The 258,072-nt window shown below is 39.2% G+C and overlaps 2 protein-coding genes and 1 pseudogene across 2 annotated transcripts; all 3 read left to right on the top strand.

The window, feature by feature from the left end:
• Positions 1 to 15,796: 15,796 nt before the first annotated feature.
• On the top strand, positions 15,797 to 64,678 carry LOC121443166 (proteasome subunit alpha type-8). Its single transcript, XM_041644843.1, has 7 exons — positions 15,797 to 15,898; positions 24,653 to 24,779; positions 28,369 to 28,493; positions 37,637 to 37,759; positions 49,884 to 50,003; positions 50,221 to 50,283; positions 64,586 to 64,678. Exons 1-7 carry the CDS (start codon positions 15,797 to 15,799, stop codon positions 64,676 to 64,678), a joined length of 753 nt encoding a protein of 250 aa, XP_041500777.1.
• A 34,912-nt stretch (positions 64,679 to 99,590) lies between these two features.
• LOC121443165 lies at positions 99,591 to 129,404 on the top strand (annotated as a pseudogene).
• A 119-nt stretch (positions 129,405 to 129,523) lies between these two features.
• Positions 129,524 to 250,837, top strand: LOC121443157 (transcription initiation factor TFIID subunit 4B-like). Its single transcript, XM_041644830.1, has 15 exons — positions 129,524 to 130,190; positions 146,104 to 146,249; positions 148,808 to 148,915; positions 154,395 to 154,535; positions 154,623 to 154,745; positions 157,040 to 157,129; positions 163,458 to 164,057; positions 169,860 to 169,977; positions 170,494 to 170,605; positions 191,028 to 191,197; positions 195,175 to 195,305; positions 200,147 to 200,272; positions 204,108 to 204,164; positions 214,043 to 214,147; positions 246,506 to 250,837. The coding sequence occupies exons 1-15, from the start codon at positions 129,848 to 129,850 to the stop codon at positions 246,671 to 246,673; spliced, it is 2,538 nt and encodes an 845-aa protein (XP_041500764.1). The 5' UTR covers positions 129,524 to 129,847; the 3' UTR covers positions 246,674 to 250,837.
• The last annotated feature ends 7,235 nt before the right edge of the window (positions 250,838 to 258,072 follow it).

Genomic DNA, 258,072 nt, shown 5'->3' with positions numbered 1-258,072 from the left:
TTCTCCCTCCGGTCCAATGGTAACTTTCTTGGGAATTAACTCTTTTCCTTTCACTTTCCTAAGAAAAGCGCTATGGTACAAGTGGATTCATGTAATCCCACGGAACTGAAAATACTCTTCAGAGCTGAACGGTAACCAGTTATTGTCCACTGGTGATGGAGGAAGGTCATTGGCTAATAAAGGCACTGCCCTGGCCCATTTTATTGGTTAGAGGATAGGTGGGAGGAGAAAACAGGACAGAACACGGGGAGGAAGAGGAAGTGAGGTCAGAGACTCCACCGCTCTGCTCTCCGCAGCAGACGCCTCAGGGAGATGCCATACTCCCAGCTCCCAGGCAGACACACGCCATGCTCCGCACGCGATCCGACCCAGGATGGACATAGGCTAGAATCTTCCTGGTAAGACCGGTGCTACAGTTTATTAGAAATGGGTTGATCGGGATATCAGAATTAGCCAGTAAGGGCTAGAGCTAAAGGGCCAAGCAGTGATTAAATGAATACAGTTTGTGTGTTGTTATTTCGGGGCATAAGCTAAGCTAGCCATGTGGGCGGCCGGGTGTGGGGGACGCAGCCCTGCCGCCCCTTATTACTACATATGGCGCCCACGTGGACAACTGCTTCCACATAAAGCCTGAGACAGCTTGGGAAGTAATTCTAGAACAAAATGAAAGCATTGTGCCTGGTTTCTTCGTAGCAGCAATTTCTCGGTTCTACTCTGCTTGCTAGAGGCAAGCAAGCGCCTCATCTAAAAGAGGCTTCCTGACTCAGCTTTAGCTGCAAAGCCTGCAGCTCATTAAGAGGTCCTGCCACGAAACACTTAAACAGTGTTGACGAAAAGCTGAACGCATGCTTTTCGGTTTTCAGCCGTAGCAGGAAAAAAGCTGCGCCGTTTAAAAATGCCGGCTTTCTGGGCTGTCCTGCCAGGGCAAACTCTGACTATTTGAGGCAGGAGGGCCGGCTACCAAGAGAGGACTTGAGTGTTGTCTGTTGTAGCTCACTTGCTGGCAGGGACCTTGAAATGCCATACAGTTGTTGCAGTAAACATGGCTACAGCCTGTATATCCGCCATGAGGCTGGAAAGCTAAGGAATGGACTGGATCTAGCTGGCAAAGCCACGCCTTTAATCCTACTGATATTGCTTGGTAAATTAAAGACTCGTGTGGTCAGAAAAAGAGAGATATACAGTAAAGAGAGATTCAAAGACAAAGAAAATTTCTAAATGGTTTGAAGTGTGTTAAAAATATATGCAGACTAAAATTTAAAGTTTTTAAAGTAAAAAAAAAAAAAGGAAGAGAGTTGTTGTGTGTGGTAGCACACGCCTTTAATCCCAGTGCCTAGAAGGCAGAGACAGGCAGATCTCTGTGAGTTCAAGGTGTAGTAGTGTACACCTTTAATTCCGAATGCCTGGGAGGCAGAGACAGGCGGATCTCTGAGAGTTCAAAGACAGCCTGGTCTACAGAGATATTCCAGCTCGAAGATATATGCTCAAAAAGCAAAAAGTTAACCTAGGAATGTCACAGCTTAGATTCTTAAGCGCCTAGTGATTTAAAGGCGCAAATCAAAAGTGCCCCTGGATAGTAAAAAATTGCAGATTCACAATAGGACAGATTCAGACCACTAAATGAGTCACACTGTGGATGAATGTACGTAGGCTTGGGAGAGAGAAGAAAAAGAATATAGAGAATAAAGTTAATGGTTTAAAAAAGTAAAAGTAAAGTCTTTAAAGAGACAGAGTACAGATAGTTAAAAGATTAAAAGAAATAAAGAAAAATAAGCCACATAAAAATGGAAAATTCACAGAGAGTCTGGATTATGTACATTGTGTTTTCTTTAAAATTTTTGACTGTGAAGGAGCTAAGTACAGAGAGACATTTCATTATATGGGCTGCCAAGTGGAACCAGAACGGATATCATGAGGGTATGATTTCAGAATTTGGATTTAAGGATATGATACTTTGGAAAAGAGATTCTTCTTTTGTTTTCACAGAGGATGAGACGCTGTTCATTTCTTCTATTCCGATTTGATATGATGGACCACGCCCTCCTGAAGGGTTGGTGTGAACGCCTTCAAAAAATTGCTTCGCTCAACTGCCAACTGAGATGAAGCTAACACACAGGTTATACCATGAAAGACCTAATTAACGACGCCCCCATTCAGCAGGAAGCAGTTTGGAGAGAAAAAACTGCGCCCATGTTCCCAAATATGGTTTATAAATGTTCCTTTACATTTAAAGGGGGATATGATATAGATATGAATAATTTACATTAGTATAGTTTTGCTTTATTGATAGAGATTTAAGGTCAATTTTGTTATATGTATAAGTGTTTCTGATTTTGATTAAGGTATTGTGATTGTGTAGTTCATTTAAATATGTACTGTATAATTAAGAAATATAGGTTGTTAATGGATAATCATCGATAATAGTAAAGCTTGTAGTCATGTTAGTTAGATTTTCTAGATATATAGAGATATATTTTAGTTAGACATTCTTCATGTCTTTCAAAGATTACAGAATAGGACATTTAAATGTTTTAATAACTTAGGACTTTTCATGACAATGAGACACTTTGCTCCTGGCAGCACCAATGTACTTCAAGAGGAAGATGGGCATCGAAGAGGCACCTTATGGAGTTTGATAGCCATTGGGGCAAGAAACTGCTCTTGCCTGGACTATTGCATAAACTGGACACAGAGAACCCACAGAGAGAGGACTACTGAACTTGCCTAAGCTGAGATGATCTTTTGGGGTTCCTGATTCATTTTGAAAGAGTCTGCGAGACATTCTGCAGGACACAACAGATAGTGACTGAACTGACTTTAAATTTTCCTGCTTTATGGAAATGTCTGCTGGATACCATGGGCCTAAAGGCTGAAGATGGATGCCCCAACGGTACAAAAGAACTTTGGGTGACTGTCCAGGCAGCGAGATGTCTTTGTCATTTCTAGAGTTTGAGGTTTCTTAGTTCTTGTTTACTTAGGTAATATTATATCTTTCTGGAGTCTTTGATGGAGTTAAAAATAGTTAGTTATAGTTATAGTTTTCCTTAGTTATGATAAAGATTATTGTAACTTTTACTTGATAACTGTTTTGTTATATGTAATTTTGCTATGTTAAAGCCTTTTTTTTTTTTGTTTAAACCGAAAAAGGGGAAATGATGGAGGAAGGTCATTGGCTAATAAAGGCACTGCCCTGGCCCATTTTATTGGTTAGAGGATAGGTGGGAGGAGAAAACAGGACAGAACACGGGGAGGAAGAGGAAGTGAGGTCAGAGACTCCACCGCTCTGCTCTCCGCAGCAGACGCCTCAGGGAGATGCCATACTCCCAGCTCCCAGGCAGACACACGCCATGCTCCGCACGCGATCCGACCCAGGATGGACATAGGCTAGAATCTTCCCGGTAAGACCGGTGCTACAGTTTATTAGAAATGGGTTGATCGGGATATCAGAATTAGCCAGTAAGGGCTAGAGCTAAAGGGCCAAGCAGTGATTAAATGAATACAGTTTGTGTGTTGTTATTTCGGGGCATAAGCTAAGCTAGCCATGTGGGCGGCCGGGTGTGGGGGACGCAGCCCTGCCGCCCCTTATTACTACACACTGGTAACTGTGTGTCCGATGCTTGGCATGGATGGGCACATTTGACTTACCAACAATACCTTAGTAATTAGGAACAGTATTTCAGAGGGGAAAAGTGAACCTGAAAACATCCTGTTGCCTCCTTGACAGCTAGCATGGAAATCCTACAGGCATACCAACCAACACTTGTCTGAATTTCTACATTCCAGTTTAAAAAAACAAAAACAAGTACGTTTGAAAAGTCTTCACATCCCAGGGAGGACTCAGACAGATATTCTTTTTTTTTAATATTTATTATTTATTATGTACACAATAGTCTATCTGTGTGTATGCAGAAGGCCAGAAGAGAGCACCAGACCTTATTACAGATGGTTGTGAGCCACCATGTGGTTGCTGGGAATTGAACTCAGGACCTTTGGACGAGCAGGCAATGCTCTTAACCACTGAGCCATCTCTCCAGCCCTCAGACAGATATTCTAAAGCACGGCTTACCAGTAGAAGGGGGGACTCTGTAGACCATAGGTTACAAGCCTTCCAGTGTTTGGAGCAGTGGGATAAGGCCCTATGCGGAAAAGAGCCCTAGTGTTTGCTGCGATTGACTGACACTGAAGTGTTTTCTGTGTGTTTCTTTGCAGTGCATCTGTTGGAAAGCGTTGGTGAAAGGGGCCATCCAAAAATGCAAACGTGCACTATAGAGAACACTACTTCATCTCCAGATTTCCTTGGTAAAAACCTAGTCAGTTAGCTTTCCCTGGAAAAGTAGAGAATTCAGAGAAAGGGACGCTGAGGCCTGGAGGGGCCTGACCTAGACATACTGGTGTTGCACACACTCTTATCTTTACCAGTACTTCTGCGAGAAATCCTGGGGCAGCGAATGCCAGAGGAGAGGGAGTGAAGAAGAGACTAAACTTTAGCTAAGGCAGAAACCACCCACGAATCCGGGAAGTCTGCTTGAGCAATAGAAGGGCTTGGAGGGCTGGAAAAGGGTGCTCTGGAGTAGCCATCTTCCCAAAGAGAGACAGCAGGCCCGTTGGATCTGCGCATGCACTAAAGAGTTCAGGCCATGGAGCTGAGAGAAGAAGGTTTGCACACGGAGAATGTGTCAGAGAGAGGGAGCTGTCGGCGTGAATAATTAATTCCTGATTGTGCACACAAGCAGATGAAGACAGAAGTGAAACTCAAAAAGTAGAGCCAGGACTGACACCGTATAACATGAAACTTCGTGTTGGCTTCCAAATGTTTTGCTTTCTAATTTCCATGCAGATTTGTTTGTATCCTTTAAGTATGTTTCATCGGACTGACTAAATGAAGTTTTCCTAGAATATGTTCAATATTTAGTGAAACTAAAATCATGGGATTAAAATTGTTTTAGTCTCCCTAAAATAGATCCTGTACATGCAGATGTCAGAGATAACTGTGTTTGCATAGGAGAATTTCTTTAAGACTTAATGTTCTGTAATTAATAGAGCATCTGCTCTACAAAATGTGCTGATCTCCTAAGCCTCTGCACTCCCATCAGTTCTTAGGACATACCGCAAAGGCAGAAAGAACCAAAGTCAGTCCTTAGAAACTGTGCTCAGAGCAAGACCCCTCAAGGGCTAGCCTCCCAAGTATTTCTGCTCACAGTCTCTGCGGCATTTGATGAGTCAATCCGAGGGGTGGCTTCCAGAGATTTCAAATAAAAAGAACAGCATACATCTTTGTGCACAATCATTATTCTAGTCAGAACCAAACCAAACCACTTTTCTCAATTCTCAGTCAAAAAAAATATTTTCTATAATCCAGAAATTTTCATTCAAAGTAGATTCTAACAAAGTCTCCTTGGGACATCTTAACCTTTTCTTATGTTAACAAACAGTGAATTCATTAAGAATGAACTGAATCAGGTCTATAGTAAGGGTTAGTGTTTTGGAAAATATTTTTTAAGCTAGGTAATGGTGGTACTGAGAGCCATGCTGATGACCACCTGGCTCGAGGTTTCAGAAGAGAAGAATATTAGTGAGTAAGCTGGAGACATTTCACATGATATTTTGGTGAAGAATGTGGCTGCTTTCTGCCCTTCTCTTAAAAATCATCTGCCTTAGGCTAAATGAAGAACTTTTGGTAATTTCATTTATAGAGGAAATTCCAAGACAGTTTAGTATTGACTTTGCCATGTGGTTATTAGTGTTCGTTCTTTTGTAGATCTTAAAGAAAAGGAGCAAGCCAAGCAAGGAAAAATATAAAACATACAATTGAAGAGAAAAGGAGCACCAGGAGGTATAATGGGGCCAAATCCAGTGCTCAAGGAAAATCAAGAAAAGCCTGAGACTAAAGGGACTAAAGGGAGTTGTGAGCCCAGGGCAAGATTCCCTACAGGTACCATTCCAACTTGTGAAAAGGAATTCAGGAAAAACTTAAACAGAAAGCTGGTGAAAATGTATTTGAACCAGGGGACCATGTTCCAAGCCCAGCAAGCAGAAGAGCAGCAACTTCAGCCATGTAGTTCCTCTGACCTCCAAATGTACACAATGACATGAAAATATATCACCCTCCTCTCTCATACAAACACACGCATGCACACACACACACACACACACACACAATAATTAAATGAAATATAAAAAGTCTATGGTAAAACCAGTGTAATGGATGGAAAAAAAATACTGTAACATTCTTATATTATAAAAAAATAGATTATTATTTGTAAATATACATACTACAATTAGTAATTCTTAAACTTTTTGGTCACTTTTGATAAGTTTCTGCCCTTTCTACTCCTTGATTCTTGTTTCTTTTGCTTTGTGTTTTGAGATTTATTAATATTTTATGAGTACGGATGTGTTTCCTGCTTGTATGTCTGTGCATTACATGCATGTCTGCTGTTCTCAGAAACTAAAACACAATACTGTATCCCTTGGAACTGGAAAAACAGACAGCTGTGATCCACCCCTTGGAACTGGAAAAACAGACAGCTGTGATCCACCCCTTGGAACTGGAAAAACAGACAGCTGTGATCCACCCCTTGGATGCTTGGAACCAAACCCAGGTCCTCTGGAAGAGCAAGCAGTGTATGCTCTTAATGGCTAAGCCATCTCCCCAGGCCCCAGTTTTGTTTTCTTGAGACAGGGTCTCCCGCACAGGTAACTCTCTGCCTTGAATGCCTGAGGCTCCTTTCTTGATCTCCTAAGTGCTAAGATTACAGACATGCACAAGCACATCCACTTCATACTTTGTACTCTTAACAGAGTATTGTGTGCTCCAAGACCCTTTGCTCACATGGGTTTTAGTTCTCAGTATGTACTCATGAACTATTGAAACTCAGAAACAGTCCATTAGATGTCAGTGAGATCCCCAGATGTCTTGTGACTCTGGAACATTCACTTTGTACTCATAAAACCAAATGAATTTTTGAAAGCAAGAAACAAAAAATAAAACCATAGTACCATAGTATTTTCATGAAATTATTTTAAGATTTGTTTCATTATTTTTCAATTGCGTGTGCATGTGTGTCTCTGTGTGAGGTTGTGTATGTCAATGCAGTTGCCTTCAGAGGCCAGAAAAGGGTGATTCCCCCAGAGATAGAGTTGCAGGCATAGTGAACCATCTGATATGGAGGCTAGGGCCCTGACTGGTTCCTCTGGAAGAAGAGTAAGCACTCATAATCATAGAACCTTCTCTATAAGTCCTACAAAAATAATTTTTTACTTCCTATGGTACAAAAATGTCCAAAATCATACTCGTGAACACCAACAAGAAAGAAAAAATTTTAAAGCTAATTGCAGCTGTTATGTCAAAAAGGAAGATAATATAGAATATTTAAAATATTCAAATAACTTCATTGAAAATTGGACTGGGTATGAAGGTCCGTTAGCACTCATAAGATCATGGGTTCAATGTCTAATGAGAGACAGAGAAATGGGAAGGGTAGAGAAAATGGGAGAAGAGGTTTTAGTAGAATGAGACAAAAGTGTGAAATTACATTAAGTATAAATAGTCTAAACACTTCAATTATAAGATACAAATTAGAAGAAAAATATACTAAGTGGCAAAGTCAGAACTCTATCTCAAAAACTCTGATCCTCTATAAAAGGAAAAAGAAAACTGGGGGAAGGGAAGTTAGTTAGTTTTTAGAAACTCAAAATTTAGAAATTCAGAATTAGGAATTCAAATTGCAAAAGCTTGTGGTCAAGACGATAGTTGAATGTAATGAAGAATAGACGGTGTGACCTTTCAATTTGTCATATTCCATCACATTTCTAAGGCTCCATGGTATTTCTGAAAATCACAGACTAATGGCCATGATGACCCTATAAATCTAGACTGCACCAATTGCTGGAGAGGCTAGAAGCAGCTTGAAATTCACATAATGAACCCAAATCTCCAACCCCCAAAATCTCTATTTGACCTGAGAAGTAATGACCAGAAATAACTACATTCATTGGACATCTTTATTTGGCCTAAGAGTATACTCAGTGGAAAACTCTTACTAAAATCCTTTTGTGGAACACAGTAAGTGTCAATTTTATATTACATCTTCCTAAGATGAAGTCACCATTCAGGCTGATCAAAAAGTTAAAGTGGGCCGGGCGGTGGTGGTACACGCCTTTAATCCCAGCACTTGGGAGGCAGAGGCAGGCGGATCTCTGTGAGTTCAAGACCAGCCTGGTCTACAAGAGCTAGTTCCAGGACAGGTTCCAAAACCACGGAGAAACCCTGTCTCGAAAAACCAAAAAAAAAAAAAAAAAAAAAAAAAAAGTTAAAGTGACAGTGAGGAATGGGTTTATGTAAGGGCCTTGCTTCACAGCGTTCTGATGGGATGATGGGATGTATATGACACCGAAACAGAAGGAAGGACTCTGGGAGGAGGGAGGAAATCAACAAGAGAGAAGATGCGAGAGGAGGTGTAAACAAGAACAAAGGTATGAGAGTTTCACAATGAAATCCATTGCTTTACATGGTAACTAAAAATATTAAAAAAAAAAAAAGTCAGGCGAGAAAATGTCCCCTCAGGTAAAGGTACTTGCCACCAAGCCTGGCAATCTGAGTGGAATCTCCGGGACCCATGCTGTTGCAGGAGAGAACTGACTCGCACAAGTTGTCCTCTGACCGCCATATAGTCTGTATAAATAATGTTTACCTTTTCCACAATGAACACTCAACTTTCTTGTAGTAATCTTTGAAGTTTCCAGTAAGAAGATAGGGCCCTACAACAACAACTCCACCAGGTTGATATGATGTTATGATGCTAATAGCACTACTACAAGACTTGTTTTGGGTACCAGCTGCTCAAGATGGTTCCAAGTTGGTTAGCTGAAATGGCGCACTCTTTTACAATTGTTGAAGGAGGGCATTTGTTTGTCCCGACTACCCAGAACCGAAATAATCACACAGAAACTGTATTAGTTAAATCAGTGCTTGGCCCATTAGCTCTATCTTCTTATTGGCTAACTCTTACATCTTAATTTTACCCATTTTTATTAATCTGTGTATCACCACAACGTCACGGCCTACCAGCAAAGACTCGGCATGAGTGTCTCTGGATGTTCCATGTTGTCTCCGTGCCTCTTTTTCCCCACATTCTGTTTAGTTTTTCCCACCTAGCTCTGTTCCCCTATAGCTTGGCTATAGGCCCCAAGCTGTTCCTTTATTCATTAACCAATGAAAGCAGCACATAGACACAAGGACCTCCCACATCAATTAGCGTGAGCCTGCATAATTCACTCCAATCCCAACCCTATACCTTTCATCACATAGATCCAGGGGGATCAAATTCAGTTTTGTCAGACTTGAGAGCAAGCACCTTTATCTGCCGAAGTCACTCGGCTGCCTGAATCTACAATATTCTAGTTAATTAATATTGGTATCTCTCAAAATATGAAATGAAGGTTGGAGAAGTATGTCAGAGAAGAATTCTTTATCCAACAAAACTATCTTTCAAGGAGAAATTCGAAGCTGGGAGATGGTTCAGTTGCTAAGGTGCTTACCATATAAGCCTGAGACCTGGGTTTGGATCCCTAACATCCACATAAAAGCCAGGGGCATCACAGTGTACATCTTTATTCCCAGGACGAGATGCAGAAATAGGCAGATCCCTGGAATTCACTGACCAGTCAGACTGACCAAATTTGTGCAATGTAGGTTCAGTGGAAGATCACATCTCAAGAAATAAGTTGGGGAGTGATTGAGAACACAACCAATGTCAACCTCTGGCCTCCACTGTCATCTCCCCTCGCACATATGCAAACATACTTGCATGTACAGGCACACACATACACACAGAGAGACAATGAAGGAGAAATTGAGACACTCCCTCCCAGTTCACCCATCACACACTTGCATTGAAGTTATACACCAGCACACCCTGCTCTGAAGGGAAGCCTTGATGCTAAACTGGTAGTGTGCTAGAAAGTGACTTAAATCCCCCTCCCCTAAAAAGAAAGTATTTTAGTGGTAAAGGTAAGCACATAGTAAATAAGACAGAAGCAGCATATATACATTTTTGTTATAAATCTATCACATTAAAAGAAAACTACAAAAGTCAAGTTATGATTCGAAAGCTAGTAATACATAATGACAGAATTTGAATGTCAAATAGCAGCAAAAAAGGAGAGAGGGCTGAATGTGGTGATAACTGGATCTCTGGAAGTTCCAAGCCAACCTTTTCTACATATTGAGTTCCAAGACAGCCAGAGCTACAGGGAAAGAGTAGTGCTATCAGCGTCATAACATCATATCAACCTGCATCAAAACGACAAACTGTATGAGACAATCAGATACTGTTTTGATACAACTTCTTAGAGATGGAGCTAAAGCTCAGTGGCATATCGCTTGCTGACCATATATAGGGCTATAAATTTCATCTCCAACACCATAAAATAAATGCATTAAATAAATAAATGTCTCAACATTAGTGTTTGAGTGATTGATTTTTTTAAAATCTTGTCTTCTATTTTAAAATTTTATTTATTTGTTTATTTATTTATTTAACGTGTCTGTATGTTTATGCATCCAGGAGCCAAGAAGAGCCAGAAGATAGTGTGAGATGGGACACCCTCGAAATGGAGTTCCAGGCAGTCATGAAATACCAGACAGGTGCTGGCTACTGGACTCGGTCCTCTGAGAGCAGCCCATGCTTTCCCTGCTGAGCCATTACTCCAACTCCACTTCCTCCTTTCCTGGTGTGAGCACCATGCTTTACCTGCTGAACTCCAACTCCACTTCCTCCTTTCCTGGTGTGAGCATTTAGGGCTATCGTTTCCTGTTTGCTCATTATTTTGGTTATTACACAATGGTTTCACTCCATTACATTATCTACACCTTTCATTGCCTGGGCATCTTAATCTTGTCTTTGATTGCTTGATTATAATTATCTTACGTTTTAAAGATGTGCCTCTGATAGGTCCATAACTCAGATCTACTAAATTATTATCTATGAATATCAGATCAATTAAATTAAAGTGTCCTAAGTTTCATGGTCTGTTTCTGTGCCAAATGTTCTTCTTACTCTTTGGGTGCACCATTTCTTTGGTTATTTTTGATCAAGCATAGACATTGTGTATGAAAACAAACCACAAGTATCCAAGCTGCTCTTTGCTTCTGACAGGCACCTAGTCACTCTCAGGCTTTCAAAGCTGCAGTCCTTGCTTTTCCATTTAAAACATTTTTAACACCTTAAGGTGCACTTTAGATACTGGCTCATGAAAGATGCTTTTTACATACTCATAAACTTAACATATTTCTATAAACATTTTTTCATTTTAAAAAACAATTTTACCATTTTAAATTATGCTCTTCTCTCTCTCCTCTCTCTGTCTCTCTGTCTCTGTCTCTCTTTCTCTGGTAGGTTTGAAAACTTTATTTGGATATTTTACAAAACTGTTAATTACAATTAAATTCTTTGAGTTAAGAAAAACAACAAGAATACCAATGACAATACATTTTACCAACTTTAGCTTATCTTGTACCATTTTGGTTTTTATCCCAGCAGATTTCTAAGATTTATTTAGTATGTGTTAATTGTGTGTGTGTGTGTGTGTGTGTGTGTGTGTGTGTGTGTGTGTGTATACAGAGGAAGAAGAGAGTCTTGGCTCATCAGATAATGGAAATGGAATTACAGGGAGTTGGGAGGTGCCTGATACTACTGCAAGAGTAGCAAGAGCTCTTAGTGGTAGCACCTTTTCTCTAGCTTCTAATTTTTATTCTAGATTTTAATGACCTCTCCTCTTCTTCCTATACCAACAGAAGAGTTCTTTTTTTTCCGTATCAGCTGGCCTCACAGATGCAGGAGGCAAGCCAGTCTTTCAGTTGATTCTGATGTATAACGGGGCAGCAAAGCCTTCTAGACTTGAGCCAATCTCCATGGATATTTCAAAGTTAAACAACTATAAGAAAGAAAGAAAGAAAGAAAGAAAGAAAGAAAGAAAGGTTAATGCTCGTGGAATGAATGGTGTATATTGGTGGCACAGGCTTCATTATAATTTACCTGCATGTTTCTCCTGTTCAATTTATTTGGGGGCCCGGGATGTGGTTCTGTGGTAAAGCATTAGGACCCGAGTTTGGATCCCCAATGCCCATGTAAAAACTAAATGTGGTGACCCAATCTGTAATTCCAGCGCTTCTATACTGAAATGAGACAGACGCTGTGGGCCAGCTATCCTGATGAATGCAGCAGTGAGCACTGAATGAAGATCTTATCTCAAACAAGGTGGAAGGTTTGAGAACTGGTGCTCTAGATTGCCCTTTGACCACCACATACATGCATGCCATGACGTATGCACACACACATACACACTCACACAACACACACATGCACATGTATCAACTTGAATTTTTTACTTTTGAGGTAATGGATTATTGGAAGGCATGTGGAAACAGCCCCTGTGCCACAGAAGACATAGAACAGGACATTTTTCTTTTGCCCTGATTATGTACCACAACCTTTGGAACTCAACAAAAGCCTAAATGTGTACCATAACACCTTGCCAGACTTTGAATTTCAATTTTGTCTATCCACGGCCCACTTTAGCTTCTTAACTGTGCTTTGAGAAGAGGCAATGCCTCCAGGGTGAAAGCTGAGCCTGTCTTTCCTGTCTATGTCAGAATCACTCCACCACAAAGCTCTTTGTTAGCTCTCTTGAGCGGACACAGATCTACTTTAAAATTTCTCTTTTACTTTTAGTTATGAACATTCACATGATTCTGCGCATGTGTGTGCAGAGGCCTGGAGACACTGGATTCCCTGGAGCTGCAGTTACAGGAGGCTGTGAGCCCCTGACAAAGAAGCTGAAGACTAAACTTGGGTCCTATGCAAGCTCTCTTAAGCACTGAACCATCTGTCAACCCAGCACATGGATTTTTAAAAAGTATTTTGTTCAGTATTTTTAGTGATTCTTTTTGTTTGTTTGGTTTGGTTTTTGTTTGTTTGAGATAGGGTTTCTCTGTGTTGCTTTAGTGTCTGTCCTGGAACTAGCTCTTGTAAACCAGGTTGGCTTTGAACTCACAGAGGTTTGCCTGACACCACCTCCCACCTCCTGCCTCCCCAGTGCTGGGTTTAAAGGTGTGCTGTGAGCCACCACCTCCTGGCTGTGGTTCTTAATAGGAGAGTTAGCCCAAGTCATCAAGATTGACAATGTCAGAAACCTCTAGGAATTATACTGTTTCATGATGTTACTTTTGCTAAGTGTAAACTAAGCAAAGCTGAACAAAAATTTAAATAACACACACACACACACACACACATAGAGGAGTTTAAAATGGCAATATCTTCCTCCTTGCCACATCTTTCTGATCTCTAGCCCTCATCATGCAAACACCTTTTTGTCAAGTTGACTTACATCTTTTCGCTCTTTTCTCTATTCAATTCCAAAGATGTATTTCTGAAATGTGTCCTCTAAGAAGTTCTACTGTTTACAAAATGCTTTTAAGTCAAAACTAGAGACGGGGCCAGAGAGATGGCTCAGTGTTTAAGAACACCTGTTGCTCTTATAGAAGACCTGAATTTAGTTCCCAGAGCCCACATCAGGTACCACACACTGCCTTGTAAGTCCATATCCAATGGTCTGGCATCCTATTTTTGCCTCTAGAAGCCTATATTCATGTATATACACACACTCACACAATGCACATAATTAAAATAATTTTTTCTTCAAATGTACAGAAATACAGTAATGCTAACCCCTGGCTTTTTTATTATTCTGTAACTCTGAAAGGTATAACCACCTGGTTGATACAAGGAACCTGTATTGTTCTCTTAACTTCTTGGTAGGCTATACTCGTTTTTTTAAATAAACTTTTTGGCAGAGAAAATTATAGAGGTGGAACACAGATTAGTGTATGTCAAAGGTTGCTGAAGGGGGACCAGTTAGGTGTATTTGCACAGGGGACCTTGACTATGGTGGTTGTGTAATAACCCACACCTGGCAAACCCCACAGAGAGGTGCAGGGAGTTGTGGGAATCTAGGAAAGCTCTCTGAGGTGCCGATGCCAGTTTCCTGGGTTTGATAACGTAGGCATGCAAGTATATCCATCAGACTGAACTAAGGAGAGGAGGCCCTCACTTTCCCTGCAATTTTGAGACTTCCCATGAGTCTATAATTATAGCAAATTAATAAAAGGAAAGTGAATGTTTAACAAGAATATTAAACATGTCTCACAAATGTCTTCTGGCAAATGCTGTTTTGTCAGGATACTGTAAAATCGGTGCATAGAGAAAGTGGTCAAGAATGCCACCCCACCCCACCCCAAGCAGATCTAACTTTTTAAGAGTGGTGAGCACGGACGAGAACCTTGGAGCGGGAGGGACGACTACTAACTACTTTTAGAAGCCTACTGGAATCTAGGATTTTGACCTTAGAGAAACGAGTTTCTTGTCTTTGTGACATTTCTTTTTCCTTTTTAGTTAAAGCTGATTTCACAATTTTAAGATTCTTCCCTATGGAAAATCGTATCTAATAAAAAATACATGTGATGTAATAATAGCTAAATGTACCTGCTTGTTAGTGCCCACCTGGCACCATTTTAAGTTATTACACCTATAAACAAGTTTTAATCTCACAACACATTGCTGGAGATTTTTAAGATTCCCATCTTACTGATAAGGACAAGGACTTGTTTCACAGGCAGTAATGTTGCACCAGCTTACATATAAATTTTTTTTTTTTTTTTTGGTTTTTCGAGACACGGTTTCTCTGTAGCTTTGGTGCCTGTCCCGGAACTAGCTCTTGTAGACCAAGCTGGCCTCGAACTCCCAGAGATCTGCCTGCCTCTGCCTCCCGAGTGCTGGGATTAAAGGCATGCGCCACCACTGCCAGGCTACATATAAATTTTCTACAGCTCAGTTTCAAACATATTTAAGCCATATCTTTGAACTCTTTTTTTTAAAGATTTATTATGTATACAGTATTCTGCCTGCACATATGCCTGAAGAGGGCACCAGATCTCATTACAGAGGGTTGTGAGCCACCATGTGGTTGCTGGGAATTGAACTCAGGACCTTTGGAAGAGCAGCCATTGCTCTTAACCACTGAGCCATCTCTCCAGCCCATCTTTGAACTCTTAAATTTTTTCTTTAATTAAACAGTATTATCTTAGTTCTTGCCTGTAGTATTATTTGGTGGAGTATTTTCTAGAGTCGATGTCTTATTTGCTCATAAACTCCATTTTGTTTACAGAGTTGGCAGAGGAGGAAGAAGCAACAACATTTGGAAAATCACTATTTCTTTGCCACCCTGGGCAACTTAGTAAGATTTTCTCAAAATTTGAAAAAGCTAGAGTTGTGTCTTGGGGGCACTTCCTGTGTGTGGCCCGTGCAATATGCTAGATTCAAAGTCTACCACCAAACCAAACATCTACCTTTTTGTTGTTGTTTTGTCTTATTTTGTTTTGTTTTATTTGGGACAAGGTTTTTCCGTGTAGCGCTGACTGTCCTGGAACTCACTCTGTAGACCAGGTTGGCCTCGAACTCACAGATCCTTTGAAGAGCACACGTGTTAAGTCCATCTTCCCTATCCTTCAGGCCAGGTTTCCTCTGCAAGTAGGACTTGGGAGGCAGCCAAGGTGTCCAGACCTGGGGGCGGGGCCAAAGGCTGGAACTCCGGACTTCCTGGAGGCCGTTGGGAGCTTGAGCAAGTTCCTGTGCATCCACTTCCGGGAGTTAGCAGAGTTAGCACGTGGTGGCGCGTGGGCTCCAGCCTCATCCTAGGCGGCTTTTGAGGTGTGGTAGAATCTTCGAAGTCCATCGTGATGGCTTCTCGGTATGACAGGGCAATCACCGTCTTCTCTCCAGACGGACACCTTTTCCAAGTGGAGTATGCTCAGGAAGCTGTGAAGAAAGGCTCCACCGCGGTAAGCTGCTCCCCGGGCTCCCGCTGCTCCCCAGGCCACCGCTGCTCCCCAGCCTCCCGCTGCACCAGCCAGGGGGCCCCCAGAGCCCCGGACAGCTGGGTGTGAGGACCACTTCCTTTCCTGGAGCAGACACAGCTTCAGGCCAGCGGTCCGGGTTACACAGACACTGGTAGACAGGTCAGCCCTTTGTCTAACGACAGCTCCAGGCACTACTGCGCATGTGTGTAGCAGCTGGTAAAGACACCTAGAACATTCTGCCTCAGTGCTCATGGCCCACTTCCTCAGAGACCCACTGACCCATGGTAGAGGTAATAGTTCTTTCATGTTGGAAGCCATTGTTTGATAATGATAAAAATTAAAGCCTGGCTGTCCAGGTCTGTCACCGACTCCCATCCCAAGACAAATCGACTACTAACGCTCCATTAGTGAGAGGAACAGTTAGAAACTCTAATCAAGATGGCGCCATTAAATTGTCTCAGTGTGTGTGTATGTGTGTGTGTGTTCATTACCAGAAATCTCATGAGTGTGTACCCCGTTTTAGACTTATGGATCTACATTACCTCAAACATTTTAAATACTCAAAGCAACTGTAATACTGCTGCCAAATTTTAACAGTTCAATGATCATCATAATTTATGAAAATGTTAAAGGACAGAGGCGCCTCGGCGACCACAGATCTGTCAACCCAGACTCTCGAGTCCTAGTCTATGAATGCAAGATATGAGTTTAAAAAAAGAACGAAAGAAAACTTCTGAAATTTCAGGAGTATTTTCACTGTGTGTTTTGGAAATTGACACAGTGAACACACAGAACATTTCTCAGTCCACAATTCTCTGCTTTCTTTCATATCTAAACCAACTTGATAATGGAAAGAAGTTAATTCACTTTTATTGGTAATCTAGCAAATGTAAAGTGACAAAAATAATTACAAAGAAGATAATTTTTAAAAGTATTTTTCTGTTTAAATGGGCCTGCTGGTTAAGCTCTGTTAGAGTTTAAGGAAAGCCTGATACAGTTGAAACCCAAAGGGTACCATTTTGATAAAAACAAAAAGTTATATAGTCCCCAGCATGGTGAGTAACATATGGTTAGAAAATAATGCCTGAGTTTTAGAGCCTAAAGTAAAGGGAGTAACGGGAGAAGACGGGGGTGTGATAAGAAACCACACTGGCCCATTTAAAATGTTTTAAGGATGCTATAGAACTGATTGATAGTTCCTTTGTAATGAGCTGTAAAGGGTAAGGATATAAAAATACCTAGAGTGGGCATTTTTAAAGATACAGTGGAAGATGAGACTCTTACCTCAGGATTCTGAAATTATAATTGCATCTTTTTATGGAATTGTTATGTTTCATTGCAGGTGCTATGACCTTTTTCACAGGATAAAGCTGCGTTTGTTTATTAAACTAGGCTGTTAAATATCGTGTCTGTAAACAGTAGATACGAGGGGCTACAAGTAAGCTAGACTGATCAGTCTTGACCACTATGTAGACATGATATTACTTAGTAATATAAAAATTATATGGGCCATAATTAAAGAGCACAGGCTCTGCTTCCTGCTTGATAATCACCTAATGGCATGACATGGAGCCAGAGGGCTCCTTTCTTTTTAGTTAGGGTTCCTTTTCTATAAAGGCAAAATACGTTTGGATGACATTTTGAAAAAGTATCGCAATTTTAAGAGAACATATGAATCACAGTGTTGTCATGAAAAAGTTAAGATTTATTCTCTTTTTTTTTTTTGTCTTATCCTTTCCTTGACCCCGAATTCTTACTGGGGCTATATTTCCCCTTATCAGATCACATCACTGTAGTCTTAGCCTTCAAAGTTTTCCTTGGTTGTCATCTACTTCTTTAATTAAGGGGTAAATTCTTGGTTTCACTGAAAACATTTCTAACACTGTACAGGGAAGAAGGAAGCACATTCACACACACACATTTGGTTTTTCTAGACAAGATTTCTCTGTGTAGCCTGGCTGTCCTGAAACTTGCTTTGTAGATCAGGCTGGCCTCGAACTCAGAAAACTGCCTGCCTCTGCCTTCCGAATGCTGGATATAAAAGTGTGTGCACACTACTGCCTGTATTTACTTTTCTTTAATGTTGATTTGTGTCTTTTATTTCTTGTGTTGGAAGTCAAACCCAGGGCCATGCATGTTACATGTGTGCTTTAGTATTGAGCAACATTCTCAGCCCTTATTGTCTTTAAGAATCTTCATACTGGGGCTGGAGAGATGGCTCAGTGGCTAAGAGCACTGTCTGAGTTCTAGTTAAATGACACCATAGATGACAGAGACTTCACAGACATCCATATACTATTCCATCTGAACACTGTAGACCGCATAGTCTCATCAGCCTGTGGAAATTTCTCTAAAATAGATTGTGTAACAGAAGGCAAAGCAAGTCCTAAGAATGCTAGGAAATTATGATCAATTTTGAATGCTATCTGACCACATGGGAAAAAGAATAAATAATAATAGAAACTTCAGTATATACAGACTTGTAGAGTTTGAACAACATACTACTCAATGACAATTGTGTCATAGAAGAAACCAAAAAGGAAAGTAAATTCTTAGAAGCAGCATACCATACATGATGTAGGAGAAACAGTGAGTGATTTTGAGAGTTTATAGCTACGCTACAAGCGTCTATATTGAAATGTTAAATCTAAAATAAATAGGTCTACAGGGGCCACGATCATCCAGGAGTTACTGGCTCCACACGGGTCTGAATGGTGATGGTTACAGATGGTGTCCTCCCCAGACTTTTGGGTCTGCAGGAGCCACAATCAACCAAGAATCTGGCTCTTCATGGGCACCATGCAATCAGGTACCATTATACCAAGTACTACCAAGTTCTTCTAGGCCAGGCACATACTATCCCTTGTGGTTGGGGCAGGCAGTACAGGTAGCTCCTGTGACCCAGCCAAGAGCCCTGGTGCTAGGTGGTTAGGCACCCCTGTGGTGAGAGGCCACATGGTGGGGAGATGGAAGAGAGAGAGAGGTGTTGGGAGATGAAGAACTGGATGACATGAATGCCCAGTTGGAGCTGGGTGATGGTGGTGCACACCCTTAATCTCAGCACTGGGGAGGGAGAAGCAAGTGGATCTCTGTGAGTTCAAGGCCAGCCTGGTCTACAAGAGCTAGTTCCAGGACAAGCTCCAAAGCTATAGAGAAACCCTATCTCAAAGAAGATAAAAAAAAAAAAAAAGAATGTGTAATCCTGGCTGCCCTGAAACTCACTCAGTAGATTAGGTTGGCCTTGAACTCACAGAGATCTGCCTGTCTCTGTCTTCCTGGTGATAGGATTAAAGGTGTGTGCCACCATGCCCAATTTAATTATTTCACTCTATTGATTTTGAGTTTCTTCCAAGGTTCTAAGATTCATTTAGATAAAGGTACTTATTAATTTTCTAAATACTGCTTTTCTGTAGCATAATAAATGGTAAATATTACATTTCCCCTTTAATTGCTGAGAAAAAAATGTTTTATCATATGCTCAAATAAAATCATTCTTTTAAAAAAATTGGGAAACAATGCCATGCACAGTTGCTTTAAAAAAGGGATGGGAGTGTATCATATATGCTTAGGAGGAAGAGGCGGACACAGGTGGGCTTTTAAAGGGGACAGGAGTGTATCATACCTACTTAGAAGGAAGAGGCAGAGCAGGTAGGCTTTACAAAGGGATGGAAGTGTATCATACGTAGTTAGGCAGAAGAGGCAGGCAGATTTTCTTGAGTTTGAGACTAGGCTGGTCTTCATACAGAGTTCAAGACCAACTAGGACTGTGTAGTGAAACCCTTTCTCAGATCAATAATAAATGAAATCCTTTAGAATAAACCATGAAAAAAGACCTCTACAATAAAATCTTTGAAACAGAAGAAACAAAAAAGACACTTAAAGCTGGAGAAAACTCTTAAGCTTGTAAATTGGAAGAATTAATATAATGGAAATAGTGTTATCAAAATTCCAACATTCTTCACAGAAATTTTAAAAAAAGCTTTATGGGAGCATATGCAGAGACCCACACCCAAACATAAGGTGGCACTTGGGGAACACTGAGGAAGAAGGGAAGAAAGGATTGTAGAAACCAAAGGGTTGAGGACACCAGATGAACATAGCCCACATAATCAACTAAGCAGGGCTTATAGGCCTTCACAGAGACTGAAGGGACAATAATGGAGCCTTCATGCATCCTCTGTATATTTATTTTCAGCTGTTTAGCTTGTGGTTTTTGTAGGACTCCTAATAGTGGAAGTGGGGGTGTCTGTGACTCTTGCCTGCTCTTGGGATCCTTTTCGTCCTATTGGGTTGCCTAGTCCCAGTAGGTTGCTATGAGGGTTTGTGCCTAGTCTTATTGAATCTTGTTATGCCTTATTTGGCTGATATCCCTGGGAGGCCTGCTCTTTTCTGAAGGGAAGCAGAAAAGCAGTGGATCTCAGGGGAGAGAGGGGAAGTGGTTGATGGGTAAAAACTGGGAGGAGTGGATAGAGAGGAAAAGCTGCAGTCCAGATGTATTATTGTATTGTATGTATTGTAAGTCACATTGGCAGGAGCTTGAGGAAGCTGAGCACACTGCATCCACAATCAGGAGGCAGAAAACAGGTCTGTGGGGTGACACTGTAGGTAAAGGTTCTTGCTGCCAACCCTCATACTCTGAGTTTAACCCCTAGGAAGCACAGAGTGGTGGGAGAGAACTCAGTCCTGAAAGTTGTCCTCTGATCTCCACATGTATGCATTGTATGAGCTTGTCCCCACACATTAAACTAAATAAAGTTATGTAAATCAAAAATTAAAAAACAATCAGGTCAGGCAGCGGTGATGCACACCTTTGATCCCAGCATTTAGGAGGCAGAGGCAAGCAGATTTCAGTGAGTTCGAGGCCAGCCTGGTCTACAGAGTGAGTTCCAGGGCAGTCTGTAACACAGAGAAACCCTGTCTCAAGGAACAAGCAAAAAAAAGAAAAGAAAAACAAAGAAAGAAAAAAGAAAAAATCTTCAGCCTATCTTCTTCTATTTGTTTGGTCCAGGAACCCAGCCCATTAGAACAGTACCACCCACATTTATGTTGAGGGCCTTCCTACCTCACTTAATTTAATCTAGATAATCCCTCCCAAGAATGCCTATAGTTGTATCTCCTATGTGATTTTAATATCAAGATGATGATATTAACAATTACAGATACTAACTCAGCCTATTAATGTTCCACCTTTAGAATATCAAAGGCCCTGTGTTCTAATACATGGAATTTGCATTTCAATGTATGTATTGGGGCACAGCAAGCCCCTAACTCTTGGGCCTCTTAATTTGAGCTGTATGGGAAAGATTTTGTGGTATTTTATCTGCTGAACTTAGTTCTAATGTTGAGGTTTGAATCCAGGGCCTTTAGTTGTTGGACAAGTGCTATACCACTGAACTGCTCCCTCAACCCCTTACCTTGATGTAATTATATTTTAAACCTACAAATAAGAAAACAATTTTTAAAAGAATTCTTGCCCTCATTGTGTCTGTGTTGTCTTGTGTGGTGTGTATACATGAGTGTGCAGGTAGGTGTACCTGTACGTGCATATATGGAGGTCAAGGAGAATAGCAGGTATCTTAATTCTACCACTTTCCACCTTGACTTGAAAGAGGGCCTCTACTGAACCAGACACCTCCCATGTCAACTAGACTGGCTGGCAAGGTGGCTCGTTATTGGCATCCCCCTTTCTCTGTCCCCAGGAACTACAAATACTTGCAGGCATGCCTGACCTTTGTGTGAATACTGTCTTCATTCTCATATAGCAAGTTTCTTACTCAAAGGGTCCTCTCCCAGACCCAACCTTCTATCAATATTGATAGAAGCTTTCATCAATATTAGTTCTGCTAATACTGATTTGCTTCTTCTTTCATTCTCCTAAAGTTGTATATTTAGGTGATGTCGGAAATTTTTCTGTATATGTGTTGCTTTTATTGGTTGATGAATAAAACTGTTTAAGCCAATGGCTTAGCAGAGTAAAGCTGGTCAGGAAATTAAAACAGTTATAGAGAGTAGGCAGAGTCAAAAAGATGCCATGTAGCTGCCGAAGGAGAAGGATGACAGAACCTTACCTGGTAGATCACAACCTCATAGCGATAAAGATGAATAGAAATGGATCATTTTATGATATATAAGAGCTAGCCAATAAGAAACCCTAAGCTATTGGCCAAGCTGTGTTGTAATTAATATAGTTTCTATGTGATTATTTGGGTCTGAGCATTTGGGAAACGAACAAGCAGTCTCCACCAACAAATTGCCAAAGGAGAAAGACATACGGAACTTTAGGAACCTTGCTAGTAAGCTACGGCCTCGTGACAACACACAGATTGATAGAGGAAAGAGGTAGCTAGGAATATGCTAGAGTCATTGGCCAAACAATGTTGTAATTAATATACTTTCTGTGTGATTATTCAGGTCTGGGGAGCTGGGAAATTAACACACAGTCTCTGATTAGGGATGGCTCCAGCGTGGGGGCAACTACATCCACATAAAAACTGAGAGAGCTTGGGAAGGAATTCTAGACACAAAAGAACAGAGTTAAGCACAGGTTCTTAATAGCTACATTTCTTCAGATAGACTCTGTTTGCTGGCAGCAAGCAGAGACATAGCTCCTTTAAGAGAAGTCTTCCTGACTCAATGTTGACTGCAAAAAATTTTATGCCTTCTTTAAGATCCAGCTTCCTGATTCATGTTGGAAAAACAAACTCTGACTCTTTCAGGAGGTCCTGTACTTAAATGGGGTCAGCGAGCAGCATTTTAGAAATTGCTTAATGGTGACATAGACCTGTTGCATCCCTGGAGCTGGTAATGTGAGCATGTCTCGCAGAACTGGTGGTGAATGTACCTTCCTCCACAATTGTTGTCGGAGTTTTTGTCCTGCCTGGTTTCTCTCTTCCCACCAGGTCCCAAAGAATCACACAGAAGGTCTACATAAGTTATAAAACTGATTGGCCTATTAGCTCAGGCTTCTTGTTAACTCATATAACTTATATTAACCCACCATTCTAGTATATGTTAGCCACATGGCTCAGTACCTTTTTCAGCGGGGTAGGTCACATCCTGCTTTTTCAGTGTCTGGACAGGACTGTGGAAAGAGCTTCCTTCTTCCCAGAATACTCCTGTTCTCATTGCCCCACCTCTACTTCCTCTCTGGTTGTCCCACCTGTACTTCCTGCCTGGCTACTGACCAATCAGAGTTTATTTAAAACATAATTGACAGAATATAGAATTGTCCTACACCACACAATGTTGGACTGAGCAGGGCCAAAAGTCAAAGCAGCCTTAGTCCTAACCATGATGCTTAGCATTTAGAAAAAAAAAAGACACTCCTGATCAGAAAATGATTATAGATACACAATAAGACAGATTCAAAGACTAAATGTATGTAGGCTTGGGAGAGAGAAGAAAAATAATATAGACAGTTATCAAAAGAAATAGGTTAAAAAAATAAAAGTCTTTAAAGAGACAGTAAAAGTAATATAAAAGTACAGATAGTCGTAGATTAAAGACATAAAGAAAAATAAGCCATATAAAGAAGAAATATACACAGAGAGTCTGGATTATGTATCTTACTGTGTTTTTTTTGAATTTTTTAACTACAGAGAAATATTTGATTCTGGTATCTGCTAAGCTAAACCTATATATATATATAAAGTATGTTGTCTTCAAAATTTGGGTCTAAGTATATGTTGTTTTGGAAAAGAGGTTCTGCTTTTGTTTCCACTAAAGATGAGAACCTGTGGATCCCTTCCAGGCTAATGTGGTTTGATGAAACAAGATTCCCCCAAAGTTCTCCATGAACCCTAAGATACTTCGTACAATAATCAGCAGGAAGTAATCTCAAAAACTACACCCAAATTCCCAAAATTATTGTTTGTAAATGTTTGTTTTTCATTTAAAGGGGGATATGATATGGAGATGATATACTGTATAAACTGGACATCCAGGACCCACAGAAAAGTGACTATTGAACTTTCCAAAAAACAGGATGGTCCTTCAGGATTCCTACTTCATAGAAGTCTGCCAGACATTTTGCAGGGCACAGAAGAAAGTGACTGACAAACTGCCAGTATAGGCATAACAGGGAGGTAGTGTGGGAACTCCTTCAGCCAATAGCCTTTAAGATACTGGCCCACTTTGGGCATTGTTTTATGTACTATAAATGCAGATGTAAAAGTTTACATGTGCACATTGACTGCTGGATTTGGTTCCAGCACTACTCTTTCTGTGAGTTTACCCTCTAAAAAATAAACCTTGGTTATACTCCATTCTGGGTTAATGTGGAACTCTTTTGCACTGCAACATTTAGGTGTCATTTTTGTGTGTTTTGTGGAAGATTAAGACTCTTGCATAGATTTACCACTGATTTTATTTTCTTTGTATTTTCTTCTATTGGTCTTCTTTGTCTTGTGGCTGGGGACTAGGAATCTTCTCAGCCGGTACCTGTGCATCTCATTTCCTACACAGCTCCTTCTTTATTTTATTGTTTTTTTTTTTTTTTTGGTTTTTCGAGACAGGGTTTCTCTGTGGCTTTGGAGCCTGTCCTGGAACTAGCTCTGTAGACCAGGCTGGTCTCGAACTCACAGAGATCCGCCTGCCTCTGCCTCCCAAGTGCTGGGATTAAAGGCGTGCGCCACCATCACCCGGCTATTTTATTGTTTTAAAGAGAAACCTGTTTGACATGTTAGAATAATTGGTCCATTTTTACTTTAAATTTACTTTTTAAAATTGGCTTTTCAGGTTGGAATTCGAGGAACTAATATAGTTGTGCTTGGGGTAGAAAAAAAATCAGTGGCCAAACTTCAAGATGAAAGAACTGTGAGAAAAATATGTGCCCTCGATGACCATGTCTGCATGGCTTTTGCAGGTATGTACAGACTTTCAGTGGTATGTATGATATATATAATGTTGTAGTGGGATAGCATGGTTTTCCTATTGCCACTGTTTTACTGTAACTACACAATATAACAATATTTGTAGTCAGACCTATTTCTGTTTAAAACAAAGTGTCACCTATATTTAAAAGGCCTCAGTTCTATAAACTGTGGTTTCTCGTGGTCTTAGGGTTTCTATTGCTGTGAAGAGACACCATGACCAAACAACTCTTGTAAAGAAAATTGAGACTAGCTTACAGTTTCAAAGGTTTAGTTTGTTGTCATCAGTGCAGGACATTGGTGGCATGCAGGACGACATGGTGCTGGAGAAGGAGCTGAGAGTTCTACTGCAACTTAATCCTCAGGAAGAGCAACCTGTGCCTCACGGGGTGTAGCTTGAGCAAAGGGGACTTCAAAGCCCACCCCCACAGTGATACACTTCCTCGAAGAACAAGGCCACATCTACTCCAATAAGGCCACCCCCTCCTAATGATGCCACTCCCTATGGGGCGTGTTCTTTTAGACCCCCACACTTACAATGGCCTTTGATAGCTAGAGCATAAATGTGAAGATGGCCTCCTTACTTATAACTTAAGAACTTATAATTCATAGAATTTATAAAATTACTGAGGAATTTTTTTCTTTTTGGGGGTCTGAAAATAATATTCCCCAACATAGAATTTTAAATGAGTCTACTTACTTGTTTTTATTTGTATTATATGTATATGTGTGTAGGTTTCTGCATGTAAGTGTAGATGCCTGCAGAGGCCAGAAGAGGGTTTCAGTTCCCTGCAGCTGGAGTTACGAGCTGCTCAACGTGTAGGTGTAGGTAACTAAATTTGATGTTGTGCAAGACCTCTTAACTGGTGAGCCCAGTTTAGGAAAGAGAGGGAGGGTTACATTTGCGTGTGCTGGGCTACAGATTGACCTCATGCAAGCTAAGTCTCAACTTCTTAAACTGTGAGTTGTGACCCAACTAAATGTGAGGTTGAAAAAAATTGACAACAGTAAAAGGTTTCAGAATATATATGTGCAATATTGAGGAGGATTAGGAGGTGTGGCTTTGCTGGAGGAAGTGTGTCACTGGGGGTGGGCACTGAGCCAGACCCAGTCTCTCTCTGTCTCTCTACCTAAGGATCAGGGCAAAGCCCTCAGCTACTGCTTCAGCACCTGCCTGCGTGCTGCTGTGCTCCCAGATAATGGACTAAACCTCTGAAACTGGAAGCAATTCCCCAACTAAAAAGAGTTGCCTTGCTCATGGTGTCTCTTCACAGCAGCAGAACACTATCCTGTCTTCGTTATAGACAGCACAGAATTTCCAATTATTTCAGAAATTACTTTAATTTCTGTCATTTTATTAAATTAATTTAATATCTGTCATTTTGTTCTATTCATTTATGTGAAATTGCACTGTCAGTATTAATGGTTAGAAAATCAAAGTATTGATCGACTTTGAAAAAGGCTAACGCTGCTCTGTGACCTACTGTATCAATTTTTCATGTGGGTGCCAGGAGCTTAACTCAGGTCCTTATGCTTGTGATGAAGGTACTTTGCCACTGAACCGCTTCCTGTCCCATAGTATTTTGTAAGCTTTATAGTTAAAGAAAGAGTCATGACGGGTGGGGTTGGGCAAGCCTTTAGTCCCAGTGAGAGGCAGAGGCAGGCGGATCTCTGTGAGTTCAAGGCCAGCCTGGTCTACTACAAGAGGTAGTTCCAGGACTGGCTCCAAAGCTACAAAAAAACCCTGTTTCAAAAAAACAAAAATAAATAAATAAAAAATAAAATAAAATAAAAATGGAATGAAACAGCATTGTGGGGAGCCTTTTCAGATGATCTTGTTTGTGCCACATCATCCTTCTGTAGTTGTCTCAAGCTGTTGGATGCCTCAGTATTGGCTTTGGTTTGTGTTGTTGGTAGTGTTGCATGGTATGAATGAGCCACTACTGTTAACAGGTTGCCTATGTACCTTTAGGATAGGGGTTGTAAACCACATCTTTCAGAAAAGAGAAAGGAAGAGCACCAGGAATGATAAAGAGATGCTAGAGCAGAAAGAGCAGCAAAGTACTCAGGGGAGTAGGAGACAACCAGCCAACCGTCCAGCTGCTGAAGCTCATGCTGAAAGCACAGTCACATATTCCTGGTGAAATGGAATAAGCGCACTGTTTGCACAGGGTTAAACCTAGCAGAAGGACTTGGTATTACTTTGACACATGTAACCTGCCAGCACCAAAGTCAAAGCTGATTTTGCTGTCTGTGTAGCGAACACTCACCTGTGGCGCTCCTCCCTATCCCCACTCTAAGTATTTTTAATGTCAGCGTTTCTCTAGCTGTGGGTGATGTTCACACTGTACAGAGGACAAATTCTTAAGTAGCTTATCTGAACTCTTTTAGTTGCATAAAACGCTAACCCATTAGGCCATTGCTAGCTAGTCCTTTCTCTCAGATGTACAGAGAATTACTTTCTCTTTCTTTAATCAAATCATACCTGACCTGTGTCAGGGTGATTTTTAAACTGGCGAATATTCAGACACTCCATTTTCTTTATGTCCTCCTGTTTCAAGGGGTGAAGATCCAAGTGGATGTAGCAACAAGGTTTGACATGATGGGGAAGGTAAATCCCGTGATGAAAAAGAACGGCTATGTGCGAAGTGCCCGTTAACAAGATGAGTGAACCTGGGGTTCAGTCTAGTTAGTGGTAAAGGAGAAATGGAAGGGGTCTGGAGAGGTGCCGCAATCAGAGCGTGGAATACTTTTGCAGAGACCTGGTTTTTCCCAGCAACCATGCCAGTCAGCTCACAGCCACTTTAGATCCAGCTCCAGAGAATCTACTGCCCTTTTCTTCCTGTTCTGGTATCTGCATTCATATCGCTGCGTGCACGCACATACACACACACACACACACACACAACACACACACACAGAGTTCAAAATAAATCTTTTTTTAAAAAAAAAAGGGCTAAAAAACCCAAATGGCTGTAGAACAGTCAAATACCAGTGTCGTCCTTAATTTATACAATCAAACTAATCTGTCAGTTACATGCTGCATTCAGTCTCTGGCTTCAGCTAGAACACAATGTCTCCTTACAGACATGCTGAGAGTTGTTTGGATGAGTCTTTTGGCTATTTCAGAAGCTCAGTCAGAGTCTGCCTGTCTTAATTAACAACCTTGATTTTCAAAGTTTCCATTTTGACAAAAATTGAGAACTGCTGTATCCCAGTTCATCAAGCAGTTCATCAAGTATAATTTGAATACAATACTGGTGTGCTTCAGGTTAGAATACCTTCCTTGCTCGCATAAGAAAAACATGCAATTTACTAACAAGTCATTTGCTGTTTCCTTTACCAGTGAAGTGGAGTGTGTGAAGTCTTTTTATTTTTTTTGGAATGAAGTCTTTAAAGGAAATGAGTCGCAGCTAAGGCACATGGTGTTTCCTAGTTCCTCTATGAAGGCAGTGTTGTAGGGAAAAGATAACTTTTGATGGGGGTATATATATATATATATATATATATATATAGAGAGAGAGAGAGAGAGAGAGAGAGAGAGAGAAATGTATAGACTTTTGAGTGTTGACAATTCCGCAGGTCTGACGGCTGATGCGCGGGTGGTTATAAACAGAGCACGGGTGGAGTGCCAGAGCCATAAGCTTACTGTGGAGGACCCGGTCACCGTGGAGTACATAACGCGCTTCATAGCGACGTTGAAGCAGGTGAGCAGGTACTCTTAGCAGTTGTTCAGCTTTCTCCTTTCCACTGTCATTGGTCCTGCCATAGACATGCTGCACTAGCTCCAAACATTTATTCTACTGAGTGTGTCAAATTTCTTATTCATTCTCACAATTACTTCATTCACTTACTTGGGTAAAGTGGGTTACGTTAATCACCAGAAATCAAAATCAGTTTCAGTTCTTGGAATTATAAAAATTTTAAGAGAGTGTCAAATTTTGAAAAGTCATTTTTTTTCTTGTAGAAGCACAATAAAAATATTATTCCTTAAAGTTTTTCAAAGAAATAATACATTATTTTACCTAAAAACCAAAATACCCTAATCAGGGTTAGATGTGCGCTCTTCTGAATCTCTACTTAGCCATGTCATTGAAAGCCAGGTGGAGTGTGCGTGCAGGCCTGAGGGTTCACCTGCTGTTTGCATACTGTGTATTGGCTGGAGACTCCTTCCTGGGTGTTCTCTCGCATCTATGTTAGAAACTGTGACATTTCCGATGATGGTTTGAAAATGGGCATCATTTCGGCGTCATGTTCTTCTCTCTGCTAGCCTAGCATGATTCTGTTCGGTCATGGCTTGTTTTTCTTTTTAAAGTTGTACTGTTAAGTTTTAGTAGGGTTTCCTAGATTGGAGATTATAATTGATTGTAAGATTGAACCAGTTTTTATCATGCAACCAGCTATGCCAGAAGAGTCACCATGGAGGTTTTCACTTCTCTTTCTTTTGTTAGTGAGTGTTGTGTAATGTAATCGCTGCTTTAATTTGTGTATTATAGCTAATGAGATTGAATTTTCCATGTTGGTTCATTCTTTTCATTTCCACTTGTGCAAATTGTCCTTCAACAGAAACATTGTTTTTTGCTGCCTAATCTTGAACAGGATGCTCACTATACAGATTTGTGCCCATTTATCTTCTCTTTAGAAACATTTTTAAATTAAATTTACTTATTCTGGGGGCAGGGGCATATGTCACAGTGTACATATGGAAGACAACCTGGAGGGGGTCTTGGTGACAGAACTCACATCAGGCTTGGCAGCAAGCACTGAACCATTTCACCAGGCCTACATTCCCTTTTCAAACTTGTTTCTGAATTTGAAGACGTATATAGTGTATATTGAGTAAATTCCTCCACGTCTATCCTACCTCCTGTCCTCCCCCATAATACCCTCTGTTCCTCTATGCAGTTTCTCTTCTGCTTTCATGTCATGAATCTATATGTCTATACAAAACATGAACCAAATATCAGAGAAAATATATCATTTTGTCTCTTTGAGGCTGGCATAACTCATTTAATATGATTGTTTCCAGTTCTGTTCATTATCCTACAAAAGACACAGTTTGGCTCATCTTTGTGGCCTGGACTTTTATGTGCATTCATACCATATTCATTCCCTATTTTCTGTAACTTTGATTGTAATCCTGGCTCTTCTGTATCTTACTGCCTTTAAGAAATGATTCTTTGCATCTCCTAGTGAGCACGAGTGTTAGAATGAACCAACCCTCCTGCTTCGCTGACTTGCACATCTCGCTGCTCTGGCAAAACAGGTACTCTGGTTCTACATGCAGACTTTTTCATGGACTCTTTGTAATCCAAATAAGAAAGTTTTGAGATGAATAATATATATCAAATCACTGTTTTGGTTTTTAAAAGCTTTGCTACTTCATTTTAGAAGAAATTCCAAAATTTTTGTATTGCTACTTTCATATTTTGATTCAGTTTTCCCAATTGTTAAAAAAGGAATTCATCATTCTAGCGGTGATGGTGCACACCTTTAATCCCAGCACTTGGAGGCAGAGGCAGACAGATCTCAATGAGTTTGAGACCAGTCTGGTCTACAAAAGTTAGTTCCAGGACAACCATAACTAAATAGAGAAACCTTGTCTTGAAAAATAAAAACAAAACAAAAAAATAAATAAAAATAAAAAGTAGAAAAAGGATACCAAAAAACAAGTATACATATAAGGTTCTTAAGTGTGGTTGTTAAGATCTCTTCTGGAGAAATCAAGGCTTTGAATAGATAGTACAAAGTTGTAAGTCTGTGACAATAAGATTGCCACTGGGGAGGACAAGGCCTCTGGGCCAGAGTTACAGCATGCTTTCCTTACATATTGAACTTTGTTTATATGACTTTTTCACAAAATGAAAAGACTAAACAAGTAAGTTAAAAGGGCTTTCTTCTAAGATAATATGTAAAGCATCATACCTCAGTGTGAGCAGAAACATAAGACGGTGCAGAAGAGTTCAACATAACCCCCACTTTAAAACAGGTTATTTATGTTCATAGTTAAGTTGTTTGCATTTAAAATTAAATTTTGCTTGCAAAACATGAAATATAATAAGCTTAAAAACTGAGACAATAGATCCCATATATAGATAAGCTCAAATGAAAGTCACTAAAAGCTGTTTCAACCCATAGAATTATACAGCACTACATCAGCCACAGGATTAAGTAAAGTTACCTATGTATTCAATCCTTAGCTTTCTGTCAGGGCTGCCTCTTCATAGAGCCGGTCTCAGTGAGAATGTTATCCTTTGGAGCACAAACCCAGGAAGATCCCTGTCATGAAAGTAATAGGAAATATAATTGGTTTCAGTGTTACATTTTCTGTGGGGGAAATGTATGCTTTTCTTCAAAAGAAACAAAAGATCCCTTTTCTTTGGAGCTGAAGGAAATGACAGTGAACAGTGAACAGAGAACATTTGATACCAGCATTATCAAGTAGGAGTAGTCCCTAACAGTAACTACAGCGTCCCTCAAGGCAAACTAGGGTGTGCTTCCAAAGCACAGCTCAATGACTCAGCATCCCTGACAGCAACACAAATGCCCAGGCCTCTGCGGGGTCAAAGAGATTGCATACTGTCTTAGTCATGGTTCTGTTGCTGTGAAGAGACACTATGGCCATGGCAACACTTAATTAAAAAGCATTCAATTGGGGGCTGTCTTACAGTTTCAGAGGCTAGTCCATTGTTATCATGGTAGGGGGCCTCACAGTACACAGGGAGACATAGTGCTGGAGAAGTAGCTGAGAGTTCTACATCCTGGTCTGCAGGAAGCAAGGAGAGAGAGAACTGAACCTGGCATGGGCTTATGAAACCTCTAGTGTCACACTTTCTCCAACAAGGCTACACCTACTCCAAAAAGGCCATACCTCCTATAGTGTCACACTTCTCAGATAGTGCCATTCCCTGATGACTAAGCATTCAAACATATTGGTTCATGAGGAACATTCATATACAGAGCTGGCAGAAGTGTTAAAGACCAGACTGTAATGATCTGTCTCTTTAAGAGACAAACCATGCCCACTTCCCCATCTGCAGAGGCAGGCTGATCTTCAGCTTCCTGCCTGAGCTCTCTCTCTTTTCCATCTTCCTCTTGGAAACGCAGCTTCTGCCTCTCTCCCCGCTTCTCCCCTTCCCCTGCTTCTGTCTCTCTTCTCTCTCTCTCTCCTCTCTCTCTGCTCTTCTCCCCTTCTCCCTTCCCCCTCCATAACCTCCTGAATAAATATCCAACCTCACTCTGCATGGTGTGCCTATCCATGTCTGTCTCTTGCCCACCTGCCACGTGTCTGCCTGCCTGGGACCAGCCACCACTTGGGGACGGGCAGCCGTCTCTGCCTGGGACTGGCTGCTCTCAGGGCCCGCTGCCTGCCGCCACATGGCCTGTTACCACCGCTCGGGGACCTACAGCATTTCTGCTGCCTACTGCCTCTGGGGATCCTGCATCATTTTTAGTTTTTCCATTACATAGACTGGGTGGGCCAAAGAATGAAATACATTTAACATGAAAGTGGAAAAGGCACTCAGAAAAGGAGGACACCCAGGAAGAGGAGGGCAGGAAATTGGAAGTGTTGTGGGGAAAGGATGACTTAGAATGAAGCTGATGGCAGATATGTATGGAAATGACCTAATGAAACAGATTAGCTTGTTTGTTAACCTAAAATTTTAATCTAAAAATGGGAAATAATAAAAGTTGAATAGGGATCTTCTAAGAAAAATAAGATGTTATGTCCAAATCCACGAAGTCCCCGAAAAGCCAACAAGGAGACTGAGTCCCATATGTAAAAGCAAAGAGCCTTTATTTTATGCAAGTTTCTCCCCATTTCCAATGTACTGGAATAAATGGAGAGCCCCGAGCTCAGATAGAGTTGGGTTTATAGTAGTAAAGGTTGATGGAGGAAGGTCATTGCTTAAATAAAGAAGCTGCCTTGGCCCTGATAGGACAGAAAATTAGGTAGGCAGAGTAAACAGAACAGAATGCTGGGAGGAAGAGGAAGTGAGCTCAGACTCAAAAGCTCTCCTCTCTGGGGCAGACTTGATGAAGCTCTGACCCAGGATGGACGTAGGCTAGAATCTTCCTGGTAAGTGCACCTTGGGGTGCTATACACATTATTAGAAACGGGCTAGTCCAGGTGCGAGAGTTAGCCGAGAAGAGGCTAGATATAATGGGCCAAGCAGTGTTTAAAAGAATACAATTTATGTGTTGTTATTTCGGGGCATAAGCTAGCCAGGCAGCCAGGAGCTGGCGGCAGGAATGCAACCTGCAGCTTCCTTCAACAAAAGGTGAGGGTGAGAGGTTTCTGAGGTTCAGGACCCCTGATTGACTGACATTTGTCTAGGGGTATCCTAATGAGTGTGCTAGCAGGTGATCCTATCTACAATGGTTGGAACATTAGGCATTTCCTTTGGATGGTCTGTTCTTGGGTGGTGCTCAGGTAATCTCAGTTTGTGGTTCTTCCTGCAACCAGATTTTGCTTCAGGATAAACTACTGAGACTCAGGCCCTCATTAAACTTGTAGATGGCTGAGTCCTACTCTGGCAGATGATAATGGTTGGAAGTAAAGAACTTCCTTTGGGTGATCTGTTCATATTTAGCTTATTATGACTGGCTCCTACGAGATCTATAAGCAAATTTGTGATTATATTTTACAGGTTGTATATATTAATTTCTTTAAAATGTCATCATGTATTAGCAATATTCAAGAAACACTAAAAATGTATACAATAAAACCAGAAAAATAGAGCCTAGAGAGATGACTCAGTGACTAAGAGCACTTACTGCTCTTCCAGAGGACCAGAGTTTGTGTCTCAGCAGCTCATAACTACATGTAACTACAGTTCCTGTACACTCTGGCCTCTGAGGGTCTCTCACTCACATGTCCATACCCAGGTGAAGACAGACACATATACCTAATTTCAAATACTGAAAATTTTTTTTTTAAAAAGAAAGAATCCAAAGAGTAGATGTAATGATCTGTTCTGTTTCTTTAAGAGATAAGCCATGCCCACTTCCCTCTCTCCCCATTCCACTGAGGCAGACCTTCCTTTCTGTTTGCAGCCTGAGTCTCTTTCTTTTTTTCTCTCCCTCTCGAAGAGGCAGCTTCTGTCTCTCCCTCCTCTCTGTCTCTCTCTCTCTCTGCTCTTCTTCTTCTCCCCTTTTTTTCTTCCCCCTCCATAACCCACTAAGTAAATATCTAGTAAATACCTCACTCTGTGTGGCATGCCTATCCGTCTATCTCTCTCCCACCACAGCCGCCATGTGGCTCTCTGCCCCGACCAGTCACCTTTGGAGACCTGTGGTGTGGTCTGTGCACCATCCCTGCCTGATCTCGGACCTGCTGCCCCCTGCCTACCACCACATGGCCCCACTGCTCGGGTACCTGCAGTGATTCTGCAGCTACTCGGAGATCTGCAGCATTTTATTTTACCTTTACAGTAGATACTTTTGATTTATTTATTTACTAGAATTTTATCTGATAAGTGACATGTGTTTTGTGGTGATTTGAATAAAATGGACTCCATAGGCTCATAAATTTAAATACATAGTCAACAGGAAGTGATATTTGAAAGAATTATAAGGGTTAGGAGGCATTGCCTTGTTGGAGTAGATGTGTCACAGAGTGTGGGCTTTGAGCTTTCAGAAGCCCATTCCAGGTCCAGTCTCTCCCTCTCTCTCCCTGACTTTCCCCACCCCCGCCCCAGTTTGTAGAGCAGAATGTAGCTCTCAGCTACTTTCCCAGCACCACTGCTGTCTGCTGCCATGATGATAATGGACTAAGTCTCTGAAACTGTAAGTAAACCCCCAATTAAATGCTGTCTTTTACAAGAGTTGTCTTGGTCATAGTGTCTCTTTACAGTAGTTGCTGTGGATTTGCTGCGGGTCCCCGGCAGCTTGCTGCAAGGTCGAGACCATGCTGCCAGTCCACAAACCAAGGTATCTGATCCCCAGCCATGTGGGGGCTGGCTGGTCCCCATAGGGTGGGCATCACAGATGCTGCGAGTCTTTGGGACTGCTGGGGACCTGAAAGCAGCCAGTCCCAGAGACCACATGACACGGAAGGTGGCTGGTCCCCAGTGGCAACAAATGGATAGGCAGCAGGTGAGAGGGACAGAGAGGCACATCATGTAGAGTAAAGTTGGACATTTATTAGGGGGTTATAGAGGAGAAGGAAAAAGGGGAGGAGGGGGAGAGAGGGGGGGGAAGAGGAGAGAGAGAAAGACAGAAAAGGAGGGGAAACAGAGGAGTGGGGAGAGAGGCAGAAGCTGCCTCTTTGAGAGAGGGACAGGAAGAGAGCCAGCTCAGGGTGGAAGCTGAAGATCAGCATGCTTCAGCAGATGGGGGAGGGAGTGGGCGTGGCTTGTCTCTTAAAGAGACAGAACAATCATTATATTCCCATCTCTTTTTTTATAATAAAAAATGTGAAAAAAATAAAAAAAATGTGGGCAGTTAGGCACCACAGGTCAAATGAGTTGGGGCAGCAGATTCTCAAGACTGCTTCTGGCTTATTTGTGGGCCTTGTCTTTGCGGGGGGGGGGGGGGGGGGGACCTGAGAAGGCTGGGCGCTGGCCACATCCTGGCATAGCTGGTCTCTTTGCTCCTGTCCAGTGTTTGTGGTATGGAAATGTCTGGTATCTCTTATACCTGGTTAAGGTATTGGCAGAACAGAGGACAAAGTTAAATTAAGGAAAAAAGTTTTAGGACCAGGGAATTGAGGGGGATGTATCTGACCTGTTTGAGATGGATTCTTTAATTCAGCTTCCTGGAACTCATAAGAATTTTTTGGGTTTGTCAAAACAGAAGTTTTAGACACATATATTGAATAATGACTGTGACATATTTTTGTACAATGAAAAGTATTTTTAAGACTATGGAAGGCAGCATGAGAGAAAAATTTGGTCTGAAATTTGTTTGGTAAGGTTGTTCTCATTAACTGACAAAACCTCACAGCTATCAAACTGCATCAGAGATCTTTGAGAAGGATAAAATTTTACTTGAGTTGCTGATTAAAAAGTGACAGAGAACTTCTTATTTGGTTGGCACCCAGAGCTACTCCTCAGGGTCCTCCATGATCGCTGAAGGTCGCATTTGCCTTTTGCTGTTTAGTGTAGGGCCTGCCAGGCTCCAGAAGATCCTGTGGGCTAAGAAATCTGTAGGAAGACACGCCTACCTTGACCTGAGCAGCTAGGCTGTTAATTCCAGTGATTCTGTCCATATCTGGAGATATTTAGTTGAGATGAAAGGCAGTTTTTCCCCAATGGTCAGCGCTTGGCAGTTGAAGTGAATTGCAGATGGACATTGTTCTGTGCCCGTTTGTCTTCTGTCTTCTTTGGAGGAAGTAGAGTGTTGCTTCTAGGAGCCAACCTGTCTCTTTTCATTATGAAAAGTTTTTTTTAATAATTAAATATTTAAATGCCATATTCCCTAGATCTCTGAGCAGTTGAGGGCTGTTTATCAGTTATAACTACAGTATAGAATTTTCCTGGAGAGCTGGGTCTGAGCTTGACTGTACTGGCTCTTAACAGGTAAGATTTACACTCATAAAAAGATAAAAATAAGAAAAAACTGCTTGCAATAGAAAGTTAATAGCAGAATTGACAATAGTAGAGAACAACGTAATATATCTTAAATGAGGGTTGGATTAAATATAAAGTGTTTTTGTAAGTACATACCAGTTTAAAACATGAGACTTAAATTGTTTTTGTAGTCTGAAATGAGATGCAATGAACAATTATAACATTAAGCATAGGTGCATTTAAGTTACATGTATGATCACACACAGAGAGAGTGAATAGGAATTGGGCAAAGTGGATGCTCTTGGTGGGCCCTTCCAAAGGCATGCCACTGTGCAAAACACATGCAAAAGAGTCAACAAGAGTTTTAGTAAAAAAAACATAAGTAAACCGGGGGACAAGCAGGACATGCTTCAGTAAAGATGGGAGAACTTGGTCACCTGATCTGGCTCTCAGTTAAGATAGTGATTAGGTGACCCATGGAATAAAGTTAACACTGGGGAACCAGGCAGGTAATACCTCAGTAAAGATGGCAGAACTTGGTTACCTGACCTGGCTCTCAGCAAAGATGGTGGCGAAGTCACCTGACCTCAGTCAAAATGGCAGCAGCCACATGTTGTATGGAAAAGCCACTCAGTTAAGATGGCTGTGAAGTCACTTGACCTCAGTTAATATGGTAGTGAGGTCACATGACCTCAGTCAAAATGGCAGCAGTCATATGTTCTATGAAAAAAGCCACAATTTTTGAGCTGTAGGGGTTCTAAGATCAATAAATGATGGAAAAGCCACAATTTTTGAGTTGTAGAGATTTTAAGTTTAATAATAAGAGAGACCTAGAGGCGTGATCCGCCTGTCACTGAGCAGCCATGCCACAAGCCGTGGTGGGGAGCAAAAAACTGGAACTGAAAAAGCCACACCATGCCACAAGCTACAGCGGGGAGCAAAAGGCTGGAATTGAAAAAAGCCGGGGGATGGACATGAATGGTTGCTATCCACAGCTGCAATTGTGAAAACCTGTGAAATGGCGACACCACAAGGCCTATAACAGGGACATCTCCCCCTATAGGAGGGGTGCAAATTGGCACGAACACTGCAGGACCCATGAGCTGGGCAGCCCCTGGGGAAGGGGAAAAGTGGGAAGAGAGGCAGAAGCAAAGCTGCCTCTCCGAGAGGAAGATGGAAAAGAGAGAGAGCTCAGGCAGGAAACTGAAGATCAGCCTGCCTCTGCTGAGGATGGGAGAGGGAGTGGGTGTGGTTTGTCTCTTAAAGAGACAGAACAATCATTACAGTAGAATAATAACTAAGACAGTGTTGTAGTAAAAATAAATTTTGTTTTTTAGAAATATACACAGAGCAATGGACGAAGACCTTTTGGTATTTCAGCCTTAATTGTAGGATTTGATGATGATGGAATCCCAAGATTGTATCAGACAGATCCCTCTGGAACTTACCATGCTTGGAAGGCGAGTAATGAATTCATTCATTTTTCATAGAAGTTGTCAGATGCATTAATTTATTGCAAAATTGAAATAAATGTAAATGTTTTATGACATTCAGGGGCATGACAGAATTATGTTGCATTAAAATATTGATTGTGACACAGACTATAGATTGTAGTGATTTAACTCCTCAGAAATGATAGTTTAGGAAAGTAAAAGACCTTGGTTTAAACCAGTCATGGTGGTGCATGCTGTTTGGTTGAAAATGTGACCCCAAGCTGGTATCCAGATACCCAAAGAGTCTGAAATGTTTGGGTGGAAGTTCCATCCCAAGCCCCTCCTCTAGGAGTTGCCTCAGTCCAGACTCTACTTTCAAGAACGCCTTCGAAATGATGACCCCTCTCCAGAGATGCTCAAGATTATTTCCACAGGGTATTTAAATTGTACCCCAGAAAACAAACTTGTGATTTTTTCGAGTCTTCCTTCTCCAGCTCCTCTGGGGGGGGGGGGGGATATAGGGGCGGGTATGGGGTGGGGCTGGAAGGCCATAGAGGGCATTATTTAAAGGCAGAACCTAGAAAAGTTACATTAGCAGGGTGTGTGCTATCTACAATGGTTGGAATGTTAGGAATTTCCTCTGGGAGGTCTGTTCCTGGGTGGTGCCTGAGTTTGTGGTCTTTATCAAACCAGGTATTGCCTCAGGGTAAACTACTGAGACTCAGGCTTCTTTTGAGCTTGTCAGGACTGCACAAAGGGAGTGAAAAGTTTCTATACCTGATAAGCCTCTCCACCTACATAGCAATCCAAATCAGACCAAATCAGAGGGAATTAGAAAAAGCCAAGGTTAATTGGACACTACACTCCCAGATGATTTTCCAGCCCCCCAGAGAGGAAAAGGGAAAGGAAGACGGGAAAACCAGCTCTCAGAGGCTGGAAGAGGGAATCAGATCCTTTGCAACTGTCCATAGCCACCATGTGGGCTCACTTTCAGCTGCTGAGTTATCTCTCTCCAGTACCATGTCCTCTCTCCTAGGGAGTCAGATAACCATAAACTCTGATACATATTTTGTGTTTGTATATAGTAGTAAGCTTCATACAATAAGTAGATTGTTTTTCTGCATAAGTTATTCTTGTTTCCATACCCATCTACCACCTTCCTCAATTGTATACTCAGACACAAACGCTCAGAGAAACAGTCAGAGTTTCCAGCAGTGAGTTTTCATAAACTGTCTTGTGTAGAATAAGACTACAACTATAGAATGTAGTATAAGTGATTTTAACTTAATTATTAAAAATTAAGTATTCAGGCTTTAAATAATTTCACACTTGAGTTTATATCACTTTTATTCTTAAAATGTTATTGTGTCCCGGCGGGCTGGCGGAGCAGGTGCCAGAGCCTGGCAGATTCCCAGCGGCAATAGCAGGCCCAAGCGGTGATAGCGGGCGGCCAAGCGGGCCAGGCCAGCCTAGCTGGGGCGTGGGGGGGGGGGGCTTTTCAAAATAGAAAGCAAAACCAAAAACATGACAATACTATCACCACCACCACCAAACTCCTCAGGAAATGTAGAGGCTTATTTTTAGGCAGTCTCTTTCTGTGTAGTTCATGCTGGCTGAGACTCATGCACCACCATAGCCTACTAAGAAATTTTTAATTTACTTTAAGATAATAGTTAGCCAAGAGACTTCAGTGTAAGTGGCTTAAAAAGTTCCCTTTTGTGGTTCCGGATTCCAGCCTGTAACTAACTGTTAAAAAGCAACTACCTTGAGTGGAATACAGATACTTCACTGAGGACATTAAATATCCTTTCCTAACACTTGAATGAAGCCATAATCCAACTAAAATACAAGCATAGTTTTTCAAAACAGTGAATGTGAAAAAACACAGAAAACCTTTTTTTAAGTGTTATCTACTTGTGTATGTATGTGCATTCTTTTTATGTATATGGATGTTCTGCTTGCATGTATGTCTGCATACCATGTGCATATCTGATACAAGGAGAGGACATCACATCCTTTGGATCTGGACTACAGTTAGTTGTTGGTTGCTATATGGACACCTACTATGGAACCCATGTCCTCTGAAAGGAATATGTATATATATATATATATATATATATATATATATATATATATATATATATATTTTACTCTTAACTGCTTAGCCATCTCCCTGGTCCTGAATTCTACTTTAATAAATTATTTTAAGTAAAACATAATCACATCATTTTCCCTCATTCCTCTCCTCCCTTCAACATCTCCTCCCTACCCTTGCTCTCTCAAATTCATGGCCTCTTTTTCTTTATTCTTGCATATGTGTGTTTTGTGTGTATATGTGTGTATACATATATGTATATGTATACATATATAAATATGTGTGCATATACACATGTGTGTATATATACATACACACACAAACTGCTAAGTCCATTTAATGTTGCTTGTATGTATATGTTTTAGGGTTAGCCACTTTGTATTGGATAACCAACTATGGGCTCATCCCTGGGAAAGACTAATTCTACTGCTCTCAGCAGTCACTAACTGCTAGTAACTCTTCATAGAGGTGGGACCCTATGAGATTTTTACCAACCACATTGGCATGTGCACTTAATATGTTAAGGCCCCACTTTAAAAATGTTACTTAACCTCAATTATCTCACCAATCATCCTAGTTTCAAAACTAGTCACATTGAAGGGTTAGAACTTCAATTCATGAATTTAAGGGAACATAGATCAAATTCAAGTGCTATGTTTTTATATTTAAAATTGCATTTTCGGGGCTGGAGAGATGGCTCAGTGGTTAAGAGCATTGCCTGTTCTTCCAAAGGTCCTGAGTTCAAGTCCCAGCAACCACATGGTGGCTCACAACCATCTGTAATGAGGTCTGGTGCCCTCTTCTGGCCTGCAGGCATACGCACAGACAGAATATTGTATACATAATAAATAAATTAAAAAATAAAATAAAATTGCATTTTCCAAAGTGGAGATTGGGTGGCGGGCAGAGAAGCTATATGAGGAGTTTGTAAGAAAGCAGCTGTCTGAAAGCAGATTGTAATTCAAGTCTCCAGAAGTTTGAGGAAAGTTTCTGTTACTTAAGCCACCTAGTTGGTGGCGTGTTGCCATGTAGACCAAAAAGGCTAGTGCAACAAACAAATAATGGACTTATTCCTTTAAATGAATTGAATATTTTAACATTGTTTTAATGTTTACTTCTAATTATTGGGTCTTGATTTGATTTTATAGCATAGTATTTACATGCTATGCGAATTAGCTTGCTGTTATTTTGTGTAAAAGACTCAAAATATTCCTGAGTCAGAACACTTATTATACTACAAGTGATAATAGGAGCAGCATATTTGCACGAATTGCCACTGACCTCCAACCTCATGGGGTTAATGGAATGAATCTGTTCAAGCCTAGCAGCAGAGCAGAGCCCTAACAGAAATGGGGCAGAGCAAGATACAGCCCCCACAGACAACCCCGCCTCCTGTAATCCACCTTCCCCAACCAGGATCTGCCATCCACAGTCCGACCACACCCCAATAGTCTGCTCAGACTTTGAATTCATTAATGGAATAAATCCTTCACCACATCAGAGGCTCATGCTCTGGTTGTGTCTGTAAATGCCCTCCAGCTCAGTTCAGTATGTGTTCTTTAGGTTTCTATTACAGGTTTGCTAACCCAGTCAGGCTGACAAGATTAACTGTCACAGGACCCCTGGAACATAATTTCACAGGACCGCTTTCAACAATAATTTGATAAATCCCAGTAAATGTAACACACACAGACACACACGCCCTGACATGCTTGGTCGTATTTAGGAGTGTAAACTGCTGATCTCTAGCAGGAATAAGTACACTTAAGAAAGGAGGACCAATGGTAAGTGATTCAACTTTGTTTACAAGGCACACAGTTTCTGTGCTTGGGTGTGTGGTCTTGTCAACAGGACGATTTTGTTAAATGCTAAATCAGATCTGTTTAAAACCTATTCTTGAATCACATGCAGCTTCCAGTAGATTCCAAAGCTCTTGCCCTGGTCTGTGAAAGCATACTGATGTGGGTCTTCTCAGCGAGCCGCCCACACTCACTCTCTGGGCTGTCACCAGCCTGCACCTGTCTTTTGTTTCTCCACATTCTTTCTCTGCTTTGAGCTTTCTTCTCAAAGGTACTGCTGCCCTTGGTTTTGAGGATGCCCTCCTAACCAGGCTTCCTGTAAGGCAGCCCATTCCCAGTGCCCTTTTCTTGCTGATTTATTTTCTGGTTTCCACCAGCCTACTGTTTTACATAGTATTCTCTTGTTTATTATCTATCTCCCCACGTCCTAGTGGACTTTAAGCTATCCAAGGACAGGGATTGTTGTCTATGTCTTATGTTACTGAAACACTAGTGCCAGTGCCCAGAACCTTGCATTCAAGAAGGGCATTAATTATAGTTAATGAATAAACAAGGAAACTGTATAACATTATCTACTTGAATGTCAGCTAGAAGTATTCTCTTGAACTTTTGAAACCTAATCAATTCTTATTTTTAAAAGTAATTCTTTTCAAATTATTTCCTCTACTATATACAAATATACTGAAAATTTTTGTGCCCCAGTAAACCTCTCTGCCAACTCAATAATCCAAATCAAACCAAATTAGAAAAAGCCCAGGTTTAATGGATACCAATGCTCCCAGGTGGCCTTCCAGTGCCACAGAGAGGAAATACAGAAGGAAGACCGGAAAACCACATTTTTGTTCTCTGGGAAGCAGTTTAAATACCCTGTGGGGGTGTGTCTTAATTATTCAAGACTAGCTTTATGGAAAAAACTAATCATATATTTTATGATGAAAATATGATTTTCAGATTATTACATTCTCAATTTTTTACTATTTACCTGATTTTTTGAAAATAATTTCCAAAATTTTTTGAAAATAATATTTTGAAGCATTTAATTATAAAAATAGAATATGTAACTGAAGCAGTTCTGAAATATACATATCTAAATGTGTACCTAAGAAATTATACATGCTTAGAAAAATCTGTTTACTTTCATTTGTATGGCTTATAAAATCTTAAGAGTATACTCTTGTCATTATTACTCAAAATTTATATCCTAAGATTTGTTTGATTACTATTTATTTCTTTAAAATTTTCATTTTAAAGCATTAAAATAAACTGATAGTAAAGACTGATAAATAATAGTATGAATAGACATAATGAACACTAGTATAGGTAGTGGTTAGTTAATGAAAAGGTTATTCTATACCACTGTGTTAGGAAACTAGCTTTCATAGACCAAGTCCCCATCACTAATAGTACTGAAGATCTGGGGACATGTTTTGTTGTTTTTAACATTGACCATAGTGCTTAAAATCGAGAAATAGCATGTTATGTCTTTAAGATCATAATTTCTCCAAGTGTTTTTCTCTTGATGTTAAAGCATATAAGAAGCTCCATGTGTTTGCAAGAAGCATCTCTAGGGAAATTAATGTTTCATTATTGAAGTGCTTTTGGATCTTCCAAAAAGACTAAATGTTTTAAATGTGGTTAACTTCATAGTTAACCAGTCCCTTCAATTTTTTGTTGTTGTTTTTGAGACAGGCTCTCTCTGTGTATCCCTGATTGTCCTGGAACTCCCTCTGTAAGCCAGGCTGACCTCTAACTCACAGAGATCTACCTGCCTCTGCCTCTCATGTGTTGGGATTAAAAATATGCACCACCACACTGGGCTCCTTCAAGTTATTTTAATTTAGAACCACTTTTATTTTTTTCATCTTCTTTCTCTAAACTCTGATTTTCTGTGAAACCTGCTTTGGGAACTGATGCCTTAAAGACCAAACCTCAAGGCTGAAAAGATTTCTTTCTTTTAAAAAATTTTTTTTTATGTGCATTGGTATTTTACCTTATGTATGTCTGTGTGAGGATGCGGATCTTGAAGTTACAGACAGTTGTTACTTGCCACGCTTGGAATTGAACCCAGGTCCTCTGGAAGAGCAGTCAGTCCTCATAATTGCTGAGTCATTTCTCTGACCCTGAAAATATTTCTTTAAAATTTAAGGCTTTGGGGACATAGCTCAGTGGTAGAGCATTTGCCTAGCAAGCACAAGGTCCTGGGTTTGGTCCTCAGCTCCAGAAAAAAAAAGTTTAAATATTTATCTTTTCATGTGAACTAATGCTGTGTCTTCAAGTATTTATGTGCACCATGTGCATCTCTGATTATGGTGGAGGCCAGAAGATGTTGTCAGACCCCCAGAGCCTGAGTTAGGAATGGCTGTGAGCCACCATGTAGGTTTTGTGAATGAGCCCAGGTTTTCTACAAGAGCAACAAGAGCTCTCAACTGCTAAGCCACTTCTCTAGCCCATTAATAATGTGTGCGCATACATGTGCGTGTGGGATCTCATGTGTGCCAGTATTCATGTGAAGGTCAGAGCTGATTTTCTTCAGCTTGCTATGGGTTTTGGAGCTAGGAGTCAGGTCCCCAGATTTGCACTGTGAATGCTCTATAAATCCTTGCTGAGTTATCCTGTCAGACCCTGAAGGGATTCTGAAAGGTATTTAATAGAAACATCTGACTCTTTATTATTAAAAATACTAGACTTAACTTATTTTCTGTTGTATATATTTCAAAACTAGAAACTGTTGCTAATTTTATATATTTATAAAATTATATAATTTTATATATAATTATATAAAATTATATAATTTTATATATTATGAATAAAGTTTTTATTCCTATATCTTTTTAGGTTTTTATACATATTTACAATTAAATATGAACATATCGTGCTCCTCATTTCCCATCCTACCTTCCATGTCTCCTCAATTTGCCACCCTCCAGAGTTCATGTCTTTGGGGGCTTTAAATAACATAATAAGTCCAATTAATGTTACCCATATATACATGGCTATGGGACTATGCACTGCAGCAATGGCTACATGCTCAATAATTGATTCTTCCACCGCTGTTTACTGCCAGTTGTTTCGTAGTAGAGGGTGGGACCTGGAGGTCACCTACCCCATCTTTTCTGGTGTTTTGGCTGGCTTGATCTTGTATAAGTCACTATAGCTGCTGGCAGTCTTGTAATAGCCAGGTCATGCCCAGAAGATAGCATTTCACAGTACTCTTTTTCCAACCTCTGAATCTTATATTCTTCTGCCTCATCTTCCATGCTGCTCCCTGAGGCTTGGTGGTAATGGACTAATATAGATGTCCTGTTTAGGACTGAGCAGTTTGACCACTTATGCATCTCTCCATTGACTGCTGCCCACTGCACAAAAGTGCTTCTCTGCCAACGTTTGAGAGCATGAGTCGGGTCTTAGCAGTGAGTCCCATGGCAGGTGGGTCCAAACCACAGTGGGTGAATACACCATGCAGACAGGGCTTGAATGTGGAGTTTATTAAGAAAATGCTATTGAGAGGAGTGGAAGGTAGAGGGGAGGGAGGGATGAGAAAGAGAGAGTGAAGGGGAGAGAAGGAGGGGGAGAGAGAGAGAGAGAGAGAGAGAGAGAGAGAGGAGCCTTTAGAAGAACTGTAGTGAAAGAGAGGGAGCTTGGGAGTGGACTGAGCTTGTCTCTTAAAGGGACCTTTACACCTGTATACAGTCAGGCAACTGCTTGCCCTGTGCAGAGGGGTGAGGTGCTAGGTTCCCAAGGGGCAGGGCCAAGCTGTGCCTGAATACTAGCATTCCTTTTTTTTTTTTTTTTTTAATTAAAAAGGTGAGGAGTTAGGTGTGGCAGGTTAAGGGAATAAGGGCATCAAGCTCTCAAGACTGCTTCCTGCTGATTTGTGGACACTGAGTTCTTGGGGACTGCTGCTAGGAGCCAACCTGTCTCTGTTACAAAAAGCCTTTTTAATTAAACTTGCAAATACCATATTCCCCAGATCTCTGAGCATTTGAGGGCTGTTTATTGAATATATATGAGTTATGACTACAGCACAGGATCTGCTTGGAGAGCTGGATCCAAGCTGAGAAGTTGTGGAAGAATGTTTTACCCAGCTTGGTTTTAACTTAACAAACTTTACTTGCAAAGGACAAAGAAGTAAAGAAAAACTTTTTGCAATAGAATTGAATTCAATAGAATTCAATAGAATTGAAGCTTAACAGTAAAAATTGGCAATAATGAAGAACAGCTTACAGGAAAGACTGGGAAGTGTAAATTTCTAGGTTAGCTTTTGTTAATCTGAAATAGATATTTATAACCTTAAATTTTTATTATTATGTAGAATATATTTTAAAGCAGAGATGAATCACATAGACAGTATGTTGTGACAGATCTAACTATGTGCTGTTTATTATTTAAGATTATATAAATTAAAATACTTGAGACTTACTGCTTCCTTAGTCTAGAAGGAGATGACAGTGACCAGAGTTTCATCTTTGCACAGTTGAATGTGTGTTGCATACACAGGTACACATGCAGAGTTAAAGCTGCCTTACATTCACACGTAAATGGAAGTCGAGCGAAAGGAAGCTGACTTTTTCATTCTGACTCACACTTTGTAACAAGCAGGCAGGGTGAAAGAAAGAGAGAGCAGACAGACGTCTGCAGGTCTTTGGAGCAAAGAAAAAAGTGAAGAATCAAAGTCGCAGATTCCTAGCAGGTGGAAGAATCACATCTGTTGCAGGTGGGGCAGGCAGGTGGGGCAGGCAGGTGGGTGGGATCCCGGTAAGCCTGAGAGCTAGCAGGCAGTGGTCCTGTCACTGGCCTGTCACATCACGTGGTTACCATAGCAAAGATGGCAGTTAGGTCATTTGACCTGCCCTTAGCCAAGATGGTGCCTGCCTACATGTTGCAAGGCACTAAGAAACCATGAGTTTTTTAGAGAAGTGCAAATTTTAAACAGACACAGTTAACAGGACAGACATACAGCACGCAGAAAAGATTAAAAACTCAGGATCACATCTGTGTGGCTACACCATTCACAGTCTTTCATACATGAATTAGACAGGAAACCTCCCCAGCAGGTGCTGTCATCCAGCAGCCAGACAGAGAGCAAAGGGGGAAACTGAAGTCGGACTGGTTTGGCCAGGGTGGGGTCCGCTGCCACCACCCCAGGCTGGATGGTGTGGCAGTGTGGGCAGGAAAGGAAAACAAAAGAGTGAAAAAAAAAGCCGAGGCTGCACTTCCAGCTACCAGATCACTGGCAGAATGTAGGGTGCAAATAAGCGGCTATGGGTTATGATTTATTGGGTGGGCGTGCAGTTTCCAAGAGTGAGATAAGAGATAAGGTCTAGAGACTGAACTCCAGTGTCCCAGAGATTCAGCATGGACCGTGGCTCAAGCTGACTTTGGTTGTCACCTACAAGGTCCAGGGGCTGTGGGGGTTGGGCCATATACCCCTACATGATCACACAGGGATGGGGACCCAAAGGGGTCTAAGCCTGAGAGATAGGTGGTTGCTCAGTACTGGTACTTTCGACTGGAGCTGGGAGGAGAGGAACCACAGTCCAGAGGCGAATCCTTACTCATGGAAGCTTGGGGAGGAGGGGCGAGGGGCCTATCATTGCTGCCAGTTTTGTCGGTGTTGGGTGTAGAATTTAAGCGATCCTGAGTTGGAAAAGCACTGGACTGGAGATTACAGGGTTCTGTAGCTCCTCAAAACAACCAGGCAGGAGGAACTGACAGAACCTGCCAAGTGTCACAGGTACCATTGTTATGATATGGTGTGAGTGGCACCTTAGCAGCGGGACCCATGGTGTGTGGCTCATTGTCACAGTGTCAGAAACCTGAACTCTGCTGACCTGGGGCCCCGGTACACTGAAAGGTTTTTTGCCCCCATGGTGGTTGGAATTAAGTTTGCTTCTGGTTTCTAGACTTTGGTGACCTGTTCCCTATTATTTACGCGCCCTTGGGACCCAACAGTATAAAGCTGTGAACCCTCTGTTGTGGTAGGATCCTAGGCTGTAGTGCTGAAAATAACGAGGGCTGTAGAATTGCTCCAGAATTTCTAGAAGGAAGCAAGGAAAGTAATAGCAACTGGACTAGAGGCCATTCTTACAGTGTTTTGGCAAAGAATCTGGCTAACTCCTTCCATTGTCAATGTTACGCCTAGATCATTGAGTCCCCCCAAAACCAACTAGGAGACCAAGTCCTCTATGTAAAAGCAAAGAGCCTTTATTCTTACACAAGTTTACAAACTGGACTCTCCGTGTGTCCAACGATTGAGTGATTCAGAGAGCCCCAAGCTCAGTCAGGGTTGGGTTTTTATAATAACATAGGTAGGGGTGAGGGATTTCTAAGTTTCAGGATCCCTGACTGGCTGATATTTGTCTCGGGGTGTCCTGGTAAAAAGCGATGGGTGTGTGCTAGCAGGTGATCCTATCTACAATGGTTGGAACATTAGGAAGTTCCTTTGGATGGTCTGTTTCTGGAGAAACTGAGTGTTCTCAGTTTGTGGTCTTTCTCGGAACCAGGGTAAACTATTGAGACTCAGACATCTATTGAGCTTGTCCTACAGTCTTGAGAATTTATCAGAAGCTAAATTAAAAGTTAAGAGGCAGCTGGGTGTGGCGCATGCCTTTAATCGCAGCACTTGGGAGGCAGAGTCAGGCAGACTTCTGTGAGTTCAAGGCCAGCCTGGTCTACAGAGTGAGTTTCAGGACAGGCCCCAAAGTTACAGAGAAAACCTGTCTTAAAAACAACCCCCCCCAAAAGGTAACAGGCTAGTTCCTTGGTGGAGAAAATATGAAAAATTGCATATTGTTGAGTCTGTGTAAAGGTTATTGTTGATAATGCTTGCAGAGGTTTGCAGTGAAGAAGAACAAACGATACAGAAAGAAACACAAATATAGTTTGAACATTAAGCTTAGTGTTGCAACTGAGGTAGATGCTGAGGGGGTGGGCTGTCATTGTTGAAGATTAGCACTCTGTAAGAGAGGCTTGCTCTCTGCTAGATAGACAAAGGGAATGGTGCCCTTAGGACCAAACCCTATCCAGCTAAACTTCTAAACTTGTGAGAAGCCCAGGGCATTTTTCTGCTCCAGGAAAGCCAGCAACAAACAAAAACGGCTGGAAATGTGATTCAAGGGAGGCAAGAGTCTCTCTCAAGTTGGCACCAGAATTAGATGGTTTGGTGCTGGCTCTAGAGATATGAAGGATACAAGACTATACAGGTTGTGGATCCTTCCTTCATGATATCAGAGCCACTGAAGCTAGGTAGCATGTGACAAGGGGAGTCAGAGATGAAAGGCTATGGAAGGCCATTAAATGATGCTGTAAAAGTGAAGGCTGGAAGGAGGCTTCAGGGGAAACCCCAAGATGGACATGTCAGAGATTTGAGACATGCTGAGGAGAGCTGCATACACGGAGGACAGAAATAGAGGGAGAAGTGCAGGCAGCAAAGATGAGGGCTGAGCCGTCTAAATCCTTTGAAACTAAAGCCCAGACACAGAGCTGCAGGATTTGGTGTTTGCCTGGCTGAGTTCCCATCTTGTTTTGATTCAGTATTTCCTCACTATACCCAATTCTTCCCTTTTGTAATGGAAATGTATATATTATGCTATTGTATGTTGGAAGTATGTAATTTGTTGTTCTTTTATTCTATAAGGGGTAAAAATTAAGACTTTTAATTATGAAGAGACTTTGGAGTTTTCAACACCATTGGGACTGTTAAAGTCTGTGGTGGACTTTATAAATGAATTTTGCCACGAGCCTATGGGGGGTAGGGAATGGAATGGGATGGTTTGGATAAATTCCCCATAGGCTTGGCTCTTTGTGAACACTTGATTCTCAGTTGATGCCACTGTTGTGGCATTTGAATCCACTGGAAAAGACCAAAGACTTAGAATCAATTTAAATTTAGATTAAATGAATTTATTCTTACTGCTAGCAGAAAAACAGCAGCCTTGGAGTCAAACAGCATGCCGTGCTGAAGCGGCTAAAGGAAGGGTTTATAAAGGTGATATTAAAGGTGTACATTACAATTTCTGTGGGCTCCTCAACTGGCCAAGACAATTGTTTCACTCCCTGAAGATGTTTCTCTTTCCCGTTGTATGGCAGTTGTAAAGTAAAAAAAAAAAAAAAAAAAAAAAAAAAAAAAAAAAAAAGACCATGTCATCCCAGTCCCTTTGTGACTCTGTTATTGAACACTGAAGTAAACCCAAAAGCCCGAACATACACGGTAACAACAAACCCAATTGTATTAATAGTTTTGTTTTAATTTTTCAAGGCAAATGCAATAGGCCGGAGTGCTAAAACTGTTCGGGAATTTCTAGAAAAGAATTACACAGAAGAAGCTATTTCTAATGACAGTGAAGCTATCAAACTAGCAATAAAAGCTTTGCTAGAAGTAAGTAATCTTGGAAGGTATGTTCTGAGAATACGCTTTTGGTTTCCTTATCCTGTTTTGTTCATTAAACACACAATTTTCAGAGATAGGTTGTTGTCATTTATATATAGTGTGGAAGAATCAAACCAGTACCACACACACACCAGGCACACACACTACTACAGAGCTCTACCCGAGCCAGCTAAAGAAGTTCTTATGTGTCCTTGTTCTACACTAGGTTGTCCAGTCTGGTGGAAAGAACATTGAACTGGCTATAATCAGAAGAGATCAACCTTTGAAGGTAAATTATTGACCAAAGTAGAAAGTATTACTAGCATAGCTTGATAGAAGTTCAGATGCTGTTGGAACCCGTGAATTGCAAACATGGTTCATCCATTGGCAGCGCAATGGTTTCTTCTGGGCCGAGTGGCTCATTTCTTGCTTACTGCAAGCCACTGCTTACATCCTGTCTTTGTGAAGACTAGGAGGGAATGAGAGCTCTGTAAAGATCTGCCCATTTAGTATCCCTGCCTGTAGGTAGGAACCCTTACAGTCTGTCCTCCCAGAGACCTCCTCTCTGTAAGAGAACGCCACTCTTTCTGATTGCTGCTGTTTTCATCTTGTTCTGAGGGTCTGACCCTAGGCTTTATGCATGGTAAGTGCTGTGCCACTGAGCTACACACCTCAGTCCTGTGTGCTGGCTTGAGCCTCTTTCACATTTTAATTTTACTCTCTAGTATCATAACCTTTTCATGTTTCCTTTTTTTTTTTTTTGGTTTTTCGAGACAGGGTTTCTCTGTGGCTTTGGAGCCTGTCCTGGAACTAGCTCTGTAGACCAGGCTGGTCTCAAACTCACAGAGATCCGCCTGCCTCTGCCTCCCAAGTGCTGGGATTAAAGGCATGCGCCACCATCACCCGGCCCCCTTTTCATGTTTCTTGTGACATTGCTTGTATGTCTGCTTCAACCACTGTGAGTTACCTCAGAACATCCTGTCAGACATTATGCTGGAAGACTCAGTGGCTAGAGAGTACTTGTTTCATGGTTTCCTGTTGTCCCTGAGGTTAGCAGTCTAGTTTGCCAATAGTTGTCTATGTAGAATGTACAAAACCTCTCAAAGCATGGAAAACTACTAAAATACACTTAGAAGACTTATTTTATATATTCTTTCCTTTGGGTTTAAGGAAAGTATTTTCACAAGAAATTTGTGCCAAAGTCAGTACTGTGTAGAACAATGATGGTGTGTGTTTTACCACTTTTCCAACAGACGGGACAGCAACAAAGTGTCAATAAATAAGGGGAATGGGGACAGGACTTTGGAGTCTGCTCTCAGCATAGCCCTACAGAAAAAGAGGGTAAACACAGGCTATGGAGATGGCTAATAGGCTCAATTTTCATGTTTTCTGACAAGACTTTAGGGACAGAAACACCAAACCAGAGGGACCCTGAAGCCACAAAAAGCAGGATTATATCTTTAGCAATGTTACCTGCATACCTTCTATGATAGATATACATACACAAGTTATTCATATATTCTTGATGTGTGACAGAAGGTACATCCTGGAAGAAAAGTTACAGTACAATTCCATATAATGTTTCAGGATAGGCTGCATAGCAAGCAGAGCCCTTTGAACTTCATAGACCCGCTTTAAAAGTTTGAGGTGTACTGACCTGAGTCTACATTCCAGCATATCAATTTCTTTCACAGAATGACCTTGAGCAAATTGTCCCCATCATTAGTTTTCAGTTTCCTTATCCACAAAGCAAGGCTTGTAATTCCTCTATCCAAACATTGTTGGATAGCCTAGCATGCCTGCCATACTAGCACGAGTAGAGATCACAAGTTCCAGGCAAGCCATGACTATATGGCAAGATCTTCTTCCTCAAAGGAGCATGGGGCAGGCGTAATTTAGTCCTGGCACTCAGAAGGCATTATTGTCCATTTTCATGATCTGAGTTGATGAGGATGACTGGCCAGGTCTCTTCCTCTTTGTACGGTAGCCTTTAACCAACCAGCTGGACCTCTTTCCACCCACGTACTAAATTACCCAGGTTTCCAGAGGACCTAGCTGCTCTTTTCCAGTCTCTCCATTGAGGAGGTAGCTACTGGGAGACCCAATATGGACGTTCAGCAGAAACACCTGGGTTAAAGCCCCAGAATCTGACAGTCCTCCATGTCCTAAGCGCAGGACAGGTAATCCTTCTCTCTTAAAGCCAAAAGTGGGGAGGGCAGCTGACAGAAATGGACAGGAGAGGCACTTCCTCAGGCCAAAAAGAGTCACCACAATAGGGACCTGGGACGTGAGAATGCTAAACACAGTTGGGGGAACTGGCTTGCTCATGCATGAGTGAAGGCGTAAGTCACAAACAATGCCACACCAATTCGGGGTTATGATTATTAGGGTGGTATTTATTTAAAGGGGAAAAAACTTACAGATCACTGTCCCAGGCAACAGCCCTCTTCGCAACCAGGAAAGGAGTCTAGTCGCAGGCGGAGCAGGAAGTGAAGAGAGAGAGGAGAGGGAAGTGGCCGCTTTTTTAAAGGGAGAGAAACCACGCCCCAGTGGGCTGGTACCTCAGCGGTGATAGGCTGGAGGAGTGGGAGGACCTCCCGCAACACCTCCCCCTTTTGTTTAAATAAGAGAGTTCTAAACCTACTATGAAATTATATACAATAAGTACAAATATCCTATTCTAACTAGCTTAGGTCTTGTATAATAAATAACTTGGCCAAGTCATGAGAGAAAGTAACTACATTTATATAGTCTTCAACCCCATCGAAGATCTGAGAAGGGAAATAATGTTACCTGGGTAATTAGGAAGTTCAGTAAAACAACTTCCAAAACATGCAACAAATTACAGAGACAACTAGCTACCTGGGCAATCACCCAAAGTCACATTAGCAGCGTTGAAGCAACCAACTTTGGCTAAGGCCTAACATAACTGACATACCATTTTCTAAGGCAAGCAACTTTTCAAAACTATCTTACCCTGTCTTGGCAGGATATGACAGTCCTGTTTTATCCATTGATGCATGCTCTGTATCTTTGTCAGTTGTTGAGGTATGGGCATTTCTTTACCCAAACGCCAGTTCTGCCAAAAAGAAAGGCTCCAGGTGGAGTGTCTTTGGTGCTCAACATTCTCTCGGGAATAGAGTGGTGTTGCCAGGAGCAATTGTGTCTCACTACCACAAAACTCTGAGTTAGATTAAAGGCCATTTTCTACAGCTCTTTGAAGAAGTTGAAGATTATCTATCTATACTGAGTATAATCTCTATATATCTAAAGAACCTGATTAGTCTATTATAAATGACAAACTTAGATGACTATTAGTCTATATAATTCTCAATATCTATCTAACTTAAAGACTAAGACAATAAACGACTGTGAAACAAATGAGGACAATGACCTCCAAATATAAACAATGTACAAATATACATTGCAGTAGGCAAATATATATCAATACACAATCATTATATAAGTATCTTAATCAGAGGTAGAAATGTACACTGCAATATGGTAAATATATACAATATATATATATCAATACAATATATGTCAATACATAAAAAAATGTTTTAAACAGAGGTAGAAACATGCATGCGTACAATAGTCAATATAATTTAACTTTGTATCAATATACAAGAATCTATAGCAATGTATTTGTCTAAAAACAGTAACTCACAATTACAAATCTATTATCCCATCATCCCTCTTTTTTTTTTTTTTTTCAAAATGATCCCTGAGCTTATAAAATTCCTCCCCCAACCCTCAATCGTATACTAATTATAATCAACCCCTAAATGATGTCCCTAAACCCAAGGGCAAGTTTTACTGGGAAAGGGGACGTCGTCCTCTAGAATTACTTCCAGCTGTCATGGGGGCGACGTTCTTTCTGGGGGATCCTGTGAAAGTGAAATGATGGTTAAATTTCAAGATCAATGTCTTTTAAAATTGCCAATAGTCTCTGAGTATTTTGTGCAGGTCTGGCCAAAATGTTGTATAAGATGTGCACCATTTCAGCTAACCAAGTTGGAACTGTCTTGTGCAGCTGGTACCAAAAGCAGGTCTTGTAGTAGCGCTATCAGTATCATGACGTCATATCAACCAGGTGGAGTTGTTGTTATGGGGCCCCATCTTCTTCCTGGAAACTTCAAATGTCACTTCAGGAAAAACTCATTGTTCATTATGAAAAACTTAAACATTAATCATATAGACATATATAGACATATATATATATATTCAATGAAAGACATGATAAATATATTCAATGAAAAGTATGATAGATATGAAGAAAAGCAAAGATGTTTTCTAAACTCATATTTCTTTCTGTCCCTTCTGTCCCATATCATGGCTCTTGACATGAGACAGAAACTCCAGAAACTCTGGGTTTTTCTCTTACTAACAGGCTTGGAATTGGAGAGGGACTGAGCCAGAGTCCAACTTCAAAACCAGCTTTATAAATTTAGAAATATGGTTTAATATTACTTACACAATCCATTCAGTTGTCTTGATATTTCCTATTGGGCAGGTATTTTTCCATCTGTCAGTATCCAAACATCCAGGGTCCCTTGAATTTCTCAAAGATGAGTGTTTTCCTGTGGAGATAAGAACAGAACCCTGCCCCCATTCTATGTTTTTCTTACCACCTGTATGAATATCATCATTGTGGATGAGTTGTCATTTCTCCTTTCCAAGAGGTTTCTCCTCTTCAAATCGAAACTTTATTAATTTTGATGGTATCCACAATTTTTCTTCTCCTGCGGAAACAAGAGCAAAACCCCTTCCCCAACGTAGCACATCTCCTGGCTTCCACTGAGAGGTCAGCACATCTTTGAAATAAATCGGTTGATTTAGTTCAGCAGACTTTTCCATTATCCAATGTCTTTCTGCTGCTGTCGTTCCTTTCTCATTAGCGTTAAGAAAATTCAAGGTTAATAAAGCATTATGTAATCTATTTCTGGGGGTATTTTCAGTCCCTTTCTGTTTGTTCAGCATATCCTTTATAGTACGATTTGATCTTTCTATAACTGCCTGACCTGTAGGATTATTTGGTATACCTGTAATGTGTTTTATATTATAATAATCAAAAAAGCGTTTCATTTTCTTAGATACATATGCTGGACCATTATCTGTCTTTATTTGCGCAGGTATACCCATGATGGCCATAACTTCCAATAAATGTGTGATTACTGAATCAGCCTTTTCTGAGCTCAGGGCTGTAGCCCATTGAAAACCTGAATACGTGTCTATGGTGTGGTGTACATATTTTAATTTACCAAATTCCATAAAGTGGAACACATCCATCTGCCAGATTTCATTTCTCTTAGTACCCTTTGGGTTACTCCCTGCAGGCAACGGTGTTTGATTATAGAAAGAACAAGTAGGGCATCTCTTTATAATGTCCTTAGCTTGTTGCCAAGTAATGGAAAATTCTTTCTTTAGGCCTTTACTATTGACATGATGCTTCTTATGAAATTCCGAGGCCTGCAACACACTTCCAATCAATAATTGATCAATCTCAGCATTGCCTTGGGCTAGAGGACCAGGCAGACCTGTATGGGACCGGATGTGTGTTATGTACATCGGACAAAGCCTGTTCCTGATTATGTCTTGTACCTGGATAAACAATGAAGTCAACTCTGTGTCATCTGGTATAAATTCAGCGGTTTCAATATGCAAGATAACTCTTTCTGCATATTGTGAATCTGTAACTATATTAAGAGGTTCTTTAAAATCCCTTAGCACCATAAGAATGGCATATAATTCTGCCTTCTGGACAGAATTATAAGGGCTTTGTTCCACCTTACTCAATTCATCTGACTTGTAACCTGCTTTCCCTGATTTATTTGCATCAGTATAGAACGTACGGGCTCCAGTTATTGGAGCATCACGTACAATTCTAGGAAGAATCCAAGAAGTTCTTTTTATGAGATTAAGTCTATCACTTTTGGGATAGTTGCTATTAATTTCTCCCAAAAAGTTAGCACAAGCTCTTTGCCACGGTTCATTGTCTTCCCATAACTTTTTTATTTCTTCAGTAGTAAAAGGCACTATAATTTCTGCTGGGTCTATACCTGCTAGTTGACGAAGTCTCAGCTTACCTTTTATAATTAATTCAGAGACCTTTTCCACATAAGTTTTTAATTTTTTACTTGGTTTATTAGGTATAAATATCCACTCTAAAATAATATCTTCCCTCTGCATTAGAATCCCTGTAGGAGAAATTCTGGAAGGCAATATGACTAGGATGCAGCTAAGATTTGGGTTCACCCTATCCACGTGTGCCTCCTGTAATTTTTCCTCAATCATTGTCAGTTCCTTTTCTGCTTCAGCTGTCAGTTCTCTTGGACTATTCAAATCTTTATCACCATCTAAGGTTTTGTTTAAATGAACTATTAGATCAGGTGTTATCCCAACAGCTGGTCATAGACTGGAAATGTCTCCTAACAATCTTTGGAAGTCATTAAGAGTCTTTAACCGGTCTCTCCTAATTTGTGCCTTTTGCGTTTTAATTTTCTCTAACCCTATTCTGTAACCTAGGTAATTAATAGAATTTCCTCTTTGAATCTTTTCAGGGGCAATTTGTAATCCCCACCTAGGCAAGACTTTCTTTACTTCTTCAAACATCCTTTCTAAAGTATCTTTATTTGAATCAGATAACAAGATGTCATCCATGTAATGATAAATGATGGACTTGGGGAATTGTTTACGAATTATTTCCAATGGCTTACTTACAAAATATTGGCACAGTGTAGGACTATTGAGCATACCCTGTGGGAGGACAGTCCATTGATATCTCCTATTAGGCTGAGAATTATTGTAAGTAGGCACTGTGAAGGCAAATTTTTCTCTATCCTTTTCTTGTAATGGTATAGTGAAAAAACAATCTTTCAAATCAATAACTATAAGAGGCCATCCTTTTGGTAACAGAGAAGGCAAAGGAATTCCAGATTGTAGTGGGCCCATAGGTTGAATTACTTTGTTGACAGCTCTTAGATCTGTCACCATTCTCCATTTACCAGATTTCTTTTTTACAACAAACACAGGAGAATTCCAAGGGCTGGTTGATTCTTCAATATGGTGAGCATCTAGTTGCTCTTGCACCAGCTGTTCCAATGCCTGTAGTTTATCTTCAGCTAGAGGCCATTGTTTGGTCCATATTGGCTTCTCAGTTAGCCATTTTAAAGGTAGGGCTGTTGGTACCTCTAAAGGTTTGGTATTTGCTGTATGTTCTTGTACAGCCTGAATGGCTGGTGACCTTTTTCCATAATACCTCATCATATCCTTCCCAGAATTATGAGTTCCTGGAAATACAGGAATGTTAATCTGGGTATTCCATTGCTGTAGCAGGTCACGGCCCCATAAATTTATGGCAATATTGGCTATATATGGCCTTAGTCTTCCTATTTGCCCTTCGGGCCCTATGCATTCAACCCATCTTGTGCTTTGTTTTACACGAGATAGGGTTCCAATTCCTAGGAACTGAACATCTACCTCTTGAAGAGGCCAATTCGGATGCCAAGATTCTGGGGTAATGATACTTACATCCGCACCTGTGTCTAATAAGCCTTCAATAAAAGTGCCATTTATACAGACTCTTAGCTTTGGTCTTTGATCATTAATAGAAGTCTGCCAAAATATACGTTTACTCTGTCCTATTGGGTTTTTTGACTCATCCTCCACACGTAATTCTTCATTTAGACCAGTATTACTTTTTACAGCAGAAATTGGAGCTTTTAATTTTCTTGGTGAGGCACGTTCTCCACTGTGACTGGGAATGACTGGGCCACTGTTGGCTTGGGGGCCTGCGAGAGGCCCCCCAAGGAGTTTCCCGATGATATCGGATTGCCCCGTCTGTCTGTTGTTGACCTACATTCGTTGGACCAATGCCTGCCTTTACCGCATCTCCTACATATACCCGAAGGCCGAGGTCTCCTATTTTTGTCATTCCCAGAAGAGATATTATTCCTAGAAATTCTTTGCCTGCAATTCCTTTGCAAATGTCCTAATTTACCACAATTAAAACACCTGGCAGTTTGATGTCTCCTCATTGCTTTGGAAATCGCTTCTCCTACCCAAGATTCATCATTATAGCTAAACGTCTCAACATTCATCGTATGCTGAATCCATTCATCCATAGGTGCTGATCTAGACTTTAAAGGCCCAATTATCTTTTTGCATTCTATGTTTGCATTCTCAAAAGCTAGAGATTCAAGAAGTATTCGTCTAGCTTCTGGGTCTGTTACCCCTATGTCCAGAGCCTTAATTAATCTTTGCAAAAAGTCAATAAAGGGTTCTCTCTGTCCCTGCCTAATTCTGGTATATGATTCAACCCTTTTTGCTGGATCTTGTATCCTATTCCAAGCATTTAAAGCTGCTTGGTGACATAGACACAGTACTTCATCGTCATAAAGAGCTTGGACCTGTGGATCAGCATATTCTCCTGCACCAAGAATTTGATCTTGGGAAACCTCAATACCTTTTGCTCTTCCTTGCTGTTCCATATGTTTGGATTCTTCTCTGAAATAAATTCCGAACATCAAGGAAGGTCCATTATCTAAAACTGCAGACACTAACTGATGGAAATCATGGGGAGTAGCTCTAGCATTAGAAGCCCAAGTCCTTATCATTTCCTTTACATATGCATTGTGCAAGCCAAAATTAACAACAGCTTGCTTAATTTCTTTCAGATCATTCATTGCTATTGGCGTCCATCTAGCTTCTCTGACTCCCTTTGAGCCTTTAGAAGTTGATGCTTTTTCAGAATTAAGTATAGGGTATGTCGCTAGAACCCTGGGTAAGCCAGTTCTAATAGCTGGTGGAGGCCTTGTATCCTGTCCTTGTGCCTCCTTACTCTGTTCACCAGCTGCAATAATTTCCCCAATCTTTTCAAATCTTTTTATCATTGTCTCTCTTAAATCCTGAATCTCCTGACCTGTATATATTTCCAGTGATTTCACTGAGGTATCAATTTTTTGGTCCCCATTCTGCACCTGTGATTCCAAAGCTTTAATTTTTTCCTTCAAAGATAACATGTCCTCCTTAAACTTTTCTTGTATATCATGTAGATTCCCATCTTGGAGGTACATTCTGTCTGTTACCTTATCAAAACTTTGTGATAAAGTCTGAACGTCAAATTCAACAGCCTGAACCCTTTCAGGTAACTTTCTAATACCCTTGGATATGGAATCAATTTTGTCTGTCATAGTATCCACTTGTTCAGATAACCTCTGATTTTCAATAATTTTAATCCTGTCAATTAGTTGTTCATTATTAGTTCGTAAAGATTCTATCATTCTTAGGAGTGCCATATTCTTCCTTAATGATAGAATATGGAAAAGAAAACTGAAGGCTAGTAACAAGCAAATTAAGGTATCCCCATAATCATATAAACCTTGTATGATGTAATTCATTGTATTAGTAAATATAAATTTACTAATCCATTGTATTAGTGAAAACAAAGCAGTAAAATTTGCGTTAGAAACAAAAACTGCAATATTACCTATTATCCAGCAGGTGGCGCTGTTGCAGAGTCACGGTGAAAACATGGTCCTGTTTCAGTGCCTTAGTAGATGTTAAAAACTGGAAAATGCAAGTTTCTCAACAAAATAAATCTAATTAAATCAATTCCTGAGACGGAACAAGTCACCCTGAGGGGTTGCAGCTTTCAGCAACCACGTGCTCTGGTTCGTGCCACTTAAGAGCTGTACTTGCAAGGGAGATTTAAAAATGACTCAGAAAAGAGCAAACCACGCGGCCAGAGACTATGCGGGCCTGTGGAGTTTAAATCCACGTGGGGAGTCCAAGGCCGCTGGCGGCTGTGGAAGGGGAGGGCTCCCGCCAAGCCGAACTAGAGCCCGCCAAGCCCGCGGCCGCCAAGCTGAACTTGCACCCGCCAAGCCCGCAGCCGCCAAGCCGAACTTGGGGCTGCCAAGCCGAACTCGCGGCTGCGAGTGGGGAAAGGAGAGGTTCTAAAACCAAATGTTGGGCGCCAAAATGAAGGCGTAAGTCACAAACAATGCCACACCAATTCGGGGTTATGATTATTAGGGTGGTATTTATTTAAAGGGGAAAAAACTTACAGATCACTGTCCCAGGCAACAGCCCTCTTCGCAACCAGGAAAGGAGTCTAGTCGCAGGCGGAGCAGGAAGTGAAGAGAGAGAGGAGAGGGAAGTGGCCGCTTTTTTAAAGGGAGAGAAACCACGCCCCAGTGGGCTGGTACCTCAGCGGTGATAGGCTGGAGGAGTGGGAGGACCTCCCGCAACACATGAGCTCAGCCACATCAGGTGGGATGTCACTGGATTGACAGAAACGCAACGGATAGGAACACAAGAACTTGTAGTAAACGGATGCAGGATTATAAACTCAGGACGAGAGGGAAAACATGCAGCAGGTCTAGCTTTAGTGCTGTCCAGTTTGACTCAAAAATGCATGCTCGGGTAGAGACCTGTGAATGAGTGAATTATATCAGCCAGATTTCAAACATGGATCACATGACACATCCAGTAACTATCATGCAGGTATATGCACCAACCGTGGAAGCAGAAGAGGATTCGTCAACAGTTTCTACACAGATCTACAGAATGAGGGCAACAGGATACATAAGAATGACATACTAATCATTATGGGTGACTTCAATACAAGAGTAGGATCCAGAAAAAGAATGGACTATAGGGTCATGGGAACATACGGATTCAGACAAAGGAATGACAGCGGAGAACAACTGCTTGACCTCTGCTATGAAAATGATTTCTACACATCCAACACAAAATTCAAGCAGGCCAAACCATGCTGAACATGGGAATCCCTTGACAAATGCACATACAGTCAAGTTGACTACATTCTGGGCAGCGGGAAACTTACCTAGCAGCAAAACAGCTGATCATTTCCTCGTGCTGACTTAGGGTCAGATCACCCACTTACTATGGCCAACATTCAACTGAAACTTAGTAGTGGCACACCAGGCAAGAAGAATCAGAAGACTATAAACAACCAATGAACTCAACTGTACAGAGTATAAGAGAACCGCTGAAGAAAAGGTGAGGGAAGTTATTAAAAACCCTTTACAAATATAGAAAGTGAATGGGAGAAAATCAAAAGAGCTATACAGGAAGCTTCAAAGGAGATGCTTGGTTATGTAAAAAGGGCAACACCAGTAGAATGACTTACTGCAGAGACGATCAACCTGGCAGAAGAAAGAAGGAAGCTAAAGAGCAAACGAAGAGGCAATCTACAGGCAGCACAACATCACAACTATCTGTGCAGGGAGGTGAAAGAAGAACAAAGGATGGAGAGCTGTATGTACAGGGTGTATGCAAAGAGGTCGAAGAGGCTAGACTCCGTGATAAAACATATCTTGTCTGTGAAACTATTACATAGACAGCTGCCAGATATGCTCCTCAGATTCGGGTGATTAAAGATGAGCAAGGTCATTTATTAACAGAACAGGGGAAGTAAAGCAAAGGTGGAGACAATACTTTGACACCCTATGCAATGACCCTAATGCTGTCAATGTAGACTACAACGAGAAACACTTCGGCTGCCACTCGAACACCAGAGATGGTGAGGAAATATTAAATATTGACAGGAGCTAGATAAAGGAAGCTATTAAGAGAGCAAAATGCAGAAAACCCCCAGAAGTGGATAATATCATGGTGGAGGAGCTGGAGGCAGCTATAATAGGTTCAGGGGCTGAGATGCTTCTCAGACTCTTCAGAGAGCTATGGAAACACGAAGTAATTCCCACAGAATGGAAGCACTCAGCCATAATTCCATCCACAAGAAGAAAAACAAGCTGGACCGCTCAAATTACAGGGGCAATAGTTTGTTGTGCCATAGCAGCAAGATTGCCATTTTCCTGCAAAGAATCAAGGGCAGAACAGGAAGTCCTAGCAGACACCCAGTGCGAATTTTGAGCTAACAGGAGCACAATAGGTAGATCTTCACTTTGAGGCAACTGGCAGAAAAATACAAAGAATTTGGAAAAGACTTATATGTCTGTTACATTGATATCAGGAAGGCATTAGATAGCATTTGGAGGAAAGGACGTTGGGAAAAAATGAGATTCTACAGGTACCCAGAAAAAAATCATAAGAATACTAGAAAATGCCTATCAAGATACCTTTGCACCATTCAAAGTCTGTGGAGAACTAAGTGAAGAGTTTAAGACAGTCGTGGGAAGGTTGTAGGGATGCGTCCTCTCATCACTGATCTTTAATACTTTCCTGGAATTAACAATAGCAACAGCCCTGGAGGATGAGGAGACAGGCATGCAGTTGGTGGTGTGCGAATCAATAACTTGCTTTTCGCCAATGATAAAACACTACTTGCTGAAAGTCCAAAGGAGCAGCAGACCATGGTAAATAGAGTGGTGGAAGTCAGTGAAAACCTTGGTATGAAAGCAAACATCGACAAGACTGAGATTCAACACATGGAAAGGGCGCACAAAGATTTTAACATTGTAATAAAAAATCAGAACCTCAAGCAAACAGTCAACTTTGTCTATCTGGGAGGAAAACTCAGTTCAAAGGAGGAAACTATTTCAGACATCAAGAGGCAGACAGTGATAGTGAGGGCTGCATTCCAGTCATTAGGAAAGGTTTGGTCAGCAAGAGACATAACAACAACAAAATTACAAGTATATGAGACACTTGCCTTGAGCTGCCTTCTTTACAACTCTGAAACCTGGACCAAATGAAACGCTCCTCAGAACAGCGGCTGCATGTGTCTGAGATGGCATGTCTCAGGAGGATTCTAGATGTCCCATGAAGAGATAGGCTGTGCAATGATGACATTAAGAAACATCTCCATCTATAGAAGGAAGTAAACTACAGGATGCGGCAACAGCAGTTGAGATACTTCGGTCATATTATGAGAATGACGGCAGAAACCCAAAGATAGCACTGCTTGGAGAAGTGCATGGGATAAGGCAAAGAAGAAGGTCCAAAAAACACTGGATAGACAACATAAAGGAAGACTGTGGAACATTGGGTATGACAATAACACAGGCATCTAGGACTGCCCAGGACAGGAACAACTGGAGAACCGCCATAAATGGGCTGCCCACACTTAGGCATTGCTGGGCCATAAATGATGATGATGACTCAGAAGGCAGAGGCAAGCAGAGCTCTGTGAGTTTAAGGCCAGCCTGGTCTACACAGTGAGGTCCAGGCCAGTTAGAATGACATAGTGAAACCCTGACTCAAACACAACAACAACAAAAACACTATTAGTAAATGAAACAGAGTAAATTAATAGTGTGCTACTCAATAGATTCTTAGTGAATGGTACTTGTTTCATTGAGTTTCATCATAAACTAAGGAAAGATATAATATATCTACATATGTGTTCTCATACACAGGCAGAAAATACCAGCGTTTGGTTCTTGGCCCATTGAGCCAGTCTTTTGTAATGTCTAGATAAAGCAGCAAGACCAAGCAAAAATGTAAATCAAAAAGACAGTTAATGGGGAATAAAAGGAATAATAGTAAACAAAATGAAAAAATGTATTTACCAAAAAGAAAAGAAACACAGAGAATTTCTTAGCAGCAACGTCAATAGTTTTTAAAGGTGGAATTCAGAAAATAAGTTTTAGCAAAGCAAAACTGAAAGAAACCTTGGTGCTGGCATAAAGATTAACGATAACACACACATAGCTGTGGACATGTTGGAAGAATGGTAACGCCAACACTGGAGGTGAGGTGAGAGGTTGTTCACCATCTGCAAATCTGAGAGCAGAACAGTTCTAAGTAAAACAGGTCACAGACTCTCCTCCTCCACCCCAGGGAGGCAGATGGTTATCCCTTTGACTCCTTTATGAAGAACCAGATATACGAGAGTCAGCTCTTCTGGCCCGGTTCATGCTGTGTTCCTAGAACATACTGTTTACCCCTGACGACTATAAAATTACTTTTAGCCAGTGTTAGTTGGGGAGGCTTTAACTTTATCATAGACTCGGTGGCTTAAACAACACATTTTTCTCAGCTCTGAAATTCCAAGATCAAGTGGCAGCACAGTCAGCTTCTAGTAAAGACTGTCCCCTCCTCTCTTCACAGATGTGTACACACACACTCACACTACCTGGCTGTCTTTCCTTACCCACCCAATAATCTGGGCTTGAAGTCTTCCCTATCTCCTCCTACACACCCTAGAACAGTAAGTAGAGACAAGGACAGGAAATGACAGCAAGCCATAAAACTCAAGGACCCTACATTTCAAAGGTTCCATTGTTTCTAAAACAGCTACACAAGCTTGACACCAAATACCCAAAATGCATGAGCCTGTGGGGGACCTTTCACTCTCCAATCATAACAGTAGCTAGACCATGTAAGAGCAGCACACAGGAAGATGGAGTTACTCAGAAATAAGTCTTGCAGCTAAATGCTGCAGAGTGACAGTACAGGATGTCTAGCGAAGTCTCTTGTCCTCATCCTGCCGTGCAGTGATACCAGAGTCACAGCCCTGATTTGACCTCATTAGTACAAATGCATTGTTTGGTGTTTGAGACATTTTGTTGCATTCCTGAAGGTATACAGTACAATGCTACAGATTAAAAACACTCAAGTATTGGTATAATTGAAAAATATTTGTTTTCTTTTTTCAGATGTTTAGTGCCAAAGAAATTGAATTGCAGGTGACTGAAATAGAAAAAGAAAAGGAGGAAGCAGAGAAGAAAAAATCAAAGAAGTCAACCTAGTTGTTGGGTTGAGCTCGGGATTTGTTTGGATTAGAATTTCTTCCTGAGGTTTTAGAAGAAATGTCAGTTGGAACCATATGTTTTCATATGTCTATTTTCAAGAGTGTTAGGTTTGAAGTTGTCTTCAAACATAGGTTAATGTGAAGATTTTCCTTAAAACTCCTCATTTTCACACAAGCCTGAGACTATACTGTGACACTAGACCAATATGTTGCTTTTCTTCATACAAGCAAATTCCTGAAAAGAAGATGATTTTAAAAGTTGGTAATTTTTTGAAGTTTGTGTCTTCCTCATTGTTAGTTAAGGAACTAATCATTTCAAAATAAACCGAGTGCAGTGCTGAGCTCCATTCCTTGGTGAACGGTAAGAACATCAATGTTCTGTGAAGTGTCAGCCATGGGACAAAAATCCCTGTGTGCTGACTCAGGAGGCTGAGGCAGGGGGATTGCAAATTAGACTGTGTGATAGTTGCTAAGAATATAGTGGCAAAAATAAACTCAGTTTGTCGGTTTTTCTTTTTTAAGACAGGGTCTCATTTAGCCCAGGCTGGCCTCAAACACCTCATGTTGATATGGGTTGCCCTTCTGCTCACTGTGAGTGTGTTTTATTATCACTGGTTAATAAAGAAGATGATCTAGTCAATTGCCAGGTAGAATAGAGCCAGGAAGGAAATCTAAGCAAAGATAAAGGGAAAAAGAAGGTAGAGTCTGGGAGATGCCAGCAGCTGCTAGAGAAGCAAGATGTGAGGTAACACTATGGCCACATGGGAATATACAGATTATTAGAAAAGGATTAATTTATACATAAGGGCTAGCCAGGAAGAAACCTGAGCCACTGGCTAAGCAATTATAATTAATATTAAGCTTTAGAGTGGTTATTCAGGAACTGGCAGGCAGAAGAGAAACTTCTATCTACAAATGGTGCCAAAATGGGACATGTACATCCGCATAAAGCCTGAGAAAGCTTAAAAACATGGATGCTAGAGGCTGGAGAGATGGCTCAGCAGTTAAGAATGCTGACTGCTCTTCCAGAGACACTGAGTTCACAATTCCCACTAACCATGTGGTGGCTCACAACCATCTGTAATGAGATCCCGTGCCCTCTTCTGTCCTGCAGGCATACATGCAGACAGAACACTGTATACAAATAAATAAAAAAAAATTATTATAGACATACAAAACAGACTCAGAAACGACTTCTTTATAGTCATATTTTTCAGATAGGCTCTGGTTGCTGGCAGCAAACAGAAATAAAGCTTCTTTAAGAGACAACTTCCTGGTTTGTGCTGTCAGCAAGAGGGCTCTTTTGGGAGGCCATGCTTTGGAGCACTTGAATGAGGGTTGTGGGCAGTGTGCTGCAAGTTACATGGTGTCAGCAAGGACCCAGTGTTTCCCAGAGGTGGGAGTAAACACAGCTCCCACAGTAAACATACCTCCACCATGAAGCAACACTGAGCAGAGTGGAACCAACAGCCAAAGCAGCCTCTCTGGTCCTAGCCACATCCACTTTACAGTTTAAAGCTGTCATCAAAAATGGATTACAGATATGCAATAAAGACAGATTCAGACAAAAATAAACCTCTAAATGGGTCACCATGTGTTTAAAAAATATGCAGAGACTCAAGAAAGAAAGAAAATGAGCATAGGCAGTTTAGTTATAGAATAGGCAGTTACAGAAAGAAATAGTTAAAAAAAATAAAGTAGCTAAATGGTGGTGGTGTATGCCTTTATTCCCAGCACCCAGAAGGCAGATCTCTAAGTTCAAGGTCAGCTTGTTCTACAAGAGCAAGTCCTGGATAGGCTTCAAAGCTATAGAGTAACCCTGTCTTGAAAAACCATAATAATAATAAAAAAAAGCCCCCTCAAAACCCATAATAAATAAATAAAGTTTTTAAAGAGACAGTAAAAGTAATATAAAAGAAGTAATTCAGGCAAAGATGAAAAATACACAGTCAGGATTATGTACACTATTGTGTTTTCTTTGAATTTTTTGACTGTCATTGAACTAACTGTTGCAAGACATTTGATTGTGGGAGCTGCTAAGCTAAACCAGCATAAAAAAATCTTGACTTCAAAATTTGGGTCTAAGGATATGTTACCTTGGAAAAGAGGTTCTTCTTTTGTTTCCACAAATGATAAAAAGCTGTGGACTCCTTCCAGGCTAAGTGGTTTGATCAAGTAAGACCTCTGAGAGGTCTCCATGGGAACGATGACCCAGGTGATTCAATATCTAGAACAGCTTCAAGGAAACTGACTGAGACTGTGTAACCTCACAGACTACTACAGCCAAGATTTAACCATAACTCTAAATTTTCTCAGGATCTTTCTAAGATTATCAGTGTCCCCAATCAGCAGGAAGTAGTATATGGAAGAAAGCTATGCACAAATTCCCAAAATATCACTTATTAATGTTTGTTTTCATTTAAAGGGGGTTAGTTATAAATGATTAATGGTTATTGTCAATCTCTTTCTAAAGAAAAAAGGGGGATACAATATAGAAATTATGAAAAATTAGATTACTTTAATCTACTTTAATCCAAAAAGCAACTGTTAATTTCAAAATGCGTTACATTGGTGTGGATTTTGGTTTACTGATGCAAATTTTAGGGCAATTTTGTTATTCTATATGTATATTTCTACTCTTGTTTAAGATATTTTTATGCTGCTTATTTAAAAATGTAATATATAGTTATGTACAAATTAATATTCATCTATAATAGTCAAACTTAAAGTCATGTTAGGTTTTCTAGATATTCAGAGATACATTTCAAATGAATAGATAATCTTCAAACACTCCAAATACCTACAGAATATGTCATTTAAACTGTTTTAAGAACTTAGACTTTTCTTGACAGTGAGACACATCTGTTCCTGGCAGCACCAATTATTTCAAGAGGAAGATGGGCATCAAAGAAGTTCCTTATAGAGTTTGTTTTCACTGATGGCAAGGCTAGCCATTTGGGCAAGAAACTGCTCTTGCCTGGACTGTTTGATGATATGCTGTATAAACTGGACATTCAGGACCCACAAGAAAATGACTACTGAACTTGCCAAACAAGGTGGGACAGGCCTTCAGGGTTCCTGTTTCACAGAAGAAACTGCCAGACATTCTGCAGGACACAGAGGAGTGTTACTGACAAACTGCCAATTTAGGTGGGACAGTCTTTCAAATTTCTTGCTTCATTGAAAAGTCTATCAGATACTATGGGCCTATAGGCTGAAGATGGATGCCCCAACATTGCAGAGGAACTTTGGGTGACTGTCCAGGCAGTCAGATGTCTTTGTCATTTCTAGAGTTTTGGAAGTTGCTTACAATGCACTACTCAATTACTCAGGTAATATTATATCCTTCTGGGATCTCTGATGGAGTTAAATACTAGATAGCTATAGTTTTCCTTAGTTATGATAAAAGATAAACATGAAACTTTAGACTCACAAAGATAGAATAGATAATAGAATATTTTCTTTAATTTTGCCAAATTCAAATAAACTAAATATTGTAACTGTAATTCTTGCTTAATAACCAATTTGTTATATGTAATTTTACTATGTTAAAGTTAAAACCTTCCTTTTTAATTAGACAGAAAAGGGGGGATGATATGAGATGCCCTTCTGTTCACTGTGTATATGTTTTATTACCATTGGTTAATAAAGATGATTTGGCCAATAGCCAAGCAGAATAGAACCAGGCAGGAAATCCAAGCAAAGATAAAATGAAAAAGAAGGAGGAGTCTGGGAGATGCCAGCAGTTGCCAGAGAAGCAAGATGTGAGGTAATGCTATAGCTATTTGGCAATACATAGATTATTGGAAGCGGGTTAATTTATATGTAAGGACTAGCCAGTAAAAATCCTAAGCCATTGGTCAAGCAATTATAATTAATATTAAGTCTCAGAGTGGTTATTTGGAAACTGGTGGATGGGAGAGAAACCTCCAGCCAGAGGATGACCTTGAACTCCTGATCCTCCCAAGTGATTACAGGCATGATATTGCCTTACCCAGGAGACTTAGTTTTTGTCCTTATTACTATATAGTAGGAAGGTGAGCATTAAACCATAATGCTTTTTATTTGGGATTAGAGTTGTGAAACTTTTGGTGTCTTATAATTTAGAGGATCTATATAGGAGCTTTAAGGCTGGGTTCTGATGGCTTGCCTGTGGTAGGACTTAATAAATGCTTGTAAAGTTGTTAACTTTTGGATTGACTTCTTTAAAGAGCTGGGCATTAGGAGGAAAAGGTGGACTAAGCATTCTATCGAATTACTTGTTAAGAACTCTCTTTGGCACATCATGGGAATATATACATACATACACACATACATATGTATATACATACAAACATATATACACCCAAATGCATATATGCACACACACAAACAAAGTGGAGTCTTCAGTCAAAGCAGGCACACTTCCAGGAGTGGGAAGCATTATATAAAAGTATGTGGCCCAAAGAAAGCTGAAGGTTCAGCGATTTGGAATGACCTTATTCTGTTCCTCCCATTGGATACATGCTGAGCAAACAGGGAAACTGGCAAGGTCTGATCCTTGTCCAGAAGAGGTCATAAGCCAAATAGTTGAACTCCTTCTAACAAATTTATGAAAGCTAAAAGTCTTCTTTCCTTTAAAACCAGTGAATTGAAAAAGGCTGCGTTGCTAATGGTTTTGGAATTTTTTAAAAACCTTCCATAATAAATATAGCATAGCCCAACCCCCCAGCACCCCTCCCCAACCCTGCCCTGCTGTATACTAGGACCAGTGCTCAAGAACAGTTTTAAGCTCCTACACTAAGGCTACCCACCCAGAGCAGTGAGTGCCTGCCTACCGGGCAGGCCTCAGGGTCCCCTGTAAGGGAACCCCGGGCACCTTCAGCTCGTGCGCCAGGCTTCCAGTGCTCTTCTGGATACCGCCACCCCCTCTTGCTCCGTTCATCCTTTTGTCCCCGGATCATTGGGCTACCGGACGGCCCTGTTTAGTTGTTGAGGAATCCCATCTGGACGGGTGAGTGTGTGCTATCCAGGGACGGATTGTTCCGGAAGAGAGCACAAACCCTCCTCCCCCAGCTCCTTCTGCAGGACTGTCTTTCTTACACACGACCCCCCCCCCAAGTCTTCGTTTTCTGCAAGGTCCTTTGCTCAGGAACAGTTTTCTGCTCCTACACTAAGGCTACCCACCCAGAGCGGTGAGAGCCTACCTAAGGGGCAGACCTCAAGGACCCCCAGTAAGGGAGCACGTGCACGTTCAGCCTGTGCGGCAGGGTGTCCTGTGTTCTACTCGTCCCCACCCTGCCCCCCAAGCTCCCCCTTTTGTCCGCGGGTCATTGGACTACCAGGCGTCCATGTTTTGGTGCTGAGGAGTTCATCTGGACGGGAACGGTTCCTGCTTCTACACTGAAGAGATACACCCAGAGAGTCAATCACAGCAAAGACTGGACCAAGACACCAGGCCTCTCCTGGCTCCATTTGAAGGAAGAGATGGGAAGGCGCCAATGCAAGAATTCCTCCAACAACCTGAAAGGCAACATGACACCTCCAGAATCCAGGGATCCCGAAATAAGAAGAATTGTACACCCTACTCCAGAAGACTTAGAAGAAATCGACTCAAAAGTGAACTATATGAAAATAATAGAGGACCTTAAACAGGAGGTGAAAAACTGCCATAAAAAATTAGAGATTACAAACAAAAAGGTAGAGGAAATGAATAAATCGCTCAACGACATGCAAGAAAACCAAGAGAAACAAGAAAAAGCAATCAAACAGGTTAGGGAAGTGGTTCAAGACTTGAAGAATGAAATGGAAGCAATGAAGAAAACACAAACCGAGAGAAGGATGGAGATGGAAAATCTGGGTAAACGAACAGGAACTACAGAGACAAGTACTGACAACAGATTACAAGAGATAGAAGAAAGAATGTCAGACACTGAAGATACCATAGAGAAAATAAACACACTGATCAAAGAAAACAGCAAAACCAACAAATTCTCATCACAAAACATTCAGGAAATCTGGGACACAATAAAAAGACCAAACCTAAGAATAATTGGGATAGAAGAAGGAGAAGAAGTACAGCTCAATGGTCCAGAAAATATATTTAATAAAATTATAGAAGAAAACTTTCCCAGCCTAAAGAAAGATATTCCTTTAAAGGTTCAAGAAGCATACAGAGACGCGCAGAGGCGGAGCGGCGCGGCGGCCAGACATGGCGGAGCAGCGCGGCGGCCAGAGGCGGCGGAGCAACACCACATACAGGAAGAGGCTTTCGGGGACCAGCGCAGCGGCAGACCCAAGCGGCGGGGACAGGCGTGCAATAAGGAGAGCAGTTCGCCCTACTACAATTGAATCAAAGAGGTAGGCTTTTGGTTGGCCAGGTCACTGGCACAAGGGGAGACTGGTCCTGTCCTGAAGATCCTTCGGAGGGGTGAGAGGGTTCTTGGCCTGCAGCAGGAACCACGAAAGAGAGTGAGGGCATTTGGTAAGCAGAGCCCTTGGCCAGCAGGGAAACCTGATCCGGTTTTTAAAGGACCCATTGGATAGGATCAATAGGAGGAAATGGGCAGGCGCCAAGGCAAGAATTCACCCAATAATCCGAAAAACAACATGAAAACATCAGAACCCAATGATCTTACAACAGAAGTATTTGAACAACCTAACACAGAAGAAGGGGAAAAAATCGACTTTATGAAGATAATAGAGTCCCTTAAACAACATGTAAAAAATGCCCTTATAGAAATGGATGAGAAGTATAACAAAAAGTTTGAAGAAATGAGTAAATATGTACATGATACCCTGGGAAACCAAGAAAAAACCATCAAGCAGGTAATGGAAACAGTTCAAGAATTGAAAACTGAAATGAAGGCAAAGAAGAAAATACAAACTGAGGACCAGCTGGATATGGAAAATCTAGGCCAACGAGCAGAGTCTACAGAAACAAGCATAATCAATAGAATACAAGAGCTAGAAGAAAGACTCTCAGATGCTGAGGACACCATAGAGAAAATAAACGAACAGATCAAAGAAAACAGCAAAGCCAACAAATTCTCAACACAAAACATTCAGGAACTATGGGACACAATAAAAAAACCAAACCTAAGAATAATAGGAATAGAAGAAGGAGAAGAGTCACAGCTCAAAGGCCCAGAAAATATTTTCAACAAAATTATGGAAGAAAACTTTCCCAACTTAAAGAAAGATATTCATTTAAATATTCAAGAAACATACAGAACACCAAACAGACTGGATCAAAGAAAAACATCTCCTCGCCATATAATAATCAAAACACAAAATATACAGGTTAAAGAAAGAATATTAAGAGCTGCAAAAGAAAAGGGGCAAGTAACTTATAAAGGTAAACCGATCAGACTTACACCTGACTTCTCGATGGAAACTATGAAAGCCAGAAGGTCCTGGATAGAGGTTCTGCAGAAGCTAAGAGACCATGGATGCAAACCCAAACTACTATACCCAGCCAAGCTATCGTTCACTATCAACGGAGAAAACAAGACATTCCAGGATAAGAACAACTTTAAACAATACGTAGCCACAAATCCAGCCCTATAGAAAGTAATAGAAGGAAAATCGCAACCCAAGGATTCCAACACTGCCAACACTGCCTACAATAACCCAGGCATCTAATGACCCTTCACGAGCACATCTCAAAGAAGGGAGACACACAATCTCTACTACCAAAAGCAATAAGAATAACCGGAGTAAACAACCACTGGTCATTAATATCACTTAATATTAATGGGCTCAATTCACCTATAAAAAGGCACAGGCTAAAAGATTGGATACGAAAACAGGATCCAACATTCTGCTGTTTGCAAGAAACACATCTCAACCACAAAGACAGGCACCTACTCAGAGTAAAGGGTTGGGAAAAGGTGTTTCAAGCAAATGGTCCTAAGAAAAAAGCAGGTGTGGCCATACTAATTTCTAACAAAACTGACTTCAAACTAAAATCAATCAGAAGAGACCGAGACGGTCACTTTATACTCATAACAGGAACAATTCATCAGGAGGACATCTCAATCCTGAATATATACGCCCCCAATATAAAAGCACCTACTTATGTAAAAGAAATATTACTAGAACTCAAGGCAGACATCAAACCACACACACTAGTAGTAGGAGACTTCAACACGCCTCTCTCTCCAAGGGACAGGTCAATCAGACAGAAACCTAATAGAGAATTAAGAGAATTATTGGAGGTAATGAAGCAAATGGACTTAACAGACATCTATAGAACATTCCACCCAAATAGGAAAGAATATACCTTCTTCTCTGCAGCTCATGGAACCTTCTCAAAAATTGACCACATACTTGGTAACAAAGGAAACCTCCACAGATACAAAAAAATATCAGTGTCCACCTGTGTCTTATCAGATCATCACGGATTAAAGTTAGAAGGCAACAACCACGCTGCCCCCAAAAAACCGACAAACTCATGGAAACTGAACAGTCAACTACTGAACCACACCTGGGTCAAGGAAGAAATCAAGAAAGAAATTAAAGTCTTCCTTGAATTTAATGAAAATAAAGGGACAACATACTCAAACCTATGGGACACAATGAAAGCAGTGCTAAGAGGAAAGTTCATAGCACTAAGTGCCCACTTAAAGAAAACGGAGAATGCATACATTGGGGACTTAAAAACACACCTGAAAGCTCTAGAAAAAAAAAAAAAGCAGACGCGCCCAGGAGAAGTAGAAGACTGGAAATAATAAAACTGAGGGCTGAAATCAACAAAATAGAAACACAGAAAACAGTCCAAAGAATCAATGAAACAAAAAGCTGGTTCTTGGAGAAAATCAACAAGATCGACAAACCCCTATCCAAACTAATTAAACGACAGAGAGAGAACACGCAAATAAATAAGATCAGAAATGAAAAGGGGGACATAACCACAGACACAGAGGAAATTCAGAGAATCATTAGATCTTACTACAAAAGCCTGTATGCCACAAAACTGGAAAATACAAAAGAAATGGACATTTTTTTAAATAAGTATCATATACCAAAGCTAAACCAAGACCAGGTGAATGATCTAAATAGACCGGTTTCTCGCGAAGAATTAAAAATGGTTATCAAAAATCTCCCTTCGAAAAAAAGCCCAGGACCAGATGGTTTCAATGCAGAATTCTACCAGAACTTCCAAGAAGAATTAATACCTATACTCCTTAAGGTATTTCACAATATAGAATCAGAAGAGTCATTGCCAAATTCCTTTTATGAAGCTACAGTTACCCTGATACCAAAACCACAAAAAGACCCAACCAAGAAAGAGAATTACAGACCGATCTCACTCATGAACATCGACGCAAAAATCTTCAATAAAATACTGGCAAACCGAATCCAAGAACACATAAGAAAAATTATCCATTATGATCAAGTAGGCTTCATCCCAGAGATGCAGGGCTGGTTCAACATACGCAAATCTATCAATGTAATCCACCATATAAATAAACTGAAAGAAAAAAAACATATGATCATTTCACTAGATGCGGAAAAAGCATTCGACAAAATTCAACACCCCTTTATGATAAAGGTCTTGGAGAGAATAGGGATACAAGGGTCCTACCTAAATATAATAAAAGCTATTTACAGCAAGCCAACAGCTAACATTAAATTAAACGGAGAAAAACTCAAAGCCATCCCACTAAAATCAGGAACACGACAAGGATGTCCACTCTCGCCATACCTCTTCAATATAGTGCTTGAAATTCTAGCAATAGCAATAAGACAACATAAGGAGATCAAGGGGATTCGTATTGGAAAGGAAGAAGTTAAGCTTTCATTATTTGCAGATGATATGATAGTGTACATAAGCGACCCCAAAAATTCTACCAAAGAACTCCTACAGCTGATAAACACCTATAGTAATGTGGCAGGATACAAGATCAACTCCAAAAAATCAGTTGCGTTCCTATACACTAAGGATAAGGAAGCAGAGAGGGAAATCAGAGAAGCATCACCTTTCACGATAGCCACAAATAGCATAAAATACCTTGGGGTAACCCTGACCAAGGAAGTGAAAGATCTACTTGACAAGAACTATAAGTCTTTGAAGAAAGAAATTGAAGAAGACACCAGAAAATGGAAAGACCTCCCTTGCTCTTGGATTGGGAGGATCAACATAGTAAAAATGGCAATTCTACCAAAAGCAATCTATAGATTCAATGCAATCCCCATCAAAATCCCATCAAAATTCTTCACAGATCTGGAGAAGACAATAATTAACTTTATATGGAAAAACAAAAAACCCAGGATAGCCAAAACAATCTTATACAATAAAGGATTGTCTGGAGGCATTACCATCCCTGACTTCAAACTCTATTACAGAGCTACAGTATTGAAAACAGCTTGGTATTGGCATAAAAACAGAGAAGTCGACCAATGGAATCGAATAGAAGACCCTGACATTAACCCACAAACCTATGAACACCTGATCTTCGATAAAGGAGCCAAAAGTATACAATGGAAAAAAGAGAGCATCTTCAACAAATGGTGCTGGCAAAACTGGATGTCAATCTGTAGAAGAATGAAAATAGATCCATATCTATCACCATGCACAAAACTCAAATCCAAATGGATTAAAGACCTCAATATCAGTCCGAACACACTGAACCTGATAGAAGAGAAAGTGGGAAGTACTCTACAGCAAATGGGCACAGGAGACCACTTTCTATGTATAACCCCAGCAGCACAGACACTAAGGGCATCATTGAATAAATGGGACTTCCTGAGGCTGAGAAGCTTCTGTAAAGCAAAGGACACTGTCACTAAGACAAAAAGACAACCCACTGACTGGGAGAAGATCTTCACCAACCCTGCAACTGACAAAGGTTTGATCTCCAAAATATATAAAGAACTCAAGAAACTAGACCGTAAAAGGCTAATCAACCCAATTATAAAATGGGGCACTGAGCTGAACAGAGAATTCTCAACAGAAGAAGTTCAAATGGCCAAAAGATACTTAAGGTCATGCTCAACTTCCTTAGCGATCAGGGAAATGCAAATCAAGACAACTTTAAGATACCACCTCACACCTGTCAGAATGGCTAAAATAAAAAACACCAATGATAGCCTTTGCTGGAGAGGTTGTGGAGAAAGGGGTACAATCACCCATTGCTGGTGGGAATGCAAACTTGTGCAACCACTCTGGAAAGCAGTGTTTCGGTTTCTCAGGAAATTCGGGATCAACCTACCCCTGGATCCAGCAATACCACTCTTGGGAATATACCCAAGAGAGGCCCTATCATACAACAAAAGTATATGCTCAACTATGTTCATGGCAGCATTGTTTGTAATAGCCAGAACCTGGAAACAACCTAGATGCCCTTCAACGGAAGAATGGATGAAGAAAGTATGGAATATATACATATTAGAGTATTACTCAGCAGTAAAAAACAAGGACTTCTTGAATTTTGCATACAAATGGATGGAAATAGAAAACACTATCCTGAGTGAGGTAAGCCAGACCCAAAAAGAGGAACATGGGATGTACTCACTCATATTTGGTTTCTAGCCATAAATAAAGGACATTGAGCTTATAATTCATGTTCCTAGAGAAGCTAAATAAGGCGAATCCAAAGACAAACACATAGGCATCCTCAGGAATATTAACCTTCATCAGGCGATGAAAGGAGACAGAGACAGAGACCCACACGGGAGCACCGGACAGAAATCTCAAGGTCCAAATCAGGAGCAGAAGGAGACGGAGCAAGAGCAAGGAACTCAGGACCACAAGGGGTGCACCCACACACTAAGACAATGGGGATGTTCTATTGGGATCTCACCAAGGCCAGCTGGCCTAGGTCTGAAAAAGCATGGGATAAATCCGGACTAGCTGAACATAGCGGACAATGAGGAATACTGAGAATTCAAGAACAATTGCAGTGGGTTTTTGATCCTACTGCACGTACTGGCTTTGTGGGAGCCTAGGCAGTTTGAATGCTCACCTTACGAGACCTGGATAGAGGTGGGCAGTCCTTGGGCTTCCCACAGGTCAGGGAACCCTGATTGCTCTTCGAGCAGATGAGGGAGGGGGACTTGATCGGGGGGAGGGGGAGGGAAATGGGAAGCGGTTGTGGGGACGAGGCAGAAATCCTTAATAAATAAATAAATTTAATAAAAAAAAAGAAGCATACAGAACACCGAATAGACTGGACAAAAAAAAAAAAAAAAAAAAAAAAAAACAAAAAAAAAAACCAAAAAAAAAAAAAACCATCTCCTTGCCATATAATAATCAAAACACAAAACATACAGAATAAAGAAAGAATATTAAGAGCTGCAAAGGAAAAGGGTCAAGTTACTTATAAGGGTAAACCTATCAGACTTACACCTGACTTCTCTATGGAAACCATGAAAGCCAGAAGGTCCTGTATAGATGTACTGCAAAAACTAAGAGACCATGGATGCAAGCCCAGACTACTATACCCAGCCAAGCTTTCGTTCACTATAAATGGAGAAAACAAAATCTTCCAGGATAAAAACAAATTTAAACAATACATAGCCACAAATCCAGCCTTACAGAAAGTAATAGAAGGAAAATCACAAACCAAGGAGTCCAACAATGACCACAATAACTCAAACATCTAGAGACCCTTCACCAGCACAATTCAAAGAAGGGAAACACACAAACTCTACTACTAAAAAAGTGACCGGAGTTAACAACCACTGGTCATTAATATCACTTAATGTCAATGGACTCAACTCACCTATAAAAAGGCACAGGCTAAAAAATTGGATAAGAAAACAGGATCCAACATTCTGCTGTCTACAAGAAACACACCTCAACCACAAAGACAGGCACCTACTCAGAGTAAAGGGCTGGGAAAAGGCTTATCAAGCAAATGGACCCAAGAAACAAGCAGGTGTGGCCATACTAATTTCTAACAAAGTTGACTTCAAACTTAAATCAATCAGAAAAGATAGAGAGGGACGTTTTATAATTAACAGGAACAATTCATCAGGATGAAGTCTCAATCCTGAATATCTATGCCCCTAATATGAAAGCACCCACGTACGTAAAAGAAACATTACTAAAACTCAAGGCTGCCATCAAAGGGCACACACTAATAGTAGGAGACTTTAACACTCCTCTCTCACCAATGGACAGGTCAATCAGACAGAAACCTAACAGAGAAATAAGAGAATTAATGGAGGTAATGAAGCAAATGGACTTAACAGACATCTATAGAACATTCCACCCAAATAGGAAAGAATATACCTTCTTCTCTGTAGCTCATGGAACTTTCTCGAAAATTGACCACATACTCGGTAACAAAGCAAACTTCCACAGTTACAAAAAAATATTCGTAACCTCCGGCATCTTATCAGACCACCATGGATTAAAGTTAGAATTCAACAACGATGCTACCCCCAGAAAGCCTACAAACTCATGGAAACTGAACAGTCAACTTCTGAATCACACCTGGATCAAGGAAGAAATAAAGAAAGAAATCAAAGTCTTCCTTGAATTCAATGAAAATAAAGAAACAACCTATTCAAACTTATGGGACACTATGAAAGCAGTCCTGAGAGGAAAGTTCATAGCACTAAGTGCCCACTTAAAGAAAACAGAGAAAGCACACATTGGAGACTTAACAGCCCACCTGAAAGCTCTAGAAAAAAAAGAAGCAGACTTGCCTAGGAGGAGTAGAAGACTGGAAATAATCAAACTGAGGGTGGAAATCAACAAAATAGAAACACAGAAAACAGTCCAAAGAATCAATGAAACAAAAAGCTGGTTCCTAGAGAAAATCAACAAAATTGATAAACCCCTATCCAAACTAATCAAACGGCAGAGAGAGAATATGCAAATTAATAAGATCAGAAATGAAAACGGGGACACAACCACAGACACAGAGGAAATTCAAAGAATCATTAGATCTTACTACAAAAGCCTGTATGCCACAAAACTAGAAAATGTAAAAGAAATGGACAGGTTTTTAGATAAATACCATATACCAACGTTAAACCAGGACCAGGTGAACAATCTAAATAGACCTGTTAGTCGCGAAGAATTAGAAGCTGTCATCAAAAACCTCTCTACCAAAAAAAGCCCAAGACCAGATGGTTTCAATGCGGAATTCTACCAGAACTTCCAAAAAGAGCTAATACCTATACTTCTTAATGTGTTTCACAATATAGAAACAGAAGAGTCATTGCCAAATTCCTTTTATGAAGCTACAGTCACTCTGATACCAAAACCACACAAAGACTCAACCAAGAAAGAGAATTACAGGCCAATCTCACTCATGAACATCGACGCAAAAATACTCAACAAAATACTGGCAAACCGTATCCAAGAACACATTAGAAAAATTATCCATTATGATCAAGTAGGCTTCATCCCAGAGATGCAGGGCTGGTTCAACATACGAAAATCTATCAATGTAATCCATCATATAAATAAACTGAAAGAAAAAAAAACATATGATCATTTCATTAGATGCTGAAAAAGCTTTTGACAAAATTCAACATCCCTTTATGATAAAAGTCTTGGAGAGATTAGGGATACAAGGGTAATATCTAAATATAATAAAAGCTATTTACAGCAAGCTGACAGCTAACATCAAACTAAACGGAGAGAAACTCAAAGCCATCCCACTAAACTCAGGAACACGGCAAGGCTGCCCACTCTCTCCATACCTCTTCAATATAGTGCTTGAAGTTTTAGCAATAGCAATAAGACAACATAAGGGGATCAAGGGGATTCGAATTGGGAAGGAAGAGGTTAAACTTTCATTATTTGCAGATGATATGATAGTGTACATAAGCGACCCCAAAAACTCCACCAAAGAACTCCTAAAGCTGAGAAACACCTATAGTAATGTGGCAGGATACAAGATCAACTCCAAAAAATCAGTCGCCCTCCTATACACAAAGGATATGGAAGCAGAGAGGGAAATCAGAGAAGCATCACCTTTCACGATAGCCACAAATAGCATAAAACATCTTGGGGTAACTCTAACCAAGGAAGTGAAAGATCTATTTGACAAGAACTTTAAGGCATTGAAGAAAGAAATTGAAGAGGATACCAGAAAGTGGAAAGATCTCCCTTGCTCTTGGATTGGAAGGATCAACATAGTAAAAATGGTAATTCTACCAAAGGCAATTTATAGATTCAATGCAATCCCCATCAAGGTCCCATCAAAATTCTTCACAGATCTTGAGAGGACAATAATCAACTTTATATGGAAAAACAAAAAACCCAGGATAGCCAAAACAGTCTTATATAATAAAGGAACTTCTGGAGGCATTACCATCCCTGACTTCAAACTCTACTACAGAGCTACAGTATTGAAAACAGCTTGGTATTGGTATAAAAACAGAGAAGTCGACCAATGGAATCGTATAGAAGACCCAGATTCTAACCCACAAACCTGTGAACACCTCATTTTCGATAAAGGAACTAAAAGTATACAATGGAAGAAAGAAAGCATCTTCAACAAATGGTGCTGGCACAACTGGATATCAACCTGTAGAAGAATGAAAATTGACCCATATCTATCACCATGCACAAAACTCAAGTCCAAATGGATCAAAGACCTCAATATCAGTCCGAGCACACTGAACCTGATAGAAGAGAAATTGGGAGGTACCCTACAACAGATGGGCACAGGCTATCGCTTCCTATGTATAACCCCAGCAGCACAGACATTAAGGGAAACATTGAATAAATGGGACCTACTAAAACTGAGAAGCTTCTGTAAAGCAAAGGACACTGTCACTAAGACAAAAAGGCAACCCACTGACTGGGAGAAGATCTTCACCAACCCTGCAACAGACAAAGGTCTGATCTCCAAAATATATAAAGAACTCAATAAACTAGACTTTAAAACGCTAATTAACCCAATTAAAAAATGGGGCACTGATCTGAACAGAGAATTCTCAACAGAAGAAGTTCAAATGGCCAAAAGACACTTAAGGTCATGCTCAACCTCCTTAGCGATCATTGAAATGCAAATCAAAACAACTTTGAGATATCATCTTACACCTGTCAGATTGGCTAAAATCAAAAACACCAATGATAGCCTCTGCTGGAGAGGTTGTGGAGGAAGGGGTACCCTCATCCATTGCTGGTGGGAATGCAAACTTGTGCAACCACTTTGGAAATCAGTGTGGCGGTTTCTCAGGAAATTCGGGATCAACCTATCCCTGAACCCAGCAATACCACTCTTGGGAATATACCCAAGTGATGCCCGATCATATGACAAGGGCATTTGTTCAACTATGTTCATAGCAGCATTATTTGTAATAGCCGGAGCCTGGAAACAACCTAAATGTCCTTCAATGGAAGAATGGATGAAGAAAGTGTGGAATATATACACATTAGAGTACTACTCAGCAGTAAAAAACAATGACTTCTCAAATTTTGCATGCAATTGGATGGAAATAGAAAATACTATCTTGAGACGCACAGAGACGCACAGAGGCGCCAGACGCGGCGCAGCTGCGGCGGCGCCAGACGCGGTGCAGCAGCGGCCAGACCCAAGCAGCTGGGACAGGCGTGCAATAAGGAGAGCAGATCGCCCTACTACAATTGAATTAAAGAGGTAGGCCTTTGGTTGGCCAGGTCACTGGCACAAGGGGAGCCTGGTCCTGTCCTGAAGATCCTTCGGAGGGGTGAGAGGGTTCTTGGCCTGCAGCAGGAACCACGAAAGAGAGTGAGGGCATTTGGTAAGCGGAGCCCTTGGCCAGCAGGGAAACCTGATCCGGTTTCTAAAGGATCCATTGGATAGGATCAATAGGAGGAGATGGGCAGGCGCCAAGGCAAGAACTCACCCAATAATCCGAAAAACAACATGAAAACATCAGAACCCAATGATCTTACAACAGAAGTATTTGAACAACCTAACACAGAAGAAGGGGAAAAAATCAACTTTATGAAGATAATAGAGTCCCTTAAACAACATGTAAAAAATGCCCTTATAGAAATGGATGAGTATAACAAAAAGTTTGAAGAAATGAGTAAATACGTACATGATACCCTGGGAAACCAAGAAAAAACCATCAAGCAGGTAATGGAAACAGTTCAAGAATTGAAAACTGAAATGAAGGCAAAGAAGAAAATACAAACTGAGGACCAGCTGGACATAGAAAATCTAGGCCAACGAGCAGAGTCTACAGAAACAAGCATAATCAATAGAATACAAGAGCTAGAAGAAAGACTCTCAGATGCTGAGGACACCATAGAGAAAATAAACGAACAGATCAAAGAAAACAGCAAAGCCAACAAATTCTCAACACAAAACATTCAGGAACTATGGGACACAATAAAAAAACCAAACCTAAGAATAATAGGAATAGAAGAAGGAGAAGAGTCACAGCTCAAAGGCTCAGAAAATATTTTCAACAAAATTATGGAAGAAAACTTTCCCAACTTAAAGAAAGATATTCATTTAAATATTCAAGAAGCATACAGAACACCAGACTGGATCAAAGAAAAACATCTCCTCGCCATATAATAATCAAAACACAAAATATACAGGTTAAAGAAAGAATATTAAGAGCTGCAAAAGAAAAAGGGCAAGTAACTTATAAAGGTAAACCGATCAGACTTACACCTGACTTCTCAATGGAAACTATGAAAGCCAGAAGGTCCTGGATAGAGGTTCTGCAGAAGCTAAGAGACCATGGATGCAAACCCAAAATACTATACCCAGCCAAGCTATCGTTCACTATCAACGGAGAAAACAAGACATTCCAGGATAAGAACAACTTTAAACAATACGTAGCCACAAATCCAGCCCTACAGAAAGTAATAGAAGGAAAATCGCAACCCAAGGAATCCAACACTGTCAACACTGCCTACAATAACCCAGGCATCTAATGACCCTTCACGAGCACATCTCAAAGAAAGGAGACACACAATCTCTACTACCAAAAGCAATAAGAATAACCGGAGTAAACAACCACTGGTCATTAATATCACTTAATATTAATGGGCTCAATTCACCTATAAAAAGGCACAGGCTAAAAGATTGGATACGAAAACAGGATCCAACATTCTGCTGTTTGCAAGAAACACATCTCAACCACAAAGACAGGCACCTACTTAGAGTAAAGGGTTGGGAAAAGGTGTTTCAAGCAAATGGTCCTAAGAAAAAAGCAGGTGTGGCCATACTAATTTCTAACAAAACTGACTTCAAACTAAAATCAATCAGAAGAGACCGAGACGGTCACTTTATACTCATAACAGGAACAATTCATCAGGAGGACATCTCAATCCTGAATATATACGCCCCCAATATAAAAGCACCTACTTATGTAAAAGAAATATTACTAGAACTCAAGGCAGACATCAAACCACACACACTAGTAGTAGGAGACTTCAACACACCTCTCTCTCCAAGGGACAGGTCAATCAGACAGAAACCTAATAGAGAATTAAGAGAATTATTGGAGGTAATGAAGCAAATGGACTTAACAGACATCTATAGAACATTCCACCCAAATAGGAAAGAATATACCTTCTTCTCTGCAGCTCATGGAACCTTCTCAAAAATTGACCACATACTTGGTAACAAAGGAAACCTCCACAGATACAAAAAAATATCAGTGTCCACCTGTGTCTTATCAGATCATCACGGATTAAAGTTAGAAGGCAACAACCACGCTGCCCCCAAAAAACCGACAAACTCATGGAAACTGAACAGTCAACTACTGAACCACACCTGGGTCAAGGAAGAAATCAAGAAAGAAATTAAAGTCTTCCTTGAATTTAATGAAAATAAAGGGACAACATACTCAAACCTATGGGACACAATGAAAGCAGTGCTAAGAGGAAAGTTCATAGCACTAAGTGCCCACTTAAAGAAAACGGAGAATGCATACATTGGGGACTTAAAAACACACCTGAAAGCTCTAGAAAAAAAAGAAGCAGACGCGCCCAGGAGAAGTAGAAGACTGGAAATAATAAAACTGAGGGCTGAAATCAACAAAATAGAAACACAGAAAACAGTCCAAAGAATCAATGAAACAAAAAGCTGGTTCTTGGAGAAAATCAACAAGATCGACAAACCCCTATCCAAACTAATTAAACGACAGAGAGAGAACACGCAAATAAATAAGATCAGAAATGAAAAGGGGGACATAACCACAGACACAGAGGAAATTCAGAGAATCATTAGATCTTACTACAAAAGCCTGTATGCCACAAAACTGGAAAATACAAAAGAAATGGACATTTTTTTAAATAAGTATCATATACCAAAGCTAAACCAAGACCAGGTGAATGATCTAAATAGACCGGTTTCTCGCGAAGAATTAAAAATGGTTATCAAAAATCTCCCTTCGAAAAAAAGCCCAGGACCAGATGGTTTCAATGCAGAATTCTACCAGAACTTCCAAGAAGAATTAATACCTATACTCCTTAAGGTATTTCACAATATAGAATCAGAAGAGTCATTGCCAAATTCCTTTTATGAAGCTACAGTTACCCTGATACCAAAACCACAAAAAGACCCAACCAAGAAAGAGAATTACAGACCGATCTCACTCATGAACATCGACGCAAAAATCTTCAATAAAATACTGGCAAACCGAATCCAAGAACACATAAGAAAAATTATCCATTATGATCAAGTAGGCTTCATCCCAGAGATGCAGGGCTGGTTCAACATACGCAAATCTATCAATGTAATCCACCATATAAATAAACTGAAAGAAAAAAAACATATGATCATTTCACTAGATGCGGAAAAAGCATTCGACAAAATTCAACACCCCTTTATGATAAAGGTCTTGGAGAGAATAGGGATACAAGGGTCCTACCTAAATATAATAAAAGCTATTTACAGCAAGCCAACAGCTAACATTAAATTAAACGGAGAAAAACTCAAAGCCATCCCACTAAAATCAGGAACACGACAAGGATGTCCACTCTCGCCATACCTCTTCAATATAGTGCTTGAAATTCTAGCAATAGCAATAAGACAACATAAGGAGATCAAGGGGATTCGTATTGGAAAGGAAGAAGTTAAGCTTTCATTATTTGCAGATGATATGATAGTGTACATAAGCGACCCCAAAAATTCTACCAAAGAACTCCTACAGCTGATAAACAGCTTTAGTAACGTGGCAGGATACAAGATCAACTCCAAAAAATCAGTTGCCTTCCTATACACCAAGGATAAGGAAGCAGAGAGGGAAATCAGAGAAGCATCACCTTTCACGATAGCCACAAATAGCGTAAAATACCATGGGGTAACCCTGACCAAGGAAGTGAAAGATCTACTTGACAAGAACTATAAGTCTTTGAAGAAAGAAATTGAAGAAGACACCAGAAAATGGAAAGACCTCCCTTGCTCTTGGATTGGGAGGACCAACATAGTAAAAATGGCAATTCTACCAAAAGCAATCTATAGATTCAATGCAATCCCCATCAAAATCCCATCAAAATTCTTCACAGATCTGGAGAAGACAATAATCAACTTTATATGGAAAAACAAAAAACCCAGGATAGCCAAAACAATCTTATACAATAAAGGTTTGTCTGGAGGCATTACCATCCCTGACTTCAAACTCTATTACAGAGCTACAGTATTGAAAACAGCTTGGTATTGGCATAAAAACAGAGAAGTCGACCAATGGAATCGAATAGAAGACCCTGACATTAACCCACAAACCTATGAACACCTGATCTTCGATAAAGGAGCCAAAAGTATACAATGGAAAAAAGAGAGCATCTTCAACAAATGGTGCTGGCAAAACTGGATGTCAATCTGTAGAAGAATGAAAATAGATCCATATCTATCACCATGCACAAAACTCAAATCCAAATGGATTAAAGACCTCAATATCAGTCCGAACACACTGAACCTGATAGAAGAGAAAGTGGGAAGTACTCTACAGCACATGGGCACAGGAGACCACTTCCTATGTATAACCCCAGCAGCACAGACACTAAGGGCATCATTGAATAAATGGGACTTCCTGAGGCTGAGAAGCTTCTGTAAAGCAAAGGACACTGTCACTAAGACAAAAAGACAACCCACTGACTGGGAGAAGATCTTCACCAACCCTGCAACTGACAAAGGTTTGATCTCCAAAATATATAAAGAACTCAAGAAACTAGACCGTAAAAGGCTAATCAACCCAATTATAAAATGGGGCACTGATCTGAACAGAGAATTCTCAACAGAAGAACTTCAAATGGCCAAAAGACACTTAAGGTCATGCTCAACTTCCTTAGCGATCAGGGAAATGCAAATCAAGACAACTTTAAGATACCACCTTACACCTGTCAGAATGGCTAAAATAAAAAACACCAATGATAGCCTTTGCTGGAGAGGTTGTGGAGAAAGGGGTACAATCACCCATTGCTGGTGGGAATGCAAACTTGTGCAACCACTCTGGAAAGCAGTGTTTCGGTTTCTCAGGAAATTCAGGATCAACCTACCCCTGGATCCAGCAATACCACTCTTGGGAATATACCCAAGAGAGGCCCTATCATACAATAAAAGTATATGCTCAACTATGTTCATGGCAGCATTGTTTGTAATAGCCAGAACCTGGAAACAACCTAGATGCCCTTCAACGGAAGAATGGATGAAGAAAGTATGGAATATATACATATTAGAGTATTACTCAGCAGTAAAAAACAAGGACTTCTTGAATTTTGCATACAAATGGATGGAAATAGAAAACACTATCCTGAGTGAGGTAAGCCAGACCCAAAAAGAGGAACATGGGATGTACTCACTCATATTTGGTTTCTAGCCATAAATAAAGGACATTGAGCCTATAATTCATGTTCCCAGAGAAGCTAAATAAGGTGAATCCAAAGACAAACACATAGGCATCCTCAGGAATATTAACCTTCATCAGGCGATGAAAGGAGACAGAGACAGAGACCCACACGGGAGCACCGGACAGAAATCTCAAGGTCCAAATCAGGAGCAGAAGGAGACGGAGCACGAGCAAGGAACTCAGGACCACGAGGGGTGCACCCACACACTAAGACAATGGGGATGTTCTATTGGGATCTCACCAAGGCCAGCTGGCCTAGGTCCTAAAAAGCATGGGATAAATCCGGACTAGCTGAACATAGTGGACAATGAGGAATACTGAGAATTCAAGAACAATTGCAGTGGGTTTTTGATCCTACTGCACGTACTGGCTTTGTGGGAGCCTAGGCAGTTTGAATGCTCACCTTACGAGACCTGGATAGAGGTGGGCAGTCCTTGGGCTTCCCACAGGTCAGGGAACCCTGATTGCTCTTCGAGCAGATGAGGGGGGGGGGGGACTTGATCGGGGGAGGGGGAGGGAAATGGGAAGCGGTTGTGGGGACGAGGCAGAAATCCTTAATAAATAAATAAATTAAAAAAAAAGAGTTAAAAAAAAAAAAAGAAAATACTATCTTGAGTGAGGTAACCCAGACCCAAAAAGATGACCATGGGATGTACTCACTCATAATTGGTTTCTAGCCATAAATAAAGGTCAGTGAGTCTATGATTTGATATCCTAAAGAAGCTAAATAAGAAGGTGAACCCAAAGAAAAACATATAGCTATCCTCCTTGGTAGGGGAAGTAGATAAGATTGCCAGGCAAAAAATCGGGATCTTAAGGGTGGGGTGGGACGGGGGTAAGGGGAGATGGGGAGAGAAAAGTGAAAAGGGTAGGATGGGAAGAACTTGGGGCAACGGGATGATTGGGATAAAGGAAAGTTGGATAGGGGAGCAGGGAATCACATAGCTTAATTAAGGGAGCCATCTTAGGGTTGGGAAGAGTCTTGGACCTAGATGGGCTTCCAGGTGCCCAAGGCGAGGTCCCCAGTTATTTCCTGGGGCAGCTGAAGATAGTGAACCTGAAATGATCCTATCCTATAGCCATACTGATGAATATTTTGCATATCACCATAGAACCTTCATCTGGCGATGGATGGAGATAGAGACAGAGACCCACACTGGAGCACTGAACTGAGCTCCCAATGTCCCAATGAGGAACAGAAGGAGGGAGAAGATGAGCAAGGAAGTCAGGACCAAGAGGGGTGCACCCACCCACGGAGACAGTGGGGCTGATCTATTGGGAGCTCACGAAGGCCAGCTGGACTGTGACTGAAAAAGCAGGGGATAAAACCGGACTCTCTGAATATGGCGGACAATGAGGGCTGCTGAGAAGCCAAGGACAATGGCACGGGGTTTTGATCCTACTTCATGTTCTGGCTTTGTGGGAGCCTAACCAGTTTGGATGTTCACCTTCCTAGACCAGGACGGAGGGGGGAGGACTTTGGCCTTTCCACAGGGCAGGGAACCCTGACTGCTCTTCAGACTTGAGAGGGAGGAGGAGTGGAGTGGGGGGAGGGGGAGAGGAGTAGGGGGATGGTGAGAGGAGTGGGGGGAGGGGGGAGGAGTGGGAGGCTGGGAGGAGGCGGAAATTTTTTCTTCTCAATAAAAAGAAAAAGAAAACTCAATTATGCACACAATTTGCTAAAGAAAGGGAGAGGCAGAAAGAGAAGATCCAATCAACATTTAGCCTTTTGAAATAGCCACAGTTATATGTATTTGTATATATTATTGGTAAACTTTCTGGATAAGTTGACAATGGTACAAAATTCTTGTGGTTTCTGACTGGCTGTGTTTTGAAATCAGTAGTTACCATGAGCATTTATAAAGGAACACGGCTTGAGCACTTGGAAGAGGAATTCTTATGTACTCAGATGGTTCAAGAGCACTCAGGATATGGATCTCCAGCATGCATTTTGTGTGTTGGGTTCAGGGGTTCTTCTGTCATTGTCAACTCCTTGAGAAAGTCAATAGCATTTGAAAAGAAATACCACAAAAAAAGTTAAATTACACAGCATTTTAAAGAGAAAGATACAGCAAACAGAATGTTTATGTGTCCAATTATTTATTCAGCTCTGAGAGCAATGTCTTATTTAGAAGAAATGAGAGATCAACTTTGAGGGTAGTTAAGCATATTTTTTTGACAGATAAAATGACCAGTTGTGGGATACAGTGCCACACATCATCTTCTTGCCTTGAGAGCTTTCCAAAAGATAAGAGACAGAAGCAAATTTCCTATGTGACTTTCAAGTAAGAAATAAATAAAAATATATTTGTACATCATTAAAAAAAATAAATAAATATAGCATACAATACCAGATCTTTTAAAAAGGGAACTGAAATATTTTATGTCTTTATGAAAAAAGATGCAGCTAAAACAGCAAAAATGTAAGTAAGAAATTACAATTTATTCCTAAGGTAGCAATCCTTTACAAGAAGAAGGCTGGTGTGCCACAGATCTGTAGATCAGCAGGAAGACTCTCAGAAATGTACGAGTGAAAACAGCACTGTGTTTGAATAACTGGTTCTCAGCTAGTGACACAGTTTTGGAAGGTTATGGAACTCTCAAGGACAGAGCCTTGTGGAGTAAGGTCGCCCCTTTTAGAATGGAAATGTTTATTCTATGCCATTGTTTATTGGAACTCTGTAACTTGAGTTTTATTGTACAGCATGTTACAGTTAAGAGCATGAATCTTAACAAGAGAATCTGTACTTAACCCTTGAACAGCGTTGGGAATGTGTCTTAGCTAAGATTTCCACTGATGTGATGTAACACCGTGACTACAAAAAAGCACAGTTTTGAGCTGTTTTTGTATGTCAACCTGACGCAAGCTACAGTCGTCAGAGGAAGGAGCCTCAGTGGTGGAAATGCTTTCCTGGGATCCAACTGTAAGGCATTTTCTCTGTTAGTGATCTGTGGCAAAGGACCCAGCCCATTGTGAGTAATGACATCCCTGGGCTAGTGGTCCTGAGTTCTATAAGAAAACAGGCGGAACAACCCATGGGAAACAAGCCAGTAAGCAGCCCCCCTCCGTGGCCCCTGCATCAGCTCCTGCCTTCAGGTTCCTGCCCTGCTTGAGGTCCTATCCTGATTTTCTTCAGTGATGAACAGTGATATAGAAGAATAAGCCAAATAAACCCTTTCTTTCCTCCCCAACTTGCTTTTTTGTCATGGTGTTTCATCACAGCAATAGAAACCCTAACTAAGAAATCATGCATAAGACAGTACTTCCATTCCCCCTACCCCCAGCTAATGTGTTTGTAAAATACATTTTTGTAATGCTTGCTCACTACACTAGCCATAATAATTCCAAGTTCCATGTCATTTTATTTACTGGTATAGGGCCTGTGCCTTGTACATAAGGAGGTACATAGTAAAACCTCAGTGAAAACCTCAAACCCATTCATTTAGATTAAAACTTGAAAATTCAAAAGTAAATGTCTGTTCTTTCCAGTCTTTTTGATTAAAAAGTAATGTATCTCAGTGTGGAGATGCACATTCCAGTACTCCAGAGGTGGGTGGGTCTCTCAGAATTCAAGGTCAGCTTGGTTTACAAAGTCAGCGTCGGGACAACTGTGGCTACAGAGTGAGACACTCTTAAAATGAACAACAACAAAATCGATAGGTAAAATCACTGGGGGAAATGTGTTTCCTCACTGTGACTGAAGATCTTATTGATTAATGATGAGGAAAACAACGGTAAACTTTTTACAAGCTCTCCAAATGATAGGTACGATGATTAAGTTTAATTGCCATCTTAACTGGCCTAAGACATCCCTAGTAAAGCACTTCCCCCATCGTAGAGGGAGGGTGTTTCCAAAGACTATTGGGATTGTCTCTCAGTGTGGGTGGCACCGCCCTCTAGACTGGCAATCTGAATGGAACCACAGCTGGGAAAGGCAGAAGCCTGTCGTCACTTGCAGGTCCCCTGTGTCTGGGCAAGGGCTTCTGTTGCTGCTGTCTTTGCCTCTGGAATCATACCCCATATTCAGCCTCAGTTGTAGACGAACACCAACAATTCAGGGAGCTTCCTAATTGGACTAGAACTGTATCATTGGTTCCCCGTTTAGATTTATTTATTTTACGCGTATGAGTGTTTTCCTCTCATGGTTGTATATACACTACATTTATGCCTGGTGCCAGTGGAGGTCGTAAGAAGGCATAAGATCCTCTAGAATTATGGGTGTTGGGAATCCAACTCAGGCCGTTTACAGGAACAATAAGTGCTGATCCTTATCTCCAGGTCCCAGTCTCCCTCCCCCCCCCCCCCCCCGCCCCAGCTTTTTGAGGGTTCCATCTTCTATTGAGCAGCTTTGTTTGACTGACTCTCCAACATGCAGATGGACACTGGCCATTCAGCTTTCAATCACATAAAGTTATTTTGTTCCTCTAGAAAATCCTAAGTAATATGTTTATTTGGTGAATTATAGTTCTTGTCTTTGAGCTGTATATAAACATGAGGGTGATTGTGCATGGAAGATTTCCCATACTGCACTAGCATTTCAGGGACAATTCAAGGCCACCTAATTCAGACGTGGTTCTTGAATTTTGATGACTGTGCTGTTTCACTGTTCCAGTTTGAATTGAGATATTTTGTTTCTAAGAAAGATTCACTTGGATGGTGTCCAATAAGAATACAGGAAATAAAGGATGTTCTCTCGTGGGGGAGTCCAGAACTGGCAACAACAGCAGCATTTTATATCTTAGCAATCAGCAGACCCAGACATGAGAATGCGAGCCTATAAAGATTGATTTTCATTATATGTGTAGGTGTTTTGCCTGCGTGTATGTCTCTGCACCATATTTGCAGTGCTCCTGGGGTCCACAAGAGGGTGTCAGAACTCCTGGAACTGGAGTTACAGATGCCTGAACAATTGTGACAGCTGACCAGTGAACCTGGGTCCTCTGGATCAACCTGGGCCCACGGTCCTAACTGCTGAGCCACCTCTCCAGCCTAGCCTTTCGGATCTTAACAGTGGTGTTCTTTGTAACAATAATAGGAAGGGTCATTCATCTGTTTTATCTTTACTATCTGACTTTCTCAGTTTCATTTTCTTTCATTTACTGCTTTTGCCAAAACACGGTTGTATTAAAAAAAATGGTGAATCAGTAAAAAAAAGATATGATTTCTCAATTATCTGTGTAATAAATGAGAAGAACACATCACAGTAGGAAGATAAGTTTGAAGAGAAGTATTTGTATAATTATTTGAATTCTCATTTGGGTTTTTTGTTGTTTTTGGTTTTGGTTTTTTCGAGACAGGGTGTCTTTGTACAACTATGGTGCCTGTCCTAGAACTTGCTCTGTAGACAAGGCTGGCCTCAAACTCACAGATATCACCTGCTTCTGCTTCCCGGGTGCTGGGATTAAAGGTATGCACCACCACCACCAGGCTGGGTTAAGTATTTTTCAATGAACCACCATTTTGAATTCAAAAGACCCACTGAAAGACAAACAATTACTTTGTCTTTCTTGAATATTTGGCAAACATTTTTTTTGGAAGCGACAATGGTGAATTGTCTCTTCAAGGAAAACAGCTGACCTTGTTTATTAGCAGGGCTAAGAATTCCAAGGAAGTGTGGGTCTAGTGCTGCTGGCCGGCCATCCCAGCAGCTACCCAGGAGGCCAAGGTAGGAAGGAGTCCCAAGCTTAAGGCCTACATAAACTGTAAGTGGATACAAGCCCAGTCTAATAAACTCTGCAAGACCTTGTCTCAAGAAGTAAAGGGGGATGAGGATGTAGCTCAGATGGTAGGGTACTTGATCTGTGTGCATGAGGTCCTGGGTTTAGTCCCCAGCATTACATGACAACAAATGGCATGGTGGCACATATCTATATTAGCACATGTGAGATGGAGGCAAGAAGATAGATATTCAAGGTCATCCTTAGCTACACACCTAGTTTGAGATCAGTCCAAGCTACCTTCAGCCTTGTCTTAAATATAATATATGGGCTGGAGAGATGACTTAGCAGTTAAGAGCAGTGGTCATTTTTCCAAAAAGCATAGGTTGGATTGACAGTACCCACATGGTAGCTCACAACCATTTGTAATTTCAGCTTCAGAGGATCCAACACCCTCTTCTGGCTTACATGGTACCAGGCATTCATGTGGTGCAGAGACATACATGCAGGCAAAAACACCTATATTTATAAAATAATTTGTATATGATACATATTATATGAATGTATATGCTAAGTTTGATATGTTACACATAATTTATAAGATTACATATTCTGTATATATGTAAGATTTCAAGCAAAATTTGGAATTTTGTAAAACCACACACAGAGTGAGATTGGCAGCTTATGCAGGAAGGCTAATCTTCTGAATTCTAGTCAATGACTCCTTTTCACTGCAAGGCTCCAATTAGTTATTCTACATAGCAAACTGGAGCAAAAGGAATTACAGTGTGCTGAGACACTGTTTGCTGAGACTGCTAGAATCTATAAGGTCAAGGTAGAGATCACACAAATTCAATTTTCCAGAGTCTAGCTTTGCCTTGCCTCATGATATTTGAGCCTGCAATCACCACTGATGTTTTAACAATAGACAGTGTTTGAAGCCCATGTTTGTATCAGTTCTTTTGTAAACTTAGAGCCTTGAGAAACAGGATTTTGGTAAGTGAGGGTTGATGTCTGGGACCATGCATATTATTAGGAGTTTTCTGCTGCTCCGACTAGCAATCCTTAATGAACTCATTAATCATCTAGATGAAATTGTGCGAGTCATTCTTTAGGCTATTGTATTATTTCAGTTTAAAGGCTACTATTACTGTTTACTTTCATATCTCCTCAAGAAAGACACGTAACTCCCAATGTTCCAACAGGGTATTAGCACATCCGAAGATGAGGTAGAGTGGATCGTCTGTAGAAATCCTCAGATGGCATCCCCCTCTGTGTGGTGTGGATCAGTATGCCTCCTAGATGAATTTTGTCAGCAGAGTGAATATTAGATGAACCCTAACCCCAAGGGCTACAACCCCAGAAAGCCGTCTGTGTGTGACTAAGACTGCAGGAGAACTAGTTGTGTGACCAGTTGTGTGGCCCCAACTGAAGACAGTGAGACATCCAAAGCTGGACTAGACAGGATGGTTCAAAGAGAGCACCTGGAAGAGCTCTGAGTATAGTCAGCTTCCACTTGACCTAATGGCAAGTCTCTTCTCCAAATTCTACTTCCCCAACCTTCTCAACCCAGTCCTCCACGCAAAAATGTCAGGTCTTGAGTGGACAGATGTCATTTGTGTCCTGTCACCAAGTACAGGGTTAATACATAGACATTCATTGAGGTTCTATGTGTGTCTTGTCAATCTTTCCTGTTTTCTTGTTTATATTGAGAGTTCTACTCTTCAGAGTTGTTTTAAAGTCTTGCTATTTTGGACAGCTCCGCCCATAAACAAAGTACAGTCTCTATCTGCAGCTCTCAGTAGAATGTAAAGTTTCATCTCATATGAAACAAGGAAAACATGTATAAGAAAAAGATTTCTGTAGAAATCCAAGGGGTAGTAATGCCAGCCTAAAATGTGGAAGTTTGCTGTGGGTGGACTAGTGATTGTTGTTTGTTTCATTTTGTCATAAATGTGGTTTGGACTAAAATATTGATAAATTCATTTTTATTTTGGTGTTGAGTTGTCTTTTGACTATATATATATATATATATATATATATATATATATATATCTTCATTGTAGAAATTTTGAAATACTTATTTTTAATTATGTGTCTGTATATATCCCTGTATGATCATGCTCACATGAGTTCAGGTGTCTGGAGGCCAGAGGCATCAGATCCCTAGGTCCTGGAGTTACAGATGGTTGTAAACCACCAGACAGGGTGCTGGGTCCTCTAGAAGAGAAGTGAGCCATCTTAAACACTGAGCCTTCTCTCCAGCCCTAGATTTTTCTTACATGAAGAAACAAAACAATGTTAACAGCATGTCAGAAGTTGTGTGGTAGGGTATGAGTCATGAAGGTATCCTGTGACATCAATTGGTAGGAAAGTCATTGCTCTTTTGGTAGGTTCATGAAAGATGCTTGTAGTTGTTGGATTTTCTTTTACTCCAGTCCCACAATGGAACATCAGAATGTAGTTTATTGTATTTTACTCTTTGATTTTTTTTTCCTTTTCGTTTTTCTGTATATATTACTTTCAGTCTTATCCTCCATGGCTGGAATTGGGGGAGGTGGCTGACCCCTGACACGTTCTCTTGCTCCTTCCTCCTCTTCCCAGATTTCTCCTCCTATTTATTCTCTCAGCCATGCCTGCCTAACCTTTTTTGTGCTTCACTATTGGCTATTTATCTCTTTATTAGATCATCAGGTGTTTTAGATAAGCAAAGAATCACAGCTTCACAGAGTTAAACAAATGCAGCATAAACAAACTAACACATCTTAACATAATGTTCTACAACAGATGCTAAAGATGGAACTGCAGTTCACTAGTGGAGGGGAATGATAAAAAGGGCATGTCACATATATGGTGCTCCTTGCACCTGCAGACGCAGATGCTCATGTGGGGTGGAAGCATATCTCCCTATACACTCTCCCTCCACACCAATTGCTTTTCTGACAAGATAGTCAAGATTCCCTGTAAGTGAATGTATAGACTACATTGCTAGCACTTAAATCATATAGTCTGATGAACACTGGGGCACAATGTACCTAATTCAGGGCAGTTTCCAAAAAAATATGACAATAGGCAACTAAAAATAGTTACAGAGATAAGACAATACAAATGAAAATGACAGACTTATTTGGAGGTAGACAACTACTTCTTAACTTCGGGAGATACTGTTTAAGTCTCTCCACTCAGTAGGACATTCCTAGGGGTGAGTGTGTTCCTGGGACACACCCTGCACACCACACCTTGAAGTCACAGAGGTCAATCTACCTCTGCCTCCCAATTGTTGGAATTAAAGGTGTGTACCACCTCACCCAACTACTCTTTTTTTTCTTTTTTAAGAACTTTAGCCTTTTTCTTTTCTCTCCCAAGCCGGCATATATTTTTAATACGCAGTAAAACATTTAGAGATTTTTTTGAATTTCTCTTTACTATATCTCTCTCTTTTTCTGACTACATGAGTCTTTAAGGATAGGATGAAAGCCGTGGCTTTGATGACTGGATCCAGCCCATTCCTTAGCTTTCCAGCCTCATGGCAAAGGTACTGGCTGTAGCCATTTTTATTGTCACAACTCTATGGCGTTTCAAGGTCCCTGCCAGCAAGCAAGCTGCAGCATTCTGCTCACAGACCACACTCAGTCGGACTGCCTGCCTGAAAGAGTCAGAGTTTACCATGGCAGGATAGCCCAGAAAGCCGGAATTTTAAAATGGCTCAGTTTTTTTCCTGCTACGGCTGAAAACCGAAAAGCATGCATTCAGCTTTTCATCAACACAATTTAAGTGTTTCGTGGCAGGACCTCTTAAAAGAGCTGCAGGGTTTTGCAGCTAAAACTGAGTCAGGAAGCCACTCTTAGATGAGAGTGCTTGCTTGCCTCTAGCAAGCAGAGCAGCCCCAAGAAATTGCTGCTACCAAGAAGCCATGCTTTACTCTATTCTTTTCCAAGCTTTCTCAGGCTTTCTGTGGATTCAGTTATCCACATCTGGGCACCATTTGTTGTGATGGGGCCCGAAGGCCTGCTTTTTGTCCTGCCCAGTTCCCGCATGGTTAGCTTTACACCCGAAATAAAAACACAGAGATTGTATTCATTTAAACACTGACTGGCCCGTTAGCTCTAGCCTCTTACTGGCTAATTCTCACATCTTAGTTAACCCATTTCTAATAATCTGTGTAGCACCATGAAGTGGTGGCTGAAAGATCCTGACCTACATCCGTCTCGGGTTGGAGAATCATGGCATCTGCCTGACTCTGCTTTCTTCCTCCCAGAATTCTGTCCTGTCTCCCCCTTCCAGATATGTTCTGACTTATCAGGCCAAGCAGTTTTCTTTATTAATTAACCAAATGAAAACAACAGATAGATAGAAGACACTCCTACATCATGTGGTATTGATAATGAAAAGGCTGAATGGATTTATTCATGTTCCTTGTGGTTGAAGTCATTGTTTTGATTGGTGTTTATATAAAAATATGTATCTGGCTGGGCATGGTTGCACACACCTTTAATCCCAGCACTTGGGAGGAAAACCCAGGTGGATCTCTGAGTTTGAGGCCAGCCTGATCCACAAAGTAAGTTCCAGAACAGTTGGAACTATATAAACAACATTGTCTCAAAAACAACAATAATAAAAATATGCATCTATCCTTGTGGAACTGGGGCTCGATGCTTTACTTTCAGCAGAAGATAAGCACAGAACACCTCCTTCAGAGCTCAGGGAACATTAAGGTGGGCACAAAAAGAATGTAATAGCCAGAGGAATGGGTAGATAGTTTAAAAGTAGATTCAATAATATACTCTTTTTATCCTAGCATTCCTATGTCCCTTTTTTCTTTTTAGAAAGAGATTCACTCCCATCTCTTGGGAATGTGGGAATTGTGATCTTGAAATTGCTTCTTGTTGTCTGTGGGAAATGACATCTTTAGGGGTGCCTGAGAAATTGGGATAATGGTAAGTTCTGGGACTTAGCTGTCTCATCTGTTGTCCAGTCCCTGTGTGATGGGAAAGTGCAGGGCACATCTGAGGTCCTGACTGTAATAATCTGCGAGGATGAACCATCTCAGATAGCTACTTTGTAATTGTCTAGTATGCAGACTTTCGGGAAAATGCAATGGAAACATTCTGTAAGACTGGATCACCTAGACTACTTGTCTGTCTTCCTTTTGTTCTGAAAACATTCAAATTTTAAAGGTAACATATGTATCTGCATAAATACAAATATTAAACGTGAGGTGTGCACAAATCAGATAAAGATGATTCTCTGCTCTGTGTTTGAGCAGATAAAAGACATCTCTAAACTTCATAAGTTCATATGGACTACATAACCAAACTGTAATGTAAATTTCCATCCATGCTGTATGAAAAGATAACATAAATCATGAGGACTCTGTAACCAATAAGATTTATCATCTCATGTAGTCTCAGAGCTGTCCCCATGCAGTGGGATCAGCATGTACATCACCTGTCTTATAGGGTTTTTTTTCCTTCATGTTTGTAGGCAAATTTTCGGGAGATCTCCCCCAGTCAAGTCTGATATTTATCAATGTTGAAGGAATCCATAGTTTATTTCCTGTGGAAACAAAGACATAACCCCTCCCTTTCAATACATTTTTGAACTCCACTATGAAGTTAAGATATCCTTAAAATGTGTGGGCTGGTTTAACTAACAGTTTTTCTACGCTCCAATGTCTCTCAGTAGCTGCTGTTTTTGTTCATTTGTATTTAAAGAAGTTAAAGTTAATAAAGCACCATGTAGGGTCCAAACACCCTGTATAACGTTGTCTCCCATCCTTATGTGACTTACTTGTTTCATATTACTTTACTCTCTCTTTAAAGACTTCACTTTATTATTTTCAAATTGTTTATTTCTCTATCTATACCCATTTCTTTTCTTTTTTCAGCACCTAAGCACATTTTCAAGCATACTGTACCTGTTCAAAGGTTTTTTCAGTCTGGGCTTGGCTTTTTGCGTGCCTGCATCCATTCTGTTGTGAGCCAAGCTTTAACGTGCCAGGCAGGAAGTTCCAGAGAGGATACAGTTTCTAGGAAGTTGTGTCTGACTCTTTGTCAGGAATTTTTCTCAGATTTCTCAGGCTTTATGCTTGGATATACAGGCCTGACATTAGGCACCAAATGTAAGCAGCCTTTCTTTGGACGACCAACTTCTGAATAATGATGCAAGGACTTTTTATTAATTGTGAAAGCTTGTTCTTAGCTTAGGCTTGTTCCCAACTAGCTCTTAAAACTTAAATTAACCTGTTTGTATTCATCAATGTTCTGCCATGTGGCTCATTATCTATCCTTAGCACCAAAAGTCCAACTTCTTCCACATCTGGCTGATAAATTTCCCACCTCAGATTCTTTCCCAGAGCTCCTATCTCTGCCCAGAAATCCCGCCTATTCTCTTCTGCCTAGCTATTGACTGTTCAGTTCTTTATGAAACCTGTCAGAAAGTGCCTTAGACAGGTGAAGTTAAACAGAGACACATCTTCACAGTGTACAAAAGATGATCCCAACACAGAACCACTGTGGAGAGAACTGGTTCCTGCACACATGCACTGTTGTATTTATGCAGTTTAATGATGCTGTCACTCCACATTCCAGATATCTCTCTTGTCAAAGTCACTGATCATCTTCACAGGGTGTTGCTATACAGGCTCTCTCCATTTTACCTTCCCATTTTACCAATCAGCTGCAGTTGACACAGTCATATTTTTCATTTGGAAGTTTTATCTGGAATTTGTCTGTTGGATTCTGGGAATCTACACTGTTGATATTTCCTGTACCAATGTTGATTCCTCATTTACCACTGGATCTGTTCTCTAACACTGGAGTGTCTGCGACTCTAACCTTTTTGTTCCATTCATTCTCATTGTTTTTCAAATGCTACTTACATGCCGGAAAATGCATGTACCCAATGCACTTCATTCTGCCACACTCACTTTTACTGTGTTTCACAGACACGGATTTTACAAATGGCAGGGGTTTGTAACAACTCCCCCCAGCAAATCTCTCAGGGCATTGTTTTTCCTATAGCATATTTCTCCTTCCTATCTTTGTCATATTTTGGTAATTCCTACATTTCAGACTCCTTCAACGTTGCTATCTCTGTTATAGTGACTAATGGTCTCTAGTGTTAACTGTTGTAGTATTCTAGTGCCCCGTGGACAGCATTCATAGAAGATATTAATCTTCATCAGTGACTCTGTGTTCAGCTAGTGAGGTGGCTCAGTGAGTTAAAGTACCTTCCTCCAAACCTGGCAACCATGGTTGGATCCCCAGAACCGACATAGTGGAAGGAGAGAATCAGCTCCTTAAGGTTGTCTTCTGTCCACCACGTGTGTGCTATGGCACACCTATGCCTCCACATGTATACACAATAAATAAATGTGAAATTCATTATAAAATAATGTGTATATATTTGTGGCCATTTTACTCTACCAAATGGCTATTTCTCCATATCTCCCCCTCTTCAGCTTTTCCTATTTTACTGAATAACAACATATTAAAATTAGGTCAATGTCTCACAGGAAATTTTCTGCTCCCAAGCATGGGTCCTTGGGCTTCTTGCCTCAGAAGTGCCACAGCAGGCATCATGAGAAAGTGAAGAGCTTCACCAAAGATGACCCTTCCAAGCCTGTTTACCTCACGACCTTTCTAGGTTAAAATGCTGGCATGACCTACATTGTCCGGGAGATTGACAGACCAGGATCCAAGGTGAACAAGAAAGAAATCATGGAGGCTGTAACTATTGTAGAAACACCACCTATGATGGTTGTGGGCATAGTGGGATATGTCAAAAACCCCATGGGATCTCTGTACCTTCAAGACAGCATTTGCTGAGCACGTCAGTGATGAGTGTAAAAGGCGCATTTCTACAAGAACTGGCACAAATCTAATAAGGCCTTCACCAATAAGAAATGGCAGAATGACACGGGCAAGAAACAGCTGGAGAAAGACTTCAATATCATGAAGACGTACTACCAAGTCATCCACAAAATTGCCCACACTCAGATGGGTCTGGTTCCTCTGCGCCAGAAGAAGACACACTTGATAAAGATCCAGGTGAATGGGGGTACTGTGGCTGAGAAGCTAGACTGGGCCTGGGAGAGGCTTGAGCAGCAGGTTCCTGTGAACCAAGTGTTTGGGCAGAATGAGATGATTGATGTCATCGGGGTGACAAAACGCAAAGGTTACAAAGGGGTGACCAGTCATTGGCATACAAAGAAACTGCCCCATTAAGACCCATTGAGGGTTGCCTGTTTTGGTGTTTGGCACCCTTCCAGAGTGCTCTTCTCTGTGGTTCGGGCTGGGCAGAAAGGCTACCGTCATCAGACTACACATCAACAAGAAGATTTACAAGACTGATCAAAGCTACCTTATCAAGGATGGCAAGCTGATCAAAAACGATGTATCTACTGACTATGACCTTTCTGACAAAAGCATCAACCCACTGGGTGGCTATGTCCATTATGATGAGGTAGCCAATGACTCCATCATGCTCAAAATCTTGGTGGAAACCAAGAAGCGAGTGCTCACTCTCCACAAGTCCTTGCTGGTGCAGACCAAATAACAGGCTCTGGAGAAGATTCACCTGAAATTTATTGACACCACCTCCAAGTTTGGCCATGGTCATTTCCAAACCATGGAGGAGAAAGCATTCATGGGACCACTGAAGAAGGACTGTTTTGCCAAAGAGGAAGGTGCTTTATGCCAAAATTTGCTTAACTAGTGTGGTCTCAATAAAAACGTTTCCAGTGGAAGAAATAGAAAGAAAGAAAGAAAGAAAGAAAGAAAGAAAGAGAGAGGAAGGGAGGGAGGGAGGGAGGGAGGGAGGGTGGAAGGAAGGAAACAGAGAACATCGTGGAGAATGTTTCCACAATGTGTGTGTATGTGTGTGTATTTATGTGTCAATATATTATCATCTGAACATCACCAGACTGTCACATTATCAGCTTAAAAGATACCTTTGTTTTCTAAATGGAGTTTTATTCTATATAATTGTATGAATGTTTTATGCCTAATATGCTGATGGCAGAAGTTGCAAAGTAATCCCACACTATTTCAGAATTGCATATAACAAAGGGTTATTTATTTAGGGGAGACTTACCGATCACTGTCCTAGATCACAATCCTCTGCATGAATGGGAACAGGAACAGAATATAGCAGCTGGAAGTGAAAGCCAGAAGCAAGAGAGTCGGTGTAGGCTTTACAGCTGCATTTATAGTATAAGAGACCATGCCCAAGTGGGCTGGTATCTTAAAGGCTATTGACTGAAGGAGCAGAAGGAGCTCCCACAGTACATTCCCCTTTTGTTTAAATAGGAGAGTTCCAAAACCAATACAAAACTATGTACACTAGGAACAGATATCAAGTATAATATTAGAATTACAACTAGTATAAACAATATTAAGCAAGGAACATATACTAAATGTTTTAATAAACATTCTATTGTAAGGAGTCTATGTCTTATATTGGAAATGGCTTGGCTAGATCATAGAAGGATGGAAACTATGACTATCTAATGTTCAACCCCATCAAAAACCTGAGAAGAGAGATAATATTACTTGAGTAGGCAGGAAGTACAATCAAGCAGCTTCTGAAATGTGCAGTAGATGACAGATACAATTGGCTGCCTGAGCAATCACCCAAAGTTTTGTTTGCAATATTGAAGCAACCAACTTTGGCTAAGGCCTAGAGTAACTGATAGATCATTTTAAGAGGCAGGAAATTTTTCAAAACCGTCTTACCCTGTCTTGGCAAGATTTGATAGTCTTTTCTCTTGTATACTGCTTGTCCAGTCTAGACATCATGCACTTTGTCTAGACATGGGCAGTTTCTTGCCCAAAGGCCAGTTGTGCCAAGAAGAAGACAAACTCCAAGTGAAGTGTCTTTGGTGCGCAACACTCTCTTGGGAATAAATCAGTGCTGCCAGGAGCAATCGTGTCTCACATCAACAGAATCCTAAGTTATTTAAATGCCATATTCTACAGATCTTTGAAGTGGTTGAAGGTTACCTGTCTATGCAGTATACAATCTCTGTGTATCTAAAGAACCTAATTAGTCAGACTAAACATATAACAAACATGAATGACTATTGACCTACATAACTTAAAGATTAAGACTTCATGTAAGATTATTAAACAATCTTTAAACAATTGTGCCGTAAAGGAGGACAATGACATCAAAATGTAAACAATGTATAAATATCTTAATCATAGGTAGAAATATATAATGAAATGTGATAAATATATCCTAAAATTGTATCAATATACAAAATGTCTTAAATGGAGATAGAAACATGAATAAATACAATATGACAAATATTGTATTTAGGCATGTAAATATGCATAGTTTTACAAATATTGTAAACAAAAATAACAAATATAATTTGAACTTGTATCAATATACAAGAAACTATACCAGTGTAAATTGTCCATAAATAATAGCTCACAAGCATTTACTCTATTACTCACTATTATTTACTATTATTTGTGTGAATAAGTTCACACTAAATTACCTATTCTATTGAATCTTCCCTTTTTTTGAGATCTCTAAACCTACATAATTTCTACCCCAACCCCCAACTCCATGCAAGTAATAACCCCTAAATGGTGTCTCTAATGGTGACAACAAACTGTGTTAGGGGAAGGGATGATGCTTTCTAGAATTACTTCCTGCTGTCATGGGGGCAATGTTTATTTTATGGAATCCTATAAAAGTAAAGTGATGGTTAAGTTTCAAGATTGCTGTTCTGTATAATTACAAATGGTCTCTGAGTAGTTGATGGGGTCTTTTTGTTTGTTTGTTTGTTTGTTTTGAAGTTGTTATTTGGAGAATAAGTTCTTATCTGGCCAGAACATTGTAAGAAGGTGCACCATTTCTGAAGCTGGTACCCAAAAACCAGTCTCATAGTACTACTATCAGCATCATGAAGTCATATCAACCAGATGGAGTTATTGTTGTGTGGCCCCATCTTCTTCCTGGAAGCTTCAAAGATTACTGCAGGAAAATCTATTGTTTATTGTGGAAAGCTTAAGCATCATTCATATAAACATTTATTCAATGAAAGATACAATATAAACAAAATGGGCATGGAGAAAAGTAAAATATTTCCTTAAAATCTATATTCATACTGTCACATATCAGATGACTCCTAACATGAGACAGAAATTCTGAATTTTGCTTTTAACAACATCCTTTAAAGGATAGCCATTGTCCAATTCCAAAGTCAGCTCTTATTTTTAAGTAGAGATGTATACATGTCCAAATATTTAAATTTACTATGCAGATAATACAGCATCATAAGGCAGATTTCTCTTTGTTTGTTGATTCTTTCTGGATATGTATGTTTTTATCTTTAGGCATCTATATGTCCAATGTTTCTCCACTCTTTGAAGATGATTATTTTCCTGCAAAGACAAGAACAGAACCTTGCCCCAACCCTTATGAGGTTTTCTTACCACCTGTAGGGTTGTCACCTCTGTGGATGAGCCATAATTTCTCTTTCTGAAGAGGTTTCTCTTGTTCAAACTGAATCTTTATCAATTTTGATGGTATCCATAGCTTTTCTTCTCCTGTAGAAACAAGAGTTAAAACCCTTCCCCAATGTAGCACATCTCCTGGTTTCCATTCTGAGGTCAACACATCCTTGAAATATATTGGCTGATTTAATTCAGAAGATTTTTCTATTATCCAATGTCTCTCTGATGCTGTTGTTCTTTTCTCATTAGCATTAAGAAAATTCAAGGTTAATAAAGCATTATGCAATCTATTTCTGGAGGCATTTCCATCCCTTTCTGTTTGTTTAGCTTATCCTTTATAGTTTGATTTGATCTTTCTATAACTGCCTGACCTGCAAGATTGTTGGGTATACCTCTAATATGCTTTATATTATAATAAGCAAGAAATGTTTCATTTTCTTTGAAACATATACTGGACCATTATCTGTCTTTATTTGTTCTGGTATATCCATGATGGCAATAACTTCTAATAAATTCATGATTACTGAATCAACCTTTTCTGAGCTCAAGGCAGTTGCCTATTGAAAACCTGAATAAATATCAATGGCGTCATTTACATATTTTAATTTTCCAAATTCTATAAAATGGAACACATCCATCTGCTAGATTTAATTCATTTGAGTACTCTTTGGTTTACTCCCTGCTGCTAATGGTGTTTGGTTACAGAAAGAGTAAGTGGGACATTTCTTTATAATCTCTTTAGCTTGTTGCCATGTAATAGGAAACTCTTTCTTTAAACCTTTGTTGTTGACATAATGTTTCTTATGAAATTCTGAGGCCTTCAGTACACTTCCAACCAATAATCAATCAATTTCTGCATTACTTTGTGCTAAAGGACCTGGTAGACCAGTATGGGATTGGATGTGTGTTATGTATATGGTACAAAGCCTATTCTTGATTATATCTTGATCCTGTATGAATAATGAAGTCAATTCTGTTTCATCTGGTAAAAATTCAGCAGTTTCAATATGCAAGACATCTCTTTCTGCATATTGTGAATCAGTAAACTTATTGAGAAGTTCTTTAAAATCTCTTCATACCATGAGAATAGCAATAATTCTGCCTTTTGGACAGAATTATAAGGGCTTTGCTCCACCTTACTTAAATTTTCTGATTTGTAACCTGCCTTTCTGATTTATTTGCATATGTATAAAATGTATGGGATCCAGTTATTGATACATCACAGACAATTCAGGGAAGAATCCAAATAGTTCTCTTTATAAGATTAATTCTATCAATTTTTGGGATAATTGCTATTAATTTCTCCCCCAAAATCAGCACAAGCTCTTTGCCAAGTTTCATTGTCTTCCAATAATTTTTAATTTTATCAGCAGTAAAAGGAACTATAATCTCTGCTGGATCTATACCTGCTAGTTGATGAAGTCTCAATTTTCCTTTTATAATTAATCAAAATCTTTCTCCACATACGTTTTAAAATTTTACTTGTTTTTTAGTGGTAAAAAGATCCATTGTAAGATAATCTTCCCTCTGCATTAAAATTTCTGTAGGGGACCCGGGCGGTGGTGGCGCACGCCTTTAATCCCAGTACTCGGAAGGCAGAGACAGGTGGATCTCTGTGAATTTGAGGCCAGCCTGGTCTACGAGAGTTAGTTCCAGGACAGGAACCAAAAGCTACAGAGAAACCCTGTCTCAAAAAATAAAAAAAAAATAATTTCTGTAGGGGAAATTCTGGAAGGCAATATGACTAGACAACAGTTAAGATTTGGATTCACTCTATCTACATGTGCCTCCTGTAATTTCTCTTCAACAGCCACCAATTCTGTTCCCACTTCAGCTGTTAATTCTCTGGGACTATTTAAGTCTTTGTTACCATCTAAGGTTTTGTTTAAATAAACTTTTAGGTCAGGTGTTATCCCAACAGCCAGTTGTAGGCTGGAAATACCTTGTAACAATCTTTGGAAGTCGTTAAGAGTCCACAAGTGGTCTCTCCTAATTTGTGATTTTTGTCTTGTAATTTTCTGTAAACCTATTTTGTAACCTAGGTAATTGACAGACTCTCCTCTTTGTATTTTTTTCAGTAGTAATTTGTAATGCCCATTTAGGCAAAGCTTTTTTTTTTACTTCTTTAAACATACTTTCTAAAGTATCTTTATTTGAGTCAGATAACAAAATGCTGTCCATGTAATGGTAAATTATATAGACTTAGAAAATTGCTTGCATATTCTTTCCAATGACTGATTTACAAAGTATTGACACAGTGTGAGACTACTGATCATTCCCTGTGAAAGGATTGTCCACTGGTATCTCTTAGTAGGCTGAGAATTATTGTAAGTAGGCACTGTGAAAGCAAATTTTTTTTGATCCTTTTCTTATAAAGGTATAGTGAATAAACAATCCTTTAAATCAATAATTATAAGAGACAATCCTTTTGATAATAGAGAAGGCAGAGGAATTTCAGACCATAGAGGGCCCATAGGTTGGATAACTTTGTTAGCAGATCTTAGATTTGTCACCATTCTCCATTTTCCAGATTTCTTTTTAAGAACAAATACAGAAGAATTCTAAGGGCTGGTTGATTCTGCAATATGGTGAGCATCTAATTGCTTCTATACCAGCTGTTCCAAAGCCTGCAGTCTGTTTTCCATTAAAGTCCATTCTTTAACCCATATGGGTTTCTCCATTAACCATTTTAAAGGCAAGGCAGTTAGTACCTCTGGAGGTTTGCTAGTTGATTTGTGTTCTTGTACAGTCTGAATGACTGGTGACCATTGTTTATAATATTTTATAATATCTTTCCCAGAAACATGGGTTTTGGATACTGCATGAATGTTAATCTGGGTATTCCATTGCTGCAATAGGTCATGGCCCCATAAATTCACTGCAATATTAGCTACATATGGCCTTAGCCTTCCTTTCTGTCCTTCTAGCCCTATTCATTCAACCCACCTTGTACTTGGTTTTACTTGAGATAGGGTTCCAATTCCTAAGAAACGAATATCTGCCTCTTGAAGAAGCCAATCTGGATGCCAAGATTTTGAAGTAATAATAATCACAGTTGCACCTGTATCTAGTAATCCCTCAATTACAGTGTCATTTTTATATATGAATGGAAAACAGGAACTGAGTCTGGCTCTTGCAGCCAGAAGCAAGAGCCGGAAGCAAAAGAGAAAGAGAGCGAATAGGCTTTACAGCTGCATTTTAGTATAAGAGACCATACCCAAGTAGTCTATTGGTTGAAGGAGCAGAAGGAGCTCCCACAGAAATATACCATTATTTTCCTATGTCAATTAATGTACCTTATAAGTGTAAATCTTTTTCTTTGAGATAGGTCTTACTATGTAGTGCGGGCTGGCCTGGAACTCACTATGTAAGCCAGGCTATCCTGGAGCTAACAGAAATCCACCTGCCTCCACCTCCTAGAAGTGGGGGCTTAAAGGCTTGCATCACCACATCTGGCATAAGTGTAAATCTCAATGGCCAATTAATTTTCTACATTTTGCATGGATTTTTGAAAATGCTTGGATCCTTTGTCCCTATTCATTCTTTGTTTTTTCAAGACAGAGTTTTTCTGTGTAGCCCTGGCTGTCCTTGAATGCATTCTATAGACCAGGCTGGCCTCAAACTCAGGGGTTTGCTGCCTCTGCATCCTGAGTGTTGGAATTAAAGGCATGTGCCACTGTGATCAGCTGTTCCTGATTATTCTTTAAGAAGTATTATTTGAATCTGGATAGACGCCCAAGAAGGCAAGAGTACATACTGATCTTCTAGAAGTCCTGCGTTCTTTTCCCTTGCCCACATGGGACAGTTCACAATGGCCTGTGACATGAGCCCCAGGGAATTCAATGTCCTCTTCTGTCCTTTGCAGGCACAAACAAACACATGACACATACACATAGATTCAGTATACACCAGTAAAAATAAACAAAAAGAGATTACCTGTTATATAATTCAATATATTGAACAAGTTTAAATGATCAGGACTATTAAACCTTTAATGAAGGCATAATAATGGAGGCAATATCTTTGCATGGGGCTCTCACCTATAATTCTAGCACTTGGGAAATTAAGGAAAAATTATTTTGAATTTGAGGACAGTCAGGGTTACATAGTAAAACCCCCATCTCATAAATAATAATAAAGGATATTAGTTATGAAGTTAAACATGTTTTGAAATGTTTAATCTACATTCCTCTCTAAGGGAAATGGCAGCATATTGTGTGAAATAGTGCTCTGTTGTATAAGGTATTTAAATTCATTGATGGGAAAACACCATGGACTAGGTGCAAATTATTACCCATGAAGATATACCTTGCTGTGGGAACTCTTTCAGCCAATAGACTTTAAGATACTGGCCCAATTTGGACATGGTCTCATGTACTATAAATGCAGGTGTAAAGCATGCATGAGTCTCTTGGCTGCTCAATTCAGTTCCAGTTCCCAGCACACACAGAGGACTGTGGACCACTACTCTTTCTGTGAGTTTATTCCCAGATAAATAAATCTTTGTTATACTCTATTCCAGACTATTGTGGAACTCTTGTACACCAGCAAATTGGCAACAACATGGTCTGAATCCATGCCACTGCAGGGCCCTGCCCAGGCCCTTATTGCCTTGTCCCACCCTATTCAGCTTAACTACACCTCCACAGATGAACTACCTCTCTGTGCAGCTTCACAATGCTTGGCTTTGCTGGCCCATCATGGCGATTTGGCAACTCCCCACTGGCTCATGGCCCATGTGGCGTGTTCAGGCCTGCTACTACTGCCAATGCGTTCTGCTGCAACTCCTCCATAGCTTCTCTGGCTTCTGCCAGGCCTGCTTTGATAAGGCCAAGTTCTTACTCTGGGAGCAAGGGCTCTAATCCTGCACCTGGAGCACAGATTTACATTTCCAGTTCAGATCCACAAATTCTTGGATTGAGCTTGGGCCAGTAACCTCATGGCTAGTATCTACCTGCTAGCTCTGGGTTCCTTGATATTCTGCCCATCTCAAACCTCCATAGGCAGATGTGCTGTTCTTAACTCATTAACCAAAATTGTTAGTATTTCTAAGTCTCAGATAATTCAAGTATGGATCTAGGACTTGTCTTATATTCGCAACTGGGACACCTGCTGGCCAATCAAAATTATTATGCCAACAACAATTTTCTGAAAATTATAATGGAAGTAAGTTGATTAATAAATAAAGAAATAAATTTGAGCGGCACTTTGTTTATGAGCTACCCAACCAGCACGGAGATCTGATCTGGGCACCAGGAGATCCATCTCTGGGGTGAGAGAGTTTCTGACCCGTGGCAGCAGCCCGGGACACAAAACTACTTCCTGCAGGGCCTATACTCCTGCATACTGCCTCTCTCTTCCTATCTCACCCAGTGTGCATCAAGAACCCTCCCCACTTCTGCATCCCTGCCGTCTTTGGGCACATAACAGCACCCAGCCTAGCCTGTCTGGGTGCTGGGATCAATCTGGAGGGCAGTCGGGTGGGCGGGAATTCCTTTGTTTCAATAGCCTGCCTGCAGCAAGCAAGGTAGGTGCTTTGTTTATGAGCTACCCAACCAGCACTGAGATCTGATCTCAGCACCAGGAGAGCCATCACTGGGGCACCTAAAGAGCCATCACGTGAAAGTGCCATCACTGGGAAGGTATATCAGTGGGCAAGGAGACCTGTTCCTGTAAAAGAAGATCCTTAGGGGAGCATTCAGAGGAAGAGATGGGCAGGCGCCAATGTAAGAATTCACCCAACAATCTGAAAAACAACATGAAACCACCAGAACCCAGCGACCTCACAACAGGAGGACATGAACAACTTAATCAAGAAGAAGTAGAAAAAATGAACTTTATGAAAGTGATTGACGTCCTTAAACAGCATGTAAAAAAATGCCCTTATAAATATGGATGAGAAGTATAACAGAAAGTTTGAAGAATTGAATAAAGCAGTGAATGATACCCTCAGAAACCAATGAAAAACAATCAAACTGATAATGTAAACATTTCAAGACTTGAAAACTGAATTGGAGATAAGGGTGAAAACACAAACAGAGGGCTGGCTGGACATGGAAAATCTAGGTAAATGCATAGAGACTACAGAAACAAGCATAACAAGCAGAAAACAAGAGATAGAAGAAAGAATCTCAGATTCTGAAGATAACAGAGAAAATAAATGCACTGATCAAAGATACAGCAAGTTCAACAAACTCTCATCACAAAACATTCAGGAAATATGGGACACAATAAAAAGACCAAACCTAAGAATAATAGGAGTAGAAGAAGGAGAAGTGCAGCTCAATGGTCCAGAAAATATATTTAATAAAATTATAGAAGAAAACTTTCCCAACCTAAAGAAAGATGTACCTATGAAGGTTCAAGAAGCATACAGAACACCGAATAGGCTGGATCAAAAAAAAATCCCCTCACCATATAATAATCAAAACACAAATCATACAGAATAAAGAAAGAATATTAAGAGCTGCAAAGGAAAAGGGCCAAGTTACTTATAAAGGTAAGCCTATCAGACTTATACCTGACTTCTCTATGGAAACCATGGAAGCCAGAAGGTCCTGGATAGATGTACTGCAGAAACTAAGAGACCATGAATGCAAGCCCAGACTACTATACGCAGCCTAGCTTTCGTTAACTATAAATGGAGAAGATAAAATTTTCCAGGATAAAAACAAATTTAAACAATACATAGCCACAAATCCAGCCTTACAGAAAGTAATAGAAGGAAAATCACAAACCAAGGAGTCCAACAATGACCACAATAACTCAGACATCTAGAGACCCTTCACCAGAATTCTTCCAGAACTTCCAAGAAGAACTAATACCTATACTCCTTAATGTATTTCACAATATAGAAACAGAAGAGGCATTGCCAAATTCCTTTTATGAAGCTACAGTTACCCTGATACCAAAACCGCACAAAGACTCAACCAAGAAAGAAAATTATAGACCAATCTCACTCATGAACATTGATGCAAAATTCCTCAACAAAATACTGGCAAACCGTATCCAAGAACACATTAGAAAAATTATCCATTATGATCAAGTAGGCTTCATCCCAGGGATGCAGGGCTGGTTCAACATACGGAAATCTATCAATGTAATCCATCATATAAATAAACTGAAAGAAAAAAACCATATGATCATTTCATTAGATGCTGAAAAAGCATTTGACAAAATTCAACATCCCTTTATGATAAAAGTATTGGAGAGATTAGGGATACAAGGGTCATACCTAAATATAATAAAAGCTATTTACAGCAAACCGACAGCTAACATCAAATTAAATGGAGAGAAACTTAAAGCCATCCCACTAAACTCAGGAACACGACAAGGCTGTCCACTCTCGCCATACCTCTTCAATATAGTGCTGGAAGTTCTAGCAATAGCAATAAGACAACATAAGGGGATCAAGGGGATTCGAATTGGAAAGGAAGAAGTGAAACTTTTGTTATTTGCAGATGATATGATAGTGTACATAAGCGACCCCCAAAACTCCACCAAAGAAATTTTACAGCTGACAAACACCTTTAGTAATGTGGCAGGATACAAGATCAACTCCAAAAAATCAGTCGCCCTCCTGCATACAAAGAATATGGAAGCAGAGAGGGAAATCAGAGAAGCATCACCTTTCACGATAGCCACAAACAGCATAAAATATCTTGGGGTAACTCTAACCAAGGAAGTGAAAGATCTATTTGACAAGAACTTTAAGGCATTGAAGAAAGAAATTGAAGAGGATACCGATACCATAAAATGGAAGGATCTCCCTTGCTCTTGGATTGGGAGGATCAACATAGTAAAAATGGCAATTCTACCAAAGGAAATTTATAGATTCAATGCAATCCCCATCAAGGTCTCATCAAAATTCTTCACAGATCTTGAGAGGACAATAATCAACTTTATATGGAAAAATAAAAAGCCCAGGATAAAAAAAAACAATCTTATACAATAAAGGAACTTCTGGAGGCATTACCATCCCTGACTTCAAACTCTATTACAGAGCTACAGTAATGAAAACAGTGTGGTATTGGCATAAAAACAGAGAAGTCGACCAATGGAATTGTATAGAAGACCCGGATTTTAACCCACAAACCTATGAACATCTCATTTTTGATAAAGGAGCTAAAAGTATACAATGGATGAAAGAAAGTATCTTCACCAAATGGTGCTGGCACAACTGGATGTCAACCTGTAGAAGAATGAAAATAGATCCATATCTATCACCATGCACAAAACACAAGTCCAAATGGATCAAAGACCTCAATATCAATCTGAACACAGTGAACCTGATAGAAGAGAAAGTGGGAAGTACATTACAACATGGGCACAGGAGATCGCTTCCTATGTATAACCCCAGCAGCACAGACATTAAGGGCAACATTGAATAAATGGGACCTCCTGAAACTGAGAAGCTTCTGTAAAGCAAAGGACACTGTCACTAAGACAAAAAGGCAACCTACTGACTGGGAGAAGATCGTCACCAACCCTGCAACAGACAAAGGTCTGATCTCTAAAATATATAAAGAACTCAATAAACTAGACTTTAAAATGCTAATTAACCCAATTAAAAAATGGGGCACTGATCTGAACAGAGAATTCTCAACAGAAGAAGTTCAAATGGCCAAAAGACACTTAAGATCATGCTCTACCTCCTTAGCAATCAGGGAAATGCAAATCAAAACAACTTTGAGATATCATCTTACACCTGTCAGAATGGTTAAAATCAAAAACACCAATGATAGCCTTTGCTGGAGAGGTTGTGGAGGAAGGGGTACCCTCATCCATTGCTGGTGGGAATGCAAACTTGTGCAACCACTTTGGAAATCAGTGTGGTGGTTTCTCAGGAAATTCGGGATCAACCTACCCCTGAACCTAGCAATACCACTCTTGGGAATATACCCAAGAGATACCCTATCATATGACAAAAGCATTTGTTCAACTATGATCATAGCAGCATTATTTGTTGTATCCAGAACCTGGAAACAACCTAGATGTCCTTCATTTGAAGAATGGATGAAGAAAGTGTGGAATATATACACATTAGAGTACTACGCTGCGGTAAAAAACAATGACTTCTTGGATTTTGCATGCAAATGGATGGAAATAGAAAACTCTATCCTGAGTGAGGTATCCCAGACCCAAAAAGAGGAACAAGGGATGTACTCACTCACAATTGGTTTCTAGCCATAAATAAGGGTCACGGACTCTATAATTTGATATCCTAAAGAAGCTAAGTAAGAAGGTGAACCCAAAGAAAAACATATAGTTGTTTTCCTGGGTATGGGAAGTAGACAAGATTGCCGGGCCAAAAATTGGGAACTTGGTGGTGGGGTGGAACGGGGATAAGGGGAGATGGGGAGAGAAAAGTAAGAAGGGGATAATGGGGGGAACTTGGGGAAATGGGATGATTGGGAGAAAGGAAGGTTGGATAGAGGAGCAGGGAATCACATAGCTTATTTAAGGGAGCCATCTTAGGGCTGGCAAGAGACTTGAACCTATAGGGGCTCCCAGGTGCCCAGGGCGATGTCCCCAGTTAGCTCCTTGGGCAGCTGAGAATAGTGAACCTGAAATGACCCTATCCTATAGCCATACTGATGAATATCTTGCATATCACCATAGAATATTCATCTGGCAATGGATGGAGATAGAGACAGAGACCTACACTGGAGCATTGGACTAAGCTCCCAATGTCCCAATGAGGAGCAGAAGGAGGGAGAACATGAGCAAGGAAGTCAGGACCACTAGGGGTGCAGCCACCCACGGAGACAGTGGGGCTGATCTATTGGGAGCTCACCAAGGCCAGCTGGACTGTGATTGAAAAAGCATGGGATAAAAACCAGACTCTTTGAACATGGCGGACAATGAGGGCTGATGAGAAGCCAAAGATAATGCCACTGGGTTTTGATCCTACTTCATGTTCTGGCTTTGTGGGAGCCTAGCAAGTATGGATGTTCACCTTCCTAGACCTGGATGGAGCGGGGAGGACCTTGGACTTTCCACAGTGCAGGGAACCCTGACTGCTCTTCGGACTGGAGAGGGAGGGGGAAAGGAGTGGGGGGAGGAGGAGAAGAGTGGGGGGAGGGGGAGGGAAATGGGAGGCTGGGAGGAGGCGGGAATTTCTTTTTTTTTCTTTCAATAAAAAAAAGAGAAAAAGAGTTCTTCAGTAAAAAAAAAAGAAAGATATTTGAAAATAAATTGTAAACCAACCCCAAGATAATATCAAAATCCAGGAATTTAACAACATTTTTGTTTCTACTAAGGATGGAATTCTGCAAGAACTACATGAGCTACCTTGTACATATATTTTTTGTGATCATGGTGGCAATTAGCTTTGCTTTTCATAGTGTATCCTTAAAGAAATGGTTTGATATCAGAGTCAAGAATGAGAAAATTTTAGAAAGGATACAGTCTTTAGCTGAAAGGATTCATACAATTGAAAATGCTAACCTTAGTTTGACAAGCAAAATTCATGTCAATGGGTTACAAAACTTTACAAAAGGGTACTGAGAGATTACCTAAAAGGAATCATTCTTTTGAAATTGACAATCAAAGTCTGTTAAAATTTATGATAAGCTAAAAGGTAGACCACTCCTCCAGGAAGCAATCTACACACCAATCAAATAATATCTAAGGATGACAAGATATTATTATTATTATTATTATTATTATTATTATTATTATGTTTTTTGAGACAGGGTTTCTCTGTGGTTTTGGAGTCTGTCCTGGAACTAGCTCTTGTAGACCAGGCTGGTCTCGAACTCACAGAGATCCGTCTGCCTCTGCCTCCCAAGTGCTGGGATTAAAGTCGTGCGCCACCACCACCCGGCTATGAGAAGATATTATTAATGGAAATTGAAAACCTTGGAATCATGTGCAGAATCAGAACAAGAAATTAATTGATTTGATAATATAAGTAGAAATATTTACAGGTCAATAGATTCAGGCTTTACAAATGAGTGATAAAAAGAGTTGAATAAATTGAAGAACTTGTCAGAATTGATAAACAAGAAGAGGAGGTACAGGCAAAGTATTTAACTTTGCCAGTACCTCTCAGAGTCAGACATGACTTACCAAGAGTTGTAGCTACTTATTCTGTTATTACTTCTGGAAATCCAGCAAATATTCAAAACTAATACAAAGAATATAAATAGAAACCTATACATATGAATGATTAAAAGAAATTAAGCAGGCAGTAATATCTTATGACATGCAGTCACCATTTGATAGGGAGATGGTAACAACATGGACTTTAAGCAATAGGGTTCCTTCCTCCACATGAATGGCTTCATTTAGTCTCAGCAGTGCTAGAAGTTGGGATGCAGTTATAGTAGAAGTGCTATTGTAGTGAGGAGGTGTAACATGAGGGGGCCTGCCTGTTGGGGTTTCTGTCCCGCCCAGTACCCCACAGCTAGCAAGTCCCAAAGAAAATCACACATAGGTCTACATAAGTGATAAACTGATTGGCCCATTAGCTCAGGTTACTTATTAGCACTTATCACTTATATTAACCCATTATTCTAATCTATGTTAGCCATGTGGCTCAGTACCTTTCACAGTGGAGCACATTACATGTTGCTTCTTTGAAGTCTAGGCAGGAGTGGGGGAAGAGCTTCCTTCCTCCCAGAATCCTCCTGTTCTCCCTGCCCTGCCTCTACTTCCTGTCTTGTTTTCCCACCTATGCTTCCTGCCTGGCCAATCAGCGTTTATTTAAAATATGATTGACAGAATAGAGACAATTGTCCTGCACCATTTCCCAACAAGAGGGGCCTGCTTGCTGGGGTTTCTGTCCCACCCAGTACCCACAGTTGGCAAGCACCAAAGAAAATCACACAGAGATCTCCATAAGTTATAAAACTGATTGGCCCATTAGCTCAGTTTTCTTATTACCCTCTATCTCTTGTCTGGTTGACCCACAAATACTTCCTGCTTGGCCAATCAGCATTTATTTAAAACATGATTGACAGAATACAGATAATTCTCCCACACCACTTCCCCCTCTTTTTTTTTTTTTAACAAAGGAAAATACCCATAGTCCATCTTTTGGGAATGTGGGCATAGTATTCCATGCTACTTCTTGCTGGTTGAGGGCGCTAATAATCTTATGGGGACCTAAAGAAAATTTAGAGTTATAATCAAGTACTGACTGGAGTATCCAGTGAGTCTTGATCATTTCAGGCAGCAGTCTTGAATCTGTTCTGGATGTAGAACCCTTGACAGCCAAGCCATCTGTTCCTACAAGAGATTTCTCAGTGGTCTTCCTTGATCGAACCAGATTTTTCTTAACTCAGAATGAATCCACAGCCTCTCAGTTTCTGTGGAAACAAAAGCAAAATCTCTTCTCTAAAGTAACAGACCTTCTGACTTCAATTTTGAAGTCAAGGTACTTTCAAAGTACCTATCTTGGATTAGTTTAGCAGCATTTATAAACAAATATCTGTTAGCAGCTGTTGCTCCTTCCTCAGCATTTAAACAATTCAAAGAGAGCTTAATAGCATACAGTATCAAGATTCTCTGTGTATTTTCCATCTTTATGTGGCTTTACTTTAACCTCTATTTCTTTTATTTTTACTTTTACTGTTTGAGACAGGTTCTCTGCATATCTTTGGCTGTCCTGGAATTGCCTCTGTAGACCATGTTGTCCTTGAACTCACAGAGATGCTCCAGTCTCTGCCTCCCAGTGCTGGGATTTAAAGGTGTGTGCTACCACACCTTGAAGTCACAGAGATCTGGCTGCCTCTGCCTCCCAGGCATTGGGATTAAAGGTGTGTACCACCACACTCTACTAGTCTCTTTCTTTCTTTTTTATTTTTAAGAACTTTAACCTTTAGCTTACATATATTTTTTTATCACACTGTAAACCACTTAGAAGTTTTCTTCGACTTTGAATCTTTCTTTTACTGTATATCTCTCTTTTTGTGACCACATGATTCTTTAATTTACCAAGCAATATTGGTAGTACTAAAGCCATGGCTTTGATGGCTGTATCCAGCCCATTCCTTTGTTTTCCAGCCTCATGGCAGAGGTACTGCCTGTAGCCATATTTATCACCACAACACCACAACTCTCTTGCGTTTCAACGTCCTTGCCAGCAAGCAAGCTGCAGCATTCTGCTCACAGACCACACACAGTCTGACTGCCTGCCTGAAAGAGTCAGAGTTTACCCTGGCAGGAAGGCCCAGAAAACTAGCATTTTAAAATGGTGCAGCTTTTTTCCTGCTACGGCTGAAAACCGAAAAGCATACATTTAGCTTTACATAAACACTGTTTAAGTGTTCATGCAGGACCTCTTAAAAGAGCTGCAAGGTTTTGCAGCTAAAACTGAGTCAGGAAGCCTCTCTTAGATGAGAGTGCTTACTTGCCTCTAGCAAGCAGAGCAGCCCCAAGAAATTGCTGCTACCAAGAAGCCATGCTTTACTCTATTCTTTTCTGCCCAGAATTACTTCCCAAAGCTTGATGTGGATGCAGTTGCCCCACGTTGGGTGCCAGATAAAGGCATAAGTCATAAACAATCCCACACTGGTTTGGAATTATTATTAATAGAACAGTTATTTATTTAGAGGGGAAAACTTACAGATCACTGTCCCAGACAACAGTCCTCTGCGCAATCAGGAAAGGAACCTAGTCACCAGAAGAGGAGCTGGAAGCAAGAGAGCAAGAGGAGGGCAGTTGCTACTTTTTTAAAGAGAGAGAGAGACCCACACCCCAATGGGCTGGTGTCTCAGTGGCTATTGGCTGAAGGAGCTGAAGAAGCTCCCGCAACAAGGAGGCTAAAGCCTTAGAACAGCAAGCTAGAGTAAAAGTATTTAAAGCTTCCCAAGATCAAAGTCTTAGTGAGAGTCATACTGATCCATAGACTCAAGCTATTTACAAATAACAATCTTGTCCCTATACTATTTAGCAGCCTTGAATGTTGGGACAGGATTAGAGAATCAGGAAAAAAAAACTGAATCATATACTAAGTTCATACAAGTCCCCAAAGAACCCTTTAGTGACTTTTTACATAGGTAGACTAAACCTGTACATATATGGGGTAGCTAGATAAATACTTATTGAAACTCTGGAGTTTGAAAATGACAACTTAGAATGCAAAAAGGACTTGATCCTTTAAATGTCAGATCAGGATCAATACATGAATGGATCCTGCACACAGTCATTGTTGAGTCATTCGAATGTAATACTGAGGCTTGAATAGAAAAGCAATTTCCAAAGGTATGAGGAGACATCAAAATGTCAAATGTTTTAATTGTGGTTGAATAGGATATCTGAGAAAAGACTGTAGATAAGACATTCCCAGAAAGAATGTTTCCTCTGTGGATGACAAAAATAGAAGGTTTGAACCTTCTGGATTATATAGAAAATATGGCAAAGGTCAATACTGAACCAATGAATATAGATTAACAAGGGACAAACAAAGCAACAAGTTACCATTGGGAAACACCTTGGGGGCCTCTCACAGGACCTCAAGTTAAACATGGTCCAGTCATTCCCAGTCACTGTGGAGACACATCTCCCCAGAAAAATTTTGATAAATCTAGTGCCTGTTGTAAAATACCATACTGCTTTGAATGATAGAATAAACATGAGGATGAGTCAAAAATTTATGTTAACTAAATTCATGTAAAAAATGTTAACTAAGGAAACAATATGGGTTAAACAATGGCCTTTAACGGAAGACAATTGCAGCCTTTAGAACAGGTGGTACAGGAGCAATTGGATGCTCACTATATTGAAGAATCAACTAGTCCTTGGAATTCTTCTGTATTTATTGTTAAAAAGAAATCTGGAAAATGGAGAATGGTGACAGATCTAAGAGCTGTCAATAAGGTGATTCAACCAATGGGTCCTTTACAATCTGGAATTTCTTGTCTTCCCTATTGCATAAAGAATGCTTTTCTATAGTTTAATGATTTGAAAGATTATTTCTTCATTATACTTCTACACAAAAAGGACAGAGAAAATTTTGCCTTCATAGTGTCTACTTATAATAAGTTTCTGCCTACTAGGAGCTATCAATGGACCATTCTCCCACAGGGAATGCACAATAGCCTTAACATGTGACAATATTTTCTAAGTCAGCCATTGGAAATAATATGTAAGCAATCCCATAAATCTATAGTTTACCATTACATAGATGACATTTGCTATCTGATTCAAATGTAGATACTTTAGAATGTTTGAAGAAATATAGTTTTGCCTAATTGGGGATTACAAATTACTCCTGAGAAAATATAAAGAGGAGAGTCTGGCCGGGCGATGGTGGCGCACGCCTTTAATCCCAGCACTCGGGAGGCAGAGGCAGGCGGATCTCTGTGAGTTCGAGACCAGCCTGGTCTACAGAGCTAGTTCCAGGACAGGCTCCAAAGCCACAGAGAAACCCTGTCTCAAAAAAAAAAAAAAAGAGGAGATTCTGCTGATCTTCTAGGTTTTACAATAGGTTTACAGAACATTAGAACAGAAAAGGCACATATTAGGAGAGATCAATTAAGGACTCTAAACAGATATGTACTCCTTTTTTTTATTGGATTATGTATTCTTTTGGTGACCAATTTCTTGAGTTCTCTGTGTATTTTGGAGATCAGACCTCTGTCTGATGTGGGGTTAGTGAAGATCTTTTCCCATTCTGTAGGCTGTTGTTTTGTCTTGTTGACCATGTCCTTTGCTTTACAGAAGCTTTTCAGTTTCAGGAGGTCCCAGTTATTAATTGTTTCTCTCAGTGTCTGTGCTGCTGGGGTAATATTTAGGATGTGGTCTCCAGTACCAATGCATTCCCACTTTCTCTTCTATAAGGTTCAGTGTGGCTGGCTTTATGTTGATGTCTTTGATCCATTTTGACTTGAGTTTTGTGCATGGTGATAGATATGGGTCTATTTTTATTCTTCTACATGTTGATATCCAGTTATGCCAGCACCACTTGTTAAATATGCTTTTTTTTCCATTTGATATTTTTGCTTCTTTATCAAAAATCAGGTGTGGATCAATATCTGGGTCTTCTATTTGTTTCCATCCAGTTTTTTCAAATTGGATAATTTGGTTTTTTGATGACCAATTTCTTGAGTTCTTTGTATATTTTGGAGATCAGACCTCTGTCTGATGTGCAGTTGGTGAAGATCTTTTCCCATTTTATAGGCTGTTGTTTTGTCTTGTTGACCATGTCCTTTGCTTTACAAAAGCTTTTCAGTTTCAAGAGGTCCCATTTATTACTTTTTCTCTCAGTGTCTGTTATACTGGGGTTATATTTGATGGGGTTAAAGACTAAATAGTCTTGTTACTTTCCTCTCATTACTTAGCCAAGCTATATCTAATATAAGACATATTTTTTTAGGATAGGATAACTATTGAAACATTATCATGTGTTTCTTGCTTGATGTTGTTCATGCTGGTTATAACTCTAATTTTTATACTTTATATTTGTTCTTTTTGTGCATAGTTTTGTATTAGACTTAGAACTCTCTCATTTAGACAAAATGGGAAGTGCTGTGGGAACTCCAATCAATAGCCTTTTGAATACTGGCACACTTTGGCCAAGTTGTCATGTACCATACATATATGTAGACTAAATGAGTATAAGGGCCTTGGGCTGCTGGATTCAGTTCTGGTTCACAGTACATGCAGAGGACTGTGGATCAGACCTCTTTCTGTGAGATTATCCCAAATATTTAAACCTGTGTTATACTTCATTCTGGGCTAGTGTGGAAATTTTTCATACTGCACCAGTGCCTTTTACTAGTGACCTCTAGGCTTCTGTAGGGTCCCAAATATATGTTCTGTTCTAATTCCACCACCTTCTTCTTTACTTTAGCCACCATCTAGGCTTCTTCACGGACCTTCCATACATTTGTCTACCCCCAGAACCTTTTTTGCACTGCCTCTACCATTCTACTGCATATCCAGACTTCTCACATTCTTCTATAGGGCCTGGCCTGGTGAGTGGCTAATCGTGATCTTTTCATATATGCCTTTTTCATAATTTACAAGATTTTGCCTGGGTCCCACAACCAGTATACAGGTCTAGTTTTAGCTTCCAGCCTTCACTGCAGAGGATATCTGGGTTGGGCCAGTGTCCTCACTACCTATATGCCATACTACAGGATTCTCTTACATTAGATTCAACCTTTCCAATCAGACTTAACACCCCACATTTCCATCTTAGAACAGGAAGAAAATCCTGTATACCAGTTCAGTCTGCTCTGCCCAGATGACACCATTCTACTCAAGACAGTCCCAACGTGTCCCCACATTTTCTCTTTTCACCTACACTGCTCTATCCATAGCAAACTTAAAACTAACAAAGGAAGTCCACATGCTTAGATAATTCCATAGTAATACCACCAATATGAAAGAGAAAGCCAGTATATTCTCCCCCAAACATATCAGTCATATAGAAATATTTGCTTATGAGAATTACCTAGATGTATTTCAGGACAAAGAAATTAAAAAGAACAGTCATTTCTACAGAGAATTCAGGGAGTTCAAAGAAGACAGAAAGAAACAGCACAGTAACAGCAAGAAGCCAGAGTGATGCTCAAGAAAACTCAAACTTCAGGTTGATTAAAATGATGATGACAGTCCAATAAAGAAACAGAAGCATTGCAGTGGACTCAAGTAGAAAAAAAGGTGGAGTTGGAACACCAATAGCCTAACTAGAAAACTCAAAGGAAAGCCTGACAAGTAAGATCAACTAATCAGAAGACAGAATATCAGGTTTCAAAGAGAAATAGAGAGTCTAGACCAAATAAGTGATAATCAGGAAATAATTTTAAATACATAGGAAAGGAAGACACAGGAAATTAAAAACAAAACAAAAGCCAAACCTTTGAATTATAGGCACAGACAAGAAAGAAGAATCACAAATCAATGGCATGGGCCAGATTGTCAATAAAATTATAAAAGAAAACTTTCTCAGCCTAATGAAAGACACACCTGTAGACAAAAGTTCCTGTCCTTCCTGTTCCTGCAGCCATTCAGTCTCAAATAAACACACACAGGCTTATATTAATTATAAACTGTTTGGTCTATTGCTCAGGCTTATTACTAACTAGCTCTTACAACTTAAATTAACCCATAATTATTATCTATATTTAGCCATGTAGCTTGGTACCTTTTCTCAGTAAGGCATTCTCATCTTCCTTCCTCTGCATCTGGTTGGTAATTTACTCTCTGCTTTTTCTCTTCCCAGGTTTTCCTAGACTGGTTGTGCTGCTTATACTTCCCGTCTGACTACTGGTCAATCAGCATTTTATTAAACCAATATTAGTGACAAATCTTTACAATGTACAAAGCATTATCCCACAGCATTTCCCGATATTTTTCTTTTCAAAACAAGAACCCTGAATCTAATCTCCTTTGTTTATTTTTTTACTGAACATTATCCATAATTACCTTTAACCAACACTTTAAACAAACATCCATAATGTAGTTTCCTAGGCTACTTTCTATTCATTAAAGGTTTCTGGTAATCTTTGGGGAACCCTGAGAAAATTTAGGATTATGGTCAAACCCTGACTATAATATTCTGCAAGGCTGGATTACTTCTAGCAGTCACCTTGAAAGTGTTCTGGATATAGAAATCATAGTAAACAGCAACAGAGGAGCTCTGAGACATTGGCTTATCTGGGCCATCTGCTCCTATCTGATATTTTTTAGGGAGTCTTCCTCTATCAAACTTAATTTTTCTTAACCCAGAATAAATCTACAGCCTTTCATTTCCTGTGAAAATAAAAGCATAACCTCTTTCCCAAAGTAACATCTTTTGACTTAAAATTTGAGGTCAAGGTATTTTTTAAATATATAGGTTGGTTTAATCCAGTGGCATTTATAATCAAATGTCTTTTAGCAACTGTTGCTTCTTCCTCATCAGTCAAATAATTCAAAGACAACACAATAACATACAGTGTCCAGACTCTCTGTGTATTTTCCATCTTTATGTTTGTTTTTTTTTCTTTGTTTGTTTATTACTCTGGTTTTTTTTCTTTTTGGTTTTTCAAGACAAGGTTTCTCTGTGCAACAGTGTAGCTGCCCTGGAACTAGCTTTATAGACAGGTAGGTCTAGAACTCACAGAAATCAGGCTGCCTCTGTCTCCCAAGTGCTGGGATTAAAGGCATGCACCACCACTGCCTTGCTTCTATTTCTTTTTTAAAGATTTCCTCCATCCTTTTTCTTTTCTCTCCTAAGCATATATATATATCTGTTTGTATGTATATATACACATATGTAAATAAAACACACACACACACACATATATATATATATACTGTAAATTTTTTAGAGGATTTTTCATCTGAATCTGTCATCATTGTATATCTCTATCTTTTTATAACAACATGAATCTTTAATCTGCTATGTGGAATGACTAGGATTAAAGTGGTGGGTTTACCAGCTGGCTCCACCCCACTCTTGACTTCCTGAGTTTCTACCTTTATGGGTTGGGTACTGGTGAGACTCATGTTTATTGCTACAACTCTGTGAAGTTTCTAGGTCCATGCTACTAACAAGAAGCATGCTGTGGGCTGCTCATAAACACCATTTAAGTGTTTGGTAACAGGGCTTCTTAAAATAGCTGCATGGTTTTTACCACTAATGCTGAGTCTGAAAGCCTCTCTTAAAGGAGCATTACTTCTGCTTGCCTCTAGCAAACAGAGCCAACCCGAGAAAATGCTGCTACCAAGAAGCTGTGCTTGACTCTGTTCTTTTGTGTCTAGAATTCCTTCCCAGGCTCTCTCAGATTTTATTTGGATGTACTTGCCTCATGTAGGGCGCCAATTGTTGCATAAGTTCTAATTGGTCCTAATAAGAAAAACCTGGAGCCAGGTATGAGGCAAATGCTAAAAGATCTGAGAGAAAAATGAACAAGCCACAGCCAACTCTTACCTTGCTAATGCCTCAGCTGTAAAGGGCCAAAATATATAGATATGGTAGGATATAAGGATCATTGAATCTACTCTAAAAATAAAAAAGGGAAATATAGAAATAGGAGAAAAAGACAGATTATTGAATCTACTTTTAAACCAGAAAAAGCCACTGCTAGTTTTAAATATTTTACATTGATACAGATTTTTGCATATTGATACAAATTTAAGTTTATTTTTGTTAGAATATACTATACATACATATCTTACCTTGTTCAAGGTATTGTACCTATACAGCTCATTTAACAATGTAATGCAAATTTCTAGTCCTTGAAAGTTATTACCAAGTAATTATGATATAAAGAAATGCAAGTTAGTAGTTAGTCATTACAATCTAACATACTAGGTATGTTAGTAAGGTCAAACAGATATATTTTAAATAGAAAGTCTTCAAACACTTCAGAGATCTACAGAATATGGCAGTTAAGATGTTTTAATAACACAGATCCTTTTCTTTCTTTCTTTTTTCAATGACAAGGAGACATGTGTGCTCCTGGCAGCACCAACATAATTTAGAGAAGACGATAAACATCAAAGAAACTTCACATGGAGTTTACTTTTTTTGTTGCAAGAGGTAGCCACTGGGCAAGAAAGTGCTCTTGCCTCAACTGCTGACAGTATGCTGTCCAAATTGGACAAGTAGGACACAAAATAAAGGACTATTGAATTTTGCCAACAGAAGGGAGGAATATCCTACTTCACAGAAAAGTCTGTCAGGTAAGCTAGGCCTGTAGACTGAAGAGGAACCTTGGGTGACTGTCCAGGCAGCCAGATGTTTCTGTCTTATCTCACATTTTTTTGCATGCCACTTGTTTGCACTTCCAGCTTACTCAGTTAATATTATCTCCTTCTTTGGTCTCTGAGGTAATTGACATGATAGTTATAGTTACTTTTTTTTTTTTTGTTACCAGATTCTGAAAACAAATTCACTGAAGAGGTGTAAAGTATATAAAGTTGGAAGATATAAAAAGATAATTTGGGGTTGGCAATGCACGTTAGAACAGAAAGTGGACAAGGAAAAGCCTCATTAGGCCTCAAGTCTACACAACGAATTTCAGGCAACTGAGTAAAACTGAGAACTGGAGGAGTGTCCCTCCCCAGGGACAAGCACACCAATTGGTTGTCTAGTGCAAAAGAGCAATGAAGACAGCCTACAAGTAACACTATATGGACTCCACATGTTATTTTTTGGAATATATGTGTATATACAAATGCGTATATGCGTGCAATAACAACTGATGAAAAAAGGGAATATGAATTTGAAGGACAGCAGAGAGGGGTTCATGGGAGAGTCTGGAGGGAGTAAATGGAAATAGGGACTGTAGTTGCCTTAGTTAGGGTCATTGCTACTTCAATGAAACACCATGACCATAAAGCATGTTGAGGAGGAAAGTGTTTATTTGACTTAAACTTCCATATCACTGTTCACCAAAGGAATTCAGGCCAGGGGCTCTAGCAGGGCAGGAACCCGGGGGCAGAAACTGATGGAGAAGCCATGGAATGTGCTACTTACTAGATTCCTTTCCTTGGTTTGCTCAGCTTGCTTTTTTATATAACCCAGGACTTACAGCCTAGGGATGGAACCACCCAGAATGGGCTGGACCCTCCCCCACCAATCATAGGGGGAGGCATTCTCTCTCTCTCTCTCTCTCTCTCTCTCTCTCTCTCTCTGTTTTTCTCTTTCTCTCTCTCTAAATTTATTTAGTTGTATTTTATGTACATTGGTGTTTTGCCTGCATGTATGTCTGTGTGCGGGTCTTAGATCAACTAGAGCAGGAGTTACAGACAGTTGTTCGCTGCCATGTGGGTGTTGGGATTTGAACCCACATCTTCTGGACTAGCAGCCAGTGCTCTTAACTGCTGAACTGTCCCTCCAGCCCTGTAGGCATTTTCTCATTTGACATTCCTTCCTTTTGGATAACTCCAGTCTGTGTCAAGCTTACAAAAAAACCAGCCAGCACAGTAATTAAAATACAATATCAAAAAAGTGCATGGTTGACAAAATATTCAGGGCCAGTGTTTTGTGGGCATGACTTTTCCCTAGCCCAGAATGAGACAGAGGCTTTCATCAAAGTGGGGGTGGGAATTCAGAAAAAGAAAAGAAAAAGGTCAGGTGTGGTGGCTGTCCTGGACCAGAAAAATAAAGGCTAACCCATCTACCCAGCTTTTGATAAACTAAACTAAACTTTAAATAGCTTACACTACTTTTGCTTTGCTTGAATGTTGCTTGTCTCTATTCAGTCCATCCTCTTAGCAAGTAATCATTAAATACCTTGTATGCCCAAGGCACTAGGGTAGAGACAGTGTTTTGTTTTGTTTGTATAAATCTCTCTTTTAACAGCAGGGATTTTTAGGAGCCCATGAGTCTAAAGCATCCTAGGCAAACACTCTTTTCTACTACTGTGCTTCTGCCTTTAACTACCCTGTTAAGTCCCTTACAATGGAGTAATCATAAAAATAAAAGGAAGTGCATTCCAGTGAGTGGCACCCAGGAGCTGCTTAGTACTGTCAAGGTCCATTTCCTGAACTTCATTTGGGGAGTCAGCATCAGTGTAAGAGAGCAGGAAAATTGTAGAATGCTTCGGGTGCGGGATGAGGAGAGCTGTAAATGAATTGGGTCACCATATGAGTTCAGTTTGTTTTGAGACATGGACTGCCAAAGCTGGCCACCCTCCCGCCTCCATTTCCTGGGTTTATAAACTTTCATTATTACATCCAGCACGAACAGAGGTTTTCCCTGGAGTGGACATGTGAGACAGACAGTGGAAAAAGTGGAGACTTCTAGATCACAAGTGAGGATGGAGAAGAAAAAGTTCTGAATGACAGATTACTTGCTATCTTTGACATTTTGGATGCTGCAACAAAAATACTACCCTAAGCCAGTATGATGGTTTAGCCAGTAAAGGTGTCTGTGACCAAACCTGATGACTTGAGTTCAATGCCCAGAACCCATCTGGTGGAAGGAAGCAGTTGACTCCTGAAAGTTGTCTCCTGACTTGCACACATACTGTGATAATTCCATTCCTCTGTATCTAAGTAATTGCCATGACAACCTATCCAGCAGATATCTAAAGTCTGAGACATACAAGAGAAACACAGAGTTGGTCATCTGGTAAGGAATGGCTTCTGAGGTGGTCATCTTTTTATCTTGACCTTACCATGCACATTAGGAGAGGCACAGGAATTCTTTTAGAACTCGCTGCAAAGTATTTATTAATGAGTTTGTTCAATTTCGGCAGACAAAACAGGGTTTCAAACTACAGCCCTTTCATTCCTGGCTGCTCAGCCCCAAAATAACCACACAGAAACTGTATTAATTAAACCACTGCTTAGCCAATTAGCTCTAGCTTCTTATTGGCCAACTCTTATACCTTAATTTAACCCATTTCGATTAACCACGTTGCTGTGGCTTACTGGGCAAAATTCTGTCCTGTGTATGCCTCTGGCATGGGCTACGTGGCTTCTCTCTGACTCTGCCTTCTTTCTCACAGCATTCAGTTTAGTCCTGTCCCCTCCCACTCGTGTAGCTCTGTTCTGCCCTGCAGATTCTTTATTAACCAATGGTATTCACAGCATACAGAGGGGAATCCCACATCACAGCCCAGGCTGGCCTCAAACTTGATACAATCTTCTGACCTCAAGTTCCCATGAGTGCTTTGTTTGATTATTGTTATTGTTTTATTATTTTGAGGCATCACACCAGCTCCCTAATAACCCTTTATACAAAAAGTCTAGATTTTTTGCCTGGGGGCTCCTGAAATAAGACCCCTCCCCAAGGAGGGTCAAGAAAGCCTGACAAACGGTAATCCCTCCCCAGGGAAGGTCAAGACCACTCCCACAGGCTACTTAAACTGCCCCCCAGAGAATGAATATATGGTCCCTGGGTATCATGTGGTCTCCTCTTTCCTCTCTTCCCTCTCCATGCTTTCCTGAATTCACCTGGGAGCGTAGCATTAAACATGGGTGTCTTTTAATTTGGTTTAATTTGGTCTGATTGGAACTATTTGCGTTGGCGGAGAGACTTGTCTTATGAAATACCTAACAGGTCTCATTACATAGCCCTGGCTGACTTGGAACTTACTGTGTAGACCATGTTGGCCTTGAACTCACAGAGATCCATTGCTTGTCTCTGCCTTTCCAGTGTTGGGTTAAAGGTGTACACTGTGATGCTTGGCTGATTCTTTTATTCTTTTATTTTTAATTACATGTATGTGTCTGTGTGTGGGTACGTGAGTGCAGATGTCCACAGAGAACTGGGGTGTCACACATCGCTGGAGCTGGAGTAACAGGTGGTCGAGAGCCATCTGATGTGGGTGCTGGGAATTGAATTCGGTTCCTCTGAAAGAGCAGTAGGTGTGCTTACCACAGAGCCATCTCTCCAGTACTGATTATTTTAATGTTTAATATTTAATTTTTTTTTAAAGAGAGTGTCTTGCTATGTAGGCCCGACTGGCCTGGAACCTGCTGTGTAGTCAAGACTGCTGAGACAGAGCATGGCTTTGAACTCTGGATCTTTCTGCCTGAATCTTCTCAGGGCTGGGATTCTAGGCTTTCATCCCCACACCTTACTGCAACAAGTACTATTTGCATATCTGTAGGTTATGAAGTGCTGTGTCACGCGCGCTTAAATCATGTTACCAGAAATACTCACATACTTGCTAATTTGTAGGGGGTGGGTTATCTTTTAATAAGAGCTTCATGATTTAATCATGTCCCAGAGGCCCTATTTCATAATACCATTACAATTTCCACATATTTATTTGCGGGAAACCCTCTCTGAGCTAAGCACCTGTATATATGCAAAATTTCCCTCAGTACAGTTAGTGTAAATCACTACAAAACGATCCCGTGACAGGTAGGCGGTAATGGCATCTTCCCCTGCTACGTTCTGGAGAACGTCTCTAAAGGACTGTGAGCAGCTTCACTAAGGCACTTAGGATCTTAGAGCTGGAATTTGTAGACGAAGAACCCGAAGTCCTGTCCCAATTTCCCAGAATTTGTCACATAAACAATTTAAATAAGTTAGGAAATGGTCAGCACTCAGGAAAGTGACACAGAAGGCGCAGCACACTTTCAAGGCCAGAATGCTCACGTTTGGGAACATCCTCGAAGACAGTGGGAGAGTCTAACAGACAATTTCAGGTGGAGAGGAACTGGCGAGGCAGAGGAAAGCGGCTGAGTCCCAGACTAACCAGGCTAAACAGGGAGGCCCCATCTAAAAATACAAAACAAAAACCAAACCAAAAACTCAAAATATTCAAAAAAGGAGCAAATACACTAACAGAGACATATAAGCTGGTGAGGAGGAATAAAAATTCTTTTCCAGTTTGTTTTAGGTATTTCAAGTCTAAAGTAATATCTCACAAATATATTTTAAATTTGGTTTTTCAAGACAGGGTTTCTTTGAAGCTTTGAAGACTGTCCTGAAATTAGCTCTTGTAGACCAGGCTGGCCTGGAACTCAGATATCCTCCTGCCTCTGCCTCCCGAGTGCTGGGATTAAAGGCGTGTGTCATCACCGCCCGGCAATATATTTTTAAAGACGATAAAATTATACACGGTTCTGATTTTTACAAGGCCAACAGGAGTGAAAAAAATTTTGGAAGGCTTTTCAGTGCTGCCGAATAAACAGGAACCAGACAAACCCAAAGGGGGATTGAGTTCCTGAATTCTGCCTTCCCCAGAATCAGTTCTCTGCACTCATCTCCTAAAGCGTCGCTCCTGGGGACGGCGGGCGCAGGCGCTCCGAGGTGACTGCCCGGGCAGCCCGCGGGGACGCCGGGTCGCAGCTCCGCCGCCGCAGCTCGCCCCGCACGTGACAACTTCCCGGACCCTGCGCCTCAGCGCTCGCAGTGGGGGAAGAGTCCGAGCCACTCCCGAGCCGGCCCTCGTGACGTCACGAGCGCGAGTCCTCTCGCCGGCCAATCAGAAGGCCGGATAGCAGGGAAGCCCCGGCCGGAGGGGGCCGCCAGGGCGCGTGCGCACGGGCTCCGCGTGGCTATATAAACATGGCTGGCAGCGCGGCGCCGCGGCCAGTGCGGAGCGCGTGTGGGGCGCTGGTGGACGCTGCGGGTCTGTAGGGCTTTGAAATTTTTGGCGGGGAAGCGCTGAGTAAAAGCTCCCCGGGTGGGAACTGAAGTGACGGCCCGAGGGAGCTGCCCGTCCGGGCGCTTCTGCGGCGGGACCGGGGCTGAGGCGCGCACGTGTGGGCGCCGCTGGCGGAGGGAGTGCCCGGCGGGGTCGCCGCCGGCCGGGCCAGGAGAGCGCTTGTGCCCCGCGATGCTGCGGCGCCCGGACTGCGCCCGACTGTGTTGCCGCCTGCCCCGGTTCGCCTCGCCTCAGCTCCGGAAAGGGCAGCGCCGCTGCCGCTGAGTCCCCGAGGGCATGCCAGCGGGCCTTACGGAGCCGCCGGGCGCCGCTGCTCCGGTGGTCGCGAGCGCCTCGGGGACCGTGAGCATGGCCCCCGCCGCCGCGCTGCCCGTGCGGGTGGAGAGCACCCCGGGGGCCCTGGGTCCTGTGACTAAGGCTCCTCCTGGCAGTGTCTGCGTGGAGTCCGTGGCGCCCCAGCCCCTGCCATCCCCAGTGGGGACGCTAGTGACCAAAGTGGTTCCTGTCACGGCTCTTCCTAAACTCGGCAGCCCCAGGCTGCCAGCTCCTCAGATAGTCACCGTGAAAACTCCGGGCACCACGACGATCCAGCTGCCTGCTAATTTGCAGCTGCCTCCAGGTATGTTTATCACCTCTGCTCGCCGGAGGTGACTCGGGGACCGGGCAGCCCCCCTGTATCTCCGAGGAACTTCCTAAGGTTGATGTTGCGTGTGGGCGGTGCTTTGGGCTTAGCATTCACGCAACCTCTAGGTTCATCTCTGCGTTTGGTATTGAGGAAAACAATCTTTCCACCCTGTGGACACAGACTGGCAGACGCACGTTCTAGACTGCCCTGGAGGTGTTGCCAGGCACCCCAATGGGGACGTAGGGACTAGCTGGAGTTAATTTTCTTGTGGAGAAAGGTCCAGTAAAAAGATGACTTTTTAAAAGAAAAGGTTTTGAAACTTAAGACGAAGGGGTTTCTTAATTTAAGCAAGTTAGAATAAGTTTACTGCAAAAGTGATCCCCCCGCCCTCCCGCCCCCCCCCCCCGCCGCCGCTTTGAGACAGGATCTCTCTTATTCCGGGCTGGCTTTGAGCCTTCCCAGTGTAGCGAGGATGACCTTGAACTCCTGTTGTCTCCTTCCAAGAGATGGGATTACTTGTGCGTGCCACAGCATCTGACCGAATGCTGCTTTCTACTTCTTCTTAGTGTGCAAAAGAGTCCTTCTAGTAGGGAACAAGTGCCCGGGTTGACAAATCAGAAACCTGCAACTGTTGTATTTGATACGATGTGAGAGTGTTAATGAGTCTTTGGCTGCTTTTTCTCCACTGGAGACTTGAGTTGGGCTGTTTTGCTTTGTGATATTTTACATATTGTAAATATCTGACTGTGTTGTCATGTGTTCCTTGATTGAAAAATATCTTGAATTCGTCTTCCATTAATTTTGCTAAGCAGAAAGTGGAAATGGAATATATTGGTAGTTAGCAATAAAAAACTGTCGAGAGAACTACAGTTAAGCCTAGCGGTGGTGGCACACCTTTAATCCCAGCACTCCGGCGGCACAGAGGCACGTGTATCTCTGAGTTCGAGGACAGCCGGGAGTACAGAGCGAGTTCTAGGACTACCAGGGCTACACAGAGAAATCCTGTCTCAACACCCCCCCCCCCCCCCAGAAAGAGAACGTTGGTTTGGATGGTAAAGAAGTGGGAACAAACATTAATAGAAAAAATTTCTTTAGTATCCACTAGCAAAAGGAGAGGCTCCTTTTTTTTTTTTTTTTTTTTTTTGGTGGGGAGAGGGAGTGTGTATAATAGTTTTATGTCAACTTCACACAAACTGAAATCATCCGAGAGGAGGAAGCCTCAACCACGAAAATGCCTTCTTTCAGAAGATAGGGCTGTAAGCAGGCCTGTAGGGCACACTCTTTATTAGTGGATTGCTGGGAGAGTGATTGTGGGTGGTACCATCTCAGGCATGGTGGCCTGGGGTTCAGTAAGAATGCAGATTGAGCAAGCCACGGGGAGCAAGCTAATAATAATAAGCCTCTCCGGAACCTCCGTGGCCTCTGCATCAGCTCCTGCCTCCAGGTTCCTGCCCTGCTTGAGTTCCTGTCCTCAGTGATTTTGATGAAAAACTTTATATGAAACTGAGTGAAGTGAAGCCTTTCCTCCCTAGGGTGCTTTGGTCCTGGTGTTTCACGGTAGCAATGGTATTCCTAATTAAGACTGGGAGTGAATACTGTGTTTGTTTATGGACATCCTGAGCACATTATGTTCCGCACATTTCACACACTCTGAGTACAAGTGGAGTACACAGGGTACCTCCACAACAGTAATCATTGGATACAGTGTTTGCCAGTTGTAAATTGTTACCCTGCCTACAGTCTTACAAGGTGGTGGGGAATGTATTTGAATGAAATTACCTGCTGGTTTGTTACAATATACATTCTTGTCTAGTCATTGATTTTTTTTTTTTCAGAAACGGTCAAAAATAGAAAATTGTCAAGAGGGAAAGCTTGTTGCTTAGTTGTAGCAAGTTATTAACTGAGGGCTTGCCATGGCAGTCACCACATCTATTCATTCATTCATTCATTCATTCATTTCTAAACAGGGTTTCTCTGTAGCTTTGGAGCCTGTCCTGGAACTCACTCCAGGCTGGCCTTGAACTCACAGAGATCCACCTGTCTCTGCCTCCCAAGTGCTGGGATTAAAGGTGTGCACTACCACCACCTGGCACCATGGTAGTCACTTTTAATACATTATTTATATTTTTATTCTCTCATAGTGGGAAAAGAGGTCTGTAAGGGTAGATAATTCCCCAATGCCAGGCAAGTAACTCACTGAAGCCAATGGGACTTTGAGTCCATGTCTATTTAGCTATACCCTGTAGACCTGGCTGTGTTTGCCATATGAGTGTGTAAAGTATATTTATTTCGTGGAGCGTCAGTGCTGAAAGGTAACACAGATTTGTTGTAAAACTTCTCTTTACTTTTTTTTAAAACTTGTGTATACAGTGTTCTGCCTGCATGTATGCTTGCACACTAGAAGCGGGCACCAGATCTCATTACAGATGAATTCTGGGAACTGAATTCAGGACCTCTGGAAGAGCAGCCAGTGCTCCTAACATCTGAGCCATTTCTCCAGCCCCCAAACTTTTATTTTCTAAATCAAGAAACTCAAACTGAAATGTCCTTGAGTTTCGTTATAGCAAAATAAGATCACAGCCCAAGTCTTATAGGAGTTGCTTGGGGGAATTTCTACTGGTGTGTAGCAGAAGAGCCAATAGATGAAATGACAGTGATTTATTGTGGTTTATAAATTCTATACAATTCAGATGTGCTGATAATTAACATTTACTCAAGAATGTTTATGTCAGTTCTTAATTTACCAAGATAAATGCCTTTGAGTACTTATTTTGGATTTTCCCTTGAGTAGAACTTTGTTTTTAAAAATACTTAAACATATGAATATTTGTTCAGGTCAGAGGGTGCACAAACCTGCAATTTGAGCACTTGTGAGTTCAAAGACCATGTTCAGGCCTGTAACCCAGTGACGAGGCTGAGGCAGGAGGATTGCCTCAGGTTTGAGGCCACCTTGGCCTAGTGTGAGACCCTGTGTCAAAGCTAGGAACTAGGTAAATGACTTGACTGCTAAATGCACTAGCTTAAAATATAGTGTTATTTTATTTATCTTTTAATAAACAAAGCTTGTCTGAAGCTCAGAGGGTAAAACTAAGCCACTAGAGGCCAGGCAGTGGTACCACACACCTTTAATCCCAGTACTAGGGAGTCACATGTCTTCAATCCCAGCACTAAAGGGGAATTTAAGTCTGTAGTCGCCCAGCATTGGTAAAGGTGAGACTTCTATAGTGGCATGACTGTTTTGCTTTTCTGATCTTCACCTTGAACCCCAATATCTGTCTCTGGATTTTTATTACTCGTGCTACAAACAAAGCCTGAATTTGTTCCCTTAACACAGTGGTTCTCTACCCTCCTAATGCTGAGACCCTGTAATATAATTCTCATGTTGTGGCCTACAACCATTAAATTGTTTCATTGCTACTTCATAACTAATTTTGCTTCTGTTATGAATCATACTACTATGCAGGATATCTGATATGTAACCTCTGTGAAAGGGTTGTTCCATTCCCATAGGGTCATAGTAGTTTGAGAACCACTGCCTTAATAGAACCCATGCAAAAAGCTGGATGCAATGGTATACATCTTTAATCCCTGCTATCCTAAAGTGAGATCAGAGACATTGCCTCAAAACAAGGAGGAAGGGGAGAAATGACTTCTCGAAAGTTATCCTCTGCCTTTTATGTACATGTTCCTCTCTACATGAAATAAATAAATCTTAAACAGAAATGTGTTTAAACATGTACAACTACAGGTTCTTTAAGGAATAGGGTCTAAAAATAAAAGATAAGGGGGTATTTATGGGGAAATAAAAGGTTTCTGTCTAGCCGGGCTGTGGTGGCTCACGCCTTTAATCCCAGCACTCAGGAGGCAGAGGCAGGCGGATCTCTGTGAGTTCGAGACCAGCCTGGTCTACAAGAGCTAGTTCCAGGACAGGCTCCAAAACCACAGAGAAACCCTGTCTCGAAAAAGCAAAACAAAACAAAACAAAAAAAAAGGTTTCTGTCTTCAATCTTCTTTAGTGAACATGTAGGACTTTTAGGTCCAATTGTGGTCATTTCTTGAGTCAGTTTAAAGTGTAGTGCCATGGTTCATTTTTCTTTGTATATCTGTAGTTATCCTTCCAGAGAAGGTTACAGCAGTCATGTTTGCCCTAGTATGTGTTCCCAGTCTTCCTACTATGGTGGTACTATTGCACAACAAAGTATTACTGCTTGCTTTTGCTCTAGTTCTGGCCATCCTAAACCTTTCTGCAGCCATAATGCACTCTGTAGTCCTGGCTGACTTTAGTGTCCTTAGTTTTAGGAGTACATGCATTCTGGAATTACAGGTGTAAACTACTAATCTTAGCTACCCGAGTTGTGCGTGTGTATAGATGAATATAAAAAATTTTAAAGTGTTGGGTTGTGCTGGGGATTGAATACAGGACCTTGTGTGTGCTAAGCAAGTGGTCTACTTCTGAGCATCCCCAGCCTCCATAATTTTTAAATACCAGCTTCTAGACTGGGCGTGATGCTGCGTTCCTTTAATCCGAGCACTCAGGAGCCAGAGTTAGGCAATTCTCTTAGTTTGAGACCATCTTAGTCTACATAGTGTATTCCAGGATAGCTGTGCTATGTAGAGAGACATTGTATTAAAAAAAAACAAATAGTAATAGTAATAATACCAGCCTCATTGAAATATAATTTTTGTAATTATATTTCAAAATTGGAACCTATTGCTGGGCACTAGTGGTGTATGTTTTTAATACTAGCACTCAGCAGGCAGAGGCAGGTGGAATTATGTGAGTTCGAGGCCAACCTGGTCTACAGAGTGAGTTCTAGGACAACTAGAGCTACAGAGCTACCCTGTCTCAAAGCAAAAACAACAAAACAAACAAAGGAACCTATTTTCAGTGAAGGTTGAAAATTTTGATTTAGCCACCTAAGAAGTGCTGTCTTTTTGAAAGAAAATATATGTATGTCTTCTCTATTCTGTGATACCATTTTTTTTTTAAAGTTTCTGGAGACAGGGGTTCTCTGTGTAATCACCATGGTTGTCCAGGAACTTTGCAGACCAGGCTGACTTTGTACTCATGGAGAAATGCCTGCCTCTGCCTCCTGAGAGCTGGGATTAAGGCTTGTGCCACCACAACCCGGTCTGTGATACCATTTTTATGTCTGCTTTTCATTTACCATTATACGTTAACAATTTTTGTTCTAAACTCAAAAGTTTAATATTTATATTTCTTGTCTCCTCTGGAGACAAGGTGTTAGTATGTAACCCAGAATAATTTTGAACTCATGATCCTCTTACCTCTGCTTTCAGAAGTATTAGGATTATAGGTGTGTTCCTTCATGTCCAGCAAAAGTTTAAATTTATTTATTTAACTTTTGTAGGGGTGTTTACATGGGAGTTAGAAGGCAGCTTATAGGAATCAGTTGTCTTCTACCATGTGAATTCCAGGTCTTTAATTCATGTTCTCAGGCATTGTAGCAAGCTCATTTACCTACTAAGCTGTCTCAATAGCCAAAAAGTTTAATTTTTTAATGGCAACATAATTTATTATTTAATAATTCCCTTATTTCCTGTTTAGGTTTTTATTTTAATTTTTTTGTTTTTTTTTTTTCTAAACAGGGTTTTTCTAACAGCCCTGGCTGCCCTGGAACTCGCTCTGTAGACCAGGCTGGCCTCAAACTCACAAGAGATCCTCCTGCCTCTGCCTCACAAGTGCTAGGATTAAAGGCGTATACCACTATACCTGGCTAGTTGCTTATTATTTTTTCATGTACTGAAGAAGATGTTTTTGTATTTAGCTTATGTTATGCATTATGATTTTTTTGTGGGGTTAGTAACATGGCCAATAGCATCTTTTGTTTTGTACTGATAATTGCAGTGTAAGTTGGGATAAGAGCTCAATATATTCGTAGGAATATAGCAATAAGTAAGGTAAACATTTCTTTCTTGGGAATCCAGTTGATTTTCTGAGTTTTGATAGATTACTTTGGGCTTAATTTTCTCTAACATTTACTTTTTGAAAAATAATGCATCCATAAAACTAGCTACAGATATGGAAAGTAATAGTCTCTTGGAGTCTTACATGTCTGATTTTAAAGATGAAATTTAATAAAGAGAAATAAAACTTTCTTTGGCAAATAAATCTGTTTTGACCAGTGAAGAGTAGTTAAAACTTAGTGATTTACTTCCTTTTTTTAGAAAATTTAGGAAATGAGAAAAGGAAATCATCACATGAAAAATTAGAGGAATTTGGCCCATGGTTCCTAGAGAAGAATACAACTTAGACATACACATATTTGCAGGATTAAGTGTGAAAATGTAACTGAGCTAATAGTTATATGGTTTTGAAAGTAACCCTTGAGTCTTATGGATGCTCAAGGAGACACATTTTGTTTGGAAGGACTTTGTACTCCTAGACTGCTTTTGAAAGAGTTATGGTTGTTTATCTCATTTTTCCTAACTCTGGGTTATTTGAGAAAAGACTAGAAGGTCACAGTCAGGTCTTTGTAGCAGTTGAGTTAGAAGTTTTCTAGATCTTGATTTTTAGAGATCTACTATTCTTTCAGAGCACTGTTCACAAATGCCAAGGATATGGAAAAATCAAAGAGCTTCCACCAAGATCGGACTTTGCTGTTTGAGACAGAAGAGTAAAAAGATAGACCATTAGATTATGTGAGGGAGAGACTGGTACTAGTTTACTTTAAAATCATGTTATTTATAAAATCTTGTTACCCGATCTATGATTTCTTTTTCTTTAGAAAATAGAACATCTTTTATTTGACAATTTCTTACATTGTAAACAGTGTGTCTTCATCATATCCACTCCAGTTCCTCTTCCATTCCCCAGCCAGGTATCCACAAAATGCCCACCTCTCTGTTAATATCCTCATTTTTTTTTTTTAAAAGCAATCACAATTGAGTTAATGCTAACTGTTGGAATGTGGACTGATCTTGTTGACTTGATCCTGAGTAGTTCTAGTGCAGGTGCACTCATTCCCAACTTCTGACCTAGCATTCTATTCAGTCCCTCTTCCTTGGTGTTCTCTGAGCCTTGGCAGAGGCTGAGGTTGATACAGATGCTGCATTTAGGGCTGAGCACTCAGTAGTCGCTTATTCTCAGCCCTTAAATCAGCTATGAGTCTGCATTAACTCCTGAGCACTGCAGAGAGAAGCTGATCTGGCCAAGACTGAAGGCAGCACTAATCTGTGTGTGTAAACAAATATTTAGAAGGCAGTTTGACAATTTGTCAGTTTAGCAAGACAGCAGTATTTGACACCTTACCTTAGAGCACCATGGACTCCAAAGCTGTGGGTTTTGACCAGGTTTACAATTCCAGCCATGAATTCCTTCCTGTAGAACTCTCCTTAAATCCAATCCCAAGGTAGTTGGTTACCTTCAGCTGTCATATCACTATTGGAGTGGTGGCCCATCATGTCTCAATGTCTCTACTACCATTGGTACTTCTTCTCCCACATGGCCTGCTATAGTACCTCATGAAAGTTAGTCAGGGAAGATGTTTTGGGTCAGTGCTAGTGTGGTTTCTTTATGTCCTGTAACAAAAGCATGTCTGCAGCAATAGGTCTTGCCGTCTGGTTCTTGTGAACTACCAAGAATAGTGGCATTTAACTCTGTTGTCTTAAGGACCTCTGGGGCCTCTCTAAGTAATAACTTCTTAGGGAGTTATCTCATACTGTTGTTGGATTTTCTTTTACTCTAGCCCCATGTTGGAATGCCAAAATGTTGTTTTGTACTCTTTTTGCTCTTTTGGCTTTTTTGGGGGGCCCACCACCCAGCCCCCAAATAAATCTCTCATGGAGACAGAGGCTTATTATTACCTTTAAATGCCTGGCCTTAGCTTGGTTTATTTCTTACCAGCTTTTCTAATCTTAAATTGTCCTGTCTACCTCTTACCTCTGGGCTTTTCCTTTTAATATTGCTTTCACTCTTACTCTGTGAGTGGCTAGCCTCTGTTGTTCTCCTCCTTTCGTTGTTCTGTTGCTCCTTTCTTCCCAGAGTCCTCCTTCTGTTTATACTCTCTGCCTGCCAGCTCCTTTTTATGCCTTGCTATTGGCTATTCAGCTCTTTATTAGATCATCAGGTGTTTTAGACAGGCAAAGATTCACAGCTTCACAGAGTTAAACAAATGCAGCATAAACAAAAGCAACACATTGTTACATTGTTAAACAACAGTTCCAGAGCATAAACAAATGTAACATACCTTAAAATAATATTCTACATCATACCTGGCATTTTAATAACTCATGTCTTCTGGGGGAAGCATTTTCCACTAATGCAGGATAATTGTGTTCAAACATTCTTTTGCAATTATATTTTAAAATTATTTATATTAGTAGGTTTTTAATTTTGGTAAATAATTTATTAATTAATTATTATTATTATTATGTTCTTTCTTTTTTTTAAAATTTTAAGTTTCTCAAGACAGAGTTTCTCTATAACAGCCTTGGCTGTCTTGGAACTTGCTCTGTAGACTAGGCTGACCTTGAACTCCAGAGATCCACCTGCCTCTGCCTTTGGGATTAAAGGTATGTACCACTGTCACTGAGTGGATTTTTTTTAATTAATTTATTTATTAAGGATTTCTGCCTCCTCCCACCACCGCCTCCCATTTCCCTCCTTCTCCCCCATCAAGTCCCTCTCCCTCATCAGCTCGAAGAGCAATCAGGGTTCCCTGACCTGTGGGAAGTCCAAGGACCACCCACCTCCATCCAGGTCTAGTAAGGTGAGCATCCAAACTGCCTAGGCTCCCACAAAGCCAGTACGTGCAGTAGGATCAAAAACCCATTGCCATTGTTCTTGAGTTCTCAGTAGTCCTCATTGTCCGCTATGTTCAGCAAGTCCGGTTTTATCCCATGCTTTTTCAGACCCAGGCCAGCTGGGTCCCCATAGAACATCCCCATTGTCCACTGAGTGGATTTTTAATGTTTTTTTGAGGCAGGGTTTCTCTGTATCATTGATTTTTCCTGGAATTCTTTGTAGACAAGGGTGGTCTTGAACTCAATGATCTGTCTGCCTCTGCTTCTGTGGTCCTGAGGCCAAAGGTGTATGCCACCACATCTGGTCTAAATTAGTGAATTTTCCTAAGGGTTTTTCATACTACCTTAATTTAGATTAATCCAACCTATACCCACTCCTCTTCCTTGTCCCCTGTTTCTTATTGCATAAACCTTTAACCTTCAGTATTTTCCTTTGCTACTTGCATATGATATGTGTTCTACTATCCATTTACTCTTTTTTTCCCATCCATCCATCCATCATCCTGGCTGCAGTTTTACAACCCTCTTCTCCTCCCAGTCTTTCCCCCAACCCTCCCTTCTATTCTTACCTCTCAATCCACTCCTCACCTTCTGTTTAGAAAAGGACAGCTCTTCCATGAGTATCAACAAAACGTGGCATATCAAGTTGTAGTAAGACTAAGCACCTCACTTTGTATTAAGACTGGGTAAGGTGACCCAGTAAGGGGAGTAGGGTCTTAAAAGTCAGGAAATGGGTCAGAGACAGTCCCTGCTCCACTGTGAGTCTCACAAGAGGACTAAACTACACAACTGTAACATGTGCAGAGGGCCTAGTCAGTCCCATGCAGGCTCCCTGGTTGTCAATTCAGTCTTTGTGAGCCCAGGTTAGTCGGTTTTGTGGGCTCTTGTTTTCTTGTGTTTTTGACGCCTCTAGCTCCTGCATTACTTCCCCTTCTTCTGCTTGACCTAATGTTTCACTGTGGGCCTGTATCTGTTTCCATTAGTTGCAGATGAAGTCTGTCTGACAATTGGTCTAGGCACCAATCTATGAGTGTAGCAGAATATCATTAGACATCATCATATTTGACATTTTTTTCTCCAGTCTAGTTTGTTTCTAGCCTAGGCTTGAGCCATCCAGCCTGTGGCTTCTGGTGCTCCAGGCAATTTCAGGGGTGGGCTTACTCTCCTGGCATGGGTTTTAGGCTATTGGTCACTCCCTCAATCTCTAGGCATCCCTTACCCCAGCACATCCCATAAGCAGGACAGACTGTAGGTCAAAGGTTATGTGGCTGAGTTGGTTTCCCAATCTCTCTACTAGGAAGTCTTGCCTGGGTCACATTGAGATGACCAGTTCAGGCTATGTTATCTGCTATTGCTAGAAGTCTTAGCAGGTGTCACCCTTGTAGATTTGTGGGAGTTTCCCTTGTATCAGGTTTCATTCTGACCCTGAAAAGCCCTCCTTTCCAGCCATCTCTTTCTGTACTCTCCCCCTCCCATCAATCCCCAACCCAGACCCCTCAGGTTCCCATGTCCATCCACACCCAGTCCATCCAAGAGGTCTCTTCTATTTCTCCTTTTCAGGGAGATCTAGGCATTCCCCCTCCCCCCAAATGAATCCTCTTGTTAGTCTTTCTGGGTCAGTGCACTGTAGCATGGTTAACCTTTATTTTACAGCTCAAATCTACTTATGAGTGAGTACATACTGTGTTGTTCTTTCTGGATCTGAGCTACTTCCCTCGGGATAGATCCATCCTCTAGTTCCATCCATTTGCCTTCAAATTTCATAATGTTGTTGTTAACAGCTGAGTAATTCCATTGTGTAAATGTACTATATTTTCTTTATCCATTCTTCGATGGAGGGGCATCTAGGTTGTTTCCAGGTTCTTGCTATTTTAAATCAAGCTGCTGTGAACATAGTTGAGCAGGTATCTTTGTGCTATGATTGAGCATCCTTTGGGTATATACCCAAGGGAGGTATAGCTGGGTCTTGTGGTAGATTGATTCCCAGTTTTCTGAGAAACCGCCATGCCGACTTCCAAAGGGGCTGTACAAGTTTGCGCTCCCATCAGCAATGGAAGAGAGTTCTCTGTACTCCACATCCTCTCCAACATAAGCCGTCATCAGTGTTTTTGATCTTAGCCATTTTGACAGTTGGAAGATGGAATCTCAATAGCTAAGGATGTTGAACATTGTATTAAGTGTTTCTCAGCCATTTGAGATTTTTCAATTGAGAATTCTTGGTTTATGTTCTTGGATCTTTTTTTTTTTTATGTCTAGTTTCTTGTTCTTTATATATCTTGGAAATCATCCCTTTGTCAGATATAGGGTTGGTGAAGATCTTTTCCCGTTCTGTAGGCTGCCATTTTTTGTCCTATTGGTGGTGTCCTTTGTCTTACAGAAACTTCAATTTCATGAGGTCCTGTTTATTAATTGTTGATCTTAGAGTCTGTGCTAATGGTTTTATGTTCAAGTAGTTGTCTCCTGTGTCAATGTGTTCAATTCTATTTCCTGTTTCTTCTATCAGGTTCATGTATCTGGATTCATGTTGAGGTCTTTTGACTTGAGCTTTGTGTGGGGCAGTAGGTATGGATCTATTTGCGTTCATCTACATGTGACATCCAGTTATGCCAGCACCACTTGTTGAAGATGCTTTCTTTTACCCATTTTATAACTCTTTGGCTTCTTTCTCAAAAATCAGGTGTCCATTGGTTTGTGGATTTACGTCTGGGTCTCAATTCGATTCCATTGGTTACCTGACTCTTCTTATGCCAATACCACACTATCTCTTCACTCTTTAAGCCCTCTTCTTCTCACATGGGCCTTTCTGGCTCACATTTCAATAGACAAATCTAAAACTTCAAAATTAGGATCCACATAATAGAGAGGTTATGCAGTATTTTGGGGGGGGCGTGGGTAGAGTCTGGGATACTTTGCTTAGTATCATGTTTTTCTAGCTCCATCCCTTTTCCTGCAAATTTCCTAGGTCCATTTGCTAAGAATACCTCTTTCTATCTGACCCTAAGATAGTATGTCTTTTATGGGTGGGTCTGATTTCTTGGAAGTAGCAATAGATGATTTTTGTTTTGATACAATCTATGAGACTGTGTCTTTTAATTGAGAAAATAAGACTTTTAATAAAGAGGCAGGTGAATTTCTGTAGTTTGAGGCCAGCCTGGTCTACAAAGCTAGTTCCAGTTCTACCAGGATTATGCAGTGAGACCTTGTCTCAAAAAGCCAAACCAAGTCAAAACAAGCTAGGTGTGGTGGAACATATATTTAATGCCAGCATGATCTCTGTATCAAGTTCCCAGGACTGTCAGAGCTACATAGTCAAACCCTGTCTCAAAACTAAGCAAAAAACATCTGTAGACATGAGGCAGTGTTGGCACACATCTTTAATTCAAGCACTCTTGGCAGAGGCAGGTGGATTCTATGAGTTTGAGGCCGGCCTGGTCTGTAGAGGGAATTCTAGGACAGCTGAATCTACACTGAAAAACCCTGTCCTTTATGTGTGTGTGTGTGTTTTTAAAAGTAATTCTTAGTATAAATTTATCTGATTTATTGTTTATTGGTTTGCAGTTGTTTAGGGTTCTACTCTATGATTAGCCCAGAAACAAACAGAATGCTTGTTGAGTAGCCACTGTGCTTGGCTGTGAGATTATATAGTGGGGAGAATAATAAGCCCCCACTGTGAGGGTACAGCTGGGTGCCGAGGCTAAGTTGGAAGTACCCTTGATCATTCTACATGTTAGGAATTTCTGAGTCTTCTTTTTACTAGGATTATAGGGTTTTTTGTTTACAATTCTGGTTGAGATTAAAGGCCTATGTCTCCCACACTATGCAAGTCTGGCAGTTTTGATAATCTTTTCAAAGAGCCAACTTTTAGGTTCATTATTTTTTCTCAGTTTTTTTTTGTTCTAGATTACATTTATTTTGTTTTTTTTTTTCCTTTTCCTTTCTTTTCTTTCTTTCTTTTTTTTTTTTTCCAAGACAGGGTTTCTCTGTGTAGCCTTGGCTATCCTGGAACTCACTCTGTAGACTAGACTGGCCTTGAACTCACAGAGATCCTCTTGCATCTGCCTCCTGAGTGCTGGGATTAAAGACATGTGCCGCCACTGACTAGCTCTTTATCATATCTTAAATGTAATTGTTTTAGTTTTTCTTTTTCTTTGCTTCCGTCAGAAGGTGAGGGATGTTAATGGTTTGAGATCTTTTTAAGATAAACGTTTGTAGCTATAAATTTTCTTAGAAATACTTCATTGACTACTCCACATAAATCTTGCTATTTCATATTTTCATTATCATTTACCTCTGTATTTTTTCCAATTTCCTTTATGATTTTCTTAAATTGATCCATTGGTTTCTTGGGAATGTATTGTTTAGTATCTGTATCTTTGTAAATATACTAACTCGTTCTGTTATTTCTACTTTCATCCAATTGCAGTTGGACACAGTACATTTTATAATTTCAGTACTTTTAAATTATCATCGCTTGTTCAGTGTCTTATTTTCGTTAGTCTGTGTACGTTTTCCTGTGTATTGATATGTACATATGAGACCAAGTGTTCTCAGAGAATTAATCCCCTGGAACTAGTGTTTCAGAAGTCTCCTGATGTGATCGATGTTCCATCCTGCTGATGAAAACAGCAGCAAGCATTCTTAACCTCTTCCTCATCCCTCCAGTACTCTCTGTCCCCATGTAGTACTGATTGACTTGGAATTTATATAAACTAGGCCGACCTTGATCTTGCAGTGATCTCCCTTCATCTTCCTGAGTGCTAGGATTATGGATGTATACCTTCACACCCAGTTTAAATGGTTCATGTTTAAATTTTTTCTCTGTACACATCTTAGTATGGGGCAAAATATCTCTGAATGTGTGTTGAGTTTATTTATACTGCTTTTGTCTTTCTTGTTGGTCTTCTGTGAGTTTTTGGTGGTACTGGTAGGCATTGTCTTCAGAGCCTTGTGTGTAAAATAGGTATATCTCCTTCCCTGAGCTGTCTAGTTTTTATGTTTAGTGAAAATAGCAATTTTACAAGTGTTCTACTATTTTTCTTGTCATTTACAATTTTTCTTTATGTATTTTAGGCTTTGTAGTTTTGTTACCTGTGATAGAATCTGATTGTTATTTCTCTATTCTTGGCCTCTTATTCAGGGGACAAGATAAAGGATGTGCACACAGGGTGCACAGTAACAAACTTTATTCTAAAGCAAAGCCACAGTGTTTAATCAGAAAGAGACACTATCCTTAGTCACACAGCTGGTCACATGATTGAGATTACTAAGGACCTAAATAATTGTTTGGGCTTCCTATTGAGAAGAAGGATCTGGTTACTAAGGGATTTCGTTTTGTTTTGATCAACAAGCATGGAATATATAAGTCTTTGCTCACTGTGCATATCCCTTTCATTAATAAATGTTTTAGTTAGAATTTCTGTTGCTGCCATGAAGCACCATGACCAAAAAAAGGAAGCTGGGGAGGAAAGTGTTTATTTGGCTTATTCTTTTAATCACAGTTCATCATTTTTTTATTCTTCTTCCCTGAGACAGGGTTTCTCTGTAGCTTTGGAGCCTGCCCTGGAACTAGCTCTTGTAGACCAGGCTGGCATCTAACTCCCGAGTGCTAGGATTAAAGGTGTGCGCCACCACTGCCTGGCCATTTTTTGCTCGACTCTTTTTTTTTATTATTATGGCGACTTTGCCTTCTTCTGGCTGCTGTTGTGTGATTTTTTTCCCCCACCTTTCTTTCTTGAGAGTAGGTCTTCATGGTTAGCTTAGACTGGCCTCAAACTCACTGTATACGTCAGGATGCTCTTGAATTCTCAGCCTCCCACACATTGAACCTTTACCATGCCCAGTTTCAAACTTTCTGTTTCTAAATCTAAGTCTTAGGAAAATTCAAAAACATGAATTTGGTGTTTGCTTTATTTAGTCCTATATTTTGATATAGTTGACATTTAGCTTTGATATTTTTGTTTTCTATTTCCTTGTTTTATCCTTTTGTTTATATTAAGAGGATTTTTTTTAGTATACCATAATTTCTTTAATAATTTTTCATCATTTTTTGGGGGGTGGGACCAATTCCTTCAACGAGGTATTTAGGGTGGTAACAAGACTGGCATGTTTCCCTTGGAGTGACATCTTATAGGAGTAGGCTGTTGTGTGGACATTTCCCACGGTGTTCTCCCAGCAGAGATATACCTTATAAAAGCATGGTCCTTGGGCTTCAACTGTTCTTCTTGTGCCAACTGAGGGATACCTCTGGTGAGTGGGAATTCTGGGAAGGAAAAAAAAAAAAGTAAACTTGCCTTCCTATGGATGATTCCTTACCAGATCCTTAATCCTCCCTGAGAATTAACTCTGAAGGAACAATGGGTAATACCATTCTTCACTATAACAGTGTCATACTTGGAATGTTTGGATTTTGGAGCATATTGGCTTTCATTGTCTCAGGTTAAAAATGTTTTGGGAAAGTCTAGGCAAATATTCTAAAAATTCTGTAATACCTCAAGTCAGAGGAATTTTGGATACTTAATCTGTATGACATTTTTTCTGGGGATTTTCTGTTCTGTTTGGTCAGTTTATGTAATACTGTGCTGTTCCCATACCATCTTTTAAAAATGTTTTATGTGTATGATTGTTTTGCTTGCATGTATGTTTGGACCACTTGTGTACAGTGTCCTCAGAGGCTTGGAGAGGGCATTGGTCCTCTGGAACTGAACTTAAAGAGAGGATTGTAGGTTTCCATATGGGTTCTGCAAGATGATCAAGTACTGCTGAGGCCCCCACCTATCTTAATATACTTTTATAATATCAGTATCATCAAGGAAAAGTATTTTGCCTACTTTATATTCTCAGATTAAAAATATTTTTGTACAGCTAATTTTTATTTTTTAATAAGACAGGCTCTTACTATGTACCCTCACCTGACCCTGAGCCTGTATTCCTTTGGGCTTAGCTTCCTAGTCCTAGAATTATAGGTATGTGCTGCATGCTCAGCTTAGCTTTGAATGAAAACATTTTGCTAATTATTGAATATGGACTTCATTATATTTCGGCATTTATTCTGAGCATTTCGTAGTGTTGGAATTGGAGACAAAAGTATGTGATGCTTGTGTTTTCAGTTTTAGAGTTACAGTTGTTTTTCTTTTAATTATAGGGACAGTTTTGATCAAAAGTAATAATGGTCAGTTGATGCTGGTATCTCCTCAGCAAGCTGTAACAGGAGCCAAGACCACAAGTAACATAACTCCAAGGCCAGCAGTACCAGCAAATACTCAAACAGTCAAGATCTGTACCGTGCCGGTAATCTACCTTAATTTTCTTTGTTTCTAGCTACTATCTTCCTATAAATGTGGACCTGTTTTCCAGTAAAAATTTGAGATAATTTAAGTGCCAATTTAGTTGATATTTGGTAATTGCTAAAATAATGAAAATTATACCTTTATACTCAGCGATTTTATTGTCCTCAATGGAATTTTTCAAAGGGGCAGTATGCATCTGTTGAAAGAAAACAATCATTCTGAGTCAGGGTTTTAGAATGTGTGTGTATGTGGTTGTGTGCCTGCATGTGTTTTCATGAGTCTGCTGGCCAGACTGATAGCCATTGGATATCTTCCTCAGTTGCTCTTAAGTGTATTTTTTGAGACAGGTTTCTCATTGAACTTGGAGCTCACAGATGGACTAGATTCTAGGCTAATCAGCAAACTCCCAGAATACTCCTGTCTTTGCTTTCCCAGCAATCCCCCTACCTGTTGGTTTTGGTGGTGTTGTTTTGTGTGTGTTGTGTGTGTATGTTTACTTTTTGTATAGTGTTGAGGTCTGATTTTAGATCTTCATGCTTATGAAAAAGGCACTTTACTGATTGAGCCATCTATCTATCTCTGTTTCACTTTTAATTTGTGTTTAGTAAGACTCCTATTTAAAATATTCATTCCATCCATATATTATAGAAATTACTGGGCTGGAGAGATGGCTCTTCCAAAGGTCCTGAGTTCAATTCCCAGCAACTACGTGGTGGCTCACAACCATCTGTAATGGGGTCTGGTGCCCTCTTCTGGCCAGCAGGCATACACACAGATGGAATATTGTATACATAATAAATAAATATAAAAAAAAGAAATTACTTCCAAGTAATATGAGTCTGCTTTAGTATTTCATTAGTTTTGTCTTGTTTGAAGTGACTTTTTTAAAATAAAGATGTTGATCTTTTTTTGTATCTGAAATTACTTTGTGTCAGTGAATTTAAAAATATTCTTATGAACGTCTGTCTTAGTTAAGGTTTCTATTGTGTGGAAGAAACACCATGACCATGACAACTCCTGTAAAGAAAAACATTTAATTGGGGCTGACTTACATATCAAAGGTTTAGACCATTATCATCATGGCAGGATATGGCAGCGGGCAGGCAGACATGTTGCTGGAGAAGGAACTGAGAGTTCTATATCTGGATCTGCAGGCAGCAAGGAGAGAGAGACACACTGGCCAGGTTTGAGCATCTTGAGACCTCAAAGCCTGCCCCACGTGATATACCTCCTCCAGTCATGCCACATCTCCTTCAACAAGGCCATAATAGTGCCACTCTCTATGGGTGTTAGGGGGGCCATTTTCATTCAAACCACAACATGTTTATTTATGGTGTTAGGGAGATAGTTTGTTTGGTAAAGTACCTGTAGCCCAAGCGTGAGGATTTGAGTTTGATATCTAACACTCACCAAACAAACAAATGCCAGGTGCTATATCGTATGCACCTGTGATCATAGCAGAAAAGTCAAGAGGATTCCAGGACTTGCTGTCTGGCCAGTAGAGCCTAATTCAAGAGCTCTCAATGTAGTAAGATACTCCCTCAAAAATAAAGGTAGAGAATAATTGAGGTAGATATCCTATGCAAAGGTTGACTGCTTTCCTGCCTATCCTCCTCCCTCTTTTCCTTCTTTTAAAAGCTTTATTATTACATTTATTTGTGTGTGTGTGTGTGTCTGTGTGTGTGTGTGATATGCATGCTGTGGCTGTACTTGTACAGGTCAGAGGCCAGAAGTCACTCCTCTCCTACCAGGATGGAACTCAGGTCATCAGACTGGCAGCAAGCTCCTTTACCTTTATGCCATCTTGCTGGTCCTACTTGCAGTCTTGATACTAATTCCTCAATTAGTTATTTTCTCTGCCAATAGTGCATTTTCTTTCTAATTTATTTTAACTATGGGCTAACTGATTTTTGTTTATAATTAAATATTAAATTGTATTTGTATAACAAATCAAGCTTAAGATTTTATTTTTTATTTTGTTACTGTATGTATGTATGAGTGTGGGTGCATACATGCTACAGTGCTTGTGTGGAGCTCAGAGGACAACCTTTAGGAGTTAGATTTGTCTTCATCATGGGTTCTGGGAATCATATGCAGATTATAACAAGAGCTTTTTATCCCCTGAACAGTATTCTTGGCCCAAGTTTAAAATTTTAGTTGGAAAATTAGATCTAAATTGGAAAATTAACATAAAAGAAAAAGTTATTTTGTGAATCAGTTGCCTTCTTTAGGAAATGTGAGCTGGCCAAATGACCGGTTAAGTCATAGTATAGAATGGTCATAAAATACGGTATATAGCAAATATTTTTGCTAAAGTCTTTTCATTTTCTTCCCAATACTGATTGATTTAAAATAATTTATATTGACTGGGTGTGGTAGCATATGCCTTGAGGCAGAGACAGGTAGAGCTCTGTGAGTTCCAGGCCAGCCTGGTTGGTGTATTGAGATCTAGGCTAGCCAAGGCTACATAGTGAGACCCTTTCTCGATAAAACAAAATAAAAAATAAAACCAAAATGACTAGTATCAATAACTTTGCTATCTTGTCCTTTTTTCCCAAGAATTCTAGCTCACAATTAATGAAGAAAGTAGCAGTGGCTCCTGTTAATAATTTGACACAGATAGGAACTCCTGTGGCATCCACTGCCTCCAGTGCTTCCTCAGGACAAGTAAGTGGTGTGTGTGTGAGATATTGAAGTGTCTAACTATGTGACGTTGAAGACATATAATATATGATGCTGTTTATCAGGCTGAACCATTGGAGATGTAGCAATAAGAAGAAGTGGTATTTTATTAGACATCCATTTCATAAATGCATTCAAGTAATATAAATACATCTAACAACCACATATTACAGATTCCAGAAGGAGATGCTAAAGTAGAATATGATGGATAAGTTATTTTTTAGAAATCCTATTTGTGAATAGAGGGAGAGTAAGTTTAGTCTAAGTTCATGATTGCTAAAGTCCCAGCCAACCTAATTGAGATCGTTAGAGCACATGTACCTTGTCGGCATTGGATCACTGCTGGGCTTTACTGGACTTTCCTGGGGAAATTACACAAGGTCTCTTCTTTGCAGCAGAGACCACATTACTGGAACTCATAACTGAAAGTCATCCAATAGAATTCTAGCAGCCAAGACAGTACAAATCTCTCCTTGCAATGGTTCATTGACATTTATATCTTATTTCACTTGTCTATATACTTCTTGTACATGTTACAGACAACTGTCCTGGGATGCTAGAGAACTTCTTTCCTTTGGAAATACAGAGGTTAAAAGAATAGGTTTTGTAGCCTTATTCCTACAGCCTACACTAAATCATACCAGTTCTCCGTTCATTTTATATCACCCTCATTCTTGGCCTACTACTGTGCTGATCTTGGGATTGCCTATTAGTAGAATCAGATTTTCCTCTTAGGAATCTCTGTGGATCCCTATATGGATATGTTTCTGCCCTATCTTGGAATTTTTGTTTTTCTTCACTTGTAACAGAATAGCACAGATTGAGTAATTTATAAGGAATAGAAAGTTGTTTGACTCATGATTCTGGAGATGGGAAGTCAAAGATCACAGTGTCAGTATCTGGGGAGAGCTTTATCCTGTGGCAGAGATAATCCTCTTTCAAGAAAGCATGGAGTCTTAGGAAGAGGAGAGGTAACATAGAGGAGGGGAGTGATGGGAGCTGAACTTACCTTTTTAGGAGTTTCTCCTAGGAATGAATCTTCATTCCTGTAATAACAGCCTTAATCCATTTACAATTTAAAAATACTCATGCCTTGATCACTTCTTAAAGGTTTCGTTTCTTGAAACCAGTATAATGACAATTATATTTTAACATGAGTTTTGAAAGGGATATTTAAACCATAGGATCCTCTATTATGTGATAACAACTCTACATCTTTTCAGATGATGGGAGTTAATTATCCCTCTCAAGGTTCAGACTCAACTTTCCATCTGGTCCCTGAAATACATAGGCACTGGAAGTACCAGGTGGCAGCTGTAGTGTCTGGTCTCCTAAGGAAAATGTGTCCCCCGTGAGCAGAAATGGAAAGTACAGAGTCTCCCAGTGGTTATTAGGACTGAGTAAGGGTCTATTCATACATCTGCTCCTAAGTTCCTTGATCCATGTATTTGTCCTACCATGAGGGCAAAGTACCATATAGAATGCTTTGACTTACGGATTATCCTAAGTCTTGGAAGATAGAATCCCATCCTTAATAAGTGTATCGACCCAGTTTATCTGTGCTTGCTATGCTTGTAGCTCCTGAGTAATGCTGTATGTGAGCCACTAGTGGGTCCCATGGTCTGGGGAACAGTGTTATGTTCCTTCTGTCGTGAAGGAGATGCATCGTCTTGGTGCTTACCTAGATAGACTACTGTACTGATGATGAGTCCTTCTGTTGGTGTTGTAAAATTTATTTAATCATTCTTTTTATATACCTTATTTTCTACTAATTGGCGTCATAAGCACAAGTCTGATTTAAAATAGTGCTTTAAAAATTATTGGCTAGCCATTTTTGATCACTTAGTGTTCTTTACATTTTCTAGGTATTAAATATCTTGCCATCCATTAATCAGTTCATTTTACCCTTGTTAATTGGAGTATTATATCCATCTATATATGTGATAATAAGTTAGAGAGGCTAAGAAACTGACCTGATTTCTATGTGGAAGAATGTCTGTTTTAGCCTCAATGTCTTAACTTTGGAAACTATTCTTGAACTAGAGTACTTATTGATTAGGCCCAACTGTATATTCTCTCTAGAAAGTGTATTTTTTTAATAGGTGTCAGTATTTGTTTAAAATGACTTGGGAAATATGTCTTATTGTTGTTTATGAAACAGAACCTATTTTGAGGTCTTTTGTTCAGTGTTTGTTTAATGAAGATATAATTAGGCCTATTGTTAAGAACATAAATGTCTAAATGATCCAATTTAGAATTAGTATTTTATTTTTTCATTTTGGTTTTTCAAGTTTTTTTTTTTTTTTTTTTTTTGTATAATTGCTTTGCCTGTCTTGGAACTTGCTTGATAGACTTGGCTGTCCTCAAACTCATAGAAATCTGCCTTCCTCTGTATCCTGAGTGCTGGAATTAAAGGCATGTGTCACCACTGCCCTGCTAGATTTAGTATTTCTAATTGAATATGAACAAGCCTAATGTAATTGCTCTTTCAGACAGGTACAGAAAATGACCTTCTTGAAATATAGCACAATAACTAGCACAATCTAGTAAACATTCATAAGTGATTTTCACACAGATCCATTTCATATATAATCTAGCCATTTTCTCTGCTGTCTCCAAAATATATTTAATTAATGCAATTCAGTCTTGCTAATATTGGAAATACCATTGACTGCTGTAGAATATTTAATTCTAAGACAGAGTTATGATTGAGTTTAAGAAAGTCTCTTCAATACCGAAGTGGAAAAACCAGGGTAAAGTATCTCCCCATGCCCTTTAAAGATCAGAGTAGACATTAATACATATTTGGTAAGGTACAGCAAGAATTATGAAAGACAGCTTTGTGTTGGAGTATATAATTTTTCATCATTGCAACAAATAATTGAGGTAAATCAACTGGAAAAGTTTTATTTTGTCTCACAGTTTTGTAGATTTTATCTGTCACCTATAGGTCCTGTAGTGGCACAGTACAGATCGTGAGTATGTATGATGCAGGGCATAGTGTAGTGACTCTTTCTTTGTACCAGATTCCCAAATAATGACATGGATACTTATTAATTATGAAAGCTTGACCTTAGCTTAGGCTTGTTTCCAACTAGCTCTTACAACTTAACCCATATTTTTAAATATACATTCTGCCATGTGACTTTTCCTCTCCACGTGGCTCTTTACCTTTACTCAGTGTGCACATCCGACTTGCTCCAAGTCTGCTGGCAAAATCCACATCTCTTCTTCCCAGAGTGCTTTCTCTCCCTGAAGTCCTACCTATTCTTTCTTGCCTAGCTTTTTAAAAACCAGTCAGAAGGTGCCTTAGGCAGAGACATCTTTACAAGTGTACAAGAAGATTGTCCCACAACAGGGTAGTTCACTTTATTACAGGAAGTCAAGGACAGGAAGAAGTGATTGCCAATAGCCCCTTCAAGGGCGCATCTCTAATAACTGGGCACTAGGTTCCATTTTCTCATGTTCTGTCACCACTCAATAGTATCATGGGGCTGGGCCACAAGCTTTAGAGTATGGGCCTTTAGAAGTCATTTAAGAATCAAACCAGAAATTGGTGGAAAAAGAAAATATTGACAAGGAAGTAAGATTCTGTGAATCCTTCCCCTGTTCACGGATGACACCATTGCGTGAGCTGACAGTTCACTGGATACTGTTTGTTTCATACACAGCAGACACTACTGCTCTGAAGAACCACTCCCACCAGGCCTTGAAGGCATCATAATTACTAGTTAAAATTACAAGCCACACTTTTCTAAATGCAGCCTTATAGATTATATGCCTAATTAGTAATTTTGTAGTCCAGGTTTAACTTAACTTAGTGTGTAGCTGAGGTTGACATTAAACTACCGGTTCTCTATTTTCACCAAGTGATAGGATTTTAGATATGCTGTGAACCACTCTTACCCCTGAAGAGTCTTCCTTATTGTTACAAACATAAAAGTTTAAGAGTCTTCAGAAGGATTCAGAAGCCATGTCACAGGATTTGTCTCTGGAAAATGTGGAAGAGTTCAAACTGGGGAAGGAATTCACTTGGAATACTGTATTTAAGATTTCTGTTTAATGAAATTGGACTTTTTGGAAAAATCATCCTTTAAAAAAGTTACTTTAGGTGCATGAATACTTTACCTCCATATATGTATATGTCCTGTGTGTATTCATGTTGTGGAGGGCAGAAGAAGAGGGTTGGATCTCTATGTAACTAGAATAGAATTAGAGATAGTTCTGATCCACCTTGAACTCAGGTTCTCCAGAAGAACACCCACAAGTGGTCTTAATCACTGATCCGTCTCTCCAACACCTTAATTTTACCCAGAATTTCATCACTGGTTTTAGTCATCATTAATCAGTATTTTAAATTTACTTCCCATTTTACTAGAACATTCTGTCTGTATGAACCAGTTTAACTGAAAGGAACTAGGGTGTCCATTTACCTCTATCTTGACTTTTACAGAAAGAACTTTTCTTGAGAAGAATGCAAGAATTCTCTGTGCATGTTGTTCCTTCTACTATGCTTTTTTTGTTATGTAATTTTTAGTACATTTGTTGCTGTGTCTCTGGTTTTCTAATTTTGTTCTTAGCTTATAATTTTTTGTTAAACTTTCCGTCCTGTAGGTGGTGCTAGAGTCACACCACCTCGTGATAACTGTAGAAATTAATAAAATTCCTTTCAATGTGGAAATAAGACATCCCTCTCTTGTAATGCTATTATGCTTATTTTGATGGTTCACATGAGATCAGCATAGGTGAGCATATGAAAATTAGTTAATAACTCTGTTTTATACTTAAGAAGAAGCAGGAAAGTACATAAAAGTATGAAGATTTGCTATTACAAATATATTTCTCAGAAGTGCAAATGTGTATATGTGTTGTCTTGTGTGATCATCACCTGTGTATGTATGGTGTTGAATAAAGTTTTCCTCAACTGCTCTCTACCTTATTTTAAACAGTGTTTCTCACTGAACCTGGAACTTGTCATTTGGCCTATAGTGGCTGTCCAGTGAGGATACTCCTCCCTGAGATTTACCCTTCTCCACCACACAAACACTTGGAGTTCTGGAGTGCACCACCATGCCTGGCTTCTGTGTGGGCGCTGATGTTTGCATTCAGTCGTCTTCCCAGATCCATTAATAATATATTTTTATTAACATCTTAAAGACTTTTGCGTGGCATTGTTTTTCACAGGCCGCCCGAGGGACAGTAAATTTCTATTTTTGTTCTTGCAGGCGGGTGTCAAGATTAGGAGCTCAAAGTGACTTGCTGGTGACTAGCACTGTAGTAGAGGACAGTGAGGAGTAGAATGGTGCTGAGAGTGAGGTGCGCCCTGCTCTAGTCCAGCGTTCTGACGGACCACCGTCTGAAAGCAGAGATGTCAGATTCATTTGTAGTCCTTTCAGGGTAAAGTGAAGTTCCCACTAAGGGATCATAGCAATACTTATTTAACTTTATGTTGACTTAATTTCAGTCTGTGACTGTACCTCCTGTCAAGCCAGTGAATACTGTAACTATCCTGAAGCCATCAAGTGTGGGAGTATTATCTACCCCCTCAAATGATTCCAGTCTCAAAGCAGAGACCCCAGTAGCTGCTCAGATTAGTCTTTCTCCGGTAAGCTTTCAGTTGTATCTGTATATAGTTTTTTTTCTATGTTCTATTTTCTGTGTGCTCTCATTTGTGATTATTTTTCTATTATAGGCAGTGCTAGAAAATGTGAAAAAATGTAAAAACTTCCTTTCAATGCTAATAAAACTCGCTTGTAGTGGATCTCAGTCTCCAGAAATGGGGCAGAATGTGAAGAAGCTGGTGGAACAACTCTTGGTAAGCTAGTATTATATAATTTTTGCAAGCATTATGGGATTTCATAGAACATGTTTCAAATGGGAAATGAGAATGTTTTAATGAGATTTGTTTTAAATATACTTGCTAAAACTTTTTACTTCATTAAAGCTTTGTAATTACTATAGCTAGACAGTCTATGTACAAAAGAGTAAATCTTTATTTAATTTTACCTATATCTAAGATGAACTGAATTTTGAATATATGTGATTTTTATACCAATCTTTTGTATGTATATTTTGTGAACAGATAGCAAGTTATAAATTCACCAGATACCATTTCTAGTTATAGATTTATTTATCTCAGACCAACAGACTGCAGTTCTCAAAATTTTGGTATAGGATACATTAATATTCTTAAAAATAAATAACCCCTCAAGGTATTTTTGTTTGGCCCTTGGAATTAAAACTATTTATTCAACTAAGAATAACAAAGCCATTGTACATTAACATATGTAATATTTAAAGAAAAACTACAGTTTCCAAAATAATAAAACTGAGTGGAAAATGACATTGATTTGCATTTTGTAAATTAATGCTCCACTTAATAGAAAGCATCTGTGTTGTATGAAGCAACGGGCTGCTTCCCTGCCGCCCCAGCTCCTGGCCGCCTGGCTAGCTTATGCCCCAAAATAATTACACAGAAACTGTATTATTTTAAACACTGCCTGGCCCATTAGTTATAACCTCTTATTGGCTAGCTCTTATATATTGATCTAACCCATTTCTAATATTCTGTGTAGCACCACGAGCTGGCTTACCAGGAAAGATCTTAACCTGCGTCTGTCTGGAGTGGGAGAATCATGGTGACTCACTGACTCGGCTTCTTTCTCCCAGCATTCTGTTTTGTCTATTCCACCTATCTAAGCTGCTGTCCTATCAAAAGGGCCAAGGCAGTTTCTTTATTAACCAATAGACATATGACCCTCCTCCATCACATCTGGATATTCTTCCCTTATTTTATGAGTTGTTAGAGAATTTGTTGTCAAAGTTAGGAAATTACTATTTTCTTGCAGAAAAGTAGTTGGAATATTAAGCATTATTTTAGTAGCCTTCTGTAGATCCATGTGGATATTGTGTAGTCTACTAGTTCATTATTATACTGTGAATTAATATCTTTACTGATGTATAATTTTTATATAGCATGCATTGTTTAAAACAAAATGCTGATTTTTAAAATTATGCAGTTCTTTTAAAAGTTTCCATATAGTTATGTATTAAGGTAATTGATTTTTAATTTCATATAACCTTAATATATATACATCTGTATATAGCTATAAATGTCTACCTAACTACTTATATTATATCGTGTGTGTCTGACTGGTGTGTATAAGTGTATGCTTGCTGTACACAGAGGCCAGAGGAAGGTATCAGGTACCCTTCTTTATCATCCTCTTTTTTATTCGAGTCAGGGTCTCTCATTGAACCTGAAGTTTTTGGTTTTTTTGCAAGACTGGCAGTTAGGATGCCCTAGAAATCCTTTCACTGCCCAGATAACATTGGGTTACAAGTGCACTGGAGATTATATCTGATTGTTGTGTTGATATTGGAATCCAAAAGCAGGTCTTTTTACACAGAAAGCTCTTAACCACAAGCCACCTCTCTGTCACATAAGCATTCTTTGTTTTGTTTTTGTTTTTTTGGGACAGGGTTTCTCTGTGTAACATTCCTGGCTGTCTTGGAAGTCGGTTTGAAGACCAGGCTGGCCTTGAACTCATAGAGATCTGTCTGCCTCTGCCTTCCAAGTACTGGGATTAAGGATGTATGCCAATACCACCAGGGCTTTAAGTTTTAGGAAGCTATCAAGTTTAGAGAAAGAGTTATTTCCAGAATTGTGATTCTTTGCATTTTGGAATCATCTTCTTCATGAAAAGAATACTGTCTGTCTTGACTGTTTTCTCTGATTGGGTATATCTATTTCTTATTCATTTACTTCTCTGGTAACATGATATAATAAGCCCTTGTAAATGTGGAATTTACCACTTATGAAAAACTTGTCTATAATCATGAATCAAGTACGTTGCTTCTTTGTATTTTTAAAGTTCATTTAGTTTTTAAGAGACCGGCTCACTGCTGTTATACTGGCCTTCAGTTCCTAGGCTAAAGTGATTCTCTTGTCAACATCCTGAATAGCTTTCCTCACAGGCATTCACCATTGCTCTTAGTTTTTTAAAATATTTGTAGATTGGGGAGGCTGTGGTCAGAATGTAAAATAAATAGTAAATTAAATAAAAAAGCATTTGTAGATTGAAACATATCTTTTTTCCATTTTTTTAGGATGCAGAAATTGAAGCAGAAGAATTTACTAGGAAACTATATATTGAACTCAAGTCTGCACCTCAGCCACACCTTGTACCTTTTCTTAAGGTAGGGATGTATTTCTCTGGAAAAATTGTTTGGGTTAAATTACTTTAATTAAATCTTTCGGAAGATACTTAATGATGAGAGGGACTTTAGTACATTTCGAAAGCACTAGACAACATTCATAGTATTGATTTGAGCAGTTTAGAAAAACAGGCATAACAGTAGCTTTAAAAATTCACTTGCTTTTAGTTACGGTGGGGGCGCTTATATCATATGTACGAAGGTCAGAGGACAATTTGAAAGAGTAGGTTTTCTTCTTTCCCATGGAGTTTCATAGTATAAAACTCTGCTTGCCAGGTTTGGTGGCAAACACATTTCACCCACTGAGCTATCCCACTGGTTCTCCCCGACCCCACAGAATAACATCTTTCTCATGAATGTAACTTGATGACTTGATATTGTATAATGTTTGTATTGGAGTATTTTCAAAGATTTTTGTTTTTAGTTTGTGTGTGTGTGTATATTGAAACCAGAGGTTGAGGTTGAGCATCTCCCTAAATTATTGTCTACCTTATATATTGAGACAGAGTCTCTCATAAAACACAGTTTATGGATTTGGCTAGTTCTATTAGCCAGTTTGCTTCAGGAATGCCTTGTCTCTTTCTTCCAAGTGCTGGGTTTCATGGGTGCTGGGGATTCAAACTCAGATTCTTAAGTGCTTTTTTTTGTTTGTTTGTGTTTTTGGAGACAGGGTTTTTCTATAGCCTGTCCTGGACCTTGCTCCGTAGACCAGGCTGCCTTAAACTAACAGTGATCCACCTCTCTCTGCCTCCCCAGTGCTGGGATTAAAGGCCTGTGACACCAGCACCTGCTCTCTTAAGTGCTTTAAATTCTGAGTCTTCTCCCTATTCTCCTTAGTTTTTTTGAGACAGGGTTTTAGGTCTTCCAGGCTAGCTCCTACTTAACATGTAACTGAGGAGTACCTCGAGTTTCTGATAATTCTGCCTCTACCTTCTAAGGGCTGGAGTTGTAAGCCAAGGGTCCTGACTCAAGGGGGGGCAGGGAAAGAGAGAGAGAGAGAGGGAGAGGGAGAGGGAGAGAGAGAGAGAGAATGAATAAGAATGAGATCTTGGTAATCCATGTTAAAATAATAAAGCAAACATGGTTTATTATAGCCAAATTTAATGTGATTATAATTTAGCTAATTTACTAGTGCCAAATTAAGTGTGATTATAATTTCAATAATTTATAATGTTGACTTTCCTCTTCTGAGTTATTGAAGTAAATAAAATTTCGATGAAGAATTGTATCTTTGATAACAAAATCTTATTTTGGCAGAGTAAAATAAAATTCATTTAGATTTCAGAAGCTAAAGAGGAATTAAATTAAAACTATAAAGTCATTAAAGACTTTAGTGAATTAAAAGTTTGAAGTAATAGAATGAGGAGTTGTCTTTTGAGACTGTTAGGGTAATGATCCAGGAGAGATGAAAGACAGTTCACAGGGAAGACTTGTTCTGCTTTGTAAAGAATGAGTGGGAAGAAGGTGGGAACACCCCAATTTCATAAGGATATTTAAACAATGGGAACTGTTCCTGAGTAAATGTCCAAATTGATTAGGTGGCTACAAATTATAGGAAGTACCAAAGAAACTGAGAAAGTGTCAGTTAGAGACTTGGTTCTAGGGTAAGAAAAGTTGAAAGATTAGCACGGTATCTAGTCTTATATTTAAATAAAATGAAATATTTGGTCCATCTAGAGCCATAGCTAGGATCAGGCATATTTGTCTAGAATGTAAAGTTCTGTTTGTAAAATCACCCATGGATGTTATCTGGGTGCCCTCACCTACTACTTACAGAGGCAGTAGAGTTGTTACCTCCAAAGCCCCTTTATTTCTAATGTTTTTTAGTTGTAGGTGCCATTCATAGCAGTGGTGTTTTCCTTTGTCCATTAATGCTTTGGCCCTGTTCATGTACTGTGGGGGAGAAGGAGGAAAATTGGTGACTTTACTTACCATCTGCTGTGTAACAGATGATGTCAGTCAGCTTTCAGTTGTCATAATGTTGAAGTGATAAACCTTGTAAGAGAAAGGCATATTTTGGCTCATATATTTTTAGTCTCTGATTTGTGATTGTCTATGGTGTTAGCCATGTGACAACACCTCATGACAACAGCATGTGATAGAATCAAACTGTTCATCACATGGCCTGGAAATAAAAGTGAATGATTAAGAGACCAGAGTCCTACAGCCCTGTTAAGTGGCATGCTGCAGTGGCCTTAAGATGAGGTCTCACATTGGGACCTATCTCTTAAAAGTTTCTGCTAGTACCTTTCCATGGTGCCAGGCTGGGGACCAGTCCTGTAACACAGAACCTCTGAGAGACTCCGAAGAACTGTCCAAACTATAGCAGATGACATAATGTGCATTGTTTGCATTTGATTGTCATATGACCTTTGAGAGTAGACACCAGGTAGTAATTTCTGTTTTAGAACAAAAACCATTTAAATTGCCATTCTCCCCCCGGATTTATTTATTTTTATTTTATGAGTGTTTTGTCTGCATGTAGCTGCACAATGTGTGTGTCTTGTATATCAAGAGGTCAGAAGGTGTTAGATCCCCTGTAACTGGAGTTATGGATGGTTGAGTTGCCATGTGGGTGCTGACAATCAAACCTGGGATGTCTACAAGAACAGAAAATGCTTCTAACCACTGAGCAATTGATATAACCCTTTCTATTTTTGCAAAGGTTTATTTTCTTTTTATTTATGTGTATGTGTGTATTTGAGTATATGGGGTGTGTGTGTGTGTTACCTTCAGAGGTCAGAAGAAGACTTCACATATCCTGGAGCTGGAGTTACAGGTGATTGTTAGATTCCCAGTTGTTGCTGAGAACTGGGATCCTCTGGAAAAGTGGCAAGAATTCTTAACTTTTGAGTCATCTGTTCAACTTTTTCTTTTTCAAAAATGTTTTTATTAGCATAGAATAGTTATATGTAGTAATGGGTTTTATTGTGATAATTTTAAAACACATAAGCATTTTGGCTACCTAGCCACCATTATCTTCTCTTGTCAGTTCTCAAGACCTGTGCTTTCCCTCCTCACCACAGAATGTTGAAAGGACAAATTTTGTGCAGATCATTTTCTTAAAATAGTTTTTGTGTTTTGAGAATTTCATAAATGCATACTATATATTTTGGTCATATTCACCATGTCCCTTTCATTCATAGTTTGATACTATGTTTATTTAGTAGTCCCTATTTCCTATTCCTCCCAAATTTATGTTCATTTTTTCTTCTTTTATAAAACCCAGCAAGTTCAATTTGTTCCAACCATATGCGCATGGGTATAGGACATTGTGTGTTTTGAGGCCTACGTACTGGGGCTACACTCCTAAGAAAAACTGACTTTTCCTCCCCTAGAAACCATCAGTTGTCAATAATTCCCTGGTTAGGTGTGGGGTCTTGTGGACTCTTCCCCATTTTATGACTTTGTCAGGTCTTTTGTGGGTAGCCAGAGCTGCTATGCACTTATAAGTGAAGTCCTGTCATGTCCAGAAGACTCTATTTCAGTGTAGACCTCTTGACCTGATCCTTATTCTTTCTGCTCATTCTCTGAGATTTTATATAGATGTTTCATTTGTGATTGAGTACTTCACATATTTGAGCAGTTTTGAGTTTCTGTACTTACTGCCCCCCAGTGCATAAAGAAACTTTTCTGATGAGATCTGAGCACTGTCCTAATCTCTAGTTTAGAGATAAAAATCTAGAGAGCAGTTTGATACTATGTTCATTTAGCAAAATAATAGTAGTAGGATCACCCCTGGAGAATATGAGCTCTCCCAAGTATTGGTTCCTGGCCAGGTTTACAGTAAGTACCAGGCATGTGTTATCCCCATAATATCCTTGTCTGTGTTGTACCCATGAGTTTTATTTTTGCCAAGCTACTGAAACTCACAGGGTTCTCTAGCTAAGACTGTTGATGACTTACCCCCAGCAGAACACATAGTACCTTCCAGTACTGTGAAAGCTAGCCAGTAGTGAGGTACCTTCCTGGTCAGTACCAGCTTGGTTTCTCCATGTTCTATGGCCAAAGTGTGTCTTCCACAGTATGATCTTACCAAATGGAAATAGCCTGTATTGCTTTAGGGGTGTCTGTAACAACCTTTACTAAGCAGTTGAAAGGAGGTATCCCACACTTACTACTGGGTTTTTATTACCCCTTCTTCACTCTACCCTCCCTTCCTTTCTACTTTCCCATTTTCCCCTCTTTTATGCAGATCTTGTGAAGGCAATCACACCTGGAATCTGTGTTCCACATGGACTCCCCTTCCTCTGGTGCTATAACATTATTACCCCACTTCTGTGATAATCCCTGAGACTTGAAGGGGTTGATGAAACATCTGTTATAACTGGCCATTCAGCGGCTCCTTATCCTTAGCACTATGACCAATTATTAGTCTTTATAGACTACTTACTGCTGCAAAAAGAAGCTTCACTGATTCAAAGTTAACAGCAGCACTAATATAGGGACACAAACATTATTTCGGAAGCAATTTTGTTGATGTATAGTACTCATTTAACAAAAGAACAGCAATAACATTACTAGGGCTTATAATCTCAGCCAGAGGATTTTGAACAGGTTTGCAGTAGCAAGATCTCAGATCTATCTAGTCAGAAAGCAGTTGATCTCCTCAAAGCAGTGGTGGGGTTGCCACTGTTGCACTAGTGACTGTATCCTGCCTGGCTTGGTGCATGCAGAATCTACAGCTGAATAAAACTTTTGATAACTTCCCTGGAGCAGCCTAAATGGCACACCTGAGGACTATGGAGGTATACCAGTACAGAGGAGCCTCCAGCCCAGTTTCAACTTGCTTTTTTTGTTTTGTGACCCTCGCATATGTCCACTTCAGCAAGGTTAGGTCTAGCCGGGCCGTGGTGGCAAGCGCCTTTAATCCCAGCACTCCGAAGGCCAGGCAGATTTCTGTAAGTTTGAGACCAGCGTGGTCTACAAGAGTTAGTTCCAGGAGAGGCTCCAAAGCTACAGAGAAACCCCTTCTCGAAAAACCAAAAAAAAACAAAAAAACAGTCTAGTGAGCAATCAACAGCAGTGGCAATTGCCTATATTGTTTGGGGGCCTTGGGACTCTGATCAACACCTTGAAGCAGTAGTCCCCTGCCGGCAATGAGAAGATCATTTAATGGCTTTTGCAAACAGCTACCTACCACACAGGGTACCTCCATTCTAACTCATACTGTTCTGATAGCTTACCAAGCATTGGATTTTTATCCCCTGCACCCATAATTGGTTTTAGTTTGACTCTCTTCCCCTTTCTGGCTTCTCTCTTTGTTCTCCTCCTCACTTAAACCTTTCTACCCCTAGAATTACCTCCTTTTGTATCATATATTCCCCTCCCCCCATAGAATGTTTTTCTTTTTGTAGTATTGGTAATTGAATCTAAGGTGTTGAACTCTAGTATCCTAGCTAAAGTCACTAGCTTTTGTTTTCCTTCCTTCCTTTCCCTCCCATCTGCCCACTCTTCCTCCTTCCCTCCGGTTTTGTTTTGTTTGTTTAAGACTGGTTTCTTTGCTTAGTCCTGGCGGTCTCTCACTCCGTTGACCAGGCTGACCTTGAACTCGGATATCTTTCTGCCTCTAACTTCAGAGCGCTGGGATTAAAGGTGTGTGCCACTACGCCCAGCTGTGTCTGCTTTTTAAGGACCTATGAATCTTCTTTTTAAAAAATAACAACAACAACAACAAAAAAAGAAACAAAAAAACCACTTGATATCTCCTGGCATCACTGAGAGTGCTTGGGGATTAAATGCTACATAGAAAGGATAGATTTGGCACTTCAGCTTAATATTTGTCATGATTAGAAATAATTAATTATCTCTTTAACTCATTATTTTAGCATTTGTTTCCAGTTAGGTTTTTCTGGGAACTTCCTTTTAAATTTCTAGTTGAAACGTATTAAATCCTCTTTCACTCTGTTAGTTTTACTTTGATGTAAAGGCTTTGCATTGGATGTAAACCAATGTACATCCAATGTTAAAAGCTATTTAACGAAATGACCTAGGTCCTCTGGGCTATAAATAATCTTACAGATAATAAATCAATAGTTTACTGATGAACTTAGATGAGTAGAGAGATGAGTTTTATCAAGTTGATCATTGACATATCCAAAAGAAATGTAATATTTTCACATTTAAAGTAATATTTTCTCACTGAGAAAGCAGTTTGGCCTCTAAATCCATGTACTGATAGGAAAACAAAAATACCAGTTTTCTTATATGAAATACTTGATATACTTAACCATATGTTGTTAAATACAATTTTTGGTTTACTTTAAGCTTATTTTGTTAACTTTTATCTTCTTTCCTTTACTGTGTCTAGAAGAGTGTGGTTGCCTTAAGACAACTTCTCCCTAACTCCCAGAGCTTCATTGAGAACTGTGTTCAGGAACTCTCTGGTGAGGTGGTTGTTCCCTCCTGTACCACGACAGCAACAGCTTCTGTGGTGACAAGTACTGTTTCCCCCGTCCTTGGCTCTGGAGCAGCAGTGCCCAGAACTCTGTCTGTTCAGACTCTGAATCCGCTTTCTGGTCCAAGAGGAGCAAACACTGGGGTTGTGACACTACATCCTGTGGCCCCAGCTGCTGTAACAGGGGGTACAACACCTACGACTGTGTTGCTGCAGACTTCAAAACCACTTACAACGTCGGTACCAAATCCAGGGACAGCAGTCTCCTCCCTACAGCCTGAGAAGCCAGTTGTGTCTGGGGCAGCAGTTACACTGGCCCTTCCAGCAGTAACTTTTGGAGAAACTTCGGCTGCACCTCTTTGTCTTCCTTCTGTAAAGCCTGCCATCACCTCTGCTGGGACCAAACCTGAAAAACCTGTCATTGGCCCTCCAGTCCAGATGAAACTTGCACAGCCAGGCCCCCTCCTTCCACAGTCAGCTGGCATTCCACAGGCGGTCAAAGTCAAGCAACTAGTGAGTAACAGTTCATTTCTTCCTCAGCTACCTGACTGGCAAGACTTCGTATACTTTCCAAATGTGACTAGTTAAGGGGGTTTTTTTTTTTTTTTTTTTTGCCTTGCTTGGTCAATTTTCCTCTTTATAACTACATAGAGAAGCTCACTCATAGTGTTTACTGAACATCTGATAGGTATCTGGAAGTGTGACTGTGTACTTTAAAATTTTATGTATATTTGTCCCTTCTCTTTTCACTCCCTTCCTCCCGCCTTTCTTCCCTTCTTCTTTTACAGTGATAGTGTGCTAAAATGCCTTAAGCATTCTACACAAACATTCTCCCATTGTCTATATCGCTGACCTTTTTTGTATGTTTGTTTGTTTAACTTATTTCCAAGTTGATTTTAAATTTGCAATCTAGGAAATACATGATTGTGCCCACATGTGTGACTGTGTATCTCCTAATGAAAAGGATGGTTTTTAAATTTACATAGCCAAACCTATTGTCACACATGGGACATTGATATAAAATTTATTAGTTGTCCCAATATTAATCACTTTTAAAAATTGTTTTTAACATTTATTTCCTTTGTTTCGTGTGTGTGTGTGTTTGTGTTTTGCTAGCTTGCTGCATGCGTGAGACTCACAGATCCTCTTCCCTTTGATTCCGAAGTGTTGGGATTACATTGTAATGATTTAAGTGCTTAGGATAAATATTTGATAGAAGTCTCTTTGTTTTTTATTATTGCTTCAATATTACATTAGGTCTAAATATTTTTGGGAGCTATTACATAGGTGGTTATTATGATGACATTATTTTAGTACTGAAGATTGAAGCTAGGGCCTTGTTCATTCTGGGCAAATGTTCTATCATTGAGCTGTAACTTTAGTCTTTTGTAGTGTTCGTTCCCTCCCTCCCTCCCTTCCTCCCTCTCTCTCTTCTCCTCTCCTCCCCCTCCCCCGTGTGTGTGTGTGTGTGTGTGTGTGTGTGTGTGTGTGTATCTACAGGTGTATAGAAACCAGAGATTGAAATTAGATTTTTTTCTGGATTTCTGTCCACTTTATATTTATTTCTGCATATGAGTGTCTGAGTGAATATATTACACCTGTCAGAACTGGGAGCTGTAATTACAAACAGTTGTGAGCCTCTGGAGAGCTGTCTCTCCATTCTCTTCACAGTCGAATCCTCCTGTTTCTGCCTTCAGTATTGGATTTATAGGCTTGCTCCACTATCCCAGCTTTGTGGGTACTGGGAGCACAATTCATTAAACTCATCCTTCCACCACCCTTTTTCTTTTTCTTTTAAAACAGGGTCTTAGCTGGACAGTTGTGGCCTTCAATCCCAGCACTTGGGAGGCAGAGTCAGATGGATCTCAGTGAATTCCAGGACACCAAGACTGTTAGACCAAGAAACCTGGTCTCGAAAAACAAAACAAAAAGTCTCTAGCAGGGCATGGCACATTCCTTTAATTTCAGCACTTGGGGAACAGTGGCAGGTGGATCTCTGTGAGTTTGAGACCAGCCTGGTCTACAAAGCAAGTTCCAGGACAGCAGAGAAACCCTGTCACAAATACAGAAACCTAAAACCAACCTAGGGTCGCATTGCCCACGCTAACCTTGAACTTGCAACCCACCTGCTGACCTCATATTACCAAGTAACTAGTATCATAGGCTTGTGTTGTTAGGTGTGATTCTTATTTTGCCTTTAATATTTAAAAAAATGCTAAGGAATTTAAAGTTGAAAGTAATTTAAAAATATCATTAGGTCTATTATAAACCATAATCTTATGTTTAGGTGAGGAAGAAAATGCTTAGGAAATAGAGGTAAAAAGAAGCGAGCAAACATTTCTTTATAGTTAACCACACAAAGTTATTTAAAAATGAAAATCTCCACATTGGATCATATCTGTGGTCAAGCTCTATTCACTATAAAGAAGATGCATATTATAAAGAATATGCTCTTGAATGCCCTGATTAATGTCAGGATACTTTCTTTAATAATTTTTTGGTGAACTGTAACTTTGTTAATTAATTCAGGATGTGTTTTTTCAGGCACTACTTTAAAGTGAATACAATTCTAGCATCATTAAAACCACACAGACACAATTTAACAAAGTATGAGACAAAGTTTATTCTTTACGATGTCTTACTTGCATTCATTAAAAATCTGAGAAAGACTAAATCAGTCTTTTATTAGTTATCTTACATCAAGAGGAAAATAGAGCCTAATTACCTAATGGGTTCTGGAACAATGGATTGAGAAGACTTGACTTTGAAAGAGTAAGATTTCTCGCAAGTCCAATCACAAGTTTGTAAATTGCACCATGGAACACAAAAGCAGAGTAGTTGAAGAAGACTGTATACTTGTATTCCTAATACTATTCCGGGTTCTAGGTTGGACATGTGCTCTGAACTCTTGGTTGGCTCTTTGGTCACTGCTACATTTGCAAAAGTACTAGTTTATGTTCTGGACCCTGGCACTCCGTTCAGCCCTTTTCTCCATCATGCTTTATTGCTACTGCTTTCCAGCACAGCCCTGCTTCCTTTCTCCCCTAATCTGCAGAGGCTGGCTGTCAGACCTGCTAATCTATTTTCCAGTCTGACTTTAAGGAAGACATCATCTGTTTATAGTAGGCCCTTTCTGAGATGAGCCTTATGCCAATATCACTATTCTTTAATAAAATTAATATAAGTGGCATCTTTGACATCAGAAGATATATTTTTGGTCTCCTGATATGTAAATGTAGCCATTGGTGAGACATCCAATACTGCTAACCAAAGCTTTATCTCCTTCAGCTTCTCTTTGCCAGAATAGCCAAATCTTACTACTCTTTGTTTCACAGTCAGCCAACCAATAACTATATCTATATTCATACTATGATAATTCTTTTAATATTGATCATGAGCTTAAGATTTTCTTACTATTTACCTTTCATTAGAATAATTCTGGAGAGTTTTATATCTTTAGGCTTTTGCATAAGATCTCCACACAAGTTGTAAGAATTCTTCCAAACTACCATTACATGGTTTCAATTCATATTTTATGAAATACATTTTACCCACCACCACTTTAAAGAGTGGTGCATGCTCTCTTTTCTTCACATGTTACCCCTTTTTTCTTGTTAACTGTTGTATGTTATATTCAGGGTTTAATGTTATACAGGGGTTGTATGAACTAAAATTTCTCAGTTTCTTTTGGTTGTAAGCTTTTATTTTGTACACAAATATTTGAAATGTGAGCCTTCTTGGTAGTCTCGGAATTTTTGTAAGAATTCAGTTCTTGTAAAGGCTGATTTTACTGGCTCTCCATCATTTTTCCTATAGTAGTTACACACTCAAAGTAAATACTAACCTTTTATTTTATCATTAGCTGTTTTGTATAGAAACAACCATGTGAGTTTTGATCTGGTTTATTTCCTTTGGCTGGTAAGGATTTGAAGTGCAGGAACACTCTCCAGTGAAGCAGGTAGCAGTAGAGAAAACTCACCATAAGCAAGAACAAACAGAATCAGCAGTTTAAGAAAGGCTTTTGTTGGGCTGGAGAGATGGCTCAGTGGTTAAGAGCATTGCCTGCTCTTCCAAAGGTCCTGAGTTCAATTCCCAGCAACCACATGGTGGCTCACAACCATCTGTAATGAGATCTGGTGCCCTCTTCTGGCCTGAAGGCATACATGTAGACAGACTATTATATACATAGTAAATAAATAAATATTTTTTTAAAAAAAGAAAGAAAGGCTTTTGTTGAGGGTGAAGAAACACACATACCACAAACACACAGACAAAACAACCCAAAACTCCTAGGCATCATTTCTTGATGGCTCAGCTCAGGGCCCTAAGGTTCTCTGGTCAGTACTTCAGCAAAGTACATCAGCAGGCCAAGTAGGACAATGAAGAGGGTGATGACACTCCTGGGGGTAGTACCAGTAGTGAGTCCTAACACTCCTGCGGCAGTACCAGTAATGAGTCATAACACCTTGCACTGCATCTGGATGGTGCTCTGAACCACATAGGATCCAGGCCACAATGATGCTGTTGCTGCTGAAGGCTGTCACCTTCATCATGGGCAGGGCACAGGACACCAGGGCATTGATTGGCACAGCCAGGCAGGGTCAGGACTATCCTCAGGATTGCAGACCAGCACAGGCCATGGTAAGGCTGAGGGGGCTGTAAAAGAGACAGCAAAGATTGCTAGGTCAAAAGAGAGATTCTTTTCTGATTGTCAGTCTGAATGCATAAAAATGTATTACTTCATTTAGCCCAAACCCTAGTAATTCAGAATATGCATGATCTCAGATCTCAGTTCATATCTTGATTGAAATATATATTATTTTTTTAAAAGAGTTCTTTTCTAGCCTGACTTTGTGGTTCAGGTCTGTAATCCTAGTTACTCAGGAGGGTGAGGTAGAAGCATCACACATTTAAAGCCCACCTAAGCTACTTAGTTTTAAGACTCTCTCAAACATATAACACAACTTTTATCAAATAATGATGGCAAATGAATTATTCCAACTTACATCTCCATTGCTAAGAGACCTCTTCTAACAAACAGTGATAGCAATTGAATTATTTCTATGTCTATAATCTATGGAATGCTGTGTGTTTCTTGTTACTTTTTTTTTACTTTTTTGAGACAGGTCATATTATGTATCCCTGGCTAGCCTGGAACTTGCTGTGTAGACTAGGAACTCATACAGATCCCCCTGCCTCCTGAGTACTGAGATTAAAGATACATACTTGCAGTGCTTTGCTTGCTACGTTTTTTTTTTAGTTGTACACACTTGATTTGTACATTTTTATTACAGATAATTATAGTATAGAATAAATTGTTTTTATAAATTTTTACTTAGAATCATTTCTCTTGGGCAGACCATCACACTTTATATAAATATAAGAACTTCTAATTATATCACTATCAGTAGCTGGCCCAAATACATGATGACTTTTTTTTCTTTGAAGTGAAAATATGACATTCTGCTTTTCTGTCTTTTCTCTGAAGCTGAAAATAATAATCTTGTTAGTACTTTAGTTTCTCTTTATCCCCAATCATTACTGTATTTCTGTAACTATTATTTGAGAGAACTGTGCTTTCTGAAAGGTTTAGGATGATACTTTTTAAAAAATAGTACATAAACATTCTTGTCTTTTATAGATATACTTTGGAATATTATGGATAAAAAAGATATTTCTTAAGCCAGGTGGTGGTAGCGCACGCCTTTAATCTCAGCACTTGGGAAGCAGAGGCAAGTGGATCTCTGTGAGTTTGAAGCCAGCCTGGTCTACATACAGCACAAGCTCCAGGATAGCCAAAACTGCACAGAGAAAACATGTCTGGAAAATACGAACAAACAAACAAAAATTTCTTTATTTGCTTTAAAATTGGGAAGTGGGTAACATGTGATTATGTAAGAATTAATCATTATTTTATCTGGCTAGTGGTGTAATGGTTTCATTTTTGTTCTCTATATTTTGCATGTGTTTGAAATTTTCCATGGTAAATTAAGAAAAGTATTATCTATATGATTTATTTCTTAAATTTGAATTCTGCTGTAGAAAATGATTTTAATATATGTGATAATGTTTTTCAGTTTTGAACGAGATAATTTTGCTTCATACAAATTAAACTGGGTATGGTGATAGACACCCAAATCCCAGGTAGCATTCAGGAAACTGAGGCAGGAGGATCCCCATGTCTCAGAGGCCATCCTGAAGATGAATTTTAAGTAGGCTTTCTTATTGTGTTAGATAGAGAAAAACTGTGGAAACTCTTGTTCATGGCTAAAGAGTGCTTTTTTGAGTGGCTATAATGAACTCTTACTGTTTCAGGTAGTTCAACAGCCTTCAGGAGGCAATGCAGATCAAGTGACCGCCATTTCCCATTCATCACCATTGACCGCTCAGAAATGTGGACCGAAGATGCTAGCGAATACTATAGTGCCTACTAGTAAGTTTCCTCCATGTAGTGCTGGCATTCCAGGTTCATCACAGTGAATCTGGAATATGACAGGACTTGCACCTGTTGTATCAAGGGAAGACTGAAAGATAGTTATTACATTTACAGAGGTACTCTTTAGGGGTATATATTGTTTTAAAACAAACAACTGCTTATGGTGTTGTATTATTAGATTAACCATTCTAGTAGTAAATGTGTATTAATAATATCGCAATGAATATCAACATTTTTCTGTCACTTTTTGTGTATGATGTTTTTATAATGATTCTAACTCTAAAGACAATTTGAGACTACATGAAAACATAATCTAGAGGTCTTTATAAGATGATTTCTTATTCAGGGGTTTCATTCACTGTCCTTTTATAATTTAAACATAATTCTGTGGTAGCTTAAGATAATCTTTGATTATTTTATATGTATTAAAAGCTGTCCTGAATTTTCCTAATGTGACATGATTGCTATTTTTTTTGTTTTAATTCTGTTTTCTTTCTTATTTTGTTTTTACAGCTTCCATCATAAAACAAATTACTCTGCCTGGAAATAAACTTCTCTCGCTTCAAGCTCATACATCTTCTATTCATAACAATAAAATAAAAGAGAATGGAGCAACACGCTTCAGGTAAAGAAAATCAGTAGTTAAAACTTGATCTGATGTGTAGAAATAAAGTTTTAGGGGAAAAAGATGTTAAAGAATAATTACAAATAAACAGGTACGAATGTTGTTTATAAATACTGAAAGAAATAGCCCTGGTTTGATTCCTAGCACCCACATGGCAATTCATAACCTTCTGTGAGTCCAGTTTCAGTGAATCCAGTGGCCTCTTCTGGCCTCCCTGGCACCAGGCATTTTTTATAGTGTACAGACATAAATGCAGGCAGTATAACCACGTACTTTATAAATAATTTAAAAACTGACTATAATTTACAAATATCAGACACAAATCTTGTGTGCTTTTTTTCAGTGGATTGGAAAAGCCTGCATAGTAGTAGTCTAGACCCAGGCACTAAGCATGTCCGCTATCACCTTCCTGTCCTCTTCAGGCCATTTAGCTCCGTCCCATGCTTCTGCCAGGTCCTATTCTTAGGCTTGCCACTGCACTACAGATCATTTTTGTTTATTCTTGAACTTTATACATTAGAATATTATTACTATTCTTTTATTTCCAATTTTATTTCTGTAGTGTCAGGTAATGACAATTAGGAATGTTATGAAAATATTAAGTGTAAAATTCTGGAAATAATCCATATGTTTAAATATGTCATTTTCAATGGCATGACAAACACGTTGTCATCACGTTCAGCAGGTGAATCATTCCTTGTTCAATGTGTCCAGAATTAACATGCTGCCCACTGCTTGGTCAGTTGGTGGCCACCACAATTATCAAATGAGTCAGTGCATGTGTTCAGATAGTTTAGGTTTGACTGTCACAATGCCTGTGTCACTCACTTTGCTTCATCTCCTTATGTAGGCATTTTATTTTCTATTCATGTCATCATACAAAGGGTGAGTCCTGGTTATTTTGAGGACTGAGAAGAACCTCATTATACTCTTGTTAAAGTATATTGTTTTAATTCTAATTAGCCTTACTGCACCTAATTTACAGATTAAACTTTATTGTAAATGTCTATTTATAGAAAAAAACCCCACCATATACGTAGGTCTTGGTTCTAGGACTTCTTGTTCAATTCCAAAGTCCTTAGATGCTCATCTTTTCAGGAGCTAGATGTTTTTTGACATTTTGTCTTTTTTGTTGTAGTTGTTTCTCTTTTTTCTTGTGGTACTTTGAGTTTATAATTTAATCTTCAGAATGGGTGCTTGTCAAATATCTCTTTCCAAATTATTTTCTGACATGGGGTATATTAGCCATTCTCTGATAGTGTACTTTGTCCCTATGGCAATTGCTACCTCTACTTTCTCTTTTCTGGGGCCCTTCCTGTTTACCACAAGGCTTGAGGCAGGTGCCCGTGGCATGTTGGACAAATACTAGGCATTGTAGATCAGTGGCTTTATCCTGAGCTTTCTTTCCATTTTTCATTTAGAAATAATTTGTAGTTTGGATATTCAGGCTACACAGAGACTGTAGCTATTGTTCAGTATTGTTTTGGGAGGAAATCTTGAAAGACAACGGGATATTTATGGAATAGTGTTTTCCAGTTCAGTAAGTATTGACAAAAGGATAAACCCATGTGCCAGGTACCATAATCAAGATAAAACGAATATTTTCAATATCCCACAAGGTTTTTTTGTGCTTGTTTTTTTTTCATCAGCCAGTCCTCACATTACTTTCTGGACCCAAGACTACCACTGATCTGATTCTTAACATTGGAAGTTAGATTGATGGTTAAGGTGCTCCCTATTTCTAGCCTCCAAAGTTGGAGTTCATTAAACTTCAGTTTTTCTTGATCTAAACATTTAAAACTGCCAAATTCCCTCAAATACTGACCATTGAAGTTTTGCTTTATTTTTCTCATGTTTATATTCTGCTTCCTGTTTAGTAGTACAAGTATTTGAGATGGCTCTCAGACGATTACAATAAAGTAGTCATAATTGAGTATAATAAAGTGTTCTTTATTTAGGGGTAAACTCACAGATCAACAGTCTTATACAGAAGTGGAGAGCAAAGAACAGGAACCAAATCCAGAAACAAAGAGGCTGCCACATGTTTCTACATCTGTTTATATAGTACATATGGCCTATGCCAGTATCTTAAAGGCTATTGGCTGAAGGAGTTCCCACAGTACCTTACAGTTTTGTCTAAATAAGAGCATTCTACGCCTAATACAAAACTATATACAATATGAACAAATGTTAACTATAAAAATTAGAATTACAACCAGCATAAAAAATATTAAGCAAGAAACATGTTAAATATTTCACTACTTGTCCTATCCTAAGGAATCTAAGTCTTTTATTAGAAATGGCTTGTCTAAGTGATGAGAGGAAAGTAGCTACTATCTAGTCTTCAACCCATGGAAGACCTGAGAAGGGAAGTAATATTACTTGAATAAATAGGAAGTGCAAACAGGCAACTTCCAAAATGTGTGATAAGTGACAGAGACAACCTGGGCAATCACCCAAAGTCTCATTTGCAACATTGGGCCAATCAACTTTGGCTTAGAGTTACTAACAGACCATTTTCAGAAGTAGGAAAATTTTCAAGACCATCTTATCCTGTGTTGGCAAGGATTGGCAGGCAGTCTTTTTTTTCTTGTATCATGCTTGTCTTGTCTGGACATTGTGCATTTTGTCAGTGGTCAAGACAGGGACAATTCTTTGCCCAAAGTTCATATTTTGACAAGAAGAAAAGAAGCTCCAAGTGGACCTTGATCATCATTCTCTCGGGAATAGATTGGTGTTGCCAGGAGCGATCATGTCTCACTTCAACAGAACCCTAAGTTATTTAAATACCATATTCTACAGCTCTTTGAAGTGGTTGAAGATTACTTATCTATGTGAAATACAGTCTCTATGTATCTAAAGAACCTGATTAGTCTAACAATGACAAACATGGATGACGATTGACCTATAATCCTTAATACCTATATAGCTTAAAGATTAAGGCTTCATATTAGAATATTAGACAATTTTTAAACAAATGTGCAGCAAATGAGATCAGTGACCTCAAAATGTAAACAATGTAAGTATCTTGATCAGAGGTAGAAATGTATAGTGCAATATGATAAATAAATATATTTTTAAATTGTATCAGTAAACTTGCATGCATACAATATGACAAAATAACTATGCATAGTTGTACAAATATTGTAAACAGAAATAGGAACATATTCAATATAACAAATATAATTTGAATTTGTATCAATATACAAGAATCTTTACCAATGTAAATTGTCTATAAATAATAGCTCACATTGATCGACTATTACTCTATTGTTAGTGTGAGTAAGCTCACACTGATCGACTTATTATCTTTTCCAATCCCCTCTCCCCTTTTAAAAGAGATCCCTGAGCCTATATAATTTCCACCCCAACCCCTAACTGTATACTAGTTATATTCAACCCCTAATTGATGTTTGTAACCCCGAGGACAAACTTTGTTGGGAGAGGGGATGTTGTTTTCTAGAATTCCAGCTTTCATGCGAGTGATGTTCTTTCTGTAGGATCCTATAAAAATTAAAACGATGGTTCAGTTTCAAGATTATTGTCTATTATAATTGCAAATAGTCTCTGAGTAGTTGGTAGAGTTTTCTGAAGTTCTTATTAGAAGTTCTGACCAGAATGTTGTAAGAAGGTGTATCATTTCAGCTAACCAAGTTGGAATCATCTTGTGCAACTGTTACCCAAAACTGATTTTAAAGTAGTGCTATCACCATTATGATATCATATTAACCAGGTGGAATTGTTGTGGTGTCCCATCTTCTTTCTGGAAAGTTCAAAGATTACTACAGGAAATTCATTGTTTACTGTGGAAAACTTAAACATTATTCATATAGACATATGTTCAACAAAGGATATGATTGAGACAAAAATATTTATGGGGAAAAGTAAAATTTTTCCTAAATTCTTTCTTCTTTCTGTCCCATACCATATGGCTCCTGATATGAGACAGAAACTCTGAATTTTCTTTTAACAACATGCTTGGGTTTAGAGAAGGATAGCCATTGTCCACCTCTAAAGCCAGCTTTGATTTTTAAGTGTGTGTGTATAGATAGACAGACTGACAGACAGACAGACAGACTGACAGACAAGACAGACTGATAGATGTTAAATAAATTTTACCCTGCAGATGATATGTTTGCCTAAGTCAGATTTCTCTTTGCTTGGTGATCCTTTCTGGATAGTTACCTTTTCTTATTTAGGTTTCCAGATATCCAAGGTCTCTCAGTTTTTTAAAGATGGGTATTTTCCTGCAAAGACAATTATAGAACCCTACCCCAAACCTTAAGAGGTTTCCTTACCACCTGTATGATTGTCACCTCTGTGGATGAGCTGTTATTTCTTTTTCTCAAGAGGTTTGTTTTTTCCAAACTGAATATTGATTAATTTTGATGGTATCCACGGCTTTTCTTCTCCTGTGGAAACCAAAGCAAAACCCTTTCCCCAACGTAACACATCTACTGGTCAACACATCTTTGAAATACACTAGCAGTGATTTAATTCAGAAGTTTTTTTTTATTATCCAATGTCTCTGCTGATGTTTCTTTCTCATTAGCATTAAGACAATTTAAGGTTAATAAAGCATTATACAATCTATTTCTGGGGGTATTTTCCATCCTTTTCTGTTTGTTTAACATATCCTTTATAGTTTTATTTGATCTTTCTAAAACTGCCTAGCCTATAGGATTGTTTGGTATACCTATAATATGCTTTATATTATAAGAAGCAAAGAAAAACCTGTTTTCTTTTTTTAGAGACATATGTTGGACCATCGTCTGTCTTTTGTGCAGGTATACCCATGAAGGCCTTAACTTCTGATAAATATGTGATTACAGAATCATCCTTTTCTGAGCTCAAAGCAGTTGCCCATTGAAAATTTGAATAGGTATCAATGGTGTGGAATGCATATTTTATTTTGCCAAATTTCTAGTGGAATTATCCATCTGCTAGATTTAATTCATTTGAGTACCCTTTGGGTTATTCCCTGCAGGTAGCAGTATTTGGTTATGATATAGAAAGAGCTAGTAGAACATCTCCTTTTAATCCCCTTGTAGCTGTTACCGTGTAATAGAAAACTCTTTCTTTAAACCTTTGCTATTGACATGATGTTTTAATGAAATTCTGAGACCGTCAGCACATTTCCAATCAATAATTGATTAATTTCTGTATTATCTTGTGCTAGAGGACCTGCCAGACCCTTATGGTATCAAATGTATGTTATGTATATGGAACAATTCTTATTCACAATTATATCCTTAACCTGAATATATACTGAAGTCAATTCTGTCTCATCTGGTATAAATTCAGTAGTTTTAATATGCAAAACGACCCTGCATATTGTGAATCAGTAACTATATTCAGAGGTTCTTTAAAATCCCTTAGTACCATGAAAATAGTACATAATTCTTACTTTTGGACACAATTATATGGGCTTTGTTCCACCTTACTTAAATCTTCTGATTTATAACCTGCCTTTCCTGATTTATTTGCATCTGTATAGAGCATATGGGCTTCAGCTATTGGTGTGTCACATACAATGCGGGGAAGGATCCAAGTAGCTCTCTTGATTTGGTTAATTCCATCGCTTTTGTAATAATTGCTGTTAATCTCTCCTAAACAATTAGCACAAACTCTTTGCCAGGGTTCATTGTCTCCTCATAATTTTTTTATTCATCACTAGTAAGATACTATCTGCTGGATCTATCCTTGCTATTTGACAAAGTCTCCATTTTCCTTTTATAATTAATTCGGAGACCTTTACACATAAGATTTTAACTTTTTATTCAGTTTATGTGGTATGGTTTATTGTCCATTCTAAGATAATATTTTCCTTCTGCATTAAAATTTTTGTAGGGGAAATTCTGGAGGGCAGTATGACTAGAATGCAGTTAAGCTTTGGATCAGCCAAATCCACATGTTCCTTCTGTTAATTCTTTTTCAGCTTCAGCTGTTAATTCCTTGTGACTATTTAAGTCTTTGTCACCATCTAAGGTTTTGTTTAAATGAATTATTAGATCAGGTGTTATCCTAATAGCAGATTGTAGATTGAACATGTCTCCTAACAATCTTTGAAAGTCATTATAGTCCACAATCGGTCTCTTCTAATTTGTGCTTTCTGTGTTTTAATTTTCTTTTTTTTTTGTAACCTAGATATTGATAGACTCTCCTCTTTGTATTTTTTCATGAGCAATTTGTAATCCCATTTAGGCAAAACTTTGTCTACTTCAAACATTCTTTCTAAAGTATCTACATTTGATTCAGATAGCAAAATGTCATTCATATAATGCTAAATTATAGACTGAGGAAATTGTTCATGTATTATTTCCAATGACTGACTTATAAAATATTGGCACAGGGTGGGGCTATTGAGCGTTCCCTTTGGCAGAACGGTCCATTGATATCTCCTAGTCGGATGAGAATTATAAGTAGGCACTGTGAAGGCAAAATTTTCCCTGTCCTTTTCTTGTAAAGGTATAGTAAAGAAACAATCTTTAACTATAAGAGCCCACCAGTTAGGTAATAGGGAAGCCAAAAGAATTACAGATTGTAGAGGGACCATAGGTTGACTCACCTTATTTACATCTCTCAATTTTGTCACCATTCTCCATTTCCCAGATTTGTTTTTTGACAACAAATGCAGGAAAATTCCAAGGGCTAATTAATTCTTCAATATGGTGAGCATCTAGTTACTCCTGTACCAGATGTTTTAAAGCCTGTAGATTCTCTTCTGTTAAACACCATTGCTTGGTTCATATTGGTTTCTCAGTCAACCATTTTAAAGGTAGGGTCATTAGTACCTCTGAAGGTTTGTTAGTTGTTTTGTGTTCTTGTACAGCCTGGATTAACTGGTTACCATTTTTTATAGTACCTTATAATATCCTTCCCAGAAACATGAGAAGGACTGTAGGAATCTTAATTTGGGTATTCCATTGCTGCAGCAATTCATGACCCCATAAATTCACTGTGATATTAGCCACATATGGCCACAGCCTTCCTCTCTGTCCTCTGTCACATGCATTCAACCTATCTCATGCTTTGTTTCACTTGAGATAGGGTTCCAATTCCTAGGAATTGAACATCTGCCTCTTCAAGAGGCCAGTTCGGATGCCAAGATTCTGGAGAAATGATAGTTACATCCGCACTCATGTCCAGTAATACTTTAATTGTAATACTTTTTAGTCTCTCTGTCAGCTTTGGTCTTTGTTGATCTATAAAAGTCTGCCAAAATATAAGTTTCCTATTATCTACTGGAATTTTTTATTCATTCTCTGTTTATTCCATCATCCAGAACAGCATGGTTTTTTACAGCAGGCCCTGGATTTTTAAATTTTCCTGATGAGGCAAGTCTTCCACAGTGGCTGGGAATGACTGGACCACTTTTGACCTGGGGGCCTGCAAGAGCCCCCCCCCCCACCAAGGAGTTTTCCGATGATAACAGATTGCCTTGTCTTCTGTTGATCTACGCTCATTGGTTCAATGTCAATCTTTGCCATATCTTCGACATAATTTAGAAGGTTGAGACTTTGTAATTTTGTTATTCCCAGAGGAGACATTATTTCTAGGAATACCTTGTCTACAATTCCTTCTCAGTGTCCTGTTACCATAATTAAAAAACATTTGGCATTTTGGTGTCTCTTCATACCTTTGGAAATTGCTTTTCCTGCACAAGCTTCATTGCTATAGTCAAATGTCTCAATGTTCATTGTATGCAGGATCCATTCATTCATTGGTGCTGATCTAACCTTTAAAGGCCCAAGTATCTTTTTGTATTCTATGTTGACAGTTTCAAAAGCCAGAAATTCAATAAGTACTTTTCTATCTTTTGAGTCTGTTACTTCTATTTGTACAGCCTTAGTTAATCTTTGTAAAACATCACTGATGTGTTCTCTTTGGCCTTGTTTAACCCTTATATTTGATTCAGTTTTTTTCCTCCTGATTCTTGAATCCTGTCGTAAGCATTTAAGTATACTGTATAGCATAGGGACAAGGTGTGTTGATCATAAAGAGCTTGATCCTGTGGATCAGCATAAAAGCCCTCACCAAGAATTTGATCTTGGTAAGCCTAAAATCCTTTGACTGTTCCCTGTTGTTCTAATATTTTAACCTCCTCTTGCTAGTATCACTTCCATTGTAATTATGGCTCATCTTCAAGGACTGCTGAGACTAAGTGAATTCTGTCAAGTGGAGTAGCCATAATGTTTGAAGCCCATGTCTTTACCATCTCCCTAACACATGGTGAATGCAAGCCATAAGATACTACTGCTTGTTTAATTTCTTTTACATCATTCATACATAAAGGTTTCCATTCATATTCTTTGAATCCTTCTGGGTATTTAGTACTTGATGGTTTATCAGAGGTGATTATTGGTAAGTAGCTAAAACTGTTGGTAAGTCTTTTCTGACTCTGACATGTACTGGCATTGCTAAATCCTTTCCTTGTACCTTATCTCCCTGCTCATTAGTTCTGATAATTTCCTTAATCGATTCAAATCTTTTTACCACTATCTTTTGTAAAGTCTGAATCTCTTGACCTGTGACTATTTCTAATGATTTAATCCACTCAAATAACTTCTGGTCCTCATTCTATAATATGATCCCAAGGTATGAAATTTTTTCATTAATGATAACTTCTCATTCTTGATTATTATTTGGATGGCATGCAGATTGCCTTTCTGGAGAGATACTCTATCTGCTAACTTATAGTCTTTAACAAGTTTTGATTGTCAATTTTAATAGTATTAATTATTTCAGATAATTTTTCAGCACTCTTTTGTAAAGTTTCATAACCCATTGACATGGATTGAATTTTGTCAAATTGCTGGTATCTTTTTCAACGACATTAATTTTTTTTCAGCCAACTTTAGATTTTCAGTGGTATAAATCCTGTCAGCTAGCTGTTCATTATTAGTCTGTAATGACTGTATCATTTCTAAAAGTGCCTCATTCTTGACTCTGGTATCAAACCATTTTTAAGGGTATGATATGAAGTAAGCTAAGCCCCAGTATCACATAAATGGATGTATCAGAAAAACCTCATAAGCTTCACAGAATACCATCTATAATATAAGCAAAGTTTATTGAATTCCTGGGTGGTGATATTGTCTGCAATTATATAATTTTTAAATTTATTGATTTATTCATTGATCAAATGAACTTACCTCCCTTATGAGTCTTCAGTAAATTGTTGTAGGTGTAATAATATTTATTGACCAGCAGTGTCACTGTTTTGGTTGCTTGCAACCGGCAGTGGCAAGGCAGGTTTTGGTACCTAAATTTCCTGGAATTTAATTACTAAGAAATTTAGATAATTAAGAGCAGTGCTTTTATATATGGAAAAGGGTTGAGCTGATCAAAAGAATATCAAGGAACTCAGAACTTCCAGGCAGTCAATGATCTACAAGCACAGACCAGAGAAGTCTGTGCTTCCAGGTGGTGTGCAAGTTGCCACACAGGAAAGTATGCATGGGGGAAAGCCACCAGTGTGGGGGAAGGAAAGCATTCAGGGTTCGTAAATTGTTAAATTGCCTAGTTGCTGTGCGGCATGCCTGCCAAAAGTGTTGCTCTGCTGCAGCGTGATTTTGGCAAACAACTACTTAGTTGAAATCAAGCCAGGCAGTTGAAGGTGATGGTGGTGGGGACCTTGTGGGTCGGTCCTATTAGGCATGGTGTTGGAATCCTTGTGGGGTGATAGATGTAGATGATTACAATAAAGCAGTCCCACACTGGCTCAGAATGGAGCATAATAAAGGGATTTTTACTTAGGGCTAGATTCACAGATCAATAGTCTTCTGCGTGGGGCCGGAGAGATGGCTCAGTGGTTAAGAGCATTGCCTGCTCTTCCAAAGGTCCTGAGTTCAATTCCCAGCAACCACATGGCGGCTCACAACCATCTGTAATGAGGTCTGGTGCCCTCTTCTGGCCTGCGGACATACGCACAGACAGAATATTGTATAAATAATAAAATAAATAAAAAAAAATACCCCTTTAAAAAAAAAAAGTGACCCACACAGGAGCACTGGACTGAGCTCCCAAGGTCCCAAGGAGGAGCAGAAGGAGGGAGAACATGAGCAAAGAATTCGGGACCACGAGGCGTGCATCCACCCACTGAGACAGAGGAGCTGATCTACGGGGAGCTCACCAAGGCCAGCTGGACTGTGACCGAAAAAGCATGGGATAAAACCGGACTCTCTGAACATGGCGAACAATGAGGGCTGATGAGACGCCAAGGACAATGGCAGGGGGTTTTGATCCTACTTAATGTGCTGGCTTTGTGGGAGCCTAGCCAGTTTGGATGTTCACCTTCCTAGATATGGACGGAGAGGACCTAGGACTTAACACAGGGCAGGGAACCCGGACTGCTCTGTGGACTGGAGAGGGAGGGGGAGAGGAGTGGGGGGAGGGGGAGAAGGGTGGGAGGAGGGGGAGAAGGGTGGGAGGAGGGGAAGGGAAATGGGAGGCTGGGAGGAGGTGGAAACTTGTTTTTTGTTTATGCTTTTTTTTCTTCTTTTCGCAATAAAAAAAAAAATAGTCTTCTGCGTGAGTGGGAGACAGGAACTGAATTCAGCAGCCACGTGATGTCTTGACTTTGGAGTCCTTTGTGTACTCAGGAGTCACTTTTGTACATTTGATAAACCTGTATGGATTTTCATAGTGTCTGAACTCGATTGCATTCTCAGAAGCATTCTCACCTTCTATTTACATCTTTGCCAAAATTTTTTATTTACTTATTTATTACTTTTATTTTTACTGGGTGACATGAAATCTAATGTAGTTTTAACTTAATTTATTTAGTTCATTTTTCATCTTTTGAGAATTGTCTTCATTTCATAAGCTACTTTAAATAATGGGTTATTTGATTTCTTTTTTTCTTTATTCTTTGAATGTTCTAGGTATTAATACTCCAGCAAAGATTTTTTTTTCCCTTTCTGTAGATTGTGTCCTTATTTGTTAACTCTTTCCTTTTCTGTGCAGGAATTTTAATTTCATGAGACCCCATTGTTTAGCTGTTTATATTATTTTCTGAACATTTCCCTACATTTTCCTCTAATGGTTTCAGAGTTTTAAGTCTAAGTCTTTGATCCATTTCAAGTTCATTTTTTTTAGACGGTGAGAGGTATGGATTCATTTTCATTATTCTATTTGTGGATATATCTGTTTTCCTAGCCTCATTACTGGAAGAGGCTACATTGTGTTTTATTTTTGATGTCTTTATTTTTTTTTTAAATCAGGTGTCTTACTTTTGCTCTAAGATATAATTTAAAAATACTTTTTAGTAATTTGGATCATATATAATCTTACACATCTTATAGGAGGTTTAAGAAATGTGTGCTTTTTTGGAAACATTATTACTGCTACTTTATCCAAATGAAGCTAAAAAACAGACCTTTAAAAAATAGTAGTATATGACATTAGGCCTTGTCTTATCTAAACTAGATTGGAGTTAGTAATACAGAGTGATATCTTGCATTTTTGTTAATCAGAGATATCTGGCTAACCTAAATTTATATTGTAGATTTGTGACTTTTTCACTAGAAAATCCTATTTTATATTTAGCTTCTTGGTGTATCTGCAGTGATTATTAGAGGTTATATAGTGTTTAAGACCCTAGAGGGCACCAGAGATTCAGGTTTCTTCTAAAACAAGGTACTAATGCTATTTCATAGTTTGTATTACTGCTAAATTTGCTATTTCATTTTTTCTGTATTGCAAGGGTAATCAAGTTCTCTAATATATTTTAAATATGTTTAAACATATGCATATGCATCTTGTTTTGTGTATTGTGCATACAAATCCATCAATAATATGTATTGTTTATGTGCTGCTGATACAATGTTTAATCATTTCTGGTTAGTGAGTTTTTAAAAAGAGAGGGGAAAAATGTTTGTTGTACAAACCAGACTCTCATCTTGGAACTAGTAACTAGGCAGAGAAAACATATTCATGTTAGCTAAGCCCACTTTGGATTGGGCATGGTATTAAAATCCAACTAAAATATGGAAGCTAGATGCTTGACGTTCCACAAGGTACTACACATAGTGACTTGGAGATGAGACCCTGAAGTCTTTCAAAGCTGTTAAACACTATTCTGTATAGGGAATCATTCACGATTGCCATGTCTTTGATTTTGAGTGAGTGAATTTGTTGTGCCTTTGGCAATTAAAAGAACAAATGGTAAGTAGTGCCCATCATCAAATCAAATATTTACAACTTCAGCAGAAATGAATGGGGAAGCCCTGGTAATACAGTCATGTTGGAGTAACCAATTGAAAGTCCCAGGTAGAACAGAGCGGACTCTCCTTGGATGATCTTCCAGTTTCTCATTCCATTGCAGGGATTTTTATAACATATGATAACAAATTGTAACCACCAATAAAAATAGTTTAACCTTCTAACTGTTCTCAAGAGTGCAATGCTTTCAGTGCCTTAGCTGTTGTTATGTTTCTTTCTTTGGTCATAGATGGAGGGAGTCAGCCTGCCCCAGCTAAGGGTCTTGATGGCACTGGTGATAACCCTGCTTTAGTCTGTGATTAGAGGTTCTGTCTTTGCTTTCAGGAAGGAAACTGATGAAAAACCTTAGAGGTGAGCACACTGTGAGCGAAGTTTAAAACTGTGGACTGGAGTTAGCTTTATTGCTCATGCATATCCTTTGGTCATGGCTATCCTTCAAATTTTTAGCAGAACTAATCTAATTAAAATGATAGAAATGTAAGAAAAGGCTAATGGATAGTTTTGAAACTGCCTTAATATTTGCTCATATAATGTAGATCAACAATTTCAGGGTTACCTAAGGAACTTGCTGAATTATCTGGAGACTAGAAATGACTGGAATCTGTTTTAAGAAACCTTTTAGGTATGTCTAATACTCAGCACAGTTTAATAAGTACCTAATTCTCTCAAAATGTCTGGAGAAAATAATTTCGAAACATACTCTTTCAGGATGTTGCAAGGTGTTGGTGTTATATTACTATCCCTTTTCACTGTGTAACCTGTTGGTGCCTCAAACGGTGGGGTGAAACATCTGGTACGCCATTTCACTTAAATGCACAAATGACAGACACACTACAGTTATGCTGACTGAAGATTTAGCATTTTAATGAAAACAAATAAAATAATTTTTTCCCATAAGGTTTAAGATTTTAAGTGAAATTAAAATTTTGGGAAAAGTGTGTCTACCATCATAAAATTGACAGCTTATCAGCATTTGCATATTCTAACATAGTTGTTGGAGATAGTAATATGAGTTAAGTTTTGTATAGTAATCTAAATTTGGAGTATCTAAATAACTGAATGAATAGCTGTTTTCCAGTTTACAAATACATGATATTACCGAAGGATGTGAGAGTCAGAGACTCAAAGTGAGTTCTAGGGAGGTTTATGAAAGAGAGGATGGCAAGATTCTACTCTATTGTATTCATTATTGTTAAAATTTACATTGGTTACATTTGAAGTTACTTCTTTGTAACATGATAAGCTTATTATTTTACTATGCAAAAATTATATTCATGCTTAGTTTCTAATACAGTTTTAACATCTAATATGGCTTTCATTTAAGAACACTTGATAGATATGGTTTCATTGTCATTTTTGAGATGGGAAGAGTCATACTAAGCACAGTCATCTTACAATTGTAGGACAGAGTCTAAAACCTTGGAGTCTCTAGCTCTAGAACCAGTACTTGTAAACGAAGACTGCATTTTCATTTCCAGTCCACCCAGACCCAAATAATCACACAGAAACTATATTAATTACATTGTTTGACCAATGGCTTAGGTCTATTCTTACTTAGCTCTTACATTTTAAGTTTACCCATTTCCTTTTTTTTCCTACTTTTTTGTTGTTTTTATTGAGCTATACAGTTTTCTTTGCTCCCCTTCCTTCCTCCCCCTCCCTTCCCCTTCTACCTTCTCCTGTGACCTCCAAACTACAAATTTGCAGGCAGATGGTTGGATCTAGATATAACCATATTGAGTGAGGTAACCCAGACCCAGAAATTAACCCATTTCTATTAATGTGTGTATTGCCGCAAAGCTGTTACTTCCTTCGGAGGCTCTATGGAGGAGGCTCTTGACTCCCCTGCTGTCGCCCTCTAGCTCTGTTTGAATTTCCCATCTGGCTGTACTCTGCTACGCCATTGGGTGAAGCAGCTTTATTCATCAACCAATAAAAAACAACACTGACAGAAGACCATCCCACATCAAGTACTCTTTAGTTTTATAGCTTAGTGCATTTCCATGTTTGGCTTATATCATGTAGATAGGCTTAATAAGAAATAAAACAGGGCTGATGTTGAGGTGTCTCAGTTAAGTGTTTGCTGTGCAAGCTTGATGGCCTGAATTTGATCACAGGAGCGTAAAGATGGAAGGGAGAAATGATTCCACAGAGGTGTCCCTCCCATATTTCTCTCAGTCTCTGTCCCCCCCCCCACCCCAATTTTGGAAATTAATCTTAAAAAAAATCTCAACATCAGCCGGGTATTGGTGGCGCACGCCTTTAATCCCAGCACTCAGAGGCAGAGGCAGGCGGATCTCTGTGAGTTCGAGGACAGCTTGGTCTACAAGAGCTAGTTCCAGGACAGGCTCCAAAACTACAGAGAAACCCTGTCTCGAAAAACAAACAAACAAACAAACGAATAAAATAAAAATCTCAACATCTTTTAACTAAAAATTCTTCAGATTTTTGGTTTTCATTATACTCTATAGAAGTCATGAGTGCTGTATATGGTTGTTTTTGATTGTGTGACCTTATTTTAAATATACTTTTTAGCGGTTTCTAAAAGCATTAGTTGGCTGGAAAGATGGCTTTGCAGTTAAGAGTACTTGTTCCTTCAGAGGACTTGGTTCAGTTCCCAGCGTTGGGTCAGGGCCACAACTCCAATTCCATAAGGCCCAACACTCTCTTCTGGCCTCTACAGGCACCAGGCACTTATGTGGTGGTCGTGTGTGTGTGTGTGTGTGTGTGTGTGTGTGTGTGTATAGGCAAAAATACTCGTACACATAATAAATAAATTTAAAAAACATTAAATTCTGAGAAATACCTTAGTATGTGATGCTACATTTTAGTTAATAGAAAACTGAAGAAAATTTCCCATGTGGAAATTAACTTAAATATAAATAGAGAAATTAAGAAGTTTTTATAAGTGTTTATAAACATGTTATAGTTGAGCTGAGTCACTACTGGGGGGAAGTACTTGGAAGGCAGACTTCACAGGGAAGATGCTGAGTGGCTGAGACTAGGTGTTTACCATACCTAGCTTACTTTGTTGGTAGTTAAAAAGATTTTTGACTAAAATTTAAAGCATTTTGCATACTATTTTGCACTAAACTCAAAAGGTTATATAGAAAGAAAAGTAAGACTTGCTCATGCTTTTGCTCCACTGTCTGGGATGCTAACCCAGAGCCTGTTACCATTTTCCTGTGTCTTTATATATTTTTTGCCATGGTGTACTTTGCCTAACTGTATAACAGTTAAAGTATTCTGAACTGTTCACAGGAGGCTAAGGTAACCTATGATGCTTGGTGTAGAAGGAGCTGTGGGCCGCTTCCTGCCACCCGGCTCCCGGCCACCAGCTAGCTTTACCCACAATAATTACACAGAAACTGTATTCTTTTAAACACTGCTGGGCTCATTAGTTTCAGCCTCTTACTGGCTAACTCTTGATTAACCCATTTCTAGTAATCTGTGTAGCACCACAAGGTGGAGGCTTACCGGGAAAGATTCTAGCCTACATCCGTCTCAGATCGAAGAATCATGGCATTTGCCTCACTTCCCTTTTTCCCAGCATTCTGTTTTGTCTATTTCACCCACCTGTGTTCTGACCTATCAGGCCAAGCAGTTTCTTTATTAACTAACCAATGAAAGCAACATATAGAAAGAAGACCCACCTACATCAGCTTGGTATATTAAATGTTTGTTCAATTTAGGAAGCTTATAGTTTACAAAGGACTTGTTGGGAATGCCACCTCCATCATAAGTTGAAAAGCATGTGGACTCCCTATTTGATATAAATTCCCTCTTCAGTCCTCAGTCTAAGGGTAGGGACTAGTATTCTACCCTTTTATCGAAAGTAAAGGTTCATAGACATTAAACTTTATTTTACTTAGTAATTGGCAGAGTCAGTATAACAAGGTAGGCATAGTGATTCAGAATTCCTTTGTTTATTTTTTGTTTTGTATTTACTCATCTCTGCTGCTTATTATATTGTCTTAGGCAATCATCACATTGTTATAAGACACACAAAATTTCTTTAAATATCTATGTGCAAGTTATATACTGTTTTTTTAAAAATATGGTCAGTAAGGGTGGTTTTGTTGTAAACTGAGGCAATTACATTGAACATTAGATTAGTTACTATAGTAAGATCTATTGTAATGGGCAAAAATATGTTCTCAGAAGTTTAAAAGTTGTACCGATTTGAGAAGTAATTGAAATATTTAAAGAGAAATTGGGCAGTTGTTTTAAAAATACGTAATTGAAGTTGACCTAGCATATAGATCAGGTTTTAGCTGAAAATAAGAGAGCAAGGCAAGTTGAAGATTAGACAAAAATCGAGACTGTCATAGAGGCTAGGATCAGGAGGAGCTGTTGATAATAGAGAAAGGGGAGAACCAGGCTCCTTCTGTAGACATGAGCAGGAAAGGGATGTAACTCTATCTCCTTCAGAAGACTTAATCTAATGCTATTGTAGAGTTTAGCAGTAGAAACATATAAAGAAATAAACATTGAAAAAGTATTTAGTTTTATCGAAAACAAATAGAGGAGTTTCAGAAGACAGACTACATGACAAGTGGATGGTACCTAATTTGTATAATGTGCTACAGTACCAAGACTTTTGAAGGCTTTTCTATGAAACTACTGAATTTCTCAATATTTTTTTTTAAAACTAATAGATATATGGCATAATACCTTCATTAGAAGGCCTTGCATTACACTTGAAGACTTGGGCTCAGTGGCTTTCACTTTTCACCTTTAAAAGGAAATATAACCAAAACAGAATCACAAACATTGCTGTGCATAATAGCCTTGAAATTGTCCTAGTCTTTCTTGACAGTGCTGCTGCCTGTGTTGCCTTTGCTTTCTTACTGTCTGCCTCCTTTTCCTGAGAAACTTTTAAAAGGCCTGAGTACTCTTTCTTTGCCCCTTTTCTTTTTCAGTAGAGGCCCTCCCTGCTCCTGTGCAGTGCTTACTGCTAGCTGTGCCAGAAGGAATTATGGTTAGGTTGGGACAAGGTGGGTAAAAAGTAATTGTTGGGTAATTAGTTTTTTATTTGTCAGGAAGAGCTTCTCTTTGAATTAGATCCTAGTACTGGTGTTTGAACTTGTAGTATATAGGCCTGGAAATGTTCTCTAAAGACTGAATTCTTTCTAGTAGCTGTGGAGAAACTCTAACAGAAAAGCAAGATGCTGTATATACATGGGTCTGCAAACAAATCTCATTTATAAGCATTCATTCTTAATTGGTTCTCTGTAATAAACCTTTAAATAAAGATTCATTTATTTTAATTTTATGTATTTGAGTGTTTTGCCTGCAGCTAAGTAAGTGTAACACATGCATACTGTGTTCACTAAGGTGTCAAAATCCCTGGAACTTGGGCCAGAGACCGTTGTAAGCTGCCATGTAAGTGCTGGTAACCAAACGTAGGTCCTTTTCAAGAGCAGCAAATTCTCTTAACCACAGAACCATCTTTCCAGCTGCATAAACTTTTAATTTATTTATAATTTTTATTTTTTGAAACATCATTTTCCTCCTTTTCTTTTTCCAGCCCTTCCTACATACCCCCCCACACTCAAAATAATGGCCACCTTTTCTTTGTTATTATTCATGCATGCACACATTTTTAAATATATGAATACATTCTGTTTAGTCTGTTACCTGTATGGACTAGGATCTCAGTGTTTATTCCAACTGTCCCCAGTCCAATCATGAAAGCTGTTCTATTTCCCCTTCCCAGGGAGGTCCATGCATTCTGTTGGAGCCCTCCTTGTTATTTAGCCTTTCTGGGTCTATGGATTATAACATGATTATCCTTTACTTTATAGCTAATTAATGTCCACTTATATGAGTTTGTCTTTCTGGGTCAGGGTTATCTCGCTCAGGATGATTTTTTTTCTAGTTCTGTCCATTTAATGGCACATTTAAGATGTCATTTTTTAATAGCTAAATAAAACTCCATTGTGTAAATGTATCTTGGTTGTTTCCAGTTTCTGGCTATTATGAATAAAGCTTCTGTAAATATAGTTCAGCAAATGTCTTTGTGGTAGGACTGGGTGTCCTTTGGGTTTATGCCTAGGAGTGTTATATGTATCTTACATCATTCAGAACGGTCTAAGATTAAAAACACAAGCTGACAACTGGTGATGGCTAGGATGAGGAGTAAGGAAAACACTCCTCCATTGCCGGTGGAAGTATAGCTACTTTAGAAATCAGTATGATGGTTCCTTAGAAAATTGGCACTTGAGCTATAATGTTATATTTATTGATACTGTGTTATGTTTCAATACATGTATACATTGTATAATGTTCAAATCAGAGTAATGTAATACAGTCTTAATCAATTGCCATTGCTTTTTGGTGAAAATATTCAAGATCCTTGTGTTTTATTTTGTTTTGTTTTGCAACATACAGTCATTTTTTTATAGTCACTTTACTGTATAGTAGAACATCAAAACTCATTACTCCCTCTTTTAGTACCCAGGGATGCTAGGTCATTTTGAAGTATTTTACTTAGGCCTTTTAAAAATAATTACTTTAAAAAATCTTAGACTCTGATCCTTGTTTTGGTAATTGTTTTTGACATATTATGCTTTGTGTTTAAATATTTAAATCTGGACGTTTCATTTGGTTTATATCAGTTGGAAGTTGATTTTTAGAGCCATTGAGAACTTTGTGATATTAATAGATGGACTCTATTTTCTTTATTATGAATGTTTCAGTAGTAATTTTGAGATACTAATTTTTTTCTTTTTTCTGCTATTATAGACACACCTTTACACGTTGAGCAGTTAGTAGCCTGCATGATGTTAAAGCCATTGTTCTTTAACTTTAAACTGTGTGTCTGGCATCGTTTTTTTCACTTGGCTCACTTCTGTATGTTTTTATGGGCATTTTTATTTTCTTGTCTTTAATGTGCTGCTTTTTAAAGGTGTACACCAAGGATCTTCATTTCTTGAGTGTTTATTATTATTCTTTACATAAATGCATCATTACTAAGGGATATGTAATTTAAATCTATTTGACATAGACTCATGATGTACCATTTGCTCATCTTTTTATGGAATACTTGTTAATATAATAATCACTTTTGTATATTTAGTATGTGAATCATGATCAGTCTAGTTAGACTGTTATCACATGTGGTGGATAGGATCCTCAGAGGGAATTGTATTATATTTCTCTTAACTATATATCCTCTCATTAGTACTATAGACAAATAACAGCCCTATAAGATTAATTTTACTGGTGTAAAACAAGGAACCCAAACCTATTTCAAGTTTGTTTTTGTGTGTATGTATGTGCATGTGTGCAATTTTATTTATACTTTGACTATAGGTCCTTTGTAGCCAATTGCTTGAGAGTGTTTTAATGCATTCATTTGGTACAGAGGACATATGCAAAAATGTGAATCATAAAAACAAAATTAATTTAGAAATTTGATTTCAGAATAGCTAGGCTTATAAATAGTTTCTTAAGGGAGGCAGGCGGATCTCTGTGAGTTCGAGACCAGCCTGGTCTACAGAGCTAGTTCCAGGACAGGCTCCAAAGCCATAGAGAAACCCTGTCTCGAAAAACCAAAAGAAAAAAGAAAAAAAAAATTAAGGGACTTTATGTGATGTGACTTTATGATCTGGTGTTTCTGCTGCCATTAAGTGGAATAGTGGACACAGGGGAAATCTTGAGGGGCTTTTAACAATCCTGGATGAAAGCAAAGAGTCCGTTTTCATTTCCTTGTCTTTCATTGTAGAGGATTTGTGGATGACTGGGGTAAGTCCAAATCCCTCTTGGTGTGTCTCAACTACCAAAAGAAAAGATAAACTCTGGAACACACAGCAGGTTCTGATTTCTCTTCCGGGAAGCTTGCTCTTCTAATTTTAAAATCTTAAGAAGAAAGATAGTCTTCTTCAGTTCACTTCATTGAGTAGACTCTATAAAATAATATTATTTATAAGAAAGATCTGTTTCTGTTTTCCATGCGAAGACTGACCTTGAACTGGCTGTGTAGCCAAGGATGACCTTTAACTGCTGTTTCTCCTGCCTCTGCTTCCCAAGTACTGGGATTACAGTGGGCACTGCCATATTTGCCTAAGGCCTATGTTTCTTTACACTCTGAAATCGTGTATATACATGCACATGCATAGGTGTGTGTGTACACATGCACACATGCACAAACATACATACACACTATCCAAACTGTAACCTTTTGTCCCTTTAGAGGTGAAGATGACATCAATGATGTGACTTGCATGGCAGAGGTCAACCTTGATGAAGAAAATGCCTGCATCTTAGCAACACATTCTGAATTTGTTGGCACACTCATTCAGTCATGCAAAGAAGAACCATTTCTTTTCACTGGAGCTCTACAAAAGAGAATTTTAGACATTGGTGAGTATGGAATTATGATTATTGATCTGATATGTACGTTTGTTGAAGAGAAATGTTATTTGAAGATATGGCCAAACTCTTCTAGATAAGGCTCTAGAAATATTCTGAGATTTCCTGAGTATTATAGAATGAAGCATTTTAGTTTAAAAATAATTTCTTCAACCTTTTCTTTTGGGGATAGATGATAGAAGTTAATAATTTTTTCATTTTTTGTTTTTGAGTAGTAGAACTACACATTTTGCATAAATATTTTCTATGTGCTGTTTTTAAAATCTTATTACTTGTTGATCCTTAGTAATGTGTGTAGATAAATAAGTCTATTTTAAATGCTGTATTTATAAATTATAGGAATACATAATAAGAAACAATCCCCTTTTCCTTGTATCAATCCGAAATTTAATTCCACTCTTACCATAGAAGAAAACTGAGCTAGAATATTAAGATTTTTCTCTAGGTACAGGGTGGTCTTTAGTTGACTGCAGTGAATTTAAGAAAATGGAAGAGAATATACTCTTATTATTTGGAGCCAAATTTCAATAGCATGTGAAAGACTATAATATATAATATTTAATGTAATGAGAAACAGATTATAGATTTTATATGAATTACACCATAGTTGGTCTGCTTCATAATAAATGAATGTTTTAGCTGTGTTATATTGGACACTTTTATTTTGTAATTTAAATAAGGCCATTTTATTTTTTGTGAGCAACTATAATTAACAATAGTTTTTCCTGGTACAGTTTTTGTCGGTTAGACACAAGCTAGGTTATCTGGGAAGAGGAGCCTCTATTGAGAAAATGCTGTCATCAGTTGACTATAATGCCTTGTTATCCAGAGCATTGGCTCAGTTCTCTTGACCTTCCAAATATATTATTCAGTTTGATTTAAATCTTCATTAAATGTTACATTTTAAATTAAATATTATTTTTGATTCTGTGTATATGAGTATATTCTCTAATGTGAGGGTGCCTACAGTGGTCAGAGGTGTAGAGTACTTCTGGAGCTTGAGTTACTGGTGACTGTGAACTTCACAATGTGCATGTTAGGAACGCTGTCTGAATCCTATGCAAGTGCAGTATGTGTTCCTAACTACCGAGCTGCCTTTTGATCCCTAGATGATCATTTTCTTAAGGTTTGAAGACATCGTAAGATAATAGCCAGCAACTCTTTCCCACATGGGACCAGGTGATTTTTTTCACTTTGTGTTTTGTGATCTTTGTCACAGACGTTCAACTTTCTTGTTCAGGTGGAAAGCAAACAGGAGCAACATGAACAGATGAGCAGGACTGTATCTTGTTGGGGTTCTGGCTTCCTTTACAAAATACCATAGCCTTGAAGGTTTCAATGATACCTATTTATTGTCACAGTTCTGGAGTGGGAACGTCAGATCTGGATGCTCATCAGGATTCCTTGCCAGGGACTCCTTGGTGGTCTTTGGACAGCTCTCTTTATGTTGTGCCCTCATGTGATCTACCCTTACCTTATTCCTTTTGATTAATTATACCTAAGGGCTACACATTAGTTGTCATAACTAAGTCACAAACAGAAAGAATTTCTGCATCTGTTTTGGGAGAGAAACAAACCTTTAATCCATTGATTGGATTCCTATAAAACTTTGTGCTTAGAAAGAGATGAGTTTTGACTTGTTGGCTGTAGTTTGCAGCCCTATTTGCATTAGGAGAATTGAAGAAACTATTTGTGTTTTCAGTTCTTAATGATGAAACAAACAATATAATACAAAATGTAAACCGTAAAAATTCTCTGAATCTAAGCTTAAAGGAAACAGCCAAGGGGTGAATGAATGTTCATTTATTTTTGGAGATGTTTTCCATTTATAATAAAATTCTTTGCTACACAATAGTTACCAACTGAGGGCATTCCTAAAGATAGAAATTACACATTTTGTGAAGGTTAGATTAAATGTCAGTATTCTTCATTTTTCTCTAATTATCTTAATTGCAGACATTCAATAAAGTCAATAGTAAACACACAAGCACTAACTCTCCTTAATCAATTGTTGGCTTTTTTTAAAAGTATTAAAAGTGGGAATTAATCTATAGTTTTTAACTTGTGCATTAAGATTTGTTGCTTAATGAAGATAAGTTTGAACATTTGCTGTTGCATATACTCAGGAATTATTTATTAACGCTTTTTTATTTCTAATGCTTCAAAAATATTATAGATTTTAAAAAATAAATACCAATTATTATATTTTATCTGTTTTGCTAAGAATCAAGTCCATAGCCTTCTATAGATAGTATAGATTTTTAAATAAATTGCTTCAGCTTTATAAGTATATCGTTGTTTTCAAATTCCTCTTCCCCAAGAACTAATTTTATATGCTCATTTTCTTTAATCTTTAAATAACTTGATTTCCCATGTCATTTAATCTTGAAATAACTTCACTTCCTATGTCTACCCTATGTTTTGTTGTGATGCCTATTTATTTTTTAAGTTTGTATATGTGTGTGTGTGTCTGTGAGTATCTGCATGTAAGTGCTGTTGCACAGGGAGGCTGCTGGAGTTACAGGTTGTGAGTCACCATCAAGTATGTAAGGAATTGAATTCAAGTCCTGGAAGAGCAGCGTGGGGCTCTTAGTTACCAAGCCATCTCTGCCACCCATGTTCAATTACAATTTTAACCATTTGATTGCTTTGAAAGTTTACTCTTTCTTGTATACAGGGCCCAACTAATTATTCATGTTGAGTGTTTAAAGGTAGTTGGGAATTTGTAGTGGGTTTTTCTTTTCCCTTTGTTTCAGTTTGTATTGGAAATGAGCTCAATTTTGCCAAAGTAATGAATTAGATTTTGAAGACTTAGTTTAAAATAAGTTGGATAATTTTAAATCTTCTCCCTAGTTAGTTTACTTAGACTTTGTTTTAAATTAAAATTTATTTTGTAGTAATGCCAAAGTATATTTGAGTTGTAATTAAATTATGTTTTTGCTGTAGTTCAGCCTTTGATGAAAATATGAGTATGTATTATATGAATTAGCATATAAAAATCAAACAATATTTTTAAATTACTGTGAAGATATATATAAATGTGTTTTAAAACAACATCAGAGGGCTGGGGAAATGGCTCAGTGGATAAAACACTTGCCCTGCAAGTGTAAAGACTGCATCGCTAGCATTACACACACACACAGCACCATCACCACCACAACAGCAACAAAAAGAACACACAGGAGCCTTTAAAAACATATCTGACTTAGATTTCTTACTGCCTGTCTCTTTAGGTTTGCAGATCTATTGTTTTGTCTGAGAAACACTGTTTGGATACTGTTAGGACTGTTTGTAAGAGAGGTGCTGTTCTTGCTTGTCATTCAGATTCTTTTCCTAATACTTTTTTCCTCATTACAACCTGGATAAAACAAGTTGTTCTTAAAAGAAACAAGTTTTGAAATTGATGGTGAAATAATGGCTTTTGAGCATATTTCAACTTGTAATTTAATAGGTTAATTTTTGAAAACATGAGTAGTGCAAAATGTAATAGGTAACAGACAAAAAAGATACTTTCATAGATCAGGAATTAACAGATATATAATTTAAGTTCACTGAAATGAATGTCATGAATTGTTAACAGTGTCAAACACGGTAAAATGTGACTTTCCTTTTTTTTAATTACTAAAATTAACAGAATATAACACTAATTTCTGCAGTTACCATTTTCCTCCCCGAACACTAAACTTGATTTGTGTTCTTATTAACTTTGTCCTATAAATGACCTTGCAGGGAGAATGATTCTAGAGGCTAAGGGAAACAATGTCTATATTTTCTGAGGCTCCAGGCTAGGTTTTATTAATGTAATGTCTAAGATCTTTGAAGTTGTGACTTTACCAGGAAAATCATAATCTCCAAACCTTTATTCATAATGGGTATGACTTCCAGGGGGAACTGAATACCTGCTGTGCTAATTATTTCAATTATAAGCCACTACTAAAACATGTAATGGATTTTCCCTGCCTCTACAGGTAAAAAGCATGACATTACGGAACTTAACTCTGATGCTGTGAACTTGATCTCCCATGCAACACAGGAGAGATTACGAGGCCTTCTAGAGAAACTAACTACAATTGCTCAGCATCGAATGACTGTTTACAAGGTAAAGGGAATCATCAAAGAAGTGTAGATTCTCATCTCCCGAGCAATGTTGAAGGTGGATTCATGGACAAAGGTCCAGTCTTGATGTATTTTTAGAAGGAAGATTGAGACTTATATTTCCTGTTAGTAGTTTCCTTAATTGCCTTACTTGGATATGCTTATATAGTAAATCAAATTAAAATAGGATTTGAAGTAGTGTCTAAAAGAGGTTTTGTGTTGCATATTGGAATACACACCTGTTTTGTCCGAGGCTCCTCCTCAGGACTGTGTTAGGGAGGAGGCTGTGCTAGGGTAGAATATTGGTGGTGGGTGTTCTCTTTGGTGGTCTGGACTCTGCTGACAGATATATGGCTATTAGTTACATGGTGACGATGAGTGCTCATACTAATGCCACTCATTACTGTTCTTGACTGCTTCTATGAACGACTAAATGCAAGGATCGCCTGTCTGATTTCTAGTGTTGTTACAAAATGACCTGCTCTAGCCAAGATGAAGGTACTTAGTGTGTTTGAATTGTAGTTTTTATTGCTTCGTGGCCTTTAGGGTAAGATCAGTTGTGAATTGTAGTTTCAGAGCCAGGGAAATAACTGCCATACATTGCCAGCCATACAGATGAAAAGAAATCCTGAATATCTGCTGCTGTTTCCCTAGTAAGCTAGCTGGAGGTACCATCTTACATACATTCTGCTTCATGTAGAGCTTTGGAAGATGTATAGGTATTAAGGTCCTTACTTTCAAATTTTTTGTGAGAATTTATCAGACTGTCTTAAAAATATGGAATCAGCATCATAAAAAGCTGTGGAAAACAGTGTCAGTATTTCATTTTATGTGAGTCTAGGAATTTGTCTATTTTGTAGGTTATCTATTATTTATGTCAGTTCAGTTGGCGGTAGTAATTGCCAATTGGTAGTAATTTTGTTTCTGATTCTTACTTGTGTCTTCCTTTTTTCCTTTGTTATTTTAGTTAATGGCTTCTCTATTTTATTAATCATTACAAAGAACCAGATACTTTTTGTTTCTCTGTTGATGACTGAGCAAGCCTCTGATCTATGAGTAAAACAGAATATCATTAGAAATCATTTTATCATTACTTTTTTTTTAAAGGCCAGTAGCATTTGGTTTTACCCTAGGTCTCTGGGCTATCTATTCTCTGGTTCTTGGTCACCCAAGCAGTGTTTGAATATGGGTTTCATCTCGTGGAGGGGTCCTTAAGTCAAATCATTACAACAAATTTAAAAAGTTGTACAGACTTTAAAAGAACCCACCACTCAGTCTAACTTTTTTTTTAAGTCAAAAACTCTTAACTGTAGGATCCTATAAGTTAAAGAAAAATTATATACTTTCTTACTTTAAGAGGAAAGAACCATAGCACAGTTACAACCAAAGCGAAGCCCTAGTCCATCACAATCAAAGCAAAGTCCATCAGTATAAATAGCTCAGTACGTGACACTCATGGTCTTCTGGGCTCCAAAGGCTTTCCTGTCACCAGCTCTGCCATTTATAGCATACCCAGTTTGTCCTGAAGTTTCAATCCAGCTTTTTCACACAGCTGCAGCTGTCTTTTGTTGTCATTGGTCCTGGCGTCTCCCGTTGACTGGGGTGTCCATGGGCAGCACCTTCATCGTTGGCCTCCTGGGCTCTCTTCAGGGACTCTGCCCTTACCGCACGGTATCAATAGTCTCTCCCCATTATGCCTTCAATCCTGGGTCTCCACTGCAACTGAGACTCTGCCTTTGAAGAGAATGGCTGATGGCTTCTCCTGGCATCTTGTTAGGGACTCCAGCCCTTGTATACAGACCTTTTTACTCTATGACCTTTTCATGCCTGAATCTTACACATTGTCAGGTTTGGCTGTCAGCATGAGATACAGCCTTGGCCTACTCAGCACCACAGCTTCTAACCCCAAGGAAATTCTCCCGATAGATTTCATTTCAGTGTGCCATTCAAAACTTTGTTGTATAATCTTCAGGTAGAATCTTTCTATTGTATCAGTTACCGTGTTACTAGGATTTGGTATCCATAGAAAATGTGTAGTATTTACCCTATTTGAAAGACCTTGATCACTTAACTTAAAGATAAACACCTTCTTAATTTACTGTTATACCATTGGCTCTCAAGTTTCTTAATGCTGTGACTTTAATGCAGTTTCTTATTTTGTGGTGACCCCCAACATAAAATTACTTTTGTTGGTACTCATAACTATAATTTTTATATTGTTAGGAATCGTAATGTAACTATCTGGTATGCAACCTCTGTGAAAGAGTTGTTCGACACCCCCAAGGGATCATGACTACAGATTGAGAACCACTGTGCTAATTGATTTATCCTGCACCCTTTTCCCTACATTCATTCTTTAGCACAACTAGTATCGCTGTCTCAATATTATATGGAGAGATAGGATTATCTTTTAAGAAGAAATAAAAACCACCTAATTGCATTTGAACATACTTTAAAACTTACCACTATTTTATGAACTTTAATTGTAAAAATAGTATGTGTATCAAAGATTTGGCCTGGTCCTTCTGTCTCTTGAGATTTATTTTTATCTATACAATAAAAGAAATACTCCACAAACTATTAAAAAAAATGAGCCACCATTATTAAAAGCAAAATTCTACCATCTTTCCTACTCTAGATATTAGTTTTGAAATTCTTTTACTTGATTAGGTATAATGTTCTAATAGGTCATTAACTGAAATTTAAATAAAAATGTAGAAGTAATCTAGTATGTAGTCTAGTGATTTTTTTTTTTATTCTGCTTGGTGATTTTTTTAAATTTGTTTTTTGTTTTTCTTTCTTTCTTTTTTAAGACAAGATTTCTCAGTGTAGCCCTAGTTATTCTGGACTTACTCTGTAGACCAGGCTGGCCTTGAACACAGAGGTACGCTTCCACAGTGCTGGGATTAAAGATGTGTATCACCACCACCCAGCTCTGCTGAAGCTGTAATCTGTGCTGTGGCCATGGAGCAGTTTCACTCTACCTGAAAGGTACTGTGATGGTTCCTTTAGGTGGGGTCACCTGATGGTGCTAATATCACTTGAGTCTGGATAGCTAGTGGCTTTCATACTTTTGGACATGAAGACTTTAGTTAGTTGGTTCACAGAGACAGGAAGGAACATGATAATATTGGGGTTACCTATTACTTAACAAAGGTGGAAGGGATTTAGTAGGTTAGGGAAAGATAGCTATTTACTGTAGCTAGAAGAAAAAGGAGAAATTATACCGCAGGCAGTTGTATCTGAATTGGTAAAGGAAACAGAATGAGAATGTGATATGGTTAAATTTTAGAATGCCAGTGCTTTTTAATTTAGTGTTTATTGTCCCTTTTAAATTAAATTTCTGTCTGTAAACTGTCTCCGGAGTTTCTGAACACAGAAATGGTTAAGATGAAGTATTTAGGAAACCGCTGTTATTGAGCTTAACCTCTATACTTGGCCTATAATGTATTCCACATTTTATCTTGTATTATTTAACTTTAAAGACCATTTGGGAATTCTTGTATTAAACTTTAAGTAAAATAAGTAGCACTAATACATCCTTCTTCCTTAAACCATGTAATATTCTTTTGATCTAGTTAAATGCTAACAATAAAAATTTAATTTAAAAAGAATCTTGGGCATATGAAATCTCTTAGTCTAAGCTAATTGAAGCAGTCACGAGCACGAGGATAAAGTGGAGACAGAGATGGAAGTAGTGTGGTGCTGTGTTCCCAGACAGTCGCTTACTGTGAGCTCAGGGTTGAGTTGTTTTTGGCAGTAAGAGTCTCCTCAAGTGTTGACTGCTGAGATTAGTAGATGGCAGGGTAAGTGTTGATTGTATAAACCTTTCTGCTTCGCCCACAACAACCCTCATCTGGGTATTTGTATTATAGATGGTGCTAGGTGACCATAGGTGAAGAAACTAGAAAATACTTAGATGTGAAGGCACTGTTATTGTACTTTTGCATACCCAGATAAGTGAGATAGTTTTAATTTTGTCATTTTTATGGAATACTGAAGTTAAGAAAGTAGAGTTTTTTTGTTACAGTTTTCATTTGTAAATTATATGCTTTCCCACTACTTGGGAAGCTAAGGCAGGATGACTTCAAGTTCCAGGAGATCGTGGTCTGTATAGTGACAGCCTGCTAATAAATAAATAAATAAATAAATAAATAAATAAATAAATGATAAATAAGCAAATTATATACAAGACCGTCGTTTTGGGGAAGGCGGGGGGAGATACAGGGTTTCTTTGGCTGTCCTGGAAGCCTTAACTGAAGTAATCTGCCTGCCTCTGCCTCCATAGTGCTGGGATTAAATCATGTGCCACCACCTCCTGACTTGTGATTTTAATGTTCCCATTTTATGTTCTATTAGGATAGGAGGGTTTTATTTTATTTAAATTAATATTCTAGTTAAGATTAAGCCAATCTATTTCTTTTTCTTAGCTGTCTTTTTCAGTGAGGTTTCTTGCTTTTCATCTTAAATTTAATTGCTCATGTTTATGTCAATAGATAGGAATTAATTTGACTAAGGGAGATTGAAATATAAATAATGTTATATTCTACTGGATTCTTTTTCCTATTGATAGGATCTGTTTGACTTAATTACTTTTCCTGTCTCTTGAGTAGTAGACCAAGGAAATCGTTCTGAAATGTAAATGCTAAAATAATCATCTCTCAAATTATGGCTGATTAAAGTTTCTGGCTTTTATTTGTTTGTTTGCTTGTTTAACAAAATTTAAAAAATACTCTTTTCTGAAAAAATGTAGTTCACTTTGTATATCCGGTACTCTTTTGTATTGTTTATCAAAATGTCTAAGGCAAATGTATTGCCCAAAATCATAAGACTGTTTTTTTCTAGGGAAGTGAAAATTACATCTTGTCTACTGATACCCGATCACAACTCAAATTTCTTGAACAGCTAGACCAATTGGAGAAACAGAGGAAGGATCTAGAAGAAAGAGAGATGTTACTAAGAGCAGCCAAGGTAATTTAATTTCTCATGTTCCTGAAAGATTTATTTTTTCCTAGTTACAGACTATTATGGTCCCCCTTTCTTTTCTTTTTTTTTTTTTTTTTTTTGAGACAGTCATTATGTAGACATGGGTGTCTTGGACCTTTTCCCCTATGCTAGGTTAGCCTTGAACTCATAGAGACCAGAATTCCTCTTCCTAAATGCAGACATTAAAGACATGCACCATTACACCCAGCCCACCAACTACTGTTTGTAACCCTTTTAGTCTCCTGTGATGAGACAGGATCTGTGTACTAATACTAGTGTAGCCCATACAGCCTTTGAACTCACTATACTATTGCCTTTTCTGAAGTGCTGTGACTTACAAGGATCAATCATGATACGTGGCTCTAATTGCTTCTTTGATCTATTTTAAAACAATTTTATACTTACATTATAGTATCAAATCTATACATTTGCCCTTTTCTAAGATCCTGTCATTTTCTGGCATTTGTTCATCTCTACTCATTCCCCCACCCTTTGTATGTACCTGATACACACAAACTTTAGTTTGTCAGTATGTCCACCTTCCCTTTAACCTTAGTTGAGAGAATGTAACACTGTTGTGCATAGCATAAACCCCTGTTCATATTTCATTAGCCATCTCACTTGTTTCTTTTTTTCATGTTCCATTTTTCTTTTCAGAAATAAGCATTTCATTTAGTAGTAGTTCACACTTTTCACATTTCTTCTGACAGTCTCAATTGTCTTAGGTACTTCTTTTCCTTCTTACAAGATCTTACTTTCAACTTATTTTCTGTTATGACCTTCACCTGCATTCATTTGGTATTTTCTTAAGACTTTATGTAAGCCATGTACTTCTGACAGATGTACACAGAGGTGATGATACATTTTTCTGAGCTAACCTCAAAAGGCAACCTGATAATCTGGGTGTGTAGTTGTCTACCAATTCTTCCCATTTTAAATTGACCATCTTTCCTTGAAAGTTTTTAGTTTCACATGGATTATTTTCATGTTCATAAATTGTATCAACATCTTTTCCTTATCTAATTTTCATGCATCAGCCTTAACAAGTTCCTGAATCGGCCACTTCTGTGGGGATTGCCTGGCACTAATTATTCCCATTAGCTTACCTTCACATATTAACCCTCTGTTAGATGAAAGGCTTTCTTCTCCTCCCTTTTCATGAATAACGAGCCTGTGGGTTCATTCATTCATTCATTCATCGTTCATTCATTTGTATTTTCTGCCTGCCTCTCTACCTTCAAATAACTGCAGATTTTTTTTCTCCAGGAGTCAGAAAATTTGCTTTTGTTATTATCCTTAGCATGTTTAGCTCATGTCTTCAGTCAGTGCATGTATCAATGCCATTCATATATCACCAGCTTGACTGACTCTTATCTGCTGTTTCCAACATGCTGTTTTATTGGCCTTACCATTATGACCACCGGTCTATGTCTTCCTGAGACATCCCAAACTTCCACAAGGATGTGAGCATCATAGCATTGTCACTGCCCTACTGTCTCAGCCCCAAAGTGACTTCTTTGCTGAGAAGGGCAGGTAGATGGACAGGAAGATATTCTTCTTGAGCTTAAACTCACTGTTGTAACAAGGTAGTTTGTTGGTTCTTTATTTCTAGTAACTGCATTAAATAAGGTTACAAAACTATTAAATACTATTCTAGTTATTATTTATGTAAGATATCTGGTTCTTAGTCTCTTTGGGTTTTCTTCCTTTTTGAGGTAGAGTGCTAAATATTGGGATGCCCTGGGTTTTAGTCCTATGCCTTCTATGTCTTTGTGTTCTCCTGAGATTATACTTCCAGCTTGGTCTATATTCTGAAACTTTTGGCATGTAAGTTGACTGGTTGTTTGCTGTCACTTTTCTGGCGAATAGGACTCTGAAATTGTTTATGTCCAAACAGACTTCTGATTTTTCTCTCCTTTAATATGACTTTTTCTAACTCAATCAGTAACAACCTAATTTACCATAGGTTCATGGAAAAAAACCTAAATGTCACCTTTGCTTCTTCTCCATGCCCATGCCCAGTTTACTCACACTAGTCTACAGTGTCCATCCTCTCTTCAGTACATTGTCACCACCCTAGTCCAAGACATTTTATATATTCTATCTGATCTCTCTTTCCTTCCATATCCATTCATAAGAATGGTTTTCCTAATAAAACACAGGGTCTTCAAGGTGTGGTAGTGCATGTCTTTAATGCTAGTACTTGGGAGTTAGAGGCAGGTGGATCTCTTTGAGTTGAAGGCCATCCTTGTCTACACAGTGAGCTCCAGGACAGCTAGGACTACAGGACAAACTGGGTCTCAAAATAAAACATAGCTTTTACTGATTTTTTTTTTGTTGTTGTTGGTTGTACTTATCCAAACTTATTACAGGACTTCAAAAAAAGCCTTACATTATCTAGTACCTGACTTCTCTTTGACACTCCTTTACTCATTCCATTCATTGTGCTCACGGGTCTGTTCCAAGCTTGTGTCCAACTTAGGACATTTCACCTTTGATTTGGCACCTAAAACTGACAGTTGATCCTTTTTATTTTGCTGTGTACTTTTCATTAGATCTTCCCTTATAGAAAGTTAGAATTCCTCTCAGTTGCTTAGGCCAGAATCTAGATATTTTTTCCTCTTTAGTTTGTATCCTGTATCTAGTCTACCACAAATTTGGTTGGCTTTACTTGCAAAATGGGATTTGAGTTTATTTGTCATGGTCATCATTGCTACTGCTGTTCTAGACTGCATTTTGTCTTCTCAGCCACCCTCTATTCATAGCAGTTGTTTGACAAGAGTTTCTTAATTATGTGGGCACTGTGCCTTCAGTCATAGATCTTTGTAGTAAACACTCTGTATGCTGCTGGAGCCCCTTTCTAAGGGGTTGCTCCAATGTATTCTCATTCTTGTGCTATGTAATAATAGTATTTCTATTACAATAGTCTTCCTTTAACAATCAGTGGCTGGTTGTTAAAACTACAATTAAACCCTTCTACCTCTTGAAATGGTTACAGGGCAACACATTAACCTCCTTTCTCTTCATGTTTTCTAGTGCTTCAGACACATGGTCATCCTGTCTTTACTCAGGCTTGCTGTCATTGTAAGGCTTTAGTATTTACTGTATTTTCTATTTGAATTCTCTTTCATAATGCCTTAATGTGACTAGCTATTTCTTGTTATTCAGACTTCTATTCATATGTTATTCATCAGAGATAGATGTCTAACCCACTACCGTACTAGAGAAGTACCTACCACATTCTTCGTGCTCATTTTTATTATGTTTTGTTTTTTATAGTATATAGCATTAGTTCATTAAGTGTTATAGAGGATCTAAAACTAATAAAAATAGTAGAATGTATTTAATACTTTCGCTTTCAGAAATTACTCTTTTTAAGATATTTCATTCTAGGCTAGTTGAGGTCTTGATTTTAATAGCTGTTGAAATAACATATGCTTTGTCAAAATGGCTTCACCTAAAGATGAGCCAGTATTGTTTATTTTCATTCATTTGAGCACACACTTCTTTTCCTTTTCTTCTGTTCAGGCCAGTTTTCATTTTTGCTGTGTTCCAGCAAGAACAATGTCATGCCTTGACTGGACCTGACTGACATTGTTAGCATCATTTTCAGTATGTGTTTCCTCCAGGCTAGAACTGCAGCAGCCGGCCCAGATGAGGAGGAGGAGGGGCCAGGGCTGGAGTTCAGCTAGACTGGATTGAGGCATTGCCCCTGGAGCTAGGGTTTTCAGTCACAGGAGAAATCATCATTTATTAAATATTTAACAGTAATGCTAGTATTTAGATGATTTCTATTAATTTTTTTTTTCTCCTTTGACAGAGCCGTTCCAATAAAGAAGATCCAGAACAGCTGAGATTAAAGCAGAAGGCCAAAGAGGTAGGACTTTCAAGTTACAGTTCTGGTCTTTGTGTTTGAGGGAAGGTTGGCAGCCTCTCTCTTGGCAATTAGGTCAGGGTTTATTTTGCTGTTGCATACCATTTGCAAAAGCCTTGGGGAAGGACAGGAACTGCTGAAGGCAAGGGCAGTACTTCAAATGAGGTCAGTGAGCTATGTGCTCTCCTTTTAAAATTTATTTTCAAGGCTTAGGCCTGTCTGGAAATGACTCTTTGTAAACTCCAATCATATACTTGGAGGAATACAGCGTGGGATTAAAGGAAAGAAAGAAAGAAACTTTGAGATTTAGCATCTGGGACTGTACAATAGGCTACATTTTTCCAGGGTAATTGTTCGTTTTGTAAATCTGATACTGCTTATAATTCTTTGGCTGGGAGGCGGTACTGGGATTTAGTTTTAAATGGAAAATGCCTCTGGCTTTTAATTTTCTGGGCCCAGCAGTTTTCTGTTCTGGAATGGAGCCCTTGTTTCACACAGTTCATGTTTAGCTGCGGGGGTTTTAGTTTATAGCTTAGACTGGTTAAGCTTTTACTCCCAGAGGCCTCTGCATAGCAACTGTAGAAATCAACAAATAAGTTCATTTATGTCTGCAGCCTCCTCTCAGTAGCTGACTTTTTACATTTCCCAATATCCATTTCCTGACTTCTCTAGCCTCAGAGAAAAAAGCTCCACTAATTGGAGCTTATTTTAATTGAGCCTTAATATTGGATCTCACTGGAGTTACCCCCAGAGCTACTGAGAACAGAATGAAATGAAAGTACCTAAGGTTGAAGGGCTGCGTGCATGTGACTGTGTGTGTGTGTGTGTGTGTGTGTGTGTGTGTGTGTGTGTGAGAGAGAGAGAGAGAGAGAGAGAGAGAGAGAGAGAGAGAGAATGAATTTTCACTTGACCTACAGATTCTTTTCCCTCCTGAATAAATCATCAGGCCTGTTCACATTCCTGGTTAAGGATCTGACAGCAGACGATAATAAAGACAATTGAGGTGTGATATGGAGCTGAAGAAATCGGTTTCTATAGTTACTTGACTGATTTCATGCAATTTTTAAGCATCTTTGTGCTAAATAAGAGTGATTCCCTGAGCAACTTTTTCCTTAACTGTGCCTCTTGAACTATGAAATCTTTTGTCCTCAGCATTGCTGTACTTGGCATCCAGGTGCCAGCAGCAGGAGGTTATTTATTAATGTTCTAAAGCCCTTATTGTTTGGATTAATGTGGGAGCTGAGACAAAACACATGGAAATCTAGTAAGATTCTTAGAATCAACGTATTTTATTTTCTTTAACATAAAGAAAATACTCTGGGTAGAAGGGCTTAAAAATCAGGACAAGAAAGGAAGAACATTAAAATGTTAGAAAAACTCATTTTAAACAAAATGTTTCTTATTCTAATTTCCTTCTTCTGGGTTTTATCTAACACTGTTAACCTGAGAACTGTCTCGATTTTTTTTAAGGACACCTAGATTAATGATAGGGACTTGCAGCTGTGCCACTTGTCATTGCGCTGAATCCTGGGTATCTGTTCTTTTAATTAAGAACTGATTGGATACTTATACCTTTTTTTTTTAATTGATTCTTGTTTTGGAAACTGTCTCTCAGAAAGTTAGTTATCTTGCCATGTGTGTTGTTGCTTACTTAGATTCTTTTTTTTTCAGCTTTGAAAGAGGTGGTTTTATTTGTTTAATACATTTTGTTTATTCCATGAAGTCAAAGATAGTCAGCAGTCTTCATACAATACTGTGGGGTAGGATGTGGTTTCTTTTACCAAAAATGATTGATAGCAAACCTGCTTTTTATCTGTTCTTTGCACATCTATTTAGTATTTCTTTTTAATAAAGAAAGGGTAAAAGAAAATATAATTTCCTTCCAAACCATTTTTTTGAAGTCTGTTAGTTGTTTTTTATTTTTATTTTTTACTGTAAGTCCCCTAGGATCAAAAAGAAATGAAATTTATTGTCCTGGGTCCAAGAAGAGAGGCAGAGACATTCTGTGTTATTGGCTGCAAAGTTGTCGTTAGATTGAAAGTTAAATAATGTCATTTTTGTGTTCCTTCTGTCCTGTGGAGATGTAACTTTGCTGTACTAAGTAGCTCCCTTTCAGAGCCACACATGGGGTACTGTATTTTGATTATAAAAATATTATTTCTCTCTTTCTGTGGAGTTGAAATATTCTCAACTATAGTAATTTACAAATTTAAGAGCTTGTAGAAGTTGCAATACTGTGGTTGTTTTTGTTGTTGTTGTTTTTGGTATAAACTAGGAAGTTTTCCTGGTTTAATTGGGAAGGTTGGCACTCTTTTGTAGTGGTTGCTCTAGTAGCACAGCTTTGTTTCCTTTTACAAACCGGTCACAGGACAAGTGGACTAATGACAACATTATAAATGCCCAAGTCCAAAAGAACTGCTTAGAGAAGTTGTAGGCTTTGTTTATGCTTGGAGATATTTCAGCAGGGGTCTTTATCATGATTCAAATCATGCCTGAATCTGGAGTTTGAATTGTTAATGAATACAGTTTTGATATTGATAGTTCTCCTGGGATTTTTCATTTTTTTTTAAAAAAAATAGTTTTAGAAATTTTATTTTTTCATGCTCAGTTTATATGGGCAATTTGTTAAATTGGCAGGTTTTTATGTGGGTGTCTCTTCAAATGTTGCAGTTCTCATCTGGTTGCCTTTGGGTTTGCCTCCAGCCTTGTCTCAGTTCATTGCAGTGACTCCTGCTGCACACGGATGCCACTGACCCGACAGACAGCTCATCCATTTGAAATCCTTACTGCTGTCTGGAAATGTCTGGGGCCATTCCTGTAGTTCAGACATTTGATTTTAAACTCAAAGGGTATCCTCTCTTGTTTTCAGTGGGTTTTTTTTTTGTTGTTGTTGTTGTTGTTGTTTTTTCTTTCTTTAAAAACAATTTCATTTTTGGCTTCAAACTCAGTTTTCATAGCTGCAGTTTAGGGGTAAATAGATACTTTTGAAAAATTGTGTATGGTGATAGTCTTCCATTTTACTCTCTATTTGTGAAGCTTTAAAATACATTGCTAGTTGCCAGATTCTAATTCTAAATAAGCAGGCTTAGTACAAATGCAGACTTATCTGAAATGTGTGTTGTAGAATAACATCTATCTTGCCCTCAGTTTTCCCTTAGTACATCATTGTTGTGATGTTTTGCTCTTTTGACTTTTGGATGCCCACTACCTAGCTCCCAGATAAATCACACACATAGACTTACTCTTAGTTTTGAATGCCCTACCTTAGCTTGACTAGTTTCTAGCCAGCTTTTCTTAACTTAAATTATCCCATCTACCTTTTGCCTCTGGGCTTTTTCCTTTTCTTTCTTCTGTATATCTTACTTTCAACTTTTACTCTGTGGCTGACTGGGTGTCAGGGTGGTTGGTCCCTATCCCTGTGGTCCTCCTCTCCTTTCTCTCTTGTGCTCCTCCTCTTCCTTGTTTCTCATTCTATTTACACTCTCTGCCTGCCAACCCTGCCTATCCTTGCTCCTGTCTCGCTCTTAGCCGTTCAGCCCTTTATTAAGACCATCAGGTGTTTCAGACAGGCAAAGAATTAACAGCTTCACAGGGTTAAACAAATGCAGCATAAACAAAAAGCAACACACCTTAAAATAATATTCTAACACATCACCCCAAATTCTGCAGTGCAAGCCTTCTGACTTTGAAGCTCAAGCATCCTGATTTCTTAAGAGTTTTAAAAAATGTGTTTTTATATCCTTATATCCATTTGAATTTCTTTTTTCTCGTTTGAGAAATATGAGTTTAGTAGATCTCTGCAGAGTGAAGCAAAGAGCTCATTCATTTTCTTTTTGACACTTCAATGCATTCTCACTTTCATTTTTGTATGAGACAATAAAGGGGAATAAAAGAACTACAATAATGTATATGTTGGCACATTGACTTTGCATAGTAACCTGGGGGGGATTAAAATGCATAGCAGATTAGAAATATACTCTGAAATAAGGCTTTTTTTCTAAATAGATTATGAACTGAAAACTCAGGGTGCATCTCTCGGTGACCATTATTGTGTAATTAATAGAGTTCCGCATATAAGGCCTCATTTCTGAATAGAAAGTATAATATGAGAAAGGCAGCGCAGAATCTGTTAGTTGGTCTTTTGCTGTTGTTACTTTTTTGTTGTTTGTTTGTTTGTTTTGAGGCAGGATCTCATTAGTTAGCCCTGGCTGCCTTTGTACACTCTGCATAGAGGAGGTTGGCCTGGAATTCATAGAGATTCTCTTGCATTTGCCTCCCAAATTCTGGGATTAAAGGTGTGTGCCACTATACCTGGAGGACATTGTTTTGTTTTGTTCTGTTTATTTGAGACAGAGTCTCCTTATGTCGCTCTGAAACTTTCTATGTAGACCAGAGTGGCCTCAAACCCACAGAGATCCAAGGCCTCTACCTCCTGAGTGCTGGGATTAAAGGTATGTAATACCACACCCAGTTTTTATATGAGATAGATCAGCCTGGAATTTCTGTTAATCCTGCCTCAGTCTCCCAAGTGATGAAATTATAAGAACCTCCATGCCCAGAACTGACACATTTTGTAGTGGAAATTTAAAAGATGTGAAATAATGAAACATGATAGGTACTTAAAGGTAACTGTAAATGTAGTATTTTGTGTTTAATGCTATTTTTGCATGTGCCAAGGACTTGTGGAATGTTGATCAAGGCAATCAAATCTTTTATTGAAAGTATATTATATATATGTTCTATTGTAGAAATCAAAATAACATATGATGAAGACATTCTTAAAATGACAAGTTATAAAAAAACTCGTGTATGCCATCGCAGTGAAAGATGATTCAAAGCACTGACAGTCTCAGAATGTGACTTTCAAACTCTAATGTATATGAATGTTATCTGGAGTGTTTGAAATACAAGTTGCTGGTCCCTGGGTAAAGAAGTTTTAGAGTAGGTGTAGGGTAGGGCCTGGAAATGTGCATTTCCAGAGGTTCCTGCTGTCGCTGCTGCTCAGGAGATTGCCCACAGAATCATTGATCTAGGAAGAGAAAGAAGGATGTTTTAAATTTTGTTATTTTTCTATTCCCTTTTGAAGGTATAACATTGTGATCTGGGAATTGGAAATTTAGGATCTTGAACTGGTGATATTGGATTATCATCCAGTGATCCTTCTGTAAGTTTCTTTGGGGACCAGGAAAGCCATCACAAAATTTTTCAAGTGATCTTTTTACAGAAGGCCTTTACTGAGAGTAGATGCACAAATTCTTAGTTTTGAGATGTTGGATCTATGTATATTAGACATAGTGGTCTCTTGTTGGAAGAGGTATGCACATTTCATAAAAGAAATAGCTGTGGGCTAGAAGTCAGGAGTTGTGAGTTCCATATGGATCTAATGCTCAGGTGTGTTGCTTCACTTTGAACTTACTTTTGTTCTTTTCTACTTAAATGTAGCATAGCAAGTGTATTGTTTATAACTGGCAGTCATAACTTAGGTAAAGATGGAACTGTAAAGGCTTAGAACCATGAACCAAAGGAACAGTTCGGGTAACGTTATTCCATCAGTCTTAGCATTAGGCTCAGACTAACCCTGAATATTTTATTTAATTCCTCCCCTCCCCCCAGAAAACACAAAGTAAAGGAGAGGCAGGAATACATAGATGAAGAACTATGGGGGAGAATGGGACAGATGAATGGATTGCTATTTAGGATAAACTAAGATAACTATAGTACATTTTTATCCTGAACAGTTCATAAGTATTATGTTTAAGTGAGGGTGACCATAACAGTTGTAGTCTGACTTCTTTTTGCTTTAACCAAATACCTTAGCAAAACAATGTAGGAAAGGAAGAATGTTTTGGTCTTTGAACTTAGGTTCCAGTATATAGAAAATCTGTTGGTTCTAGACCCTTAGCAAGAAGAACATCATAGTGACAGTATATTTGTGGTAGAGGCTGCTTAGCCATGCAAAACTGAAATCAGAGAAGGGAGAAGTTCAGGATAAGCTTAGCCTCAAAACACAAGCTAACTTATTAGAGTTAGGTTCCACTTTCATAGCGTTTCCAAATCCTTCCGACCTAGTGCCAAAAGCTGAGGCCTATCTTGTCAATACCTTAGCCTCTTGAGGAAAATTTCATATTTGAACTGTACTAATGTGTATTTAATTAATGTTTTATTCACTGTTTTTAAAAGCATATTCTTTTTTAATCATTTATGTGCATTGGTGTTTTGCCTGCATGTATGTCTGTGTGAGGTAGTTAGATCTTGGAATTACAGATAGTTGTGAGTTGTCATATGGGTGCTGGGAATTGAACATGATTCTTCAAGTGTTTTATAGTTATTACATAAATGCAATTAGTACTTATAACCCAAGTGCAGATCATTTTACTATGTAAATTCTATCTATATAAGATTTGATACCACTTTTATACCATTTCTTTAAAAAATCTAAGAAGTAATATCTCCAGTTTATTTCTCAAGAAAGCATAAACTAATATTCAAAACCAGAAGGATATTTCAGAACAAGACATCCAGTATCTCCCATGGAGACATCAACAGAATAATAATAGTCAAGTCTAACAACATATAGAAAAGAAAGTAGACCAGCACAACATAGTATCAACCGAAGAGATGTAAAGTAGCTTTAATATTTGAAAATTAATATATAGTTGTCTTAGTTAGGGTTTTTATTGCTGTTATAAAAACACCAAGACAAAAGTAGGTCACAGTCTGTCATGAAGGGAGTTGAGACTAGAACTGAAGTAGGTGTTGTGGAAGATCACTGCTTACTTACTGGCTTCCTCTGTTAGCTTTCTTAGAGCATCCATGATCACCAGCCCAGGTGGCACCACCCACAGTGAGTTAGGCCTTCCCACATCAATTATCAATTAAGAAAATGCACCAAAAGTTTTCCCACAGTCCATTCCAATGGGGCATTTTCTGAATTAAGGCTCCCTTTTTTCACAATAACTAAAGCTTCTGTCAAACTGACATAAAACTAGCAAACATACTTAACTCCTTGTCAGCTTGACACACAAGTCGACACTGTTAAACCATAACCTTTTCTGACTTGTTGTCCCCAAGATGTCATATTAATACCACAATATAAAGTATATTCCAAAGTTTGAAAGTTTCAATGTTTTTAAAAATTCAAACACTCTTTAAAATACCCAAAATCTCTTTCAAAGTTCAAAGCTTCTCCAAAGTATCCAAAGACTTCCCAAATGTCCAGAGGCTCTCTAAAATATTGTACATCTTTCCAACACATACAGTGTTCTCTGAATATCCAAGTCTCTAAAATCCCCAAATCTCTCTAAAAGTTCAGAGTCTCTCAACTGTGGGTGCCTATAAAATAACAACAAAAATACATACCTTCTTATTCCAAGAAGGAAGAACCAGGACACAGTCACAGTCAAATTAAAGCAAAACTAAACTCTAACCAGGCTAATTACTCACTGTCAAATGTCTGGTGTTCATACCTCTCTGATTCTGCCGTTAATAAGCATGTGCAGCTTCTCTGGGCTCAGAGCAGCTCCACTCCACAGCTGCTGTTGTCCTTGCTCATTGCCCCATGTTACCGGCATCTCTAAATGCTGGGGAGTCTGTAGCTGGGCTTTACCTTCCATGGTAGCCTCTTCAGAAACTCTAGCCCTGCCACATAGTACCAAGCCTTATAAGCCTTAGCTACTTTCCATGACTCCTTCATGGCTTTAAATCCAATACCGTCCAAGTAACATCTTTCTCTCTCCCCCCATCCCTCCTCTCCTACTTTCTTCCTATCACCTCCCTCCCCCGGGGTGTGTGTGTGTGTGTGTGTGTGTGTGTTTTCTGAGACAGGGTCTCTCAATGTAGTTCTGGCTTTCCTGGAACTCACTGTAGATTAGCAACTTGTGTGTCAGGTTGGCCTCGAAATCACAGAGATCTATCTGCTCCTCTCTCTCCAGGGCTGGGCTTAAAGGCATGGGCGGCTACTACACCTGGACCATCTTAGTGATGGCAGTTTGGCTGCCAGCAGGAGATCCAGCCTCAGCCCCCAGTATATATGAGTAAACACTCCCAGATTTAATCTTCAATAGTGTTAGTCTTTGTTAATCACTACTCATTTCTAAAGCAAAGATTTCACTTCAATGATGCTGGTCTCTTGTTAATCATGGCTCATTCTTCAGTGCCATGACCAGAACTAGATTATTTCACAATGGCACATAAATGTTCCCAGCAAAGTCTTCACTTTCCCCTGAAACTTCACAAGCCAGGCCTCCATCGTCTGCAGCACTCTCTGCATTCTTATCTTCCAAACTGCTACAGCAACATCCTATTTTCTAGAATAGTATGTGTAAAGGATTTTTACATAGTCAGGTTGAAAACCTTTCTTTCGGTGGGTGGGAGGGAGTCCTCATTTCATACGACTCTCTTTAACATACCCTATCTCTTTATAGGGAAGGCCTTTAAAGTACATTTTTATTTGATTTGTGCTGTAGATTAACTAAAATCTTTTTTTGTTTTTGATACATAGAAAAAGTTCTGGATTGTGCCAGCTTCAGACTCTTGACCATAGTTTTTTTTTTTTTTCAAAGATTTTACAACTTCTGAAAACCCTTACCAAACAATATATTTTTAAGAAAGCCTACTGCTTAAAAAAGATTTCGGTCCTGTGATTTTTGGAGCAAATAGAATATCATTCTTAGTTTATGTACTTGGATTAATTGTTGTCTAAATATATTTATGCTGCTATATCAAAAGCCCCTTAGTGAGTAGCTTATATTCCATAGGATTTTACTTTCCACAGCTCTGAAAGCTAGGAGATCTAAGATGAAGGTTCATGTGCTGTCATCCTTATTTTATAATGTGTTTGAACTTTGGTTATTCCCCCGCCCCCGCCAGGAATATTTCCGGTGTAAGTTTTTCTCAGTGAACTGTCTTGATCCTGTTGGAGTGCGACTATCATTCAGTTTCAACAACATTTTTGCCTTATATAGCAGTAAGATTTTCTTGAGAATTGAACATTTTTCCTCTTCTAGTAAAACTGAGGGGCTTATGCAGTGGTGTTTTATTTTTACTTTGTCTTTATCAAAATACATAACTATTTTTATGCATAATCACTTTGATGAAATCCTTCTTCATAAGACATAATTTGTGATTACCTTCTTTTTTTTTTTTTTTTTTTTTTTTTTCTTTTTCAAGACAGGGTTTCTCTGTGGCTTTGGAGCCTACCCTGGAACTAGCTCTGTAGACCAGGGTGGTCTCGAACTCACAGAGATCCGCCTGCCTCTGCCTCCCGAGTGCTGGGATTAAAGGCGTGCGCCACCATCGCCCGGCTGTGATTACCTTCTGTACTGTTGCCTGAAGACTGAAAAATTGTACCTTGTAGTTTTGGCCATTCTGGACTAAACTACATCACTCAAGGTTTTTACCATGAAGGCAAATACAGAGTAAATCCATGAGTCTTATTAGTAAATGTTTGTAGTGAGAACATTTATCTCTGAGTACTGGTTCTACCTCTTTTGGGGGTGATTTCTATGAAATTGCCCTAATCTCTTCGACTCTCACTGTCTAATTTTTTTTTTGTTTGAACAGTCAGTGAATACCCTTTCAATGTGTTTGTGAAAGTTAAGAGAGTAGTTTGTAAATGATACAACATACTAGAATGAGCTCTGTAATGTACAAGCACTGTTTGATTTCCTCTTCCCTGAACTTTGTCTCTTCTTTGTAAAGATTGGGACTATGAGTTAGTGGAGTCAAGACATCAGGAATGTGCCCTTGGCTGCAAGGGAGTCAGTATTCATTTTATTATATAATTTTATTTGGGAATAAATGCAGAAACTGCTTTAATGATATTTTCTTTTTCCCTGAGCATCTGTGTAAACAAGGACTTTCTTTTCTCCCCCATCTTCTAGTTGCAGCAGTTGGAGCTCGCCCAGATCCAATACAGAGATGCTAATCTCACAGCTCTTGCAGCTATTGGACCACGGAAGAAGAGATCACTAGAATCAGGAAATGAGGTACTGATAATTGTGCTTGTAATTTTTTTTAATGTCCAGAAAGTAAGCCAAAAAGAAAACAAAAGATGCGGTGCGTTCAGAGAGTCTAGCCTGCTCTACATGCTGCCAACAAATCCTTCTTTGACAGTTTTATAAAGTAGATTTGCCAGTTCTTTTCAACTCGATTCTTACATACTCTGTTTTTCTTTTTAGTCACTATCTCCAGGTATGCTGAATATCACCATTTCCATTTTTAAAAGCTCTGTATTCTAACATTTGCAAACATTTATTTTTAGTCTGCGTGCGTGTGTGTGTGTGTGTGTGTGTGTGCACGTACACCTGTGAAAATAGATAACTACAGTGGACAGAGTGTGTTAGATCCTCTGGAGCTTGAGTTACATGTGGTTTTGAGCCATCTGAGATGGGTGCCAGAAACTGAACTTGGTTCTTCTGCAAGAGCAGTATATACTCTAGGCTCCTTCTAATATTTTTATATAATCCCCCACTACTAAGACTGCATCTGCCCGTGCACCTGGGCACAAAATGTGTTTATATGGCTTAATGATTCTTTTATTCTTTCCTAAATACCATTTTTAGAATTTTAATTATTTTGTGCACATTTGTTGTGTGAGTGGATTATACACACTCTTGCCAAAATGCACATATGGAGATCAGAAAACAGCCGGCAAGCCTCAGTTCCCATTTTCTGTTTTCTCAAGGCATGGTCTTTTCTTGTTTTTGTTGCTGTATTGCTCACTTCAGGTTATCTGGCCTGCAAGATTCCAGGTGATAATCCCATCTCCACCTTTCATTTCTCTTTAGGAATGCTGGAATTACAAACATGTACCATTATATCCTAAAATCTTTTAACATAGTTATATGACAATACTGCATTTAAATGAATCATAATTTATTCAACCACTTTCCAATAAATACTCAGGTCATTTTCAGACCTTTGCTTTCAGTGTTTCTTAGGATTTTCTTTTACTTAAATTGTTGTGTAAGTGAAGTTCTGGAAATACTTGGTTGGGTTAAAAAATATCCGTATCTGGAAAAAAATTTTTTTACTAGAAATACTCAGGCATACACAAAGGTAGAGAGCAGTGTAATGAACTCCTGTCTACCTTACCTCTTTCTGCTCTGTCAACTATCACTTTGCCTACTGTGTTTTATTTATGCCCGTATCAACTCTATCAGGCTAGGAAGGTTTTTACCCTTCGGGCTGTTGTAAAGTTAATTCAATAGTCAGTAATAATATTTCTTCATTTTTTTGGTCATTCCTAAAAGTGTGAATAGGAAATGACTAGACTGAGTTCTCATCACTTGTCACTTCTCAATTTTTCTTTTTCCCACTGAATTATTCTTTACAATTAAAGAAATAGAAACCTTTCCTCTCATTTTCTGTTTTTCTGTCTTTATTCATCTAAAGTATACTTGTTTGTTTGCTTTGCTTTTACATTTGAAAACTTTAATTTTCTTTTAAATAAGGCTTCCATTATTGTTTTTTCAGTTTATATTCTCATTAGAATTCTCTATCTGTTTTGTTTCTTTTAGTTTTATTTTTAACTCACTGTGTAGCTCAGGGTAGCCTTTAACTTGGATCCTTTTGTCTCAGCTTCTAAACTCAGGGATTGTAGCCAACATGACTATGAAGCCTCCCCCCCCCCTTTTTTTAAAATATTTATTTATTTAGTATACAATATTCTGTCTGTATGCCTACAGACCAGAAGAGGGCGCCAGATCTCATTACAGATGGTTGTGAGCCACCATGTGGTTGCTGGGAATTGAACTCAGGACCTTTGGAAGAGCAGGCAATGCTCGTAACCACTGAGCCATCTCTCCAGCCCCTGAAGCCCCTTTTTAATTAGAATTACATGCTAATACTTTTAGTATTTTCACATTGTACTTTTTAGGTCTATAGTTTTTAAATTGCCTGACTTTTTCTTATGGTGCTGGTATTGAACCCAGGGCCTTCCACACTTATGTAGTGTTTCTTTCTGACTCAGTATAGTGAACTTCTCTGTTCTGCCATGGTTTCCCTGTCTTGATGAATTGACCTCTCTGAAACTGTGAGACTGAATGAATCTTACCTCCCCCCAAAATTAATAAATTTGATTTAAGCTTATTCCCAAGTCTCTAAATTAGAGCTGAAACGGAGGTTATCCATGGTAATGGTGCATCCTTACAATTACAGTGAAGCCAGGAGTGCACAGCCAGCTTTGCCTAGATAGCAAGGTTGAACCAGGTTTATACAGTGAGACATTTTCTCAGAGGGCTGGGAAAGTTGTTAACGGATATTTAGTTTTCTTTATATAATATATAGTGAGACATTTTCTCAGAGGGCTGGGAAAGTTGTTAATGCATATTCAGTTTTCTTTGGTCCTAATAACTAGTCAATGCTGTTTACTCAATAATTCTTAACTTACTGATTTTGAAATGTCACCTTTATCACAATCCAAATTTGAATTGAATACATATGTATTAGTGTCATTTATGCACACTGTGAACCTGTTCTAGTAGATTTGCTATGAGTATGAAAATATTTTGTGTCTGTTGCATTTGTTGTTTAGTTCAGAAATGAAGCTAGCTAGTATAAGGGAGGAAATTCTCAACTTTTATGTGAACAGAAATTTTAATATTCACTTGTGGCTTCTGACTATTTTATTGGGCAACACAAAAAGACTTAGTCTGGCATATATCTTTGTTAGTTATTATTGTTAGTTCTGTGGATTACATTGAGAGCTGCACACAGTCTGTTAGTGAGATGCATCCTGGCTCTTGAAGATCTATTAATGTTTTATTCTCAAAACCCTTTTTAAATACCATCTGAACAATTGTAAGTGTGTAGGTAATTATTATTGAACATATTCACATTTTTGAAAGGTCTTACTTACTTTTACATCTTTACTAAAACACTGTTCTGATTAAACATTCCATTTCCTAAGCCCCTTGTAAACCTTACACCATTCTGCTTCTATAAATTAGACTACTCAGACATCACATGTAGATGGAATTATTATTCTCTCTTTCACTACTAGCTTATTTGACTTAGCATAATGTCTTCAATGTTTCAAATCCTAAAATATACTTAAAAATGTGATAAAGCTGGTTCATCAGAGAAGTTACTTTCTTCCCTCGCACTGGAAAACCCAATGCCCTATATGTATGTAAATGTGGGTAAATGTCAAGATGGAATATGATATTTCATCAAGAATATAACTATAAACAGGTCCTCTTACCATATTTTTACTTTTAAAACACACTTAGTAACTGTGTTGAATATTGTTACTCGTTTAAGAATGGTTTATACGCTCTTGACCAACTTCCTTACTCTACTGACATTGTATAACATAGTCTGTCAGATGTTTTCATGGCGAGAACTCACTGCAACACATGGGGTAATAAATAAGTACATGTACAGGTGTGAGCTTGATTCTCAAGTCTGGTAAACTTTTAAATTTGGAGACGCCCTTTAAGCCTCATTCTTCAGTTATCCCAGTAGGTTGAAATGGTATAGCGCTTACTTTGTCGTGTTTTATGCATGGATTTTTATAAATTCTACTATTAAGTAAATGCTTAGTAGTTTATCTTTGTCATTATAATAGAAATATCATTGTTTCAGTTTGAATGGCTTAGAGTTTGTTTGAAGTGCTGACCATTAAACTATCTAGGTCAGTGGTTCTCAACTTTATTAATGCTGCAACCCTTTAATACAGTTACTCATGTGGTAACCTTACCCCCATACACTATAAAATTATTTTGTTGCCACTTCGTAGCTATAATTTTGCTACTATTATGAATCATAATGCAAATATCTGATATGCAGGATATCTGTAATGCAACCCATGTGAAAGGGTCGTTTGACTTACAGGTTAAGACTCGAGGTTACCACTCACAGGTTAAGAACCAGAACTCTGGGCTTTCATTTTAGTCTCTTGACTTTGTTGCAAATTTTAGAGATATTAAATCCTGATTTCTTGCCGGGCGGTGGTGGCGCACGCCTTTAATCCCAGCACTCGGGAGGCAGAGGCAGGCGGATCTCTGTGAGTTCGACACCAGTCTGGTCTACAGAGCGAGTTCCAGGACAGGCTCCAAAGCCACAGAGAAACCCTGTCTCAAAAAAAAAAACAAAAAAAAAAAAAAAAAAATCCTGATTTCTTGTAAGATTTTTTAAAAAATTTATTTAGTATGTGTATGTATGCATGAGCACGTGGCACAGCATGCCTGTGGAGAACAGAGGAGAACTTTATAGAGTTGGCCCTTTCTTCCACCTGTATACCGATTCTGAGGATGAATTCAGGTCTTCAAGTTTCCATGGCAAGCATCTTTAACACCCAAGCCATCTCACCAGCCCCAATAGAGTTTACATGCCTTTCCTTCATTATGTATTCAGATATTTGATAAGAAATGAATGTATCTTTTAAGTTCCAATGTGAAAGTCAGTTTATGTGATTTGTCTGTGTTGAATTTTTCTGGGGAGACGCAAGTATCTGTCTACTCCATTTGGGTACTAACCACAGACCAAAATCCAGCTTGTTGAGACTAATGAGCTTAAAGGGCTTGCTTACACGCTGAGGTGAGGAGACTTACAGACGCCCTGAAACAGCTACATCATCTCAAAATTTCACCCCTCATATGGCACCCTTCGCCTGGAAGCTGTATCCTGAAGCCATCTTTCTTTCGTCCTTACACTGCTTTATGATCTAATATCTTTTAAGATCTACTCTACTAAACACCTCTAGTCCTATGAGGTGATCTTATTAGACTCTACTGTATTTTAAATTAAAAATACAAAGATACACCACGATTATAAAGTCCACCAGAATTTTATTTTGCATCTGTTATATGTTAAATATAATAATAAAGAAATAATGATAAAACAACAGCAGTCAGTCCAGGGAAAGAGAAAGCTAATACATGATTTCTTTCAGGAATGAGGATTATTTGGAGAAAGGGCCTCCAGGCTGTGATGGGGCCTCATGGTGGGAAGCAAAGCATTAAACATTAAACGGCACAATATATGAGAAAGGCCAAAACATGATGAGGGTCTTAAATGAAAACAGAAGCTCCATTTGAAAGCCTGGCAAGAAGCTTCATAAAGAAAAAGAGAAAATAGGAGGGAAGAGAGGGGAAAGTATTAGACTTTTTAATGTAAGTTTTGTAGGGTCTGGCGGGAAATTTCACGTCACATGATTTGGTTCAACATAGAGTATGTGAACAGGATCATGGAAGAGCCAGGGCCTGGTTAGTAACATAAATCGGGGGCTGCTGTTAGGATACAGGACAAAGAGTTTTCTTAATTCTGTGTTAGGAAGAGCCTTCAAGGGAAGAATGGCCTGTTCTCTGTAGTCTGGCTACTTGAAAGTGACCACTGTCTTAAAGGGGCAAGCACACAATTCTTTATATATAAAAAGTAAACTGATCCTGTTTGAAGAAAAATTGAAAGTTACTTATAAATCAGTGTTGAAGTAATATAAAAGTAGTAAAATGCATTGTATGTTGGACAAGTTTCCTTTAGTGTTATTAGTTCCTGATCTCTTGAGATAGCTGAATTAACATTGATTTGGCAAGTTAGTATTGAATACTTGCTATTTTAAAATCTTTAATGAGTTAAATGTAGCCCAGATTAGCCTTTAACCTGTGTAAGTGTAGCTTCTGATCTTCCTGCCTTCACCTGCTGAGTGCTCTAGGCATATTTATACTACCACTCTCAGCTTCTGTTGTGACTTAACAAAATTCATTTTGTTGTCTTTGGAGCCTACTTTTAAATTTAATGATCTAATCTATACATTACCAAATCATTAAATGCTTCTTTATACATTTCATTGTATAATTTACCCCTCTCTGTGTTGTTAAGTATGTTTAGTTTGTAGTATAATATGTGATTCTTTTTGTAATTACATTTTTGGATATGGTTTTGATTTTTATCCTTTTAAATATTAAAAATAGAATTGATAGTAAAAATGAATATTCATTATTAATTTTTTCAAAACAAGGAGATGGCTTAATAGGTAACTGTGCCTGCAGTCATACCTGATAAGCTGAGTTTGATTCCCTGGACCCACATGATGGAAGGAGAGAACCTATTCCTGCAATTTGTCCTCTGACCTCCACAGGAACATCAGAACATGCTCCCCCTTCCCAGTGAATGAGTGAACAAATAAATACAATTTTAAAAATTGAGTGGCTTGGGCTGACAGATTGAATGAAAAGGGAAAGATATGTTAGGTATAGCGATGAGAAGAACATAACAAGGTTTCCATTTTCTTGGAAGGAAATCATCTAAAAGCTAGTTTTCTTTTTTGAAGCAGAGCTGGATTTACGTTCTTACATTTTCTGTCTTTAATTCAGAACTGTGACTTGGACACAGACAAATGGTGAAAGTATTATGTTACTTTTTAGCAGTTGACCATTAGAGGCTTATGATCTGAAGATTGATGTGACGAGTGGTCTGTGAGCCTTTAGGAACCGCTTCTGCTCTTGAATGTTTCCTTGTTAGCACTCTGTTGCTACATTAAGTGTTCTAGGTAAGGTTCTCCTGGGGGGCACGTGGTGTTTGTATGTAACGTTTAAGACTTTAACATTGCAATTTTTTCTTTGAAAGTATGTTCATTAAGGTTAGCTTAGGTAAGCTTTTCCTGAGAAAGTTGCTTACTTAAAATTGCATAGCTTTAAATTTATTTCTGTGAGCTTTCAGGATCCCAGAAGCAGTTGTTGAAATGTTGTATCTATCTTTTTATGTGCGTGCTTTTTCTGTAATTTAGACTAACACTACTCATGTTGTAGCATTCTCACTTAATTCACTATATTGTTGTATTTCTTGATGCTCTGTTTTATACTCTCATACAGCTACTTGGCTCACACTTAGGGATTTTAAAAAGCACAAATTGCTTGTTATATAGGATTATCTGTATTAAGTATTAGCTTTTAGAGGACTTTCCAAAATGATAGGTAAGTGCTAATTAACAACAAATAGCATTAATTGTCAGAGGATTGTAGGCGGCTTTCCTTAATTGAAATGACAGTTGAGTTCCCTTTGTTTCTTGCCCAAATTAGATGTTCAGGTTTTTCAATTAATGTTTTCAGCTTATTTTTTGTTTGGACTTTGCAGTACCTCCAAATTTTTAATTTGAGGGGGTTGTTGATACTTATTTATGAACAGTAAAGGCACCATTTCCCTCTTTTTATTTATTCTTTGTGTCTTTCACATCATGCATGCCTATCCCATTCATTTCTTTATCTTTTTGTATTCATCCTCTGGCCTTGCAACCTCCCCCACAAAATAAAATAAAATAAAATTTAAGACTAAAAAGGAAAAGAAAAAGAGAGAAGGGAAAAATTAATCATCATGGAAGCTATAGTGACACAGTGAGTCATTCGTAAACCCTTATGGATAAAAGGGTTTTTAATCTGTATTTTATTCTAGCCAGAAGATTTTCTCTGTCCAGTCCGGTCCCACTGGACTGGTTTCTTCCCATCCGCTGGCCCCTGCAGCCACTTATAAATAATCACTCATAGGCTTAATATTGATTATAATTGATTATAATTGCTTGACCGATGGCTCAGACTTCTTTGTTTTGTTTGTTTATTTATTATATATACAGTGTTCTGCCTGCATAAATGCCTACAGGCCAGATGAGGGTACCAGATCTTATTACAGATAGTTGTAAGCCACCATATGGTGGCTGGAGGCTCTGACTTCTTATTGGCTAGTCCTTACATATAAATTAACCCATTTCTAATCTATGTATTGCCACGTGCCCTTGACTTACCATTAATGCTCTGGCATCTTACTCCTCTGGCAGCTACTGGCATCTTTCCTACTTGGCCTGCTTTCTCCCTCACGCTCTCTGCTTGGATTTCCCACCTAGCTGTATACTGCCCTGCCATAGACCAAAGCGGCCTATTTATTAACAAATGGTAATAAAAAAACATTCATAGCATACAGAAGGGCATCCCACATCACATTACTTGCAAGTGTTCATTGCAAAGAGTCATTGCAAAGCCTTTGGTTTCTGTGACATTATCAATACTGGAACTCCTCTTGGTTATCCTGTTGTCTGTCATGTTGCCTTGTGTCATAGAGATCCTGCAGCACCAGTGCCATCATGTGTTCAAACAGATCACAGATGGGGTGGATATTGGGGTAGACCAACACATAACCCTGTTGCTGGGCCTGGGTAGTTGCAGGGTTGGTTAGCCCCCTAGCTCTCTCTTGTCCTCACCACTAGTGTGGACTCTCCTACATAGCCCTGGTGAGTTTACCCCTTGCTGTCATGAGCAAGGGGTGGGACCAGTTCTCCTGCTTTCATGTCCTCAGGGTCTGTTCGTCCCACACCTACACCTTCAGGGTCAACTCTACAGTGCTGCCCAGTTGTGCAGTAGTTGGAAATGATGAGGTGCAGGGACTGCTCTCCCAACCTTATGACCTCAGGACAAGCTTTCCCACCAGCCTCAGAAGTTAATGGAGTGGGGGAGGCATCTCTCCACAACCCATGATGGCACATGATAGATGGGCAATAGGGATAGCTCTACAATGCTCACAACTTTAGGGCCGGATCACCCTTACCTCGACCAATGAGGTTGACTCTTGCCCTCGCAAGGTGCAGGGCCTGCTCTCCTGAGTGATGTGGCTGGTGGCAGGCAGGGCCAGCTCTCCCACTTCCCTCAGGCATTGATGGATTGGGGTGGGGGCAGATTCACAATTTTAAAGTGTACAACTCAGTAATTGTCAGTATTTGCACCACACAGTTAAGGTAATCATCACTCTAACCCTTGAGCATATTTGTCACAGCTAACAATAGCCATGATCTGTTCAGCTATTAGCAGCTAATCAGCAGCTTTGGGGCTTTTACTTAAAATTTTGTCCATTTGAACTGGCTATAGTGGCACACATGTAAGTAGAATTGTGTGATGGTTATCCTTTCGTGTTCAGCTTCTTTTACTTATTGTGCTTTTATGGTCTATACATGTAATATACTAGCTGTTGTATCTGTTTTGTTTGGATAATCCATTTTGTGAATGCACAGACAGCACTTTGTTCTTACATCAGCTTTTAGACATTTGTTTGCACTTTTGAGACTAAGAAAGTTGTTCTGAACGTTCATATACAAGTTCATGTGTACTTGGTTTTTCTTTCTCTTGGTATATCTCTAGTAGACTTTCAGAATCAAATGGAACTTGATATTTGGTATTTTGAGGAGCTGACAAAATGTGTTTTCTGGTGATTGTACATGTTATTTACAATGCAGGATAGTCCTTGGCACTACTTACTATCATCTGTATTTAAAAACCATAACTATCCTAGTGAGTGTGAAGTGTATCTCACTTGTGAGTTTGTTTTGCATTTCCCTCATGACTAAAGCTGATAAGTATGTCTTTCATATGCTTACTGAACATTCATCTATTTGTGTTAATTTTTGATTGTTTATGCTTTGAGGATCATAGCCAAGAAACTAATCTAATGCAATTCTACAAAGACTTATATCTATGTTTAACTTCTTAAAGGTTAATATATTCTAGCCCTTATATTTACCCTGTCTTTGATTTGTTTGACTTATTGTAAATCACATCAAATTTATTCTGAGCTAGGGAGATGGTTCAGCTGGTGTGTTATGCCTGATGAGCTGAGTTCAATACCTGGGACCCAATACCTTGGTGAAAGAAGAAAACTCATTCCCCCTGAGTTGTCCTCTAGCATCCATCCAAGTGCCATGGTGTGTTTATACGCACACGTATAAACAGAATGAATCAATGAATCAATCAGTCAATAATTTTAAAAAGTCATTTCTCTTTCTTTTATTAAAAGTAAGGTTTTTCATATAGTATACTCTAATCATAGTTTTTCTTCTTCCAAATCCTCCCAGTTCCTTCCCACCTCACCTCCCATCCAGTCCACACCCTTTTTGTCTTTCCTCAGAATTTGAACAGGCATCTAAAGAATGATATAGTAAAATAAGATAAAGACAAACAAGTTGAAATAGGACAAAACAAACAGAAGAAAAAGCCAGAGAAACAGAGATACACACATTCACACACACCTAGGAATCCCAAAAAACACAATACTAGAAACCATAATATATGCAGAGGACCTGTAAGGTTTATATGTTAAAAAAAAAAAAAGGGCCCTGGCACAGCATCACCCAACAAGAACCTCTAAAAATACCCATTGAGTTCATTTGTGTTTGCCATCTCCTGCTGGGTATTGGGTCTGCTCCTAAGAGTGGATGCACCAGTGAGACTTCTCAGAAAAATATTTCACTATCAAGCTTCTGGATTAAGGATTGGGATATGTGTTCACTTCCCCTCTCAGTGCTAGGACCTCTTCTGGTACAGACCCTAGCATGCTGCCACAGTCTCTATGAATTCATATATGCCTCTGTCCTGCTGTGTTTAGAAGGCCTTGTTTCCTTTGTGTCCTCCATCCCACTGAGTCTTAACACTGTTCCCACCTCCTCTTCTCAGGGTTTCCTGATCCCTGAGGGGAGGGATTTGATAGAGACACTCCACCTAGGACTGAATGTTCAAGGTCTCTCACTTTGCACATTGGCTGTGGGTCTCTATTTGTTCCCATCTGCTTCAGGAAGAAATTTCTCTGACGTAGCTGAGCAGGAATTGATCTGTTTCCCTGGCCGTTGGCATCTAGTTTTCTGGCATCGGTATTATAAAGTCCGTTTTTTTCCCATTGAAGGTTCTCAACAACCTTGCTACTTTTGGCCTGTCGGTTTTACGCCATTCATCTTTATGCTGCATTTGATTACTTCATTACTGTAACTTTTATAGTAAACCTTGAAATTGAGAAATGTCAATCTATTATCTTTTCTTTTTTTACTCTGAAGTGTTTGGACTACGATGAATCTCTTAAATTTTCATATATTTTAGAATCAGATTGGCATTTTCATCCAAAAATGTGATATTTTGATAAGAATTAAATTAACATTGCCATCTTAACACTGTTAAAGATGCTAGTCAGTGAACGTGGTGTGTGTTACTTTTCTCACTGCTGTGACAAGGATACCCAAAAGAAACAGAGGGGGAAAATAGATTTTTGCTCACATTTTCAGAGGATTAGAGTCCTTTACAATGGGTAGGCACTGCAGAGGACTTAGTCCATGTGCCATAATAAATGGCTGCTTTTTAAATGATGCCTACCAGGAAGCAGAAACTGGGGTAAAAATTAGGGCAGACTACAACTTAAGGCTGGCCCCTCAGCAACCTAATTTTCCAGCTTGGTCCCATTTCACCTAAAGATTCCTAGAATTTCCTGAAGGTGTACTACCCAACTAGGAACCATAGAGAAGGTAATTTATGCTTGGTTTAGTTTAGAATGTGTTATTCAAGGAGATTTTAATTGTTCACCATGTACTGCTATCTGGGAATACCATGTATTTGAGCCATTGTATATTTGAGCCAGTACTACACATGCATGGGTCCTTCAGAAAGTCTTTTTTTTGTTTGTTTATAAATTATTATGGTATTTTATTTTTTTTATTTTTTTATTTTTTTTAATTTATTTATTTATTAAGGATTTCTGCCTCGTCCCCACAACCGCTTCCCATTTCCCTCCCCCTCCCCCGATCAAGTCCCCCCCCCCCTCATCTGCTCGAAGAGCAATCAGGGTTCCCTGACCTGTGGGAAGCCCAAGGACTGCCCACCTCTATCCAGGTCTCGTAAGGTGAGCATTCAAACTGCCTAGGCTCCCACAAAGCCAGTACGTGCAGTAGGATCAAAAACCCACTGCAATTGTTCTTGAATTCTCAGTATTCCTCATTGTCCGCTATGTTCAGCTAGTCCGGATTTATCCCATGCTTTTTCAGACCTAGGCCAGCTGGCCTTGGTGAGATCCCAATAGAACATCCCCATTGTCTTAGTATGTGGGTGCACCCCTCGTGGTCCTGAGTTCCTTGCTCGTGCTCCGTCTCCTTCTGCTCCTGATTTGGACCTTGAGATTTCTGTCCGGTGCTCCCGTGTGGGTCTCTGTCTCCTTTCATCGCCTGATGAAGGTTAATATTCCTGAGGATGCCTATGTGTTTGTCTTTGGATTCACCTTATTTAGCTTCTCTAGGAACATGAATTATAGGCTCAATGTCCTTTATTTATGGCTAGAAACCAAATATGAGTGAGTACGTCCCGTGTTCCTCTTTTTGGGTCTGGCTTACCTCACTCAGGATCACACTGAACCTGATAGAAGAGAAAGTGGGAAGTACTCTACAGCACATGGGCACAGGAGACCACTTCCTATGTATAACCCCAGCAGCACAGACACTAAGGGCATCATTGAATAAATGGGACTTCCTGAGGCTGAGAAGCTTCTGTAAAGCAAAGGACACTGTCACTAAGACAAAAAGACAACCCACTGACTGGGAGAAGATCTTCACCAACCCTGCAACTGACAAAGGTTTGATCTCCAAAATATATAAAGAACTCAAGAAACTAGACCGTAAAAGGCTAATCAACCCAATTATAAAATGGGGCACTGAGCTGAACAGAGAATTCTCAACAGAAGAACTTCAAATGGCCAAAAGACACTTAAGGTCATGCTCAACTTCCTTAGCGATCAGGGAAATGCAAATCAAGACAACTTTAAGATACCACCTTACACCTGTCAGAATGGCTAAAATAAAAAACACCAATGATAGCCTTTGCTGGAGAGGTTGTGGAGAAAGGGGTACCCTCACCCATTGCTGGTGGGAATGCAAACTTGTGCAACCACTCTGGAAAGCAGTGTTTCGGTTTCTCAGGAAATTCGGGATCAACCTACCCCTGGATCCAGCAATACCACTCTTGGGAATATACCCAAGAGAGGCCCTATCATACAACAAAAGTATATGCTCAACTATGTTCATGGCAGCATTGTTTGTAATAGCCAGAACCTGGAAACAACCTAGATGCCCTTCAACGGAAGAATGGATGAAGAAAGTATGGAATATATACATATTAGAGTATTACTCAGCAGTAAAAAACAAGGACTTCTTGAATTTTGCATACAAATGGATGGAAATAGAAAGTCTTATAGATATATTATTTCACTCAGTAATTTGGTTTCCAATGGAATTTCTTTTTTATTTGTTTTCTCTAATTTCTCTATTTAGAAATGTCAATAAAACTAGTATTCCTCATTTGCTTGAGTCAGTCTTAGACATAGCAAATAAAAGTATGTATTTTCTTCCCCTTCGAGATTAAGCAGGTAATGCTGGCTAAATCAATTTTAGAATTAGAATGATGAGATAGATTAAATCTACTAATTGGATTCTTTTTTTTAAATGCTGCTTGCATGTGCTTTTGGTTAGAGTACTAGCCTAGAGTATTCTTAACTATGAGCACTACCTTCTCCTGTGGTGTGTTTGGAAATGTGTGGAATGTCATTTTGACACTACAACTCTGAATATTATTTTGTCACTGTAATACTGTTCCTGCCTTCAAACATGTTATTAGAATTTGATATCTGGGTTCCACTAAGCATTGAGCAGTGTGAGGGGTCAAGTTGACCCACTTAAAGCTACCCAAAATTCTGTTGTTAAATAACAGAAATAGGTAGGTAAATTTCTCAATACTTGGAGGAGTTAGCCATATTCTAGGTTGGATTTTGTTTGTTTGTTTTTTTAAAGAGAAGTTTCGTTTAGCTTAGCCTGGCCTCCAACTTGCTATAATATTAGAGGATGTTCTTGAATTTTGGGTTCTCCTGCCTCTTGAGTGCTGAGATTACAGATGCACACCACCACCCCTAGTTCATGCAGTGCTAGGGATCAAACCCAGAGTTTTGTGTATGCTAGGCAAACTTTCTGTCAACTGAGCTATAGTCCCAGCCCACACTCTAGGATTTTTATAGCATCTTCCACATACCTTAGTTTATAAATTTTCTGCGCAGGTATTGGAGTAAGCATGTTTTTTGTTTGTTTTTGTGTCTGTGAATGTAAAATTCTACCATCACCAACTTCTCAGACTTTTATATTATAGGGCATCATACTGTACAGTTGAGTCACCATGTTCTGTTGGGCACATCTTGACAGAATACTTTTGAAATCTGACTATTAAGGTAAAAGGTAACTGAATTTATATATATATATATATATATATATATATATATATATTTTTTTTTTTTTTTTTTCTGATTTTCGAGACAGGGTTTCTTCGTAGCTTTTTTGGTTCCTGTCCTGGAACTAGCCCTTCTAGACCAGGCTGGCCTCGAACTCACAGAGATCCGCTTGCCTCTGCCTCCCAAGTGCTGGGATTAAAGGCGTGCGCCACCACCGCCTGGCCTGAACTTAGTTTATTTATTAGATTTGAGACATAATTTATATACAGTAAAGTGTGCTGGGTTTTATTATAGTTATTTCTTAAAATCAAGATATTAAGGTGTTTTTATGTCCTTCCCGAAAGTTTAACCATGCATTCTTTTTGCAAAACTCAACCCACTTTGCAATCACTGTTTTTATTTTTATCAGATTTATTTTTTATCTAATTGTATGTATGTATGTATGCATGCATGCATATGTTTGTGTGTACATTCACATGTGAGTGCAGGTGCCCTCTAAGGCCAGAAGAAGGAATCATCTGGAGCTGAAATTACAAGCAGTTTTAAGCCACCTTGAGTGAGTACTGGGAACTGAACTCAGATTCTCTGCAAAAGTAGTCTTAACTATTGACTACTGAGCTTCCAATACCTTAATGTCTATTGCCATAACTTAGTTTTTTGCCTATTTTAGAATTTTGTATAATTGAAAATCATGGGTTAATGTGCTTTCTTTTTATGTCTGAGTAGTTTCATTTAGCATAATATTTTTGAGATTTATTTATACTGACCATTGTAGTAGTACATTACTGTCAGTGCTGAGAAGCTATATAGGATATGAAGACTATAATTTGCTTATATGTTGACTAGTTGGTTGGTTTATAGATTTTGCATAGTGCAGATAAAGTGGCTATGGACATCTTTATAAAAGCAATTTTGTGGATATATTTTTATTTCTCTTATGTAAAGGATTACATTGTAAAAAAAGTTGTATGGTTAACTTTCCAATGAGTTCTTACTGATTTCCAGCTTACTACACTAACTACTTTATACTCCTTTGAAGAATACTTTGATTTTGTTGTCCTGGAAGTAGTGAGGGCAATTATTACAAAATCTAGTTCATGCTTTTATATATAATAATTTTATATAATAAAATAAAATGGTTTGTTCTATATTCATAAAACTTTACTATGTTAAGGTTTGTTTTTTTAAAGCTTTATGGTTGACCTATTTTCTTTTAGATCTTTGACTTGTCTTGCTATTTTCTTGTCTAGTGTTAGGTGTGGCTTGTATTCCTTCAAACAGAGGTAGCTTAACTATACCCTACTTACCCCATTGCATTTTCTTCATTGCCGTATAGTCTTTGCAAACAAATCATTTGACATTAACTATAGATTGAATATCTTCTGAAGACCCATCATCTTCAGAGTCTATCTACTTTAGGAAGATGATGGAGCCTTGGGTAGAAATGACCTAATAGTCATTAATGGTGTGGCTTGAAGGGGACTTGGAGACCCCTGTCCCTCCTTGTTCTCTTGCTCCCTGACTATGAATTGAGAGGATTATGCTCCGTCACATACTACTGGCATATGGCTTTGCTATAGTACCAAATTAGCCAGTTCAATTTATGATAGATTGGACCCTCCAAAATTATGAACCAATCAAACCTTTCTTTATTTGTTAGTTGATTATCTCAAATGTCTCTATAGGTGGATTTTTCTTTATCTATTACTATATTCCAGCTTTTCTTCATTATTTGACTTGAAATCAGGAAATATAGATTTTTCTGACTTTTTTTTAAAGCTATCCCAGGTATTTTTATGTGAACTATATGCATTTACATGAGTTTTATACTTACCTCGTCAGTGTTATAAAAAGCCTGTGTGGGACTCTTTCCTCATTTAGGCTGACATTGAATCTAGAGATAATTTGTAAGCAATGGACATCTTAGCTTTTAAGCCCATGAGTATTGTAGATTTCTTGATTTATATCCATCATCATTTTAGTTTCCTTTAAGTCTGTTATGCCATTCACTGCACTTACACATAAGTACCAGTGTTTGAAGCTTCTGATAAGAATATTTTAAATCCCAGCTCTCTGAGAGTATGAGGCACAAGACGGTACTTTCAAGGCCTGCTTGTGCTACAGAGTAAGTTCAAAGCCAATCCTGATAATTTACTGAATAGTGTGCCAAAATGAAAAAAAAATGGGCTGGACATATGACTGTCGTATAGTGTTTGCCTGCCTTAGGTTTAGTCCGTGTGTGTGTGTGTGTGGAAGTTTCAAGACAGGATAGTATTCAGGCCAGAGTGCAGTGACAAGGTTACTACTTACTGCTCTCATCTAAGGAAAGGAAGGGAGAAGGCAGAGAGAGAGAACACAAGAACAAAAAGTGTAGCAGAAAGATATTAAACATGAGCACAGCTCCTGGAGGTTTTAGAAGGGAATAAGAACTCTTTCTTGAACTGAGCTAGCAGCCGTTTGTGTGACATTCTGACTGCATTCTGTCCATGTTTGTGAACTTGACTGAAGCTGAATACAGGAGTAATGGACTGATTTCTTTGGTGTAGGAAATTTCACACTGGATACCATTCAGGCTACTGCTCACATCTCTTAATCCAGGTCTATAGGCATTTCTGTGTGGAGAAAATCCAGCATTGGATTTTCTCTTTATATTGCTTGGTAAAAGCATGTTTCTTAAACAGTTTTTATACTTGCAATGATTAATCTAGATTGTCAGCTTGATGGGATTTAGAAACAACAAGCAAATATCTGGGCCTAACTGTGCGGGTTATCTAGATTTGATTAATCGAAGTGGGAGGACTCCTCTAAATTAGGCCGTTGTTTTCCGTGGGCTGGATTTAAGACTGCATAGAAGAGAAAAGGCTAGCTGAGCACGCATTCTTTGCTCTCTTCTCTGAGTCTGAATGAAAGTTGGCCAGCAAGCATCTCCTGTTTTTGCCACTGTACTTTTTATGCCAGAGAGACTATGTTTGTCCGAGTTGTTCAGTTTTTTAATAGGAAATTATTCATCATATCTTATTATTTCTTTTAATGTCTGTGGTAATGTCTGTTCTTTTTCATTCCCAATGTTAATAAATTTTCCTCCTCTCTTATCTCTTCTTGGTTAGTTTAGATAAAGGCTCTTTTTTTAAAAAATTAATCTCTCTAAATGCTAATTTAGAACTTATTAACATTTTCTTTAGACATAATAGCATGTAGATCAGGCTGACCTAAAACTTACCATATCGTCAAGGATAACATTGAACTTCTGATCTTTCTGCCTCTATCTCCTGAGAGTTGTAGAAATAGAAGCTGTCTACACCTACCACTACCCAGGTTTTTGTGGTACGAGAAATTGAACGAAAGCTTTGTGCATGGTAGGCAAGCATTCTACTAACTGAACATTTGAGTTTCTACTATAAATTTTCATTATCTTTCTGTTTTGGCTTCACCTATACAAACTTCAATATGTTGGGTAATTTGCTTATAGTATTAATTCTAATTTCCTTTTTGATAGTTTTCACATACCAGCTCTTTGAAAATGTGTTGTTACATCTCTGCATTGGTTTTGTTTTCATGTGGCCAGCGAACATAGTATATGATTTCAGTCCCCTTAAATCTGTTGAACTTTGCCTATCTATTTGGTTGCTTTGGATAAGTGTTTAGAAACATATAAATCCTGCCACTATCAGTAGGATGTCTCTAATCCTCTGTCTTCTAACTAGTTTATTTTGGACTGGAGATGCTTATTCCATAAAGTTCTCAGAGACGGGGTATAGGCGTCTATGATGCCCACCTACTTTTACTTTAATTTCTGTAGCTTTGGGCCTAGCCTAGAATTAGCTCTTATAGACCCGGCTGGCCTCAGACTCACAGAGATCTGCCTGCCTCTGCATTCCAAGTACTGGGATTAAAAGTGTGCCACTACTGCCTGGCTCCTTTGAAGAACTTTTAACAAAATGTAAAGCAAATCTAGATATAGTTTATATGAGTTTTCTTACTTTTCAAATGCTCTTTAGAAAAGTCCCAAGTTGTATTTTTCTCCTTGGCCACAGGAGGCAGTCAAGTTATGTCTTTTTAGAGTTGGCTTCTGTTTGGCCATGTGCACATTTCATTTACTTGAGGACAACCCCCCTCCTATGGATATCACCCAGCCAAGGTATATTAAGTTGCAGTGAGACTAGGCACCCACCCCTCTCTTCTGTTAAGGCTAGATGAGGAAATTCAGTAGGAGGAATGGGCTCCAAAAGCAGGTTATCAAAGTCAGAGACAGCCCCTACCTGCTCTTGCTGTTAGGTGTTTCATAAGAGGATCAAACTACACAACTCGAACATACATGAAGAGGACCTAGGTCAGTCCTTTCCAGACTCCTTGGTTGTCAGTTCGGTCTCTGTGAGCCCCTATGAGCCCAGGTTAATTGGTTCTATGGGTTTTCTTTTGGTGTTTTTGAGTCCTCTGGTTCCTACAACCTTCCTCACCCTCTTCTGCAGGAGTCCCCCCAAAAATTGTTTGGCTGTTGGTCTCTACATCTGTTTCCATCAATTGCTGGGTGAAGCCTCTCTGATAACAATTGGGCTAGGTACCAATCAATGAGAATATCAGGGGGTTTTGTTTGGTTTTTGTCATCACTGTTTAGTTCTATCCTATGTCTCTGGGCTCTCCTGCCTCTGGGTCCTGATTTTCAGGGATGAGCTCCCTTCTCGGGTATGATTCTCCAGCTGGGCCCATCGTTAGTTGATCAGTCTCACAATTTCTGCACCATCTTATCCCAGCACATCTTGTAGGCAGGAAAAATTGTAGGTTGAAGGGTTTGTGGTTGGGTCCCAATCCCTTCCCTAGAAGTCTTGCCTGGTTACAGAAGATGGCCAGTTCAGGCTCCATATCCCCCATTGCTAGGAGTCTTAGCTAGGGTCACTCTCATAGATTCTTGGGAGTTTCCATTGCACTAGGTTTCTAGCTCATTCCAGACATGCCGTCCAATTCCCTTTATCTCTCCCTACATCCTCCCCACCCTCACCTGACCCTTCCTATCATACCTATTCCCTATCCAGGCCCTCCCCCCACCCATTGGCAACGTCCCATTCTCTTTTCCCTTCACAGTGAGATTCTTGGAAAACACCTCTCCCTCCCACCTCCTAGCCCTCTTTGTTACTTAGCTTTCTGAATCTGTGGATTGTAGCATGTTTCTCCTTTTCTTAATGGGTCTGCATTACCTCCCTCAAGATGATCTTTTCTAGTTCTATTCATTTGCCTGCAAATTTCAAGATGCCATTGCTTTTAACAGCTGAGTAATACTCCATTGTGTAAATGTACATTTTCTTTATCCATTCTTCCATTGAGGGACATCTAGATATCTGGCTATTTTGAGTGATGCTGCTATGAACATAATTATGCAAGAATTCTTGTGGTATGGTGGAGCATCCTTTGAACATATACTAAAGAATGGTATAGCTGGGTCTTGAGGTAGATTGATCCTCAGTTTTCTGAGAAACGGCCACACTGACTTCCAAAGTGACTGTACAAGTTTGCACTCCCACCGGCAGTAGAGACACGTTCCCCTTGCTCCATATCCTCTTCATGATGAACCAACACTTGAGTTTTTGATCCTAGCCATTGTGAAAGGTATAAGATGGAATCTCAGAGTTGTTTTGATTTACATTTACATGATTCTTGGCCATTTGAGATTACTCTGCTGAGTAATCTTTGTTTATGTCTGTATCCCATTTTTTTAATTGGGTTATTTGAGTTTTTGGTATCTAGTTTCTTTAGTTCTTTATATATTTTAGAGATCAGCCTTCTGTCGATTTTGGGCTTGGTGAAGATCATTTCCCATTCTATAGGTTTCTGTAGCAGGAGCACGACACTAAGATCGACAATTAAGAAATGGGACCGCATAAAACTGAAAAGCTTCTGTAATTCAGAGGACACTGTCAAAAGCTAAAGTAGCAGCCCATAGAATGGAAGAAGATTTTCACAAAACACACATATAACAGAGGGCTAATACCCAAAATATATAAAGAACTCAAGGAATTAGCCATTTGATATTCTTAGGTGTTTTATTACTTGGCCAGCTGCTGAAATGTCTTCTCACTATTTTGAGAATGTTGGAGGGGGAAAACTTTTTAAAAAAAGACCATTGTTTTGAATAAATTCTACCTGATAGTAGCTTGGTGAGAGTGAATAGATAAAAAACTTTTTAGAGGACTAGATAATACTTTACAAATATACCAATCAAGAAATTTACATTTTCCTCCCAGATTTATTTGGCTTAAAGCTAAGACTGGCAACACTGTTTTGACTCAGAAGGGCCAATGATTGTTATTAGCTCAATCTTACTGTTCATTCATACCAGTTACATTATTGTGTGATACTGGATTCTGCACAGGAATCAACCTACACATACTGATCAGATCCTTTCTCCATGACTGTAAAAGTCTTCATAGGTCACAGACATCCTCTAAAGTACAGTGAATGATGGGTTAGAGATAATTGCACAGCAGGCATGAAGTTTTAGAAGAACACCAAGAAAGTACACGGGAGTGCATCTAGTCTAGAACTGGGACTAGCTGGTGCTTGTAGGCATTGGGGGACATACCTGACTTGAAGCCGTAAACATTTCAGTGTTGGGACTTGAGAATACAGTTGCTGGACTATAGAATGTCCTTTCATGAAGAAAGCATACTGTTTGCCATTAACAAAAAAGGAGAAGTTACTTCTTCTATGATCAGTAGTTTGTGATAGCAATAAAGAAATGAGAGACAAGACTGACTTTATTGTGGTTGTAAATGACTATTTATATCCTGTCTTTGTGTGTTTGATTTTGGTCCTGAAGATTTTTAGTCATTAGAGCATTTTAAGCAGGTAAACCATATTGCTAGATTATTGTTTTAGAACAGTCATTCACACTGCAGGGTAAGCAGTAGTAACACAATTGATAGACTTTAAAATTATTAGTTTTTCAAATAGTAGGTAATAAAAGAAAAAGTATTGAAAGAAGTAAGTAGGATTGGTAAGAGTGGCAGGTAGATCATAGTAGAAGGAAAGGCTGATGGTCTCGTCCAGGTTTCTGGATTGGGGCATTTTTGTACATACATTTGTAGTCCTTGGAATAAAATGGAGAGGAAGAAGGGAGAGAATAACGGTTCAATGTATGTTGAATGTAGGATATGTGTAGTACATTTACTGGAAGCTTTTTTAGAAAATTGAACAGTGGGGCCTGAGGTAAAGATAAGGGTCAGTATATTTCCTTTGTAGCTGACATAATTTCAGAACTGCAATTAGAGTTCATACCCTGTGATTCAGTGTCACTGAAGTCGCTTTACTTCTTTTGAAACACACTTAGGAATGACAAAATTTTTGGCAGAGACTGACATGTCAGACTGCTTGTGCCATATGTAAGGATATTGAGTGTGAGTCAGAGACCTATAACTTCAAAACTTCTGCTTGTTGACCAGCAGAGGGCAGTCAGTCGTAAAAGTTCAGTTTGTTCCGCTGTGTTTTCTTTAAGGCTTAGAAAACAGTCTTGTTTTTTGATTTGAGTCAGGGTATTGTGTAGCCCAGGCTAGTCTTTCGCTCACTGTGTCAAAGTGATTGACCTTGAGCTCTTGATCTCCCTGCCTCCACCATCCAAGTGCTGAATTCTCAGATAGGAGCCATCGTCCTTGCTTTGTGTGGTGCTAAGGGTTGAGCCAGCACTCTATCAACTGACTTGTGTCTCCAGCCAATAGCTTAGATTTTTGAGTATAGATTCTATGCATTATTGCCTTGGGTCAGGCAGAAACTTCATTTATTTACTTGAGGTTGTGATATATGCCTGTGCAGTTGTGTTCACCTGTGCGTGTGTGCATGTGTAGACCAGAAGAAGATGGATGTCTGTTACTCTCCACTTTCTTACCTCAAGACATGGTCTCTTACTGAACTTGGAGCTTGCAACCCTGGCAATTCTCCTATTTTGATGCCTCCCTATACTGCTGGTGTTACAAGTATATATACCTGATCATACCCAACTTTTTTAATGTGGCTTCTGGATATCTGAACTCAGGTTCTCACAGCTGTGCAGCAAGTGCTCTTGTCTACTGAGCCAGCCCCAGTATGCCTATTTATCCTTGCTTCTGGGTCGTAGAGAATATTGAATTTTTATCCTGGAACCAGGTATCATCCTGATTCCTAAATCCCATGGCTAATGTTGTTTCATCCTTCAAGTTTAAAAAACTTAGATCCACTATAAGATTAAAATGTTAGAATGGCTTGGCACTGGGCTTTAGTATAAATTGGACAGAGCACCTGAGAAATGTGGTGAACCATTGTTTCCAGTTCCTCTCTATTCGAAACGCCCCGGTTTTTGTGCTTGGTTAACTGTTCAATGTTAAATTGGTTAAATGTTCAGAGAACATTTCTGTTTTCTTAGTCTTACAATTCAGGAAACAGTGTGGAGTCAGCTAGAGACAGTGTTTGATAAGGTTACAGCAGCTTTTCTGTGGTTTTATTGAGAAGTATAGGAAGGATGTCTGTAGAAGTATACATTGTCCAGCAGCTAGCTCCATTTAGAAGTGGCCGTTAGTCTACATTTTAACTTTAAGCACTGAAAGTTCCCTGAAATTAAAACAGTTCACCAAGAAACAAGAGAAGCCTCACAGTATTTATAATTTCTCTAAAGTTATAAGGTTAGCCATTTAGGGAGGACTTGATGTTAGGGTTCAGGTGGTAAAATTAATTAGGAGGAAATTTCTGGAATAAAGTTATATTCTTCCCTGTTTGCAAACAGTCCATGACTCCCAGTGACTGATAAAGGCCAACACTTAAGAGATCGCATACTGTGTCCCAGATGTTCTCATTTAATCTTCATATGGATCTTTTAGGACCCTCTATCATAAAGATACTTGTTGTTAACATATCCTTGTTTGCAGTTTAAGAAACTAAAGCACAGAGAAGTTAAGTAGTCTGTTTGAGGTTGTTCATGAAGATGACAACTAGTGTTTTTCTGTTCAGTATCTTGTGACACGATACTTGAACTGGATCAGGCTGTGGGTCGCACGGAGCCAGGTTACTTTGGGTGGTTACAGGTTTTTAATGGAATATTTTTTATTAATTCTTCTAGAATTTTATGAATACTACATTTTGATCAGATTCATGCTGACTCTTCCCCCTAATTTTTTAGACTCACTCCCCAACTCCCTGCCTCCTCCCAACTTGATGTCCTTTTTTAATATCCAGTCAAGTCCAGTTTGTGTTGCCCATCCCACTAATGTATGCGGGGCCATCCACTAGAGCATGGTTGATTGCCAGAGCCACACCCTTAAGAAACACTGACTCCCCTCCCTCAGAAGTCATCAGCTCTCAGTAGCTTCTCGGCATGTGGAAAGCCGCTCATAAGCCATGCCCTACTTGATGCTAGCATCTGGACTAGCTGTTTTGGACTGGATCTCACACAGCTGTTCTGCTGACTGACATAGTAGCTGTGGGTCTGTGAGTGCAGTGGTCCTGTCATGTCCAGAAGACACTGTTTTCATCAAGTTCTCCCGATCCCGACTCTCAGAATCTTCTGCCCCTCTTCTGCACAGGTGCTGACATTTGGATAAAGGTCCACGTGAAGTGAGGGACCTGTGGCAAAACTCTTGAAGCCACTTGGGTCACACAGCTCTTGTTTTGGCTTCTTACTTGGTGTAGTGTTAATATAATTTAAGGAAAAGTTGAAAGGTTTTTAAAGATTTTATTTTATCTTACTTGCTCTATTATGTAGATGAGAATAAAATGTGAATGACTGTTTTTTTAGTTACTGCTAAGTGACTTATATCTAAAGCTGTTAGCTACTGGTACTGGTACTGGTACTTTCTCCTTACAAAAATAAGAGTTCTGGCTGTTTTTTTTTTTCTAGATAGAAATAAGAAACTTTGTTCAATGAAGCAATCTAACAAATTGTGAAACTAGTTGAATTGGTCTGTAGTTCTAGAGGGTGCTGACAGTAGGCTTGGCTAGGCATTTGGTGAGTTGATTGTTTCTCCATTCTACTCTTTCATTCTAGTAAGAATCCATATAAAAGAATATCCTTATGTGACAAGTGGATTAGTAATCCCTCTGGTTCAGAAATAAACAATGTGTTCTTTATAAAAGCCTGTTTTTTCTTGTATACGCTTCCTGAACTACATTAGTGATTTAAAGTCTTGACACTGTAGAACTGAATGAATGAGCTAATGGCATGGAGGGAAAAGAAAAGTGGTGGGAAGAGGCAGGTTTGGTGTTGATGGATGTAAGCTGTCATCTGATGACCAAGAATTGCCTGCTTATTGTGACCACAGAGGATTTGTTAGATTGTTAGTTTCTAACCAGTCAGAATTGTTAACTATCCCAATTATAAAAATGGTAGGAATTTATTTTGCATACAGATTCAAGAATTCAGCTTGCTAAATTGGTCATGATTTTGGTGAAGAGAATGCTATCACCTTTGGGAAGTTGTAAATTATGAAAGCCGTTTGTGATGGATTGTAGAATGTCCCTTGGGGTTTGTATGATTTATAACATTGCCTCAGGCCTTCTACTGCCTCCTGTTGGAATGACCTCCTCTTCAACCCTGGACTGCCAGCTATAATGCAGCTCTTTCCCTTGCATCCTTTAGGCTTGTGACATGACAGACATGAACTGTGACCCCTTTGTTTCTTATCTAGATGACTGGGTCTCTATATTCTTTACATCTTCTTTTTGTTCCCTTATTACACTTTCCTTTTAATTTTCTTCAGAGATGAGATGGGGTTTTTGCTAGTAGTTTTTATTTTCTGTCAGTGCAGCATTGGTGCAGAAAGAACAAAAATCAAATCATAAGCTGACTAAATTTTTATGTAGGGAACATACCCACCTAATCAGTGCTCACAATAGAAGGGAAGCATCATGGGAACTCTAGGAAACCACTGTACTCATCTAATTGTTTCTTCGTTCCCCAAGAACTCACTACCTAATTCCTGGAACCTTGCTTCTATGGAGACTTGGCAAAAATAGAACCACACAGTTCTTTTGTGTCCTGGGTTCTCTCAGTTGTTATAGTTTACTTCACTCTATGTGACTTTTGCTAACAATGACTTTTCTGTCTTTTCATAAAGACAGAATTTCTTTTTTTTTCTTTTTTTTTTCTTTTTTTTTTTTTTTTTGGTTTTTCGAGACAGGGTTTCTCTGTGGTTTTGGAGCCTGTCCTGGAACTAGCTCTTGTAGACCAGGCTGGTCTCGAACTCACAGAGATCCGCCTGCCTCTGCCTCCCGAGTGCTGGGATTAAAGGCGTGCGCCACCACCGCCCAGCTAAAGACAGAATTTCTGAACCATTTTAAAATTTATGTAACATGACAAACTTGGTTGCAGGAAGATGCTTGGTGTGAACACTTAAATATGTATAGATTTAGAATTGTCAATAATATATCATTTATGGATCAAGAAAACACTGCCTTGAGCTGGAAATGTAGCTAGGTAGGTCAAGTGTGGTGATATTTGGCTTGTGCTTTAACAAATAACACTTGCCTGAAGATGAGGGTGTGGAGCTAGCACACTAGTTAGCCATAGAGGCCAGGCAGTGGTGGCACACAACTTTAATTCCAGTACTTGAGAGGCAGAGACAGACGGATCTCTTTGAGTTTAAGATTGCTCAGGGCTACACCAGATTGAATCAATCTAAAAAGGAAAGAGAGCCAAGTGGTGGTGGCGGCTGCTAACACCTTTAATCCCAGCATTAGGGATGCAGAGACTGGAAGTGATGTGGCTAGGCCGAGAGAGGAATATAAGGCAGGAGGAGACAGGAGCTCTGAATTTAGTCCGAAGTTTCATAGCGACAGCATTAATGCTGAGGACTTGTAGAGACAGAATACCCCGTTCAGTCTGAGGATCTCATAGACGTAAGAACAACCAATGGCTGACTGCTCTGCTTCTCTGATCTTTTAGCTTTTAACCCCCTAATATCTGATTCCAGGTTTTTATTACTAAGACCAGTTAATAATTCATGTAACAGTAAAGTCCTTGTACAGCTTGCTGAAGCCCTGGGTTTGATCCTCACAACCATGTAAACCAGGCATGGTGTCACATGTCTGTGATCCTAACACGTGAGAGGGACAGACAAGGGAGCCAAAAGTTCATTGTTTATCCTTGGCTGCAAAGTAATTTGGAAAATAACCTGAACTAGGTGAGATCTATCCTCCCTCCCTCCCTACTTTTCTTCTTTCCATCCCTTCTTTTGTCCCTGTCTCCCTTCCTTCTTTCAGTACGTTTTTTCCCCCCAAGACAGGGTTTCTCTATGTATAGCCTTGATCTTTCCGAAACTTATTCTTTATGCCAGGCTGGTCTTGAATGTGGAGATCCACCTACCTCTTCCTCTCAAGGACTGGGACTAAAGGTGTGCACTAACATGCCTTACGGTATCAGTACTTCTTTAGAAAGCACTAACGTTTTTAAATAAATCTAACTCTTATAAACAAGATTATCACTGTCTAGGCAACCAGCCTCCAGGCAGCACAGGACTCAAAGGGAAATCCATGGTGTCACTGCATACTAGACTTTTCTATCCAAGGGGGTTAGGGAAAAAAAATACCACTCACATACTTTCTTGATGGTTTTCTGCAGAAACCTCTATAGAATAAAGGAAAGCCTTTATTCTTCTTTTGCATTCTCTCTTCTTTATTTTCCCAGTGAATTTCTACTCTTCATTGTTGATGCATTCTTTCTAACCTATCTTTATTCTTGATGTTTTCCTTCTAGTTCCTACATTCTTGATGTTTTCCTTCTAACTCTCTCATTGGTATTTTCCTTCTAGCCCATTTTAACTTAATTTATTTAATTCTTAAATATTCTTCTTTCCCTTACAGCTTATATACCCTAGCAGAATCTTTCAGGAACTATAAAATTTAGAATGAGGTTTTATTCTGTTTTTCAAGTGAATGAATACAAGTAAAAAAAACAACATCTTTTTCATATTTATTACGTGATAAAACACTTTACATATTACAGGTGAGAAACAAATTTCCCTAAGAACCCACATACTCTAGCACCTTATTATAGATTAACCATGTAGGCAAGGAAGCTATTCTTCTCAGTCATGTCTTTTACTAGCAAGTTGTATTTTGCTGTTATGCAGAAAGGGTCAATTGCTTTATTACTTATCTTGAAAGGGAATCTTAAAGGAATCACAAACCAAAACTTTTATATATGAAAAAGAATCAGTCAGCGCTACTTTAATTCTTCAGAGTACATACTTGTATCTCAAAAAACCCAGAGATAGATATTGGGGTTCAAGCTGAAGGGAAGAAGAGCAAAAACATTCAAGCCATTGAAGAAGTCTTACCTCTACCAAGACTGGGCAACTGCATACTAAGTCCTAAGCCTCTGTCTTTCTCCCTCTTATATTCCCCTCTAGTGCTAGAATTAAAGACATATGACTCCCTAGTACTGAGATTAAATGTGTGCTTCACCACCACGTGGATCTGTTTCTGCATTGATCTTGTGTAGTGCAGGGTGGGCTTGAACTCACAAAGATCCGTTTGCTTCTGTCTTCTAAATCCTGTGCCACCACTGCCTGACCTCTAGTGGCTTAGTTTTGCCCTCTGGTTTTCAGGAAAGCTTTATTTGTTAAAACATAAATAAATATCACTATATTTTCCTTTTGTCTAACATAAAAAATGCTATAACTAATAAAAACTATATACATTAAGTAAAATAACTATATACAGGCAATAAGTACATCAACAATGTCTTCTCCATTTGTATTTGACAAATTCAGAGAAATTACTCTATTATCTATCTGATCTTGGTAAATCCAAAGAATTATACCTAATTTATTTTCTACCACAACTTGTATTACCATATAAAACTATATTTTGATATTTCTCAACCTTGTATACTTTATATTGCTTTAGTGAATTTCTTTCCTGAGTCATGTAAACAAGGAAATAACTATAACTATCTAGTCTTCAGCTACCTCAGAGACCCTAGAAGGAAATAATATTAACTAAGTAAGCAGGAAGTGCGAACAAGCAACTTCCAAAGAATGTAAGAAATGACAGAAACAGCTGACTGCCTGGACAGTCACCCATAGTTCTCTGCAACATTTGGAGTGTCCACCTTTGACCTACACATCTAGAATAACTGACAGACTTTTCTATGAAGCAGGGTTTTAGAAGGACTGTCCTATCTTGTCTGGGCGAGGTTGGACAGTCATTTTCTTTTTTTCACTGGCTCAGGTTTCAGAGTTTGGGTGGGTTTCTTTGGCTGTCAGTAATAATTGGCAGTAGTAAGATGTCATCTATTGCACACCTGAGTAGCAAGACTTGCAGAGAAGAAAGACACCAGATAACTCACTCTGGACTCCCATGCTTATTTGATCATAGCTCAGTACTTGGAATGGACAGATCATATTCTGTACCTGTCAGAGCTCTGAACTGTAGGTGGTGTAGAGAACAATCCTTTTTCTTTATGGACTGTCCTATGAACAAGATTAATGTAATGGGAGAAAAGATGTGGTTAAGATGGTATAGCCCTCAAAAATTGAATGTGTTAGAAGAAAATGTGTTTGGCTAGATAAAGCCTCCCCAAAGTCATGCCATGAATGTGCATTAAATTACGTTGACTGATTTGATTGTGGTATTTTGTTGACTTTACACACCATGCCCTGCACTGTCAAACAAACCAAAATTGTGATGGGAATAATTAATATCCAGTATTATTAAAACAGAATGAGAAGATTTGATTCCCATGTTACCTAAGTACCTTTGTGTAAGTTTGAGAGGATGAAGCAGAGTTGCCAATCCGATCAAAATGTTTTTCTTTTTACTTTGACATTTTACAAAATTAATTTATTGTTATGTATGCATGCATTTATGATGCATGTGCGATGTGGGAGAATTGTCTGTATTCTGTCAATCATGTTATAAATAAACGCTGATTGGCCAGGCAGGAAATATAGGTGGGAAAAGCAGACAGGAAGTAGAAATGATGTAATGAGAACAGGAGAATTCTGGGAAGGAGGAAGTTGATTCCTCCTATTCCTGCCCAGAAGCAGCAGGATGTGATCTGCCTCACTGAGAAAAGGTACTGAGCCACATGGCAAACATAGATCAGAAAAATGGGTTAGTCAAGATGTGAGAGTTAGCCAGTGAGAGTCTAGAGCTAATGGGCCAATCAGCTTTATAACTTATCGAGATCTATGTGTGATTTTTCTTTGGAGCTAAACAGTTGTGGGGTACCAGGCGGGACAGAAACCCAAACAAGCAGGCCTGGCCCCTTCATGTTACACATGTGTGTTGGTTTTCACAAGAAAACTTTCTGGAGTCAGTTTTCTTCTGCCTTTACATGGATTTCAGGGATCAAACACGGGTCTCCAGGCTTATATGCTGAATGTACCTTTACCACTGAGCCATCTCGCCAGCCCTGAAGATACTTTTCAAAACAGAATATAGTTCTAAAATAAAATGAAAGGCAAAAGATTTATATGATCTGGAGAGTCTCAACGAATAATTGTCTAGATTAACTTGACCTGTCTGTGCAAGATTATTTTGATTATGTTATTGAAGATTAGATCTCAATGTGGGCATCGTCATTCCCTACTATAGGGATCCTGAACTTTGCAAGAGTATAATGCTTAGTGCGAGCTGAGTGAAAGCATGGACATATCTGTGACTCTCTTCTGTCTGCAGATATACTATGCCCGTTTTTCTAAAGGCCCTGCTGCTGTGGCTTCTTTGCTATGATGGACCGTAACCTGGAATTCTGACTAAAATACCCTCCCCAACACACGTAAAGTGAAATCAAGAGTTTTACTTTTATACAATTATCCTTTAAAGTAATTCTTTGTTTGGGTCAAGCAAGATTATTCAGTGGGTAAAAGTGCTTACTGTGCAAGTTCAATAACTGTAGTTTGATCCCTGGAATCCATGGTAGAAGGAGAGAACCTACTCCTCAAAGTTGTCCTTGACATCTGTACACTGCATGTGGTATGTGTCCACCAGCACTCATATATAATAGACACACATGCACAATAATAATAATTTAAATTTCTCTTAAATTTATTTTTATTTTATTTATTCTTCTATTTATTTTGGTTTATTGAGGCAGGGTTTCTCTGTGTAGCTCTGGCTATCATGGAACTTGCTCTGTAGAACAGGCTGGCCTCAAACTCAGATCCACGTGTGTGTATACGTGTGTGTGTGTGTGTGTGTGTGTATTTTTATATGTCATATAAAACGTATATTATATTGTGTATAATATATATTATATGTCTTTCTGAATATAGCCTGTTGAATTCATATATTACTTGTATATATTTTTTCAAGGCTGAACGTTTGGCACTGGACAACTAATTGCTGTGCCCTTTCCTCAGTTGCTTATAGTTCTTTATATTGGGTTGAGGCCTCATGGGCTTTCCCTATTCAGTTTGGCATGTCCATTGGTGTCTTGCTCCTTCACATTTGTGTGGTCATGTTGGTGAGACTTTATATGTGTAGCTTCTGATATTAATAGAAGAGACTCAAACTCACAGCAAACTTAATCCCTCTTCTGAAATGATCACTGAGCCTTGGGTGGAGCTGCAGTTGTATTGTGGATGTAGGTCAGAACAGGACTTTGCAACTCTGCATTTTTATTGGTTGTAGTTTTCTTTAATGGTCTCTGGCTGTTACAAAGAGAGGTTTCCTTGGTCAGGGTTAAAGACTACTCTTATCTCTTGGTATAAGGACAAATGCGTAATGGATTATGGTTAGGAAATATGTTAGTTTAGTAAAATTATGATTGTCGATTTTCCTCCAGTAACCAGGATTTCACTAGTACTGAATAGTTAGCTAGCTCTCCAGTACCAGGCATGGTGTGCCTCTTGTTGAGTGGGTCTTAAGTCTAATTAGAGATATGCATACCATGGCAGTACTGCACCCAAAGGGTAATCATGCCATTCTGGTTGCCTATGTGGTTCATAAATGTCATAGCTGGGTAAAACTGTTGATTGTCTTCATTTATTTATTTATTTATTATTTATTTATTGGTGACATTGAGATGGCTCAGTGGATAGAGTACTTGCCACAAATGCTTGACAACCTGAGTTTAATTCCTAGAACCCATATAAATATAGGAGATAACCAGTTCTACAGAGTTGTTCTCTGGTCTCCACATCCACACCATAGCATGCATATGCCTCCCCCCAGCCCCACATCATAATTCACAAAATAATAATATTAATAATAAATAAATAATTTAACGTAATAGTGCATAGATGTCAGTGTTCAGGAAATGGTCTTAATGCAGGAATACTGGGTTTCAGTTTATTCTTGGATGAACTTGAAACTTATATTGGTTGTTGTGTTCATAGTCAGTAAAATCAGTTAAGAAAATATTACGCTGGGTATGGTAGTACATTGCTTTTAATGCCAGCACTTCAGAGCAAGAGGCAAGTAGATCTCTGAGTTTGAGGCTGGCTTAACTACACAGTGAGTTCCAGGCCAACCGGAGCTAAATAGAGAGACCCTTTTCCAAAAGAAAATACTATAGATACTCATGCTGTTTGTTCACGATTTGACAAGTTCTGGAGGGGCTAAAAATAATAGTCATTGTGCTTAGAGAGCTTTTGGTCTGGCAGGTTAGTGATGGTATGGAAACATCCTCTTGCAGAGAAACATGTAGCTAAGGTTCTTTGTAAAAGAGTGGGAAGTGTATGCTTGGAGGCAACCAGAATGGTGAGTGCTTACCTGGCACCACCAATAATACAACATAACACAATGACTAACTTCATATCAAATTAAAAATTGAGACCTATTACTCTTTTGCTGTGAGATTCAGAACATATGACTAAGGCTAAAGTCATTTTCCTGTCTTGTCTGAGAAATAGAAACTGCCCTCACTCATTTTGCTGCAATGTTGTATGAAAGAAAGGAAACAAATAAATAGCTACTGGAGAGCTATTAAGAATTTTTTGGTACTGTGGCATGATGAAATTTGAACCACAATGGGCTTTTCTTATGTTTATTTTTACTATTGATGCACAAAAAACTGCTGTCCTTTGAGGCAATGGATTTTTATGTATATGTAATTCTTCATCAGCCCCAGGATCAAAATAAATTTATCCATCACTTTGAAGTTTTTTTGTAAAATCTTTTGAGTGGGATGGGCAGGAGAGTAGAGCAAGGAGCACCTAGAAAAGAAGAAATTATTTTATTCAAAGAAATCAAACCATTTCCTGCCAGGCCAGGAGAGAGAAGTAAATGATGTCATGACCTCAATGGGTTTAACCTTCCATAATACCTTCCCAATGGACAGTGGGCTCCTATGTGCCACAAGAAACAGGTTTTCCTTTATGAGAATTTTTATTTTAAACTAATTTTATCTTTCCCCCCCTCCCCTTTCCCCTATACCTGTTTAGGGCTTCAAAGATAACCCTTCTGCTTCTGGGACGTCCAGCCTAATAGCCACCAAACCATTGCTTCGACCAAGAATCACAAGAATCTGCCTCAGGGACTTGATATTCTGTATGGAACAGGAAAGAGAGATGAAGTATTCTCGGGCCCTATACCTTGCCCTTCTGAAGTGATCACTCCATCCATCCATCCATCCATCCATCCTTCCATCCTTCTGTCCATCCATCCAGACGCTCACTGTTTACTGCCAAAGAAGATCTAGAGAGCACTGTTGCACTGTCCTGAAATCTCTGGAAAACAGTCACCAGTTTGGAAGACCACTGTTTACACCGACAAGCTCGCGCTTTCTTTTTTCTTTTTTTAAACTACATTTTGTCCGTATGTCCTGTGGGTTTTTGCAGATGAGAATTCAGATGCTTTCTGAAAGTCAGTACTTTAGAGTATACTTTATATATAAGTATATAAAGTATACTTTATATAGAAGTATCACCTACCCACCTGAATTCAATTACAGCAGCTAGGGACTCCCTCTTATCGTCTCCGTTTTCTGTTTGTTTTGTGTTTTCACACCATAGCAATAAGGTACCCCTCTCTGATACAGACTGCATCTAGATGTAGGAGAAAGGAAGCGTCAGAATATATCCTATACTGAACCTGTCTCCTAGTATTAGGTTTCATGTCTGCAATTAGAAGTTAGGTAGCTAACTGTGACAGGTACCTTCTGAAGTCAACATGTGGCAAGCCACAGCATAGGGTCACTCTTGACTTGGATTAGCTGAGCTAGAATTACAAACACAGCTGATGGGACCATTTGTGCCTGAGGTTGCTTCTCTCTGGCTCCCCACACTGCACTGTTTATGATACCTAGTGAGGCATCCTTGTCAGCTAAGTTTCAAAGCTGAGTTGCTACTGATATACCTCACTGAAAAATGGAAAAACTAGAAAATACTAGAAGGAATATGAGGCCTTGCATTCAAATTGACAAGGGAAAAATGAAAATGGCAATATGAAACAGATAGGCATACCATGTGCCCAAGGAAGGTGACTGCACTTGGAATGACAAAGCTGGTTCTTGTTTTGGTGATGGCCAAAAAAACAGAAAAGGAAAGAGAGAGAGGAAATCATAGGTCAATCAAAGAAGAAAACCTGGCAAACATTTAGTTACAGTATTTCAAAAGATGCCTTTTTTTTTTTTTTTGTATTATCTTATTTCCCAAGATGGAGTTCTTTCTCTCTTTTGTATGTTTTAAGCATCTAGTGCTTTTCAAAACCTCTAACTGCTGGCAAGAACATTCTAGGACACCCTTCAGTTGTCTTAGAGGTGCTTTCAGTGTTTCACCCTTGGGCTTGTGGCTCTGTGAGCAACACATTATGTACCACTCTGCACGGAGGAATCCGATACTCAAGACACCTCCCCTCTTTTTTAAATCTACCTATGTAAATTATAGCTGACAAAAAAATAATAGTGGAATTGAAATCACATACCAAAAGAATGTCACACCGTCCTCCCAGAAGATAATTAAAGGAAAATACTAGGGGAGAGATCCAGGGGAAACACCTCTAGTTTATCACTATACATTCTGTTCTTCCCACAGTATCTGTTATGGCCATATTCTATATTGTTATAAGAGTTTAATTGGCCACAGTTTTTGTTTTAGCATGTTGTGTAAAATGTCATAAATTATGTATATGTTAAAAAAGTAACTTAACAAGAAGTCTATATCCAAAGTTGTTTTGTATATTTAAATGCTTAGCTTTATTTTTTGTAAAGTACAATGTGCTTCCACATTTGTGTAATCTTAGTGATCAGATGTTTAAAATTATTTAAAATACACCATTAAAGCCATTATTTTATGATTAAAAAACCAACAAAACACAAAACTTTGCTCAGTCACTGACTTTGCAGCAGTTTTCATTGGTAGCCAATCCCTGGAGGGTTCTGATATGCCTGGCAGTGAGTCTCTTATTTATTTTGGACTATGGACATTTGGTTGTGGAATCTCACTTAGATCTAAGTTGCTGTATCACTTCCTTTACAATAATTATAAATTTACCTGCTGTTTGACTCACAAAGAAGGCTAAACATAGTTATTATAAAAGCTTTTCTTGGCCCGTTGAGTTTCTCTTACCAAGATAATCTTTTTCAAAAATTTTAATAGAAAGCCTTTTTGTGGTCTACACATGTGTGGTGTATGTATGGGTGTCTTCCACTTTCACCCCTCTATCTTACGTTAGATAACAAAGGTCTCACTGAGTCTGGAGCTCACTGTTTGGTCAGGAGTGTCTTCCTGACTCTGCCTGTGAGCCCTGGGATTTCAGGAGCTACCAACATGGCTTTTCACACAGGTGCTGAACCTACACATGGGACCGTATGCTCACACAGCGGGAGCATACTAACATGGCCTTTCACACTGGTGCTGGGGACCACACTTGGGACAGTATGCTCACACAGCAGGAGCGTACCAGCATGGCTTTTCACATGGGTGCTGAGGACCACACTTGGGACCTTATGTTCAGTCTGCAGGCCCTCTAGCCTCTGAGCCAGTTCCTGACTTCTTTAATGTCAGTTCTGAAACCTGTGTTGTGGGATGTATATTACACAGGGGAGAACAAACATGTGCATACAAATTATTACTCCACACATTTGGCTTTGGGGTAGGTGCATTTTCTTTAACACAATATTAAGGAGCATTGATATATTTTTTTTAATGTGAATGCTATGGATCCAACTCAGGTTGTCACATTGCACAGCAGTACTCTTACCCACTCAGTCGCTTCCCTAGCCTCAATAGTCTTTTTCTTTTTCGAAAGAAACATTAAAAATATTTTTTATATTTTGTGTGTGTTTTCATGTGGAGGTCCGAGAACAACTAGCAGGAGTTGGTCTTTTTTATGTGAGACTGGAGATCACTTCAGGTCATCAGGCTTGGCAGCAAGTGTCCTTAACCTGCTGAGACTGGAGATCACTTCAGGTCATCAGGCTTGGCAGCAGTTTACTGACCCAGAAAGCACATTTAAAACATAGAAAACTCTTCAAACTTACACATGACATATTTGGTTTCATTAGGATTTTTTTGAGAGAAATTTATTTAGAATTAAGATTTTATACTAGTGATGATATGGTTCAAGCAGAAAACACAGCAATGCTAAGGCATAATTTTTAGGAACGTTAACAGGACCAAGGTACTTGCTGATTTGAACTTTATTACTATGTCTGTTGTAGAATCAGTTAAGTGTGTCTACAAATTGCCCTCAAAAGTTTCAGTTAATATTCTGCAGAGGGGGAAAATTACATTGTGTCACGTGTGACTATAACCTAGTAGAGAGTTTTGCATTGTACCATTCTTGTGATATTCTGTCTCATTTTTCAGTGTCACATATAGGCTTCAGGGAAAGCCTGTGAGGGATTATCTTGATGAACTTTATTGCCTAATCTACAGCACACACAGCTTGTCTCATAGGTTCAAGATGACTCTGCTCTAGCAAGTTTTTGGTGGTCATCCCATGGTACTGACATCTCCAAAATCCTGGGGTCTCTACAAATGGCCTGTATCTTTGTCGGTAGCCTTTCATGGCCTGTCCTCAAGGACTTTAACTCTTTCACATAGTGCCAGGCCTCCATTTCTCTCCATGAGCCCTCTACCTGGGTCTATAGCAACTAAGTTGTATCTGTATCTTGGCCAATGGACTTTCCTTAGGGTTTGTATCCCTACCACACGGCACCAAGACTCAGCGGCTCTCCATGAACATTTCATGCCTTTAAAACCAGTACCAGTGAGTGACCCTTACACTATCAACATCAGCTAACAGCACATGATACATTCCTGGATGGCTCTGGAACCAGCTTCTGTGTGCTGATCCAGAGGAAAGATTTCACGTTAGTGATGTCAGTCTCTTCTTAATCACTGCTGATTTCTCAACTTCAGTTGACTAGTATAAACTGTCAGAGCAAAACAAAAGATTTAACATTAGTGGCTCTGGTCTCTTGTAAAACACAGCCAATTCTGTCGGCTAGTTCCGTGTGAACTTGACACAAGATAGAGTCTTCTTTAGTAGAAGGAGCCCCAATTCAGAAAATGCCCTTTTCTGGTTTGTCTGTGGGTAAGCCCATGGTGCACTTTCTTGATAGGTGTTTGATGGACAATTCAGCTCTGTGGGTGATGCCACCACTGGGCTAGTAGCCCTGAGTGCTGTAAGAAAACATGCTGAGCAAATCAGTAAATACCACTCCTGTGGCCTCTGCCTCTGCTCCAGCTCCTGTCTCTAGTTCCTGTCCTGTTGCTCTTACTTCCCTCAGTAATGTACTATGTGATGTGGAACTGTAAATTGAAATAAACTATTTCCTCTTCAAGTTACTTTTGCTCATGATATTTTATATGTTTTATCACAGCCATAGAAAGCCTGCGACACTCACCTTGGGCAAATTATTTTATTTTACTTTTGTTTCCTGTTTGGGGAAAAAAAGTATGTGGCCTATGCGGTGACTTTGAGAATTTAGTAAATGATTGTGTTTTTGTGTAAACTACTCAGACCAGCATATCACACATACTAGGAAACAATGCAGGAGTAATACTTGTTTGGAGATTTACGTCCTGCCTAACTGCTGTGCTTGGCTAAAAGCATAAACCTTAGTGTATTACTTAAATCTAATTAAAGCTTTACAAATTCCTGGGTGTACCATTGAAACTGGTACAGAAAGTCACAAAAAGACTAATTAATACAGAAAGCTATTTAACAGGCTTTCTCTCTCTGCTCGTGCTTCCCCCCCCCCCCCATGTGGTTGTGTGTTTGGTGCTGAGGACTGAACCTTTGTCATGCAAAGGTTCTACCACTGAGCTTCATTCCTGTATTAGTTACTTGTTCCTGCAACAAAATACCCAACCAGAGATCAACTTGGGGAGGAGAGTTTATTCTGGCCCCTGGTGTAAAAGATGAGCAATCCATCAAGGCTGGGAAGGTCTAGCAGCAGGAATGTGAAATATGCTGTCTGCAGTCAGAAAACAGGTGAATGCTGGTGTTCAGCTCACTTTTTTTTACATCATTTTAATTATTTGGATAGGATGTGCCATACATTTTCCACCTCCCCTTCCACCACCACCACCCTGCCCTCCACACTCCCAATTTACTCAGGAAATCTTGTCTTTTTCTCCTTCCTAGGCAGATCAATGTATCTCTGTCTTTGTTACTTTGGTTCTCTAGGGTTGTGATTGGTCTTTCTGGGTCTGAACTCCCTCACTCAGGATGGCTTTTTCTAGTCCTGTCCATTTGCCTGCAAATTTCAAGATGTTGTTTTTTACTGCTATGTATTCCATTGTGTAGATGTACCACATTTTCCTTCTTTGGTTGAGGGGCATCTAGGTTATTTCCAAGTTCTAGCTATTATGAATATTGCTGGTATGAACATGGTTGATCAAATGTTCATGTGATATGATTGAACATCCTTTGGGTATATGTCCAAGAGCAGAATTGCTGGGTCTCAAGGTAGAATGATTCTCAATTTTCTGAGAAATCACCATACTGATATCCAAAGTGGCTATACAAGACTACTTCTACCAGCAATGGAGGAGTGTTTCCCTTACTCTGCATCCTCTCTAACATAGGCTGTCATCAGAGTTTTTGATCTTGTTCGCTCTGACTGTTATCTGGTATCTCAGAGTTGTTTTGATTTGCATTTCCCTGATCACTAAGGATGTTGAGTTTCCTTAAGTGTCTTTCAGTCATTTGATATTTTTCTGTTGAGAGTTCTCTGTTTAGCTCTCCACCTCATTTTTTTTAATTGGATTATTTGGTCTTTTGATGTCTAATTTCTTGAGTTCTTTGCATAATTTGGAGATCAGCCCTCTGTCAGATGTGGGGTTGGTGGAGATCTTTTCCCATTCAGTAGGCTGTGTTTTGTCTTGTTGACTGTATCCTTTGCTGTACAGTAACTTCTGGGTTTCAGGAGGTCCCATTTATTAGTTTTTGCTCTCAGTGTCTGTCCTATTGGAGTTAATTTTAGGAAGTGGTCTTCTGTGCCAATGTGTTCAAAGCTACTTTCCAATTTTCTCCTATGAGGTTCAGATTGGTTGGTTTTATGTTGAGGTCTTTGATCTATTTGGGCTTGAGTTTTGTGCATGGGGATAGATATGGAATTATTTGCTTTTTTCTACATGTCGATATCCAGTTATACCAGCACCATTTGTTGAAGATGCTTTCTTTTTGCTACTCTATAATTTTAGCTTCTTTGTTAAAATTCAGGTGTTCATAGATGTGTGGATTGATATTAGTGTCTCCGATTTGATTCCATTTGTCCACTTGTCTGTTTTTGTGCTGATACCAAGCTGTTTTCATTACTATAATTGTAGAATAGAGCTTCAAGTCAGGCGTGGTGCTGCCTCCAGAAGTTCTTTATTGTACAGGACTCTTGGCCATCCTGGGTTTCTTGATTTTTCCATATGGAGTTGGGTTTTGTCCTTTCGAAATCTTTGAAGAATTTTGTTGGGGTTTTTGTTGAATCTGCAGATTACTTTTGGTAAGATTGCCATTTCTACTATGTTAATCCTACCTATCTAAGAACATGGGAAACGTTTCCATTTTCCATTTTCTGATGTCTTCTTCAATTTCTTTCTTCAAAGATTTAAAGTTCTTGTCATACAGGTCTTTCACGTGTTTGGTTAGAGTTACCTCCAAGATATTTTGTGTTATTTGTGGCTATTGTGAAGGGTGATATTTCTGTGATTTCTTTCTCAGCCCTTTTATCATCTTTTTATAGGAAGTCTGCTGATTTTTTGAGGATTCTTGCATCCTGCTAAATTACTGAGGATTTTTTTATCAGTTGTAGGAGTTCCCTTGTAGAATTTTTGGGATCACTTAAAGATACTATATCATCAGCAAATAGTGAAAGTTTGACTTATTTTCCAATTTGTATCCCCTTAATTTTCTTTTGTTGTCTTATTGCTCTAGCTAGAACTTCGAGTACTATATTGAATAGATATGGAGAGAGTGGAAAACTGTCTTGTTCCTGATTTCAGTGGAATCACTGAGTTTCTCTCCATTTAGTTTGATATTAGCTGTTGGTTTGCTGTATACTGCCTTTATATGTTCCTTATGTTTCTGTTCTTTCCAAGCCCCCTTTTTTTTAATCATGAAGGATATTTGTAGTAATAGGAGCAGCAGGGCTGTGTCCCCAGCACCCCGGTCACCTGCTAGCTTATGCCCGAAATAACAACACACAAACTGTATTCATTTAAACACTGCTTGACCCATTTCTATCTAGCCTCTTCTAGGCTAATTCTCACATCCTGATCAACCCATCTCTAATAATCTGAGTAGCATCAGTCTTACTGGGAAGATTCTAGCCTACATCCATGCTGGGTCAGAGTTCATTGTATCTGCCTCAGAGAGCAGAGCTCTCGCATCTGCCCAGGAGAGGGGAACATGGCATCTCTCTGAGCTCACTTCCTCTTCCTCCCAGCATTCTGTTCTGTTTACTCCTCCCACCTATGTTTTAACCTGTGAGGCCAAGCAGTTTCTTTATTACTTAACCGATGACCTTCCTCCATCATTTCCCCTTTTTCTGTTTAAACAAAAAGGAAAGGCTTTAACTTTAACATAGCAAAATTACATATAACAAAACAGTTATCAAGTAAAAATTACAATATTTATATCTATTTTATCTTTATCATAACTAAGGAAAACAACAATAACTATCTATCTATTCTTCAACACCGTCAGAGATTCCAGAAGAATATATTACCTAAGTAAACAAAAAGTAAGCAACTATCAAACTCTAGAAATGACAGAGACATCTCGCTGCCTGGACAGTCACCCAAAGTTCCTCCGTACCGTTGGGACATCCATCTTTGGCCTACAGGCCCATGGTATCCCGAGACATTTCCATGAAGCAGGACAATTCAAAGTCAGTTCAGTCAATATCTGTTGTGTCCTGAAGAATGTCTTGCAGACTCTTTCATGAATCAGGAACCCCAAAAGATCATCTCACCTTTAGGCAAGTCCAGTAGTCCTCTCTCTGTGGGTTCTCTGTGTCCAGTTTATGCAATAGTCCAGGCAAGAGAAGTTTCTTGCCCAAATGGCTATCAAACTCCATAAGGATCCTCTTCGATGCCCATCTTCTTCTTGAAGTAGATTGGTGCTGCCAGGAGCAGAGTGTTTCATTGTCATGAAAAGTCCCAAGTTATTAAAACATTAAATACCATATTCTGCGTCTTTGAAAAATATGAAGAATGTCTATCTAACTGAAATGTATCTCTATATATCGAGAAAATCTAACTAACATGACTACAAGCTTGACTATTACTGATGATTATCCATTAACCTATATTTCTTAATTATACATTACATTTTTAAATGAACTACACAATCACAATACCTTAATAAAGATCAGAAATACATATACATATAACAAAATTGACCTTAAATCTCTATCAATAAAGCAAAATCTATACTAATACAAATTATTCATATCTATGTCATATCCCCCTTTAAATGTTAAAGAACGTTTATAAACCATATTTGGGAACATGGGCACAGTTTTTTCTCTCCAAACTGCTTCCTGCTGAATGGGACCGTCGTTAATTAGGTCTTTCATGGTATAACCTGTGTGCTAGTTTCATCTCAGTCGTCAATTGAGTGAAGTAAATTTTTGAAGGTGTTCACAGCAACCTTTCAGGAGGACGTGGTCTATCATACCACATTGGGATGGAAGCAATCCACAGACTCTCACCCTCTGTGAAAACAAAATAAGAAACTCCTTTCCAAAGCATCATGTCCTTAGATCCAAATTTCAAAGTCAAGGCATTTTCAAAATATCTATGTTGGATTAGTTCAGCAGCATTTATAAACAAATATCTTTTAGCAGCTGTTGCTCTTTCCTCAGCATTCAAATAATTTAAAGAGAGCATAATAGCATATAGTATCAAAATTCTCTGTGTATTTTCCATCTTTGTGTGCTTTATTTTAACCTCTATTTTGTTTATTTTTACTTTTATTTTTTGCTTTTTGAGACAGGTTCTCTGTATCTTTGACCTGGAATAACTCTGTAGACCAGGCTGTCCTTGAACTCTCAGAGATCCACCTGTCACTGCCTCCCAGGCATTGGGATTAAAGGTGTACACTACTACACCTTGAACTCACAGAAATCTGTTTGTCCCTGCCTTCTAGGCACTGGGATTAAAGGCATGTGCTACCACACCTTGAAGTCACAGAGGTCAATCTCCCTCTGCCTCCCAAGTGTTGGGATTAAAGGTGTGTACTACCACACCCAACTACTCTCTTCCCTTTTTTTTTTGTTTTTTACTTTAAGAACTTTAATGTTTAGTATGCATATATTTTTAACACACTGTAAACCATTTAAACATTTCTTTGACTTTGAATCTTTCTTTTACTGTATATGTCTCTTTTTTGACCACATGAGTCCTTAATTTAGCAAGCAATATCAGTAGGATTAAAGCCGTGGCTTTGCCGGCTAGATGTAGCCCATTCCTTAGCTTTCTGCCATTCCAACCTTGTGGCTGAGGTACTGGCCAGAGCTGCATTCAGTGCCACAAGTCTACAGTGTTTCAAGGTCCTTGCCATCAAACAAGCTACAACAGACAACACTCAAGTCCTCTCTCTGTAGCCGGCCCTCCTGCCTCAAACTGTCAGAGTTTGCCCTGGCAGGACAGCCCAGAAAGCCGGCATTTTTAAACAGTGCAGCTTTTTTCCTGCTATGGCTGGAAACCGAAAAGCATGCGTTCAGTTTTCGTCAACACCGATTAAGTGTTTCGTAGCAGGACCTCTTAATGAGCTGCAGCGTTTTGCAGCTAAAGCTGAGGCAGGAAGCCTCTCTTAGATGAGAGCGCTTGTTTGCCTCTGGAGGCAAGCACAGTAGACCCGAGAGAGTGCTGCTACCAAGAAATCATGCACAAAGCAGTCATTTTGTTCTAGAATTACTTCCCAAGCTGCCTCAGGCTTTATGTGGAAGCAGTTGTCCACATGTCTGGGCGAGATTCTGTAGTAATAGGAGCGGCAGGGCTGCGTCCCCAGCACCCCGGTCGCCTGCTAGCTTATGCCCGAAATAACAACACACAAACTGTATTCATTTAAACACTGCTTGGCCCATTTCTATCTAGCCTCTTCTAGGCTAATTCTCACATCCTGATCAACCCATCTCTAATAATCTGAGTAGCATCAGTCTTACCAGGAAGATTCTAGCCTACGTCCATGCTGGGTCGGAGTTCATTGTATCTGCCTCAGAGAGCAGAGCTCTCACATCTGCCCAGGAGAGGGGAACATGGCGTCTCTCTGAGCTCACTTCTCTTCCTCCCAGCATTCTGTTCTGTTTACTCCTCCCACCTATGTTTTAACCTGTGAGGCCAAGCAGTTTCTTTATTACTTAACCAATGACCTTCCTCCATCAGGTATTGAATTTTGTTGAAGGTTTTTTCAGTATCTAATGAGATGATCATGTGTTTTTTTTTCCTTTGTTTGCTTATATGGTAGGTTACATTGAAAGACTGACATATGTTGAACCATCCCTACATCTCTAGGATGAAGTCATTGTGGGTGATTTTTTGTTGAGGTGTTCTTGAATTTGGTTTGCCAGTATTTTATTGAGCATTTTTGCTTCGCTGTTCATGAGTGAGATTGGTCTGTAGTTTTCTATCTTAGTTGTGTGTCCTTTTGTGGTTTGGCTATCAGGGTAATTGTAGACTCATAAATAAGAGTTTGAAAGTGTTTCTTTTGTTTCTATTGTGTGGAACTGTATGAGGAGTATTGGTATTAGCTCTTCTTTGAAGTTCTGGAAGAATTCTGCACTGAAACTATCTGGCCTGGGACTTTTTTTGTTTGGGAGACTTTTGATGACTATTTCTATTTCCATGGGTGTGGCAGACCTCTCGACCGGCGAGGATGAACGACCACCACATCAGGATTCTACTCAGAACACGCTTTACTGGAGTGTCCTTGACTGATGGGGAGCAGGAAACGAGGGGGGCAGGAAAACAAGGGGCAGTAAGGGAAGGGCAGGGAGAGCATGAAGCGAAGGGGCAGGGAGCGAAGGGGCAGGGAGCTAAGGGGAGAGACAGCATGAAGCGAAGGGGTGAAGGGCTCTTAGGCAGCTGCTTAAATAGGGAAATGGCACACAGGTCGCCCTGTGATTGGCTGCCACCAACAGCTGACATCAGACTGCATCAGGATAGGCTCAAGGATCCTCATCCACCGTGCATGTGGGAAGCGGGGGACGCGCAGCTCTCAAAGGCATAGCCAAATATGGAGTTGTTTGTTTCCAACAAGACAGGATGTCGGCGCCATCTTGTATTGGCGATCCTGTCCGGCTCACTACACATGGGAGTTATAGTTCTATTTATTTGTTTATGTGGTCTTGATTTAATTTTAGTAAGTGATATTTATCATGAAACTTGTCCATTTCCTTTAAATTTTCCAATTTTATGAAATACAGTTTTCTTTTTAAAGTATAACTTGATGATCCTCTAAATTTCCTGAGTGTCTGTTGTTATGGCCCCATTTTCATTTCTGATTTTATTAATTTGGATATTCTCTGTCTGTCTTTCAGTTAGTTTGGATAAAGTTTTTA

The sequence above is a fragment of the Microtus oregoni genome, unplaced genomic scaffold, assembly GCF_018167655.1.
Source record: "Microtus oregoni isolate MIOR12 unplaced genomic scaffold, Mior012 000101F_ref0000407, whole genome shotgun sequence".
Lineage (NCBI taxonomy): Eukaryota > Metazoa > Chordata > Mammalia > Rodentia > Cricetidae > Microtus > Microtus oregoni.
This window is presented reverse-complemented; position numbering and strand designations above follow the sequence as displayed.

What these genes read in the sequence shown, in the direction of transcription:
- LOC121443166 (XM_041644843.1), top strand. Translation starts at nt 15,797, where the DNA reads ATGGCTTCTCGGTATGACAGGGCAATCACCGTCTTCTCTCCAGACGGA. An exon ending in TGAAGAAAGGCTCCACCGCG is followed by an intron (nt 15,899 to 24,652) that starts GTAAGCTGCTCC and finishes TTGGCTTTTCAG; the next exon opens with GTTGGAATTCGAGGAACTAA. An exon ending in TGTCTGCATGGCTTTTGCAG is followed by an intron (nt 24,780 to 28,368) that starts GTATGTACAGAC and finishes ACAATTCCGCAG; the next exon opens with GTCTGACGGCTGATGCGCGG.
- LOC121443157 (XM_041644830.1), top strand. Translation starts at nt 129,848, where the DNA reads ATGCCAGCGGGCCTTACGGAGCCGCCGGGCGCCGCTGCTCCGGTGGTC. An exon ending in ACCTTGTACCTTTTCTTAAG is followed by an intron (nt 157,130 to 163,457) that starts GTAGGGATGTAT and finishes TACTGTGTCTAG; the next exon opens with AAGAGTGTGGTTGCCTTAAG. An exon ending in ATCGAATGACTGTTTACAAG is followed by an intron (nt 195,306 to 200,146) that starts GTAAAGGGAATC and finishes GTTTTTTTCTAG; the next exon opens with GGAAGTGAAAATTACATCTT.